Genomic DNA, 281,035 nt, shown 5'->3' on the forward strand with positions numbered 1-281,035 from the left:
AATGAAACATACTTGGAAATGGATTCTTCTATATAAACCAAAATCACAAGAAACAACAACAATGAAAAATAGATAAATTGGGCTCCATCAAAATTAAAAGCTTCTGTGCATCAAAAGACAATGTCAAGAAAGTAAAAAGACCATCTGTGAATGGGAGAAAATATCTACAAATCATATCTCTGATAACAATATCCAGAATATATAAAGAACTCCTACTACAGCAACAACAACAAACAATCCAATTAAAACGCAGGCAAATGATTTGAATAGACATTTTTTCCAAAGAAGATATACAAATGAGCAATAAGCACAAAAGGCGCTCAATATCACTGGAAATGCCAGGAGGGAAATGTAACTCAAAAGCCACAGGATACCACCTCACACCTACTGGGATGGTCACAACTGAAAACACACACACACATTATATATATGGGGCTGGCTCAGTCCGAAGAGCGTCTGGCTCTTGATCTCAGGGTTGTGTGTTTGAGCCCCACGTTGGGTACAGAGATTGCTTTAAAAAATTGAAATTAAATATACATATATATACACACACACACACACACACAATGGGTGTTGGCAAGAATGTGGAGAAGTTGGAAATCCCATACATTGCTGGAAGAAATGTAAAATGGTGTAGTCTCTGTAGAAGACAGTGTAATCGTTCTTCAAAAAGCTAAACATAGAATTTTTATATGACCCAGCAATTCCACTTCTAGGTATATACCAAACTAATTGAAAAATAGGGACTCCGGGGCACCTGAGTGGCTCAGTGATTAAGCGTCTGCCCTCGGCTCGGGTCATGATCCCAGGGCCCTGGGATCGAGCCCTGCATCGGGCTCCTGGCTGAGCAGGGAGCCTGCTTCCCCCTCTCCCACTGTCCTTCCTCTCCCTGCTCGTGCTCTCTCCCTCTCTCTGTCAAATAAATAAATAAAATATTTAAAAGAAAAGAAAATAGATACTCTAACAGATACTTGTACACCCATATTCATTGCAGCATTATTCACAATAGCCGAAAGGTAGAAACAATCCAAGTGTCCTTCAACAGATGAATAAACAAAATGTGGCGGGGCTCCTGGGTGGCTCAGTTGGTTAAGCGACTGCCTTCGGCTCAGGTCGTGATCCTGGAGTCCCGGGATCGAGTCCCGCATCGGGCTTCCTGCTCAGCGGGGAGTCTGCTTCTCCCTCTGACCCTCTTCCCTCTCGTGCTTTCTATCTCTCATTCTCTCTCTCTCTCAAATAAATAAATAAAATCTTTAAAAAAATGCGGCATATACATACAATGGGCTACGATTCACCTATAAAAAGTTCTGACACATGCTAGAACAATGAATAAACTTGGAAAATATTATGCTCACTGAAAGAAACCAGGCACAAAAATATTGTATGATTCCACTTGTGTGAAATATTTAGCAGAGGCAAATTCATAGACACAAAGTAGATGAGGGGTTACCAGGGGCTGGGGGAGGGGAGAATGGGGTATTATTGCTTAATGGGGACAGAGTTTCTGTTTGGGATGATGAAAAAGTATTGGAAATGGTGGTGATGGTTACACAACATTACAAATGTAATTAATGCCATTGAATTGTACACTTTAGAACTGGTAAAAAGAAAATTTATGTTATATATACCTTATCACAATAAAAAATTCTTGAAAAAAATAAAAAAGAACAAGCAAAACTAAATAATATATTTTACAGGCATAGATGCTAAGAAGACAAAAACTATATTTTTTAAATATTTTAGTAGAATGGAAAACACACAATGTAAAATGTTGCTTCTCATAGGGAGGCAAGAGGAAGGCATAAGAGATAATCACATAGGTAAATATAAATAAATTATTGTTAATGCTCCAGCTCTGGGCTGGGTGATAGATTCATATATGTACATTTTATAATTATATGTTATTAAAATACATATATTTATAGATATCAAATAATTTTCAATATATCAAATATATATATCAAATAATGTTTAAAAAATGAAGGGGGTGGGGGGAATCACCTGACAGACATTAAGAGGCAAAACCCAGGCCCCTCCTTCTAGAGATTTGCTCCAATGAGTCTGAGCAGAGTCTGAGAATCTACATTGTAAGTGGCCATAACTTCTCCCATCCCTGCATACATGCTGCAACAACTCTGCAGCTCAGTGGCCCTATGAAGTGGAGGGGAAATGCTTACCCACTAGGTGCATGAAAATTTGCATTTGCCTGTTTAATGGGTACAGGCAAATTACACCTATTACACCTACCCCTTTTGTTGGGCAACAAGGGAGACTTCACAGCCTCTCTTCCTTGGGCATCCTTTATTAACTTGACAATAAAGAGTATCCAGCCCAAAGGCCTTCTGTCTTACCTGGGAGTTAGGATGGGATGCTATAAGGAGGCGGCAGCTTAGAAGCCTCAGTGTAGCCAGCCACAGGAAGTAGTGAACACATTTTGTGATGAGAACAGAAAGCAGAGAAGCTTGAAGGATTAATAAAGCAAGGGCAGCAGTTGACAGAGAAACGTGAAGGACAGAGTTTTGATTTTGGAAAGAAAAATATTTTTTTAAAAGTTTCTTCTGCCATTATTGAAGTCTTGAAATTTTGCATGCTACAGAAAAATACAAATAAGAAAAAAGTCTTCCCATTATTTTGCCACCCCACAACAACAAACAACCACTACTAAGACTTTGGTGTCACTTCCCTCCAGACTTTTCTCTGTACATATTTTTATATAGTTCTGATAATTCTTTATACAGAATTTTTGTGGTCTGCCTTTTTTACCCGATGTTATAGGTGTTTTCCACATTGTAGCAAACACTTTAACACACTTTTAATGGGGTGCCTGGGTGGCTCAGTCATTAAGCGTCTGCCTTCGACTCAGGTTGTGATCCCAGGGTCCTGGGATAGAGCCCTGCATCAGGCTCCCTGCTCATTGAGGAGCCTGCTTTTCCCTCCCTCTGCTCGTTTGCTCTCTCTCTCTCTCTCTCTCTCTCTCTCTCTCTCTCTCAAATAAATAAAATCTTTAAAAAAAACACACACACACACACACACTTTTAGGGGCGCCTGGGTGGCTCAGTCGTTGAGAGTCTGCCTTCGGCTCAGGTCATGATCCCAGGGTCCTGGGATGGAGCCCCACATCGGGCTCTCTGCTCAGCGGGAAGCCTGCTTCTCCCTCTCCCTCTGCCCCTGCTTATGTTCCCTCTCTCGCTGTGTCTCTCTCTGTCAAATAAATTTTTTAAAAAATCTTTAAAAAAACAGTTTTAATGCCACATGATATTTCTAACTTAAGGATGTGTCATATATACTTTTTTTTTTTTTTTTTTTTTTTTTTGGAGAGAGAGCATGGGGACAAGGGGCAGAGGGAGAGGGAGAATCTTAAGCAGGCTTCATGCCCAGCACGGAGCCTTGTGCAGGGCTTGATCTTACAACCCTGAGATCATGACATGAGCTGGAATCAAGAGTCTGAGTTTCATCAACTGAGCCACCTAAGCACCCTTCCTATATACTTTAAATATTCCCTCATTGTTGGGACTTTAACATGATTCTAACTTGTTATAAATATCTTCCATAAACTCAGGGAAGTGAGGTAGGAAGCCAGGCTAATTTTATTCCATATGGATAGACAACTGATCCAGCATCATTTACTATAAACATCAAATCTTAAGTGTTTAGCTCAATGAATATATATGTATAACAACTATGGAGACAACACTCAGATCGAGATATAAAATATTTCTGGGGAATTTGGATGGCTCAGGCAGTTAAGCATCCAACTCTTGATTTTGGATCAGGTCATGATATTGGGGTTGAGAGATCGAGCCCTGCATGGGGCTCCGTGCTGGGCATGGAGCCTGCTTGGGATTCTCTCTCTTCCTTTCCTTCTGCTCCCCTCTGCCCCCACTCAGGCTCTCTCTCTCTCTCTCTCTCTCTCTCTCTCTCTCTCTCAAAAAATAAAAAAAGGTATAGAATATTTCTAGCACACTAGATGACTATTTGGGTTCCTTACAGTCAACACCCCACCCTCAAAAAGTAACCACTATTCTGACTTCTGTCATGATAGAATAGTTTTGCCTGTTCTTGAATTTCATATAAATAGAATCAAATAGTAGTCACTTGTTTTTGGTTTCTTTTCCAATCATTATGTTTGTGAGAATCAACCATATTGTCACATTAGTTTGCTTCTTTTTTATTCCTAAGAAGTATTCCATTGTATGAATAAACTACAATTGATTTATTCATTCTCCTGTTTATGGATGCTTGAATTGATTTCACTTCGGGGCTATTATAAATAAAGCTACCGTGAACTTTCTTGCAATGTCTTTTGATGGATACATGCATTCATTTCTCTTGAATAAATATCTTGCTGTTCTGGGACACCTGGCTGGCTCAGTAGGTTAGGCATCTGACTCTTGATTTCGGCTCAGGTCACAATCTCAGGTTTGTGAGATTGAGCCCTGCATTGGGCTCCCGCTCAGTGGGGAGTCTGCTTGAGATTCTCTCCCTCTGTCCTCCATCACCCTGAGCTCTCTCTTGCACAGGTACTCTCTCTCTCTCTCAAAGACATAAATCTTTAAATATCTTGCTGTGCCATGGGGTAGGCAATGTTTAGCTTTAATAGATGCTACCAAACAGTTCTCCAGTCTACACTCCCACCAGCAATACATCAAAGTTCCAATTTCTCCATATCCTTGCCAATATATTTCAATTTTAGCCTGGTGTATACACAGCAAAATATAATGATGGCTTTAATTTGCATTTCCCAGATATTAAATGACATACAGAGCATTTTGTATATTCTTATTGGTCCATTTAGATAACCTCTCTATGAAATGTCTTTTACTTATGGATTTGCAGGAGTTGGTGTTTTCTTTTTTTTTCTGAACACTAGTCTATTGTTATATAGATGTAAACATCTTCTCCCAGTCTATGGCTTATCTTTTCTCTCTCTTAATCATGTATTTTAAATGAACAGAAGTATAGAGGTTCTTATTTTTAATAAGTCCTAGCTTATTCAGTTTTTTAAATTTTACGGTTAGTAATTTTTGTGTCCTGATTAAGAATTTTTTGCCTAAAAATTCTCCCAAATTTTATTCTAGAAGTTTATTGTTTTACCTTTCTCATTTAGATCTATAATCCATGTGGAAGTAATGTTCATATATGATGTGAGATAAAAGTTCAAGTTCGTCTTTTTCCATATAAAGCATCATCCTTTGCCCCTAAATTGCAGTGGTACCTTTGTACCTTTGTTAGAAATTGGGTGACCATACGTGTTTCTTTCTGTATTCTTTATTCTGTTCCATTAGTCTATTTGTCTTGTTCTGAGTCAATGCAACTCTGTATTCATAAGGAACTTTATAGTAAATCTTGCTCTCCAGTATTATAAGTGTTCCAACTTTATTCTTTTTCCTCAAGATTATCTTGATGGACTATTCTATGTTCTAGGTCCTTTGCATTTCATATAAAATCTGAAATGAGCTTTCAATTTTCACAGAATGTCCTGCTGGGATTTTGATTGAGAGTACTGAAATCTCTAGATCAACTTGGGGAGAATTGGTATCTTAACAATATCGAGTCTTCCAATCCATTAACATGGTATATGCCCTCATTTATTTAAGTTATCTTTAATTTCAATGCCTTGTACATTTTAGGATAGATCTCTTGCACCTCTTTCATTAGATTTACTCCTAAGTGTTCAATTTGTATGGTTATTATAAATGATATTTTCATTTAATTTGCTAATTGTTTATAATGAATATAGAAAAGTACACTTGAGTTTTGTATATTGACATTATATCTAGCAACTTGGTAGATTCACTAATTAAATCTAATAGTTTCATTAATCTAAATGTTTTAGGTACACAGTCATATCGGCAAATAATGGCTTTTTTACTTCGTCTTTTCTAGTCTTTATACCTTTTATTTCTTTTTCTTACCTTATTGCACTAACTATGATTTTTGTTACAATATTAAGTAGAAGTGGGGAGCAGCCATCCTTGTCTACTCCAAAATTCAGAGAGGGAAAAAGCATTCAATATTTCACTCTTAAGTATTATGTTAGCTATGTAGGCTTTTTTGTTTTGTTTGTTGAGGGTTTGTTTGTTTGTTTTTGTAGATATTCTTTGTCAGATTAAGGAAGTTCCCTTTTTTTTTTTAAAGATTTTATTTATTTATTTGAGAGAGAGAGCATGAGCAGGGGGAAGGACAGAGGGAGAAGGAGAAGAAGGCTCCCCACTGAGCAGAGATCCCAATGTGGGGCTCAATCCTAGGACCACCCTGAGATCATGACCTGAGTCAAAGATAGACACTTAGCCAACTGAGCCATCCAGGTACCCCTAAGGAAGTTCCTTGAGCTTTTTTTTAACATAAAGAGGTGTCAAATGTTTTTTCTTTATTCATTAAGATTATCTATTTTGTTAATGTGGTGAATTGCATTGCTCAATTTTTGAATGCTAAACCAACTTCACCCTTTTAGAATAAACTTCAATTTCTCATGATATAGTATAATTTTTATATATTGCTGGGTTTGGTCTGTTGATTATTTTTTAGGATTTTTTCCATCTGACTTCATAAGAAATATCTGTCTCTTTTTCCTTTCTTGTAATATCTTTATCAGAATTTAATATTAAGTTTATGTTGATCTCTTAATGCAAGATTGGGAGTGTTCCCTATTTTTCTATTACATGAAAGAGTTTGTGTAAGATTGATATTATTTTTCTTAATTGTTTGGAGAAATTTTCCAATGAAGCCATATAGGCCTGTGGTTCTCTTATTGGAAGATTTTAAATTGGAGGGGGCAGAAAGGGGAGGATCCAAGATGGTGGCACAGGAAGATCCTGAACTCACGTCCTCCCACAGACGCACCAAATATACAGCTACATATGGATAATTTCTCTCTGAAAACTAAGTGAACTGCTCTCCAAAACAAAGGATTAAAGGACCATATCAAGATGGGTAAGAGAGGCAGAGACACAATCTCACCAGAAAAGCCCACCCTCAGCCCAGGAATGCAATACAGAGGGACCACACCAGGTAGATACTTCTCTCAGAGGAGCAACGGGTTGGTGCTCCTTATCAGACATTCCAACATTTGATATCTGCACCAGAAAGACAAGCCCAGAATGTCTGACTGGGAAAACCCATGGGGCTGACATCTGGAGGTCCCAAAGTGCTATAGGAAACTGAGAATCCCCTTTTGGAGGTCTCTCTCACCCCAAGACCCAGCAAAAAGCAGAAGTTTGAAAAGCACCTAGACCATACATGAGGGGAAATTTATTTGCTGATCTGGGGACATTGCCTGCAGGGGCAGGGGACAGTTGAGATGCTCTCTGGAGATGGAGGTGCTGGAAGACACCCTTGTTGCACTCTTTCCATGTGGCCTGCTAGCACAGGCAGGTGAGCTCAGAGGCAGCACTCTCCTGACACCTTGCTGAGATTGGCAGGGCCATGCGGTCATGGCATTTGCTGAGGTCAGAGAGCACAGTGGTTGCAGCACTACCCCACTCCCTGGCTGGTCACAAAGTTCTCCCACTCCATAGCTAAAGTCTGCAAACATAGGTGGTTGCGACACTCCCCTTCCCCCCGGCTCAGGCTGGCAAGTGCAAGAGGTCATGGTATTCTCCTGCTTTCAGCCTGAAGCCAGGATCTGCACAAAGACAAGGCACTATCCTACTGCATTGCTAAAGCCCATGGGTGAGCAGAGTCAAGACATGTTCCTGCTGCCTCTCTGAAGTCACCCCCAACACTCTCCAGCAGCCTTGCCAAAGCCAACAGGCACACTCAGCCCACACAAGGACACCCCTGATTGCCTGGCCCTGGTGGCCAAGAGGACTTGCGTTCCAGAGCTTATGGGACTGTAACAATCAGAAAAACGATTCTTGGCAGGCCACAACCCCCAGGGTGCTGCTCAGACAGCAGACTGAAACATAATCCCAGTCTTCCTGTGAAAAAGCCTATTTTCTCAGCCTAGAACTTCAGACTGAGGGACAGGCTTCAGGTTTCCCACAAATCTAGAGGCTAAGGAGGCCCTCCCAGGGAATGTAAGCAGGGAGACACCATCCTTCTGTACCCCCTTGGCCATGCTACAGTTCAACAAGATTTCCCAGAAAGCTTATACATTCATCTGGAGCCCTGATTTTTGCAATTGTCATCAGGGGACACCTCCAGATCTCCTGGTCTGGAGGGCAGAAGAGTTTACAATTGCAACCCCACTGAACTGTGTATAAATGCATAATTTAAAAACTTCCCCCTCAGGGTCTGGCTTCCAATCAACCTGAAACTAGGTGCTAAGTGAATTTCCTCCCCTTGGATCACTGACAAGCCTTGGCATACCCTCCACAATGGGGTCATATCAAGAATAAATCAGGCAGTTTGGACAAAGATTCAGGAGACAACCAAGAGCTAGGGCAAGGTTGAATGAGAAGGATAATCACCTAAACAAGGCCACTCCTTCAAGACAGAGAGAGGTAGATGTTTTGCCTAATACATAGAAACAAACACAGAGAATCAAGCAAAATGAGGAGGAAGAGAAATGTGTTCCAGATGAAAGAATAAAATGAAACCTCAGAAAAAGACCTTAATGATAGATAAGTAATCTACCTGATGAGGAATTCAAATTAATGATCATAAAGAAACTCACCAAACTCAGAAGAAAAATGAATGAACACAGTGAGAACTTCAACAAAGAGATAGAGAACATAAGAGAGTATCAAAAAAAGAGAGAGAGAAAGAAAGAAAGAAAAGAAAAGAAAGAAAAAGAAAACATAAGAGAGTGCCAAATAGAAGTCACAGAGCTAAAGAATACAAAACTGAACTGAAAAAATACATTAGAGGGGTTCAACAGCAGACTGGATATAAAGCAGAAGAATGAATCAGCAACCTGGAAGATAAAGCAATGAAACTCACCCAGACAGAGTAGCAAAAAGAAAAAACAATTTTAAAAAATGAAGGTAACTTAAGTAACCACTGGGGCAACATCAAGCGCAATAACATTTGCATTATAGGGGTCCCAGAAGAGAGGAATGAGAGAAAGTGTCAGAAATCTTATTTGAAGATATAATAGCTGAAAAATTCCCTAACATAGGGAAAGAAACAGGTATCTAGGTCCAGGCATCCATAGAGTTCCAAAAATGATGAACCCAAAGAGAGCTACACCAAGACACATTATAACTAAAATGTCAAAAGTTAAAATTAAAGAGAAATTCTTAAAAGCAGCAAGAGAAAAACAAATTGTTATATATGAGGGAAACCCCATAAAGCTATCAGCAGATTTCTCAGCAGAAATTTTTCAAGTCAAAAGAAAGTGACATGACATATTCAAAGTGCTGAAAGAAAAAAGCTTCCATCCAAGAATACTCTATCCAGCAAGATTATCATTCATATTTGAAGGAGAGAGAAGTTTTCCAGACAAGCAAAAGCTGAAGGAGTTTGTTACCACTAAACCAGCCTTTCACAAAATATTAAAGGGACATGTTTAAGCTGAAAAGAAATGACACTAATAATAAGAAAACATATGAAAGTAAAAATCTCACTGGAAAAAAGTAAATATACAGTAAAGGTAATGGATTAATCACTTATAAAGCTATTAAGAAGGTTAAAAGACAGGAATAGTAAAATTAACTAAAACAGTAATTAGTTAAGGGATACATAAAATTAAACCATATAAAAAGTGACATCAAAAGCACAAAACATCAAGGGGAGTAAAAATGTAGAGCTTTTGGATGTGTTCAAATTTACGTTGCTATTATCTTAAAATAGACTTTTATAAACATAGGATAAGATATGTGAACCTCATGGTATCCACAAAGTAAATACACTAAAGAAAATGAGAAAGGAATCTAAACACAACACTAAAAGAAGGTCATCAAACTACAAGAGAAGAGAGAAAGAGAAGAGAGGAAAAGAGAGGAACTACAAAAACAGCTGGAAAACAATTAACAAAATGGCAATAAATACATACTATCCATAATTACTTTAAATATAAATGAACTAAATTCTCCAATCAAAAGATGTGGAGTGTATGAAAGGATTAAAAAAACCAAGACATAGGGGCGCCTGGGTGGCTCAGTCGTTAAGTGTCTGCCTTCAGCTCAGGTCATGATCCCAGGGTTCTGGGATCGAGCCCCACATCAGGCTACCTGCTCGGCAGGAAGCCTGCTTCTCTTTCTCCCACTCCCCCTGCTTGTGTTCCCTCTCTCACTGTGTCTCTCTCTGTCAAATAAATAAATAAAATCTTAAAAAAACAAAACAAAACAAGACATATCTATATACTACCTAGGAGAGTCTCACTTCAGAAGTAAAGACACACAAAAACTGAAAGTGAAGGGATGGAAAAAATATTCCATGCAAATGGCAACAAAAGGAAAGCTGATGCAGCTACACTCATATCAGACAAAATAGACTTTAAAACAAAGACTATAATAAAAAACAAAGAAGGGCACTACATAATGATAAAGGGGTCAATCCTGTAAGAAAATATAACATGTATAAACACATATGCACCCAATATAGGAGAACCAAAATATGTAAAGCCAATATTAACAGACCTAAAGGGAGAAATTGACAGCAGTGCAGTAACAGAAGGGATTTTATTTTTTTTTAAGATTTATTTATTTATTTTGAGAGAGTGAGAATGAGAGAGAGAGAGAGAGTACACGAGAGGGGGGAGGGTTAGAGGGAGAAGCAGGCCCCTCGCTGAGCCGGGAGCCCGATGCGGGACTCGATCCCGGGACTCCAGGATCATGACCTGAGCTGAAGGCAGTCGCTTAACCGACTGAGCCACCCAGGCGCCCAACGGAAGGGATTTTAACCCCCCACTTACATCAATAGGTTGATAATCCAGACAGAAAATCAATAAGGAAACATCAGCCTTAAATGATGCATTAGACTGGATGGACTTAGTAGATATATACAGAACATCCCATCCAAAAGCAGCAAGGTAAAGGTGCCTGGCTGCCTCAGTCAGTAGAGCATGTGACGCTTGATCTCAGGGTCATAAGTTCGAGCCCCATGTTGGGCACAGAGATTACTTTAAAAAAAAAAAAAAGCAAAGTACACATTGTTCTCAAGTGCACACAGAATATTCTCCTCAATAGATCATCTTTTTGGCCATGAAACAAGTTTCAATAAATTCAAGAAGACTGAAATCATATCAAGTATCTTTTCTAACTACAATGGTATAAAACTAGACATCAGTTACAAGAAGAAAACTGGCAAAATTACAAATACATTGAGACTAAACAACATGTTACTGAACAACTACTGGGTCAAGGAAGAAATCAAAGAAGAAATTTAAAAAATAGCTAGAGACGAATAAAAACAGAAATGTGGCATACCAAAATCTATGGGATGCAGCAAAGCAGTTCTAAGAGGGAAGTTCACAGCAAGACAGGTCTACCTCAAGAAATAAGAGAAATCTCAAAATAAACAATTTAACTTTATACCTAAAGGGACTAAAAAAAGAATAAATGAAGCCCAAACTTAGTAGAAGGAAGGAAATAATAAACCAGAGCAGAAATAAATGAAATAGAGACCAAAAAGACTAAAAAGAAAAGATCAATGCAACTACAAGCTGGTTCTTCAAAAAGAAAATCAACAAACTTTAGCTAGACTCACCAAGACAAAAAAAAGAAGGCTGAAATAAATAAAATAAGAAATGAAAGAAGACATGTCACACCTGTCAGAATGGCTAAAGTCAAAAAGACAAGAAATAACAAGTGTTAGTGAAGATGTGGAAAAAAAGGAACACTTGTACACTGTTGATGGGAATGTAAACTGGTACAGCCCCTATGGAAAAGAGTATGGAGGTATTAAAAATAGAAATAACATATGATCCAATAATTCCACTATTGGGTACTTACCCCTAAAAAACAAAAACATGAATTTGAAAAGATATATGCACCCCTATAGCCAAGATATGGAAACAACCTAAGTGTCCATTGATAGACAAATGGGTAAGGAAGATGTGATTTATATGTAATGGAATATTATGCAGCCATAAAAAGGATGATATCATGCTATTTGAGACAACATGGAAGGATCTGGAAGGTATCATGCTAAGTGGAACAAGTCAGATTGAGAATGACAAATATCATATGATTTCACTCATATGTGGATCTAAAAAAAAAAAAGGAATAAACAAAAAGCAGAATCAGACCTGTAAAACAGAGAACAAACTGATGATTGCCACACGGGAGGGCATGGGGGGAATGAGCAAATGGGTGAAAGGGAGTGGGAAGGTATAAGCTTCCAGTTATAAAATGAATAAGTCACAGAAATAAAAGGCACAGCATAAGGAATATAGTCAATGATACTATAATAGTGATGTATGATGACAGATGGTAGCTACACTTGTGATGAACATAGCATAATATATAAACCTGTCAAAGCACTATGTTGTACACCTGAAACTAATATAACATTGTGTGTAAACTATTGTCAAAAAAGAAAAGGAAGAAAAGGAAGGGAGGAAGGGAGGAAGGGAGGGAGGGAAGTAAGGAAAGGGAAAACTTTTTTAAAAAAAGACATTGATGGGGGCACCTGGGTGGCTCAGTCGGTTAAGCATCTGCCTTTGGTTCAGGTCATGATCGCAGCATCCTGGGACCAAGTCCTGAATCGGGCTCCCTGCTCAGCAGGAGGCCTGCTTCTTCCTCTCCCTCTGTGCTCACTCTCTGTCTCTCTCTCTCAAGTAAATAAATAAAACCTTTAAAAAAAAAAAAGACACTGATGAAAGAAATTGAAGACACAAATAAGTGGAAAGATATTCCATGTTCATGGATTGGAAGAATTAATATTGTTAAAATGTGCATAATACCCAAAGTGATCTACAGACTGAATGCAATCCCTATCGAAATTCCAATGGCATTTTTCACAGAACTACAACAAATAATTCTAAAATTTGTATGGAACCTCAAAAGACCCCAAAAAGACAAAAAAATATCTTAAGGAGAACAAAGCTGGAAGTATCACGTTCCCTGATTTCAAGCTGTACTACAAAGTTATAATAAAACAATATGTTACTGTCATAAAAACAGACACATAGATCAATGAAACAAATTAGATAGTCTAGAAATAAATCCATGCATATACGGTCAGAAAATGTACAACAAAAGAGGCAAGAATATACAATCAGGAAAAGACAGTCTCTTTAATAAATGGTGTTGGGAAAACTAGACAGCTACATGCAAGAGAATGAAACTGGACCACTTTCTTACACCGTATATACCAATTAACTCAAAATGGATTAAACACTTGAATGTGTAAGACCTGAAACAATAAAACTCCTGGAAGAAAACATAGGCAGCAGGCTCCTTGACATCAGTCTTAGGAATGTTTCTTTCCATACTGAAAATTTTTTTATCAATTCTGATGATCTTTGCCTTTTAATTGGAATGTTTAGTTTATTTATATTTAATGTAATTCCTAATAGAGATGGTTTCAAGTCTACCATTGTGCTATTTGTTTTATATTTAATCCATACATCTTCTTTTGTTTCTTGTTTCCTATCTTTTTTGTATTATTCAGTTTTTAAAATTTTTTCTCCCTATTATTTCATTATATATTCTTGTATTATTTTTCTCATGATTATCCCAAAGATTTCAAGATATGCACCCTTGAATTATAATCTACTTTAAGTTAGTGTCTTTACCACTTCCCAAAGAACTTTACAACAATTAATTCTCTTTACCTTCTCCCATCCTTTATGTTATTTTTGTCATATACTTTACATCTGTATATTATAACCCTCATAAGCATTAAAAAAAAAAAAAACAGTTGCTAGCAGGTGGATGTGAGGTTATTTGAAATGTGACTAAATAGAAGCCAAGAAGACAAATTCAGTGTTGTGGAAATTTAAAGGAAGGGACAAATTCAAGAGAATTTTCAGAGAAGCAAATTGCAAAACTCAGTGAGTAACTAAATATGGGGAAGACAAGGCTTGAAAATGACTCAAGGTGTTAAACTTGAGACTCAGGGAGGAAACTGATGGATACATGTGGACAGGCTGGGACTGGGATGTTAGGGTTTGAGTGAGAAGAAAAATCATTGAGCTCAAGTTTTAAAATGAATTTTATATGAAATTCGGGCTTAAAAGATGACCACTGGAAACATGACCAGATTTGGAAATCATCTAAATATAATACCACTTTTATTGGAAATTGTGTGAGAAATGAGTTTATCAGGACACTAAATATAAAAGAAGAAATATTCATTCATTCATCAGATCTTTATTAAGTGTCTACAATGTGTCTAGGTGTTCTAGGTGATGAGGATATCACAGAGAACCAATCAAAAAAAAAACTCCTGCCCTCCTGAAGCTGACATTCTAATGAGAAAATAAAGAATGATTAGTGGATGGAGTTGGAAGGACATCCTTAATTGAGACAGAGGAGTGCACCATATATAATAAGCAGAATCTGTAAGGATACTGTCCATGAAAACTAGGAGTTGGAAAAAGGCTTGAATAAGGCAGAAATACTGTATTTTAACAGTTCTCAAACTTTGCTGTACTTTAAAATCTCTTGGGGGTTTCTAAAAATCCCGATGCCCAGGTCATACCCCATCCCTAGTACATAAAAATGCATGCCGGTGTGCGCCAGTCATCAGGATTTTTTTTTTTTTAAAGATAGCCAAAGTGGAGAAACTGATGAGGAGAACAAAGACAAGAGAAGTGTAGCTAAAATTAAATCTACTTACAACTTGCAACCCACTGATAAATACCTGAGACATGCAGAGCATGACATTGTTCAAGGAGCTCGTGGCTGCCTTCAAACTGATGTTTCATTACAGACTAAAAGCGACCTTATTTTGACAAAAGCGAGACCTCCAAAGTCCTGTAGACCCCACTTCCACCATCCAGAAATTCCTTAGAAACTTACGTTATTTCTACCCACCCTTCCTCCACAAACTTGAAATGTATAATCAGTCACTCCTCACAGTTGCCAAGTGCAGCTCTTCCTGCCCACGGGTCCTGTCCCCGGGCTATAATAAAAGCAGCTTTTGCACCGAAAAACATGTCCAGAATTCTTGACCATTGCCCTCGATGGCCCCCCATCAGGAACCATGGCCACATTTCATCAAATTTAATATGCTATGAATTATAAGCGAGAGAAAACCCTGCCAATTAAACTCTGACAAACGGCTTAAGATGCCATCAATTTAAGATGCATCTCAATTTCAGAGATGTTAAGAATGGCAAAATAATCAGCATTTCAGAATTGATGGACTACTGTGGACACAAGTGCATGAGCAGCCACGGAATGAGAACCACCGAATTTTCCCAGGACTGTACATGACCTTAGAACAGAATGAATAATTGAGTGTTGAATTCAGGACAGCACATGTTGTTCAAAGTTTCAGTTTGTCTCGATAAGAAAATTAAACAAACATGTTCCCACTATTCCTCCTCTTTCCGGGTTATCTCGGTTATCTCACTTTCCCTCAGCCACGAGCGACCAGGAACTACGCGATCCCACTGTGCCTGGAACACGGACATTGCTTCCTTAGTGCCACCAAATCTCTTCTGGAAAATTGCATCACTGGCAGACATACAAACTGATGTTCTGAGCTTTTTAAAAAGCTTCTCAAAAGTAACATCAACACCCCCCCCAAAAAGCATCAATGCTGACACTTTATAAATGAGAAACTGCTAAGTGGCCAAGATTTTAAATCAAATATTATCCTCAAACCAGCTTCTGATCAGTAAGACAGCCAACCAGAGTTGGGTAAACCCAGAGTCTGTCAAAACTTCAAATAAAATCTGCCAGTAGGAAATTGGTCCAAGGTCAAAGGTGTGAGGATATTGTTAAAGAACACAATTCAACCACCAAATAAATTTGAGGATCTAATTAGCTTTATTAGAGATTCATGAATCAGGCAGCATCCCATGTAGCAAGTAGAGAGCATGCTCTGAGGAGTTGTGAAAAACAAGGTTTTTATAGGAAGAAGGGTGAGCAAGGAAGTTATTAGCAAAAAGAAAAAAAGAAAGACAAGGAAGGGAAGGAGGGATTGTTTCTGGCCAGGACATCTTCTTTTGGGGGGTAGGGAACGGGCAGGGTTTTCATCATGCAGATGACCTCACCAGCGCTGATCAGGAAATTTCAGATTGATTGTAACAAAGGTCACATTCCTGGAATAGGTTGAAACTATAGTTAAGTCTTGGTTTGCTGTTGCAGGGGATGGGGAGGATGAGTCCATTTGGGGCTCGTTGTTTCTTTTTTACAATTATTATAATCATAATAATCCCCTTGTATGCACCTCCAGAAATTCCCAACATGGAGTAAGTCAGTACACTCCATTAATGGAGACAGCAGACCAGAACTGGGGAAAGAACTACACCAGCAAACCCCAGTACATGGGGACTGTGGACTAAAACTGGGGACAGGATTTCAGTGTGGAATCGCAAGACTGAACCAAGAGAAAAAGACTTACACTCGGTTAGAGCCTCCAGTAAGTCTAGATTGACCCCATCTTGGAAAGCCAAATAGATCGGAAGCTTGAGACAAAGAGGGTGGAGCTCAGAGAAATTCACAGCCTTTGGAAAAAGTGAGAAAGAGACTGAACTCCAAAGGGAGTTCGCAGGCTCCACATCTGTTTTTTAGGGAAGACCCTAAAGCATTGACACTCAAAGCAGGTGAAGCCTGATGCAGCAAAGTGGAGGCTACTTTTGAGTATGAGCAGTCCGCAGCCCCATGGCCTTCCCAGCCATCTCCCCAGCACCCCTACACGATCCTGCCAGGCCCTGGGGGCATCACCTCCCGGAAGCAGGCAAAGACCACATGGGCCACGGCTGCAAAACGCATTAGGAAATACACCAAGGAAACTGCCTAGCAAAGCATTTGGGGACAGTGTCCCCAGAGTGCCAGCCAGGTTCTGGAAAGAGTCGAGCCATCCATTCTGGTCCCATGACAGATCTCTCTAGAAGGAATGGTGTTAAAACTCTGCTTTGAGCTGCAAGAAGTTAGGGATTTGCATAATTATGGCCCCAGGAAGTTGTATGAAATTAGTCGTATCCACACAGAAATCACTGCAGCTGCCTGAGGCTGTGCCCTGCAGTGACTCTCCTCTCTCCTAGGGAAGCACTGGGCTCCTTCCACTGTTGTACAGTGTGTCCCACTGGATTCTTGTCGGTTGTGTTTGTATTTGTCTCTTCTGAGACAAGGGGAGATGGTAAGAAAACTCAGTTGTCTTCATCCCCAGCATGCAGCACAACCACTGGCAGGAAGCAGAATCTCAATAAATGATTGTTGGGGGAATGAATAAGTGAAATAGCAAATGAATGTGGGTCAACCTTATTCTCTGTCTCTCCATCTCTGTCTCTGTCTGTCTCTCTCTCATGCATGCATACGTGTGTGTGCGTGTGTGTGTGTGTGTGTGTGTGTGTTTCATTGGTTATATCAGAATCTCAAATAGAGTTGAAATTCTGCCCTAATCAGAATGATTTTTGGGGGGTTCCCAGACTTGGAATCCATACTTTTTGCTCTGTTGATGTGAGAAGATGTGACTGCCTTCATTATACGACTATAAATTCAACATCCGACAGAGTGGTCAAAGCTCAAAAGGCTGGCCAGCTTCTCAAATAACCAAGGACCAAAATGGCAACACCAAGGTTATGTATCTTCCCCATGCCTGGAGGGGAAGGGGGTGTCTTGCTGACCCAGGAAACATTCTGACCCTCCAGGCACAGCTTTGTTCCTGGACCCACCAAGTCAACCCTGGCAATTAACCGGGATCAAGTGGTGCTATCAGATTGCCTTCACATGCTGACTCCTTTTGTTTCCCGTGGGACACTTCCCAAATGGAGTTTTCAACCCCCAGGAAACCTCTCCTGGGCTGGCAAGAATGCCAAGTTGGCATGCTTACTGCATTTCCTCTCCTAAAGGCCTTGCCCTTTGGAGGCTTGCCTCTGAGTTGCTGCTCAGGTTTGTGTTCACAAGCCTGCTGCGTGCCAGTTCCAGGTCATCCCTGCTCTGCTCCTGCACACACACTTCTCCCCTGCCATTCTCTTACACATAACAGGCCACACTAACTTCATTTCTCACATTTATAACCACAAGGCTCTTACAGAAAATTTCGCTGCCAAGATTCAATCAACACTAGAGGTTAGGTAACATGATAGTTTGAGCACATTCTCACTGGGTGCTGGCACCAGTGATCTACACCTGGAGGAAAGAGAAATCTTGAAATGTGTCTTAGCCAAGCAGAAAGCAGATAACATATCTGACAGGCAAATACAAGATTACAATAGACCTTCATCTGGCTTTAGCGGGGATTAAATTTGGCTACATATGAAGGAAAACCCCAAATAAAAGAGACTTAAGCACACAAGGTTTTATTTTCTCAAAAGAAGTGGGAAAGTAAGCTGACAAAGCTGGTGTTGGTAGTTCAAAGGAGCTCTTTCCAGCTTTTGCCTCTAGAGTGACCCTGATTCTCGGGTATAAAATGGCTGCCAGAGCTCCAGCCATCATACCCATGTTCCAGGCAGCAGAAGACTTCCCAGAAGTTGCACACAATACTTTCATTTATATCTCTTTCAGTAGGATGTGGTCACATACCACACCCAGATGCAATGCAGCTCAAAGGCTAAAAGAAATATAACCTTTATTTTGGGAATAAATGCAGAATGTAGACTTATCTATAAGACAACTGACCTGGAGTGCCTGGGTGGCTCAGTCGGTTAAGTGTCTGCCTTTGGCTCAGGTCATGATCCCAGGGTCCTGGGATCGAGCCCCACATCAGGCTCCTTGCTCAGCGGGAAGCCTGCATCTCCCTCTGCCTGCCGCTCCCTCTGCTTGTTCTCACTTGCTCTCTCTCTCTCTCTCTCTCTGAAAAATAAATAAATAAAATTAAAAAAAAAAAAAGACAACTGACCTGATCTCTTCAGAGGTTACTGTTCTCTAGATTTTAAAAAACTAAAGAGCCACATAGGCGAGCCTTGATTGACAGTGGGAGATATTTTGTTTGTTTTTTTTTAAGATTTTTATTTATTTATTGAGAGAGAGAGAATGGTAGAGAGAGAGCATGAGAGGGAGGAAGGTCAGAGGGAGAAGCAGACTCCCCGCCGAGCAGGGAGCCCGATGCAGGACTCGATCCTGGGACTCCAGGATCATGACCTGAGCCGAAGGCAGTCGCCCAACCAACTGAGTCACCCAGGCGCCCGACAGTGGGAGATATTTTGAAGACAATAAGGAAAACTGGAGTATGGACTGAATGTTAGATGATATTTGAGAATCATGGCTAATTTCCTTAGGTATGATCATAGAGTTATGGTTTTACAGGAGCATGTCCTTATCTTTAAGAAGATGCAAGCTATGAAATACTTAGGAATGAAATGCCCTGACATCTACCACTTCCTTCAGAATGGTACATCAAAATACAATATATCAATAGGTAAAAATATCAACAGAGAAAACATGGAAAAGATAGTAAGAATTACTGAGCCTAAGTGGAGGGGGTATGGATATTTATTATACTATTCTTTCAACTTTTCGTTTGTCTAAATTTCTTATGATAAACATTAGGCTAGAGCAATTCCCTGTCTGGTTTGGCTCTCTCACAGTCTTTCACCTGAGGTTACCTGCCACCTGGAGAAAGGGAATGATGTTCCTATGGGCACTCATGAGTCACTCAGTTCAGAGGGTCTGCTAGTGGGTCGGCTCCCCACAGTCAGCCAGGATGGATTCCAGAGCTTATGAGTGTGGAGAGAGAGGATGACATCATGGCCCTCAGCTTCTCCAAGGACCTTCCCCCATTTCCCAGGATACAGCATGGCAGTAAGAATCCACGAAGGCCATCACCCATTTGAGATAACAACATGGCAGAGGGCAGAAAATGAATCTACTACATAAAATCATCTTATACTGTGAAGGCATCAGTGGTATATCAGGACACTACTGGGTAGAGTACAACAAATGCTAGACTTAAAACCAGAAGAATCTGTCCTCCCTCCACCGTTTCTACTCATAACATCTGTGGAGCATTTCAGCTTCCTCATCTGTAAAATGAGGATCATGATCACTGCTTCCCCTACCTCACAGGGCTGTCTGAGGACCAAAGAATATATTGTGTGTAATTTTCTGTAAACTTACAAATGTACAAGATTGTTAGGAAGGTGATCTTCTTGTCCAGAACTTCTTCATCCCATTAGGCTCCCATGCAATTATCCACAGACACCAGGACCAAATGAAATTTTTCAAAAATCTGCTTGCAGTTGTTTAGAAGTATCTCCACAAATTCTTTGGTTTTCCTCCCTTCAAAAATGTAACCATTTTTCCTCTCCCCTTGAGTGCAGGCTGGACTAAGTGACTTGCTTCTAACATAGGGTTGCCGGATAAAATCCATGATACCCAATTAAATTTGAATTTCAGATAAACAACAGATAATTTTTAGTGTAAGTATGTCCCAAATATTGCACGGGATATACGTACACTAAACGTTTATTCACTGTTTCTCTGGAATTCAAATTAAGCTGGGCATCTTGTTGCTTGTGTTCGTGAGTTTTGCTAGAAGTGGCAGCCCTATTCTAATGAACAGAATGAAGCGGCGTAAGTAACAGTGTATGACTCCAATACTGTATCATAAAATGCATTGTAGCTTCCACCTTGCATTCCTCTCTTGCATGACTCACTCTGGGAGAAGCCAGATGTCATGGTTTGAGGATCCTTGGGCAGTCCTATCCTGCCAACAGCCAGGACCTACTCCTGAGCACAGCAGTCAATCATCTGGATGTGGATCCTCCAGCCCCAGTTACGCCTCAGCTGACTGAAGCCCCAGCCAGTGTCCTGGTTGCCATCTCATGAAAGACACTGAGCCAGAACTACCCTGCTAAACTGCTCCTGAATTCCTGACCCAGAGACACCGTGTGCGATAATAAATGATTGGTGCTTCAAGCTGCTACGTTTTGGAGCTTCGGGCTCCGCCCTGACTGGCACTGAGGTGTCTACAGAAGGTTCCCCACCTTTCCCAGTCTCTGAGCTTTGATCACCATACCCCATTCTACCGCCTTATTTCAGACCAATCAAGTGCCCAGGACAAGTATCTCTGAAGGCTTTTTTAAAATAGTAGGAAGTCTGTCTGTTAAAAGAAGATGAACTTTTTTTCTTCATAGGCTCCATACCCAACATGGGGCTTAAACTTAGAACCCTGAGTCATATGCTCCACCAACTGAGCCAACCAGGAGCCCCAAAAGAAGATGAACTTTTGAGGGGAAAACAAATAAAGGGAAAGAGGACTAGTAATACTTTTCTGAGGTCCTGTGAGGCTCTTTCCCTGCATCAGAAGGAGATACTTGGGCCCTGAGGCCCAATTCTGCTGATTCCTGGCTGCCTGGTTTGGGGAAGTTACTTAATCTCTCAATCCCTGGGTTTATTTGTAAATACAAACATAATAATGCCTATTTGCAGGACTTTTATGATGAGAAATATTTAAAATAATGTTCATTAGGCAGGTAGGATGTGCAAAGCTCTACTACACTTTATATTTAATCCTTGTCCAACCCTTTGAGATGGATAATGTCCTTCTCTTCCTTTTACACTTGGGAAACTGAGGCACACAAAATGAACATGACTGCCCACAGCTAATAAGTACCTAATGTGCCTGACACATAGTACGCATCTTTGTAAAAGTTGCTGTTAGGATATCATTTAATCCTCCAAACCATTGGTTTTCCAGGTGAAAAAATGTGGCATCAGCAGGTTAGTGGGTCTCCCAAGGTCGAACTACAAAGTCTGCACCCTTCCTCCCACCCCAACCCCAGCGAGTCATGGAGTGAACAGCACTCCTTGGGGTGGTCGTTCTCCTGGTATTTTTCCCACCCCCGCACCCCACCCCTTGCTGGTGCTCCTGGCTCACGGGATTTTCTAATTGCTGCCACGGGATGGAATGGGCCAGACATCTAAATCGGAGACCTTAATTCATATCTGGTCCACAACCCAGTTTTGATGGACTGGTACAGCATCAGCTCAGGTTTTAAACACGGGAGCTGCCACATAAAACATGTAGATTTCTGCCTTCTCTGAGCCAATGACATGCTGGCTGGCCCTCCTGAGTGGCAAGCCACCTGGAGCAGAAGAGTACAGTCTCTTTTGAGATGGGGCCTGTGCTTTCCCATCTGCCACTGAGAGCGGAGCTGAAGGGCCCCCAGTGTCCTGCACACTCGATTTTCCTGTCAAGAGGTACTGATTGAACACCACCAATGACCTCCTGAGCTATCCGAGTCACATCATTGGCCCTGAGATGAAGGTGAGCAAATCATCTCAGCTCTGTGTCTCAGTCTCCTGCTTGACCTTGAGAACACCATTCTGATGGGATGTTTTCCTGCTTCCGTCCTCATGGATAACTAGATAAAAAGTATTGGCTACAGAACCTGAGCCAGAGCAGCCTATCAGAAGATCGGCAGAGAAATGGCTATTTTCCAAAACACTGGATGTGACTTGATGGACCTACCCCTTCGAGGGGAACCACTGTCGGAAGGAACCCCAGCCCCTTCGGATACAGCTCTGTGCCCACTTGTCAGCCCCACTAGCAGGAGGCTGACCTGAACAGGTAAGAATGGGAGAACCCAGGGAAAACTATTCTCCTTCTGTTTTCCTTCCCTGGGGTCTTAGTGGAAGCCTCTCTCTCTCTCTCTCTCTCTCTCTCTCACACACACACACACACACACACACACACATACACACACAGAGAAATGGATGTGGCAGTCACTCTGGCTGCAGCCCAATGTGGCTTGCTAAACCAACAGTTCCTGTTTTCTTTTTCCACAAGGAAGAGACATAATGTAAGCTATTCCCAGGGAGAAAGTAGAGAAGGAAGAACAGCTTATTCCTGACCCATACTTGGAAATTCCCATGTGAGGCCACATAAGAGGAAAGGAGACCCTCCCTACCCACGTTGGAGAGAAAGTATAAATTGGCATACCTCATTTCTGGGAGTCAATTTTACAGAAATTCTACTAGAAGAGTAAGAGATACATAAACCAAGAGACTCACTACAGTACTGCCCGTGACGGAAGCAGTGAAGACAGCCTACACATGCCCAGCCGTCAGTAACCGTTGGTGCGTCTATGCGGTGGAAAACCACAGTTATGTTAGAAAATGCACAGTAGATCTAAGAGAAGAACACTGAAAAATTCCATGATGGTACATGAAAAAAGCAAGTTGCAGAATATTATTTAACTTATTAACTGCTTATATTTAACTAATGGGAAATTGGCCAGGCCAATTATGCACAGAACACAAAACATAAGAGTGAACAATGTATTAGCAAATGGTATTAGCAACTCTGCACACCATTCCACTCAATGATCCTGGGCCCCAAAGGGCTACCTGGGCATCATCAGTCTATGTCTCCTAGCACTGTGGGCTTCTCTGGGCTCTGGGCATCATTTTGAGAATTAAGAAGAATTGGTACTCATCCCACATGGCCCCTGAACGCAAGCCAACTACTTACTCTGGTCCTCGAGGGAGAAAGAGCAGCCTGTTGCAACTGTGCTGAGACAGAATGTCAGTCTCCGACAGAGAACCTTCCAAAGGGTAACCCTTCCTAATCCCTTCCCTTGTGTGAATTTTCCCTTGTGTGCAGCATAGTCTACAAACTCAGCAGTTTGACACAGTCACTATTAGCTCACAGTTCCTTTTCTTTTTAAGATTTATTTTTTGAGAGAGAGAGAATGTGTGAGTGGGGCAGGGGCAGAGGGAGAGAATCCACAGGCTGACTCCCCACTGAGCACAGAGACTGACACGGGTCTTGATCTCACCATCCTGAGATCATAACCTGAGCCGGAACCAGAGTCGGAGGCTCAACTGACTGAGCCACCCAGGCGCCCCAGCTCACAGTCTGTATCAGTAGTTGAGGCTCAGCTGGGTCTTTTTTTTTTTTTAAGATTTATTTATTTTAGAGAGAGCCTGCAAGCAGAAGGAGGGGCAGAGGGAAAGAAATCTTCAAGCAGACTCCCCACTGAGCATGAGCAAACTGTGGGGCTCAGTCCCAGGACCCGGAGATCATGACCTGAGCTGAGATCAGGAGTCCAATGCTTAACTGACTGACTGAGCCTCCCAGGCGTCCTGTCCGCTGGGTTTTATGCTCAGGGTATCACAAGACCAGGATCAAGGTGTTGGACGGCTTGGGTTCTTACTCAAGACACTTTGGAAAGAATCTGCTTCTAAGCTCATTCAAGTCTTTGGCAAGATCCAGGTCTTTGTGGTCCGAGATGCATTTCCTTGCTGGTTACCAGCCAGGGGCGAACACCTTCCTTCTCATGTCCCCCACCCCAGTCTTCAAAACAGCAACACTTTGATCCCTTCTGATGCTTCAAATCTATCTGATGTCTTCTTCCCCCAGAGAAAACGCTTGCTTTTAATGGGGCTCATGTGATTAGACTGGACCCACCTGAATAATCTATCTTCAAGGCGGCTCCTACGTTAAGCCACGTAACTTAACAGTCATGGGAGGGTTATCTCATCATGTTGCTAGGTTCCAGAGGTTAGGACAGAGCATCGGGAACCAGGGGGAGACATTTCAGGAATGCTGCCTACCACACAGCCCGTAGATGAAGTGACGTGTCAGTGCTCATCTCGTGAGTTTTGATGGTTGTGTTGTGGTTGTGTAGCAGAATGTACTTGTTTGCAAGAAATCCACACTACAATATTCAGGATGATGGAGCACCAGACCAGCAATTTACTCTCATATGACTTGGTATTAAAAAACAGTTCTTTGTATTATTTTCCTAAAATTATTCTATACATGTGCACACAGAGAGATAAAAAAGATAGCTGTGGACACATGTGTTTGTATATAAAAAGGAAAATATCTGGAAAAATTTAGAAAGATAGATTCAAAAGTTACCTGTGATTACCTCTGGGAAACAGAGTTATTTAAGGCAGAAAAGAGGTCCACAACTTTTATTTGGGGGCTATTTTTTAAAAAAAGAAAAAAACAAGAGAAAGGTCTTTGAAAAGGAGAGCAGGAGGCTTGCTGCTGGTTTTGTGACAGAGAGTGAGCAGATACAGGTGGGCCAGGCTGAGGCCAAGATTCAACGATGAGGCAACGGGACACATCAGCGCCGTTACCGTCCTGGGCCTCTCACAGAGCTTCCGAGAAATCAAATTTAGAATAAAATCCGTATTGAGGTGATGGGAACAAAGGGAATTTCTGCCAGCTGTGAAGGCGCGCCACACCCCAACAGCACTGCCCAGACAAGGTTTCCAGCTTCTCTCTGCCATTTGCTTTTCGGTATTGAAAAGACTGGTGTTGCTCGATCTCTTTAGTTAACAGTACACCTCTTTAGCACCTTGTCTAATGTCTTCAAGCACCTTGAGAACCTGTCTGCCCGATGGCACTCCAAGTCACAGATAATAAAGAAAGGGGACAGCAAGCACATTTTCCTGTGATGGGTTGAATTGTGTCTCCCCAAAATTGCTATGTTAAATCCTAAGCCCTTGAACTTCAGAACATGCCCTTATTTGCAGAGAGGGTCCTTCCAGATCCTATCTTTACTGAGGGAATCAAATGAAACTGAGGCCATCGGGGTGGGGCCCACTCCGACATGACCAGCATCCTTGTAAGAAAAGATGAGGACCCGGACTCAGAGGGAAGACGATGTAAAGACAGAGGATGGCCACCCACGAGCCCGATTCTTGCGACTTTGTCTATGTTTGAAGTATTTTCAAAATAAAGTGAAAACTTTAAAGAAATAAAAGTGAAGACAGAATGAAAGAGAGTCAAGCTCGTCGGGAGCCAGGTGCAGATCCCAGGCAGCAGAGGCCTGCGAGGACCTGCAGCATCGGGGCAAAGCCCGGGGGCCTTCCAGAAAGGGCTGGGATTTAAATCCAGGTTTTAAATGGCTTTATTTTTCCCTCAAGTATTTTAATGTCCTTGCACTATTAAAGGGATTTGAGTCTAGAAAAAATCATGAATGGTTCATGGTCCGACAAGCGATTAAAGAAAGCCATGTATTGATTCCGGTGACACTCATGATTGGCTTTAACAAAAGTTGGGCTGGAGGAAGGGCTCGTGTGGGTTGGGGGATGTCGCTCTCCTCTCTCAATTCAGCCACAAAGGCCCGCCTGCTTTAGAAGATTCCAGATCAGGCTTGCCACCAACAACGTCCTCACCTCCGATGATCTGCTCCAATGGCATCTGTGATTCTGGTAAAACCCTGCTCCCTGGAAAAAAGAGAAAACAAAGCAATTTCAGCAAATGGTGAAGGACAGGCCCTGCTCTCGCTGGAAGCCCACGTTCACCTAGGCTGTCAGCACCGTCCCCCAGAGGCATGCCTCATGCCTCCACCTAGGTCTTCACCCCAGGAAGGAAACCAATGTCAAGTATTCACAGCTCCCTGACCTCAAGCCAATGCTACTCAACAGGGATGCTGCCCGAACTCCTCAGGCCAATAAACACCACCATCTTCGAAGTTAATCTTGAATTCCTTGGCCCTGTTTGTCCTCTGTCAGTCTTTCCCTGTGTTTTTGAATCCTTTCTGAATGACGAATAATAGCATCTCCTTCACTTGAGTCATTCTGAATTGATACCACCTGAACTTCTATTTCAAGCCACCCGTGGCCCCACTCACTTCAAAAGGGCCTCCAGCTCCCGCTTGACCCTGCCCACCACGGGCGGCCCGCGGTAGGTGAGGGCCGTGTACAGCTGCACCAGGGAGGCCCCCGCCCGGATCTTCTCCAGCGCGTCCTGCCCACTGCTGACCCCGCCGACCCCAATGATGGGGACTCCGCCTGCACCGGAACACATGCAACAGCGTGAGGAAGGGCAGGAAATGCGAGCACCTCAGTTGGCCTTCCACCCTCTGGCCCCTAGTGAATGCAGCAGGTCAGGGAACGCTGATTCGGATCAAACCCCAGAGCCCGACAAGTCGCACGCAAATGTGAAGACACAGGAACCAAATTCTTGCCTTTGGTGAGTGCATACATCTCCCGGATGGTTTGGGTTGATAAGTCCCGGAGGGGCTTCCCACTCAGCCCTCCTATTTCAGAGCGCAGGGCACCCTGGAGGCTGGCAGGGCGGCTCACTGTGGTGTTGGTGATAATCAATCCATCGATGCCCAACTGCAGTGTGAGACGGAGAAAGAGCCCTCCAGTCAAGGCACAGAGCTGGAGAAGCTTCCCTAAGGGTCTGAGCCAGGAGCCGGGCCAGGTGCCCACACTACGGCCCCTGGAAGCAAGAGCCGTAATAGAGCTCACTATGCTTATAGAACAGGTGTCTGGAAGAGCCTCAACATAACCATAGCAGCCATCAGATATCGACTACCCATAAGGTTTCACTAGGACAGGGCTTAATCCTTAGAACCACTCTGTTCAGTCCTGCCCAAGGTCCCTAGGTAGTAAGTGGTGGAATACGATTCGAACCCAGGACTTCCAGGTTCAGTCTGTGTTTCCACTACTCTCCTACGACACTGGGAGCTGGGGTCAGACTGCAGAGAGGGACATAATAGCCTAGTCTGACCCAGGATGCAAGCACTAGCCTTAAAGCCCTTGCTGGATGAATGTGAGCAAAGAGGGGAGGGAAGAAGTACAGGAAAATGACACATCCCAACATTGGCTTTGTATTCTGTGATGAGTTACATCATGGCAGATACCAAACCAGCTCTCACTATCACAGAAAGGAAGCCATCGGCTAGTCCAGCTGGCCAGATGCCCCCCCCCACCCGGCAGCGAAGGGCGTCCCAGGGCCCAGCCCGACTCGCACCTCTCTCACCACATTGGCGATATCCTCCTTGTCCTGGGCTGTGAGGTCGGGTGCAATCTTCACCAGCAGGGCTGGCTTGCGTGCTCCCTGCAGGGCGTCCCTCTCCTGCAGCACCTAGAGCAACACGTGGCCAGAGATGGGGACCCCTGAGGCCACAGCCCCCAGTGCACCTGACCTGCAGCCGCAGATCAGCATATTCTCACACATAAGCACCAGCAACATCTCCTTTTCCGGAAATACAGCTCTCAGTTATGCCAAAGACCCCCAGCAAGATGGATTGGATTATCTTGAACCAACGGATCCCCAAGATTAAGTCCCTAATGTTGTCGTTGGTATTAGCTAATATATGAAGGTTTATTTAGACTTTTTTCCTAAAAGAGATAACAAGGAAATACTGTCACAAGTACTATTTGATAAAGAGTCATCAAATTCATTCATTCAGTGTGCTCACTGCTAGGGACAGCGAGACCCAGCCCCCTGCTCTCTCAGACCTTCTGGTTTAACAGCAGGGACAGGTGCCTGAGCCATTAATCACTGTTGAGCGTAATCAGGGTTACGATAGAGGATTACGAGTATGGCAGGGGGTCCTATCGGTCCAGGTGCTAAGGACAGCTCCTCGACAGTGACGCTGAAGCTTCCTTCCCTCGAGAGAAAGAACCGGACAGGCTGGCGAACGGAGCCCGGACATGTAATTGCCTACCTTGGTCAGCAGGTGGCGCAGCTCCGCCTTTCCCTGAAGGCTCCGCAGCCCAGCGGTGTTGGGACTGGACACGTTCACTACCAGGTAGTCAGCCAAGGGGCCCAGGACGCGAACCCCCTCCGCGTAGTCCGCAGCAGCGTCCACCGAGGTCTTATTCTTCCCCAGATTTATTCCCAGTGGCAGCCCCTCTGTGAAGATCGCTCGTCAAGATTTTGTCCCCAAACGCCATTTCCCAGGCAACATGCTCAGGATGCCCGTGCACCTCCGCATGGGACCTTCCCGGTCGGACGGGCCAACACCACGAAAGCTGCGGGCGCGGCTGCCTGCTCACCGAGAGGAGCTCACCGTCCTTGCGCAGCAGTGGTCGGGGCAACTTCTAGGATGTTTTACTGCATTGTGCCCTTCTTCTTTTTTAAAAAATTTAGTGGAAGACGGTGAAATTAGGAGTGCAAATACTAGCCATAAAAAGGTAGGGCTCATAAATGTAATGACGACAGTCAGAAATGCACAGGCATGTCAGAAGGGGCAAATGTTTACTCTCAAGGGCTGTCTGTTGGCCTTGAGTCCAGTGACCCCGTGGGCAGTGGTGAAGAAACAGCAAGATTAAAGAATATGTACACAATACTGGAAAATGCTTTCCATTAATCATGCCTAAAGTATAGAGGTAGAATTCTTTTATAACTCAGAATTTCAGTTCTCTGAGAAGGGAGTCCCCCTCAGAACGAGGGTGAGCGCACATCCCAGCGGTCCCTGATGGCTCCTGTAGCCTGGGCATCATGGTGAATGCCCACACCCTTCACTCTCCAAAATGTCTCCATTTGCACAGTAAGTATGAAGGCAACCAACTTAAAAATCCATGGGATTATCGACTTGCATTTTAAACTTTTAGAAAAATACATTTCAGAAACATGCTATGCGTGAAAGCAAGAGGCTGTCTGTACTTGACTTGTAAGCTACCATGCTATCTGCAAAGGTCACTGGTATGTCAATGGTGCTGGCTGCTTTTTGGCAGCTGGTGGTTGGGAAAAGACCTGGAACAGCAAGTGAGCCTCCAAAACATGTGTCAGGTCGGTGGGATCAAAGAGCAGCATCTAGTGTTGCTAACCACCTCTTCATACCCTAAACTGGTCACCCTTTTAATCACCAGCTTGAAAGTAAACATTCCCTGGGGGAAGGGAGGTGAGGAGGGGGTTAGCGCCCAATTAGACAAAAGCTCCACAAGGCCTTCAAGCTTCCCAAGTCCAGCCTCCACCAGGCCAAGCCATCTGTAAACTGATTCTTCCCTCACAGGTAAGCTGGCTTCAAAAAGAGCATTCCTTTCATGCAGCTAATGTGTCTTCCATCAGCAGTTAGCTGCCCAAAGGGCCAAGACTTTGAAGTTAGAAATTTCTGAATTACTCTGTCCTCAAAGGGCACCACAGCTTTTGTCAATTCTGTTCCTTACTGTGCTCACAATAAGCTGTCTTCAAGTCTTCTAGCTGCTGGAAAACAACATGTGCAGAACTCTGCTCTAAGATTCTGCTTCACTCCAATCAGTGTTCGTGTTGGAGTGGGGTGAGGGGATGGGCAAGGGAGAACAGGGGAGAAAGCTTACACTGGGAACAAAGAAGGAAAGGATTTAAAAAAAAAAAAAAGGAAAGGAAAGGAAAGGAAGGCAAGAAGGCAGGAGAGTATCACAAGCCGTGGAGGTCCTATTATAAGGTTCAAAGTTCCCCAGATGGGAAGGTCCATAGTACTCAAGGTCTGCATCTACCAAAGCCTGGGATTTCCAAACAAGGTCACGTACTCCTAAAATCGGAGATGGCCGACTGACTCAGCCCTTTCAACCTCACTTCCTCGAGCGAGTCTCATGTCCACAGGTTTTTCTCATCTCACTACCAAGCCATTTAATGAGACTAAACTCCTGGAAAGAGGTCCACAGGGACCCAGTGAGGAAAACGGCCACGGCCCCACACAATCTCAGAGGGCGGCTGGGAAGGTGTGGGGAGGACAAAACAGTGCAACAAGCGCTTATGTGCAGCCTGAGGGACAGCAAAGCAGAGCCGCCGGAGAACATTCGGCAGCGCCCCTGAAGGCAGCCTCCCGACACGCATGGTGTTTCTGAACAAGTCATGGTGGATATTTTCCCAAATGCCAAGATCAGCTCTCCCTGAGTAGGAAGGAGTATGAGTAATTTTAATTGTCTTCTTTATGCTTCGCTGTATTTACTAATGCCTCTGTAATTAACGTGCATTATTTACACACACACAAAAGGACAACAAAGCAAGACAGGAAGATGCGCTCCAGGCCTGCTCACATCTCAACCACCCATGTGACCACAGAGGAGCTGCTTTGTTCTGCTCACTTCGAAGCTGCCCCAGTTATGATATAACCCAGGTTATATAACGAGGCAGAAACTAAGCAAGTCTTTGCTAAATTGTGAAATTCAGTTAAACTCTTGGTGGCTGTGATAAAGCCAGGAAAATTCCCAAGTTCCATAGTGGTTTTTTTCCTATTACTCAGTCATGTTTATTTCACTAGGAATGTTCCTGACGTTTCTCCCACAGGTTTCCTTCCAATAAATGAAGAAAGCCCCTCTAGAGCACCCCCACTTTACCTTCTGTGAGCCTGGCCTGTTTCTCCTGTCTGGCCCGCAACCTGTGTTCCACCACCAAGAGTCCGTGACTGTTAAATCCGTATCTGTAGCACAGAAGTGGGTAGGGAAGGGACAAGGTTAGAGCCCTCAGCCAAAGGCAGAGACCTTGTAGAGATGGCTTCATGGTCATTTCCACTATACTTCTGACTTTTAGAAACAGAAAAAAAAAAAAAGTCAGTTCTTAGACTTCCAAAGTCTAAACACCCCTGGAACTCCTAGAGAACCTGCCAGAACACCATCAAACATAGAGGGAAAGATTTAAATTTGTCAACAAGCTGCTCAGGTACCTAGCACTGGCAACAGCCCAGACACACCACATAGCTGCCCCAGACCTGTCTGGATCGGCCCCTACTCCTTACTCACATACTCCTCCCCCCCGGAGTGGCCTCTCTGACCACCCCATCTTCCACCTCCTGCCAGCGTTCCACTAATGCCCTCCCAGAGAAGAAATAATAACTGCCTATTGGCTAAGCCACTTTGTTACTTGCAGCCAAAACCACTGAACAGATACGTCGGCACCTGTTTCTGTGGACCTAATAAATTATTCCATTCATTCAGCAGGTGTTTACTGGGTACCCACTCCGTGCCTCCCAGAGCAAGGAGGCTGAACGCACAGGCTCTCCTCCCTCAACCACTTCTCGCCTATGGATTCTGCTGAGTACCATTGTCCTGGTACCTGCAGTTACCTGGGGAAGCCAAATCCAAAATCTATTTTGCCTGGAAATTCTGAAGATACCAATCCCAGCCTGCAATGCAACAGAAAGATCAATAACTTCATTTCCAATGCTGGAAAATTTCCCTGAAACAAGCACAATAAAGCAGGAAGTGTGGCCAAATAAAATTCCCAGAAGGCAGTCTTTCAGAAGGCCATCACTGGGCCCAAAGGTGCCTATCAGAATCTCCCAAGGAGGTTCTCAAAACTCTGTTACCAAAAAGTAGGAACTTTTTCATTTTCTGGGTTTGCTGCAGTGAATATTGCCTAGGGATTACAAAGAGAAGGGCTTTACATGATCTAGAAGGCTCTCTCTTACTAAAAGCAGCTGTACATGTGGATTATTAAATTTTTCAGTTTACTAAAGGCCAGGGCTACACCATCCAATTCAAAAACTGCTAGCCACATGTGCTGCTGAGCACCTGAAATGTGGCCAGTCCAGTGTGCTCCAAGTCATGTGCACCCTGGATTTTGAAGACTTAATACCAGTAAAAGAAGGTAAATAGCAAATTAATCGTTTTTATTTTGATTATATGTTAAAATGACATTTAGAATACATTTAGTATTTATAGTTAAATATAATAATCATAAATAATAATTAAATAGAATATGTTATTAAAATCAATTTCACCCATTTCTTTTTCCTGTCTTACTGGGGCTACACAAATATTTTAAGTTACATACAGAGCTCACATTCTATTTCTACTGGACAGTGCTGAGCAAGGACACTGGAGCAACAATGCGGAAAAAGCACAAGCTCTGAAGTCAAATTTAAGTCCAAATCCATACCCAAGCTCTCTCGCTTATGATCCCATGATTATAGGTAAGTCATGTAGCTCTCTGAGCCTCAGCGTGTATGTGCATTAAACTAGAATACCAAAACCTGCTTTTATGCCTGCACACAGGAGATGCTCAACATGGTTCCCGAACATTCCAAATAGCAGAAAAATGTCCACACTGTAGACAGAAAAAAACCGGCAGATCTTACATCGCTGAGTGCCCTGCTGGGAAGAAGGCCTCCCCTGTTATCTGTGGGCTATTCATCTACCTGTTAATGACAGCTTGGTCCTCAGGGAGGCGGAAGACTCTGGGTCTGGGGTTTCCTTCCTGAGGTTTCGGAGTCACACTGCCGATCTCAACAAAACCAAAGCCCATCTTGTAAAGTCCGTCCACAGCTTCCCCATGCTTATCAAATCCTGCAGCAATTCCAACTGGATTTCGGAATTTATGGCCCAGGACTCTCACTTCCTAGGAAGAAGGAAACAAAACCAGAGGTACACAGGCTATGCCGGTATTTGTCCAAGGGCAGGCCGCAGCATGTCTAGGTCAGAACTACCTACAGAGCTTGTTAATCAGGAGGTGTTCTGAGAGCACCTACCAGCATGTCAGAGTCTTGAAACGTGGCACGAGGAAGGAGCCCCAGGGAGGTGACACGAACAGCCAGCCTGTGGGCTGACTCAGGGTCCAGAAGCCTCTGCATAGCCGGCATCAAGTGTTCAGCGTAGAAATGTTCATCCCCCATAGCTGTGAGGTAGGAAGTGAAGAGAAGTCCTCCACCCCCCAGGATGACCACAGCATCCTGGGCCCGCTTCTGGGGGGGGGGGGGGGGCGGAAAAAAGGCCCACTGAGATTCCTTCCAGGCCAGACTGCAGTAACTTCTCTGAGCCCTTTACACCCATGCACATGGGACATAATGACATGTCACATGAAGCAATGTCCCTAGCCTTCTGCTAACACTGGTCTCCTTCATTTCCAGTTCTGCTCACACATTGACCTCTACTTTCAGTGGCTGTATCCACACTTCTGACAGTCATCGTGCCCTGAAGGACTCCAGGCCAGAGGTTTCAAGAGAGGCAGTATTGCCTCCTAGGGGACCTGTGATAGGCATTTTGGAGGAATGCTAAGAGATTTAGTGGGCAGGACTCAGTAAAGGCAGACATCCTGCATTGTTTTAGGCCATCTGACAGATGAATTGTCCCTGTCCTGTATGACTTTTGAACATCTTACACTAAGTATGTAAAAAGTATATTATCTGAGCCTATATTCCACCACATAAACACAAACTATCTCCTGCACAGTTTTCATATACATTGATTTTTCCAGGAATGCAATTCCCTCATATACTGAGGGACAACTGCACTATTTTACACAGAACATTACCAAGGATTGTTCCCCATTTCAGAGATCTCAGGAATGGTATAGTGCTTTGCTTGGGTGTTTGACAATAAAACATACCCGAGGTGCTAGAATTTTTTTTCTAAGATTTTATTTATTTGTCAAAGAGAGCTTGAGTACAAGCAGGGGGAGCAGCAGGCAGAGGGAGAAGCAGGCTCCCCATTGATCAGGGAGCCTGATGCGGGGCTAGATCCCAGGACCCTGGGATCATGACCTAAGCTGAAGGCAGATGCTCAACCGACTGAGCTACCCAGGCGCCCCTGAGGCTCTAGAATTTCTAAATAGAGGCTTAAACACCTGACTATATCTCACTGAGTCATGCTGTAACACTTATATGCTGAAATGCATGTTATTTTATTATAAATTCCTTTATTTCTCTTTTATATTCCAGTTAGGACATTAGTTGAACTTTTAAAATTATACAAAGACATTACATTATATATAAATTCTACTTCAGGATAATAAAAGCAGTTGGAAAATATTTTTTTAAAGATTTTATTTATTTGAGAGAGAGAGAATGAGAGACAGAGAGCATGAGAAGGAAGAGGGTCAGAGGGAGCAGCAGACCCCCCGCTGAGCGGGGAGCCAGATGTGGGACTCGATCCCGGGACTCCAGGATCATGACCTGAGCCGAAGGCAGTCGCTTAACCAACTGAGCCACCCAGGCGCCCGCAAAAATATTTTTTTTAAAAAGGAGCATCAGGTCTTATTGAGTCAAGAATCACTATCCTGTTCAAAACGTGCTTCATAATGCTTTTCTCTAGTTATCACTGCCAGGTGATGAGTCATTCATTCATTCATTCAATCATCTGCCCAACAGTGATAGAGCACTCTTGAGGTGGGCTAAGCAGGGTCCCTGCCTCTCAGGAGGAGACAGTCACTAGTCAGTGATCACGCAAATATGTAACTGTGAGGACTGCCATGAAGAAGAAAACGTATAGGGTAATAACAGAACCCAAACCAATCTCAGAGGTAGAGGAAGGCTTCCTTGAGGAAGTGACTTAACGCTGACATCCAAAGGATAAATAGAAGTGGACGCAGTAGGGGGCAGGAAAAAGAGTAAAGGCGCTCTCAGTGGCAGACGGTAAAGAGATGCACCCAAGGAAGAGGGAAAGGAGAAAGGCTTGTTGGAAACCAAGGAATGAGGAAAAGCACAGCTTAAAAAGGAGCTGGGGAGATAGGCAGGGACCCTGGCCAGAATAAAGATTTGAGTTTTGCTCCCTACACTAGTGACGTGATCAGATCTGCCCTTGAGGATCACTCCCAGCTGTTAATATATAACAAGTATTTATTGTCTTGCTTCTAGTCTCCAGCGGACTGTAGGAATGCCCCTTAATGTCAATCAACAAGTATCTGTACGCGGTTACACAAGCCCCTGCCCTAAAATTTCATCTAGAAGGGCTGAGGCCATGTCTTAGTGTAATTTCATTGCACGTTGGATCCTGCACACGGTGTTAGGCGGTCATGTGTTCATTAAACGCCCGTGTGCCAGGCTCAATAAAAGCCCACGTGCGTTGGCAAAGACCTGCATCTATCCAGACTGGAACGTGCCGTTACACGTGTTAATGCGCACGCACGACCATCTGCAGGTGTCTCCACACACGCACAGTCGTGCCCAGGGGGGCCACGACCTCGGAGCCGAATCCCGTCCACACCTCGCCCAGGTTAGCCCTCTATTCTCCTCTAGCCCCGCACCTTGCCCACACTACTCGCAGCCGCACAGCCCACTTTCTGAACTCACTTTGAGCTGTCTCCACGCCATGCTCCTTCCGCCACTAGACCCGCCTCTGGCTCATTTCCATTGGAGGAGATGGCGGTGAGCCCTCCAATCACCAACCCCTGCAGCTGCCACTTCGCCAATCGCGGGGCAGGAGGGTGGGGCGGGCCTCCCCGCGGCGGAAAAGGCCTCGCTCCGCCCCGAGGGTGTGTCTGGACGCCGGCGCGCGCAATCACGGCGGCCACGCCCCTTCCGCTCCAGGCTCTGGGCTCGGTTGCTACGTTGTGCGGAGCTGCCGGGCGCTGGCGTTGGGAGGTGCGCGCACCAACTCTCTGGTCCAGCGGCGTGGGGGAGAGACATCGCATATGTAGATATTCAGTTCTAAGCAACACTCTCACCAATATCTTGATCATTTAAGCAGAACATTTGATATGCTTGTGCTTTCGATAAACCATGTATTGAGAGTATGTATCAGACGCCCTAAAAAGGGTTGGAATGAATTACCGCACTGTGTGAGATACCCGAGTTGACCTCAGAGAAGATTCCATCGCATCAGGTTTCACTTAAAAATGCCTAAAACCTGTGTATGTACGTAAGTATGTGTGTTAATGAAGGTGTTGGGAAATCTAGACTTTGTAGCAAACTCCTGCACCCGAATGGTTCCATTGAGGCGAAGACTTCGTGGACTCCCTATTTAGAAACCTTCCAAATTAATTGGATACTCTTTTTTCCTGGCATTTCAAGACATTTCGGCTTTCTAGTTTCAGTTCCCACTACTGTCTTCCCAAGTGCCCGCCCACCCACCCCCCAGAATTATTTCTCTTCATACTTTCCACTTGTATGCATTTACTCACATTGACTCCTGCCAGGATGACTGTTTCCTCCATCTCAATATGGCCAAGTGCTGGAAATAATTTCTTCCTCATCTGAGCCTTCATAGATATATGCTGTACCTGTCCAGTGGCACTGTATTTATTAACTACAATTGTTAGGTCTTTTTTCCCTTTACTAGACTGTAAACGTTTTGAAAGTAGGGAACATGCCATATTTATCTTTCATTTGATTACTGCAGTGTTTTTCAAACTGAGGGAGTGTATTCTTGGCATAGACACTTAAGAGAATATTTGATACTGGTGTTTTTCTGTAATGATTTTTAAAAGTAATATAGGCATCATTTGGGCCGTTTGGACAACCAACTGAACCCTGAAACCTACCAAGCTATTTCAGTGCCCACATTTATTTGTATTCATTATCATATTTTGGTACCAAGAAAGAAAAGTGGCTGAAATAAATGATGGATGTTCTGCAGGTGAAGGATAAATGACATGCTGTATGAACAAAAGTTTTTCAGCAAGTTAAATAAAGAAAAGTGGTGAGAGAATGGATTTTCCCTACAGCATGAAGTAGCGTGCATGCCAAATCAAAACAACCTGTGTGCATGCCAAATCAAAAGCTAGTACCGTCAGATAGCTATTTAGTGCAGCACGTTTTCATTTCATTGATTTTCAGTTCTGTTTGTATTTAATTTGTATTCTTTCATCAGATATTTATTTTTTGGTTTTGATTATTGTGTAAGAGCTTTAGCATAGAGTTCATCCCTAGTTTTATGTTTGAATGTATTTAAAAAACAGAATACAATAATTTAAATATGTACTGGAGGTCTGTAAGAATGGTTTCCTTTAAACACACACACACACGCACAATACATTTCTCGATTTTTAGCAGCACCGACTTCGATATTCATCATCTTCTACTCTGTAGCCTAGGCTTAGCAAATAAAGATCTATTCTAAAGCTGAAAGCACAACCGGTTGTGTAGACGCAGGTGGTGTGCCCTGTAAATGGCCATTGCTTTATTGATCTTTGCTGTTTGTTTTCAGCTTATAGGGACTCCACCTGGGTTCTTAAAAACAGGAAAACACAAAGCCTTTTATCTCCTTGACAAATTATTCCTATTCCTAAAAGAATGATACTAATAAATATGACAAACCCACCAAGAATATATTTAAAGGACCGGACAGCTGCTGAGCCCCCACACTGTTCTTGCTCACAGCTCACAGAGAAAATGTTCTTCAGGGGAAGAATCTGGCTTTGCTTATCCATCAGAACAGGTATCATTCTAGGAAGTGAGCTAAATATCCCAGAGCGACATGGTAAAAATAACTGTTATCAGCTTAACAGGTTTCACTGCAGCTACGAGGAAGCAGAAGATTACTCTCGTGTCCAGGGAGGACACCTTGCTTATGCTTGAAACCTGGGGGTCCGGGATCGTCTCTGGGACTCTCTGGAAGAAGGGAGTAAGTGCTGGATTGGGCAAAATCTAAAGCAGCTGGGAAAACGTCAAGAAAAAAACAACCCAGGTAAGGCTCTGAGACAAGTGTTTACAAAGGAAAAGTCCTTTCCTTTTATTCTGGAACAGGAAAAAGAAAAAAATTTCAATCTTTCTGCTTTTGTACATAGAAAAATCAGTCGCTTTACTTCATTACCACAGTTCCTCTGAAGTATTTATATTTTTGGGCTTCAACCTTTGATTTGTCTGCGCAGCAAAGATGATGAGATTTTCTCAGAGTTTATCAAAAGCTAACACCTGATATTTCACTGAAAGTAATGTGTAGGATTCTGAAGTGGGAAACCTTTTATGGCCGCTTTGTTCCTGGTAAATATCTCTTCCTAATTCAGAAACCAGGAGAGAAATGATTTGCCTGTTACTTTTCTTACAGAGATATTTTCAGAATCATGCACCATAATATTGTGGTCTTGGAGAAATATCCAAGGCCCTGTTAATATCACCATCATCATCACTGAAGTCTAGGTAAATTAATATGAAGCCTTGTGATAACGCATAATATGAAAAAATAAATAATCTGTAATGTGTGGGTGTGGTGTGAAGAACAAAGGCAAAAGAAATATAGAAAAAAATTCAGTCTCCTTACAACTTACAGCCCATTGACAAATTCTTGAGACAAGCAGGGTGACCTTCCTCCAGAAGCTTACCTGCCTCAGTGTTAATATTTTGCTAGAGCCAAAAGGCAACCTTAGCTTGACATTAGCCTAACTTCCAGGATCCTGCAAGTCTTTTTTAACATATAAAAATCCATTTCGAAACTTCATCTCTTCCCATCCCCCCAAGATATATGTTAGCAATCATCCTTCAAACATATGGCCCAGTGATACCCATCTGAAGGGTCTTGTGACTAAGGTTTACTAGACAGTAGAAAATGACCCCTCAAGGTCCGGGAAACCTTGCTTCCAAATTCCTTAGAGACTTCCTCTATCCCTCAGCCCTTCCCAACTGGAAAGAATGTCATCAGTCACTCCTCACAATCCTAGGCAGCATTTTCTGCCTACAGGTCCTGTCCCAACGTTTAATAAAACCACCTTTTTGCACCGAAGATATCTCAAGAATTCTTTCTCGACCATTCGCTCCTGGACCCCCAACAACATAACACATCCGGGAGATATCCTAAGTTGCATCTCTTAGAAGCTAGCAAAATTTGGTTTTCATATTTACTTTTAAAAAAGGTTGATTTTGGAATCTGAGGCTTATCTGGGTCTGTTCCTCTTTTGGTAGGTGTCGTGCCCCCCTGGCCCCCAGAGCCCCCCAGCTGCACTTACATGTCCCAAAACTCCAACTGGATCTCATCAAAAGTGGACTTGTGCTCCCCGGGGCATTCTTTCATTTGCCAGGCTGGTAAGTGATGAAGCCACATGCCACCAAAGTCATAATATCTAGAAACTGATTCCACATAAGGACGGCATGTGAGAGTATTGGTTAAGGAGTCTGTGCCATGAAAGGGAGGTATATGCCAAGTGACGTCCAAAGACTGAAGGAGGCAACAGACCAAAGAAAAAGGCTGACAAGTCCAGCTTGACAAGAAATGGTTTATTAAGGGGGAACCACCCAAGAGGAAAATGCTTAAGAATAGCTGTGCATCCTAGTTCCGTCTCCAGGGCAGATCGAGGACATTGTGCCCCAAGGTTTACTTACGGGTGTGGTTGGACGAGAAGAAAAACTGGGGATGGGGGTGGGGGGAACGTGCTTAAGAAGGTTTATCGTCACAGCGTCTGAGTGATAGCGCAGAGGATGCATGTAGAGATTTTGATGATACTGATTATAGATCGATCTTCATGATACTGATTAGAGTGAGAAACTGTTCATCTGGAATGACTTTCAGATACATCCCACTCTGGTAGTTATTGCTGTGCCTGGTGTCGCCTTCCTTTCTAGACTTGGGCGGCGTGTGGGAGAAGGTGTAGCAGTAAACTCCTTTTTCCTCATGTGCACCCCAAACCCATTAGGCGCGTGGGCTTATGAGGGAAGACTGCAAAAGCAAAGGGGGAGAATAGGATATTGGTGTCGGAAGATGAGAAGGTGAAGGGCAAGGAGGCTGTTGTGTTGGTTTGCGTCCTAAGGAGTACGTGGTGAGAATGATGTGTGTACAGTGGGCTGCGTGATTTTTCTTTTAATGTACGTTTTTTCCATGGTGGTTGTATCCAGCATTTATTCTTAGTTCATTGAATTCTCGAGGACCTTACAATGTCGCAGTCTGAGCCAAAATTTTGTTCCACTTTAAAAAGTCACAAATACAGTCTTGTCAAAATATGAAGCATCTATGGGTTTTTCATAAAACAGAACACATTGCAATATTTCTCTGTTATAAGAAAAAAAAAAGATCACCTGCCTCAAATACTGGGTATTGAAAGAACCCAGTATATCAAGGTAATAAATTTTCGATTTCCAGCTTCTCATTCTCCACCCTTTCAAGCTCTCTGTGATACGCTTGCCCGATTTTGCCATGATAGCACGCTGTTGACGAGGCCAAGGTTGCGAGGCCAATCTCTGCGTAAAACAAGTGTTCCTGTGTTTTGTTATCACAAATGTGAGTGTGGCTCCTTACGATGGTGAACTGCTTTTCATCTTGACAGGAGGTTATTTGGCCCAACTCATCTCCAGGATAGGGAAAGTAATCCTTAATACCAATGATGATGATTTTCCATTCATTTTTCACTCTCCAAGAGTTGAGTTTTTAGACATTTTCACCTACTCTTGGTTTTGGAGTGAAAATGCATTTTTCTGATATCACTCAAGTACTTGCAAGAGATTACTGCTATGGAATATGAAATGTTTGTGCAGAAGGTAATCTTGGGCAAAAAGAATTCTAGGGGCATCTGGCTGAGTCAGGCATGCGACTCTTGATCTTGGGGTTGAGTTCGAGCCCCATGTTGGGTGCAGAAATTACACATAAAATCTTTAAAAATAAACAAAATTTTACGATAAAAAAATAAAATCTTTTTAAAAAAACAACAAAAAACGTTTTTAAAGAGAATTCTATTCAGGGGTGCCTGGGTGGCTCAGTCGTTAAATGGCTGCCTTTGGCTCAGGTCATGATCCCAGGGTCCTGGGATCGAGCCCCGCATCGGGCTCCCTGCTTCTCCCTCTCCCACTCCTCCTGCCTGTGTTCCCTCTCTCTGTCAAATGAATAAATAAAATCTTAAAAAAAAAAATTCTATTCAGTTATCTAAGCCAATTCAGCAAATTCTGAACCTGCATTCCCATAATGAGATTAAATGTTTCTGTAGTTAAGAGCTCAGGCTCTAAAGTCAGACTTCTGAGTTCATGTCTTGATTCTGGGACTTTCCTCTTGTGGCCCCTGGGCAGTCCTTCAAAGGATTGTCATGAGGATTAGTAGATAATAGAAGGAAAGTATTAGAACAGTGCCTGGCAGTTATTACTGTTACTATTATGAAATTTCAATTTTTTGTGCAAAGTTCATTTCTGCTTCTAGATAGTATCACATTCATGTCAAAGGTCATTGGATCTCTTGGAGATCTGATATTGCTAATTACCTTTAAAACTAAAGTATTGGCACAATGTAATTGCTTAGTGTTCCGAAATAGCTATTGTTGGGGCTCAGCCAGAAAAGCATGTGACTCTTGATCTTGGGTCGTTAGTTTGGCCCCATGTTGGGTGTAGAGATTACTTAAATAAATAAAAAATGTAAGAAGGAAGGAAGAAAAAAAGAAAAGGAAGGGAAGGAAGGAAAGATAAAGGGAAAAAGAAAGGAAGGAAGGAAGGAAGGAAGGGGTACTGTTATCATAGTGTTTATACGTTTTATTGTGAACTTAAGAAATGCCTCTTCCGGAGCGTCTGGATGGCACAGTCGGTTAAGCATCTGACTCTTGGTTTCAGCTCAGGTCATGATCTCAGGGTTGTGGGATCGAGCCCCGCGTCAAGCTCCGCACTGTTGAGCTGAGCGTGGAGCCTGCTTAATTAAGATTCACTCTCCCTCTCCCTCTGCCCCTCCCCACCCTGCTCCTGCACAAGCTCTCTCTAAAAAAAAAAAAAAGAAATGCCCCTTCCAAAATAACATGTTGGTGGGAGAAGTGTTTGTAAATTTGTTCCTTAACATTCGAAAGAGAAGTCTAATGTTTCATATTATGAAATATTGTGGCCCAAAAATAGAGAAATGCAAATTAAAGCTGAGATACCATTTCCCCCCATCAGATGGGCATAAATCCACAAACTTAACAACATACTCTGCTGGCAAGACTGTAGGGAAATAGGTACTCTCATAAATAGTTAATGGGAATGCAATAAGATACAGTTTCTAAGGAGAGGAATATTTGGCAGTCTCTAGCAAAATTGCATTTACATCTACCCTTTGACCCAGCATTCGTGCTGCTGGGAATCTATCCCAAAGTTACACTGGCAAAAATATAAAAAGACACACGCATGAGGCTATTTATTGTAGGTTTCTTTGTAATAGCAAAAAGGTAGAAACAATCCACATAACCTTCTAGGGGGACACTGGTTGTCAAGAGAAATAGGATCAGGGACTGAGAATGAGGATCAGGGACTTCGTTGTCATTGGAGGTAGAGTAGAGGAGGAAATAGGAAGAAGTCCTCTCAGAGAGCAGAAGCATGACGAGACCCGGCGAACACTATAAGATTGTTAGGCTTGTGATCCAAATTTAAGCTGAGATATGGTCAGTGAGGTTGTATGATTTTTGTCAAGCCACGTTGGGCAGCATGTGTGAGAAATAGCAAGTCTACATAAGGAGGCATGTTCAAGAATGTTATTGTTCACCTACTGAACTCTTTTCTCTCTACCAATAGGAATTACACAACACGAGGAGAATATTACACTTAGAACATAATTTCTTAAAATGAACTTAATTCTATCTTAGTGTTGACCCAATCGGTGGACCTCATTTTGTGACGTTGGAGAGTAGAAGGTGTTGTGATGTCAAGAGCAGAAGAGCTCCTTGAGAATTCCTACGTTCTTAAAAAAAAAAAAAAAAAAGATAGTAATCTTTAATTTCTGTTGTCTTGATTATCATGAATGTGCTCTTGACAGCTATTTTATAGACTTACAGCTAGAGCTATGTACTAGAAATTCTCTTTTCCATTGGCCTCCGAATAGAGGCCTTTCCAGACCACGATGAAAGACCTGGCATTAATTCTCATTTACACTGGAGACCCGAGAAGATAAGGGGAGAAGTCACAGTACCAAGAAACAGAAGGACCTCAGGGAATGGGTAGGGAAATCAATTCCTGCCTGGAAGGATGCACAGGATTAGTTTAATGCTGAAGTGTGTCATCATAACCCCATGTACCCCATCAATATCTGTTGCGTTCTGTTTTGTCTCCTCTTATTGCAGTCTTTGATCTCATTTTATAGGTACTACTTTATTGATGGGCCTTTGGCCATCTTCTTTTCACATGTGTCCTAATAAAAGACAGGGTTTTCTCCCACAAAATTTTCCATCCAAAAAGTCTTCTTCAAGTCCTTTCAGTATTTCACATTGTGGTATTTTCTCTCATTTTTTTTTAATTTTGAAAAATAAATACTATTTGGGGAAGATGCAGTAGCCTGAAATTACCTCAATCAATACCAGTGTCGGATGATTATAGAGATCGCCTGACCAACCAGGTAGAAAAAGAGACAAATTTAAAGTGCATGTAGTGATTATTCTGGGGGATATGACCTCACAACTTCAAGTTTTAGATGTCTTTGTCAACAAGCCCTCCAAGGATCCCTTAAAAGAGCAATCTAGAAAGTGCTGTTGTAGAGACCTGAATAACTATCTTAAAAACAAACATAAAAATCAGCTTTTCCAGCTGCTTTTGTAACTGGGTACTTGTGAGGTCGGGAAGAAGTGTTTTGTGATAGCAGTAGATGAAGGTAAAGTTGGTGTAGTTTTGAAACTGTTAAATAATTACAGAAGTCGCTCTCTTGATAATTAAGGCACTGAGACTGAGGATGCATTTGAAGAGTTTCAGTAAAGCCATGTCATGGAAAGCGAGTTTCCAGAGCAGTGCGCCTAAGTAAATACACGACTACAGATAACATGTGATTTTAAACATGCCTTTGTAGAACAAGTTAACTAGACATTTGACTCTTTCACCTATATCCTTAGAAATGACATAGTCAAGTTTGCTCCCAAATAACTATCTTTAAATCTCCTCATTGAGAAAGGAGGGCATTGCCTTATCTGGGGAGTTGCCTTATATTTATGTACATACGGCCCTTTGAAAAAAAATTTTTTTTTCAATTTTTAAGTAATCTCTATACCCAATGTGGGGCTCAAACTCACAACCCTGAGATCAAGACTTGCATGTTCCTCTGACTAAGCCAGCCAGGTGCCCCCCAAGGTCCTTTGAAAATTTTGTGTCACTTTGTTTTACACTTGTTCCTATTAAATTTTGTGTAAATGGGTCTAATTATTTGATTCTGAGAATATTTTTATAGTAGAGTTTATCATACTTAAATGGGTATTTTAATAACATGTCATTTCTTGCCTTCTTCTGTGCTTTTGGGTTCTAATCCTTTCTTGCTACTTTCTTCTGTCCTTTGTTGGAATTTTACTCTTCCGTACTCTTGTTTAATTGTTTGCCTTCAAGGAGTTGTTCTTTTTGAACACATTCCTGCACCTGTGTTTCTCTAATGGTTGGGCTCAGGAGTGAAACAGTCTCTTTTGAAGCCCCCTCATCTGGTTAAAGGAATATAGCACATGTTAGTTTTTCCTTCCCCACCCTCCCTCCATAGATTTTGTTAGTATAGTCTGTGAGTTTTATTGAGGTTATTGTTATATTGGTTTGTTTTTAATAGATTTTATTTATTTATTTACTTATTTGAGAGAGAGTGGAGGGAGGGAGAGGGAGAGGAAGAGGGAGAGAATCTCAAGCAGACTCCCCATGCTGAGCACGGAGCCTGACGTGGGGCTCGATCTCACGACCCTGAGATTATGACCTGAGCCGAAACCGAGAGTTGGACGCTTAACCAACTGAGCCACCCAAGCGCCCCTGTTTTTTTATATGTAACTTAAGAATACCTTTAAAAAAAAAAAACTTTTGTCAAAGCCATATTTCCAACAATTTAGAACGTATATCTGTTTTAACTGGTTTCACATTTAGCACCAATCATTTTTATGCCATAACTTTACCCTTCTTGAGCTCTTAAGTTTGTATAGTCTCTATTCCAGTTGTTTTTACAAGAAAGATCCATTGGTGGAAATATTTTGGGAACTCAAGGATACTCAAAATGTCTTTCTTGTCCCTTCCCAATAGGCCATGTTTTAGCAGGATGTACAAGTTAAAAACATAGGGTCAGTTGCTGTAACAGAAGTCAGAATGGAAGCTTGAACAAATGAAATTTCCTTTCTCTTCCACCTCACAGTGTAAGTAAGCAGACCAGGGCTGTTAAGTAGCCTCCACAGCTTAGGAGACCCAAAGTCTCCCTGCCTTGTTCTGCTGTCATCACCTTGTGACTTGCATCTCATGGTCTATAAACGCTGCATTAGCTCCCCGCCTCCGTGTTCACATTCTATCAAATGGGAAGGGGAGAAGGGAAAATGGGAAGCCTGATCCTTTCCTTTAAGGGCACAGCCTGGAAATTGCACCAGTTACTTGTCATATCCCACTGGCCAGGACCTGATCACATGGCCTTACTGCTGCCAGCAAGGAAGGCTGGGAAATGTAGTCCTTTAATGGGGCTACCATGTTTCCTTCAAAGGAAGGAAGACACAGCAGGGGAAGTAAGCAGTAGTCTCTGCAATACAAGGAACATTATTTCCTTTGTCAGTCTTGCCCTCAAGACTCTGCAGACACCGTTCTCTTGCTCTTTGGCATTTCTGGTTACCGTGGAAAAGACTACGGTTAGACTTTTTTTTTTAATAGGTAGCCTTTTTTTCCTCTATCAGACTGTAAAATTCTTTAATCTTTGTAACATGGAAATTTTCTCAGCAGGTATCCAGGTCACTTTTTGCTGATTTTGCCTAGAATGTGATGTTATATATACACATTTTTCTATTCTCTTTTACCTATTTATCACTTATATTTCATTAGTTCTAGTTTTATCCTTAAGAAATACCAGTTATCCAGGGCACCTCGGTGGCACCCTCTGCTCCTCCTGGCCCCTGCTCACACATAGGCTGTCTCTTCAAAAAACTACAGAGAAAAAAGAAAGACATGGCAACTAATCAGAAGAACATCTCAGAACTCTGTCCTCCCCCAGCAGTAGTGGTTAGAATGATTCTGCTGCTAAACATACATATCAGTCCTATCAACAGCAGACAGACTGTTACAAGAAGAGATAAAGGTGGCAGAAACAGGCTTGCTATAATCAGATAAATTGTAATGGGTCTAGAGCACATGCCTTGAAGGAAGTCAGCCTAAGTTAATAGCAAATAGCCATGTGTGTTAACACTGATAGTGCCTTCAGATCATGGTTTTCTTGGAAAATGTGGAAAGGGAATGAAAGCAATAACCGTGATCTGGTAAAATGTTGTCAACGATTATTTTCTAAAAGTATCAGACTCCAGGGACTCCTGGCTCAGTCTGTTAAGTGTCCAACTCTTGGTTTCGGCTCAGGTCATGATCTTGGGCTCCTGGGATTGAGCTGAGTGGGGAATTAGCTTCTCCTCTCCCTCTGCCCCCCCCCCCACCAATCGCACACTCTTTGTGTGTGTCTCTCTCTCAAATAAATGAATAAATCTTAAAAAGGGCGGGGGGCACCTGGGTGGCTTAGTCAGTTAAGTGTCTGCCTTCTGCTCAGGTCATGATCTCAGAGTCCTGGGATCGAGTCCCGCATTAGCCTCCCTGCTCAGTGGGAAGTCTACTTTTCCCTCTCCCTCTGCCCCTCACCTCCACTCATGCTCTCTCGCTCGCTCGCTCTATTCTCTCTCTCAAATGAATAAAAAAATTTAAAAAATTCTTTAAAAGTATCAGATTATGGCCATACCACCTTGAATGTACCCGATCTCATCTAAAACTATCAGAAATATGCTCTGATTTATTAATAGGGAGCTTCTTTTGGTAAAATTATGAGGCAAATACTTCCACAGTAATATTTAGGTACTGGCAACTTTACGATTGATCTGATTTAAATATTTTTATACTGAGGGCCTTTGAAGAGTAAGCAGAGATTAGACGTGAGTGATTTGTGACACTTCAGCTCAGGAATCCTAGTTTGTCTACAGAATTATCAGTGGGAAATGGTCACTTTAGTTTACTATATGAAATGATTTGCATTGTTTTTTGCCAAGAATAAGACGTCCTCAAATAAATTTCTATCCTAGACTTTTACTTGAACTTAGTCTGCTTTCTTCTTTCTGTGGCAGCTACTCATCCTGCAACCTCCTGTCACCACACTGCTCACGCTGATCTTGTAAGTACGTCCCTTGACAGCACACATCTGGGATTAGTAATCTCTGTCATTCCTGGTGGGTCCCACCGGAACGCCACTCTGGCTCACTGAGTGCCCCGGATACAGTGTTCTCATAAGGAAAGGAAAGTACTTAAATGCAGGAAAGAACCAGGTTGAATGGATACTTTACTAACGACAGTTTTTTTTTATTTTATTTTCTTATGTTAATCACCATACACTACATCATTAGTTTGTGATGTAGTGTTCCATGATTCATTGTTTGCATATAACACCCAGTGCTCCATGCAATACGTGCCCTCCTTAATACCCATCACCGGGTTAACCCATAACCCCCCACCCAGAACCCTCAGTTTATTTCTTAGAATCCATAGTCGTAACATTTTTAAAGCCAACTCTGGCTTTCATTTTGTTACAATTATCATTTGTTGGTTGGTTGTTTATTCTCTGCTTCATTCCAAAAAGGACTTGTGATATCTTACAGAAGTACATGCAACACGATAAAATTCAAATTCCTTTTATTTTTTTAATTAATTTTTTTTTAAGATTTTATTTATTTATTTGACAGACAGCGAGAGAAGAAACACAAGCAGGGGGAGTAGGGAGAGGGAGAAGAAGGCTTCCTGCCAAGCAGGGAGCCCGATGCGGGGCTCGATCCCAGGACCCTGGGACCATGACCTGAGCCGAAGGCAGACGCTTAATGACTGAGCCACCCAGGCGCCCTCAAATTCCTTTTTAAAAATGGGGGAGGGGGGCGGAGCAAGATGGCGGAGGAGTAGGAGACCTAGATTTCGTCTGGTCTCAGGAATTCAGCTGAATAGGGATCAAACCATTCTGAACACCTACGAACTCAACAGGAGATCAAAGAGGAGAGTAGCAACAACTCTCTGAACAGAGAAGCGACCACTTACTGGAAGGTAGGACGTGCGGAGAAGTGAATCCGAGGGGATATTTGGGAGGATAGACGGAGGGCGAGGGGGCCTCCGCCGGCCGCTTCTGGCAAGTGCTAGAGCTGCAGAGCACAAAATCGGAACTTTGAGAAGTCGGCTCCGCTGAGGGACGTCGCTCCAGTGGCTAAGCGGGGGGTGGAACCCTCACGGGACAGTGTGGTCTCGGGACCCTTGGGGTCACAGAAAGATCGGAGATGCCTGAGTGCGGCAGAGCTCCCGGGTATTGGAGCGGGGAAGCCGGCTGCAGAGACGGAGCCGAGGCGCGGGCTCTCAGCTTGGGGTGGCCATGAACCGACCGCGGGACAGTCAGGCCACTGCTCCTCCAGCAGGGACCCAATAAGCGGCAGAGCCGGGGAGACTCCCCTCCCTCCGCCGGGAGGAGCGGTGCGGGAGCGCACCGCGGGGATCTGCTGGGTTTGGAGACTCCACACGGGGTCAGGTGCCAGAGATACAAACGCTCAGTCACAGGCCGGGTGAGCATGGAGTGCGGCCAGAGACTGGGGACACAGGAGTGACTGCTTTTCTCTGGGGGCGCACTGAGGAGCGGGGCCCCGAGTTCTCAGCAACTCCGGGTGGAGATTGGGAGGCCACCATTTTCGCCCTGGTCCTCCAAAGCTGTACCGAGAGCTTGCAGGGAACAAAAAGCTCCTGAGAGCAAACCCGAGCAGCTTGCTTAGACCAGACCGACAAGGGCGGGGCAATTCCGCCTCCGGCAAAGACATTTGGAAACCACGGCAACAGGCCCCTCCCCCAGAAGATCAGCACAAACAGCCAGCAAGCCAAGACCAAGTTTACCGATCAAGGAGAACGGGAGAACTCCAGCGCTAGGGGAATACTGCACATAGAATTCATGGCTTTTTTTTTTTTACCATGATTCATTAGTTCATCAAAGTTAATTTTTTTAACTATTTTTTAATTTTTCTTTTTCCCTTTTTCAACCAACATCTTATCAATCCCTTTTAAAAAAAAACATTTTTTTTTTTCATTTTTAGAGTCATATTTTATCCCTTCATAGTAGTTACCCTTATTTTTGGCATATATTTATAAGTTGTTCTCTCTTTAAAATTTTGAGATACAGTTTCTTCTAACAGATCAAAATATACCCTAAATCACTAGTGTATGGCTTTGTTCTAGTCGCCTGACCACATTCTCTCCCTTTTTCCTTTTTTTTTTTAAATCTTCTTCTTTCTTTTTTCAAACAACTTATCAATTCCTTTTACAAAATCTTTTATAATTTTCATCTTTACAGTCATCTTCCATCCCTTCATTGTATCGACCCTTATTTTGTACATATATGTCTTTCTTCCTTTAAAATTTTAGGAGGCACTTTTTTCTAACAGACCAAAAAATACGGCCAAAATCTAGTGTGTGGCACTGATCTATGCACTAGCCTGATCATATTTGATCATATTCTGCTTTTTTTGTATTGTTCTGTTTTTGTTTTTATCTTTTTTTTTTTCTCTTTCTTTTTTCTCTCTTTCCCTTTCTTTTCCCCTGGTTTCAGGTCTTTTCTGATTTCTATACAGTATATTTGCTGGGGACGTTGTTAACCTGTTAGCATTTTGTTCTCTCATTCATCTATTCTCTGGACAAAATGACAAGACGAAAAAAATCACCTCAGCAAAAAGAACAAGAGGTAGTACCGTCAGCCAGGGACCTACTCAATACGGACATCAGTACAATGTCGGACCTAGAGTTCAGAATCATGACTTTAAAGATACTAGCTGGGCTTGAAAAAACCGTGGAAGTTATTAGAGAAACCCTTTCTGGAGAAATAAAAGAACTAAAATCTAACGAAGTCGAAATCAAAAAGGCTATTAATGAGGTGTAATCAAATGGGGGCACTAACTGCTAGGATAAATGAGGCAGAAGAGAGAATCAGTGATATAGAAGACCAAATGATGGACAATAAAGAGGCTGAGAAAAAGAGAGATAAACAACTACAGGATCACGAGGGCAGAATTTGAGAGATAAGTGATACGATAAGATGAAACAACATTAGAATAATTGGGATCCCAGAAGAAGAAGAAAGAGAGAGAGGGGCAGAAGGTATATTGGAGCAAATAATAGCAGAGAACTTCCCTAATGTGAGGAAGGAAACAGGCATCAAAATCCAGGAGGCACAGAGAACCCCTCTCAAAATCAATAGGTCAACCCCCCGACATCTAATAGTTAAACTTATGAGTCTCAGAGACAAAGAGAAAATCCTGAAAGCAGCTCGGGAGAAGAGATATGTAACCTACAATGGTAGAAATATTAGATTGGCAACAGACCTATCCACAGAGACCTGGCAGGCCAGAAAGGACTGGCAAGATATCTTCAGAGCACTAAACGAGAAAAATATGCAACCAAGAATACTATATCCAGCTAGGCTGTCATTGAAAATAGACGAAGAGATAAAAAGTTTCCAGGACAAACAAAAACTAAAGGAATTTGCAAACACGAAACCAGCCCTCCAAGAAATATTGAAAGGGGTCCTCTAAGCAAAGAGAGAACCTAAAAGCAGCATAGATCAGAAAGGAACAGAGACAATATACAGTAACAGTCACCTTACAGGCAATACAATGGCACTAAATTCATACCTTTCAATAGTTACCCTGAATGTAAATGGGCTAAATGCCCCAATCAAAAGACACAGGCTATCAGATTGGATTAAAAAACAAGACCCATCGATATGCTGTCTGCAAGAGACTCATTTTAGACCCAAAGACACCCCCAGATTGAAAGGGGGTGGAAAACGATTTACCATGCTAATGGACACCAAAAGAAAGCTGGGGTGGCAATCCTTCTATCAGACAAATTAGATTTTAAATCAAAGACTGTAATAAGAGATGAGGAAGGACACTATATCCTACTTAAAGGGTCTATCCAACAAGAAGATCTAACAATTGTAAATATCTATGCCCCTAACATGGGAGCAGCCAATTATATAAGGCAATTAATAACAAAAGCGAAGAAACACATTGACAACAATACAGTAATAGTGGGGAACTTTAACACCCCCCTGACTGAAATGGACAGATCATCTAAGCAAAAGATCAACAAGCAAATAAAAACTTTAAATGACACACTGGACCAAATGGACTTCACAGACATATTCAGAACATTCCATCCCAAAGCAACGGAATACACATTCTTCTCTAGTGCCCATGGAACATTCTCCAGAATTGATTACATCCTAGGTCACAAATCAGGTCTCAACTGGTACCAAAAGATTGGGATCATTTCCTGCATGTTTTCAGACCACGGTACTTTGAAACTAGAACTCAATCACAAGAGGAAAGAAAGAACTCAAATACATGGAGGCTAAAGAGCATCCTACTAAAGAATGAATGGGTCAACCAGGAAATTAAAGAAGAATTAAAATTCGTGGAAACCAATGAAAATGAAAACACAACTGTTCAAAATCTTTGGGATACAGCAAAGGCAGTCCTGAGAGGAAAGTATATAGCAATACAAGCCTTTCTCAAGAAACAAGAAAGGTCTCAAATACACAACCTAACCCTACACCTAAAGGAGCTGGAGAAAGAACAGCAAATAAAGCCTAAACCCAGCAGGAGAAGAGAAATAATAAAGATCAGAGCAGAAATCAATGAACTAGAAACCAAAAGAACAGTAGAACAGATCAACGAAACTAGGAGCTGGTTCTTTGAAAGAATTAACAAGATTGATAAACCCCTGGCCAGACTTATCAAAAAGAAAAGAGAAAGGACCCAAATCAACAAAATCATGAATGAAAGAGGAGAGATCACAACCGACACCAAAGAAATAAAAACAATTCTAAGAACATATTATGAGCAACTCTATGCCAGCAAATTAGATAACCTGGAAGAAATGGGTGCATTCCTAGAGATGTATCAACTACCAAAATTGAACCAGGAAGAAATAGAAAACCTGAACAGACCTATAGCACTAAGGAAATTGAAGCAGTCATCAAAAATCTCCCAAGAAACAAAAGCCCAGGGTCAGATGGCTTCCCAGGGGAATTCTATCAGACATTTAAAGAAGAATTAATACCTATTCTCCTGAAACTGTTCCAAAAAATAGAAATGGAAGGAAAACTTCCAAACTCATTTTATGAGGCCAGCATTACCTTGATCCCAAAACCAAAGACCCCATCAAAAAGGAGAATTACAGACCAATATCCTTGATGAACATGGATGCAAAAGTTATCACCAAAATACTAGCCAATAGGATCCAACAGTACATTAAAAGGATTATTCACCACGACCAAGTAGGATTTATCCCCGGGCTGCAAGGCTGGTTCAACATCCACAAATCAATCAACGTGATACAATACATTAACAAAAGAAAGAACAAGAATCATAGGATCCTCTCAATAGATGCAGAAAAAGCATTTAACAAAGTACAGCATCCTTTCTTGATCAAAACTCTTCAGAGTATAGGGTTAGAGGGTACCTACCTCAATATCATAAAAGCCATCTATGAAAAACCTACAGCAAAGCTTTTCCCCTAAGGTCAGGAACGCGGCAGGGATGTCCACTATCACCACTGCTATTCAACATAGTATTAGAAGTCCTAGCCACAGCAATCAGACAACAAAAAGAAATCAAAGGCATCCAAATTGGCAAAGAGGAAGTCAAACTCTCACTCTTTGCAGATGATATGATACTGTATGTGGAAAACCCAAAAGACTCCACCCCAAAACTGCTAGAACTCATACAGGAATTCAGTAAAGTAGCAGGATATAAAATCAATGCACAGAAATGAGTGGCATTCCTATACACCAACAACAAGACAGAAGAGAGACAAATCAAGGAGTCGATCCCATTTACAGTTGCACCCAAAACCATAAGATACCTAGGAATAAATTTTACCAAAGAGGCAAAGGATCTGTACTCAGAAAACTATAAAATACTCATGAAAGAAATTGAAGAAGACACAAAGAAATGGAAAAACGTTCCATGCTCATGGATTGGGAGAACCGACATTGTGAAGATGTCAATGCTACCTAGAGCAATCTACACATTCAATGCAATCCCCATCAAAATACCATCCACTTTTTTCAAAGAAATGGAACAAATAATCCTAAAATTTGTATGGAACCAGAAGAGACCCCGAATAGCCAGAGGAATCTTGAAAAAGAAAAGCAAAGCTGGCGGCATCACAATTCCGGACTTCCAGCTCTATTACAAAGCTGTCATCATCAAGACAGTATAGTACTGGCACAAAAACAGACACATAGATAAATGGAACAGAATCGAGAGCCCAGAAATGGACCCTCAACTCTATGGTCAACTCATCTTTGACAAAGCAGGAAAGAATGTCCAATGGCAAAATGACAGTCTCTTCAACAAATGGTGTTGGGAAAATTGGACAGCCACATGCAGAAGAATGAAACTGGACCATTTCCTTACACCACACACAAAAATAGACTCCAAATGGTTGAAAGACCTAAACGTGAGACAGGAGTCCATCAAAATCCTAAAGGAGAACACAGGCAGCAACCTCTTCGAACTCAGCTGCAGCAACTTCTTCCTAGAAACATCGCCAAAGGCAAGGGAAGCAAGGGAAAAATGAACCATTGGGATTTCATCAAGATAAAAAGCTTTTGCACAGCAAAAGAAACAGTCCACAAAACCAAAAGACAGCCGACAGAATGGGAGAAAATATTTGCAAATGACATATCAGATAAAGGGCTAGTGTCCAAAATCTATAAAGGACTTATCAAACTCAACACCCAACGAACAAATAATCCAATCAAGAAATGGGCAGAAGACATGAACAGACATTTTTCCAAAGAAGACATCAAAATGGCCCACAGACCCATGAAAAAGTGCTCAACATCGCTCGGCATCAGGGAAATCCAAATCAAAACCTCAATGAGATACCACCTCACACCAGTCAGAATGGCTAAAATTAACAAGTCAGGAAACGACAGATGTTGGCCGGGATGTGGAGAAAGGGGAACCCTCCTACACAGTTGGTGGGAATGCAAGCTGGTGCAGCCACTCTGGAAAACAGTATGGAGGTTCCTCAAACAGTTGAAAATAGAGCTACCATACGATCCAGCAATTGCACTACTGGGTATTTACCACAAAGATACAAATGTAGGGATCCAAAGGGGTACGTGCACCCCAATGTTTATAGCAGCAATGACCACAATAGCCAAACTGTGGAAAGAGCCAAGATGTCCATCGACAGATGAATGGATAAAGAAGAGGTGGTATATATACACAATGGAATATTATGCAGCCATCAAAAGGAATGAGATCTTGCCATTTGCAACGACGTGGATGGAACTGGAGGGTGTTATGCTGAGTGAAATAAGTCAATCAGAGAAAGACATGTATCATGTGACCTCACTGATATGAGGAATTCTTAATCTCAGGAAACAAACTGAGTGTTGCTGGAGTGGTGGGGGGTGGAGGGATGGGGTGGCTGGGTGATAGACATTGGGGAGGGTATGTGCTGTGGTGAGCGCTGTGAATTGTGCAAGACTGTTGAGTCGCAGATCTGTACTTCTGCGACAAATAATGCAACATATGTTAAAAGAAAAAGAAGAAAATAGCAGAAGGGGAAGAATGAGGGGGAGTAAGTCAGAGGGGGAGACAAACCATGAGAGATGATGGACTCTGAAAAACAAACTGAGGGTTCTAGAGGGGAGCGGGGTGGGGGGATGGGTTAGCCTGGTGATGGGTATTCAAGGGGGCACGTTCTGCATGGGGCACTGGGTGTTATGCACAAACAATGAATCATGGAACACTACATCAAAAACTAATGTTGTAATATATGGTGATTAACATAACAATAAAAAATTAAATTTAAAAAGGGGGGAAAGAGGGTGCTGGTTGTCTCAGTTAAATGTCTGCCTTCAGCTCAGGTCATGATCCCAGGGTCCTGGGATCGAGTCCCGTATCGGGCTCCCTGCTCCGCGAGGAGCCTGCTTCTCCCTCTCCCTCTGCCTGCCGCTTCCTCTGCTTGTGCTCTCTCTCTCTATCTCTGTCTCTGACAAATAAATAAAATCTTTTTAAAAATAAATAATAGTGCGCCTGGGTGGCTCAGATGGTTAAGCGTCTGCCTTCGGCTCGGATCGTGTTCCCAGGGTCCTGGGATCGAGTCCCGCATCGGGCTCCCTGCTCCTTGGGAGCCTGCTTCTCCCTCTGCCTCTCTCTCTCTCTCTCTTTCTCTCTTTCATGAATAAATAAATAAAATCTTAAAAAAATAATAAATAAATAAATAATAAAGCAAAAAATAATAAAAAAGGAAAAATACCTGAGTGGAAGGAAAATAAAAGTAGAAACTGCATAATGTATAAAATTTCAAAATCAAGAAATTTCTCAGCCTTCTTGCGTCTTTGTCCTACATAGAAACCTTTCACTGGATGTCTAAAGACAGATTTATTTACATTTACTGGACCCACTGCAAAAAATAAGCATTTCTAGATATATGAAAGAGAACAAGGATGAGGTCAAAATCCCTTAAATCAGTATTTTCCAAGCGATATTCTACAGAATAGTAACCAGCATTGCTTAAAACCTTTCCAGAAGGAAAGAAAACAAAGGTTTTTGACTGTAGGACTTCTCAGAGCCAAACCTAACCACTTCCCACCAGCCTCACCATTATCACACGGTGATCTAAGCCACCATCATCTCCCAGGCAAACTTTGCATCTGCCTCCTGCTTATCTCCCTGCTTCTGCCCTTGGCCCATTGCTGTCAGTCCTCAACACAGCAGTCAGAGGAGTGATCCCTTACAACACAAGTCAACTCCTGCTGTGGCTCCTCAAAGCCCCCGACGTCTTCCCATCTCATTCAAGGTAAAATGACTCTCTTCTCCTTTGCCTGACATGTGAATGCTCTCCCCAGTCCCATCCGTCATCCCCACCCCCACCCCCAGGATCTTACTGATCTCCCCAACGTCCCAGTTCTGCTCATCTGGCTTCCTGTTCTTCCTCAGACAGACCCATCAGGCTGTGACCTCAGGGCCTTTGCACTTCTCAGATGCCCATCTCCAATATATTGTCAGAACTTTCTCCCTTTATTTCAACTCTCAGCAAAAATGCTGTCTCCATACATCTGAGCACTTTATCTGAAACACACCCTTTCATTTCATCCACTTACTCTTATTGTTTTTCTTCATGGCACTGATTTAATACATAGTATAATTTGCCTCCACTACGAAAATGAAGGCTCCATGAGGGCTAGAACTTGGCTTATTTTGTTCATTGCTGTATCCTTAGTTCCCCAGGACACGGCTTAGCATGTGGTAGAGGTTTAATTATAATTTATTGAATGGTTGATAATAAATACACAAATGTAAATTGTGAATCTTTTTTATTTAAATTCAATTATTTAACATATAGTGTATTTTTTAGTTTCAGAGGTAGAATTTAGTGATTTATCAGTTGCATATAACACCCAGTGCCCATCGCATCAAGTGCCCTCCTTTTTTTTTTTTGTAAATTGTGAATCTTAAAGAGGGTAATATGCCACATTTTCAAAACTGTTTGAGCACTGGATCTTTTTGAGAGAAATGCCCATTAATATCTTGTGGGACATGGGAGAGCCAGAATAATTTTGGAAACACTGCCTTAATTTTCACATGGTAAAATCTGATTCGGCCTCTTCCCTTACGTACCTCTCAGTCCAAGACCCTTTGTCTTCCCCTCAGCCCATTTCCTTCTGCCCTTGGCAGGTCCTGGCAGTGACCTCGGCGCCTGCCAGCCAGCATCTTCCTAGTACCCCAGCACTCACCGGGCCTGTGCCTGAAACACGGTCTGTGCAAGCTCTGGTAGAGGTGACCTCAAGCCCCAGAGAGGATTCCCAGGTGGAGGTCTTCACCATTCACCTACGAACATCACTTCAGGATGCATCCGATCAGGTAAATACAGAAAACCAAGGTCACCCTGGGGACCTTTGTGACGCTGCGAAAAGTACTTCTATTATTTCCTTCTGTTTTGGTGATGCTTCAAGAATAGCCATGTAAGGAAGGGGCCCAGTTCACCCTCTACCTCTGAGCAGAGCTCTGCCGCAGAATGCCTGACACACGAGCACGTGCCCCAGTGAAAAGCAAGCACTGAGCGAGCCCATGGAAATAGCCCACAATGGGTTCCATACCCACTTCAGGATTTTCATGTCTTGTTTTTATTTAATGCTCTTATGTTTAGTGCTTCAGATGGGGAGGAGGTTTTGTCCACCTGCCCCAGTTTTCCAGCAGTGGCACACCCTTCTGGACTGTTCTTCCTACTCAGCATCCCAGTTCCCCTTCCCCTCTGTTCCCTTTTCCCCCACAAACTTCAAAAAAAAAAAAAAAAGCAAAGCCACTTTGATCATGTTGACTGAAGAAAATCATCCCGCTTCTCCCTATATATATATTATTTTTCAGAACAAGCCCTACTTATATGTAATCTAACATTTCTTTGCTGAAAGATAATCCTGTTTATGTTGGATCTGCTACCAGCGTGAATTGGAACTAGATGTTCACTCTTGTTTCAGTTAGCACTGTGTTCTCCTGGCAGAAAAACTCATCTCCAGTAGCTTAAACACAGAGTGCCTTGTTTTCCTTAAATAGAGAGAAGTCTGTAGTGTAGAATACCCAAAAAGGCCTACAGATAAATTATTAGAAACATTACGAGAACTTGTCAGTGTTGCTGAATACCAGATCAATATACTAAAGCTAATTGTACTTTTACATATCAGCATCAATCAGTTAGAAAATTAGATTTTTTTTTTTTTTTTAAAGATAGAATAGCGGGGCCTCCTGGTGGCTCCATCAGTTAAGTGTCTGACTCTTGATTTTGGCCATGCACTCAGCGAGGAGCCGGTTTAGGATTCCCCCTCTCCCCTGCCCCTCCCCGCCCCACCTAGCACAGGGTCTCTTTCTTAAAAAAAAAAAAAAAAGGTAGAATAGCAAGTACGTAGGCGTAAATGTAACCAAAGATGGGCACAACTTGTATGGAGACAACTCTAAAGCTTTATTAAGAGCCATTAAAGAAAGGCGAAGAAAATGGTGAGATCTATCATGGTTCAGCCCAGCTCTGAAACATCAAATAAGCTATCAGTGTCCTTTCTGGCTATAGCTAGAATGGCATTAAATAGGACCTGACCTCCCCTCAAAAACATGCAGTTGGGTGGCACCTGGATCTCACTCATACCTTTATTCCTGCTTATTTACACCTTGGTCCCAAAGAATGAAACCAAAACTGGGTGGTCCTCAACTCTAAGATCATTCTGTAACTGATCTAACCTGCAAACCCTGTGAATTACAAATAACCCTATTCAATGGTATGACCCACAAGGGCTGGATCGTGACCAACTTTAACAGCTCTAACTCCTGAACCCAGCTGCACACAGTAGGCATTTAATAAAGATTTACTGACTACTGACTGAATTAAGCTGCAGTGGGTTGTTCTCTAGAAATGGAACTACGTAGCTGGTGTAAACAGATTTCTCAGGGCAGGACTTCCGGTTCAAAAGCAGTAGCCTCTTAAAGTTTTGGGACCACATCCAGAGTTGTGGGTTTGTTTTCTCAGAAACTACCATATTCAGGTACTTCCCTCTCGAACATGAACTCTTGAATCAAGGGACATAAACCAGTGGGAAACCTGAGGAGATAAGCCTACTCCTGAATAGAAAAGTTTGTTTTTGTTGTGATTTCCAGGTGTTTCCCTCACTTTTGATCATGGCCATGAGATTTAAACCTCTCTCATAAATCTTATTTCCGGACCCATCTGTCCCTCTATCAATCATTGTATGACTGTGGTACCTATTCCTCTACCCTGTGAAAGAGGGGAAAATTCTATCTGCTTGCGGAAACGCTTCTGAAAGTAATACGTGTTATGAGGAGCCTGTGATTCATCAAGTTTGTCCTGTCAATTCTTGTTAAAACAATGTCTCAAACTACTAAAGTGCAGTCATTTTCTTTAAATAATTTTGGCAAAATCCTTCATTCCCAGAAGGTCGTAGACGAGATAGCAGGGAACTTGAGCAAACCGATTCACGGTTTGCAAACTCACAGCAAACTACAGACAGCTTGTGAGATGATCCAGAAATGGACAGCCTTTATCCCAGGATTTTCTGAGTCAGCTCAGGTAAGCAGAGGATGATTGGGAGGAAACGAGAGAGGAGAAAGGGGGAAGCAAAACAGAGAAAAGGTGTATAAAACAGAAAATACAAAATCTGGAGATGGTGCCCTGTGGAGAATTTAGCCTTATGAACTATTTTATGGAGACCCAATATAATATTTAGCCAGTGTATTTGTACCTTTGACTCTGAAGATCGCAAATAAATTAATCAGTAATGACTTTCTGAGATATGCTGTGTTTCTTTTGTTCATTTATCAGGTTACTGCCTTTCTGATATATTTGCTAGACATTACGGGAGACAGAAATAGATCCACTCCTTGCCCAAGATAGAGCATTTCAGCTCTGAAACAGACATCGGCCTTCAGTGCCCCATGATATTTGCATTTGTGGCTGCCACAAATGTTCTTTGTGCCTATCTCTACTCCCTACACATAAGTAAATTAAGGGCCTAGGATTCGTGAGAATTTTCATTTTTTCTTTTCCGTGCTCTGTATTTTCAGATATTCTGCAATAAGCCTATAAATGTAATCTGTGCCATTTTATTTGGGCTTCTTTTTTTTTTTTTTTTTGAGAGAGAAAGAGAACACATGTGCGGGCGGGCGGGCGGGTGGGGGTGCAGAGGGAGAGAGAGAGAACCTTAAGCAGGCTCCATGCCCAGCGCTGAGCCCTGACGTGGGGGCTCATTCTTAGGACCCTGAGACCATGACCTGAGCCAAAATCAAGAGTCAGATGCTTAACCGACTGAGCTTCCCAGGTACCCCTATTTGGACTTCTTAATTACGGAAATAATGCATGATTGTTATTAAAAAATCTGAACAAGAGCATATAAACTTACAAACCAAAAGCCCTCACCATCTTTGTCCTTCTAGCTAATCCCATTCTCTAGATGTAGTCGCTATTATCAGATTATCATTAATTTGTCACGCATAGCCTGCCAGACTTTTTTCTATGCACAGACAAGTTTGTCGATTTAACAAAAATGGGGTTAAAGTATACACATTTTTCAGCCTGTTGATTTTTTTTTTTACTTAATGCTGTGTCATGGATATCTTTTTGTGTCAGTACACATAAATGAACCAATAATTCTTCATGTGCATTTGGACATTTTTCACTTGTCTACTCTCAGAAATAACATACCCATGAACATCCATGTCCCTACGTCACTAAGTACTTATGCAACTATTTCTGTGCAAGAGAGTGCCAGAGATAGAAGTGAGGGGCTTTTGCATTTTCTTTTTTTTTTTTTAAGATTTTATTTATTTATTTGACAGAGAGAGACATAGCGAGAGAGGGAACACAAGCAGGGGGAGTGGGAGAGGGAGAAGCAGGCTTCTGCCGAGCAGGGAGCCCGAGGTAGGGCTCAATCCCAGGACCCTGGGATCATGGCCTGAGCTGAAGGCAGCTGCTTAATGACTGAGCCACCCGGGCGCCCCAGGGGCTTTTGCATTTTCAATAGATGACAAAATAGTCTTTCAAGAGGTACTGTTTGGGGACGCTTGGGTGGCTTGGTTGAGCATCTAACTCTTGATTTTGGCTCAGGTCATGATCTCGGGATCATGGGATCAAGCCAGCATGGAGCCTGCTTTGGATTCTCTCTCTCTCTCTCTCTCTCTCTCCCCCTCTGCCTCCCCCGCCATGTGTCTCTCTCTCTCAAATAAATAAACAGGCACTGTTTTACATCCCCACCAACCATTGCCCCACACTTTCCCAATTTCAAAAGCAAGAAAAGAAAGAAAAGGAGGAGGGAACATTTTATTGATTACTAAGGAGGTTGAACATCATAATATGTATTGATTGACCATGTGTATTTCTCCTCTCCATTGCTTTTTCATGTCCTTTGTCCATTTTCCCCCCAGTGGGTTGTTTGTCATTTTTCTTATGTGTTTGTAAGAGAGCTTTATTATTGATGTTGACCTTTTGTTATATGTGTTGCAAATATTTTGTGCTCATGTCTTATTTTTTAATTTTGTCTACTGGATCTTTTTTATGCAGAAGTTTTTAATAAGTGTTACTTTGAAACAAAAACATTTCAAAAGCAAAATAGTTTTACCTATAGTGGATATTCTGTCAATTTGCTTAACCTTCTTACTTGTTTTGCATGAGAACAACCTACCGAAAGGAGAATTGGGGTCTTCTGTTTCACTTAGAGTTTTTCTTGTTCTCTATGTTAAGTCAATCTTGAAGCCTTTTGAGACCCGAGTTTCAAGGGATAGTATACTCAGTGTTCCAGCCACTACTGCTCTTTTCCTTTTTTTAGCTTAGTTTTTTGAATTAGCTATTTGATAGTTACCACTCCAGGAGGGTTCTGTCGGTTCCTTGGAATAACATGAAATACGAATCCTCCCTGTAGGTCATAGCTAACATATTTTCGTTTCCTGCCAAGTTATAATAGTGCTTTTTATAAAAATATGTTTGAAATGCATAAAGAACCTTGAACTTCTGATAAGAAGAACACAAATAAATTTAAAACAGGCAGAAACAGCTCAGGGGTGTGTGTTTGCTTCCTAAAACTCCCAGGTAAGTGTCCTCAGTCCCCTTGTTGACCTGAATGAGCAGTTACCTGAGAAGGCACTTAAGATCAACAGCAGTCTGAGCTTCGAAAACCCCATGACCGTCTGCTTCGTTTACTCCCTTGACAGTGTCATGGAAGCTGGTGAAGCCAGTCTGCAAAGATCCAAGCATGACATTGAGCAGGTAGGTGCAGAAGATGCTGATGTTGTTCTCATTTTAGAAACTTTTTAATCTTGGGAAGCCTGGGTGGCTCAGTTGGTTGAGCATCCAACTCTTGATTTTGACTCAGGTCGTGATCTCAGGGTCGTGAGATCAAGTCCATTGTCAGGCTCTGTGCTGGGTGGGGAGTCTGCTTGAGACTCTCCCTCTCCCTCTGCCCCTCTCTCTCTCTCCTCCTCTTAAAAAAATAAATAAATAAAAAGGTCCAGGACAGCTTCTATAATGGAACAAAGAAATATGTCCTTGGGTAGCCCTCTTAGTTGATACAAAGGATGGTGAGTCTTTAGCCAGACTGGAAGTACTTTCTTTGGGTCCTTTCCAAAGAATGTCACCTTTCCTTATTTCACCATCAAGATCTTTGTCCCCTGTCCAACCCCTCTAAAACCATTATCCACTGAGGTTACTCAGGTCACGTGGTGTTTCCTTCTAAATGTAGGTAGAATATATGCTGGAAATGGCCTTGCTGGCCCTTGGGAAGATCCAGGAAGCATTTCTACAGCAGAACCAGTTTTCTGGGTCTTTAGTGACTTTGACCTCTTCAGTTGCTACTCTGATGCTGAGCAGGTAACAGGAGGAGTGGGGAGAGGTTCATTTTAGGTTTTGGATCTTTAGAAAATACACAGAAATTGATTTCTCTTTAATTTCTCCTTCCTTAACCAAAACATGTCAACCTGGCCTCTGAGCTCCTACACCCTCTGGTCCTCAGCACCTGTGAGGTTAGGCTTTCCATCAGCCTCAGCTTTGCAAGAGCTCTTGAACAGACACCCTGGAGTTAATGTCCAAGTGAGTGTAAAATTGATTCTGATACAAATGGAAATGAGATTGATGGCTGCAGGCATTTGAGTGTACCATGAAGGGGATGCACCATGAAATGTAAGCTCACCAGACCAAACAAGAGAAGGCTGGGTGCCCTGGATTTCTGTTTTATGATGTCAGGAATGGAGGCCTTTAAAAATGATCCATGGTAGAGGTTGGGAGCATTAACTAGACTTCTGGATTTGACAGTTTCTGTGTTATGGTTTGAATTGTTCTCATCACTTCACTATGTACATACAAAGCTGGGAATACCTGAATAAGTATTCACTCTATATATCAACTTAGCCATATCAGTATATACTGTATTTCAGTATATTGTATTTCTTACCCAACAAACAGAAGTAAGGTTGGTACCTTGTCCTGGAGAGCAGAATTCTCAACTTCCTAGTAATCATGAATCCTCCAGGTATGAAGATGTAAAAAAAAATAATAATTCTGAGGGTCCCAAGTAAATGACTCATCTTTAATTAATTCTTTCCCATATGATGTTCTAATGAGAAGTATTATTTCATTTGAGATATGAGCAAGGGGAAAAATCCCAACATTTACTTTAATTTTTGATATCTGACACCTTATTACCTATCAGGGTGTTATTTCTAAAGATTTCAGCAATGGGTGAAACTGAGTTTTCTTGTCTGTAGGTAACAGGACTAGTTTTCAATCCCTTCAGGGATTTTGATGACAAGAACATTGTTGGAAACATCAGAAGTGTGTTCCTAAGCTCTAATCATAAATTGTTCCAAGTTGATGATTTAATGGAAGATATTGAGGTATGACTTGATTACTAGGGAATGAAAGAGAAGGGAATAGGAATTCTTGGAGAACAGAATGGAAGAAAGTCATGTTAGATTCACATCAGTGCCATTATTTGATTATTCACATCTTCACTTGGGAACTTATACATGGAGATTACCTTACCTTTAGGGGAAGGTGTTTTAGGTCGGAGGTTGTATATTGTCCCTTAACCCCTGGCTCTGTGTTACCTGTTAAAGCTCAGAGAGAAAGACTTAGGAAGTTACATTCCATTATCACTAGAAAGGAGACTGAAAGACATCAATGGATGAACCATCTTGAACTTGAAGATTGATTAACTGTCTTCTTCTAGATCATACTGTGGAGAAATGTTAGCATGGAAATCCATCCTACCAGCCTCAACGTGAGCTCGGATCATTTTATTGTCATAGTGAACATCACTTCCCTGGAGAGATCCCTGATCGTGTGCATACAACCTGAAAGTCCCTTTTAATGACACTCTATCTGGGGTTCCAGTATCAGCCTAACCACACCCACTTCAACCTGAACATCACCCTGCCAAAGAATCAGGTGTGGCAAAAAGGTAAAGCCCTAAACAGAAACTTCCTTTGAAATGCATTTCCTTCTTCTTCTTTTTTTCACTTTTTATTTCGAGATAACTGTAGGTTCTCGTGGAATTGTGAAAAGTAAAACAGATCTCATACACTTCATCCAGTTTATCCTAATGGTGACATCTTGCATAACTATAGCACAATATCCTAACTGGGAAATGACACTGATACCATATGTTGACCTCATTTGGATTCACCATGCAACCATGCACTCGTGTATGTGTGTTTATTAGTTCTATGTAGTTTTATCACATGTATAATTTTTTTTAAACTTTTTTTTAAGATTTTATTTATTTATTTGAGAGAGAGAATGAGAGAGAGAGAGAGAGCATGAGAGAGGGGAGGGTCAGAGGGAGAAGCAGACTCCCCGCCGAGCAGGGAGCCCGATGTGGGACTCGACCCTGGGACTCCAGGATCATGACCTGAGCCGAAGGCAGCTGCTTAACCAACTGAGCCACCCAGGCGCCCACATGTATAATTTTTTTTTAAGATTTTATTTATTTGACAGAGAGAGACACAGCAAGAGAGGGAACACAAGCAGGGGGAGTGGGAGAGGGAGAAGCAGGCTGCCCGCTGAGCAGGGAGCCCGATGCATGGCTCGATCCCAGGACCCTGGGCGCGTGACCTGAGCCGAAGGCAGACGCTTAACAACTGAGCCACCCAGGCACCCCTCACATGTATAATTTATACATGACCATGAAATGCATTTTTTAAAAAGATAAATTGTTGAATGGATCAAAATTTATATGTGATAAAGCAAATTTAGTAGAATGTTTTTTTGTTTAAGTTTTACTCATTTAAGTAATCTTCACACCCCATGTGGGGCTCGAACTCATGCCCTGAGATCAAGAGTCACATGCTCTTCTAGTATATGTGCTGCCCAAGTGAGCACAAGAGTTGCATGCTCTTCTGACTGAGCCAGCCAAGTGCTCCAAGTTTAGTAAAATGTTAATTATAGAATCTATTCAGTGATTATTTGTGTGTTCACTGTATAATAGTCAACTTTCTGTATGGTTGAACATTTCCATGATGTTGAGAAGTAAAATTCCAGCATAGTGGGTTATATCTATATTTCAAACTTCATGTCTAATCTTAGATTTGGATAAGGACAGAGATGTCTCAGTAAGTCTTGGTGTAATACCAGATGGACTACATTGTAGCTTAGAATAGCTAAGAATTCCTGTGATACATAAACAGGGCCTAGATATACTTGACCAAAAAACATAGTCACTGGATATCAACTTTAAAAGTAGTACTGGGGGATATGGAGGGTAACGGGGTGATGGACGTTGAGGAGGGCGCATGATGTAATGAGCACTGGGTGTTATATAAGACTGATGCATCACTGAACTCTACCTCTGAAACTAGTAATGCACTATGTTAATTGAATTTAAATAAATAAAATTATTCTAAAACTAACAACAAAAATAAATAAATGTAGTACTGGGAAGTCTTCAGAGCTACCCTTTGCATTTAAAAAAATGGGGTGGGGGGAGTCATCGGAATGGATATATCATGTTATAGTCTCCTTCTATTATGGTCTGCCCGGGTTGAATGAGCTACTTCTGGCTCTGGTGTAGGCCTCACTGACACAGGAATGCTCACGTTTTAGGCTCTTCTTGTTCTTAGAGCACCTGTGGCAGCATCTCTCACTATGGGGCTACCAGAAGGCTCGCTCCCGACTCAGAGCATGCACTCCCATTTTCCTTGCCAGTCTTGCCGGTGTCAGGTCAGTTGGAGCTGGAAGGAATATTAGACACCCTCTGGTCCAGAGCCCTTGTTTGAAAGTGAGAAAACTAGGGAGATTGTGGGACTTTCCTTAGCCCTTCCCAGCCACATGGTGACAGAGCTGGGCCTGGAATCAGGGCTCTTTCCTGGAACCGCTCTGTTCCCATCCTTGCTTCATCTTGGGCTTCTTTTCTTAGCTAGGTCTTGTAGCTACTCACTTTGATGGGTGACGATTTCATTTTTCTAAAACTCATAATATATTCTGATTCATTAGACCTAAATCTTCATTTATCAAAAAAAAAAAAAAAATACGATTTCTTATTGGAACAGGAGTAATCCAGAGCCCCAGGTTGTATCACTGGTCACTTTCCTTAAAATGATGTGTGGGGCGCCTGGGTGGCGCAGTCAGTTAAGCATCTGACTCTTGGTTTCAGCTCAGGTCATGATCTCAGGGTCGTGGGATCCAGCCCCGTGTTGGGCTCCACGCTCAGCACAGAGTTTCTCTGCTTGAGCTTCTCTCTTCCTCTGCCCCTCCTGTTCATGTGCGCTCAAACACTCTCTCTCTCTCACTCTCTCTCAAATCTTAAAAAAAAAATAAAATCATTTGTAAGTCTAGGCTTAATCATTTCCCCATTTATAAAATAAAATAATGATAATAATAGATCCTTCATAAGGAAGGTTCTCACGGTACTTTTGTCCCGTTTGAAATGCACCTAAGCACTGTTCTTGGTTCTCAGATGAGGAATATACATGGGTGCTGACTCCAGAGAGTCTGCAGTATGGGACCGGCACCTACCACCTAACAGCCGCGTTGAACAAGAGCCAGGAGAGTGCCCAGCAGATGCCCACCCTGTTCTCGGTGGTGACAGCCGTCACGCAGTGTTATTTCTGGGACAGCCACAACAGCACGTGGAAGAGCGGTGGATGCCACGTAAGAAGTCACACCACTTCCTCTTTCTCTCCCGCCGGAGCTGGCATGAAACGCAGAGCTTCTTTTACCTCGTTTGGGTGGGCCCAGAAAGAAAATTCATCAGAGGGGAAATAAGTCAGCCTGGGAAAAAGAGAAGGATTGTGTGTAGCAGGCCAGGAGAGTGCGTCTCTTTGGAGCAGGCTTATGCTTCATGTCTGTCATTTCTTTCTCAAACATGAGTCCAGGGTGAATCTGACAGTTCCAGATGAAGTAAGCAATATGTAGGAGTTCTGCCAGTATTAAATATGTTGTGGGTAAAAGGAAAACTTCTTGCTCAATGAAAGAGAACTTTTGTAAAAATAAGCTAGCAGAGGCGCCTGGGTGGCTTAGTCGGTTAAGTGTCTGCCTTCGGCTCAGGTCACGATCCTCATGTCCTGGGATCGAGCCCCACATCGGGCTCCTTGCTCAGCGGGGAACCTGCTTCTCCCTCTGCTGCTCCCCCTGCTTGTGCTCGCTTTCTCTCTCTGACAAATAAATAAAAACTTAAAAAAAAAAAAAAAAAAGCTGGGCGCCTGGGTGGCTCAGATGGTTAAGCGTCTGCCTTCGGCTCAGGTCATGATCCCGGGGTCCTGGGATCGAGCCCCACATCGGGCTCCCTGCTCCTTGGGAGCCTGCTTCTCTCTCTCTCCCTCTGTCTCTCATGAATAAATAAATAAAATCTTAAAAAAAAAAAAAAAAGCTAGCAGATTCTTGTACACTCCAGGCCAGGTGGGGACTTTTCACGTTGTTACCTAGTTCCAGGTATATGCCCACTTTAAAATGGCACTCTGCATTTTCACGATGGTGAATATGTGCGATCCCATCTGATTTAAGTCCTGGTTCAGTTGCACAAAGACTGTTGTGCAAGGTTCTGGAAATCATGAGGCTGTTTGTCACAGAGCTGAGAGGGGATCATTCACATGGGAACAGAGGGAAAAGACTGCTCTGGAAGGCACCGACACCGTTCATGGCCTCAGCAGTGATTTCTGGAAGATCTGGAGCGGTGCCTCTCTAGCAAATCCTCTATCTGGGAGCCTGTTCAATGGCAGATTCTGTTGCAGTAAATCAGGGTGGGACCTTAGCTTCTGCCTTTCTAACAGGCTCCCAGGTGATACCAGTGCTCCCAGACATGGAGACAGCACTTTGAGTAGCAAGACTCAGCCAGCAGTGACCCCGCTGCTCACAAAAGGTACCGGGGGGTTTCCTGCCTCCTGGAAGCCCTGTGCAGCGCTTGGACCCCATGCAAGGAACAGAGCTGCAGGGAGCAGGATGAGAGTTCCTCCCAGGGCAAGAGATAGCCCCGCACCCAGAACCTGACCTTGTGTTGTGGAAAGCAGTCAGTCATCCTGACAGTATTTTCAGCTTTTCATCTGCACCATCAAACGTGGAATTGGTACCTGCCATTTGATTGCCTGGTGATATTTTAAAAATATATATATATATATTTTTTAGAAGTTAAGGCACATTTATTTTTTTTTAATTTTTTAAGTTTATTTATTAGAGAGAGAGAGAATGAGAGATAGCACAAGAGGGAAGAGGGTCGGAGGGAGAAGCAGACTTCCTGCAGAGCAGGGAGCCCGATGTGGGACTCGATCCCGGGACTCCAGGATCATGACCTGAGCCGAAAGCAGTCGCTTAACCGACTGAGCCACCCAGGTGCCCCTAAAAAATATTTTTTATGAAGAAATGTTATATGGAAAGTTATAGGGGATAATATAATAAAAACATTAAACACTGTTCAGCTCTATTACAAAGTTAATATTTGGCTCTATTTAGTTCAGATTTTTTAAAATAAAACATTCAGGAATAATCAAAGCCCTTTATGTATCCCCTCTGTCTTTTTTTTTTTTTGAAAGATTTTAGAGAGCATGAGCAGGGGGAGAGGCAGGGGGAGACAGAATCTCAAGCAGACTCGCTTCTGAGCGTGGGGCCTGACACGGGGCTTGATCTCACGACCCTGAGATCATAACTTGAGCTGAAATCAAGAGTCAGACCCTTAACCAACTGAGCCACCCAGGTGCCCCTGTTTCTCCCTTAGTCTTTTTTCCTCCCTCTCACCAAAGGGTGACCACTGTCCTGAGTTGGCATGTGTCCTCGTTCTTCTAGCACATGTTTACTGGGCATCATCTACATGCCAGGCCCACGTCTGGAACTAGAATTGCAGAGATGGACACGATAGCATCCTCATGAGCTTCTGTTCCAAGGAGGGGGACTGACAAACATAGATACAGGAGTGTCGTTTTGCATGCTTCTGGTCTCTGTGTAAATGGCACCATCTGTACCATATCCTTCTTTAACTTGTATTTTTTTTTAAAGATTTTATTTACTTATTTGACAGAGAGAAGGGGGGAGAGAGAGAGAGAGAGCACAAGTAGGGGGAGTGGGAGAGGGAAAAGCAGACTCCCCGCTGAGCAGTGACCCTGACACGGGGCTCGGTCCCAGGACCCTGGGATCATGACCTGAGCCGAAGGCAGACACTTAACAACTGTGCTGCCCAGGCGCCCCTCTGACTTGTATTTTTCACTTAGCATTTGTGCACGTCACTATATCCAGCTCTAACTCATTCATTTTAACTGCTGCAGAGTTTCCCCCATTGGTATACAGCAGTAGCCCTCTACTTTGTATGTTCTGCTCTTACTGGACATATACATGTAGGTCGTTTCCGATTTTTTCGTTAAGAACAATGCCGACAGAAACGTTCTTTCTCATATCCCCCTGCGCGCATGTGCAGACTTCCCCTGGGGTAAGTGTTCAGACCTGGAATGGCAGGAGTCAGGCTGCCAGCTCGCTCTCCACGCTGCTTACCCCGGTGTACGCGACCTCCAGCAGTGAATACGCAACCCGGACACCGATTTTCCCTCTCTGAAATTGCCTGTGTTTGTGTTTTATGTTTGTCCCTTCCTTAGCACTCTGTTCGGTTAGAATCAACGTCTTGATTCTGATGACAGGTTGGGCCACGGAGCACAGTTTTGAGGACACAGTGTCTCTGTAACCACCTGGCCTACTTTGGCAGCGACTTCTTCATTGTGCCCCGGACGGTGAATATTAAAGACACGATCAAGCTGTTCTTTTGCGTGACCAACAACCCTGTTGGGGTGTCTTTGCTGGCCAGCCTTTTAGAATTCTATATACTCACATGTGTGTAGGCTTGGAGAAAGGATGAAGCGGACACACAGAGGGTGATAAGACGTTGATTCCAGAAGCTTTTCCATAGTGTATTGAGTGTGTTGAACAAGATGGAAAAATCCCTTGACCAGAAGAGGCTGGTAGTGTGGTACTATGTGGTGTAGAAATTTAGGGGTACTTTTCCCCTTAAATTTCTCTTCAAATCTCCTGTTTCAGGGCTTAGCAACTTAACGCTTTATCTCCTTTTTTTTTCTTTAGTGGAGGTTGAACCCTCATGTGATTCGTTTAGGCTAGGAATCATCCAGAACATCTACAGAACTTAACCAAAATCAAATGCAAGTTTATCTCACTTTATACATTGGATATGAAAGTTACGTGGAAGTGAAATGGTAATATCACATAACTGCAATGTATAAGAAACCTATCAGGAATCTTTTTGAACAACAAAAAAATCCCTTGATGACAGCCTCCTCTTTTTTTTTAAGGATTTATTTACTTATTTTAGAGAGCACACGTGCACAGGGGGAGGGACAGAGGGAGAGAGAAACTAAAGCAGACTCTGCACTGAGTACAGAGTCCTACTCGGGGCTCGATCTCATAACCCTCAGATCACGACCTGAGCTGAAACTAAGTGTCAGATGCTTAACCGACTGAGCCACCCAGGCGCCCTGATGACAGTCCCTTCTTAGCTTGTATTGTACGCATTTCTTATTCATATGTTTTCTTACCCTTGGAAATTCTAGAATACACGCCGTCCATTTCTTTGTTGCCGTGGGTGTAGAGTTGCCAGTTTTAGTAAATAAAAACATAGGACACCCAGTTAAATTTGAATTTCATATAAATATAAATGCATTTTTAGTTTAAGTGTGCTCCCCAATGATTCATAGTTTATCTGAGATTCACATTTAACTAGGTATCCTCTGTGTTGTGCAGTAACACTCCCTGGGTGGGAGGGAAGTGGAAAGATTTTGAAGCCCAAGACCTGGTCAGTGGATTCAGTGACTATTTCGTTTTGGAAGCATAAGGCCAGGCCTTCCAGCCCTCACCCCTGTTCCATCACTTAGGTCAGTTTGTTTACCTACCACCCGCCAGTCACCCTTGCTTTCCATCGAGTTGCCAAAGCTGGAGCTGTGCATCCTCCTGCTTTTTAGGTGAAGCTCCTCCTTGGTTCTGCTTTTCCTACAGGTGAAAGTCACTGTCCTGGCCGATAATGACCCCAGCTCTCAGTTTCACTACCTTACTCAGGTCTCTGCTGGCTATCGAAGGCCACCACAACAGCTAAGGTTCGTGAAATGAATGCTCTTCGCTCCTTGCCTTGCGTCTTCTGGCGCACGAGATGCACTGTGACCTGGTGACGCCCCAGTTCACCGGCAGCACGTTAGGAGCGCGGGTCCTGGTTCTAGACTGTACGTCTGTATGGCTCACTGTACTTGTGCAGCCCCCCAGAGGCTTCATCCCAGTACAGTCCTCTCTGTCTCCCTCTTTCCCCTTACAGATAAACCCAAAGGATCATGTTAGAACATCCTGCATTTTATCTTTCCTTGTGGTGTTTTAGGTGGTTATCACCCTTTATGGATCAGAGGGATGGAGTGAGCCCCATCACCTTTGTGACCCCCAAAAGACAGTCTTTGAGCGAGAGGGACTGGACGTCTTCCTCCTCAGCACCCAGTCCTCCCTGGGGGAGCTGCATGGCCTGCGGCTCTGGCACAACTCGGGGGCCAGCCCTTCCTGGCAAGTGCCTGTGTCAGGTGGCCCTGTCCTTCCTTCTCTGCGGACCCCCAGTTCTGGGATGAGACCAGCATGCTGCCACGATGCAGAACAATAACACTTTGGGCCAAATCGTAACAAAAGACTAGTAGATTTAAATTTCAAAGCATCTACAAAGGGGAAACCCTGGAGAAAAACAGGGAGAATTAACAATATGATTCTGTGTGGCTGGTAAAGTGATAGATGATTTTTTCTTTTATTTTCATTTAATGTTGTCATAATTGTAAAGAGCAAATAACAACTGACTGCCCAAAGTGTTATAAATCAGAAGTATCTCTAGGGCGCCTGGGTGGCTCAGTCGTTAGGCATCTTCTGCCTTCGGCTCAGGTCAGGATCCCGGGGTCCTGGGCTCGAGCCCCGCATCGGGCTCCCTTCTCAGTGGGAAGCCTGCTTCCCCCTCTCCCACTCCCCCTGCTTGTGTTCCCTCTCTCACTGTCTTTCTCTGTCAAATAAATAACATCTTTAAAAAAAAAAGGAAGTATCTCTAAACATGAAAAATATCTATTTTTTTTAAAGATGTTATTTATTTGTTTGAGAGAAAGAGTGAGCAAGTGAGAGAGAACACGAGCAAGGGGAGGAGCAGAAGGAGAGGGAGAAGGCGACTCCCTGCTGAGGGGAGGTGCCTAGAGAGAGTCAGGATGACAGTAACTGAGGATCAAGATGATTGGGGTTAGGAAAAAAGAATGGAATGAAACCAAAGGTTTAAGGCCCAGGGACTCAGACAAATCAGTTGCTGAGTGTTGCCCACTTGCAAAGAGTATGCAGCCTGCCTGAAACCGTTAGCAACACAAGTCTCTCCCTGCCACGCGAGACCACTAGGCCAGTCAAGTCTAAGCATTTGCTTGCCATTTCCCCTGTGTTCAGGCATCTACAAAGCACTTGTGCACTATCATTCCAGCTTGATTTGTAAAGCTGAGTAACGTGTAATGGGCACCTGAAGAGATACGGAATGTTGCTAGTCATCAAGAAATGCAAATTAAAACCGCAGTGAGAGAACAGAACATCTAATCTAGAATGACTAGAATAAAGTCTGACAAAATCGAGTTTGGGTGAAGTTGGAGGCCGATGGAACTCACGCACCACGGGTGGGCAGGCACAACGGTGCAGCGCGTGAAGAAACAGTTTGGCAGGGCTCGTGAAGTTAAGTAGACATTTACCATCTGATCCAGAAATTCCAGTCCTAGGTAATCACCCAAGAGAAATGAAAATGCTTGTCCTTTCCAAGACTTATACACATACATTCATAGAGGCTTTGTTAATAGTAATCCCAAACTAGAAACAGCATGAATGTCCATCAGGTGAATGAAGAAACAAATGTTAGCGTGTTCATTCAAAGAAATACTACCCACCAACAAAAAGAATAGTCTTTTGATACATACAGTGATGTGGATGAATCTCAGAAACATTTTACAGAGTGAAAGAAGCCAGACTCAAAAGTATGAATCCACATATATGAAATTCTAAAAAAGGCAAACCGATCTAAGAGACAGAAAGCAGATCAGTGGTCACCTGGGGCCAGGGTGAGCCTCAGGGGGGCTGACTGGAAAGGGGCACAGGGAACTTTTGGGGGTGATAATTTGATGGTGGTGGTACTTACACAGTGTTTACATTCCTCGAAATGTATTGAACTGTACGGTTTACAGACCCCAACAGGATGAGATGTCATTAATATGAATGTTGAAGACCACTCCCCACCCCCCAGGGACGCCCCCTCAGGCCCTGGTGACAGAAGAGAGAGGCAGATGGGCTCCTTAAAGAGGTGGCAGGGCACCAGCACATTTGAACAAGGAAAGAAGGGATACATACATACACTGGAGCGTTGCTAAGTGATAGAAGTCTGCCTTCTGGTTTTGATACATGAATTCCCTTAGAGGTCGGGAAGGGAAAAATTGGATCAGCTCTTGTCTCTTTCTTTAGTTCTGGCCTCACAATGAAAAGAATCCATTAACTGACAGCACAAGATTACTTCTTATTACAGCAACAGGCCGCGCCCGCCCCCCTAACATACTTATCTTCATTTTACCGTAGGTATGTAAACCAGGTCATTGTCAGTGACATGGCAGGTAAAAGGAAATGGTACTTCGTATGCAGTTGTTGGCTGGCCATGGACCTTGGAGAACACGAGCATGACCGGGTCTTCATGCCAGTCTCAAAGAAAGAACTCTTTTCCTTTAGTTACTGGTGGGAAATGGTGGTGTTCTGCAGGTCTCTGCAGCTCTGTTCGTTGTTTTGTTTTGTTTTGTTTTGTTTTGAATTCCATTTCTCCTCCTCAGATATATTTATCCTGTTTTTAAGCTCAGCCAATATGTTTTATTCTTTCTTTTTGTATCTTATTGCTAGTTCCTCCACATTTGGAGTAGAGCAGGTGCTCAATGTATGAATTTACCAAACTATCTTGAGTGGAAGCCTGATGCAAACTTTTGTTGAGCACAAGATTTATCAAAACTCTTAGAAAGCTTTAAAAAACAGTTTTTAATATTAAACTCATACAATATAAATTAACCTAATCCTCAGAAACCTTGTGTCCTAAAATCACAAAAGAATCACGTTGCCAGGTCCTTTGAAAGCATCTTTATAGAGGTATTGGATAGTGGCTGAGTTGTTGCTGTGCACTTGTTGCTGGGCAAACCGCATCTTCGTCCAGGACGCTGTCGGGATGAAAACTCATGTCTGTCCTGTTCTAATTTATCTCCTTGGACACCTGTTCTCCTCCATCATTGTAGAAAAGCTCACCCAGGATCATCTGTGGCTCTCAGTGCTAACTCGGCATCCCTGGAACCAGTTTACAAGAGTCCAGAGGCTTACTTGCTGCATGACATTGTTTCTGTGCACCATGGTCGTCAACCTTATGTTCTGGAGGAGGAGCAGCAGCACCAGGGCCAAGAGAGATGAGCAAGGTATGGAGGAGCCTAACGTGTGGTGTTTGTGGTGTGTAATCCTTTTACTTTAGTGCACCCTCCTTCATTAGTTCGTTCATTCATTCATTCACTGAGTGAAGCAGCCTTGGGAACACATTGGTCCTATCCTTAGATGTCGTAGCCCTAGATAATGTCCATGATGATGTCCTGTCTTTAGATAATCATGGTTAAATTGCCAAATAAATACCTAAACCTGGGAGAGGAATAACAGATGACTTCAGCTCTTGAGGATGAAGGTTGATGTAATGCCCTTCTTCCAGTGGGTCCGTTTCCTGTGACCTGGTCCAACTGATCATCAGCGTCCAAACTGCTGTCACTCTCTTCCCCGTCAATCTTGTAATTGGGCCGCCTCTCCCTGCTGTTGCAGCCACAGGAGCCCCCGCCTCTCTTTCCTCCCAGCCAAGCCTCCTGCCCCTCAGATGCTACTTCTGAGCCTCTGTCTCTCACAAAGGTGGCTGAGGTAAGCTTGGTGTCTAATTTTATAGGTAGATGGTGGGCCCTGCTTCCTCGTGTAGTAGGAAAGGCCAGTGGAGCCGATCCCCTGGAAGGCTCGCAGGCCCTATTAACCTTGATAACTTTTCCCTAACTCCCGTCCCCTGGGCCATGATGCATCATGGCCCTCGTCTCTCTTCTTAATGTATTCTGAGGACTGGGTGTGAGTGCAGAAGGTACCACTCTTGAGTTTTCGTGGGTGACGTTTTATCCAACTGTCCCTTCTTTATTCTGTATGCCCTCATAAAACCAGTTTTGAAGCTACTGTGAGGTGACTTCTTTCTGAAAAAGGAGAAAGAAAATGAAAAATAGAGGTTCTTTCCACTAAGCATTTGCCTCTCCGAGTAAAGAGACGACCTTACCATCTGTAACTGCTCCCGGTCCTGGGTGAATGTCAGACTGACTTTCCTCATCTTGGGTCTACATTCAGGAACTAAAGGAAACTGTGGGATTCCTGCTCAGGAGAAACACATACCTGCTCTCAGAGTGGGAACAATCTTTATGGGTGTCTCACAGCATTGACAAGATGGCACAGCTTTTAGCCAGCCTCATCTGCTCCTCATCTGTTCTCAGTTGGAGAGTCCTGGCTCTCATCAGCAGGCAGGACCCCATCAGGCAAATGGTAAACCTCTGCAGGTGTTAGTAACTGATCTGTTACCTGCCTCCCACTCACTTGCCTGCGTCTTACTCCCTCCTACCTCTGGCATAACCAACAGGAAGATACAACCTTCTGCTTGTTTTCATTTTTCTTAAGCTTTCCAGGATAGAGCTGATAGCTTTTGCGACAGTGTATCTGGTGATACAAAGTAAAGGATTAAGGATGAACCCACAAAAATGCCCTCTGGTTCAGACCCCCTCATACTCCATCTGCTTTGCTGGGAGCTCTTGGGACTTGTCATTCTTTTTCTTTTATGGAATAGGAAGATTAGGTGATTTATGGAATCTTGAATATAGTTTGCAACACCCCCCCCCCCGCCCCTGGGCACTTACTGCAGTTCTGGTGAAAAAAGCCCAATTAGGCTTAAATTTTTATTTGCTTCTAGATCAAAAGCGTTTTTTTAAATTATTCTGGATCAAAGTGTAGAATTTTAGAAATTGTAAGCAGTTCACCAGCATGCTCAGAGAAGACAGTCATAATTATTGGGTCACGCCTCCATGAACTGGGAAATGTAACCTCATCAGTGAATGAGTTGTTCCTCTCCGTGAGCCCTGGCTTGTATTTGCAGTGGTTCCTGAAAGCCAGCATCACCTCTGCTGTTACCTGCTCGGAGTTCTGCAGTGGCTGCAATCGCACTTACATGCCCTGGGTCCCACCCAGGCCGACCAGCCTTGTGACGTCCTCGATGCCACCAACCGACTGCAAAAACTCCAGGAGCTCTTGGAAACACATATTCTTCCCACAGAGCAGGGGCCCTCCCAGTAAGGCACGGCACCGGCCTTCCCTGATCACTGCAATCTTCCCCTCTCTCTCAGCTGCTACTGGCTTTCAGATGATTCCTTCAACCTCTGTTCAACCTGTTCTTAAGGGAGGCCACCAGTTTCCCCATCCTGAGCCCAGAGGAAGGGAAGAAGCCCATCGCTCATGGCCTGCCCAGAGGGTTGACTTACATCTGCTGGCTCTTTCTGGGTGTCACTAGCCTGGCTGCAGCCTTTTTTCTGCACTTTATAGCCTGGAACTGACGAAAGAGCAAGCCACCAGCTGGGTTACATCGGTGATATTATCAGTGCTTCACAACCTCTTCATCAGCCAGCCAGTCAAGGTCAGTGCAAAACGGGCCGTACGGGCATGGAGTAGGGGGGAGACCCATTCGCGTTCCAGGTAGCTTGCTTGGGAAAATGAGACCCTTGGGTGTCAATTCAAAGTGCCTAATGGTTCTGACAATTTGAAGCCCCCCCCCAAAATAGAAAACAAATAGGCAGAATGAAATTTCAGGTATGTGTGAAGTCACAGAAAAAACTAGTGAGAACTGATAGACTAATAGAAGCAGAGCAGAAAAGGATTGACAAGAAAGGACAAGTAAAAAATCAACAGTAGGCTACTTTGAAAAAAAAAAACACCACGAAATTTAATTTTTAAAAACTTTTTAAAAAAATATTTATTTATGAGAGAGAGCACACAAGCAGGCGGGGTGGGAGAGGATGAGGGAGAAGCAGGCTTCCCGCCGAGGTCTGACACAGGGCTCCACCCCAGGACCCCAAAATCATGACCTGAGCTCAAGGCAGATGCTCAATCTACTGAGCCACCCAGGCGCCCCAGTTTTTTAAAAACTTAAGAAAAATGCCAAGCCCACAGAAATGTGTGGAGAATAGTCTAATGAATTCTACCCTTCTGTTAGCCAGCTTCAACAATTACTTCATTACGAAAACAAGCCAGTCTTGTTTCATCTATTTTGAAAAAAAAGTCTCACTTTATATGATTTTATCCCTAAATATTTTAGGGTAGGTATTTCTAAAAGATAAGCACTTTTTTTGAAAACAAATATAAAAACCATTATCACACTAATGCCTTAATATTTACACAATATGAATGTACCTTATTCTATGAAAAGGTTAAGATGGTAAGTTTTTTGTTATGTGTATTTTATCACTTTTTTTAAAGTCAATGTTCAGGTTTTCCTAGTTGTCTCGTAAATGTTTATGGTTACTTTGTTGAAATCAAGATTCAAATAAGCTTCATGTGTTGCCATTTGTTGGTCTGTCTCTTGAGTACTTTTTATACTAAGTCTGCAGATGCCCCCTCCCTTCCCTTCACTCTCCATTCTTGGTATTTATCACAGGGCATTGTTGAAAAACCGAATTTTGTGCAGTAGAGTTTTGAAAATATTCTGGATTTTGCTGACAGGATTGCTTCTGCTTTAAGAGCCCTCGAGGATGGGCTCCCACAAGCAAACCTGGGAAGCTCTTGAAACTCTTGACATTCAGGCCTCACTCCAGGCCAATGAAACAGTAATCTCTGGAGATGGGTTCCAAGGCCCAACACGTTTAAAATTTCCCAGGTGATTCTCGTGTAGAGTCCCATTTGAGACGCACCCATCCTGGGGGGAACAAGGAATAGGTAGATCTTAACGAAAAACTGCTCGAGGATGGGCGCCTGGCTGGCTTAGTGGAGCGTGCGACTCGTGCTCTTGGGGTTGTAAGTTTGACCCCACGTTGAACTTACTTAAATTTTTTTACTAAATTTTTTTAAATCTTGGGGCACCTGGGTGGCTCAGTCGTTAAGTGTCTGCCTTCGGCTCAGGTCATGGTCCCGGGGTCCTGGGATCGAGTCCCACATCGGGCTCCCTGCTCCGCGGGAAGCCTGCTTCTCCCTCTCCCTCTCCCCCTGCTTGTATTCCTCTCTCGCTGTGTCTCTTTCTGTGAAAAATTAAATAAAAATCTTTTTTTTTAAAGATTTTTTTATTTGACACAGAGAGAGGAAACATAAGCAGGGGGAGTGGGAGAGGGAGAAGCAGGCTTCCCGCGGAGCAGGGAGCCCGATGTGGGACTCGATCCCAGGACCCCAGGATCATGACCTGAGCCGAACGCAGACACTTAACGACTGAGCCACCCAGGTGCCCCTAAATAAAAATCTTAAAAAAAAAAAAAAATTTAAATCTTAAAAAAACTGCTGGCAGAGACAGACCAAAAAAATAACGAGATCTCTATTAGGATTTTCAGTTGTACCAAACACACAAAATGAAAAATGTCATTTACCAAATTTTAAAATTCATTAGTTGAGTTGAAGGAGATGTCACTAATGAGACTCAAGTTAATGATCAGGAAAATCAAATAAACCAAAATAATGCAAAACATGAAGTACATACATCAAATAAACCAAAATAATGCAAAACATGAAAAAGAAGAGACTGGGGATCTAGGGTACTTGGCATACAGGTAATAGGAGTGGTGATAATTAAACAGTCCACTGTTGCAAAGAAATACTGAATTTATATTGAGAGGCCTCAAGTAGTTCCAGGCACAATTTTAAAAGACATGCTGAAACGGAGGATGGTTCTGGAATGGGGCCTACGAGTCTGCATTCGTGACAATTTCCCAGGGGATGCCCAAGCGGCTGGTCCGTGGATCACACTTGGAGTAGTATCATTCTGAATAACAGCTTCTCTGAAAAGTCAATATCATGAAAAAAAATTAAGGATGGAGGAGTGCAGGGGCGCCTGAGTGGCTCAGTCGTTAAGCGTCTGCCTTCGGTCAGGTCATGATCCCGGGGTCCTGGGATCAAGCCCCGCATCGGGCTCCCTGCTCAGCGGGAAGCATGCTTCTCCCTCTCCCACTCCCCTGCTTGTGTTTCCTCTCTCGCTGTCTCTGTCAAATAAATAAATAAATAAAATCTTAAAAAAAAAGGAGGAGTGTTCTAGATCCTTCGATGAAAGAAGACATGCTTAGTATGGATGGGATATTATACGAGGAAATTATTGAGACTTAACTGTGATAATGATAGGAGAACGTCCTGGTTTTTAGGTGACACATGCTTGCCTACAGGCAGTCCTCCTCTGTGCTCTTTCAGTGTACATGAATTTTAGTCACATGGTTTAGTTAAATAACACCAGGGTCCCAGCAACACAGTTCAAATATCATTTACCATGGTCTTTTACCTGTGAACGATCGCATGAAGTTCTAACTGCTTGCTGCTAACTCTGCAGTCCACAGATCACTACCCCAGTAACAGCCATGCATCATGATCAGTGTCCAATCGTGTCAGTTCTTTCAAAGTGTGTGGATGATCGGCCACCTGTTACCCCAATGAGGTACAGACAGCAAAGTGTATAGCTGTGTTATCTCCTTGTCTCTCAACCATAAACTCCTGCGACATTTTACCCCCCACACACAAAAAAAAATCAAAAGAGGCAATTGGCCAACAAAGATGTAAATGCAACAGGGGTGCCTGCCTGGCTTAGTCAGTGGAGCCTGCAACTCTTGATCTCAAGGTCATGAGTTTGAGCCCCACGTGGGGTGTATAGATTACTTAAATAAATTTAAAAAAATTTTTTTAAAGATTTTTACTTAACAGAGAGAGCACAAGTAGGCAGAGCGGCAGGGAGAGGGAGAAGCAGGCTCTCCACTAAGCAGGGAGCCCGATGCGGGGCTCGATCCCAGGACCCTGGGATCATGACCTGAGCCAAAGGCAGCCACTTAACCAACTGAGACACCAGGTGCCCCTAAATAAATAAAATTTTAATAAATAAAAATAAAAGCTGCATCTTCATCTTCAAATTCTGCATCCCTTTAGTAAATAAGCTTCACTTCTAAGAACCTATCCTGAGAAAATTCAGAGTACTTTATTTAAAAAAAAAAGACAATGTAAATATCCAAAAATAGGACACTGCTTAATTTATGAGACAGCCATATCCATATAATGGAATGCCAAGCAACCATTAAAGATGTTAAAAATACTGTAGTGATGTGGAAAGCTAGTCTGGATATATTAAGACAAAGTGATTGAAGGATATATTCCAAATTTTAAAGTTTTCTTAAAAATCTCTATTTTTTCCAAATTTTTATAATCGTATATCACTTGTTTAAAAAAAAAAAGTGGAGTGTTGGGGAAAAAATATAAAAAGAGGAAGAGAAGAGATGGAAGCCAGGTATTAGATTAGTTACTGGTATCGCTACAGTGTTGAATTTGGTTCCACCCCAGCCAACCAGATTGCCGCTTTTTCCCCCAAGTCTAGTGCAGGGACTGTCCACCAGAGGGCGGCCTTAGGTCTCCAGAGCAGACACCCAGAATTGATACTTCCAAAAAGGGGTGTGCGGCAGCAGGCTGGAAATAGCACCCTTGTCCTTTATTCTCCTGAGGATTGGAGCTCTTTCTTCCCCTCCGTGGAAATTAAAGGACTGGGGGAAACTTGTTGCACATGTAACCAATACTTAAGGTCTTACTCAGTTCTAAGATTTTAGCAAAAACTGAGACTTAATCCTTGAGACTTAAAAGTATAGCTTCTCCAGTCCCGCTCTTCAGAGGCTGTCCAAAGACAGGTTGTTCTTAAGTAACGTCCGCAGATCATCACAAATCATTCAATAGTTTCAGCTTTCCCAGGCAAGCAGCTTGAGGACCACAGGCCAAAATACAAATATTAACGTTATATTAACCAGGTCCCTACAATTATGCAAAAACAATCATGAAACTCCCTAATTCCCAGTTTTCCATGATAGTAGAGGGCCAAATAATGGAAGCGTGTTAATCATACCTTCAGCTTTACATAAGGGCATCACCTTGGGTCCTGTGATACCTGCTTCTTAGTTTCTCCTGTGATCTTCCCGTCCAGGCGATCTTCCTCATGTTGTTCATCTCCCTGATGCCGAACCGGCTGCCGCGGCTTACCAAAGAGAAGAAACAACAAACAAGGAGGATCTTGGCACTCTTGGGTAATTCGAGTAGTTCTAACTACCAACATCTGATTTTGCAAAGAGCAAATGCCGGAACAGTGGACCCCTAGCTATCACTGCCTCACATTTATCCCCGCGGGGACCTTGTGTGGTTAGCTGGCTGCCCGCTCTCGGCCGCCCAAGGTGAACCAGTGCCTCACCAACACTCGTGGCTTTCTTCCCAAGACCCCCTCATGCTGCCTCAGGGCTTCACCTCTCGTCCGTGTCCCAGATTCCTCCCGAGTCTTTCTCGCTCCTGGGCCCCAGAGGCTGTTTCCGACCACTCACCGTCGGTATCTGGATACCTGCACATGTGTCAAATCAAACATGCCCCAATCAGGGTGGCCTGCCCCACAAACCCACTTCTTCACTGTATTTTCTCATTTTTAAAAAAAGATTTATTTATTTATTTGAGAGAGAGAGCGGGAGGGGCGGATGGAGGGGGAGAGCGAATCCAAAGCAGACTGCAATAAGTGCAGAGCCCGGCATGGGGCTCGATCTCACGACCCCAAGATCACGACCTGAGCCGAAACCAGGAGTCAGACGCTTAACCCACTGCACCACCCAGGCGCCCCTATATTTTCTCATTTCAATAAAGAACATCCCTACTCTCTTAATCCTAAATTCTTAGTCCTCACAGTCACCAAGCCTGAGGGAAACTACCCTCTAAATAACTGACTGGAGCTGTGCCTATCATGCAGATGAACCACACAAACACAGTGGTAATCAAAAAAATTAATACTTTAATCATGGGAAATAGCATATATATATGTAAATACACACACGTGTGTGTGTATTTTTTTTTTAATGAAGTGCATGGGAATGATAAATTCAGGATTAGATTAGCTCTCTGAAGGAAAGAAAGGGATACCATCACAGATGAACAGACTCTATAAGTGGAAATCACTTTATTTATTTTACAGAGAGACAGAGCATGAGCGGTGGGGAGAGGCAGAGGGAGAGGGAGAGAGAGAGAATATTAGGCTCCACACCCAGCGGTGAGCCCAATGCAGGGCTCGATCTCACAACCCTGAGAATATGACCTGAGCCAAAATCAAAGTCGGATGCTTAACCAACTGAGCCACCCTAATTTTTGTTTTAAATAATCTCTACACCCAACATGGGGTTCAAACTCATGACCCCAAGATCAAGAGTCACGTGCTCTTCTGACTGAGCCAGCGGGGAGCCCAATGCAATCACTTCTTTTTTTTTTTTTTTTTTAAAGATTTTATTTATTTGACAGAGAGAGACACAGCCAGAGAGGGAACACAAGCAGGGGGAGTGGGAGAGGGAGAAGCAGGCTCCCCGCGGAGCAGGGAGCCTGATGCGGGGCTCGATCCCAGGACCCTGGGATCATGACCTGAGCCGAAGGCAGACGCTTAACGACTGAGCCACCCAGGCGCCCAACAATCACTTATTTCTTAAACTGAGTGGTAGACACATTACAATGGGGTAGGCAACCCATTCCTTACAAGATTTTTACAAATTAATCTAATTTCAGACTGTTTTCCATGCTCTTGAATCGCTGTTCCCTCTGCCTAAAAGGCTTTTTTTTTTTTTTTTTAAAGCAAGGACTTTTTTTTTCTTGTCTGTGTCCATCGGAAGAATTGTATCTGAGTCATCCTTCAAAACAAATGTCAGGTTTCACTCTATGACTTCCTCAGGAGATTTATTTTCTCTTTGGTGATTCCCCAAGCACTAGGCACATATATGCTGGCGAGTTTTATGTCCTGTTCTAATTCTCTCTCTCCATCTTGGTTTGCATGTCTCTAGCTATGTCTCCCGGTGTGGTCTGTAGATGAGCAGCATTGACATCTGGAATTTTCAGAAATGCGCAGTCTTAGGCCTCACCCCAGAATCTGCATTTGAACAAAATTCCCAGGTGATTCCTTTGCACATTGAAATTTGAGAAACACCGCTGTAGGACAGTACTCCCAACGTGTGGGTCACTGACTAGAACTGTTCGTTTCTAGTCCAAGATAAATGCAGAAATCGAGAGCAAACATTTAGAAAGTTTTATAGCAATTGGACCAATTCTAGACAGATTGTATCTAATTTTCAAAATGGGATTTGGATTTTACATGCTCCTGTTTTACTTCATTTTTCTAGCAATCAATTTTTATTAAATTTTATAGCAGTGTCAGTCCCCAGGGTGCCCGGGTGGTGCCGTCATTTGAGTGTCCCACTCTTGGTTTTGGCTCAGGTCATGCGTGATCTTAGGATCTTGGGATCCAGCCTCCCTTCAGTGGGCTCCATGCTCAGGGCAGAGCCTGGTTAAGATTCTCTGTCTCTCCCTCTGCCCCTCCCCCTCCCAATGTGCCCATGCGCACACTCTCTCTTTCTCAAATACATAAGTAAATCTTAAAAAAAAAAAAAAGTATGAGTCCCCAGTGGATTGGAATTTTTAAGTCCTTTTTGAGAAGTGCCACATAGGGGGGTTTATTCTTTTTTATTTTTTTATAGCATTTAATAGGAGGTACTCACAGTAGAGTTTCCTCAACCATTAATGAATAACTGCTTAATGAAATATAACCATTTTTTGGCCTACATTTGAATTTTTGACAGCAAAATGTCTACCAGTACCTGGTTCAAGAGATAAGAACAACCCCCTCTATGAAGCTCCAGCTATCAACAGTCCAATTAAGCGCCCAGAAAGAACCTTGAAAGAGAAGAAGCTTTTCAAGCTGACAGATATTTTGGGTATGGAGAGCAAACAGTAATGTGTCCATCCTGCAGCACATTTCCCAGCAAAGGGGGAGTGAAAAGAAAGTGAAAATATAGGACAATGAAAAGCTATATTAAAATACTCACCTTGAAAAAAATATGGACTCCAAGGCAGTGTGGTAAATGGGAAGACACCTGAATTCGAGAGTCATGAGATGTCCGTGTGAATCAGTCCCTTCCTCTGCACACAGAGCATAATAACAGCGTGCTCTGTACACTTCCCAGGCTGGAGGAAAAAAAATTAATATGTTTTCTAAATGGCAGCCCTCTCAGTGCAGGGGAACTGGATCAGCACATACAGTGTTTGGGTTATGGATTTCCTGGGCCAAAGAAGACCAATTCTGTGTTTATTGGCCTTCCCTTTCTTGTGGACATAGTCCATAGAAAGAGAAAGGTTGGGGGTGGGGTACATTTATAAGAACTAAAATACAGCAATTTTCATGTGGGATTTTGTGTACCTTATTTCAAGTAAAATTTCTGATTAGCAGCGGAATAATTCTGGGAAGGAATATATCAATGTTTGTGGGTACCACTGCATGCCAAATACGTTGGCTCGTCTGTTTACAGCTGTTTGGTTGAACCATATGGAATTGCCAAGGCTTAGGAACCATGAAGGAGAAGGTGTAGCAAATTCATAAGCTAACCACTCAACTAATTTTTTTTCATCTTCTGTCCTAGTACAAATCTTCTTCCTTATCTTGTTGATGACTACAGTTTACTCAGCACAGAACTCGAATGGGTTTTACCTCCATCAGGCTATCCAGAAGAGTTTCTCCCACCGTTTCTCAGAGATCAGACTTCTGAAGCATTTCTACCCGTGGGCCAGTCGCACCCTCCTTCCTAACCTTTATGGGGATTACAGAGGTATGGACACAGTCCTAGGCCCCAGCTTCTTGGATGCTTCTTGGTCAGTATTTTCTACCAGTTACCAGCACTTTGTCATAACTTTAGATCTTAAGTAAACTGTGTTCTGAAAGTTGTTGCGTTCATTTATCTCAGGATTGGTGCTTCCTTTTGGGATTTAGAACATCTCCTAGGTTCCTGGGGAAAGAAACCTAAAAGACATGCTCATCTCAGTAAAGGTGTTTTTGGTGCATTTAGGAGAGTTTTTACAGATGGCAACTCCTATGCATTGTGTGTTGGTTCTTTTTTTTTTTTTTAAGATATTTATTTATTTACAGAGTGGTGTACCAGTGGGGGAAAGGGCAGAGGGAGAAGGAGAGAATAAATCTCCAGCAGACTCCACGTTGAGCATGTAGCCCAAACCAGGGCCCAGCTGAGGGGCTGGATCTCACAACCTGAGATCATGACATGAACTGAAATCAAGAGTCAGGCTGAGCCACCCAGGTGCCCTGCGTGTTGATTCTTTCTAGTTCAGTGTTGGATGGTGACAGTTCTAGGTTCAGCACACATTCTCTTTGTAGTCTGTAACTCTGTGCTGAATCAAGTACTGACCGAAGAAAAAGTGAATCAAGCCCTGGGTAGCTAAGGCCAGTGCCATCACCATAGGCTTCGTCGTGCTGTCAGTCTTCTTGGCTCTGCAGTATAGTGTCCAAAAGCACAGACTCGGAAGCCAGACTGACCTGGTTCAGATCCTGGTGCTCTACCTATTAGCAGTATGTTCTTGGGTAAATTACAACGTGTTGTGCCTCTGTTTCCCCATCTATATGATGAGGATAATCTCGGGACCTGCCCTATAAGATTGATGTGAAGATTAAAAACTCAGTGGATCTTAGAACAATGTCTGACCCATAGTATACACTGGATGAGTGTTCACTATTATTATTAACGGGGGCAATTGGGGCCCTGGCTAATCTGCTAGAAACACAAAGTGTCCATGAGTTACTGGACATGCTAAGGAAGGACGACAGCAATCTATAGATATAGATAAAGAAATAGAATTAAGTAGACCTGAGGTGAAAAGCAGTAAAAATTGACCCTAACATGGTTTATCTCTTCAACTATTACCAAATCTTTGTTTTCAAAATTTTATGTTTTTCATTTTTTTCTATAGATTTTATTTATTTATTTGAGAGAGAGCATGGGCAGGGGGAGGGGCAGAGGGAGAGGAAGAAGCAGACTCCCCGCTGAGCAGGGAGCCCGATGCCGGGCTCGATCCCAGGACCCTGGGATCATGACCTGAGCCGAAGGCAGACGCTTAACCAACTGAGCCACTAGGTGCCCCCTTCTTTTTTTTAAGATTTATTTATTTACTTTAGAGAGACAGCATGCAGATATATCTGCAAGATGAATATCTTGAATGTGCTAAAGTGTGTATACATTCTTAATTTTAAAAGGTATTTCCAGTCTTCTCCTTATTGTACCAAGTAACACTCCCGTGAGCAATGTCTGAGTCTACCCATATCCCCCAAAGCACAGTAAAAACTGGTGTTTTCAAACCATCCCCAGAGCTATGGAAGAGATGAACGGCTCTGCCAGTGCCTTCGTGAGGAAATGCAGGTCGAGACTAGAGGGAGGCACCATCTCCCACGTCTCAGGGGTGGGCAGACTTGCCTCTGCCTTTGCCTTCATTCTACCCTCCCTGTCCTATTGTTTTCAAACATAAATCTGTATTCTTCCCCTGTTCAAAACCTCCCCATAGATTCCCATCATACTTGAAATCGCAGACCCTTGGGGCGCCTGGGGGGCCCAGTCGTTAAGCGTCTGCCTTCAGCTCAGGTCATGGTCCCAGGGTCCTGGGCTCGAGCCCCGCATCGGGCTCCCTGCTCCGCGGGAAGCCTTCTCCCTCCCCCACTCCCCCTGCTTGTGTTCCTCTCTCGCTGTGTCTGTCTCTGTCAAATAAATAAATAAAATCTTAAAAAAAAAAAAAAAATCGCAGACCCTTTCCAGAGCTTACAGGGGACTGCCCGGCCCAGCCCCTAGCTACATCTGGTACCTTCACTCCTACCACCCCACTGCAGACCCTCCACAACCCTTCAGCCACACAGGCTTCTGTGCCTTCTTCCACGCCAAGCACATTCTCACCTCATGGGCCCGGGCATGTGCTGTGCCCTGACAGCTGTCTCACTGGCGCTTGATCTCTGAACTTGATTGTGGTCTCTCTCACAAGCCACTCCTCAGAGACACTTTTCCCTAATCCTTCCTTATAAATGAATAGCACTGTTCGCTCTCCACCACTCTCTATCCCTCATCCTACCTAATTTTTGTTCATAGTGCTATCGTGACCTGGATAATGTGTGGTTATTGCCCATCTCTCTCCCTCCTCAAATGTGCGCTCTCTGTGGACAAGGATGCTCTTTCATCCGCTACGCTCCGGGCGCCTAGAGCAGGGCATGGTATATGTGTGCACTCAGTACATATCGCTTGAGGGGCGCCTGGGTGGCTCAGCTGGTGCAGCGTCTGCCTTCAGCTCAGGTCATGATCCCAGGGAATGGTGTGAGGTGATACCACGGTGTGGTTTTGATTTGCTTTTCCCTAATGGTTAGTGATTTTTACATATACTGTTGGCCATTTTTCTTCTTTAAAAAAAATGTATATTCAGGTCCTTTGCCCATCTTTAAATCAGTTATTTGGGTTCATGTGTGTGGTATTCAGTTGTGTGAGTTCCTTCTGTATTTTGGATATTGACCCCTTATTAGATGCATGATTTGCAAATATTTTCTCCTTTTTAATAGTTTGCCTTTTTAATTTGTTGGTTTCCTTCACTGTGCAGAAAGTTTTTAGTTGTTGCAGTCTCATTTGGTTAATTTTTGCCTTTGATGTCCTCTCCAAAGGACAGCCAAGACCAATGTCAAGGAGCTTTGCCCCTGTTTTCTTCTAGGAGTTTTACAGTTTCAGGTCTTATATTTAAGTTGGTAATCCATCTGGAATTGATGGTCGTATGTCTCATAAGGAAAGGATCCAGTTTCATTCTTTTGCATACAGGTATCCAGTTTTTCTAGCACCATTTGTTGAAGAGACTGTCTTTCCCTATTGTATCTACTTGGCACCCTTGTCATAGATTAGTTGGCTGTATATGCATGAGTTAATTCTGGGCTCTGTATTTAGTTCCATCATTCTGTGTGTCTGCTTTTATGCCAATACCATACAGTTTTGATTACTGTAGCTTTCATAGTATAGTTTGACATTAGGAAGTGTGATGCCTCCAGCTTTTTCTTTCTCAAGATTACTTTGTCCATTTGGCGTATTGGATGGGGTTCATGCAAATCTTAGGATTGTTCTTCTATTTCTGTGAAAAAAAAAAATGCCATTGAATTTTGATGGGGATTGCCCTGGATTTGTAGATGACTTTGGGTGGTATGGACATTTTAACAATATTTTTTCAACCCATAAACATGGGATATCTTTCCAGTTATTCATGTCTTCATTTCTTTCATCAGTGTCTTACGGTTTTCATTGTACAGATCTTTCGCTTTCTCAGTTAAATCTACTCCTAAGTATTTTATTCTTTTTGATGCTCTTGTAACCGAGATTGTTTTCTTACGTTCATTTTCAGGTGGTTCATGGTCAGTGTAACAAAATGCAGCTGATTTTTGTGTACTGATTTTATATCCTGCAACTTTACTAAACTCGTTTATTGGTTCTCCTGGGTTTGTCTTTTTTGTTTTGTTTGGTTTTGGTGGAGTCTATATGCTTTTCTGTATATAAGATCATGTTATCTGTAAACAGACAATTTAGTTTCTCTTTTCTGATTTGGATTCCTTTTACTTCTTTTTCTTACCTAATTTCTTTGGCTATGATTTCCAATAGTATGTTGAATAGAAGTGGCCAGAGCAGGTACCCTTGTCTTATTCCTGATCTTGGAGGAAAAGATTTTAAGCTTCTCACAATTATGATGTTAGCTTGACATATATGGTCTTTATTATGTTAAGGAGCATTCCTTCTGTGCCTAATTTGTTAACAGTTTTTATCATGAAAGGATGTTGAATTTTGTCATTCTTTGTGTATCTTTTGAGATCATCATATAATTTAATCCTTTATTCTGCTAATGTGTATCATGTTTATTGAATTGTGTATGTTGAATCATCCTTGCAACTCAGGGATAAATCCCATTTGGCAGTGTTATGATCTTTTTAAACATACTTATGAACTTCATGTGTTAGCATTTTTTTGAGGATTTTTGCATTTGTGCTCATCAGGGATATTGGCCTGTGATTTTCTTTTCTTGTAGGTTTTGGTATGAGGATAATGTTGGCCTCATAAAATGAATTTTGAACAGTTTCCTTCTTTTTAATTATTTGGAAGAGTTTGAGGATGGATATTAATTCTTCTTTAAATGTTCTGTAGAATCCACCCATGAAGCTGTCTGGTCCTGGTCTTATCTTTGTTGGGAAGTTTTTTATTACAGTTTCCATACTTGTTATTAGTCTGTTCAGATTTTCTATTTTGTCATTATTTAGACTTAATAAGTTTCTGTTTCTAGGAATTTATCCATTTCTTCTAAGTTGTCTAGTTTGTTGGTGTACAATTGTTCATGGTAGTCTCTTATCCTTTGTTTTTGTGTTACCAGTGTTAATGTCTACTCTTTAATTAGTAATTTTATTTGAGTCCTCTTTTTCTTGGCTTAGTCTAAAGGTGTATCAGTTTTGTTTATCTTTCAAAACATTTTTGTATTTTCTATTTAGTCTTTATTTCATTTATTTCTGCTCTAATCTTTATTATTTCCTTCCCTCTGCTAACTTTGGGCTTAGTTTGTTCTTCTTTTACTAGTTCCTTGAAGACCAAAGTTAGCTTGTTTATTTGAGATCTTTCTTTTTTCATAAAATAGGTGTTTATTGCTATAAAATTCCCTCTTTAGAACTGCTTTTACTGCATCCCATAAGTTTGGTATGACGTTTTACTTCTCTTTTTGTTTGTCTCAAGGTACTTTTTAATTTCCTAATTAAACCCATTGGTTGTTCAGAAGTGTGTTGTTGAATTTCCATGTGTTTGTGAATTTTCCAATTTGTGTCCCATTACTGATTTCTAATTTCACACCATTGTGGTCAGAAAAGATACCTGATATATATGCTTTGAGTCTCCTTAAATTTAAGACTTGCTTTGTGGCCCAACATAGGACGTATCCTGGAGAATGTTCCACGTGTGCTTGAGAAGAATGCGTATTCTGGTTGAATGGAGTGTTTTGTATATATCTTTTAGCTCCATCTGGCCCATAGTGTTAACAAGTCTGCCATTTCCTTATTGATTTTGTCTAGACAATCTATCCATTATTGAAAGGATATTGAAGTCCCCTACTATTACTGTATTGCTATCTATTTCTTCAATCAGGTAACATTTACTTTACATATTTAGATGTTCCAATGTTGAGTGCATATATATTTACAATTGTTTTGTCCTCTTTATGAAGTGAGCCCTGTATCATTTTACCACAGATGACCTTCCTTGTCTGTTGTGACTGAGTTTAACTGAAATTCTATTTTATCTGTTAAAAGTTAGAGCTACTTCTGCTCTTTTTTGGTTGCCATTTGCATGGAATATTTTTTTTCCATGCCTTCAGTTTCAGCCTGTGTGTGTACTTAAAATTAAAGTGGGTCTCTTATAGGCAGTATATTATTGGATCTTGTATTTTTACCATTCATTCTGTCTTTTTATTGAAGAATTTAATCTGTTGACATTTAATTATTGATAAGAACTTACTATTGGCACTTTATTGTTTTCTGTTTTGCAGTTCCTTTGTTCCTCTTTTATTCTCTTGCTATCTTTTTTTGTGATTTACTTTTTGTAGTGGTATGCTTTAATTCCCTTCCCTTCATCTTTTTTGCATTTATTAAAGATTTTGCTTTAGTGTTCTCATAAGGCTTATGTAAAATATCTTGTAAGAGTCTGTTTTAAGCTGAAAACAGCTTACTGTTAATCACATACAAAAACTCTGCACTTTGAGGTGCCTGATTGGCTCAGTCAGAAGTATGCAAGTCTTGATCTCAGGGTTGTGAGTTCAGGCACATGGGGCATAGAGATTACTTAAAAAAAAAATAAAAATAAACAAGATTGTACTGCCTGTACCTAAAAAAACAAAAAAAACAAAAATAAAACCTCTACACTTTTACTTCTTTCCCTGAACTTTATGTAATTGATGTCACACTGCCTTTCCTTTTACGCTGTCATCCGTTAACATATTATTGTAGTGGTAGTTATTTTTAACACTATTGTCTTTAACTTTTATACTAAAGATAAAAGTGACTTACACACCATTACAGTACTACCAAATTCTGAATTAGACTGTTTACCTTTACCAGTGACTTTTATACTTTCATGTTGTTACATAGCATCCTTTCCTTTCACCTAAAAGAATTCCCTCTAGCATCTCTTGTAAGACAGATCTGGTGGTGATGAACTCCCTAATCTTTTGTTTGTCTGGGAATGTTTTTTATCTCTCCTTCACTTCTGGACAGTTTTGTTGGTTATAGTAGTTTGGGTTGGCAGGGTTGTTTTTTTTTCTTTCACACTCTGAATGTATCATTCTACTCCCTCTGGCCTGCAAGATTTCTGCTGAGAAATCTGATAGCCTGGGAGGTTTTCTATGTGTGTGTAAAGTTTTTTTTTTTTCCTTGCTTTTCTCAGAAGTCTCTGACTTTGACTTTTAACAGTTTGATAAACAGTAATGTATCTCAGAGTACTCTTCTTTGGGTTAATCTGACTTGGGATCCTTTCAGCTTCACGTACCTAGATGTTTATATCGTTACAAAATTTGGGAAGTTTTCAACTGTTTGTTTATATAAGTTTTCTGCCTCTTTCTCTCTCCTCCTCCTCCTCTGGGACTCCCATGATAGGTATATTTGTTCTTTTGACAGTGTCCAGAATCGACATAGGCTTTCTTCACTTTTTGTCATTCATTTTTTAATGAATGCCCCTCCCCTGCTCAAGTGCACACTCTCTCTCTTCTCTCTCAAAATAAAAGCTTTCTCTGCATTCTTTCCCAGTAGACCACTCCTTGCAAATAGACCTGGTGCCCCTGACTTCAGATTCTCTCTAGTTCAACAATAGGTAATAAACCTTTAGTTTTAGTGTGGTGGAAGGCAGGATGAGTAGCAAATACCTAGTCGTGAATGGTGAGGGAGGCTATCTGGGATCTGTTTATGTTCAGACTTGCAATCAGTTATATTTTGTTTCATCTGACCTTCCCTTCAGAAGTACCTAATGCCAGCAACTTTCCAGCTTTTCTGGGTTTGCTTCTGGGTTTTCTATACAGCTGACTTTGCCTTTAGCTTTCTTGAATCTGCTGTCCATGTCATTCTTCTGTTTTCCAGCTTCCAGTAGTTTGTTGGTCATCTACCCTCCTTTTTCTTTGGGTTGTTTTTTTATCCAGTCACTATCATTATAGTGGCATTTTATGAGATTAGAGGGAAGCTCATATATTCAATTCTCCTACCTTTAACAGGAAGTCTTTCCTAATCAAACTTCCTTTCTCTTTCTTCTCTTCCCCAGAATTTGCCGACTAGTATCCTTCCATTTACCACCAGGTGTTACTTCTGATCAGTTTTATACTTTAGTAGACTTCTACAGTTCTTTCTAAATGAAGCATGAATGCTTCCTGTGGGTCTTCATAGGGTTTTTTATTGTTAGTAACTACCAAAAAACAAAACAAAAAAAGAGGGCTTAAGTAAACATGGGAAAGTCCCAGTCTTAAGAGCTAAAAATGTGAAGTAGGAATTTTTTATTCTTAAATGTACTTTCTACTATAAGGGATGCATCTTAATTCTAATATTTTGGGGCTTTATGAAAGTTTATATTCACAAGACCTTTCATGATTTTATAAACAACAGTCTCACTGTCCTTCTAGGTAGAATCTGAGGCTTTTTAGTCTACCCTTATATAAATGTCTGAGTATCCCCAGGATACTATTAGTATTCATGGGATATTACTTCCATTACTTTTAAAAAGTAACTAAATTTGAAATGGCTCAAAGCACTTTCATCATACTAATTTTAAATAGCTTTAAATTCCATTCTCCCCACACTTTACATTGCAGTCATCAGTTCTCTACCAAACATCATATGGCAAGAGTACAACTAGTCGGTGCATCTCTGCACCTGTTCTCGCTTGGCAAGGGCAACACCTGTTAACAGCTGTGAAGTCACAGACAGTACCCTCGAGGTGGGGTCACGAGTATATCCTTCCCCTCTACTGACTGGTGCAAACAGTGCATTTCTCTGTTATACATATGTGATCTCAGTTAATATCCTTAACAGCTCTAGAGGAAATACCAAGTGAAGTGTAGAGATTCAGGAACATTTGAAATAGATAATCCAGGTGGGGCAGCTGGGTGGCTCAGTCGGTTAAGTGTCTGGCTCTTGCTTTCGGCTCAGGGTTGTGAGATTGTGCCCTACATCAGGCTCCGTGTTCAGCACAGTCTATTTGGGATTCTCTCCCTCTCCCTCTGCCCTTTCCCCCACACACGCTCTCTCGCTCAAATAAATAAAATCTAAAAAAAGAGACAGATAATCCAGGAACAGTTGCACTGATTTCAAAGAGAGCTTGAAAGGAAGAGGGCACAAGCTTTGAAGACTCTTGACTCTAGGTGTTCTTTGTTGTTCTCAGGTGCGTTCTTCCCCTCGCTGAGGCTGAACACTTCAGGCATCAAAGAAGGACTTTACTTGGTCTGTCATCTCACAAGTCATCTGTTACCTACTAGTCTGTTACGATGCGTTTGTACAGGTGAATTGAAAGCGTTAGATGTAAGAAATTCTCAAGATTTCCCGTGTTATCAGGGGAGGTCCACAATGAGCTATTACAAGAATTATGGCTATGACTTTGGTCCTTTCCAGAGCCTTAATTCAGCTAAAGGCTGACTGGCTTTCCACCAAGTAGCTCTTCCAGTTTTCAAGAGTTAAGGAATTAAGGCTGTAAAAAGAATACTATTTTTTTTTACAGTCGTATTATCCCTATATAAGATAACAGCAAGAATTGAAAATATGAACAGAGCAAGTACTCAAAAGTACAGGTAATGGCACCAAAACAGAATCTATCTTAAAAAAAAATTTTTTTCTTTTAAATAAAAGAATATCTTAAGACAACATATCTTATTTTCAGGCTTGATAAGTAATTTGATAACCTTTTTAAATTTCAGCAACAAGAATGAAATATAGTAAGTATATCCAATGCAAGTTGTATTAGAGAAAGCCAGCTTTTCTATAAGCAGCAGCTGAGTGACTACCGTGCAGAACCAAGACCATAACCCATTGTGTCCAAGTTAGATTTGACAAATCCCCAGCTTAGTGTTTTGCCAGTGTTAAAATACTTCATTAGGGAAAGACCTGGCTAATCTTTAAGACAAGCAGTAGTGACTGTGGTGTCTCTGTTTAGGGTCATCGGCTGAAACAGCAGAGGTGGAGGTTCTTCACTAGGAAGAAACATTGTGGACACGAGCATAATCCTCATTAGCTTTGTCCTCCTGGGTCTTGACATGAAGCTTACTTCTCTGCATAAGAAAAACATGGCACAATACCACTATGACCGGGACAGGTAAGGAGGAGCCTGAGGAGCACAGTCTATTCCTGTTCAACGTCTAAAGTTTCCTGATTACACAAGTATTCTTTCAAACTCTCCTTCCTCTTCCACTGCTCTCTCAGACCTATATTTGGTATAATACCGGAGTTAAATAGAGAACTCACACGAATGTCCACAACTGAGAAAATAATGAACAAGAAACTGTTTATACTGCTTATCACACTGAAAATCTCTTCTGCCTTCACAATACTTAGGTATGTGCTTGTCAAGGGTAATGCATTTAAATTTCATATAGCAAGGACCTGGAATTAGTCCTATTTTGCACCCTGGCCAAAGAATAAAGCCTGAGGCATGACAAATGATCATCCTTTAAATAAAACCACAACCCAGTGCATTTTTTAAAACCAGAGGGAGTTGCTTTCTGGGTAGGGATGTCCATCCATTAGCTTATCCATACTTAAGAGACATTCTGGTGCCCCCCTTGGACACCTTCTGTGGTCTTTCCCATGGGAAAGAGCATCTATTTCCCAGACCAAGTATTGCCACGTGGTACTTTACTTTTTCAGTGGCCAACAGTCTGGACTGCTGATCTGCGTAATGAGAAAATATCCCAGGTCATCCTTACAGAGGGCCATTTATGCAGGGACAGAGTGTGCAGTTTAAATGATGTTGACAGTTGAGGTCCATCTTGCCGTATGGCACTGCCTAGGTCTTAGACACTAAAGCAGTTGTGACCAAGTGCCAATTTGCTCTATCTATGGGAGTCTTTCCACGTAACCTAGTTGCTGCAACACAAGATTATGAATATGTTTCACACATAACACTTCTAGTTTATCAGTCATCTTTTTTAAAGATTTTATTTGTCAGAGCAAGCACAAGCAGGGTAAGTGGCAGACAGAGGGAGAAGCAGGCTCCGTGTTGAGCAAGGAGCCTGATGCGGGACTCCATCCCAGGACCTTGGGATCATGACCCGAGCCAAAGGCAGAGAGATGCTTAACTGACCGAGCCACCCAGGCACCCCTATCAATCCTCTTTCTACTTGCAGCACTGTTACACCTATGAGATCAATTACCCCCAGAGAATATAGGATTAGAGTTCTACACAAAACAGACTAGCATAATGGCACATCTCATTAGGCTAACTCCTCTCCTTTTGAGACTGGGCATTTAACTCAAACCAGAGCAGCAGAGGAGGCTGGCCTTGATTTGCAGGATGAATTTTGAGTAATCTGCTGGGGGTTGTATTTCAGGGTTTCTTAAGATCTCCCAACCAAATACATGGCCTCTGCCCAATGCTCTCACATCCACAAGTACTGGAGGCCACACTGGAAAGGAGAGTTCTTGCATCAACAAGTATTTGACCTAATAAGACTCACAGAGCTGCTATACTTGAGCAGGGGAAGCACTGGAGAAATGGATGGCATACACCAGCTGAGTAACTGTCGGCCTTCCTTGGTACAGGTTCATCAGCTTCTATGAGGCAATAAAAGTAAACTCAGCAGTCATTCACCTCATGGCCTTCCTGGTTCTGTTCGCAACTGTTCAGCTGTGGGACCTGCTGCACCATAACTCCAGGCTGCAGGTCATCGGTAGAACACTCAGCAAAGCCTGGGATGAGGTGGTGGGCTTCTTGCTGGTCATCCTGATCCTGCTCACAGGCTATGCCATTGCTGTAAGCCCTCATTCCCAGTGTCTTTTCCCAAATGCTGTGGCCTTGGAATCACATTGCTTCCCAAGAAAGCACTATATATGGAAAACCATCAATTCAAGTTGGCAACGAGTTTTGGAAAGAACAGTGGAATAAGAAAGCTGGTTTTTAGTTGTAGTTCCACACTTAGCCAGCAGTATGATTTAAATGCAGACATCTGTCTCATCTCCTCAAATTTAGCTCACAGGGTGATGTGAAGATCAAATAAATTGATAGGAAAATGCTATGTAATTACAAAGGAATTTTTTTTTAAGGCATAGTGATTTGAACGGCCACTAAGGCATTTCTTTGATTTCCAGCCCCTTTGGTCCCGTGTTGGCCTCCTTATCTAGCCAGGAGGGAAAGAAGTGACTTCAGCCTTACTGCTCTCTACCCCTCTAATTAGTCTTTCTCCTTTTCAGTTTAACCTGCTGTTCGGCTGGAGCGTCTCTCACTACCGGACTTTCTTCAGCTCAGCAGTGACTGTTGGTCTCCTAATGGGAATCTCTCATCATGAGGAGGTGAAAACCCCCATCCTGGCCTCCCTGCAGGATTCTACTTTGTTTGCAAGGCGAGAATTGCTTACAACAGCAGCTCCTTCTGTACCACTGCACACTGGTGCTATCTATGCATACAACTTGAGGGGCTATTACTTTCAGAAATGTGTCCCTTTTTCAAGCACCTAGTCCCAACTTCCTCACTTATTAATCTTATTTTCAGGATGCTGGGACTGAATTTATGCTCTCATAACCTGGCCAGATTAGTATTATTTGCTGCTGCTTTCTCAGTGGCCCTATGAAAGCGCCTTTTAAAAAAAAATTAGGGAGGTACAATACCAGAAAGAACTGCAATATTTCTGTTCATAGTTAATCAATGCTCATTTCAGAGAGGCTATTATTCTCCCCCAAGAACTACCCACACAAATCTCTCTTCTATATTAAATAGGAAACCCAGATGAGGGTTTGGGGCCCTAGCATATATAGATTTGATCAGGACAGAAAAAACTACAAATTAGTGAAATTGTAAAGATTTTCATGAAGTTTAACCTTTTGAAAATCTAGAACTCAAATGTTAGTAATTAAAATGCGCAAGTTTACATAGTTTCCTAACATAGTTTCTAACATGGAAAGTTCTCACCTTCCTAAGATCTGAGAAAGACTTAGACTTGTTATGGTTCTAGGTTCAATTAGGGAATGAAGTCTTCACCCTTGGAACACTTTATATACTAAGACACTTAAGGAAGTAACAAAACAATGAGCTTTTGCTAACACCTCCTTTTTGACTTTAAAGAAAAAAAAAACCTCTAATACAATGTGAAAGGAAAATGGAGTATACTTGAGAAAAGTTTTACATCACAAAGATGGTGCAAATTACTTGGTTGACCTAGAGTAGCTATAATTAAGCAGTATCTGGTCATACAGATTTCCATCATAGTGATATTTATTTTAAGCATTCCTCCTCTAAGTTGTTGGGCTGTTGTTGGTTTTTGTTTTGTTTTTTAACAGTACCCTAATGGCAACAATGAATGAGCCAATACAAAGTTGTTAAAATGAACATGTAAACTAAAATACTCTTACAGAAACCACTCTAGGTCCTGTATTTGAGAATGATCTCTTCATGCTGAAAAGTAAAGAATGGCAAAACTCAGTACTTACTTTGAAAAGATAACACCAAAAAAAACCCCAAAAAACAAAGTAAAAGCCAGTTTTTTATGGTTAACTTGTTAAATTTTATTGGAATGTTCCGGTTTATAGAGGTTCTTAGAATGGCAGAAACAATTTTTATGATTTCTGTTTATTCTTTCCATATGCTTTTGCTACTCTTTCAAGCTTCTGTGCTTAGATATATATATTTTCCAGAGCTGCCAAAACTCACATGGGCTTTAAATCATTTTAGTCATTTAGTGTCACTGTGACTTACCTGTTTTCTTGTGAAAGGCCTGAAGTCAATTATTTTTATACCCATCAAGCCTGTCATTCATGTTTTTGTCCACTCAAAAGCATTTTCCTTTTTAATAATTTTGCTTCTCTCCTAATTTCCATCAAATATTTTATGAGTATATCCCAAACATTAGCATATAACTTACATTTTTAAAGTAGAAGTTAAACTGTCAGTGTTTAAAAATCAAAATATTTTGTCTCTTTCCAGGTTATTGATTTAGACCCAATCCTGGGATCCTTTCTGATTCTCACCAGGGTCTTCTTGATGGTACTTGTGATCATTAACCTTTTTGTTTCCATCATTCTCATGTACTTTGGTAAAGAAAGAATGTGCCTTAAGGTAGGTAACTCCGACTCAGTAAGTGAAATATAAACTTGTCATCATTTGATCATTAGAAAAACTCAATTGTTGCTGCTCTTAAGATTACAGACTGACATAATGCACAGTAGCAGCATAGTCCCTTTATTAGGCTCCCTAGCTCTGGCAACCATTTTCATAGGACACCCAGTTTAGAGAACATCTGCAGTCCTATAAATAGCTGGTCCTCAACTATTAAGTAGCAGAAACACTCCAATGCCTGACAGAAAATCATTAAAGCAAACAGTGTTTACTATTTATACGAGTTTTTTAATCTTTTGGCACTCTTCCCCTCCAACATTAGCATCAACTTTGATTCCCTCACTTTTCTCCTTTTGTCTTTGAATAGACTCTGAAAGAAGATGCACTGACAGATATGGTGCTACAGAAGCTCTCCAGTTTGCTAGGAATCCAGTGGCACCAGAACACGTGAGCGAACAGCCATGATAGCAGTGGGCAGTAACACTAAGGCTTTAAAAGATGAGCTATTTGGGGGCACCTGGGTGATTCAGTCGGTTAAGTGTCTCAAGTCATGATCCCAGGGTCCTGGGATCAAGCCCCATGTTGGGCTCCCTGCTTCTCCCTCTGTTCGTGCTTTCTCTCTCAAATACTTTTAAAAATTAAAAGATTATCTTTGCATGGTATAGTTTAGAAAATTACCGGTTTATAATACACCATTAATCTGTAAATCACTGAGGAATCAAAATCCCCGTGGCAGCAAGTTCTTAGGTTTATGGATCACTGTCAAGAAAGGGTTAACACTACACGAGTGATACAGGATAAACCAGCTGTGCTGCCAAACAGCAAGAAACACTGACCACCAATATATTCAGCATGGCTGTGGGAAATATGTATGAGTCAGAGGTGAGCTCACTGCAGCTTATTAAAATCAAAGATATAAGCATGAGGTTTGGCTAATGGGGAGCCCTGTCCCAGAGGACTAACGAAGCAAACTCCCAAAGGCTATCTGGGCTTAAATACAGAAATAGAAATGGACTCCTCACTGCTCCAGGCATCCACATTACCCAAGGGACCAAAGGTAAGGTCTGGCTTGTGCCTAGCATGGGTCACCTGCTTAAAACACTCCACTAAAATCCAAATTTGCACCTCATCACTTGACCAAACCAGTGGAAAAAGCAGGGCACAGAATTCTTAACTTTATTATCAGCTACTGAGCTATGAGATACAAACCAATCAAAAACATTAAAGTTGCTTGAAACAGGTGTGTACATTTACACTACAGAAGCCAGAGTCCTATCTTCTGATCCCAAAGCCATCCCTCTGGGGAAGGATGGCCTCAGCTAGGGGGTAAAGGAACACCGTTAAGTTACAATAGTAAGTCTCATCCACCTAGGAAAGTAATCAACAACTGCAGCCACATTTTTTATGGGCACCAAAAACTTATATGAAATCAGTTTTTAAAGGTTCTCTTAATCAAAGTTTTCAAATGAAAACAGGAACTCCACTTCCCCTGTAGGCATTCCAGCTCACTACCCAAGAGACTTGAGTACTTCTATTAAGGCAACTGGAAGCCCACCCTAGCCTTGAATGGTGACTTCTGCCCAGTATGTGACCTGTCCTTCATTCGCCAGTAAATGCAATCCAACAGAACATGCCATGGGGGAAAACAGGAATTTGGGCAGTGCTGCCCTCTGGTAAAAGGGGAACACAGTACTCAAAGCAAAAGGCCACGGAGGGCTCCCTGAGAATCCAGTAGATCCAAGAGAAGCCTTCAGCTTTCCCAATAAACTTTGCAACTGGATCCAGGTAGAATAGTGCCCTGCAGCAAGAAGTAGTGTATAAGCCAATGAGAGCACCGAGCTTCCAAGAACTGTTAAAGGGGCTTCCAGAGTCAGTCTCTCCCAGTCATAGCACACCTTTGCTTTGATTCTTGCTCACTACAAATCCCTCTGGACAGAGGGGTTTTTTCCTAAGTCTAGAACTTCAGCACAGGGCTGAAAGACTTCAAGAAGTATTCTCCGTGTCCAGCCATCTTTGGCAGCTCTCCTCATAATGCTTTCACCTTCCCACTCCCCCGTGGAGGGACAGAAAAACAGGTGATGGGAGAACCTGGGTTCACACTCAAAGGAGATGGACAAGCTCAGCTGCCCAGGGTCAGCTGCTCTGGCCTCATAGTCTCTAATAATTAGTCTCTTAGGAGCAACAGAGAACTGGAAAGCAGCAGAACTTAGAGCAGGAAGAGAACCCAAAGGAAGAGTGTGCTCAGTGATGGTTAAGAGATGAAAACGAGTTTCATGGAGATTCTTTGTTACAAGGAGAAAAAGCTCAGTCTCAAAACTCAGAGCCTGGAGGTTGCCTGGTTTAAGAGAACTAGGTTTTCTTTTTCAACTCTTCAAATCTCCGGGAAAGATCATCAAAGTCAATGTCCTCAGATGCTGAGGTGTTGGCACCAGCAGATGCAGTTGGTAGTGTGTCTGGCACAGACGGCAACTCCGGTAGTACAAAGTTTTCGTAGGTATCCACAGGTCGGGAAGGGGGCTTTGCAGAGGCTTCCGGCTTCGGCCCAGGACCTAGTGTTACAAACACCAGAGAAAAGTGGCTCAGATCCTTAAAGCCCACGATCCCCTTTGACAGAAACAAAAATATGGGAGAAAACACTGGTTTTAAAAAAATTCTAAAAGTCAATAATTTTCAGGACAATTAAATCTATGTTTCCTTAATACAGCTGAGTCCTGTTTTACTTTACTATGGTGAGAAAAAAGATTAAGGGAAATTCAAAGTGTGGTACCTGGGACTAGGTACACAGAGCATTCACTCAGACTGTCCCCTTTCACAAAGGTCTGCTCCCATCACAACAAAGTCCAAGGGGTGGTACTAAAATTCTGTTGGAATAAGCCCCTCTTTAAGGCTCAGGGGGAAAAAGTTTTTTTATGAGGAATGTTAATGTCATTATTTGACGTAATAGGATCTGAATTACCAGTCTTCCATTTTGTATTTTACAAGTTAAAATCATCCCCCTCTCTACCTACTGTACATTTCCATTTGTATCTAAGTTCTAGAAAAGGCAAACCTCAATGACTTTTAGAAAGTAAGAATAGTGGGGTGCCTGAGGGGCTCAGTCAGTTGAGCATCCGACTCTTGGTTTCAGCTCTGGTCATGGGACTGAGCCCCATGTCAGGCTCCATGCTGAGAGAGAAGTCTGATTGAGATTCTTTCCTTCCCCCTACCCCATGCACGCTCATGTTCTCTTTCTCTAAAAATAAAATCTTGACAAGAACAGTGCCTCCAAAGTAGAGAGTGGATTGATGGACTTGACTGGAACATAAGAGAACTTTCTGGGGTGATGGAAATGTTCTACACCAGTTTCACTGAAGTATCATCAAAATATACCTCCATAAAACAACTATCTCCAATTTAAAAAGTATCCCCCTCCCTCCGGTTTCCATAGTACTAGTAGTGTTTTATTTTCTGAGATGATCACACAAGCATGCTTGCTTTATGAAAAGTCATTGAGCTATTCATTTACGGTTTTGTCTACTGCCCCCTTTAATGCTCAAGTTTAAAAATATGTTATCTATATCTAGACAGAAAGATAGCTAGATCGATCTCTTTTGGTATTTCTAGGTACAATGAAAGTTGAAGCAGCAGGAACATAAAGAGGTTGAAAGATAATGATACCATTAACAGAAACAAGGAACTTGGGAGATTCTCTGCAACCAAGAAAGATATTTTCTTTTTGGACAAGAGAAATACTAGGTTCTATTTTCATCCTACTACACTCTGGAAGAAGACAGGGCATGTGGGTAAAATGCCACAAACATGAACACTATCTCTGAGGCAGGAGCAGTAATGAGAAAACAGCAAAGGGTTCAAGCACTGAGGGTTTCTGATTCACACTCACCAACAATCTGTGCAGAAGAGACATTCTTATCAGCATTAATGTCATCAACCTGAAACACAAAGACGGTTACTAGGGGAGAAAGCAATGACAAAGTACTGATACTGGTATAAGCCCCTGTTTTTCCAAAAGCTAAGCTGCTCAGCAGAAGCAACAGAACCTCCTCCAAAGAAACTGCCCCTCCACCCCCTATACTCCTTCCTGATCTTCCAATCAGATAACATGTTAAACTCTTAACCACCAAGCAGAGAAAAAGAAAATTCTTACCACACCATAACACCTCTCTTTGATACCTTCACCTTCTGGGCAGAGAGAAAGCACTAACCCACTGAATTCATCTCCAAGAACCAAGTCCTCTAATACTGAAGATCTTCTACCTCATTCCTAGAAACAGTTGTGGGCAATGCTTCAATGCATGCAAAACCGAAACATAAGAAAACCCAGGCCCAAGAAAAAACCAAAGGAAAGAACACTAAGCAAGTTCAGGAACAGGGCGATCTTGCAGCAAACGCCCTACCAACTGTAATGCATCAGATGGAAATAGGTCTCAAAAGGCACATACCAGCTGAGGAAACAAGGCTGACAGAAAAGGAGCCCTCTAATTCTGAATCAAAGCTATGCAATCGCCAACAATTCAATTCAAGGCATGGTTACCATATTTATAACAAGTTTCATCTATAAGATGAAAATGTAAAATTAATGCTATAGGCTGAAGTTTACTAACTGGACACTTCTGTTTAAGATAAAAATCTGGCCACTATTCTTTTACACAGTCTTGAATTTGTAAAACTGGTATTTTAATTGATATTCTAGCAGTAAGACTACACCAGCTCAATACAGTTCTCTGCCTAAAAAAACAAAAACAACCAAAAAAAAAAAAAAACAACCCCAACAGACTAGGTAAGTGCCCTACTAGAACTTTCCAGGAGATCTGCAGCTCCTTCCTGATTCCTGGCTTAATTGCAAACAAAGCAGTGCCACCAATGTTAAAGCAACACAAAAATCCAAAGCAAGAGCAATGCTGGTAACTAGGAATTGATCAAAACTTTGCCTTCCCTGTGGCCATTATTTTGCTCTCTCTTCATGGGATTCTCTCTCCTGCTGCTTACAAAAGAGGCTCAAGCACTTACAGATTCATACGATGGGGGAGTTGCTGGTATCTGAGGTGGATGAATATTGGGAAAAGCCTGATAAGTCCCCATTGGCAATCCATTGAAATCCGACTGCAAGAGGAGAAAGGCAACATCAGAGACATGGCCCCATTTTGCGGTTTCTGAGGTTTGTATATGGTAAGGGAGCAATACCTACACGTATTCGTGAATATTCAAGATATATATTCAGTATGTATATATATTCAAGAGCTCCAAAAGAAAAAAAAGCCCAGAAGGATTCCAGATTTTTAAAGATCTAAAGCCAAAGGCTAGTCTTCAAATTACTAATCAACTGCTTCGATGTCTACAGGGGAAGATTCTAATCAGACTTTCCTATTACTAGTAATGACCATCTTTCTGTCTACAAAAGAGGTTTTTCTACCTGGTAATAAGTAGTACTCATTTTTGGAAAGAACTACTAGTATGCCTTCAACAGGTCCCAAAGGTATTCAGTAAAGCTACAAGAAAAAGTTTCTCTAGCACCATCTCTCTGTATTTTCCCACATCATTAACAAAAGACTTTCTCCAAATCCCAGTATTTTTTCCACAATATGATCACTAATACCAAATGTTCTTACTGAGGAATATTTTTGACAACCTACAACTCCTGTGTATTCATACATCCAATGTGTCATCTTCTGTGACATTTCTACAGTTTACACCCACACTTCTATGTATACTTACTGGTCCCTTTGGAAGTGGGTAGGAGAAAGGAGTACTGGGAGAGGGCATGGGCATGGGCATGGGCATAGGCACTGTTCCATCAGGTCCACCACCTGGTGTTGCGAAACCACCCCCTCCTCCTCTTCCAGGACCCCCTTTCTTCACATCATCTGTGAATCCAACATCAATAAGATCTGTCTCTACCCCAGGAGGAGCTTCTGCCTGAGAAGAAGAGAGAAACCCGTATCATTAACCCACATTGCAGGCCAGGTTCCCCCAGAAGCAGACTCTGAGATGGAGACCAGTGTGGAGGAAGTTACTGGCGTGGTCCCTTGGGATAAAGACCTGTGGGGAAGTGAAGGAAGCCGGGCTAGGCTGCCGTACAGTCACAACAACTGCTCAGTCGATTCCTTAAGGAGCTCTGAGCTGGGATGGGCCTGCAACACGTACCCCTAACTGGGACACAGTCTTTAAAACCCAGTTACTGAATATAGGCTGTCCTTCAGAAAAGACTTCGGATGAAGCAGCTTTCTTCTGAGGGCTACTGCTAGAGTGTATGAGCCACCAGTCATCAGTATTCTCAAGAGCTGGGGAAATAAATGCTTTTATCCTTAAGTGTGTCTATCTGGGATGGGGGAGTGCTGTCTGAGTAGCACAGCAAAGAACCCACTACACCCCACTGACCTTAACTGAATGATTACTATTTGCATATTTGCCCCCCTTACACTGTAAACCCTTCAGGACAGGGAACTTGTTTTTATTCTCTGTATTCTCAGCTCTCGGTGCACTAACACACGGCAGGCACCTGATAAATAGTTTTAGAATCCATTTGGGATCTTGGGGCATTTCTTGGTTCAATTCCTTGAACTTCATCGAAAAGCAGCAATACTGCCATTCTGTATTTGCATCAAGGTTTGTACCTTTTCTAAGTGCCTTCCAGTCATTCATCTCATCTGATTCTTAAATACTCTTTGAGAAATGCAGGCATATTTATCATTACCCAAAAAGGCACTAATTGGACAAAGGTTTAATCTCCCACACACAAACGTTGGTGCAAAGGATAGGATTATTTTTTAAGAAAATGATATCCAGAGACTCATTTCCCCCTCTGTACTCTGAAAGACTCTCTACTTACCATAACCACAGAGTCAGGCTCATAGGGCACATTGTAGTTCTTAGCAATTTCAATCAGGTATCTCTCCACCAGGATTTTGGGTGGGGCTTCCACACTGAGTTTGTGCATTAGCTGTAAGTAAAAGACCTAGGTTTAAAATCTATGCCAATCAGCCTAACCTCTCTTTTAAACTTTCTCTTATTTTACAGGTAAATTGAGGAAAAAGGAGGTTCTGACCAGTTAAATGATTTTTTTTTTCAGTCACAAAGCATTATTACAAACCCATGCCCCTCTCATGGTCTCTGGTTACACATGACCCAGGTGTTGGTAAGACTGATAATGCTGCCTTCCACATCTGAATTCACCCACTCTTCATCACCTCGCTTCTACATGCACAAATCAAAAGGGGCACAAAGGACTGGGGGCCTCACAATCAGAGGTTTAGAGAAGCGGTAAGGAGTTGACTGCACTGCCAGCCAGAGAGCCTTCTCACCCTCACTATAAGATATGCAACCCTAGATTATCTCAGCCATACCGTAGGACCCACTACAATCAAGCCAAGATAATATGCCCACACCCAGTCTACTGCATCATGTTAACAAGTATGTTCATTACCCTGTCATTCACAGTTCCAATCTGGTTGGTCCTACATAACTTGCCGTATTCCTTGCTATACTTGGCACAGAGCTGATCAGCAACCTATAGAGAAAAAAGAACAGTAAATGAAAGTGGAAACCATTCTTATAGACTGCTTCAAGCTTCCTATCAACAGTAACCATGCTTCTATTATAGGATTTCAAAAAAACCAGGGCCTGTAAAACTTTTAAGGGATACATGTTAGTTCATATTTGTTTATCCACCATCCATTCAGCTGTAACTATATGCCAAACTCTCCCATAGACATTATGACATATGCTATAAATAAAAAACAGACATTGTTCCTACTCTTAAAGTCTTAGAATCTCTGAGGAAACCAGTCATTAGTCACACATATAAAGATACAAATGTAGCCACAGTTAAGTATCACCAAGTGAAAGTACACACACTGTCAATAACTTACAACAGTGAAATTAGATCTGATCAAAAAAGTCATGTAAGGGGGCACCTGGGTGGCTCAGTCGCTTAAGCATCCAACTCTTGGTTCAGCTCAGGTCATGATCTCAGGGTTGTGGGAATAAGCCCCGAACTGGGCTCCTTGCTCAGCACGGAGTCTGTTCGAGATCCTCTCTTCCTCTCCCTTCCCTCTGCCCCTCCCACTTGTTCACTCTCTCTCTCAAATAAAACCTCAAAAAAAAAAAGAAAAGGTAAGGCTTCCTGAAGAAAGGGATGCTTCACTGAGATGTAAAGGATGACCAGGAGTTAAGAGGGAGGGAAGAACATTCTAGAAAAAGAAAACAGCATGTGCAAAGGCCTCAAGGTCAGAAAAGCAGGGTCAATCCTCAAGCTGAAATTAAGTCAGTGTTGAGCCCCACAGAGGAGTGTTAATAGGAAATGAAGAAAGAAAGGCACAAGGGGGCCACACAATGCAGAACTATGTAGTCCACATTAGGAATTATTTCCATCATAAAAACAGCAGCTACTAAAGGGCTTTAAAGCAAGGGGTAGTGACAGAATCAGATCTGTGTTCTGAACAAAACCCTAAGCTGAACAGACTGAAAGAAACCAAAGTATGTGTAGGAAGAAGATTCAAAAAATCCAGGCAGGAGATGCCTGGCATTGAACCAGTGGCCCCAACATCTGAGAGTTCAGTAAGGAGGCACTCATTGTTCAGTATGCAGACCCGGTACTTACAACTTAAGGTTGTCATTTGTCTTTTAAGTAACAGTTCTTGGTTGCTTTATATTATGCAGGAATTTTTTATTTTTCTTAAATTTATTGCTCTTTGTTTACGGCTTTTGGGTTTTATGGACTTTTCCACTATGAGATCATTTTTTTAAATCTGCCTAGTTTTCTTCTAGTTCCTTTATGAGTTCACCTGTTTAAAACCATGTAAATGTGTTTCATCTTGAATAAATTTTAATATAAAGGAAGAATACAGGAGAGGTTACAACGAAACTGAGGTTGGGACGCCTGGCTGGCTCAGCTGGAGGAGCATGCAACTCTCGATCTAGGGTCATGAGTTCAAGCCCCACATTGCGTGTAGAGATTACTTAAATAAAACTTAAAAAAAAAAAGAGAGAGACTGAGGTTAAAAGTCTGTATAAGCAGCAGCTGCCTCTGGGTCACCTCGCTGGCTCGGTCGGTAGAGTATGGGACTCTTGATCTCGGGGTTGTGAGCTAAAAGCAGGAGCAGTTGCCTCTACTCTCCCACCATTCCTCTACACACAAAACTCTGACTCCCAGCCCTACCAGATCAGAATACAGGAGGCTTACTCTCTGGGGAGGTTAGACTGAAGGGATTCTGAACTCCAAGCATAGCAGAGAGCAGAGACACATACTGACAGCAGAAAAATTAAGTTTAAGTCTTCTAAAAGAGAAGAATAAGACCTTTGGCTTCCTTCTCCTCTGGGTCTCAGAAATTCTGCCAGCTTATAACCTCGAGGTAAAAAAGAGGATTCCTCTCTGAAGGAAATGACCACACTGAGGAAGAAAACTAGTTCCTGATACTCTGGAGTTCCCTTAAGAAAGGGCTTAGATCATTCAACAGTGAAGGCATCTGGCAATAAGCCCCACCCAGGCACGCAAGAGGTTCCAAACCGCTTTTTAAATGCCTCACTCTCAAATATAAACTAACAATCAAGGGTCACCAAACTTCTGTGAAAAGCCTCTACCACAAAATAGTCTAAAAATAAGAAATAGAACAAGAAAAGTTATTAAGAAACTAATATTCTCAGTTAAAAGACATTACAGCTATGAAACAAAAGCAACAGACTATGAAGTAAGTATTCAAATAGAGAATTAAAAAGAGCTCTTAAAAATAAAAACATACAGGGGCGCCTGGGTGGCTCAGTCGTTAAGCGTCTGCCTTCAGCTCAGGTCATGATCCCAGGGTCCTGGGATCGAGCCCCACATCGGGCTCCCTGCTCCGCGGGAAGCCTGCTTCTCCCTCTCCCACTCCCCCTGCTTGTGTTCCCTCTCTCGCTGTGTCTCTGTCAAATAAATAAATAAAATCTTTAAAAAAATAAAAATAAAAATAAAAACATACAGAAGACCAGGAAATCTCAAAAGACGGGTCAGGAGATGACTGAGACAATCTAGAGAATAAAACAAAAAAGGCAACGATGCAGAAAATAGGAGAGAACAACTCAAGTGAATTTGTATCCTAGCAGTCAGTGCCATATCCATGTTGTCACGGGGAAGTTTTTAACTTCTATCTCTTCTGCTAGATTTTAAACCTACAAGAGTAGGGTTGGTGTCATATTTTGCTCACTACTGTACCCTCAATGCCCACCTAACTTGTAACATACACCCGATGAATATTTGTGGAATTAACGAATGAAGCAAAACATCTGTCACCTACAGTTAATGTTATTTTAACTTTACTGGTTTACAGTCGTTTAAGAACTTTTCTATTTGAATATACTTAAGTAACATTACAATAAAAATAAGACAAAACTGGAGAAACACAAAACTTTGCTCCTTAAAAAAAATTAAGTTTGACAACACTGTTCTGTTGCATTATATAAGGCCTGAAAAGGAGGCAGAGACAAATTTATAAAAGCCTGTTTCAAAGACACCATGAAAAGGGTACAAAATATCTGGTCAAATTAGCAGAAGTGAATTTTGTTAACCAACCTAAAAATATGACAAACCTCAGACATCACTGAAACTCGTTGTACTCACTATTTTCAACTCAGCCACTTCTGACTGGAGCCGAGGAGCAGCCCATATCAGTGTAGACACGGATTCAGCCAGACCAGAATCTAGTTCCCTAATTAAGGAAAAAAATTAATAAAATTTAATATTCTTTAAAAGAAAACAGGGGCGGGCGCCTGGGTGGCTCAGTTGGTTAAGCGACTGCCTTCGGCTCGGGTCATGATCCTGGAGTCCCGGGATCAAGTCCCACATCGGGCTCCCTGCTCGGCAAGGAGTCTGCTTCTCCCTCTGACCCTCTTCCCTCTCGTGCTTTCTATCTCTCGTTCTCTCTCTCTGAAATAAATAAATAAAATTAAAAAAAAAAAGAAAGAAAAGAAAACAGGGGCACCTGGGTGGCTCAGGTCATGATCCCGGAGTTCCAGGATTAAGCTCCCTATTGGGCTCCCTGCTCAGTGGGGAGTCTGCTTCTCCCTCTCCCTCTGCTCCACCCCTGCTTGTGCTCTCTCTCTCAAATAAACAGATAAAATTTTCTTTAAAGATTTTATTTATTTATTTGAGAGAGTAAGCCAGAGAGAGCACAAGCCAGTGGGGAGAGGCAGAGGGAGAAACAGACTCCCTGCTGAGCAGGGAGCCTGATATCGGACTCAATCCCAGGACCCTGGGATCATGACCTGAGCTGAAGGCAGACACTTAACCGACTGAGACACCCAGGCATGCCTAAATAAAATCTTATAAAAAAAAAGAAAAAATTCCTTTAAAACAAACCAACAAAACCCCAGAATTTGTATCATATGTTTGATAGCCTCTAAAGTTCTTGCACAAATCTCACTGGATTCTCACAAATAATTCTAGGGCTTCTAGCCATTTTCATCATCCTATTTTACTTCTCGGGAATCTCTGACAAGCCCAAGGTCACAAAGTCAGGAAAGGGTAGAGCCAAGACTCAAACTTAGACCTTTTGATTTCAGAGTCCTTATTTTTTCAGTTGTTTACAAGGAGATCAGGCCTTCCAGCAAAGGTATTAGGAAAAAGGTCCTTGGGTATGTGAAGTAGTCCCCTGGTTCTAGCCCCCCACATGCAGTAGGAGACCAGTATTACTCCCTTCTCAAAATCCCTTTCTCAAAAAGGTGATTTGATCTAGGTCTTCAAAATATCTTATTTCATTTCATTACGTTATACAAGACGAAGTTCTAGAAACCTACTGAACAACACTGCATATAGTTAACAATACTATACCAGGCACTTAAAAATGTTAAGAGAGTAGAGGGGCGCCTGGGTGGTTTCGGCTCAGGTCATGATCTCACAGTTGTGAGATCGAGGCCCCTGTCAGGCTCCACACTTAGCGCGGCGTCCGCTTGGGATTCTGTCCTCTGCTCCTCCACCCCCTCCCGCCTGCTGCATGCACGCTCTCTCTGAAAGAAATCGATCTTTTTAAAAAACGTTAAGAGGGGGACGCCTGGGTGGCTCAGTCGGTTAAGTGCCTTCCGCTCAGGTCATGACCCCAGGGTGCTGGGATCGAGTCCTGCATCAGGCTCTCTGCTCCGCGGGAGGCCTGCTTCTCCCTCTGCCTCTGCCTGCTGCACCCCCTGCTTGTGCTCTCTGTCAAATAAATAAATAAAATCTTAAAAAAAAATGTTAAAAGGGGAGGGATCTGATGTCATGTGTTTTTATCAAAAAAGGGTGTGTGGGGGGACACAAGGAAATTTCTGGAGGTAACAAATGTTTATTACCTTGATTGTGGTGATGGTATGCAGGCGTATGCGTATGTCCAAACTCAAACTGTATACATATGTACAGTTTTTTTTATAAATCATACCTAAATTAAGTTTTAAAAAAAAAAAGACAAAATTATCTTACTTCATAGACTGGATGAGACCAAACCGAGCCAGCAGCAGATCACAATACAGCTCCAGAATTTCCATGGCCTCCACAAGGTAGTCTTCTCGGATAATATGCTCCACTCGGATCCGAGCTCGTTCATCCTTCCCAGCAGCCAGATAGTCAGCAATCTCTTTCCGTGCTTTCTGGGCCAGTTCCGCTAAGGCACAAATCCCATCCACTCACACAGCAGCAGTACACTGGGCCGTGGCCTGCAGAAGACTTCTACCCCAAGAGCGAAGTGGGTGTTTCTAGTACATCCTAGCTCACTTGTCTTTTACCAAATCTAGTCCCAACTCATCTAGTCTCCAGAATGTGGTCCTTTGTCTAGGTGAGAATATTGCTGTTATAGCCACAAATTTACCTCAGGAGTCATGTTACCAATGCCCTGCAACAGAATGATTCAATCTAACTTGTCACAAAGAGCAGCAGTCATTATCTAAAGCTTAAAGGATATGGGATCCCTAAGACTTCATAGTACTAGCCTCACAGAGCCAGTATTAGGATGGGAAACCCCAGTGATTTGGGGAAAGAAAATATATGGCAATCATGCATTACTCACTTTTTTTTTTCTCCAATAGTTTAAGACGGTTTATGACTAATCTCAAATTGACTCGTAAACGCTCAGCTTTAAATCCAGAGCCCAGCATGCTGTGCTGTTCCTCCTGGAAAAAGATAAGCACAGTTACTACTTTCAAGCTGAAATTATTCCAGTTAGAGGGTGGATTAGCTGACACTATAAACCAGAATGGTTTCCTAGTACAGGCAAAACATGATCTGATCCACATTTCTTTAAGATCGTTTTGGCTGATGTGGAGAACTGACTGGGGGAGGGTAGTAACAGAAGCAAGAGAACCAAGGAGAAGGCTATCACTATAGTTCAGACAAGAGATGGAAATACCTTAGCCTAGGGTAGCATGACTGGATTTGAGATCCAGCTTGAAGGCAGAGCTCAAAGAATCTGGTAATGGATAAAATGAGTATCTAATATATTGGTGGAGTGGGTTGATAAAAAGACAAAGCAGCAGCAGGAAGGACTCCTACTTCTCCCAAAAATCTCATCAGGGCAGTGATGGGGAAAGACTATCATATTTAGAACCAAATTCAAAAATATTCTCCCATTACTTCCTCAAGTCCTCCTATTAAGTCTCAGCCTGTGGGAAAAAGCCAGTACCCAAGATCACAAAAATATTAATATTTACTGACTTGCAAAGAAATATACAAAGGGGGGCGCCTGGGTGGCTCAGTTGGTTAAGCGACTGCGTTCGGCTCAGGTCGTGATCCTGGAGTCCCGGGATCGAGTCCCACATCGGGCTCCCTGCTCAGCGGGGAGTCTGCCTCTCCCTCTGACCCTCTTCCCTCTCGTGCTCTCTATCGCTCTCATTCTCTCTCTCTCAAATAAATAAATAAATCTTTAAAAAAAAAAAAAGAAATATACAAAGGGATGAAAAATCCAAAAAAAAAACTGCTCTATAAAATTTAACAACAGAAGGGTATTTACCAAGACTTTGAATGTACAGCAAAGTTATAGTCAACAAAACCACTCCCCTCCACCCACAAGGGGATATAACATTGTGAATTCCATATTGAGAGAGCACAAATTCTATGTCTCCCAACGAATTCTGGACTTGAACTTCAAAACATATAACATCCAAACAAAAGCTAGGTCAAATAAACTAATTAATAAACAGACAAACCAAAAAAGATATCCAATGTAAGGAAAAACACTAGGGATATTTGTCCACTTGTGCATAAACCACTAATAAGAACCTCCAGAAGCCTTTATATATTTAATAATCAACCTAAGTCTCAGTTTACAACGGGGCTTGTATGTCATGAAATATCTGGCAACCATTACACTGAATTATATTCAACCCGCTCAACAAATACCAAATATTTCTACATCAGACAATAGCTAAACGCTGAAGATTTACAAAAAAAAAAAAAAAAAAAAGTACAGTCCTTGCCCTCAAAGGAACTTATATTCTATTGGAAAAAAACAGCTTAAGAAAATCTGGCAACTATAATACTATTTGGTAAGAAGTCTAATTTTAGAGTGGTTCTCAACTGAAAGTGACTCTGTCCCCTATGGGATACTTGGCAATGACTTGGAGACATCCTGGGTTGTCATGATTGGAAGGGATGCTACTGGCATCTGGTGGGTAGATGCCAGGAATACTGCTGCTAAACATTCTACAATCAACAGGACAGTCCCCCACAACAAAAATAATTATCCAGCGCAAATGTCTGTAGTGCCAAAATTAAAAAACCTAATTCTAGAGAAAAGACACCCAATCTTAGAGACATTACAGAATACTTTCCAGGAGAAGGAAAGTCTAAGTTGGGTCCTAAAGGACAAACAAATTATATGTAAGGTAAAAAGAGGATGTGACTACCCCAGGCAGAGGAAGTGCTGTATCTAAACTCCAGGTACCAGAGAGAACAAGAAACTTTCAGAGGAACACAAGTTCAGTACAAGTGAAGAATGGCATTAACTACAGTTTATGCCATAACATCTCTCTCAATCATAAATTCAAAACTTCAATTTGACAATTATTTATGAGAACAGGTGCTGTGGTAGGTTCTGGTGCTAACGAGATCCAGACAATATCCTTGTTTTCAAGGCCTTCATAACCAGAGACAGATGGGACAGCCAGAAAAACAGTAACTAGTACTATCATTTGCTGTACCAGGCACTGGCCCAGGACCAACCAGCAACTAAGTGGCAGAATGAAGAATAAAATCTAAGTGCATCTAAACTCAAAACCCAAGTAAACAATCTTAATCATATGCTCCTATAGCATTTCAGCACAAAAAATTATACTATATATTTTTCAATCCCTTTCAACAAATGTTCATTGATTGTCTACAATACTGTGACAGGAGCTAGATACACTGGCACTGAAAAACAGACACGGTTATTGCCCTCATGGAGTTCACAGTCTAGTTAGAGAAAACTATCACCTCAGTAACTATAAAATCACAAGTAAGTAAATAAGTGCTGCTCTGGAGTTTATTATAAGGGGTTAACTTCTTTGGCCATTTGCTTGGATACTGTTTCGAAGATAAAAGATAACAATATTGGGGTCTGGTAGAGTCACAAGGTATGACAGAAAAATGTCAAAATTTCTCTGTGGTTCTTAACTAATCTATAAACATCGATTTTGTGATGCATCAATATATATGAGAACTAAACTTTAGTATTATATATTTTTTAAAGATTTTATTTATTTGACAGAGACAGACACAGCGGGAGAGGGAACACAAGCAGGGGGAGTGGGAGAGGGAGAAGCAGGCTTCCCGCTGAGCAGGGAGCCCGATGTGGGGCTCGATCCCAGGACCCTGGGATCATGACCTGAGCCGAAGGCAGACACTTAATGACTGAGCCACCCAGGCGCCCCAGTATTATAAATATTTTCAAAAGGCTTAAAAACATATACATTTTGACCTATTAATTCTACTCCTAGGAACTTAGCCTAAAGAAACAGAGCTTCATTCAGATTTTTATATAAAAATATTTATCAGCACATTTTAAGACCAAAAAATTAGAATAATGAATATTGCTTATTAAACTATAGTATATTTGTGATGGAGTTTTATGTAGCCACTCAATATTTAAAAAGTATTTACTGATGTGAAAATATATCAATGATATTAGTTGAAAAGGCAGGACTACATATATGAAGTATGACCCCAAATTCTGAGTTTAAAAAAGCAAATATACATAGGGGCGCCGGGGTGGCTCAGTCGTTAAGCGTCTGCCTTCGGCTCAGGTCATGGTCCCAGGGTCCTGGGATCAAGTGTCCCGCATTGGGCTCCCTGCTCAGCGGGAAGCCTGCTTCTCCCTCTCCCACTCCCCCTGCTTGTGTTCCCTCTCTCGCTGTGTCTCTCCCTGTCAAATAAATAAAATCTTAAAAAAAAAAAAAAAGGAAAATATACATATAAACAAAGGCTGGACTAAAAAAAAAAGATTTAATTATTACTGTAAACTCTTTTCAAACCCAATGAGTTAAGACTAACAGTAGAGCTAATATTAAAAACCAAACCCACCTCAGAAAGTATAGAATTTAGAATTTCTATTAAGAGACAAATAATATAAATTCATTTGCCTCCTTAGAAAAACAAAATATTAACTCATCAGAAGACAATAACCAAGATCACCTTATCGTAAGTGGAATATATGTGGAATCTGGAATAAAAACAACCACCCACACGCTCATGGATACAGAGAACAGATTGGTGGTTGCCAGAGGTGGGTGGCAGAGAATGTCAAAAACTATAAGAAAGGGCGCCTGGGTGGTTCAGTTGGTTAAGCGACTGCCTTCGGCTCAGGTCATGATCCTGGAGTCCCGGGATCGAGTCCCACATCGGGCTTCCTGCTCAGGAGGGAATCTGCTTCTCCCTCTGACCCTCTTCCCTCTCGTGCTTTCTATCTCTCATTCTCTCTCTCTCTAATAAATAAATAAATAAGCAGAAAGTAAAGGGGCCTATAGATACAGTGCACATTTCTTTAAAAAAAGAAAAAGAAGTATGGTGCTTAACTAAGCACCAAAAAAGTGCTTACGACTGTCCAGTAATTTATGACCATCTCCTTTGACAAATAAACATTAAAAAGAGTACATGCACACTGTGTGCAAGCCTATGAAGAAGAGCTAATCAAGAAAAGGAACAGAGGAGAAATCTCAGTGGGTGTCAGGTCCTGGCCTTCATATCCATCAGCTCATCTGTCTCACCACAGATGAGTAAGGGCAAGATCTGGGTTCAAAGCCCAAATGCAACATTACCCACACAGGGTGACCACTTAGCAAAAATATTACAACTGTGATTAAAAATGTAAACATGGTCTTGATAACCCTCCTAACACAGATGCTCTTCCATCGAGGGCCAGAGCAAGGGGAGACCTATGGAGGAGAACATTCATTCTGCCATGGAGCTCTAGGAAGCTTCCAAGAAGGATGTGCACTAGGCTTGAAGTGTAAAGAGGACTCTAAAGACCAGCAATGCAGCAAAGGTTAACAGAGGCTTGATTATCAATCCTCACTTCTGTTCTTAATAGCCTTTGCCCATGCCATTTAACTACTCTGAGCATCATTTTCCTTATCTTTAAGATGAAGGCAATAGCAAACATCACTAAACAAACACAACAACAAACAATTCCTATCAGGCACTCTCCTATGCACAAAGCAACAGCCACATGCCTTAGCAGAAAGCAAAATAGGCAACACAGTTTGTGGAAGACAAAAGAGGAAAACTAGCAGGACGTCTAATATGGATGAAAAACCACAACCAGAAATAAAAAGTCCCCTAGCCGTAAAAAGCAAGCGTCCAGAGACAAATGCCCAGACTCCTAAGAAGGAACATTAAAGTGCATTTGAAATGCACAAATGAAGTCTTGGAAAGGGAATGCCTGGGGGAGAAAAATTTTTGAAGGGAGAGGAGCCCTTTAGAAAACTATGGTGAAGGGGAAAAGGGGCAAAGGGAGAGTTCTGTCAGGAACAAGAAACTTTTTTTAAAAGTCAAAGCAGGGACACCTGGGTGGCTCAGTAGCTTAAGTGTCTGTCTGCCTTCAGCTTAGGTCATGATCCCAGAGTCCTGGGATCGAGCCCTGCATCCAGCTCCTTGCTCAGCAGGGAGTCTGCTTCTCCCTCTGCCTGCCACTACCCATGCTTGTGTTCTTGCTCTGACAAATAAATAAATAAAATCTTAAAAAAAAAAATAAAATAAAGGGACACCTGGGTGGCTTAGTCGGTTAAGTGGCTGCCTTTGGCTCAGGTCATGATCCCGGAGTCCTGGGATCAAGTCCCATCAGGCTCCTTGCTCAGCAGGGAGCCTGCTTCTCCCTCTGCCTGCTGCTCCCCCTGCTTATAGTGACAAATAAATAAAATCTTAAAAAAAAAAATAAAATAAAGTCAAAGTAAAAACAATACATCTCCCCATCTCAAAAAAAAAGCAAAAGTTAATGAGGACATGAAAAGAAAAAGAATAGAGCTGATTAATACATTAATACATATTTAGGAAAATTAAGTTTACCAAAAAAATTAATTCATCAGAATAGGTATTTAAAGTGAGCCAGACACTGAAAGACACATGTTAACAGAGGAAACGGGTAACAAAGGAGTGGTTTTAGCAACATGAAATGCTAGAGGGTGTAAAGACATCTTTATTTCACATATTTGCCTAAGATGGCCAGTGTCCCACAAATGCTAGTTTAGGACTGCTGAAACAGCCTGGGAAGGAAGAGATCCCAAGTCAAAAGAAAAGGGATTTTGAAGAAGAAAAGTGCAAAAATTCTCTGAAAGGGGTGCTTAACAAATGTTTTATGCTGCTAATAGAAATCCAATTCTGTGAAGGAACTGGAATAATGATGTGTGGCAAAGTTGTTTATATTTCACTCTTCATCTTTTAGCTGGGGATGTTTGGGAAAGAGAAACTCCAAAAGCCTACTGTAAACCTGTGGAAGGCAGATAAAAATAAACCCAAATTACTAATCTTATCATTCAGTAATAACATTTTTTTGTTTCAAATCTAGAACAATAAGTAAAATCACAGGGCCTGTTCAGGGACTCTAACAATCAGGATTCCAGCTGAAAACAGATTAACATCCACAACCTGGGTAACCTGAGAAGAATTTCATACATTATGTACAAAAGTGTGGCTAAGGTTTAGAGAAACCAACAAAGGATAGTGTATTGCCCCAGAACCACTAACATCCAGGTCCGAAAGGGAAAGAAGAGGAGTAGCTATATGAAGAGGGTCTCCAGACAGGAATCAAGGTTATTGGTAGAGGCATGCAGACAATTTGCAGCAACCTGGCAGGAAAGGAGAAGGGAAATAAATAGCTAGTCCTCATTCCTCCTACCCTCTAGTCTCCTGGTACCTCCCATCTACCCACAACTGGAAGGCAGAAAGTAAAGGGGCCTATAGAGACAGTGCACAAGAGTGAGCCTCCAGGGACATACATCAGAGGAACGATGCTATGTGGCTCTGGAGAAGGAGTTATCAAGCATAAAGGCTACACACACGCACCCAAGACCAAACAAGAAGGAACCTAGATCTAACAAAGTAACCCCAGATTTACACTGTAGTTAAGATTTCAGCTAACCAGACTAGAAAACAAGTTAAATGAATAGCCTAAAAAAAGAAAACTGTGGAGGCACCCAGGTGGCTCAGCCGGTTGAGCAACCAACTCTTTGTTTCAGATGGGTCATGATCTCAGGGTCACAGGACCGACCCCGGTGTGGGACTCCACACTCAAAGTCTGCTCCCCCTCTCCCTCTGTCCACCCCACTTGTGTGCTTCCTCAAAAATAAGTATTTTTTAAAAAAAGGTAAGGGTGCCTCAGTGGCTCAGTCAGTTAAATGTCTGCCTTTGGCTCAGGTCATGATCCCAGCGTCTTGGGATTGAGTCTCGCGTCAGGCTCCCTAGTCAGTGGGAAGCCTGCTTCTCCCTCTTCCTCTGTAGCTCCCTCTCCTGCTCCCCCTGCTTGTACTGTCAAATAAATAAAACCTTAAAAAAAAAAAAGTGTTTGAAAGGATATGGAAAAAACTGGGGCCCCTGTGTACCACTGTTGGTGAGACTGTAAAGTGGAGTACCACCATGGAAAACAGTATGGTAGTTCCTTAAAAAACTGAACATAGAACTACCTTATTATGATCCAGCAATCCCACTTCTGAGTATATATCCAAAAGAACTGAAAATAGAATTTCAAAGAGATATTTGCACACCCATGTTCCTAGCAGCATTATCCACTATAGAAAGTAACCCAAATGTTCACTGACAGATGAATGGATAAATAAAACATGCTGTTTATATTTATGTATCCTGACACATATATATAATAGTATTAGTAAAGTCTGAGTCCATGTTGTAGCATGTGACAGAATTTCCTTCCTTTACAAAGATGAATAACACTCTATTTGTTAGTATTTGATAAAATGTATGCCTTAATATGTACGGTAAATGTATACCTTAGGAGCTGGCAATCCCATTCCTGAACATACACCCTCAAAGAAATTTGTAGAAAGGGCCATGAAGACACATGTATAAGAATCCTATGGTGGGGCACCTGGGTGGCTCAGTCATTAAGTGTCTGCCTTTGGCTCAGATCATGATCCCAGGGTCCTAGGATGAGCCCCACATCGGGCTCCCTGCTCGGCGGGAAGCCTGCTTCTCCCTCTCCCATTCCCCCTGCCTGTGTTCCCTCTCTTGCTGTGTCTCTCGCTGACAAATAAATAAAATCTTAAAAAAAAAAAAAGGAATCCTATGGTAGTAAGGAGGTGGCAGAATACTGTGTCCATTACAAGAGGACAAATAAAATGTGACAGAAGCATACAACAGACTACTAAGCAGCAGTCAGAATTAATGAACTAGCTATACTTAGAGCAAGATGTGTAGTCCTTAAAAAACAAGCAAGGGAGTGCCTGAGCAGCTCATTCAGTTGAGTGTCCAACTCTTGGTTTCAGCTGAGGTCATGATCTCTTGGGTGGGGAGATCACACCTCTCGCACCTCTCCTTGGGCTCCATGCTCAGTGGGGTATCTCCTTGAAGATTCTCTCCCTCGGCCCCTCCCCCACCCAGTCTTGCTCTCACAAATAAATCTTTAAAAAAAAGAAATAAAAGATACAAAGAGGAAACAAATAAAACTTTAGAATTGAAAAAAACAATAACCAAGGTAAGAAACTCATTGATGGGCTCAATAGCAGAACGGAAATGACAGAGCGAAAGAGCCAGGGCACCTGATGATAGATCAATAAAAAGCATCCAATTTGAAAAAGAGGTTAAAAAAAGACTGAAGTCTGAGAGATTTGTAGGGCAAGAGTAAAGGATCTAATATTTGTGTCCTCAGAGTCCCAGAAGTGTGGTACCAAAAAATCATGAAAAACTATAGGCTGAGGGGGGACCTGGGTGGCTGGCTGCCAGTCAAGCGTCCAACTCTTGATTTTGGCTCAGGTCACAATCTCAGGGTCATGATTTTGAGCCCTACACAGGGCTCCACACTCAGCTGGGAATCTGCTTGAGATTCTCTCCCTCTCTCCCTTTTCCCCTCCCCCAGCTTGCACACACACTCTCTATAAATCTTTAAAAAAAAAAGCAAACTATAGGCTGAAAACTTCCCAAATTTAGCAAATGGCATAAATCTACAGACTGAAAAAGCTTAGGGAATTCCAAGCAGAATAAACCCAAAGAAATGTATGCCCAGACTTCTCATCACCAAACTGCTGAAAACTAAAGATAAATTTATAAAATACTGAAAGGAGCCAGAGAAAAATGCATTACTTACAGATGACCTATTCAAATGACTATGAATTTCACATCAGAAATCATAGAGGCTGAAGAGAAGCGGAACAGTATTTTTTTTTTTTAAGATTTTATTTATTTGACAGAGAGAGACACAGCGAGAGCAGGAACACAAGCAGGGGGGAGTGGGAGAGGGAGAAGCAGGCCCCCCGCGGAGCAGAGAGCCTGATGCGGGGCTCGATCCCAGGATCCCAGGATCATGACCTGAGCCAAAGGCAGACGCTCAAACAACTGAGCCACCCAGGTGCCCCTGGAACAGTATTTCTAAATTGCTGAAAGAACTGTTAAGCAAGAATTCTATATCCACTGAAAATATCCTTCAGAAATGAAGGTGAAATAAAGTCATTCTCAGATGAAGGAAAACTAATAAAAGAAACTGTCACCAACAAACCTCTTAAGAAGTTTTCCAGGCAGGGCTGCCTGTGTGTTGGTTAAGCGACTGCTTTCAGCTCAGGTCATGATCCTGGAGTCCCAGGATTGAGTCCGCATCAGGCTCCCTGCTCAGCAGGGTGTCTGCTTCTCCCTCTGACCTTCCCCCCTCTCATGCTCTCTCTCTCTCTCAAATAAATAAAATCTTAAAAAAAAAAAAAAAAAAAGTTTTCCAGGCAGAATTAAGTGATGCCAGAAGGAAATCTGGAATATTAAAATAAAGGAAGAAATGGAAAATATCTATAACTTACATTACAGATATAAATACCTGGGAAATATAATAGATGACTCTACTCTTGAGTGTCTTTAAATGCATTTTTTATAGTTAAAAGCAAAACTAGTAACATTGTCTAATGGGGTTTTCAACGTATGTACATAAGATAAACATAATGGAAAAAAGGGAGCAGGGTAAAGTGATCTATAAGATGTCTCTATATTCCACAGGAAGTGGTAAAATACTGAGGTGCCTGGGTGGCTCAGTTGTGTCTGCCTTCGGCTCGGGTCATGATCCCAGGGTCCTGAGATTGAGCCCCACATCGGGCTCCCTGCTTGGCAGGAAGCCTGCTTCTCCCTCTCCCACTCCCCCTGCTTGTATTCCCTCCCTCACTGTGTCAAATAAAATCTTAAAAAAAAAAAAAAGGGAAGTGGTAAAATACTGACTCTAAATACACTGTGAAAGTACATCTATTATAATCCCTACAGTGACCTGTGAAACATATTATACAAAAAAAAACCAAAACAAAACAGAATTTGGGGTGCCTGGGTGGCTTAGTCATTGAGCATCTGCCTTTGGCTCAGGTCGTGATCCCAGGGTCCTGGGATCAAGCCCCGCGCTGGGCTCCCTGCTCCGCGGGAAGCCTGCTTCTCCCTCTCCCATTCCCCCTGCTTGTGTTCCCACTCTTCACTGTGTCTCTCTCTGTCAAATAAATAAATAAAATAAATAAATTTTAAAAAAATTAAAAAAAATTAAAAATAAACAGAATTTAAACTAGAATACTAGTATTAAAATAACCCAAAAGAAGGCAAAAGCAGAAACAGAAATGAAAAACAGAGGAAAAAACAGAAAACATAATAAAATGGTGGACCTAAATTCAAATATAATAATTACATAAAAAATTATATAGAAATGGTCTAAAAACAATTTTTTTTAAGATTTTATTTATTTATTTGAGAGAGAGAGAGAATGAGAGATAGAAAGCACGAGAGGGAAGAGGGTCAGAGGGAGAAGCAGACTCCCTGCTGAGCAGGAAGCCCGATGCGGGACTCGATCCCGGGACTCCAGGATCATGACCTGAGCCGAAGGCAGTCGCTTAACCAACTGAGCCACCCAGGCGCCCTAAAAACAATTTAAAGACAAGAGACTGTCCAAAAAAAGGGTCCATCTATATACTATCAACAAGAAACTCACTTTGATATGATAAAATGAGTATGTTAAAAGTAAAAGGATGAGGGATGCCTGGGTGGCTCATTGTGTTAGGCATCCAACTCTTGATTTTGGCTCAGGTCATAAGCTCAGGGTCATGAGATCAAGCGCTGCACTGGGCTCCGCACTCAACAGGGAATCTGCTTGTCCCCCTTCCTCTGCTCCTCCCACCACTCACAAGCTCCCTCTTTCTCTCTCAAATAAATCAATAAAATCTTAAGGGGTGCATGGGTGGCTTAGTTAAATGGCTACCTTTGGCTTGAGTCATGATCCCGGGGTCTTGGGATTGAGCCCCATGTCAGGCTCCCTGCTTCTCCCATTGACCCTCCTCCCTGCTTGTGCTCTGTCTCAAATAATAAAATCTTTAAAAATAAATAAATAAATGAAAGCTTTAAAAAAAAAAAAAGCAAGTTGGGGCGCCTGGGTGGCTCAGTCAGTTACGCATTTGCCTTTGGCTCAAGTCACGATTCCAGGGTCCTGGGATCGGGCCGCATTAGGCTCCCTGCTCAGTGGAGTCGGCTTGTTCTGCTCCCTCTGCCCCTCGCCCCATTCGTGCATGAATGCACACTAATAAAACTTTTTTTAAAAAAGTAAAAGGATGAAAAAGGTCTATCACACACTCACCAAAAGAAAGTTGGAAGTTTACATTTTTTGCACCCCTCCACCCATTTCAGTACAAGCTTCCAGTTATAAAATAAATGTCATGTGGATGTAAATGTACAAATTAATCATACTGTACACTTTCACTGCTGAGAGTAGATCTTAAAGTTCTTATCACACACACACACACAAAAGTTCTTTTCACAAGAAAAAAATTTTGTTAACTATGTATGGTGATGGCTGTTAATTAGTCTTATTGTGGCAATCATTTCACAATACACACAAACATCTAATCATTACGCTGTATATCTGAAACTAGTATCTTTTATGTCGATTATAACTCAATTTAATTTTTTAAAGACTTTATTTATTTGACAGAGAGAGACAGAGAGCACAAGCAGTGGGAATGGCAGAGGGAGAAGCAGGCTCACTGCTGAGCAGGGAGCCCAATGTGGAACTCGATCCCAGGACCCTGAGACCATGATCTGAGCCGAAGGCAGATGCTTAACTGACTGAGCCATCCAGGTACCCTATAACTCAATTTTAAAAAAGAAAGTTAAAGTTAATTGGAGGGGCTATATTAATGCTAGACAAAGATTTCAGAACAAGGAAAACCAGGGATAAAAAAGGAGTATTATATACTGTTGTAATTATATAATGATAAAAGTGAATTCACCAAGGAAATATAACAATCCTAATAGTGAATGCACCTAACAAACAGAGCTTCAAAATATATGAGGCAAGTACTGACAGATAGGAAAGGAGAAATTAACAAATCCCTACTTATAGCTGGAGACTTCAACATGCCTTCACCAGTAACTGATCGAGCCCCGCATCGGGCTCCCCGCTCCAGGGGAAGCCTGCTTCTCCCTCTCCCACTCCCCCTGCTTGTGTTCCCTCTCTCGCTGTCCTTCTCTGTCAAATAAATAAAATCTTAAAAAAATAATAAATAAATGTAACTCATAAAAGACATTTTCAAAAAAAAAAAAACCTGGTAGAGTATCAGCAAGGATATACAAGAACTGAACACCACAAACAATCGACTGTATCTCAATGATAGTTACAGAACACTCCACCCAACACAGTAACACACATGGAACATACCTGAATATAGACCATATCCCAGGGTACAAAATAATCTTAACAAAACAGAACGGAAGTCACACAGAGTACGATCTTTAACCAAATGGAACTGAACTAGAAATCAGTTAACAAGATAGCAGAAAATCTCCCAACACTTGAAAATTAAACACACTTCCTCATAATCCACGGGTCAAAGAGGAAGTTGTAAGCAGGAAAAACATGTTTTAAAGGTTTGAACTGCAAGAAAATGAAAGTATTGTAATCTGTGGATGTAGTTTAAAAAGCAGTACTTAAGGGGCACCTGGGTGGCTCAGTTGGTTAAGCGACTGCCTTCGACTCAGGTCATGATCCTGGGGTCCCAGGATCGAGTCCCACATCAGGCTCCCTGCTCAGCGGGGACTCTGCTTCTCCCTCTGACCCTCCCCTCTCCTCTCTCTCTCACATAAATAAAATCTTTTAAAAAAAATAAAATAAAAAGCAGCACTTACGGGGAAATTTACAACACTAAATGCTTATATTAGAAATGAAGGTCTCTAGTAATCTAAGCTTCCACCATAACGAACTGTAAAAAGAATTATTATAACCCAAAGCAAGCAGGAGGAAACAATAAAAACAAGGCAAAATAAATCAATGAAATTGAAGAGGAAAACTACAGAAAAATCAACAAAACCAAATGCTGGTTATCTAGAAAAAAAAATTTTTTAATTACATCTATTTAAGAGAGAGAGCAGAGCAGGAGGGAGGGGCAGAGAAAGACCAGGCTCTCCACTGAGCAGGGAGCCCGACACAAGGCTCGATCCTGGGACCCCAAGATCATGACCTGAGCTGAAGCAAGATGCTTAACTGCTGAGCCACCCTGGCACCCCAAGATTTAGAGCCCCACATCAGGCTCCCTGCTCGGTGGGGAAACTGCTTCTCTCTCTGCCCCTCCCCCCACTCGTGCTCTGTCAAATAAAATCTTTTAAAAAAATTGACAAATCTTGGGGCAACTGGCTCTGTCAGTAGAGCATATGACACTTGATCTTGTGAGTTCAAGCCCCATGGTGTACGTAAAGATTACTTTAGGGCGCCTGGGTGGCTCAGTTGGTTAAGCGACTGCCTTCGGCTCAGGTCATGATCCTGGAGTCCCAGGATCGAGTCCCGCATCGGGCTCCCTGCTCAGCAGGAGGAGTCTGCTTCTCCCTCTGACCCTCCCCCGTCTCATGCTCTCTCTATCTCATTCTCTCTCTCAAATAAATAAATAAAATCTTTAAAAAAAAAAAGATTACTTTAAAAAACTCGTAAGTCTATAGAAAACTGGCAAAAAAAAGGGGGACAAACTATCAGGAATGAAGAGGGGAATATCATTACAGATCCTAGAGACATTAATAATTACAAGGGGACGGGCGCCTGGGTGGCTCAGTTGGTTAAGCGATTGCCTTGCTCAGGTCATGATCCTGGAGTCCCGGGATCGAGTCCCACATCGGGCTCCCTGCTCAGCAGGGAATCGGCTTCTCCCTCTGACCCTCCCCGCTCTCATATGCTCTCTCTCATTCTCGCTCTCTCAAATAAATAAATAAAATCTTTAAAAAATAATAATAATCACAAGGGGACATTATCAATTTACACCTATATATTCAAACAAGAACGGACAAATCTCTAAAACTCAACTTACCAAAACTGACAAAGAAATAGAAAATGTAATTACTCCACATATATAACAAAAATTGAATCTAAAATTAAAAACCATTCCAAAGGAAAAAGAAAAGTAACATTCTTTTTTAATTCCACTGACTTACATAATTTAGTTTTGTTTTAAGGAAACAGAAATAATTTGCCAAAGTATTTTGTTAAGATTTAAGGGTTTTCTTTTTTTAATTTTTTTTAAAAGATTTTATTTATTTATTTGACAGAGAGAGACACAGCCAGAGAGGGAACACAAGCAGGGGGAGTGGGAGAAGGAGAAGCAGGCTTCCCGCGGAGCAGGGAGCCCAATGTGGGGCTTGATCCCAGGACCCTGGGATCATGATCTGAGCCGAAGGCAGATGCTTAACGACTGAGCCACCCAGGTGTCCCTAATTAAGTTTTTTAATTTACGTTTTTAGTAATCGCTACACCCAACCTGGGGCTCAAACTCCCAACCCAGAGATCAAGAGTCGCATGTTCTTCTGACTGACCCAGTCAGGCACACCTAAGTTTCAAGGATTTTCAACTTTCAGAAATTAGATTCCTATTCTACAAAAAAAAAAAAGAATAATTAAAGACAATGACATGGGGCGCCTGGGTGGCTGAGTTGGTTAAGGGCCTCATCTGCCTTCAGCTCAGGTCATGATCCCAGGGTCCTGGGATAGAGCCCCACATCCACCTTCCTGCTCAGCAGGGAGTCTGCTTCTTCCTACTGCTTGTGCTGGCTCTCTCTCTCAAATAAATTAAATCTTTAAAAAAATAAAAAAAAATTAGGGACGCCTGGGTAGTTCAGTTGGTTAAGCGTCTGCCTTCCGCTCAGGTCACTATCCCAGGGTCCTGGGATCAAGTTCCACATGGGCTCCTTGCTCAGGAGGGAGTTTGCTTCTCCCTCTGCCTGCCACTCCCCCTGACTGTGCTCTCTCTGACCAATAAATAAATAAAATCTTTTAAAAATTAAAAAAATTTAAAAATTAAAAAAATTTTAAGAGACAATGACATTAAACCACAAAGGTAATAACTAAAGATCTATCCTAAAATATACGAAATAAATCATTAGACCCCAAACTAGTCTAATACAAAATATCAACTTAATTACCATTTCAGGACTTGAACCTGTTTCCAAAACTAAATACCATAACCTTTGTACCTGGAATGATTAAGAATACTAATCTGAAAGTTAGTAAAATATTCTGGTCAAGTTACTGTTTTATACATACACAAATATCTATATACATAAAACAAACATATATGAATGTAGATATATATGAATATGTATACACATACCACATACTAATATTGTTCAGTAACTCATTTAAAACTCCTTTTATGATTCAGAGGTTATTCTAGGATGTTATGTCAACATGTTTATGGTCATGCACTCACTCACCAAACGTTTGTTAAGCGCTCTTCTATCAGGCACTGTGCTAAGCCACCACAGTTAAGACCTCACCCTAAAGCTTCAAAGAGTTCACAATCTAATGAGAATGACATAAAAAAAAAACTGTAAGTCATGTAAACAACTATAACAAAAACCCTATGAAATGATTATGAACTAGTGATTACAAAACTAGTTCTCACAGTATTCTCTCTAGTTTATATATATGCATACCTCTTTTTATTGCACTTCTCAGATACTGTTTTGTTTTGTTTTTACATGAAGGTTTGCAACCCTGCATCAAGCAAGTCTATCAGCACCATTTTTCCAAAAGCATTTGCTCACTCCACGTCTGTCACATTTTGCTAATTCTCACATTTCAAACTTCTTCATTATTATTATAAATGTTATGGTGATCTGGGATCAGTGACCTCTGATGTTACTATTGTAAAATTTTAACTAGGGTGCCACCAATGACTCCAATGTAAGACAATGAACTTTGTTGAGAAATGTGTATATTCTGATTGCTCCACCAACCAGCCATTCCCCTCATCTCTCTCCCTCTGCTTAAGGCACCCCTATTCCCTAAGAAACAATACTGAAATTAGGCCAATCAATAACCCTACAATGGCCTCGAAGTATTCAAGGAAAAGAAGAGTCACTGTATATCAAAAGCTACAAATGATTAAACTCAGTAAGGAAAACTTGTCAAAAGCTGAGATAGACCAAAAGCTAGGCTTCTCGCATCAGTAAGCCAAGTTGTGAATGCAAGGGAAAAGTTCTTGAAGGAAATGAAAAGGGCTCCCCCAGTGAACAAATGGTAAGAAAGTGAAAGAGCCGGGCGCCTGGGTGGCTCAGATGGTTAAGCGTCTGCCTTCGGCTCAAGTCATGATCCCAGGGTCCTGGGATCGAGTCCCCCTGCTTCTCCCTCTGCCTCTCATGAATAAATAAATATTAAAAAAAAAAAAAAGAAAGTGAAAGAGCCTTATTGCTGATACGGAGAACATTTTAGTGGTCTGGATAAAAGATCAAACCAGCCACAATGATTCCCTAAGCCAAGGTCCTGACGCTCTTCAATTCTACAAACTGAGAGGAGAGGAAGCTGCAAAAGAAAAGCTTGAAGCTAGCAGAGGTTGATTTATGAGGTTTAAAGAAAGAAGCCATTTGGGGTGCCTGGGTGGCTCAGTCATTGGGCAACTGCCTTTGGCTCAGGTCATGGTCCTAGGGTCCTGGAATCGAGCCCCACATCAGGCTCCCTGCTCAGAGGGAAGCCTGCTTCTCCCTCTCCCACTCCCCCTGCTCGTGTTCCCTCTCTCGCTGTGTCTCTGTCAAATAAATAAAATCTTAAAAAAAAGAAGCCATTTTCCATAGCATTCAAGTGCAAGGTGAAGGAAGTACTGATGCAGAAGCTGCAGCAAATTATCCAGGAGGTGTAGCTAAGATAATTAATAAAGGTGGCTATACCAAACAACAGATTTTTTTTTAAGGGCTCCATGCTCAACACAGAGCCCAACACGGGGCTTGAACTCACAACCCTGACATCAAGATCTGAGCTGAGATCAAGAGTCGGATGCTTAATTGACTGAGGCACCCAGGCACCTCCTAAACAACAGATTTTAAATGTAGATGAAACAGCATTACACTGAAAGGAGATGCCACCCAGGACTTCCATAGCTGGAGAGAAGTCAATGCCTGGATTCAAAGTTTCAAAGGACAGGCTAACTCTCTTGCTAGGGGTTAATGCAGCCTGTGACTTTAAGTGGAAGCCAATGCTCATTTACCATTCTGAAAATCCTAGAGCCCTTAGGAATTATGCTAAATCTATTCTGCCTGTGCTCTATAAATGAAACAAAGACTGAATGACAGCACATCTGTTTAGAATATGGTTTATTGAATATTTTAAGCCCACCATTGAGACCTACTACTCAGAAAAAAAAAATTCCTTTTACTGTTCATTGGCAACACACCTGGTCACCCAAGAGCTCTGATGGAGAGGTATGAGATTAACATTTTTTTTTAAAGATTTTATTTATTTATTTGACAGAGACAGAGATAGCGAGAGCAGGAACACAAGCAGCGGGAGTGGGAGAGGGAGAGCAGGCCTCCCGCGGAGCAGGGAGCCCGATGCGGGGCTCGATCCCAGGACCCTGGGATCATGACCTGAGCCGAAGGCAGACACTTAACGACTGAGCCACCCAGGCGCCCCAAGATTAACGTTTTCATGCCCGTTAACAAAACATCCATTCTGCAACCCATGGATCAAGGAGTGATTTCAACCTTCAAATGTTATTAAGAAATATATCTTACAGGGCGCCTGGGTGGCTCAGTTGTTAAGCGCCTCCCTTCGACTCGGGTCATGATCCCAGGGTCCTGGGATCAAGCCCGGCATCAGGCTCCCTGCTCAGCGGGAAAGCCTGCTTCTCCCTTTCCCACTCCCCCTGCTTGTGTTTCCTCTCTCGCTGTCTCTCTCTGTCAAATAAATAAATAAAAGGAAATATCTCTTACATAGCTAGAGATGCCATAGATAGTGATTCCTCTGATGGATTTGGGCAAAGTCAACTGAAAACCTTCTGGAAAGGATTCACCATTCTAGATGCCATTAAGAACATCTGATTCATGACAAGAGGGCAAAATATCAACAATAACAGGAGTTTGGAAAAAGTTAATTCCAATCCTCATGAATGACTCTGAGGGGTTCAAGACTTCAGTGGAGGAAGTAACTATAAATATATAAATAGTCAAATAACTAAATTTAAAAGTGGAGCCTGAAGATGTGATTGAATTGCATGATAAAACCTTGATGAGAAGCTGTTTCTTATGAATGAACGAGCAAAGAAAGTGGTTTCTTGAGATGAATTCTACTCCTGGTGAAGATGCTGTGAAGATTGGTGAAATGACAACGAAGAATTTAGAATATTACATAAACTTAGCTGATAAAGCAGCAAAAGGGTTTGAGAGGATTGACTCAAATTCTTAAAGAAAGTTCTATGGTGCATAAAATGTTATCAAACAATATCATATGCTGAGAAACTACTCATGAAAGAAGTCAACTGATGCAAAAACACCATTATTTTCTCATTTTAAGAAATTGCCACAGCTTCAGCTTCACCCGGATCAGTCAGCAGCCATCAACATGGAGGGAAGACCCTCCACCAGCAAAAAGGTTACAATTTGCTGAAAGTTCAGATGATTAGTCTTTTTTTAGCAATATTTTTAAATTAAGATATGCACGATTTTATCAGATATAATGCTACTGCACACTTAACAGACTACAATGTAGTATGAACATTAATTATTATATGCACTTTGAAAACAAAAAATTTCAGGGGCGCCTGGGTGGCTGTCAGTTAAGCGTCTGCCTTTGGCTCAGATCATGATCCCGGAGTCCTGGGATCGAGCATGCATTGGGCTCCCTGCTCTGAGGGGAGCCTGCTCCTCCATCCCCCTCTGTGGATCCCCCTGCTTGTGTTCTTTCTCTCTCCAATAAACAAAATCTTAAAAAAAAGGAAACAAAGAGTCATTTGACTCACTTTATTGTGGTGGTCTGGAACCAAACCCACCAAACCCAGGGTATGCCTGTACTGATCTATTTTTATTGGGATACCACCACGTGCCCTTCTTGGCTCTTCCCAACTCATTTCAACCCAATCCTTAACTTTGGAACAACAAATCCATCTAGTCCCTCCTTTTATCATTCAGTCCCAGAAGTCTTTTCTTTCTTTCATTTTTTTTTTTAGGAGCCTTTTAAAGAAGGTTCTCTTTAGGGGCGCCTGGGTGGCTCAGACGGTTAAGCGTCTGCCTTCGGCTCAGGTCATGGTCCCGGGGTCCTGGGATCGAGTCCCACATCGGGCTCCCTGCTCCTTGGGAGCCTGCTTCTCCCTCTGCTTCTCTCTCTCTCTCTCTCTCTCTCTCCCCCCCCCCGTCTCTCATGAATAAATAAATAAAATCTTTAAAAAAAAAAAATAAAGAAGGTTCTCTTTATTCTGAATAAGGGAAGGTGTAAAACCATGGATTGAGTCATTCCTTATATTATTTGGGGGAGAAAGGTGAGACTGCTGCAGCTCATACCTGCTGCCCAAAATTATGAAGCTGTCCAGCAGTAATCCTGAAAGCTCTATTTATAGTTAAAAATAGAAAGAAAAAAAAAAAGGAGGGGGCACCTGGTTGGCTCAGTCAGTTAAGTGTCTGCCTTTGGCTTAGGTTGTGATCTCAGCTCTCTGCTCAGCAGGTAGTTTGCTTCTCCCTCTCTTTCCCCTGTGCTCTCCCTCTCTCTCTAAAATAAAGTCTTTAATTTAAAAAAAAAAAAAAAAAGAAAGCAAAAAAGATCCTGAAGTCCTAAGAGACAAGCTTTAGAGTATGTAGCTCCAAAAGTGCCAACTGGGGAAGGGAGGCAGCAAAGTCAATAGTGACGAGGATGATATTATGCAGTATCAAGAAAAACTTTTGTATTTGAAATGTATTATTTTACTTATCTTGAATACTTCTTCCTTATAAAATAAATTATATGAACAGATTTAGGTATGACCACTGTAAGGAAGCTATGAAGAGGTGACATAAGAGTACAAACAAGTTAGAAAGCATTTCCAAATTAATATAGTCCAATCCTTAAAACCTTTATTTATAGAATGCCAACTATCCTGTATTTTCACACTGCTAACCTTTATCAAATCTTCACTGATTAATCAAGATTAAAAAGTTAATAAAATGAAGGGCCACAAGACCAGTAGCATCATGTGTAAACTCACAAATACAGACTACAGGAAGCAGAGACCATCAAGATATCCTGGAAGAAGCTGTAACTACTGAAATGTGTACGCATTATCAAAGTATTTTTGCCTTGTTTCGATAAAATATAAAAAAATTACAGAAAAGTCACTGGGTATACGTTTACCAAGAGTTTTCCTCATATTTTTACAGAGCTGTAATCATGGACTCTGACACTGAGTCCTTTTATCACATGACATAGTATCTGTTGTGTTAGTCTTTAGCTTTAACGGCTACCTGATATTCCATAGTAATTTTTAAATTATTTCTCCAACCTTCTGACATGTCATATAAATAATGCTGAAATTAGTATTCATATGCATACTACTTTTCCTGCATTTGAAATTATTTCATTAGACTACACCCTATTTTCTAGTTTTATCTTTTAAACCAGAACAAACTACATACAACTAGGACTTGATTCTAATTTTAAAGGAATGAGAACTTAAGTAGACTAAAGTTGGGGATTCTAGAGCCTCCTGATCGCTTAGAAGACCAGAGGCACTGTTCTCATTCCTTTAACAGTACTTTAAAAAATGAGAGGATTTAGAAAACTGGGTGACTTTAAAATGCAATTCTAACATTCAAGTTTCAAAACACTCTTTTATCTTCTAAGAAAAGGGTATTACCAAATCTTTTATTCCCAGAAGATGTGATTCTGAGATAGCTGTAAAAACAAAATATTCCACGACTACTGGATTGCAGGTAAAGGAGTCAAAAGGCTTCTACGTGTATACGCACCCACTCACATGTTATCTCAACTACTATTTTGTTAAATACATGCACAAGGAGAGAGAGAAACAAAACTGGCCCGGAACTGAACGCTGTTGATGCGAAATGAGGAGGGAATTCATTATACTCTTTAATCAGTATGAAATTTTAATAACGCAAAACAAAAAATTAAAATCCCCGAAAAGAGCTATTTATGAGCGGCTTTTAATTTTACTACTGCAGAGAATGAAAGCGGCTGTGTCTTTCCTACTGCCTGATTGGAAACGGACCCTCCGTGGATCGCGATCCTGGCAAAAGTTTACGCTGCCGTTTCACGTCCTCGGCTCCAGCACCGCGGAGGAGGAGCGCGGAGAACACAAAGGAGAAAGGCAAGGACCGGGCCTCAGGGTCTTCACAAGGTCTCCCGTAAGACACGGGGAAGTCTGCGAAAGGGGGAAAAGACCGCTGCTCGCTTAAGCTAAAGAGAAAGGCAATTTCCTCCGGCCAAACAGGGCACCACCTCAGGAGCCCTCCCCGCCAGGTAGAGGCGATCAGACTCTCGCGGAAGGTCAACCCCGACCTTCCCGAAGTCTCTCTGGACCAGTGGAAACGGCACAGGGGTGTTACCGAGACCGCAGGCCGAGCCCTGTCACCAACAGAAGCCGAGGCCGCGGCGTTTCCGCCCCGGGGGAGAGTCCTCGAGGCAGGAAGGACAACAGGAAAGTTTCGCCGCCTCAAGTAGCTAGGTCCAGCAGTATCCAAGCGGCTCTCGGCCCTGCCACGCCCCTAACCCCGACCTCAGGCGGCCTCCCGCACCGCGGACCTCCGGCCTGACCTCCGGCCTGACCCCAAACCCAGGATCCTTCCTTTTCTCCTCACTTGCCACCTCAGGGTCGTCTGAACCCCAGACTAGGGACTTCTAAATCCCGAGCGCAGTGCGAGGAGAAAAACAAAGACCTTTGACGTTAAGACTGCCACACTCACCTGGCTGAATCCCGACGTGAAAACGGGTGAGAAGAACTTGGCACTTAAAGCTCAGCATCCAAAATGGCGGCTCCCTCAGCCTCAGCACAAGCAAGCACGGGCGGAGGGATCTGCGGGGCCAAGGTAGCCACGCCCTCCTTCCCAGAGATTGGCTGCGCGCTCGTCGCTTCCGGAACTCACGCCCTGAGCGGCTCGAGGCTCCCTCATTCAGCTCCCTTCGGAGCCGGCGCGATGGGAACTACTTCCCGCGGCGGAGGCACGGGTGGTGACGCGTTTACACGTCACGCCACCTGCGTTGTCGTCACTTGGTAGAGGCGCGCCCGGGATAGGGCAGGTCTTCCCCTGGGTGCGGAGAGGTAGACGGAAGTGGTTTGTTCACCTGCTCTGTGTTCAGTGTCTTTTATCGGATTTCTCCAGTCTCTCGAAAAACCGGCTCCAGTACTACCTTTTAGACACTCGGAGTTACTCCCTGTGATTTGCTCCGGTCCTTCGCTCAACTCCAGTAACCCTAGGGGCTTTCCCCCGGGTGTCGGTTTTTTTCTCCTGCGGCAGTGCCTGAGCAGGTTTCAATTCTTTAGACGCTGTTTTTCCGATCCTTCACCCTAGTTCCTTAGTTGCCCACCATCACTCCATCGATGTCTTCCAATAACTCTGCCCCTCTTAAACCAAATCTGATTGCTCTTTCAACCCGAATCTCTAGTCTGTATTATTTGTCACTAATGCTTCCTCAACACCACGTTCTCCGGGAATTTACCTTATCTCTATTCAGAGGAAACTTTTAGTTTTCTTTTTCACTTGAAACCCAGTGTCTCGGTTTACCGAGGGAAGGGGCTTCTCGGCTCTTGGCTTCTAGGAGAGGTAATTCTGCCCCCTGCTGTAGAAGCTGCGTCTACCGGGACCAAAATTGCGGTTTGCGAAATTATAATATGGTCATTATGACAAGGATGGAGCTACGCGTTACTGTATGAGGTTTATATGAATTTAGAAATAGTGTGTTTTTATAACCACTTGAAATATTTCTGTAAAAAACCGGTTCCGGAACCTCAAAATACAGTGTTTGGTTCTTTTAAAATGGGGGGAGGGGAGTCCCCTGTAAATACATGCAAATATAATTGAGTCTGTTGCAGTAAGATAATGGCATCTTAAAAAATGGAAGTGAGGGCGGACTGCTCGAATCTAAAAAGCAACCAAATGTAATGTGTGTGGATCTTGTTTAATGATTCAAACAAACCAACTATAAAAGACGTTTTTTGAAACAATCAGGGATATTAGATTATGTACCAGGTATTACATGATACCAACTAACCAAAGAATTGTTATTTTGGTAAACATGAAAATAGCATTGAGAATTTGTAAGAAAATGTCCTTTAAAATTTTTTTAAACAGTGAATACTTTGCCTTGGGTTTAAATCCAAAAATCCTGATGATTGTTTAATCCAATGTTATTATTGTACAATTTTCTCTACCTTTAGGTATGTCTAAAATGTTCATAGTAAGTCACAAGGTGAAAACAACCCAACTGTCCATTGTCTGATGACAATAAAAGATGGTGCATACATACAATGGAATATTATTCATCCTAAAAAGAAAGGAAATTCTGACACATCATCTACAACATGGACAAATCTTGAAGCTATTATAGTATGTGAAACAAGCCAATCGCAAAAGGACGTAACAGGGTGTAATTCTAGCTATATGAGGTCCCTAGAGAGGTCAAATTCAGAGAGGGAGAAAGAATAGTGATTACCAGGGGCCAGGGGGCAAGAAAGTGGAGAGTGATTGTTTAATAAGTACAGAGTTTCATTATGGGAAGACAAAAAAGTTCTGGAGATGTATGATGGTGATGGCTACATGACAATGTGAATGTACTTAATGCCACTGAAGTATATAATTAAAAATGGTTAAAAAGCTAACTTTTAGGTTATATTTTACCACAATAAAAAACTTCGTTAAAAAAATTTTTTTTAAGATTTTATTTATTTGACAGAGACACAGCGAGAGAGGGAACACAGGCAGGGGGAGTGGGGGAGGGAGAAGCAGGCTTCCCGCTGAGCAGGGGATCTGATGTGGGGCTCAATCATGACCCGAGCCGAAGGCAGACGCTTAACGACTGAGCCACCAAGGCGCCCCGTAAAAAGTTTTTTTAATTAAGTCTGTGTCATGGAGGGGATTAAATAAACAGTATATATACTAATAATTTAAATACAAACTGTGGAACCTTCTACAAGAAAACTGGCTCTAATTAAAAGAGACTAATGAAACATAATAACCAAATGAAATACATGAAACTTAATTGGATCCTGGTTGGAAAAAAAGGTATGTGGGGAAAAAGCTTAGGGTTCAAATGTGTTTCGAATATTAGATTTTATGAAATTAGTGTTAATTTTCATAAGCAGTAGTAATTGTAGTTGAGCAAGGGAGTGCCCTTATTCTTAAGAGATGCATGTTGAACTGTGTAGAAGTAAAGGAGCATGGAGTCTGCAACTTATTTTCAAATTGTTCAGGGAAAAAAAATGTGTGTTTATACTAGGCTGTTACACATCTCCATAGGAAGTAGTAGTTTTCCCGCCTGAAACTACCAGATTAAGCCGCAGTCCCAGCAATGAATATATTCTGATTCTGTTCTGCATTTAGTTTTAAAGCAAAATAAAGGGGATTGAATTTAATACTTTCTCTTTTTTTCAAGAGTAAAAATACGTTGGGGCGCCTGGGTGGCGCAGTCGGTTAAGTGACTGACTTTGGCTTGGGTCATGATCCCAGGGTCCTGGGATCCAGCGCCTTATGGGGCTCCCTGCTCCGCGGGAGGCCTGCTTCTCCCTCTCCCACTCCCCCTGTTTGTGTTCCTGCTCTCGCTATCTCTCTCTCTGTCAAATAAATAAATAAAAATCTTTAAATAAAAAAAGATAAAAATATGTTTGTTTTTACTAATTTGAGAGTACATGTGTGAAGTTTAATGAAAGACACCCCATGCCATTATTAATTTTTTGGAAAATATTAAAAATTTATGTATTTTTTATTTTAAATTTAATACAAAAAGGATAAATATGCACACTATTCAGTAAACCTGCTTTTTACTTTTTTATTAAAGATTTTATTTATTTATTTATGTATTATTTTAGAGAGAGCCATGTGGGGCTTGATATCACAACCCTAAGATCATGACCTGAGCTGAAATCAAGAGTCAGACACCTAACCAACTGAGCCACCCAGGCACCCCCAAACTTGCTTTTTATATTTAATATATTCTGCATATCTTTTTTTTTAAGATTTTATTTTTAAGTAATCTCTACACCCAGGTGGGACTCGAACTTAAAACCCTGAGATTAAGAGTTGCACACCCTACTGACCAAGACTTCCAGGCGCCCCATTCTGCATATCCTTTTCTGTCAATATATATAGATCCATCTTTAACCATGGAAGCAGATATACTGTTATTTAGCCAATCTCTTATTAATATTTAGATTGATTCCAATAACTGTTCTGTAATGTGCTATAGTGACTATCCTAAGTATGTATGTGCACATGTTCAGACTATTTTTCTTTTCAGACTATTTATTAAAGACAGATTCCCATAAGTGGCATTGCTAGGTCAAAGGGTATGCATATTTAAAAATTTGATTCCCACATTATGTGACCCCAAAACTCAAATGTTGAAGTGCTAACTCCCAGGATCTCAGAATGTGACCTTATTTGGAGATTGGGTCTTTACAGAGGTAGTCAAATTCAAATGAGGTCGTTAGAGTGGGCCCTAATTCAATATGATTTATATTCCCATAAAAAGGTGAAATTTGGAGACAGACACACACTCAGGGAGAACACCAAGTGGAAATGGAGGTGAAGCATCTACAAACCAAGAAACACCAGAGATTGCCAGCAAACCCCCAGAAGCTAGGGAGAGGCTTGGAAATGATCCTTCCTTATAACCCTTAGAAGGCACTAACCCTATTGCTGAGCTTGATCTAGGACTTCTAGTGTCCAGAATCGTGAGACAATAAATTTCTGTTGTTTAAGCAACCCAGTCTGTGGTACTTTGTTGTAGGAGACTTACCAAACGAGTACAACCCATTACCAGACTTCTCTCCCAAAAGGTTCTATTATATCATTCTCCTAGTGATAGTGTATGAGAGTGCCCATTTCCTCATACTCCCCACTATGGACATTGTCAATCTTTCTAATCTTGTTGAAAGAAATTATTTAATTTTCATATCTTTGAATATTAGTAAGATTGACTAGCTTGTAAATAGTGTGCTCATTGTAGTCTTTTGCTCATTTTCCTAATGGTGCAGATAAACTTTTAAAATAAACTTCTTACAGTAATGCATAAATAGGCCAACACATAAATACAGTTGGCATAAATAGGCCAACCACACGCACACACACACAGCTGAAAAGGATGTACAATAAACATTAAGTCTCCTTCCTCTGCTCCTTAGTCTTTTAGTCCCTCACTCTAGAAATAGAATAACCATTGTTAACCAGATTCTGGTGCCTTTGAGCAAGTTAAAATCTCTCCGTGCCTCAGTTTCCTCATCTGTAAAATGGTAATAATATCACCTACCTTAATAAAGTTATTAGGAGGATTAAGTGTGTTAATTACGAAAAGCTCTTAGAACAGTGTATTAAACAGATAATGTTAAATGCTTTCAAAGCCTTCCAGTGATATTACATGCATGTAAAACCATATGTATATATATGCCCCTTTTTTACACATGTAGTACTATACTATGCACACTACACTATAACCTGTACTATAACATACACTAAGATATATATCCATATCAGTAGTTGTCAATAATTCTCATTCTTTATTTTTAACATTTTTATTTATTTATTTGACAGAGAGAGACCCAGCGAGAGAGGCAACACAAGCAGGAGGAGTGGAAGAGGGAGAAGCAGGCTTCCCGCCGAGCAGGGAGCCCGATGCGGGGCTCGATCCCAGGACCCTGGAATCATGACCTGAGCCGAAGGCAGACGCTTAACGACTGAGCCACCCAGGCGCCCCTGAGGTCAGCATTACTTTGATGCCAAAGCAGACTCCCCACTGACCCGGGGATCATGACCTGAGCTGAAGGCAGACACTTAACGACTGAGCCACCCAGGTGCCCCAATAATTCTCATTCTTTTAAGAGACTGAATAATACTCCAATATATATGTGTACCGTAATTTTTTCAGCACTGTTCTGCTGATGGGAATTTAGGTTATTTCCAATATTTTGCCTCTATAAACAATGCTGCAATGACTAGATAGTAGCTTGCATGGATTGTATTTAATAGGTAAATTCCCAGAAGCAGAACTGGGTTGAGGGGTAGGTATATTTTTAATGTTAATAGATATTGCCAGATCACCCTTGACAGAGGAAGTATCAATTTATATTGCCAACAATGTATGAGAGTTTCTATTTCCCCATGCCCTCAGTAGCACAGTATATTTGGTTAAGTTTGGATAACTTGACATTATTGCAACCTTATTCAAACCATGAAAGTAAAGACGAGTGAAAAGTATCATGGAGCCCATGTCTTGCTAAAAGTGACATGATTCAGGGTGCCTGGGTGGCTCAGTTGTTAAGTGTCTGCCTTTGGCTCAGGTCATGGTCCCAAGGGCCTGGGATCAAGCCCCACATCGGGCTCCCTGCTTGGCGGGAAGCCTGCTTCTCCCTCTCCCACTCCCCCTGCTCATGTTTCCTCTCTCACTATGTCTCTCTCTGTCAAATAAATAAATAAAATCTTTTTAAAAAATTAAAAAAATAAAAGTAACATGATTCATTTAGAAAAATAGTTTCCTACCCAGCAGTTGCTTCAGTTCAGCATTCATCACCTGTATTCTGTCCTGTCTAGTTATTTAGATCCTATAGTACATCAGAGTAAATCGTACCACACCAGTCAGTTATCCAGCCAGTACCTCTGTCCCTGGCTGAACAGACCAGTTTCATTCCGAAGCAAAACATAATTGAAAAAATCAAACAGACTCACATTATTTTGCTTGAAAATTCTGTTTTTCTCTTAGGATAAAAATTAACACATAATATTTCTTTGGTTAACTAACCAGTAACTCTTTTTTGTGTAAATGATTATAACTAGTGGCCACAACAAAAACCTGATATAGTACTTGAACACAGTGGAATAGGGTCCATAACATGCCTGCAGGCCAAGATCAATCAGGGCTGGTTTTGTACACTCTCTCCAGCTAAGAATGGTTTGTGCAGTACTGATGGATTGTAAAAAACAAAAAATAAAAGGAAAGAAGAATATGTGACAGAATTCTTATGTGCCCACAAATAAAATATTAACTGACCCTTTACAGAAAAGTTTGCTGACTGCTGCAATAGAAGAAAGTACTACACATTTTGTAAGAGAGAAAGGAAAGATGATGGGCAGAGAGTAATTTGTCTTTTTTCCTTTTTTTTTTTTTAAGATTCATTTATTTGAGAGAGAGAGTGACTCGGGGGAGGAGCAGAGGGAGAGAATTCCAAGCAGTCTCTCTGCTGAGCATAGAGCTAACTCAAACTGGATCTCACAACCCCGAGATCATGACCTGAGCTAAAATCAAGAGTTGGACGCTCAACTGACTGAGCCACCCAGGTGCCCCTTGTCTTTTTTCTTTTAAGTACTATCATTTAGAAAAAGGAAAGTTTTGGGGCACCCGGGTGGCTCAGTGGGTTAAGCATCTGACTTTGGCTCTACCATCAGTGAGAAGTCTGCTTGTCCCTCTCCCTCTGCCTTTCCCCCACTCGTGCTCACTCTCTCAAATAAATAAATAAATAAAATATTTTAAAAAAATAAAAGGGAAAGTATCAGAAATATAAAATAGGGACCACTCCGGATATTTTCATAGGCCTATAGAAAAATCAAGAGCATTTTTTAGAGCACCTATGGAATGATTCTTCAGAGAACTTATTAATATCATTAATTAGGGCTTCATACAACTATTAAATATTTCTATGGTATTTTTCAGTTTACAAGTTACTTACAAGCACGTCATCTCAATTTGAGGCTCACAACATTCCTATGAAGCAACTATGGATCAGAAGTGATTGTTCGTTTTTATAGGAGAAAAGTGAAGCCCAGAGCTGTAGTGATCAATCCAAGGTCAACAAGTACAAGCACCGGGGTCAGATCTTGACCCAGATCTTGAGACTAGTCTTTCCATGATATACTTTCCACTATCCATAATGATTTGCATCCTGGTTTTAGCTCCAATTCATGTGTATTGATTTCATCGAAAAATGCATTAAATCACAGTTATGATCCTGATTTGGGTTCATATACAAGATCAAAAGAGAGTTCTCAAATCAAATTGTTTTCATGACATTTATCATCATTGTAATCATCCTAGAAAACTTAATTTTTCCTTAAATGACTCCAAAGGGATGAAAATATAACTCTAGATTCTAAATATAAACTCAAAAGTTAAAACAATCTCCCTAAAATATGAGATTTATATCCAGACTGTATGATACTGGCATAAGGATAGACATGTAGATCAATGGTATAGAATTGAAAGTCCAGAAATAAACCCATACATTTATGGTCAATTGATACTCAAGAAGGATAATAAGACAAATCAATGGGTAAAGAATAGACTTTTCAACAAATAATTCTAGAAAAACTGGATATCCGCATGCAAAAGAATAAAGTTGAAACTCCCTGTCTCACACTTAAGCAAAAATTAACTCAAAATGGATCAAAAAATCAAATGTAAGAGCCAAAACTATAAAACTCTTAGAAGAAAACATGGATGTAAATCTTCATGACTGTAGACTAGGAGGTGGCTTCATAGATATGACACCTAAATCAGCCAAAGAAAAAATATACAGGTTGGACTTCATACATAAAAATCTTTGTGCTTTTAAGGACACTACCAAGAAAGTAAAAAGACAGGCTACACATTGGCAGAACATTTTTGGAAGTCACATATCCTATAAGGGTCTAGTATCCAGAATATTAAAAAAAAAAAAAACAACTCTTACAAAACAGCACTGAAAAGACAAATAACCCAATATAAAAATGGGCAAAGGAGTTGTATAAGGCATTCTTCAAATGGTCAATAATAAGCACATGAGAAGGTGTTCAACATCTTTAGTCAACAGGGAAATGTAAGTCAAACCCACAGTAAGCTGTCCCTTCACACCCACTGCAATAGGGCTATAGTAAAAGAGAAAAACTAACAAGTATAGTCTAGGATGTGTATAAATTGGAATGCTCCTACATTGCTGGTAGGAATATAAATTAATGCAGGCACTTTGGGAAACAGTCTGGCTGTTCCTCAAAAAGTTAGAGTTACCATGTGACCCAGTAATTTCACTCCTAGGTACATACCTAAGAGCATTGAAAAAATATTTTTGCACAGAATTTATACACAAATGTTCACAGCAACAGTATTCAGAATAGCCCAAAAGTGGAAACAACACAAATATCCATCAGCTGACAAATGGAAGTAATATGTAATATATCCATACACTGGAATATTATTTGGCCATAAAAAGAATGAAGTACCGGGGCACCTGGCTGGCTCAGTTCGTAGAGCATGTGACTCTTGATCTCAGGGTCATGAGTTAGAGCCCCACCCTGGAGGTAGTGTTTACTTAAAAAATAAAAAAAAAAAATCTTAAAAAAAAAAGGAATGAAGTACTGACACATACTACAACATGGATGAACCTTGAAAACATTATGCCAAGTGAAAGGAACAGAAACAAAAGGCCCCATATTGTATGATTCCATTTATGTGAAATGTCCAGAATAGGCAAATCTGCAGAGACAGAAAGTAGATGAGTGATTGCTAAGTCCTGGGGGAAGGAAGAGTGAGGAATGACTGCTAATGAGTATAAGGTTTCTATTTGGGACAATGAAAATGTTTTGGAATTAGATAATGGTGATGTTGCACGATTTTGTGAATATACTAAAAACCACTGAATTACATACTCTAAATGTATGAATTTCAGGGGCACCTGGCTGGATCAGTAGGTAGAGCAGACTATTGATCTTGGGGTTGTAAGTTCAAACCCCGTTTTGGGTGTGGAGATTACTTAAAAATAAAATCTTTACCCAAAAAAAGTGTGAATGTCATGGTATGTGAATTATATCTTAATAAATTTTTAAATGAAGTTCTTTAAATTATCTTACCAATATTGTTGTAATGTAAAGCCCTGATCAGGTCATTGTAGAAGCCAGTAAATATAAAACCGATTAGGAAGATATTTCAAGGAAAAGTTTATAGAGTTGAAGTGGCAAAATAATAGCACAACTCTGAGTTGATTAGAAAAGTAGAAATAAAAAATGAAGATGAAGAAAATCCATGATTAATGAAAAAGTATTCTAGATCCACAAGTTTAGGTGAGAACAGAGGAAAAAGAAACTAATTCCTTATATAGTAATTTTTCCCTTATTTGATTACAACCCTGAGTCACACCACCTCAGAGACACAGGAAGGTTATAAGAGTGGCATTATTATGATTCTATTTTATTTGCAGCTCAAGGAAATAGAACAAGCTGCCCAGCTTCACACAGTAACTTAATGATGAAACCAAGAAATTTCACTGGAGACTTTCTCCTAATGTTTTACCTGCTTGCTATTTTCATGTTGAAAATATCATCTATGTCAACTTTAAAGTGACATAATAAAGCTATATTTGCATCCCTCAGTCTAAACTCATCAAGAATTACTGTTAAGTATGGAAGCCAATGTTTATTCCGGCTTGCATTCTTTTTTTCCCCAAGTTTTTATTTAAATTCCAGTTAGTTAAGATACAGTGTTAAATTAGTTTTGGGTATAGAATTTAGTGATTCAACACTTACATACAACACCCGGTGCTCATCACAACAAGTGCCACACTCCTTAATCCCCATCACCTATTTAACCCATCATCTCCCCCTCCCTATAGTTAAGTCTGTTTTTTGGTTTGCCTCTTTTGTCTCCCTCCTATGTTCATTTATTTTGTTTCTTAAATTCCACATGAGTGAAATCATATGGTAGTTGTGTTTCTCTGACTTATTTCTCTTAGCATAATACTCTCTAGCTCCATTCATGTCACTGTAGATGATAAGATTTCATTCTTTTTTATGGCTGAGTAATATTCCATTACACACACACACACACTACATCTTTTTTTTAAAGATTTATTTATTTATTCGAGAGAGAGAGAGAGAGAGCGTGTGCATGCATGAACAGGGGTAGGGGCAGAGGGAGAGGGAGAGAGAATCTCAAGCAGACTCCCCACTGAGCACAGAGCCCAACACGGGGCTCATACCATGATCCTGAGATCATGATCTGAGCTGAAATTGAGAGTCGAATGCTTAACCGACTGAGCCACCCAGGCACCCCACACTACATCTTCTTTAACCATTTATCAGCTGATGGACATTTGGGATCTTTCCATAATTTGGCTATTGTAGATAATGCTGCTATAAACATTGGGGTGCAGGTGTCCCTTCAAATTAGTATTTTTGTATTCTTTGGGTAAATACCTAGTAATGCAATTTATTCTACCTTGCATTCTTATATGAAACTGTCTAAAAAAACTTCTGGTTAGATGAGAATATCCCACTTCCTGGCTATCTGGGAATTAAGATTTAAAATGGGAAATTAAAATGTTTCCTTAACTGAAATTAAAGAATAAATTCTACCTAAATATCTCAGCCACAATAAATGAATGAATGAATGAATGAATGAATGAAGCTATTTACCACACAATTGTGAAGGACCAAGTTCCTTCAATACAGCCATTCTCTCACATTAAACACAAGACGCAGACAGTGATATCATCTCATTGGAGATTTATGGGAAGAACATTTTGCAAGAACACTTTAGTCAAATACCAGGACTTGTTGCTGTAAAAACAAGGGTCAGCATCTTCATTAGCTTTTCTCCCTTCCGGGACCAGGAATCACAAGGACTATTTGTGTAATGCTTTCATATCTTCATTTTACTTAATTCTCTGATTACAACAACCCTATGAGAGTAGAGGTTGGGAATTATTACATTATTCTCCAGTTTACATTTTAGGAAACAGAGATTCAGAATAGGGACTTGCTCAAAGTCACCAGGCTGGTCAGTGGCAGGGCTGGGACTCAAGGCTAGATCTTCTATTACCAGATCTCATCTTCTTTTCACCGCATTCCCTACTTCAGGTAAGCTACGTCAGAGGCAGGCTTAAGCATTCTACAAGACGGAGTAAGAGGAAAGAAAGAAAAGTAGTGAGGAAATAGGGATGATGACAAGGGGAGGAAGTGTCTTATTAGGAAGTGAGCTAACCACTTTCAATTGCCCCAAATGCCCCTTAAGTGGCAACAATGCTAAAGTTACTCTGCTCTGTATCTTTTGCCCCTAGGTCTACAGCTACTGTTATTTTACTAGTTAAGAATCATGTTGGAGACTTAAATGCCTAAAAGAAATCTTAAGATTTTTCTCCTGAGGTTCTGACAGCGGAACTTGGCCCCTCCCACAAAGGCCCGTGGCCCCTAGGTCTCGATCACATTAAATGCCTTGGGGGTCGAAGAAACCTCCAAGTGTAGGGGGAGCCAAGGGAAGAGGGTTTGGGTCGGGGGAGAGACTAAGGTTGGGCTAAGGAGAGGGGGAGCCTGCGGTGGAGCTGTGGTTAGGGGATGTGGGTTTTGTGGCTGAACTCAAAGGTGGGGTAAGAAACCAGTAATGGAGCTGACTGTCAGGGCGGAGTTCACAGGTCTAGGAAGGGATAGGGTTGCTGAGGGGCTGACCGGGCTGAAGAAAGATCAAAGAGGAGGCGAGGCTAGGTGGTCTTCGCGGCGCGAGGATGGAGGCGAGGCCCCCCCCTCACACGTCTGTGATTGGATGCTCCCTTAAGTCCCGCCTCCCCAGAGCCCCTCTCCCCTCAAGCTCCGCCCACGCCGCCGGGCGCGCGCCTGGGGAGCCGGGAGGGGGACCAGGCTGGAGAAGGGGGAGGGGGAGAGGAGAGGCTCGTGCACGCGCCCCACTCGCTGCGGGTGCGCGAGCAGCGCGCTCCCGCCGTCCGCGTCGCCATCTTTTCCCCCTCCGTCTGTCTGTCTGCCGTTGGCTTTGTCCGTCTGCAGCGCCGCCCCTCGGCTCCCCGCCACCGGCTTGGCTCGAAGCCGCCCTCCGCCTGCCGGGCCCAGTCCCGGAGAGCCCCGGCCCGGCCGGCCCGAGCTGCGGCCCGGGGCCCATTGTCCGGCGGTCCGTCTGTCCGGAGGCGGGGCCCAGGGACGCGGAGCGCCGCGGAGCGCCGAGGCGCCGGGTAAAAAGACCCCCGTCTCCTTCCCTCCGGGGCTAGGCTGAGGATGCCGGGGCTCCTCGCCCTCCCCCTTGTTCGCCGGCTGTCGGTCCTTTTGTCTGTCTATGTCTGGGGAGGGGGCTCCGGCTCGCTCTGGCCGGGGGGGGGGCGGGGGCAGCCCAGGCGCCGACGTTCCCCCAGCACCGGGTTCCCGAGACGAGGCCGGACCCAGCTGGCTCCGCACCGGCCGTTCCTCTTTCAGTCCCTCTGGCGGTCTCTGGCGCGGGAGGGGCGTCCGCGCCGCCGCCCTCCCGCCGTGGGCCCAGGTCGGGCAGGGCCGGGCACAGCCGGGGCGGCCCCGGCGTCTGACAGGCTGGGGTGGAGCTGGAGGAGGGGGAGGATGGGCGTGGGAGTGCAGACCCGGGTGTCAGTCCCGCGACGCGGTCTCGCAGAACGGCTTCTAAATTTAGATTTCTGAGAAGACTGTATCGTCTGAGGGTTTCTCTGAGCCGCCTCGGAAGACCTCTGGCTTTTGTTGATAATTCCTAGGAATCTACCTGTGCTCATGCTTGAAGAAGCCAAAGGGACCATCTCGGCTGATTGTACACATGCTCCAGACCAAAGAAAGTGGGAACAGGGTCAGTGAGACAGCTACGTGACCAGCTTTCTTGTCCTCTCCTTTTTGGCAGATACAAATCACTGGGATTCAGGCGAGTTTACTTTGCTCCGTGGGAACTGCACCAGAGCTGGAGGTGGGAGTGCACCCTCTTTTTTTAAAGATTGGATTTCACCTGTTTGTTTTTTTTTTCATGCTTAAGTCTGTGGTGTGTCCTGGAAGCTGCAACCTAACACCTGTGGGAGAGCAGGGACAATGTTAAGGGGAGATGTTGGTCCCCCTCCAAAGGACTCTTAACCTCGTTCTAAAGACAAAACTTCCTTCCTTTTTACACAGAACATCCCTTGTAAACCTGAATCTCCGTTTACCTTTCTTCCTGTCCCGTTTTCTCTTCCAGATGGTGATGTTCAGGCGGCTTTGCATTTACATTTTTGTGTTGGTTTTAGATTCGGGCTTGGGAACTGAGGCCGTGTTAAAAGTAAAACTGAATGAGTGATCTTTAGGGCAATGTGTCTATGAATTTTAGCTTTTACTGCCTATAAAACTGTTGTCTAACCTCAGATCTTGCTGTGTAGTCAAGAATGCACTTACATTGCCGTTTATGTATGTATCTATTTCTTACTTATTTTTTAGAGTGCACAACTCCACAGGCTTTCTTTTTTGAGGGAGGAAAGGATGTTTGCTTGTTTTTTTCCCTTAATCCCTCAGGTGTGAAGTCCCATTGGGTACCATCTGGTCAGTTCCCCATTCGGCCACTAGGAGGATTGTGAGAAGCTGTGGGCACTGCTTATTTAAATATGCAGATGCTCGCTCATCTGTGTTTCTGACTTGTAGCTTTAGTATTGAACTGTTGTCTCACCAAGATGATCTGAACTGAGCCTATATCAAGTTATTTGATCTTCATTCAGAAGGATCTTCATTATTTTTATCTTAGTTTCAGTTTCTGATCTTGATGAGAAAATTTATTTTTTTTTTAATGTTTTATTTATTTATTCATGAAAGTCAGAGAGAGAGAGGCAGAGGCAGAGGGAGAAGCAGGCTCCCCGCCTAGCAGGGAGCCCGATGCGGGACTCGATCCCAGGACCCTGGGATCATGACCTGAGCCGAAGGCAGACGCTTAACCATCTGAGCCACCCAGGTGCCCTTGATGAGAAAATTTAAAGATTAGTTAATATTTCATTTTTCCCCTTGTATAATAGAGAGGTGTAGCTCTGCAAATTTTAGAAAAAAATGATAGACAACCTGCATTTCATTCAACTTTCTACGTTGTGATTCCACAGTTATAGGAAAAGACCCAAAATGAATATTCCTTCACTGCTTCCACTAATAAAGTAACTACTTGATTAGAAAGAAATGACCTATGCAAACAAAACCTAGAACAGAGAATACATACCATTAGCACTCAGCATACTGCCCTCTAACTAGTTAGCATTAATTTTTACTGTATACATTTGGAGTTGGGCTTTTTTGTTGTTATTTTGTTGTTGTTGTTATTTTTTAATTAACGGTCTGAAAAAGAACTGTGTTTGATATGCAGATATGATAGAAGACTGCCTGAAAGCTGCTTCCTTTGCCACTTCCTGTGGAGGCCTGTCTTTGCCATTTGCGGTTTCTTTCTTCTTTTGGTAAGGGGAGGCAGGATCTGATTACAGGTCTGAGGTCCTTTCTAGCTACATCGAGGAGTTAGTTGGCATAACAGGAGATGAGTCTTCACTAACTGGAGTGCAAAGTATAGTTAGCAGTAGCCTCTCATAAGGCCTCTTAAGTCATTAAACTACGTGCTTATTCAGTGTAAGTACAATTTGAAAAGGCAGGAACTGAAAGAAAACTTAGAGGGTGACTAGGTCCATATTCTTGTCTTTGGTAGGAAAGAGAATCTTTTTAATTTGTCTTGTTTATTCACTGTGCCTTTCATAGAAAATTTCACGGTTTTTACTACTAATCCATTTCAGACTCTCTAACAACACTTACTGCTGGGAAAGTCTTATAAACTAACCAGGAACCTCCAAGCTTAAGTATCTGTTCCCTCAAATTTCAGGGAAGCAGATGCAGGTCTCTGTAGCACTTCTCATCTGGGGAGCTTTTCTCTTTGTTCTTCCCACTGATCTCTTTGCTACATAGAGGCTGGATTGAAAGGAGGCACTAAAGTTATTAACTTTGACCAGCACTCCAGAGCATGTGAACAGGGCCAGATTGATGTTCCACACTGGGGTGTTGAATTAGTACTCAACAGTGTGGATGGCATCTGGCCCTTCTGGTGAGAGCTCATCTTCAACATTGGAAGCCTGATTGGATTTAGTGCCCTGTCATCCACAGTGCCCAGCACTGTGCCAACCCTACTAGATAGAGGCTCTATTTTCCATGTGGATCTCATTTATATAGATGCCTAAAAGTTTTGAGACGTTTCCTGTCTCACAGGAATGTGATGCTTTGTCACCTCCAGACAAGATAACTTTTCAGAAAAATCATCTGGAGGCTCCCATTTGTGCAGATTGCAAGGCTTGACTTCCAGTGGGCGTGTAACATGTGAGCTGCCACCCTCTTTTGCTTCCTTTTGCTTCCTTTTGCATTCACGGGGGTTATCTCTTTGAGCCTGCTGTGCTTCTAAAGCTGTTTGCCTAAGTTTTTTGCTTCCTTTTCTATCCTGTGACCTGGATCATGATCACTTAACAGTATTCTGGATTCCGCAGATAGATTTAGAGTGGAATTCTCTAATGGAATCCTTTGAAGGAGTCCCCTCTTAAACTTCTTGGGATCTTGATGTTGTGCTAGAGATCTATTCATTTCTTTCTTTTTAAAAATTCAATTATTTATAACTGGTGAGTTTTATATGCTCAATAACTATTTTTTAAAGTCGTTTTTAATTTTGTCCAATTTCTGGGAAAAATGACATGTGCTCACAATATCCTTTTTATTGTAGGTCAGCATCCCGCAAGGAGGTAGTAATATATCCAGTTGTGAAACTGGGAAAGGCCAGAGCTCTTGGATCAGGGAAACATGTCCCGTCGGAAACAGACAAATCCGAATAAAGTTCACTGTGAGTACTGGGTTTTGTCTTCTGGAATGTGGGAACATTGAGGGTTGAAATGAAAGAGTAATCTCAATTTAAGTGAAAGGCTCACACTAGTTTGTGAAGGAAAAAAGGGTTAAAGAGATTGAACAGGACGGGTTTAAAGTACGTCTGGTTGCTGGAGGAGGTGTTAGAAACCTGTTTTAGTAGGTGAACTTGATTCATCCTGAGTATTCACATTAACAAACATTTATAGGATATCTGTACAAAGCCTGTGCTAGATGCCAGGGCTATAAAGCAATGTAAGGATATATAAGGCTGTCATGTAGCCACAGATACATAAAATAATATCTAAAAACACAAAATAGTATATGCTGAGTGCCATATAGGGGTGCTGCAGACTGTGTGTACTACAGAAGTTAAGAGGAGGGAGAGACTTCCATGGACTGAGGAAGCAGGGAATGCTTCATGGAAGAGGCCCTAGACTGTGAACTTGAACTGGGCCTTAGAAGGTAGGAAGTAGATTTTTTAAAAAGGAAGAAGGAAGAGGTAAAATCAGATGGGGAAATGATCTGAACAAAGATACAAGAAGGAATGCACAGGGGCTCCTGGGTGGCTCAGTTGAGTGTCTTACTCTTAATTTTTGGCTTAGGTTATGATCTCAGGGTCGTGAGAGGGAGCCCTGCATTGGGCTTCATGCTCAGCATGGAGTATGCTTGGAATGCTCTCTCTCTCCCTCTGCCCCTCCCTCCACTTGGATATGCGTTCTCTGTCTCTCTCTGTCTTGCTCTAAAATAAATAAATAAATAATAAATAAATAAATAATACATAAAATCTTTTTAAAAAAGAAGGAATGCACATGTTCAGGGGATAAGGAGACTTTGTATGAAGCAGCAGTTTTATTTATCCAGATGTCATAGGACACAAAATGAGGTTGGAGATGTTTATATCATAGAGGCCTGAAGGCCAGTCCAAGTTTATACTGTGGACTATAAGGAGGTACTGAAGGTTTTCAAGCAGAGCAAGTGGAGTGACATTTAGAATGCAGTGTTTTAGGACTATGAAGCAGTGTGTGGGGTGGATCACATGAGAGAAAGACTAGTAACAGGAAAACCAGGTAGGCATTACTGCCTTGCATTGTTTCTCGGCAGTTCTATATGTATGTTTTATTTTATCAATTAGATGGTAAAATTCTAGAGGGTAGAGATTATGTCCCATTTATATTTCCTGCTATTCCTCTCTACTTCTAGCACTGCTTATAGAGGATGTTCAAAAGTGCCTCTTTAAATTAACATTAATATGTCTATGCAGATTTGATGGAATTAACCAGTTTCCTGTGATCTGGGCAGATAAGTGTCCTCACCCAAAAGTTTTAAAAGAGAGCCAAATAGCACCCTTTTATTATGGAGGACTGACTAAATAAGGTACAGCAACATCTGAAGAGAATTCAGTGGTATAATTATGACAGGTTTTTTTCTTGAGGAAAGAACTCTATATATGAGAGAATAGATTAGTCAAGGAGTTTAAGATAAGAGGATTAAAATTTATTAAAAACACACTGGATGCCAGGTACTATGTACCTTAACTTATTGGGTAATTTCAAGAGTGAGAGAGGAAACAGTAGGAACAGAGGAATTGGGAGGACTTTAACATTGTATAGGTTAATGGGATTAGGGTGGCAAACCTCCACAATTAATTCTTCAATTTAAGTCTTGGAAAGGTTTTATAAGAGAACAAGTATGATGCTTCCAGGAGTATATTCTGGAATAGGTGGATGTGAAAGTCTGTTCAATATAAAGGTGAATGAGTAGCTTAGGAAGGGCTTAGAAATTGCTGCTAGAAAGTGAAATGTCGTGGGCCTGAATGTGAGGATTGTCAAGAGAGATATCTCTAGCCTAAGTAATCCAACCCAGAGGTTTAGGAGGATAGTCTCCTCTCTGGTTGAAAATTAGTATTAATAAAAGACACAGATGTGACCCCAAGAAGGCAGGGCAGGAAAGGTACTCTTAGTAGAGATGACGGGTTCACAAATAAGGCAGTCATAGGAGTTGGGCATTTACTTATAAAAGCCATGTGTCCAAAAAGTCTTGGTTAGATTTAAGGAGAGTAGCTGCCTAGATGATGGCATGACTGTGATAAGGCCAGGGGAAGCCAGTGAAGGCTTGTATGGTCTGTGCCTGTGTCCATGGAGCTTATATTTGTCCGCTGAATCTCTTCCCACCATAGCTGAATGCAGGATGAGCTGGTATTGGGTCAGAAAACAGATGGACAAACAGGCTACGGAGAGAGTATCACACATCCACAGTGGCAGAAATACAGTTTCCAGAGCGAATGAAGTGTATTGTGGTAGAGTGCGTGGGACTGTGCAGGCTCTGTGGTGGGGACCATTAAGAGGGCTGTGAACAAAAATGTTATGCTGCCACTAAAAAGCAGACCCAGGGAGGGGCTGTGTTCAGTGATGCATTTGGGTAGGGAACCGTGGAGGCTTCTCAGGTAATAGACCAAGCCTGACTAAAGAAGAAAAGACACTGAGATTTGCTGGTGTCTCAGGAATTTCTGCTTATTGACTATTAGGGGACTGAAGCCGATCCTACCTTTTTCAAAAGGGCATCTTCTCATTGCCCATGACAATAATGGCAAGTAGGAATAGGTCATTTCAGTCTTCTGGCCACTTGAGCCTCCTATTCCCTTGCAGTGAAATGGAACCAATCAAATGTATTGAATTTAATGCTGCTCATCTATTTAAAGTAAATGGAATGGACTCAAGGTCTGGGAGGCAGGAATGTCTGTACACGCTTTGTTGAAATGTTAAAGCCAGTCGGCACTGAGTAGAGTAATGGCTGAGCTCCATTACATCTGCCTTCTGGGAAGAAGATCGTGTGGCATGAAGCTCCAAGCCCGCCTAAAAGAATGTATTAAGAATCCCACTGCTGTGGCCTGACAGCATTTGTCAGATCCACTTTAGAAGCCAATGGGCAGGCTGCACTGGCAGTTACTTGGCTTTCCTCAGGACTGTCTCTAAATTACCGTCATGATCTTTCCTTTCCCCAGCAACATCCAGGCTTACTCGTGTAGTTTGCTCAGTTCATTAACAGATTTGACACAGAGCTTTCTGAATAAAAGCCCAGAATTTTTAGTCTCAGAGAAACTGTGGATGGGCTGTTAGACCTTCCTCATCTCATCTCCTAATGAGTAGAAGTTTCTGTCAGCCGTTTCTAGGGAGGTTGAAAATAGTCCCTTGTAACTCTGATTTGGTGTGTTTATGCCAAGCAAACCACTAAGAAAAGGAAAACTTTTTTTTTTTAAGAAAAACTTTTTCTTAAAGACACTTGTTTTCAGATTGCAAAGTACAAACAATAAAAACTTTGAACTTCAATAAAAGCTTCTCGGCTTTTACAGAGAAGTAGGAAAAAAAGCCTTTAAAGTCCCTTTTCTTCCAAAAAGCACAATTTGTTTTGCCCTTGTTCGTTCTGTCAGCATCCTTGTGAGGTATATGGCTGTGTTCCCAGCATGTGGTAGCACCTTGGATTACAGAGACTGTTACCTGGAATGGAATCCTAAGCTCCTCATTCCCAAGATTAGCTCATTTTTTTCTGAATTTGACATCTGCTCTCTTAGAATTTTTTTCAGCTGCTTTGCTTTACTTAATTTCAGTCAGCCAGAAATTGCATTTATTTAATTGCATCAAGGACTCAATACAGAAAATTGTAAAATCTTTGCCTTTCTAGTAACTTTCATCCCAGGCTTCTCATCTGTTCTCCAAACTTGCTTGGATGGCCTTGTTCTTGTCTGGTCTGAAAAACCTTAGCCAAATCAAACAGTATCTTGATTTCATACCAAAAAAATAAAGAGGTGGCAGCTTGCTTTTTACTGTAGAGCTTAGATGACTTGTTCTCAACTATTAATAGACAAATAAATACCATGTTCAATTAAATAAGATGGTTGCCCTACATTAATATCTAGAGACCTGAAGTTTTTTTTAACCTCCAATAGTCTCAAGATAGAAGGAAATAATAATTCTACATTATAAAAGCAGGCAATTATATAACACTTCTTAAGCACCAGTATCTCTATGGATCACATTTGACTTGAGTTACTATGACATTCTTTTAGGTATGTAAAAGGTATCACTATTTTTAGTATCATAGTAAAAGGTATCACTGTCTTTTTGTGAAAGGATAATTCTGAACAGTGGGATTTAGAGCTTAGATAAATAGTGACTACTGAAAGATCATTCATGTATCTTCTATGAGATATGCCAAAATCACTTTTTTAATGGTTTTTATATATTTTACTTTATATTGATGTTTAAGATAGGAATAGCCCTGAGAAATAAAGTTTCCCTTAGCCTTTTTCCCAAGTCGGGAATAGAACCAAATATAAGAGCACAGCTTTTCTTTCCAAACTGCCAAAAAGGAGTAACAATTAATTTATTTCAGCTATCCTGAGATTGCCAGCAAAAGTCCTAGATAGGGATGTCATATGGGATATACTCTTCTCTGTCCTGTGAAGGCCTAAATATTTAGACAATATCAATAGACAAAAATGTTGAGCTCAAGTTGGTGGGTCTAAACTGAATTACTAGTTGATCTTGAAAGGTACTTATCCTTTTAGATGCCCTTCTCCTAATCCAGTGGTATTCGCCTATTAAGGGAAAAAAAGTATTCTTCATAGGTTATAAACCTACTTTGCTTCTGAGTAGGTTTCTTTAGAGATGAGAAGTGTCACTGATGAGAATGATCTGCCCCTTGATAATTATCTGCTGGAATATAATGTGTCCCTTAGTGCCATTTCTGCCCATGATTTCCAGGTCCAAAAGCATGCATCTACCTGGAAGAATTCAATACTAGTCCAGTTGGCCATGGTCTTGTGGTTACAGTGCAACCACCATGAAGAGAAGTATTTTCCTTCTGCAGAAAGGATGAGGAGGTGCTATAACAGAATTCCCTGTTTGCTTTCCCTGGCAGTAATTTATATCCAGTTTGTGATTGTGATATTTTGAAAATGGACTTAAAGCAGCTTATTGTTCTTTTACTTGAGGGCTTGTGTGGCTAGCAGTTCACTTGAACCCTCACCACCTCTACTCCCACTCACAGTATTGATCAGAGTAGCCCCAGTGTTAGTCAGTCCAGGCCCGGCATGGTGACTCACCACAGGGTATCAGAACCATCAAAATGTTGGGTCCCTTTGTCATTTACTGGCCCTGAGAACATTATTTTGGTATTTGAGATGTAGCATCAGTTTCTTATGGTACGAAGGTAACATTATTGCTAGGATCAGAGCCATTCTTCTCACACAGAGACAAGCGTTTGTTTTCAGCAAAACCACTCTGGTGAACCATCTAACCTGCTTACAGCTCTGCTTGAAAGCAGTTTAAAATACGGATATTAGAGCTGTGCAGACCTGGGCTCAAATACCTTGCTCTCCTATAAACCTTAGTTTTCTCTTAAGTAAAATTGGGGTAGGAATACCTACCACATAGAGTTTTGCAGAGAATTAAGATAGAAACTAAAAGCACTTAACATAGAGCCTGAAACTAGGACATGCCAAATAGTAATTATTAGTGTTTAACACTTAGCATATGGATGCTCACTGAATTTTTGCTGAACAAATGCCTAAGTGAATTACACAAAGCCTACTTCATATCAGTTCTTTCATTGCCAAAGGACTGATAGCACAGGTTAACTGACCATTTCTCCTACCTCATTGTATCCTGTCTTGGAACCTGAGCCTGTTTACTTTTCTTTCTCTCCAGTAAGAAAGCACCTGGCCTATTGTCAGACATTTCACTAGGGCTTTTTATTATTCTCTCTTGGTGGCTGGAGAATGGGGACTGTAGTTTCCACTCTCACTGAGATAATGGAAACCTCGAGAAACCCAATTCTCTTTTCTCCTTATGCCTGGCCTCTTGGAAATAAAAGAGCACTTAAATGTTAACTCTTCAGTAACCACACAGATCCTAGGCAGAGTTCATAGAAAGTAAATGCATAATCAAGGACAGGTTCAGGGCTTTTGGATACTCCATACAAGAAAAGAAAAGAAAAAAGAAAACAGACTACATTGACCAAGGAAACTAGATTAAATATTATTTGTTGCAAATTAGTTGGGGTCTTTCAGGAAGCTTGTTCCTTAGCAAAAATGAGTTCATATATTATCTGTTCTTTTAATCTGTTATTCAACCAGTTGTTGATTTGCTTGTGGTTAATTCTGATAGACATAGAAGTAGAGTCAAGGAGGAACTTCCAGAGCATGTCTTGGAAGGAGGGTGGCTGAAAGATGAGATTAGAGAGATTGTTTTTTGGAAGGATTATTTGAAGCACTTGTTTATAGTAAGAGATAGACACTAAGTCAGGGCCATAATGTTAGTACACTAAGAATCAGAGATTGTGCCCAGATTTGTTGCCCTGTCTTTATCATCCTATCACTTTGCCTCTTCTGCCTCTCTCGCCCATCCTGATGGAAGGTTGGTTATAAATGGAGTTGAGATTCTGAAGTTAAATTTGTAAAGTAGCAATTGATTACCTTTTGAAAGGAGTCAAGATTAGGAGGATTTAAGCAAGTGATGCTTTCTAGAGCATCTGGCTTACTGCCCAGGAAGAGTAGCCACGCCCAGAAATTCCAGGAGGCAGCAAGCTGACTTAGAGATGGATGACCCCACCATGGGGTACCTGCCTGTCTCCTACCTTTGAATGGTCTGACTTTCCAACCAGCTTCCCTGGGGATATATGCTGCCCAGCTGGTGGCCTGACTATTTTTCCTTGTGACCACCAGGGGATCAAGTATTTGCTGGGCTAGAAGAGCAAGCCCGCCAGGCGATGATGAAAACTGATTTTCCTGGAGACCTTGGCAGTCAGCGACAAGCTATCCAACAACTAAGAGATCAGGACTCCAGTAGCAGTGAGTTCTGCACCTTCTGGTAATGACTCAGGGCAATGGGAGAAGAATTATCAGAGTGTGTGTGCTCTGGGGATTGTGCATGGGGGTTGGGAGGAAGACATGAAGAAGGAGATTTGTGGATCCTGTGTTCCCAAAGGTGTTCTAAGGTGTATGAGCATATGCTTATCCAGAGAGAGGACAGGTTTGGCATTATGTTTTTTTTTTAACTCATGGACTGCAGTACTTGGTGCAGTACCATGCACAGATAGGTTTGTGATAACTGTGATAGACAGGGGCATAGGGATAATTAGTACTCAACCTGTCCCTGGGTTAGGTCAAATGAAAAGAAAAGAATCTCTGTCTCCTAGAATCTGTTTACTCATAATTAACAAAATATAATAAGAGTGGCATTAATGAAATTTTTGCTTGAGGACCCAGTTTTAATGTTATATAAGAGGATTTCCTTACTAATGAGATTATGCCTCACCTAAAATGCTAAAGTCAAAGTCAGAGTACCTGGCTGGCTCAGTTGATAAGAGCAGGCGACTCTTGATCTTGGAGTCGTGAGTTTGAGCCCCACAGTGGGTGTAGAGATTACTTAAAAAAAAATTTTTTTTTAATGGAATTAAAAAAAAAAAAGAATAAAATGCTAAAGTCAAGGTCTTCCCACACCAAGTCCTAAGTAAATCCCTGGAAAGAGATGGAAAAGACAGTGGCTGGTAACTAGCTGAGCCTCGTGGATCATCTGTTCCATGACCTGTCTGAACAAATACATTTTGAGATGTGTTATTTCCTAGGATGATTTCCTTACTTTACTAATCACATCCATCTGATATTGGTTGGTATTACTGTCAATTCAGAGTGACATTTTTTATTTTTCTCCACATTTGGGGTTGAAGAATAACAAAGAGGGAAAGAGTTCAGCAGCCTTCTAGGAACTACAGTTTCCACTCAAACTAATAATTTAGCAACAAAAAAACCCAATAATAATTTAGCATCTAATTGCTCAGGTACAGAAAAGTTAACCCAAAGATTTCTAGAAAACCTGCGGGAGCCACCAGTTTGAGTAACAGGATAGGAATGGCAACATCTATAAAGTCTAGAAGGTTTCCATTCTGGAAAAGCTGCATCATCCCTCTAGATGGCATACGTATTTTTTAAAAATCGTTTTAGTAGAAGATGTGTTTGGGTTTTTGATCAGTCGTGTAATGTGTTTGATGCAATGTTGTCTTAGACTAAGTTTACCAATATTCCATAAGCTGGTGAGAAAATAGTGTATGATTTAATCTGTTCCAATCCTTCATTATTGAGATGAATTCAGATGAAAGCTTTGGGTTAGGGAATAAGGCATACATACCATAGATCCTTCCAGGGCCCAAATCCAATCCACCAAACAAGTAGAATATCTAATAGAGACACATGTAACTACTAGTAGAAGATTTGGTTAGATTTTCTTCTGAAGAAAAGGAATGTAATCAGTTTTGCCCAGATACTGGTGGATTTCAAAATTACACAAGGGATAGGGATAAGAGAGAGAAGAGAGGCACCGGTAGCTAGGACAGCTGAGTCTCACAGGTGAAAGTCTACCTTGTATTTCTCTTGCTCACAGTCAGGCCCAGGAAACCAGGATCTCAGTGTGGTTGGCATGGGCCTGGGATCTCCCAGCTTCCCTAAGCTTGGCTTCCTCTTAAGGTCTTCAAGGTACTAGCCCTTCTTTTTTTCCCTTTCAGAACAAATTCCCTTTTTTATCGTGGTTTTTAAAAAATCTTTCCCCCCCTATTTTATAAGTAATAGGGGAAAACAGCCCACAAAAACCTTGCAGATCCCCCAGCCACAAGCAGATCCCCCCCCCACGCCACATCCTATCCACTACATGAAAACAAACTCAATTTTTCCTTTAGTCACAAGAAATTATATTCCATCCTAAAGAATGGCCTGTTCCCTTCACTCAATGCAGTCAGTTATCTGTCAGATAATCCAGAGAAGCAGCGGATTTATTTAGCCGAAGAACCCTAAGTTACTAGCGGGGTAGGGACAGCCTGATCAGGCTGTGCAGCAAACAGCCTAAAGTTGGTTGCTGTGCTCTTCTTTCCATTGGACTGGACAAACCTTTCCCTATAAGGTGACATCATTTTTAACTAATTTAGTACTGCCTCCTTTCTTGGTAAGAGGAAGAAAAAACTTGTTGGTTTTTCTCTGAGTGTGCCTTAGGGTTTGTTGGGAGAGAAGAGATTAGTGGGACTCAGAATAGTACATGCGACACCATTGGAAAAACTGTGCAGGGGGGTTATGGAGAAAAGTAAGTAATAAAATCAGTGAGACCTGTGGGTAAGTCAGAGGTGCTGTGTTGTGGGAATGAGCATGGTGTGAGGTGCGTGGGAGGTGTGATTTCAAGTATGAGACATTTGGGGATCACGTGTAAGAAGAATCATTTTTATGATAATGTACAGGGCCCAATAACTATTGTCTATGCAGTTTTGCCTCAGATTTTCTCTTTAGTGTCAATGGCATCATAAACAATAGCTATACCTCTTCCACCAACATGATTAGTACCCAACTATGCCAGCTGTACCTCGATACAAACTCTTATGGAAGATCTGAAAATGTTTTCCATTATAGCTACAAACTCTAAGGTGGAAAGCAACTCAAGGTGTATTCATGCAAAAATCAGAACAAGTGACCAATGTGTATGTTCCAGGTGACAGTGAGGGTGATGAAGAGGAGACCACACAAGATGAAGTCTCTTCCCATACATCAGAGGAAGATGGAGGGGTGGTCAAAGTGGAAAAAGAGTTAGAAAATACGGAACAGCCTGTTGGTGGGAATGAAGTGGCAGAGCATGAGGCAAGTGACAACAGCTCCCGAGTCTGGGGGCCCCCCCTTCCTACTCGGCCCTGATGTGCCTGATCCACAGTAACTAACCGTCTTGCCTCTGGTGGTCTCCTGGGCCTTCATGTGAAGCCTTTCTTCCTTCACAGCTCCATTTACCCAAACCTCACACACAACTCTCATCACACCAGCTTTCCTGTCCATCCACATATCACTAACCCAGGTACAGCTTCCCCACTTCTTTCCAGGCAGAATATCCACTTTTGCAAGACTATCAGCCGACTTCCTGAAGTGTACTCTTGAATATGCTTGCAAATATAAGTCCAAGTGTTACCTGAGGTGCCATCTTCTCTCTAAATTGTTTCCTGAGGATTGCTGCAAGAAGCACAGCAGGAGGGAAGCTAATCCTCTCTGCAGAGTTTACTGTTGGGGGGGAAAAAAGAGATCGGCTCTCCTGGGACAGCCGTATGTCCTCAGGGCAGGAAGCCTTGGAGAAAATGAAGATAGGAGCAAATGTGATTCCCTTTCCCTATTACTTTTCCCTTCAGTCCATAATGGGAACCTAAGAATAACATGGGATATCAGGTTGTGTTCCTTTGAACAGGATGCCCTGTTAAAAGAAGTAGGGGCAGGGCAAAGAGTGGTAAACAGTCTTAATGAATTGCCTACTTGTTGAATTGCAGGTCACAGGAAACTTGAATTCTGACCCCTTACTTGGACTCTGCCAGTGTCCCCTCTGCCAGCTAGACTGTGGGAGTCGGGAGCAGCTGATTGCTCATGTGTACCAGGTATGGGCGGGGAGCCACGCGCTCCAGAACACGAGTGCCAGCAGCTTGTTTGGCCTTTGCCTCCAGCTCCCAGGGGAACCTTGGGTTGTTGCTTCCAGTAAGACTCCAGTCCCCAGAATGTTTTAAAGAATAAGTGGATATGTTGGATAAACCTGTTCTGGACTCCGAGACAGACATACTATGAAAATTTAGTATTATTTTTTTCCAAATTACTTAATGTGTATTTATTTGTTTGTTTGTTTATTTGAGGGGGGGTGGGGCAGAGGGAGAGAGAGAATCCTAAGCAGCCTCCACACCCAGCATGGAGCCCAATAAAGGGTGAGGGGTTTGATCTCACAACCCTGAGATCATGACCTGAGCCAAAATCAAGAGTCAGGCCCTTAACCCACTGAGCCACCCAGGTGCCTCAATGCATGTTTTAAATAGTGAAATAGAAACTAACATCTGTTAATAATGAGGCCTTGTTTTAAAGAAGAAAAAATTAGTTAACATAAATGTTTCTATAATACTAGAAAAAGTATGAATGAGGGGATCAGAAGAACACAAGCTTTTTGTGCTCTTTTTTTCCCCTGATCCAGCTGCAGAGCACCTGTGCCTTGTGATCTGTATTAGAAAGGCATTAGCACACATGGCAGCCTGGGTTTTACCATCAAGACAGTTGGTTCATGAAAGGAGGCCTCTCTTTAGAAGATTGTTTTTAAAAGATTGAAGAAAAGGCAAGACAAAATGCTTTTGGATACCAGTCTTCCTAACCACCTTCTACACTTGGCCTTCATTGCTCCCTTAATATGCACCTGTACCTGCACAGTGTGAGGCAACAGATAGAAATTATTCCAAGCATGAATTCTTTGCAGATTTTGAAGAGGACTCTGACTCTGGAGCCCTGTTTTCACCAAGCCAGCCACGTGTTCCAGAATATAGTCAAAACTCTAATGAAATCTGAACAATAATCTGAATGGCCTGGCCCTTTTGAAGGCCTGTTAACACAAGAGACTCTTACTTTTCCAGGTGCTAAGCAGGGAGAATATAATTGCAAATCCCTTGTTCTGAGACTAAGTAAGGAAAGGGGACATTTCCCAGAAAGCAGCTTCTAAGTGGGTGTAGATTATCTTAAAGGTAGCATGAGTTGACAGATTAAGGCTCTGTTTTACAGCACACTGCAGCAGTGGTGAGCGCCAAGAGCTACATGTGTCCTGTCTGTGGCCGGGCCCTGAGCTCCCCAGGGTCATTGGGTCGTCACCTCCTAATCCACTCAGAGGACCAGAGGTCTAACTGTGCTGTGTGTGGAGCCCGTTTTACCAGCCATGCCACGTTTAACAGGTTAGCTGGTCACCTAACCGTTTTGTTCTGGGAACAAATTACTGGGTGTGGGCTCTGCTTTCCCAAATCAAAAGAAAGGCTAGAGATAGGTAATGCAAAGGCAACTGACTCTTTGGAAATACAAGTAATGAAGCCAGTAAATATACCTGTTCCATTAGATATCCCCAAAGGGAAATGAATTCTCATTTCTTTCCCCTATTAGAATAATATTTTCATCTACAAAGAGATGGGGGGGTAGTCCAATAACATTCATGATAAAGCTTGGAGAAGTTACAGGGTGCTGAGAGGCCCCTGATGTGAGGACACAGTCTGTACTGTGTCCCAGGAAGACTGGAACTGTGTGAATTGTGTCCTAGTTAAATTTGTCTAGGGTACAATGCAGAGTCAGCCAGGGCAGGAGGGGTTAAGCCAGTGGACTGCCCTAAAGGCAGCCTCCACCTCAAGAAGGACTGCCATTTCTACAGTAGGACTGCCCTGCACAGCTCTTAGGAACACCATCAACCAGCTGGAATGAAAACTGCACATCTGTGGGGCATATCTGGCAGTTGGCTCAGCCTCTAACTCCAGGAGGGCTTTAAAACTCGGTAGGTACCCTAGCCCAGAAAAGGTGTGGGGTGGGGAGGTAAAAGAGACCTCCCAAGTACTCAAATCTGACCCCTGGTAGTGAACTTGGAGCAACTGGCCTGGTAGGACCAGTGTAAGTCAGAGCTGGATACCTGAGCCTTGCTAGAAGGAGACACTAACCACCCAAATTTTTGTATTCCAGCGAGAAACTCCCTGAAGTACTTAATATGGAATCCCTACCCCCAGCCCATAGTGAGGGTCCCTCCAGTGCTGAGGGGAAGGACATTGCCTTTAGCCCTCCCGTGTACCCTGCTGGAATTCTGCTTGTGTGCAACAATTGTGCTGCCTACCGTAAGCTACTGGAAGCACAGACCCCCAGTGTTCGCAAGTGGGCCCTACGCCGACAGAACGAGCCATTGGAAGTACGGCTGCAGCGGCTGGAACGAGAGCGCACAGCCAAGAAAAGTCGGCGGGACAATGAGACTCCAGAGGAGCGGGAAGTAAGGCGCATGAGGGACCGTGAAGCCAAGCGCCTGCAGCGCATGCAGGAGACAGATGAGCAGCGGGCACGTCGGCTGCAGCGGGATCGGGAGGCTATGAGGCTGAAGCGGGCCAATGAAACCCCAGAGAAGAGGCAGGCCCGGCTCATCCGGGAGCGGGAAGCCAAGCGGCTCAAGAGGAGGCTGGAGAAAATGGACATGATGTTGCGAGCTCAGTTTGGCCAGGACCCTTCTGCCATGGCAGCCTTAGCAGCTGAAATGAACTTCTTCCAGCTACCTGTGAGTGGGGTGGAGTTGGACAGCCAGCTCCTGGGCAAGATGGCCTTTGAAGAGCAGAACAGTGGCTCTCTGCACTGAACCCGCCTGCCCTCCCACTCACCCAGGTCCACAGGGATCCATGCTACAGCCAACCCACAGGGCCCTCTCCTTATTGCTGGAGGCAAGCCTGGGTTTATTGCAGGTGGACCTAAGCACCTCTTGCATGTGGGAGCAGGATGATGGGGTCAGCAGGGAGCCAGCTTAAGGCAGCTCTAGACAAGGGAGTAGGCCACTCCAGAGAACTAGACTCCCAGCCCACTGCTACAGGGCATGCTTATAGGACTATGGGGCCCAGTGTGGCCCACAGAGTTGTGAGGGCAAATAAATTAATTTTATCTTTACTGGTCTTTTTGTGCTTTCTCTCCGTTTCATTCTAGCAAATGAAGTGATCTAGGAAAGAAATTTGAGGCAGGGACTTCTGGCGGATTGTCTTCTGAGGGGAGGGTGCTCCTCAGTTTAGGTGACCCAGAGATCCCTTGTTTGGGCCTTTACAAGTTGATGAGGCATGACATTAAAGAAAGAACTGATGCTGACTTTGTGGGTCCATTCCCACAACCCTAACGAAGATCATCTATGGTCCCAAAGGCCACTTAAACCTAGCTTACCTTTTCCAAATTCAGTAGACGCCTTTCCTCCTAACTGGCATTTTCTAAAGAGATGCAGTATTTAGGCTTAGGTATTGGCTACTTTTCCCAGCAGGTTTTAGTTGCCAGACTTTAAAAATTCTATCCTAGACAGCAGTCACCTTCATTTAGGAATATGTTCATAGAAATAGCTCTAATATTAAGGTCTATAGCACCAAGGAACTCTTGTTTGAAAGAAGAGATGATCCGTCTTATTTATGTCCCAGAGCCAAGGTAGGTTAACACCCATTGAGAAAAACCCAGAATTAAGGTGAGATGAGAGCTCAAGTTGACAGTGGTCAAAGCCAGAGCAAAATGACCAGTTTGTATGTCTGCCAAACCAAGGAGGAGACAAGAGCTGAGGTCATTTCTAAAAAGTGTCTGTGATGGTACAGAACAAGTACAGAACTTTCCTTAGCCTGCACCAAAGGTTGTGTACAGTTTAGATAATTATAGATCTTGAGGTCCAGAAGGAAGTGCCCTAGTTAAGTTGTAGCCAGAGAAATAACTATGCCAGGAATGTGGACCTCTTCCAATATCATAACAAGGAAACCTGGACTCCTCCCCGACCTCCATAGGTTTAAGGCTATTTAATAGTGTTAACTGACCCCCTCCCCACCACCAAACTAGGGTTAATTCCTACCAGGCAGGCTGAAATATTTCTGTTCTGGGAATACAAAAATTTTAATAAGCTTATTCCAAAGTACTGGACATTTGAAGGAAAGTACTTAATTGCGTCAAATGTCTGTCTCTCACAGATCTCCATACTGAAGTCCTACTTGAGATGCCTCAAAACTGTTGAGCACTCACTATGTGTCAAAGATTATTCTGAGCACTTTACATGGATTATCTCATTTAATTTTCCCTAGCAAACTAGGAGTTAATACAAACTCAGGAGCCCAATGCCTAGATTTAAAATGCTGCACTGCCATTTAAAAACTAACTTTGGGCAAGTTACTTAACCTGTCTTGGTTTCCCCAAACACAATATGGAAATAATAGTATAAGCAACAAATGACTATTAATATACATATATATATAAACGTATTAATATAATTATTAATATATGTAACAGGATGGTTTGTGGCACCTAGTAAGTGCTCAATAAATATATCTGAGTCACAGTCCTGTATCTGAGTGTTTCACCTCTTACTACTGGCAAGCTTTCTAGTTTAGAAGCAGTAGCTATGATTGTAGCTGATGTATTCCAGCAATTTCTGGAAGCATTCTTGGGGAAAGAAAAGAATTGGAGAAAAGGCCAGCAGTGAGGACATCTACAAGTCCTTGTGATTGATTGTACTAGTATCTAAGTCTACAGGTAGACTTCTGGGTCACTGAAATACACACCACCAGAACTGCAGATCTGCCCAGAGCCCACCACATAAAGATGGGCACTATTAGCCATTACAAGCTCTCCCATGAAGGCCTTCTATCCCCCACCCAACAGCCACCATCTAAGGCTGGGATAAGAAGAAGGCGCAAACACCAAAAGGAAAAGCTAGTAGTTTATATAGATAGATATATAGATATATAGATATTGATATATATTGTGTTTACATAGTCCACAAGTTAAATGCAGGTATCCATAAGAAGAGCATTAACAATAAAAATACAATCTGTGTGTAGCCAAGTACAGAGACTTAAAATGGTAAAACAGCAAAAAGGATCTCACAAAAGTACAAATATACAGTACAAATTGATTTATTTAAAACAGTTACAAAAAAGCACAACAAAATAGAGATTATCCTTAGAATTATTAATGCTTTGTTAAAGATCAGGTAGGATTAGAGGGTAAGAAATGGTACTGGGTGGGGGGAGCACCTGACTAGTTCTAAGGCTTTAGATACAATGCAGTTGATTACATATTAATTCAGCCATTACATACTGGGGATAGTAGTTGGGGGATCAGTAATTTATCTACAGGGAACTCCTACACAAATCAGATCCATCCAGACCTCCCCAGTGCCGTCCTTCTTTACTCCTCAGGACCCTAAAGCCACCTGATGGCAACATTCCCAACTTTTCTTTCTCCACCCCATTCCCTATCCATATATTCTTCCCTCCCCTAAGGTGCTGTGCAAGCTGAGAGCAGTCTGCTCTCTGCAGCTGGAACATATACTGTTTTGGCTACGGGGATCCTGTGTGACTAGGAAGGTTGTAGGGGACAGCCTTATTTTAATACTTCAAGTTTGCCACGGGTACAGTCTCTTCCCAGCACAATCTATATTCTCTCGAGTGTGAGTATCAAGTAAGTGAGGGATGAACCCTGCCAGCAATGCACTAACCACTCACAACTCACAACCACGTGCAAACTCCCTGTCCAGGGAGTGGGTGTAAAACCACGGTGTCACCAGCTCGCTCTCTGAAGAACCTCAGTCCCCGTGACAGTCATAAAGACAGAAATAAATGCTTGCAAGTTTGACAATAGGTAAAGGCACATGGGCTGCTGCCATACACACACTGTAGACAGGAACCCAATTTGAGGCCATCTTCACTGCTGGGCATTTGCAGTAGAATGGCTTTGGGATCACACAGACTTTGAGTTTGCAACCTACTGGGGGAGGATCTAGGCTTAACGGGAGAACTAATAAAGAAACCTTAGTGTGAAAAGTGCATTTATTACTACTGTTCCTGCTGGGGAGGCTCAGCAGGGCAAACCGCACCACCTCTCCTTCCACCCCAGGCACTGTGCATAGTCTGCAGGTAAGGAGAGAGTGCAGTCGACTCTAGCATCTCGAGGGCCAGTGTCATCCTAGGCCCAGAGCAGGCTTCTGGCCCAAAGATGGACCCTAGAGTTGAAAGAGCAACTGATGGCTGCAAAGACCCAGATGCTTATTTTATTATTGCATAATGTGGGAGGCCTTCTCTAGCCCAGGGAAGCTGGACGGTGCAGGCTTCCCAGCAAAGGGCTAATAGGTTCCTGGTCAACATCCAACCTTGCACAGTCCAGCTCTTCAACTGTAGTGTACACTTTTTCCCATCTGGAAAGTATTGTAGCTTCAGTGTGGTTTAGTAAACTTAGCCCTAGGAGGCCAGGAAGTCTCCCTAAAACTTGGCCTCCACCCAATTTACCTCGCTCTTAAAACTGTGACCTAATCTCCATGGCCAATTTAATCAGGTATCTTTACTCCAAAGGACCCAGGCCCTTTCCCAGTCAGCCCATGTCCACCCTTCACCTCCAGTGTGATCATTCAACTCTCCAATGTGCATGCATGTTGCAGGTTTAAATCATACCACCACCCTGTTTATCTCCTATGATGTCCACTGGTAAAAATAAAACTAAACCCCACTGAGGGGCTATTTCGGTCAAACTTCAAACCCTCTTCAGTCCCAGAATCCACATAACTAGAGCTAGATGACCCTCCCTAGGATGCTGGCAAAGGCCCTAACCTGGTTCCCCATCATTTATTTTTTAAAAACAGGATATACGATACCACAAAGGAAAGCAATTAATACATAGAAAACGCCCACTAAGACCTGTTTGCTTCTCCCTCAAGACAGTCAGATATTTGGAGCCTAAGGGCTCCCAACAAGCACTGAAGCCACATCCCTTTGGGTTCACCAGCCCACCAGCAGCATTTCATACTATCCCTATTCAACGTGACTTTGCTATAAAGTAAGAGTTGCACAGTAAGAATGGACAGGATGCCTGGATTTCCTCCATATGGTCAGACAGGGAAGGGCAGGGCGCTACAAGGGCAGCAGGCAGGACAGTGAGCAGACAGCAGCAGTGGCAAAGCAGCACAGAGCAAAGCCCTTGGTGTTATGACTGACTGGGACCAAGACTGCAGAAGGGTCAGTCCAGATCTGCTAGGGCCCCTCCCCTCGGATATAAGTATTCAGCTCTGAATCCCCTTCCCCCATGCCACCACCCTCCATGCGCCCCCACCATGTACACCATATACATCTTGAGAGGAACGATGATCCAAGACTTGGATGTATTACCCATCCCTTACCTGATCACTCTACTCCCAAACTGGTGTAGGCATTCCTGGTTAGTGCCAGAGTTAGCGGTCCTCCTTTCTATTCCTAAACTCTGGGAATTTCCTACCACTGACAAGGGAGCGGCGCTGGCCTTCTTCAATTGCCCATTTCCCAAAAAGCTGACAGCTTCCCACTAAAATGCTCACTATCTCAAAACCACTCTTCGGTCTCTTGCCAACTTAGGAAATTCCTTTAAGGAAGAACAGACCACCAGAGGCCCCTCTCATTTCTCATACCTGGAAGAAAAGACTGAACCGGAGGGAAAAGACAAGCAGAACGCCACAGCTCTGACCAAGATTGAGAGCACAGAGCTTCAGTTCCTGGGAGCCCATACTTTACAAAAGACACCTCTGCAGCTTCACAAATGGAGCATTCATAGATTACGTACACATGGCATGGTACTAGAAGAGCTGCAGCTATTCCTTCACGGGCAAGAGACAGAAGAGGAATAGCAGCAGAAAAGTCAGGGCCCAACCTGCCAACGTGCACATGATGTTCTCTTTCCAGGATTAAGTGGAAATTACCAGGCTGGGAAGTGGAGGGTCACTTGGTTTCAACTACTGTATCTGGTTGGACAGAAGTTTGCTCCCAGCAGGAGGAAGCTTAACTCGTGTCCTTGGTGGACACCTCTTGAGTGTCTACTGTGTGCATGCCACTGTCTTCAGTTGGTGAGCCTTCCTATGAGGAAGGAGGTTTCTGAGAAACCCGTGCAAACAATAATCCCTAGGAATGAGCTGATCACAGAACAGCCAGAGATGAGGCCTTCTCCCAGGGCTGTCATCGGAGAGGGTTCCTCAAGACTTAGCCCCATCGGCCCCCTCTGTAGGAAACAAGCCAGAGAAAGCAGCATTCAGAGAAAATGGGGGACAGAGAAGGGAAAGGTGAGGATCCCAAACGCATCCAAGGTTGAGTGTTCACCAGAGTTGGTGTTTGGTTCTGAGGTGACCCGGAGACTTAAGTACTCACAGTCAGGTCAGTAGCTTCCTTTGGATGGGCCTCTAAAACCTGACTGACTACTCTCTAGGAATGAAACAGTGGCGTGTAGGGCTTGTAGCAAACAAGCCGGTCTCAGTCACTTTGTTCCCCCAGGAGAACAACCTTTAGCACCTGAACACTAAGAATGACTCCATTCTCAGAACTCCCCCTCCCCCCAGGAGGTAGGTAAGATTATTTATCCCCATTTGGCAGCTGGGGAGGAAGTGAAAGAGCGAGAGGTCACAAGACTTGCCTGAAGTCCTCGACAGAGCAGAGATCAGACCTCAGAGGTTTGGGACTCCTGATGACAGGCAAGGCCTCGGCCAGTCCAGGTGCATTTCTAAACGAAATGCCAGGATCATACACTGGGAGAAGCCTCATCAGAGAGCTGAGTGGACAATACCCTGAGTTGCTTCAAGAGTCTGAAGACCCCTGAAAAACACACAAAAAACCCACCCACCCACCTGAAAGCTGGTGGGGGAGCCTAATTCTCAATACCCAGTGGAAACCCATAGTCCAAGCTTATGCTAAAAGTTGTGAAAACGTGAGCTTAAGACACAAGGGGGGGCAAATGCAACTAAGATTGAGAATGCTCTTTGCAGAGGAACAATCCACCACAAAATGAGATCTAGGAGACTTCAGGGACGGGAAACTTATCAAGACTATCCCAGAACCTTAGAGTGGGCTACGGGAGGGGATGGCTGGGAGAAGCCTGAATGCTGATCGGAAGTGGAATAAGATGGGAGGGGCTGTGTAAAACACGAGGACGGGCACTGCCCAGCCAGGTGTATTTGCCCTGACCCAGGGCACAGTTCCCTTCTTGCTTCTCTACCAAGCTCTTCAGCTGCAGAAGAGGAGAGGACATGATTCTTTCTGTATGAGTTTTGGAAAACAGGGAATATAAGTGATAGAGGAAATCAGAGAGATCCCTCCACACCAAAAACTAGAGGTCTTGGTCAGAGTGGACAAAAACAATTTTGCAGAAGGGGAAAGACAGTGCAGCTACAAATCAGGCCCAGGTCAAGACACCATGCTGAGGACAGGGCAGAAGGGTGGGGGCAGCGCAGGCACTTAGGCACAACATAGACAGAGGAGGAGAGTAGGGGACTGGGGACAAAGGTCCACTGGTTCTTTCAAAAGTCACCATTACCAACTAGAAATTCGGTACGATTTCGAAGTAGGTCTGGCATGCTGGGTACAAGGAGCTCTGTTAAGTCAGCTACCTTTCCAGAAGCCCTGCCTAGAGACCAGTCACCTGGCCATCAGGTCTTTCTCCCAAAGTCCCCTGACTGGGTCCCGCCAACGCAGTACTTCACTCTGAACCCTGGAGGGGCTTCTCTTTCTCCCAGTGCTAGAAGCCTTGTGGGAGGAACGGTGGGGAGATGGGAAAGGGCTGAATGAAGCACAGGATCAAGCAGAGTCCTGTAGATGAGTGCTCCTCCCCCACAAACCCACAGACATCTGTAACAAAATCACCCTTTAAAGTGCACAGCTCTCAAAAGAAGAGTTCTGGGTGGGAACCCTCTTAATCCCGATCATGGGGCTTCCTGCCCTCCCACCACAAAAAAGAAAGGAAAAAAACTTCAGACAGTTGAACTGCTACTATAAGCTGTGGATCATCATTTTTGGCTCTTTCTTTGCTCCCTCCCTCTGCCACCTGCCCCCAAAGCCCGACTTTCCCCTTGCAGGAGCTAGGGATGGGGAGGAAAGAACAGGGAGGCCCTGATATTTGGAATGTTTCTTATCCTGTGTGCACCCCCATCCTTCCTTGGCTCAGGCCTGCTGCTCCCCCATCACAGCACCCTCTGGGGCTGTCCTGAAAGGATGCCATGGGGTAATGAGCAACAGACCCTGCCTTGGGAGGCTGCCTTTATGCCTCCTCTTTCCCCCCAATCTCACTGCCAAGAGAGCCATTCCCTGCTCGGCATGTGCAAATCCTCTGCCTGCTCACGGTGAGGCCCAGCTCTGGGGTAAAGCCCCAGTCCTGGTCTGGGAGAGAGGTTCATTTTCCTGCATTGGAACGCCCTTCGATGGACAGTTTTACCTCCTGCGGAATGAAAGAGGGACGGAGCAGTGCAGCCCGTGCCTCCTCCCCTTGCATGCTGTATCTTTGGAAGCTTGGGGCTGGCCAGCAGGCCTGAGCACCAGGCTCCGGCTGCGAGGCCTCTACCATTTGGGAGCCCTCACCTGACGGCTGGCTTTTCCCCTCACTGTCACATTGCTCTCGGGGTCCCAAGACTGTCCTCTCAGGCCTTTCTCGGGGGGGACCCAGCTGGCCTGGGGGAGCACAGCTAGCCTGAGAAACTGAGTTACTGTTCAAGCTCTGTAAACTGATAGAGATGCAGACATCTCCCACCTGCAGCCGATGGCAGGGCAAAGAGAAGAGCTGTGCAGTCCGCCCAGGGCTGCAGGAGGACCAGCCCTGGCCATACACAAAGAAGGGGTGCTCGGGGGGCACCTCGATGCTCACTTTGCTCTGCTGCTCACCAACCACAAAATGCAGCATGACAAATCCAGGCCACTGGCTCTCCTGAATGTCCACGACCGTGCTAGAGTCAATCTTCAGGCCCCCGCTCACTTCGGCACTGCGCACAAAGTCCTGGGTCTGGAGGTCCTCCACCCGCTTCAGCTCCCCTGTAGCCAGCTGGATGATGGCGCCTTTCATGAAATGGGAGGGCAAGTGGGAGGAGGTAATGGGGGGTGGCGTTGGCTCCTTATCTGGGAAGGTGGCTCTGGCCTGCATGTCCAAACTTGATGCCACCAGGATCTCCGAGCCCATGGACAGCAGACCTGGGTCAGTTCCAGTGGGCACCAGGTTGCCATTAGCTACAACCATTGCTTTGGGTAAAGGTCTATGTTTCACCAGTTCCTGATGGGATTGAGGGTAGAACCCTCGGGCCTGATTTTTCTCGGCCATCTCTGCTGGGTTCCTGGCTGACCCTCGCCCCTCACCCTGATGGTCAGGGGTATGATGCGACAGGTTGAGGGGGCTGGGCTCATCCTTCCTCTGAGCTGTCACCACACGATAGTCCTGAGAAGCTAAAGCGCCAACCACCCGCTGGACCTCAAGGTCGGTGTCTGGGGTCCCTCGGTGTGCCGGCACTGCCACCTCTACCCGTGCAGTCTGAGAACCTGAAAACAACTGTCCATCCACCACACATTCTACCACTGGCACCAGTCCCTGGCCTTCACTCTTGCTGTTGGGGGAGTCGAGGGCTTCGCTTTCCCGTCTTACTAAATTTCGTTCTCGCTGTCTCTGTCCGTTGGCAGCGGCTGCTTCCAGAGCAGACTGGCCCTCCTGAGGGGTAAGAATCGGGCTGGCACCTGCTGGAGGGGTTTCATGCAGAGTGTACCCAGCAGGTAGCCTGGACATCTGATAATAAATGGGCATCCGACCTGGAGCAAGGTCCAGTGGCTGAGTACTCGAGTGTGGCAACTGCCCAGGTGGGGAGGTGGCAGAAGGGGCTTTGTTGAATGAGTGGGCTGGGGATGAAGCCTGGGGAGGGGGCGTGGCTCCTTCTGCCAGGAGTGAGGCATATGGCACAAAGTGTGGAAGGTGAGAGGTGGTGAGGTTGGCAGAAGGAGAAAGGAGGGGACTTGGTAGGAAATTAGGTGGCACAGCATAGGGCAGGCTATAAGGAGACCCAATAAACTGCAGAGAGGTGGACGGGAGTTGAGCATAGTGGATTGGGGGATAGTGGATTCCTGGATGTTGAATCAGTGAAGACGCTACATTAAATGTGGGGGGCAAGGGGCTCATGTTCACCACAGATGGGAGGCCAGTTGGGGAGAAGGTAGCAGGTGGCACAGCCACCTTATACAGCATACCATACTGGTCCACCGTCAGACCAGTGATGGCCTCAGCTCCATCACCCCCCAGGCTGACTCTGGCTCCTGCCTGGCTCTGCCCAGCCACCACAACCCCCCGGGACCATTCAGAGGCATCACTGGAGGGTGTGTGGTTAGTTGAGCAGCTGGTAGTTCTCCCCATATCCTCGCTGGTCACGGGGAGGTCTCGTTTCTTTGGTGGAAGGCATTCCTGACTCCTCTCATGAACAGGTTTCATATTGCTTTGTGGTGTTCCTGGAGCCTGGAAGGGGTCGGCTTGCTCCTTGGGACATCAGAAGGGGCTTCTCTGTGGCTCCCCTGCACCCCTCTCTGCTGCTGGTGGGGGCGCCCACATCTGCTAGGGAACAAATCAGAAGCAAAGAAAAGTAACCTAGGGGCAGACCAAGTCAAAGGAAGTAGCAGAAACTGTGCCCATGGAGGAAGATGCAACAAAGGGGACTGCTGGGGAAAAAAGGCATGAGAAAGGGGCAAACAAGGACGCTACCCTTCCCTCATTCATCCAGCCCAGGACGTGAAAGAAACAGTCAGGGAAACCAAAGAGAGCTACAAACATTCACCAACGCATAAACAACCTGTGGGCTCTACAACCCGAGAGAGACCAACAGCTTCATGATCAGGCGTGCCTCTGATGGGGACCTTGACTCTTCCCAGCCTTCTCCCCTAAAAGATCTGACCAAATGGTTGTTGCTGCTGGTTCTTTTTCCTAAGCTTCTCCTTTGGTCACCAAAGATTACCGTGCTATCTTCTTTCCAACATATGACCTCATCCTTGCTTCCTTTCCCCAGCCCAATTTGGGTTATGATCTCACCTTTCCCCATCCCCCCACCCCAGGCCTGGTTAAACTCTCATCCTCCTTTGCCTCGTATCACCACTACCTCAAAGACCCGGGTGCCACTGAAAAATAGCATCTTCTTTGCCCCATGAGATACTACATTCAAACTTGGGCCCTATGCGGAAAGTGGCTGTACTAGTGTGTTCTATAATGTATCTGTTTCTCCTCTTCCCTAAAGAGCAACAAAACTCTTCTGACCACACACAGACGTCCCCCACTAGTCTGGAAAGACTTCTTTTCTTCTCATTAACCATCTTCAATGGACTTTCTTCATTCATTCTCTTTCTTTTGCCAATGGTTCCTTTTCCACTGTAGGTCTGCTCTAGGCACCACTTCCTAAATTCTGGTTCCATTCCTCCAAACCTGTCTGGGTCTCTATGATTCATAAGAAAGTTCTCTCCCTCCTTTCTCTTGCTGTCACCTCTCATACATGCTTCTGTCCATTGTCATAAAGTGCCCTTTTCGTCTGAGCATTTCAATGCATGAACCTTGTCACCTATTTCTTCCAATCAAGGCTCCAGGTCTTTGGATCTGGATATTAGACTGTTCTGTTTTTCCACTTTTGAATCCCAGATGGTTTTTTTGGCAACAAGGTATCCAAATTTCCCTTTATTACCTGAGCTTCCAGTAGTGCCTCTGAGCAGCTGCAGTAAGAAGCAGTGTCCTCCCCACTGCCTTGGGAGCCTAGAAGACAGAAACAGGAATAAAGTAAGCAGGAGTCTAGCCTCTCACTTCCCCAGGGTCATCAAGGTAATTCTAAAGCCACAAAAACATTAAAGTCCATGAGTGCCTGCCTCATGTTCTGCTCCAGAGGTACCAGCACATTTATCGAGTTTTTGGCATTTGAATAGAGAAACAGCTATCTCTTAAGCTCTAATTTGTAGAAAGACATCCCTGAAAAAAATTTTCAATGTGTGTCAAATTGCATTGTTTTCCTTAACATCATATTCTTCATTCTCTACCTGTACTTATTCCCCAAAGGTTAAATTTACTTCCAATCCCAATTTCAGGTAAATGTGCAACTAAAAATGGAAGATTCAACATTATTCCCATGTGAACAATGGGAAGCTGGAAAAATCAACTACATGGATTTCACCTTTATTCAGGGCTGATGAAAACACAGATATGGAGGTTATTTAAATGAGAAAAGTGGCACTAGAGGAAAAAGAACAATTATTTATGTTTCTGGGGCAGAAAAAGAGGTCAAGGGGGAGTCACTCAAGGGGAAGCCTTATTAACAGATTTTCAGGGTAAAAAAATAGGATCCTGTGTGTGAGTGTAAAATTTTCTGAGTGACAACTTCGTACCAAGTGTTGAATCAGGTGTGACAGAAAATGAAAATACTGCCTGGGTCCTCATGTAGCTATTAACAATGGGGAAACAAAGCTCACACTAAATTATCAATATCTGAATCTACACATGCCAGGAACATCAAACACTGAAGAATGGATCCTTAATCTCTGACAACAGATAAAGCAGTACTAACCAGTACTCTGAGAAACTATCCACTTTCCTGTCCAAGTCCTACAGAACTGCAAGCCTCTAACCAAACTGAAGCAACATTTATCTCTTAAGATTGGCAAGGTGTGTATGTACAAGAAAAGACGATGAGACAGGAAAACAAGGGGGAAAGAAAAACTCAGTTCCATAAACACAAATTACACAGTGGGTACGAGTCTTGCATCCCTTCTTCGCCAGCAGTTCCAGTAACTGAAAGGCAATTAGCTTTCTCCCTCGTTTGCAAAAGAAATTGGGGTCATATCTCCAATTGATCTTTGCTTCCTGCAACTAAAACCTTAAGGAAAACCTGCCTCTAGGTTAGCCAAACACAGTCGAATAAAAGAAATAAAAGCAGCAAGAGGTCTGGGGGAATGACAACAAAGAGCCAAGCCTGTCCACCAGGGTCCAACAACGCAAAACACATTTCGGAATCTGAAACCTCGGCCTCAAGAGGGGCTCGATGAGGACTTCTCAGAGGGAAGATGCAGCTCGTGACCCTAACCGAGCTAACAGGGAAGGGGGTCTGTTCCGGTGAGCTGCCAACGCTGCTAGTCACAGCCCAGAATCAAGAGATTGAACCCAAAATTCGGTGAGGGCGAGAGGTACGCCCGCCAGAAAAGAGTGGCGCTTGGAAGAGACTACGGGTTATGGCTTCCCGTGATCCTGCAATCCTTGCTTCAACAAGGGTAGGGCCCGAAATTGGGAATTTGACGTTTAGGGGTGGGGAGTCGATCCCTGAAGCAGAGGGACAGGGACAAGGCCCCGCAGACGATGCTTCCTTGTTTGGGGGCCCCTTCCCGCCCCGAAGACTCGGACACCCCGGCCCGCCAGGACACAGCCGCGGGGGCGCCGGGGCCTGAGGCCGCCTTCTGGGCCGGGCCGGAGAAAAGCGCGCGGGACTCTAGGCGCGGCCTCTTTCGCTCTCCCCGTCTGCGGTTCTCGGGCCCCGGTCCGGCGGGGCAATGGGCTCCAAGGGGCCACTTCCTCCTAAGCTGCGAGCCCAGGCCCTATTGGCCTTGGTGAGGCCGGCCCAGCGGCCCGCACTCCCGGCGACACTCACCGGCCCATCTCACGGCGCTCCTCGGGCTCCTCCCGCTCGTCCCGGAGCCGCCGCGACCGCGGCCGCCGCCATCCCCGGCCCCGGAGCCGCCCCACACCCAGCGCCCCCCCACGCCGGGCGCCCGGAGATGGCGTCAAGTGCGTTCCGCCCCCGTCGCGGGCAGATGGCGTCACCTCCCAGGCCCAAGAGCGACGCCCAGAAGTACCCGGGAAGGGAGGGAGGCGGCCCCTAGCCCCTCGCCCCTCGGCCCCAGCGCCCCCTGTGGTGGGAAAACGAACTCCTCCCCGGGGGAAACAGGGTCACGTGAAGAAGGTTGGCCGGCCCTCTCGCCCTGACCCCACCATGACCCCTGCAATCTCTCCAATAAATTCTGGGGGTTCCCAAACAGAGCCCTGGGGCGTGGCCAACAGCGACCCTCATTTCCTGGACTTCCGGGGCCTGACAGGTGAAGCCTCCTCTTGGGAACCTCGGAACCCCCGAGGCGACCCCTGTCCAGGAAAGTAAGATACCCCTGGAGACCCAGCGTGGAGATGGGGGAGCTCTTTGAGTTGAGAAATGACTTTGACGGGGATGAGAATGGACACGATCCAGGATCTAGGGGAAGGTGAAGCGAGTAGTGGGAACTTGAGGGATGAGAGGAAAGGGTTCAGTAGAGTGGGAAGAGCTTAGTTTCGTGGGAAGAGAACTTGACTATTCGATCAAATATTAGATCACCATTCATTGCCAGTTAACTAGTCAACTTCATAGTAACATGAACATCTGATTAACCATAAGTGAAAAAGTGAACACCAGTCGAATTTGTGGTTTGATTACAACTATGTAAAAAAAAGGAGTTCTGCATACAGTCAGAAACAAGCTAAACTGAGGGAAAAAATAAGTTTAACTATTAGAGAGATTGGATCTGAGTGGATTTTTCCCCTTTCACTTTCTGCAAACTCTGTTCACTAAATAACAATTGATTTTTGTTTGATTTTAAAAATATTGGCTGGGCTCTGGTCCCTACTCTGGCCTTAGAAAAATCATTTTACTACTTTAGACTTAGGTTTCCACTTCTGCAAAATGAGGAACTTAAATTAGATGAAGGGGTGGGAGTAAAACATAGATTAAAGAGCTCTCTATAAGCATTTTAAGTGAAAATTAAGCAAATATGTACAGTGTGATATCATGTATTAATGTGAAAATCATATGTAACATATAAAGACATATTTATGTATCAGTACAGAAAAGGAATGGAAGGCTATGTAACAACCAGTTAACACTGGTTATCTCGGGAGAGGAAAGTGGCATTGGGTGGTGACCAAAAGATACAAAAGGGACTTATTGTTTGGATTTCTTTTTTTTTTTAAAGATTTTATTTATTCATTTGAGACACAGAGATAGAGAGAGCATAAGCAGGGAGAGAGGCAGAGGGAGAAGCAGGCTCCCCACTGAGCCAGGAGCCCCACGTGGGGCTGGATCCCAGGACCCTGGGATCATGACCTGAGCTGAAGGCAGACGCTTAACCATTTTATGAAAATATTATCTTAGAAATATTAAGATGAGTAAGTTAAAATACAAGTAAAGTATATGGTCTCTTAAGATTCTTTCTAGGGAATCAATAGACCTCAATTTTGGTATTTTCTCACCTGGATGGGCAAAAAGGGTCATTAAAATCATTGAATGCCACCACACACACACCTTGCACCAGTGTGTGAAACAGTGAAGCTACTGATCTGTAGCCATCTAAATCAGCAGAGGGCTGTGCTTCGAGGATATTAGTATTATTCATGACAGTCGTCTTCGCTCTCAGTCTGGCCAAGGAGGAAGTTATGTGGTCACACAGTGATTCTGTTTTAGCACTAACTGGCTTTCTGGCTTCTAATCCATTGCTTAGCTCACTAAATTGGCATTAAAACTATCAAGATTAAAAAAAAAACTGCAAAGATAGACAGATAAGCCTATACTATTTATTTATTTATTTTTAAAGATTTTATTTATTTATTTGACAGAGAGAGAGAGCACAAGCAGGAGGAGCAGGAAAGGAAGAAGCAGGCTCCCCGCTGAGCAGGGAGCCCGATGCCAGACTCAATCCCAGGACCCTGGGATCATAAGGTAGATGCTTCACCAACTGAGCCACCCAGGCACCCCTGTACTCTTTTTTTAAATCAAAATGTTATAAATACTGCTGTCTTTGCCAATTTTTTCCAAATCAATAAATTAAAAAAAAAAAAAATCTCTGCCAAGATAGAAACCCTTGGATCATCCAGGATACCCATTGCCTCCTAGACTAAGATACGCTCTCAGAGAGCTGGTGTTTCAGACAAAACTGAGAGAGCAGACACAGGTAGATGCAAGCAAAAAGAATTTTTTGGCTACCAGCCATTAACATGATTACATAGTGCAAAGGCGTGTCTGATTTAAAAACAAAAAAACAGGATGTTCTGATTGGTGAGACACAGGTGATTTCCTGGTTTGGTAGGAACCAAAACCATGTTCTCTTTTCGGCAGTCCCAAAAGAGTGGGTCATATCTCTGCTGTATTCTCTTCTAGAACTCTACTCCAAGCAATCTTCATTTCTTTGATTGTGCATATTGATGTAGGAAGCTCCATAGTAACAGTTTGAAAGGAGTATTAGTAATAAGTAACATAGCTTTTAGATTTAAGACACTAAAATAACTAAAAGTTACCTCATTTCTCCAAAAATCTGTGTTATTCTCTGGAACCTGGATAATTCCCTATGTAAGTTATTTATAATAACTAAACCCAGGGTCGTATTCATTGTAACTGGCTCAATAAATAGTTGTTGAATGAAATTTCACAAAGATATCTCAAACTGGGAGACTCTCCTTGCTAATTTTTTTGCTCCCATTTCCTTATTTCTATTCTTACCTAGTTTTGCCTGTTTGTTACCTTTTTCAGTCTCTCTCATCGGAAAATTCCTTCATTTTCTTTCACCAGATTTGTTTGTTTAATTTCCATGGAGTTTTAAGAACTGATAAAGTGAAAGGAGATTTCTTTCATTTAAAAAAAATTTCCCTGCCCCACAAAAGAAGATTTTTTAAAGGTATTTGAGACATTTTGGAACTTAAAAGTTATACTTCCATCTGTTTTGTCTACCTCTTCTCTTTTGTTGGATTCCCACTGAATTCCTTTGATGTGTGTAGATTGAATTTGTGTGATGGGAGAGTTTGACCTACTCTGTTGAGAGGAAAACAACAATGACCACAAAACCCTGCTGAGCTGGTTCTTCTTCTCCCTAATCAGGCACGAGTTTCAAACCAGCTCTCTGTGTTGCCTAGTTCCTCATTGGTGATTTTTCTAGACCTGTCGTACAGGCAGGGGACGTTCCGACAACTATCCCAACTCTTTTTTGACGTTAAGGGATCAAACCAGAGAGAAGTGCTGGTAATTTGGGGAACCATGTGTGTCATAACAAGAGGAATAGGTGGTTTTTTTTCATACTGTCATGTCTTTTTGCTTGCATTGCTTAGCACGTAAAGGTGTCATTGTAGGGGAGAACTTTATCTTTGTATGTCAATGGCAGAAACAACAATCTCAAGTATAGTTTGAAATTCTAGGAATACTTGGCAGATTTAGCTTTCCCAAGACATGTGTTGGTGCCTGGTATTAGATTATTTTTCAAAAACTTTTCTAGATGTCCAAATGTAGAAATGTGCAGTTTTCAAGCTTCTGTTCTATCTACTTTTCTGAACAATTCTGTGTCCTTATTTCCACCTGCTTTTAATATTCTGTGCCCTCTCCAAAGTCCAGTGGGGATCTCCCTTTCAAATTCATTAATATTTTATTTACAAGGAGGTCTTGGAATTTCTCCATAAGTGACTAATACATCCTTTGGGGATGGGAATCTCGATCTGTTGTCTGCTTCCTCAGACACTTGCCAAAGGCTTTCATTTTTATCAGAAACTTCCTGCAGAACTCTGAAAAGTTGGAGTCAGAACACTGACGATTGGAATAAACTGAAGGAAACCTAACCCTTATTTGAATTGGAATAGTCCTATCTGGGGAATTGGGCCACAGAGAAGGAAATACATTTAGGCCATTGCTGAGCAGCCAGGAATTCCTTACTGGGGCCTAGTGAATGAATAGAGTAGATGTGGCTAAATTAATGCCCCCATGACATTGATAACTCTTGCTCTGCGAAACTGGCTCATCAAGGTGATTTGCAAGCTGCTGTGCCTTGTGGTGAAATCATGTTCATCTCTGCCTTCCAAGCTGATCATCTTCAGGTCAACCTGCAACTGGTTGTCAATCGCCTAAAACTCCTGGAAAAAAGGAAAAGTGAGTAAACACTCCAGACAGCACAATAAGCTGCCTCTCGTCACTGAGCTCTACCCTCCCCCACCCCAGAGATCTCCCAAGACGTTACTTAGCAATTTTGGAGTTCAAAGGAATGTGCCTGACTTGTGGGAATGATGATTATAGTGATCAAATCACTTAAAAGTTTGCAAAGACTGTTCTGTATCTTGATGGTATCAATATCAGTATTTTGATTTTGTAAGATGTGATCCCTGCATGAAACTAAGTAAAGGGAACCCTGGATCTTTCTGTATTACTTCTCACAAACTGCACGTGAATCTACAATGATCTCAAAATAAAAAGTTTAATTAAAAAAAAAAAGTTTCCAAAGACTTAAAATATAAAACAATGTCCAGATTACTGGACTCTTCTTCACCAAATCAGAGAACTTTATCTAGTCAGGCCTTTTCAAATGGGCAGTTGCTATTAAATTTGAGCTGCTGGGCAAATTTTTCTGGAAGGGCTTCCTTATGTGTTTTTGAACACACCAAAAAAAAAAAAAACTATTTCTTCTATCAGGTGACAGCTCAAGTAGTGAGTGTTATACCCATGAGCTAGGGTAGTAGCTGACAAGTGTTGTCTTCTTTCTTTAAATCCAACCTATTTTCTGTTGCCTCTTGCTCTTTCCTCATTTCAGTGGGTCACATGAGCCATTAACCCCTCAAAAAACTGAAAAACCGATGATCTCTGATTATGAGGGGGGTTCAGGTAAAATAAGTATTGCTTGTGTGTGCAGTTTTCTGAGTGCCCCATAAACAGCACTATTTACTCTTGAATTACTGTGATCTGTCAGTGGAGAGGCAGCTATTACTTTAACTTCCAAATTGATTTTTGGGCATTCTTTAGAATATTAGGGCCTAAGAAAAATACCTTAAACAAATAAAATTTAGGCAAACCCAATGGTACCCATCATTGTTATGAACCATGATGATGACATTGGTGGTGTACGCAGAGCTTGTGAATTTTATTTTATCATTTTATTATTATTTTTGTTTTAAGATTTTATTTATTCATTTGATAGAGAGAGACACAGCGAGAGAGGGAACACAAGCAGGGGGAGTGGGAGAGGGAGAAGCAGGCTCCCCGCTGAGCAGGGAGCCCGATGTGGGGCTCGATCCCAGGACCCTGGGATCATGACCTGAGCCAAAGACAAATGCTTAATGGCTGAGCCACCCAGGTGCCCCAGAACTTGTAAATTTTATACTGCATGCCCAAGTGTCCTTTTATTTGATCCTGGCAATTCAGTGGCACGTATAATTATCCAGATAAATTATATCCTCTTTTTACAAATGAAATGTAAACTTGGAGTGCTGGAGTGATTTGAGGTAAGTAAAGCAAATTAGCTCTGTCTTACCTAAACTTAGTCTTCTTTAAAGGGAGACAGTAATCTTGACTTTCTATCACTCCAGAGTTCTATTTGTAACACAAACCTGGGCACACAATAAATGTTTGCCAATATTAGTAGTGGTGTAACAACAGTTCACTATTTATCTGAAACAAGTCCAGTTCTACTGTAATTTCTTTTCCCTGTGATGTCTAGGGCAGAGAACATTTTCCTACTTTGGACTTGGCTAAGCAATCTTTCAAGCCCTGAGCTTTGTGTTTACTTCAGATTCAAAAGTAGTCTCATGTCAAGATTTGCTTGCAATGACAGAGTAACTCTGTTCATGATTAGAAGGTGAGCATAACTCGGTGAACAGACGGGTTACATAGTTTGGAGGCTCAGGTTTTCCTGACTTGTGAAACGCCTCTTTCCCCAGGCTCAGTCATCAGTTGATAAAACAAGGTGGTAAGATTTATCTCAGTGGATTGGCCTGGGACAGGTTACATTTGTTACCTCCCCAGCATGACTCTACTTGTTCATTTTATTGGCATACTATGGTGAAAAAGCATAGGAACTTGCAGTCTGAAGATTTGGCCTTGTTCTAATTCAGTCACTCCTAGTCATGTGACCATGGGCAAGCAATTTAACCTCTCAGTATTTCAATTTTCTCCACTGTAAAATGCAAATAACAATATGAACCTCACACAAGTGTTACAGGGATCAAATGGAACTGTAAATATGAAAACAGTTCCTTATTTTTTTATTTATTTTTTAAGATTTTATTTTTAAGTAATCTCTACACCCAACATGGGGCTTGAACCCAAAATCCTGAGATGAGGAGTGTCATGATCCACCGACTGAACCAGCCAGGCGTCCCTGAGGACAGTTTTTTAAATGCAAAGCACTTCATGCATTCTTCTTTTTTAAATAATCTTTTTCTTATGGGGGTGCCTGGGTGGCTCAGTCAGTTAAGCCTCTGACTTCGGCTAAGGTCATGATCTTAGGGTCCTGGGATTGAGCCCCACTTGGGACTCTGCACTCAATGGGGAATCTGCTTGTCCCTTTGCCCCTACCCCTGCTTGTGCTCTCTCTCTCTCAAATAAATAAATAAAATCTTTAAATAATCTTTTTATTACAAAAAAAATAAATGTTCACTATGGGACATTTTAGAAAAGCAAGGCAACCCGAAAGGATAAAACAAAGACCGCTCGTCAAAGCACCCCCTAGAGCAGTAGACCTTAGCCTTCAACACGTGTCAGAATTGGAGGGCTTGTTCAAACACAGATTGCTGGGCTCACTTTCAGAGTTTCTGATTCAGTATTTCTGGGGTAGGCACCAAGAATCTGCATTTCCAACAGGTTCCCAGGTGATGTTGGTGTTGTTGACTGACCTAGTGCAAAACACTAATAACTTTATATATGCATATATGGTGTATATTTTTTATTTGTTTTTTATGAAAACACTGTTTCACCCTATCATATAACCTGCCTTTTTTATTCAATGAATTCCACTTTGTACATGCACTTCTCTATACACGTGGTTCATGCTGCAGCTGAGCAGGCCCAGAAAGCGAGGAAAGAGATTGCTGACCATCTGACTGCTGGGAAAGATGAACGAGCTTGGATCTGAGTGGAGCACATTATCCGAGAAGACTACCTTGTGGAGGCCATGGAGATCCTGGAGCTGTGTTGTGATCTGCTGCTGGCTTGGTTTAGCTTGATCCAAGCCACAGAGTAAGACCTATGGAACTTGTACCATTTCTTAGGCTCAAAGGGGTGAGAAGGCATCCCTGCCTCCCTGTGAGGGAGAGGGTGGGCTTCAACTTCTTGGGACTATGCCAAAGGACTTTGTCTCTAATTTTTATAGGAAGAAGTAGTGCTGTTCAAAGAGACTAGGTCAGTCCAAAGAGCCATTTTTAGAACCATATGGTTGTCTTTTTTCCCCCTGAGCTTGTAAAAAAGTGAGGAAATACAGACAGAAAAAGAATCCATAATCACCAAATCTGGAGCTAAGAATTTTGGTATATTTCTTTCAGTCTATATATGTATTTCTGTATTTATCTATGTTGTATAAACACATACGTGTGTGTGTATATAGTTATATATACCTATATATACATATATCTAATTTCAGTTAAGAAGAATTATTTTACATTATATTTTGAACATTGTCCATGGGCTACCTTATTTATTTATTTATTTATTTATTTATTTATTTATTTATTTATTAAAAGATTTTATTTAGGGGCGCCTGGGTGGCTCCGTGGTCCCAGGGTCCTGGGATCGAGCCCCGTGTCAGGCTCCCTACTCTGCGGGAAGCCTGCTTCTCCCTCTCCCACTCCCCCTGCTTGTGTTCCCTCTCTCGCTGTGTCTCTCTCTGTCAAATAAATAAAATATTTAAAACAAAATATTTTATTTATTTGTCAGAGAGAGAGAACACAAGCAGGGGGAGCAGCAGGCAAAGAGAGAAGCAGGCTCTACGCTGAGCAAGGAGCCCAATGCAGGGCTGTATCCCAGGACCCTGGGATCATGACCTGAGCCGAAGGCAGACGCTTAACTGACTGAGCCTCCCAGGTGCCCCTATCTTTTTTCTTTTTTTTTAAGATTTTATTTATTTATTTGAGAGAGAGAAAGAGAGAGAGAGAGGGCAGGAGCAGGGGGAAGCGGCAGAGGGAGAAGCTCGATCCCGCATCCCCTCAGGGATCATGACCTGAGCTGAAGGCAGACGCTTAACCGACTGAGGCACCCAGGCACCCCCATGGGCTACCTTTGAAGTGGGGGCAGGAGTTGGGGGAAGAAACATAAAACCCTGTGTTGCGTAACTTTGTGTTTGTCTTAGGGAACTGGATTCTGGTCTCACCGAATCTGTATCTACACTAATCTGGGCAGCTCCTTGCCTCCAGTCAGAAGTACCTGAGTACCTGTGCCATGACTGTAGGTGAGGGTATCACTAGTGCTACTTGTTTGGAATTGTGGGATTACTTCGAGGAATCCTTTCTTCTCTTAAAGACAGCCATAAAAGTATTTTCTCCTGCTAGGCTTTAAGTGAAAAAATAGTTCCCTTTTAATGGCAATGGTAGAAACAAATAAATAAACCGTACCTAAAAAAATAATAAAGCAAAATTTGAAATTGGATTTATTTGTATGGAGATAGGAATCATAATTTATAAGGTGTTTAGGATTAGAGTTTTTAAGTTTCATGTTTATCAGATATTTAAAAACAAAGCAAAGCACTGTTCTGTTGCTATTGCTGTTGTTTAGATACTAAATATAATTCCAATGAGGTAAGATAAAATGATTTCTGCTCTTTTGGTGGTTCTTCATCTCAAGCAAATTTGCCATAACTTGATGAATTTTGCCTCTATTTCTTTCTTGGTGGTGGTTTGCTCCAGGTATCTAATCAGCTGTATGCAAAGTACAGCCAAGTATATGGCCAACTGTGCCGAACCAACGAGATTGGAACTGTCAGCTCTCAGGTAGTACCCTTCCAGAGACACACATTTTTCTAAGCTAAGAAGTCCAAGAAAAGCAAATATGAGAAAACTCAGAGCACATAATTTTGTGCAGACTGAAAGATGTTTAGAAATATGTTTTGCATTGTAGGAAGAGCAACTTGGATAAAGATTTTGGACTAGGGAATTCAGATGCTTATCAAAAAACTAGCCTCAAGCAAGCTGCGATGGTTTTTTATGAAGAAAGCATACATTTTCCTAAATGAAACTCGCCTAGTAATATAAAGGAAGTTAATAAACTTAGAAGCTTCAATTTTTGAATATCTTACATCATGACCACACATTTATTTCAGGACTGACAATCAGCTGAGACACAGAGATCTAGCTGCAGTGTTGTTTCATGCTGGTAGACACTCTCAGCATTCAGGGTGTCCATTCTGTTTGGATGGTGCCTTGCTGTACTGGTTGTTGAGTGTGTTGAATATCACCTCTGACATAATTCAAACACTTATAAAATCAGAATGCTCGATTCAAAGTATTTTTTCTTTTGTTTATTTTCTTCCTCTTATTTTACTTGGTTTGAGGTTCTTTCATCCTAGGAGAGGGCTGCCTTATGATATAAACTAAACTCTTTTTATTTCTGAGTTTGTAGATATGCGTGTGACCAAATCTGTTATGTTCTTTATCTCGCAGTTAATGTGTAAATTAAATGTGAACGCTCTACCCCAGGTTCTAGTAGAACAGTACCTAATAGAAATTGCTAAGAACTATAATGTGCCATATAAATCCAAGGCAACCATTATGGTGAGTACTTTCAAGAAGGGAGACTTGACTTAAAGCTGAGATTTTTATTGTGCACCAGAAGACTTTTATTCTGCTTAAGAATGTGGCTTCCAGAGTAACTCTGGCAGGATTGTAACACAGGTGACATTTGTACCGTTTCTCCGCCCACATACTTTTCCAACAGAGCTTGACTTCTGCTGTCACATGACCCTTCTAAGCGGGTAACAACAGAGTAGAAAACGAAGATGAAGATCTAAAGTGTTATAAGTGTGTAAAAAAACAAAAAACAAAACACACACACACTAAGAAGTGTGTTAAACATTTTTAGTTCTTAAGGTCTGTTTTATCCCAGAGATAATTTGCATTTTAGTAAAGAGTTCTTGGAGTAAAGGCTGCAAGATCCTAAGGTATAAGGCACTCTCTTTTGGTATTGGTTAAGAGTATGAGTTCAAAAGTGAAATGGCCCATATTCAGATCCTGAATTCACCATTTATTAACCCTGAGACCTTAGGCATTACCCTTTCAAAGACTCAGTCCTCTGAACTTTAAGAAGGGGGATAATAATAGTTAATAATTATTACCAAGTCTCATAAGTTCGTTGAGATGATTCAATGAGTGAATATGAATAAGGAAGTCAAATGCAGTGCCTGGCACATAGCCAATGTAATCAAGTTTTGCTTTTCATCTTCACTGAGGGTCGTTTAAGCTTCCAAAAGGTAGTCATGGAATGTTTTAGGGCAAGAGGGATATCCCCCTAATGCCTTTGAATTGCTGAGGTGGCATGTACCATGTTGGATTGTGGTCAAGGGGCACATTTCTCTGATGCTTTGCTCCTGATGGTTTCCCGACAGGGACTCTTTTACTCTTTTTTTTTTTTTTTCGCTCTTACAAAGAGTTCTATGGTTTGTTGAAAAAAGACACTTTGTAAAAATTTAGACAATACAGAAAGGGACTTTGAAGAAGTAAAAGCCGCATGAAATGCCACTAGAGATGTACCCAAGGGCTCAGTCTCTAGACTTTTCCTCTTCCTTCTCTCTTCTTTGGATGATTTCATTGTACCTCATGGTTTTCAATCCCATCTTTATGTTGAGGACTTCCACATGTATATCACTAGCTAAGACCTCTAGGCTGATACAAACTCCAGGCTGATATATCCGCCCACCTTCTTGATATCTTCACCTGGGTGTTTCAGAGGCATCTCAAACTTAACATGTCCAAAAGTGCTCCTACCCCTTTCAAGGACTTACTCGTTCTATAGTTGACAGCAATTCTATGCGAGGGCAAAATCTTGATATTTTCCTTGACTCCACCCCTTCTCGAAATGCCTAGCCCCCACCCAATCTTCAGCAAATCTGTGGTGTAACCACTCTACCTTCTAAATATATCCAGAATCCTGTCACTTCCCACCACCTCCACTGACAGCACACTGGTCTAATCTACAACAATCTCTTGCCCGGATGACTGCAATAGCCTCTTAACTGGTTTTCCTGCTTGTACTCCTCTTCCCCATTAACTGATGTTCAATACAGCAGAGACCGGTTAGTACCTAAGTCAGATCATGTCACTCCTCTGCTTTAAAAAGCCTTCCAGTGGCTTAAAAAAAAAAAAATTACATATTTGAGAGAGAGCACACACACAAGCTGGAGGGGAGGAACAGAGGGAGAAGAAGCAGACTCCCTGCTGGGCGGGACTTGGGGTGGGGCTCAATCCCTGAACCCTGAGATCGTGACCTGAGCTGAAATCCGACGCTTAACCCACCGAGCCACCCAGAGGCCCCCTTCCACTGGCTTTTTATTTCACTTAGAATAACAGGCAGCAGCTTTCCTCTGACCAAGGAGGTGGCCCACAGGCCCTCTCACCTCTTCCCTCTGGCCTCATTCTCTCTACTCTCCCCTCTTATTTACTCTGCCTCAACCACACTGGCCTCCTCGGGCTTCTTCAAACACACATGCTAGTTCCTACCTCAGGACCTTTGTACTTCCGGTACTCTGTGTTCTCTAGCTATCTGCCCCGTCCCTCCCTTACTTCCTTCAGGTCTGCACTTACATGTTCTCTTCTCTGAGTCCCTTCCCAGCTACCTTCTCTGAAATGTCAACCTCTTCCCTCTTCTCTGCTTTATGTTTTTTTTTCCTATTGCTCTTATCTCTATCTGACATATTGTACGGTTAACTTAGTGATCTTGTTTATATCTGTTTCTTCCCCTGGAATATCAGTTGTATGTGGACAGGGACTTTTGTCTGTCTTGTTCACTGCAGCATCCCTGGTACTATGCCAACCTTACATTAAGTGGTCAGTAGATTCTGTCAAACGAATGAATGAATCCAGAGTTTACCACTGCTGAAGTTTGATAAACTTTCCTGTAGATCTATCTATGGACATTTATGTGTAGCTCTTGATCATTGATGTACCACAGGGTCTGACCTCATAGGCACTCAAAACATAGTCATTGAAAGAGAAAGAAGAAGCTTGTGGGCCAGAGGTTCGAAGGCTGCTTTAACTGTCACTGACTTACACTTGGGTCTAAGCTGCATGAGGGCAGGACCCATGTCTCTTTGCTCACCATTTCTTCCCCTGTGCTTCCAAGAATGTTTGGCAGGTAGTAGGGATGCAATAAACAAATGTGTGATCAACTGAGAACCCAATGTGATTCTTACCCTCTTGCCTCAGGCTGAAGCCCTAACAGACTTGGTCAGTGTTGGATTTCCTAAGGATGTCAAGAAAGGCACCCGCGGCAGAATAGGTGGGACTTCAGCAGGAACTGGTTATCCCCTCAGGGCATTGCCATTGCGAACATCTGCACTGGGGCCCTTTCCTATGAGATCCCCAGCCCCTTGTTTCTCATGCCTTCCTCCTGAAAGTCAGATGAGTACAGAAAGGGAAACTGAATCTGGAATGCTACTACCAATAGTGGTAGAGTAGATTTCTGCATGGGCTTTTTGAATGGTACAATAATCTTTGTGAAGTTTTTTAAGGCCAGGGGGCATATTTACAGTCATTTAGCTGACAGTTGTTGTGTTTTTATGCTGAACTCATGAGAACTAGGCCTGTAGTCTTTTATCAACCTCTTAACAATACCAAAGTAAGACTGCAAGGAACATTTTTATAAGCTGGACAAATTTGAAAGTCTTTAATGTACAGTAATTTAGACGCATGCTTCAATATTTAATTTATATGTAGTGAAAACAGTTTACTCTTGTTGAAAATAGTATAAAAATCTCAAAACTTTGTATATATAAATCTAGAAAAGTCAAATAAATAGAAGCTAAGGAGCCTTAGACATTAATTTTCTTTTTTTTAAAGATTTTATTTATTTACTTGAGAGAGAGAATGAGAGATAGAGAGCACGAGAGGGAAGAGGGTCAGAGGGAGAAGCAGACTCCCTGCTGAGCAGGGAGCCCGATGTGGGACTCGATCCCGGGACTCCAGGATCATGACCTGAGCCGAAGGCAGTCACTTAACCAACTGAGCCACCCAGCCACCCTAGACATTAATTTTCTTTGTTCTCTCTTCTTTCAGTATGAAGTAAAGAGAAATTATTTTTATTCTTTTTACCTTGTAGGCATTTCTGACCCCATGAAACTCTTTTTTAAAGATTTTTTATTTCAGACATAATTTAACTCTGATTTTCCTTGTTGAAATTATTTGTCTGAACCATACCTTGTGTATTGCTCAGCTTCCAGTCTTGGAAGGCAAGTCCTCTGATTTAATATAAAAAAGAGCTATAGGGGCTCCTGGGTGGCTCAGTCGTTAAGCATCTGCCTTTGGCTAGGGTCATGGTCCCAGGGTTCTGGGATTGAGCCCCATATCGGGCTCCCTACTCAGCGGGGAGTATGCTTCTCCCTCTCCCACTTTCCCTGCTTGTGTTTCTGCTCTTGCTAACTCTCTCTCTCTCTGTAAAATAAATAAATAAATAAATAAATAAAATAAAAAAAGAGTTATAATCTCTAGCTCCATCCATGTCATTGCAAATAGCAGGATTTCATTCCTTTTATGGCTGAATAATATTCCATTGTGTATATATACCACATCTTCTTTATCCATTCATCAATTGATGGACACTTGGGCTGCTTCCATATCTTGGCCATTGTAAATAATGCTTCTATAAGTCATTCAGAGAAAGACAAATACTGTATGATTTCACTCATATGTGGAATAAGAAAAAACAAGCAGAAGGAAAAAAGAAGAGAGAGAGAGAGAGACAAACGAAGAAAGAGTCTTAACTCTAGAGAACAAACTGATGGTTACCAGAAGGGAGGTGGTGGGGGGAATGGATGAAACAGGTGATGGGGAGTTAGGAGTGCACTTGTTGTGATGAGCCCCAGGTGTTGTATGGAATTGTTGTATCACTATATTGTACACCTGAAACTAATATAGTACTGCATGCTCACTAACTGGAATTAAAATAAAACCTTAAAGAAGTAAAATAAAAATGAAAAAGATAACTTTATTATGGAAACTTTAAACATATAGAAAATTAGAATAATATAATGAACTTCCATGTACCCATCAATTTTAACAGTTGTCAACGTTCTGCTCCTTTTATTTCTTTTCTCTCTCTCTTCCTGACACTTTTTTTGGTGGGGAAGAAGGAATTTATTTATTTGTTTGTTTATAGATTTTATTTATTTATTTGACAGAGAGAGACACAGTGAGAGAGGGAACACAAGCAGGGGGAGTGGGAGAGGGAGAAGCAGGCCTCCCGCTGAGCAGGGAGCCCTATGAGGGGCTCGATCCCAGGACCCTGGGATCATGACCTGTGCCAAAGGCAGACGCTTAACGACTGAGCCACCCAGGCACCCCAAGAAGAAGGATTTTAAAGCAAATCTCAGACGTCATATAATTTCACCTGTCAATACTTCAGTATTTATTTCTAACACATACCCTTTGTTTTTATAATATAAAACAATGCCATTATGATGCCCAGTACAATTAAAAATAATTCCTTAATATTATATAATACTCAATATACATTATATTTGCTAATTGTCTCAAAAATGCATTTTTACAGTTATTTTGTTGAAATCAAGATCCAAAAAGATCTACACATTGTATTTGCTGATATATCTTTTAAATCTTTTCATCCTAATACTTCCTTCTTCCTGCTTGTCCTTTTCTCCTTGCCACTTATTTGTTGGAGAAAGGGTCCTCTGACTTTATTAAACTGAATTATCTTTCACAAGTAGCATCTCCAGGCTTAAAGATAAAAGATTTCTCAATTCTTATATGAGACCACAGGTGACAGAAGAGGTAAAACTCATAGTTACTCCTAAAGCTAATTTCCAGAAGGCATAAAAAAAAGAATTCTGCTTCACAAGAAGGAAGCTTGACTGTGATTGAGTTAATTATATGAGATGTTTATTGAAGTCTTACTATTAAAAATTTTGTATTTGGAACTCAAACCAATGACATCCCGGTGATCTTTTTTCTTTCAGAATGACTCCCACGAGGAGAACAATTTGCTTCCTTTACTGGTTCCTAATAAGTATAGGGAATGCTGGTAGAAACTGGAATTGCTTTATATCTGTTGAAGTTTTCCAGTTGTTGTACGACTATTCCTTGGGGTGCCTGGCTGGCTCAGTCAGTTAAGCATCTGACCCTTGATCTCAGCTCGGGTCTTGAGCTCAGTGTTGTGAGTTCAAGCCCCAACATTGGGCTCCATGCTGGGCATGGAGCCTACTTAAAAAAAAAACAAAAACCAAAAAACAGACTGTTCATAGGTGAGAGGTTATTAGTGATTCACTAGGAGTACAGTGGGTTCCTTTATGGTAGCTAACAGTTTTCAAAGTGGATGTAGATCTCCAAGACATCTTTAACACACACACAAAAAAAGGTTTTAAAACCACTAACACACTGGATCATCATGGCACATATTTTGAAAAAGTGTGCTTTTTAAAAAAGCCAGATTGCCCTTGAAGCAAGGGCCAACAAAATGTCACCACTACCACCATTTGCATGCTGGGGGAGTTGTCTAGTTCTCCAGCCAGATTATATGCTGCCCTCTCAAAAGTAATAATAGCCTACTGTCTTTACGTCTGGGATTTCTTTCTGGAAGTCTGTATTATTGTGACTTTTAATTATATTTATTGAAATGAACAGGTCCAGAACTCAACCCCCCAACTTCTCCACAGCCAGAATCAAGATCCAAGATTGGTTTTGATAACTTTATGCTGCCTGATTTGCCCAGTGTAAAACCTCAAGCAAGCCTATCCACTGACCCTTATGGTTCTGAGGAAGTAGATATTGAAGATCTTAACCGGAGACTTGAAATGCTGAAGAAAACCACATAATTCCTTGGTCTTGGATTGGGCAATTAATTGTCTGGGAATCACGGCTCTTCAGCACAAATTTTAATATGGCTACTCATGTGTGGGTCTGAAGGTTTCTCATTTACAATCTCTTCCATCTCTTAAAGTCTGTGGTTCTCTGTAATTGTGTGTGTGTGTGTGTGTGTGTGTCTGTCTGTCTGTCTGCCTGTCTGTTTATGTATACTCATATAATTATTCCTGTCTCTTAAAATTCCATAAATTTTAGATGAAGATTCCTGATCTAAAGAATTTTATTAATTGGGGCGCCTGGGTGGCTCAGTCGTTGGGCGGCTGCCTTCGGCTCAGGTCATGATCCCGGACTCCTGGGATTGAGTCCCGCATCGGGCTCCCTGCTTGGCAGGGGGCCTGCTTCTCCCTCTCCCACTCCCCCTGCTTGTGTTCCTGCTCTCACTGTGTCTCTCTCTGTCAAATAAAATCTTTAAAAAATATATTATTAATTATAGTCAATAAACTCTTGTTTTCTCCTGAATCCTTATTTCTCTTATAATTATTAGTTTTTCCAGGAAGGCAGAATGGTGTGTATTTAAACCCTACCCACTTACTAGCTATAAGACTTTTGGTAAATGGTACCTCTGTCAGATGTGCATGAGAGAGCAAAGAAACTAGAACAATATGTGTCTTTTTTTTAAACATTTAAAAAATATTTTATTTATTTATTTGTCAGAAAGAGAGAGAGAGCACAAGCAAGGGGAGTGGCAGGCAGGGGGAGCCTGATGCGGACGCAATCCCAAGACCCCGGGATCATGACCTGAGCTGAAGGCCGACGCTTAACCGACTGAGCCACCCAGGCATCCTGGAATAAATGTCTTATTGTGGCTCAGTCCAATAAGCATCGGACTCTTGGTTTTGGCTCAGGTCATGATCTCAGGCTCCTGATCTCAGGGTTGTGGGATCAAGCCCCGTGGTGGGCACTGCACTCAGCATGGAGTCAGTTTGTCCCTCTCCCTCTGCTCCTGCCCACCCTCTCTTAAATAAATAAATAAAACAAGTAAATAAAATCTTTTTTAAAAAATGAGTATTTTAAAGAAAGTGTGCAAACAGAATGAATGAGAAGTGCTGTCAGGAAATCAGTGGAATCCTGTGTGTCTGGGATCTGCCACTTACTAGCTGTGAGCTTCCTTTTTCTCACCTATAAAATGGAGACAATAATGAGAATTAAAAGAAATAGTGTATGTAAAGCTCTTTAGCACTTCATAGGTGCTCAATAAATATTAGTTTCCTTTTCAGTTTCTATTATTTGCTAACTTCCAGTGGGCTAAATATTAGTGACTCTATGAGACTGGATAAAGGAGAGGCTGAGAAAACAAGATGGTCAGATTAATTAGTTTCTTGTACAATTGTTTTGGTTTTTGTTTTTATCAGGCTCCATGCCCAGTGTGGAGTTCCAACTTACTCTTGAGCCGAGATCAAGAGTTGGACGCTTAACCAACTGAACCACACAGGCACCCCTGTTTTTCTTTTTAATTGCCTTTATGTTTTAGAGCAGTTTTAGGTTCACAGCAAAATGCCAGATTTATTTTTTTTTTAAGATTTTTATTTATTTACCAGAGAGCGCGCGCACACACAAGCAGGGGGAGCGGCAGGCTGAGGCAGAGGCAGAGGGAGAAGCAGGCTCCCCGCTGAACAAGGACCCCGATGTGGGACTAGATCTCAGGACCCCGGGATCGTGACCTGAGTCAAAGGCAGACTCTTAAGCGACTAAGCCACCCAGGTGTCCCATTTTTTTTTAAGATTTTTATTTAACCAAATTGATTTTTTTTAAGATTTTATTTATTTATTTGACAGAGAGAGACACAGCGAGAGAGGGACCACAAGCCGGGGAGTGGGAGAGGGAGAAGCAGGCTTTCTGCTGAGCAGAGAGCCCGACTTGGGGCTCGATCCCAGGACTCTGGGATCATGACCTGAGCCAAAGGCAGACGCTTAACGACTGAGCCACCCAAGCGCCCCAAGATTTTATTTATTTTTTTGAGACAGAGAGCACGAGCACATGAGTGGGGGGCAGAAGGGCAGAGTGAGGGGAAGTGGGAGAAGCAGATTCCTGGCTAAGCAGGGAACCCAGCACAGGGCTCGATCCCAGGACCCTGAGATCATGACCTGAGTGGAAGTCAGTGGACCTAGGGACCCCCAGGTTAGTATTTATTTATTTATTTATTTGAATCAGAACAAGAGAGCACAAGTGGTAGGGGCAGAGGCAGAGGGAGGAGCAGACTCCCCACTGAGCAAGAAGCCCGATACCGATACCGATACCGGGCTAGATCCCAGCACCTGGGATCATGACCTGAGCTGAAATCAAGAGTTGGTCACTCAACTGACTGAGCCACCCAGGCGCCCCCCCAAATTAATTTTTTTTTAAGATTTTGTATTTATGTGACAGAGAGAGACAAGGCGAGAGACGGAACACAAGCAGGGGGAGTGGGAGAGGGAGAAGCGGGCTTCCCGCGGAGCAGGGAGCCTGATGCAGGGCTCGATCCCAGGACCCTGGGATCATGACCTGAGCTGAAGGCAGATGCTTAACGACTGAACCACCCAGGTGCGCCCCCAAATTAATTTTTAAATGCAATTATTGGTTATGCAAAATCTTTTTTCAGAATCCTATTTTGTGTCTAGGAGAGTTTACATTGCCCTTTTGCAGGTGACAAAGTGGTACCTGTAAACCAACTTCTCTCTTTAAAAAAATCAGTTTGAGGGCGCCTGGGTGGCTCAGTTGGTTAAGCAACTGCCTTCAGCTCAGGTCATGATCCTGGAGTCTCGGGATCGAGTCCCACATCGGGCTCCCGGCTCAGCGGGGAGTCGGCTTCTCCCTCTGACCCTCTTCCCTCCCGTGCTCTCTATCTCTCGTTCTCTCTCTCTCAAATAAATAAATAAAATCTTTAAAAAAATCAGTTTGATCTTGATTGTTTCATCGAAGGATTTACCCCTCCTCGTGTAAAGCACGTTTATTCAAAGAATATGGGGTCAGAGGGAGGATCTTCCAAAAACCAAGGCTGGGGACTCACTTGCACAGCAAGCCAGCTGCCTCTCCTATGGAGTATAGCGCCTCACTCTGGCACCTGTTTGAGTCCTAGATCATCCTCTAGAATGTGTTAGCAGTTTGGTGGAGGATTTTGGTGTTCCCTCAACCAGGAAATTGCTGCATCAGTTACTGTATATGTCCCAACACTTCTTAGACTTCCCAGGCTAATTTTATATTATATTATATTATATTATATTATTTTATTTTATTTTATTTTATTTTATTTTATTTTATTTTATTTTTATTTTAAGTAGCTTCCATGCCCAGCATGGAGCCCAACCCAAGGGCTTGAACCCACAACCCTGAGATCGAACACTCTGACCATGAATCAAGACCTGAGCTGAGATCAAGAGTAAAATGCTCATGAAAAAAAAAAGAGAGAGTTAGATGCTCAACTGGCTGAGCCATTCAGGTGCCCCTTCCCAGGCTAATTTTAAAGGAAATTGTAGATCTGCATGATTTTAAAGGAGTAAGGTTAGGGCTCTGCACTTCAAGGAAAACAAAACCAATTTACCGTGGACTCTTCTAGGCAAATGATGGTGCCCATATTAAGGAACTAAAATTACTTGAGTAGGAAATGAGTCAGAAGCCCTGCTGTTTCTGGATAGTGCAGCCCTCTCTGGTGGTCACAGTTCTGTCTTCCTAAACTAGAGAATGGCAGTGTTTCCTCAAGGTGGGGTTTCAATTGGTTGCAGTCTCATATCTGGTAAGAGTTTAGCCTCCAAAAGTGCCAACATAATATAGAATCATTTACAAACCAAATATAAGTACTCTACAAAAACGAAAATATTGTGACACAAAATGTCTCGAGTGGCACTCTGGATTGCCTCTTTTAAAAATCTCTAAAGCAAAAAAGGATCTTGGCTGAGCCTTGTATCCTATGTGCTTTGAAGGAACATATAGTAGATTTCCTAATGGTCTTGGTAGGAGGTCAAAGAGCATATGGAGTTGGCTCTTAGAGTTTCAATTTTTACATCATTTCTAGCTCTTTTGTCACATCTGAAAGATTAATTCCTAAACCCGTTTCTCAAACCAGGATAAATTGTGAGTAGGGACCATGCTTAAAAGAATTGTAAAAATGTTTTTTGTAAAAACATTACATAAACAACAGAGGGACTAATTTCTCTCTGACTTTCAGGCTTATTTGTAGATTTGGGTGACTCAAACGAGTGGAGCTGCCTCTTTGACTCATGTCACTGTCACTGTATTTCCTATAGGGTTGTATCTCCTTCACTCTCCTTTCTCAGCTGAGGTCTCTGGCACATGGAGAAGCAGGAAGGGTTCCTTGTGAAAGACGCTCACCACATTTCTGCAGGGAGACCTTTCCCTATCTACTGTAAAAATCATATGGATTCAGCTGCTGATACTGAGTCATTTAAGAACCCCACTGCATCTAAGCCCAAAAAAGAAGCCCCTCCACCCCCATTACCACAGATTCCAACTGACATGCCATGTCTTCCAAAATACCTCTTTCACTGCGCTGGTGCCCAATGACCTCTCATTTTTCTGCCTCTTTTGGGACTAGGACTTATCTGCTGAGTGAAAATATTATTGATATTTTTGTATTTGAGGATTTTTTAAAAAATCTAGTTTGCCTTAATGAGATTAAGGAAGGTACAGTAGTCTCTTTTGAGATGTCTCTTATAGATTCTGTGCACCCAGGGCAGTGTGGTGTGGTGGAAAGACTCAGGCAGTCCATTTATTAAATGATTGCTATGTAAACTAAAAGATATATACAGTTACTCCTCACTTTTCAAAAGGTCACATTAGAATGCTTCACTTGTGTGAATGACCTACGTTAGCACCTGTTTTAGCTAACCAAAGGAAATCTGAAGATTTTCACTTCTACAAAAAAAAAAAGAAAGGAAAAGTGAAGATGGCATTCAGCGTTTGTTTTGCAGTGAGTTTTTACAGAGGCAGCATGCACACCGAGCAGTGAGTGTCCCTGCCAAGTTTCTTCCCTGAGATCTACACTAAAATTTAGATAAGATTTATCCTAAAAATTTAGACCTCATATTTATTGAGCCCTTACTATATGCCTGCCATTGTCCTAAGTACTTTAAATGTATCGTCCCATTTGATAAAGACACCAGCTTTAATATGCCAATGCTACTTGCTGTTATTAACTCCATTTTATAGATGGGTACATTGAGGTTCAGAAATCCTCAGAGATATTAAGTAACTTGCTGCAGGTCACACAATAAAGAGAAGAGCAGCATGTTAAACCCAGGCAGTCTAGCACCAGAAACCAGCACTTTTAACTGCTATGGTATAAGGAATGCCTCCATGGTCTGCAAACTCATGATGGATGAGGAGCAAATGAATCAATGTATATAAGAACACTTTTGTGAATTGTAAGACACAATGCACTACTGTTACTTGTGGACAATCAATAAATGGTTTAGCTGAATTGTGTGGTGGCACAAATACTTATACTTACATTCTAATGATCCTTGATACTTCCCAAAGTGCCTTCACACATTTGATCCCTTGGGATAATAAGCCACTTTTAATCCATTTTGAAACAAAGCTGGTCATAAATACATATGGGACAGCTGAAGTAACAGGCCCAGAGATGTGAAACACCTTGCTTAGAGCAGGAAGTTAGTAACCCAGTCAGGACTAGCATGCGAATGGTCTGACTCCTGGCTGACGCCTCTTTAGTTTCGTTTTTGTTTTTTGCTGTTATTATTTGTTGATTGAACATATGAGTTATCAATAATAAACAAAACTATAAAAATAACGATTATTTCTCCCAGCCATTCTTTCTTCCTACAAGTTTTGTTCATTCTTTCAGGATGTTGCTGTATAAAAACAAAAATCTCCTGGGGCGCCTGGCTGGCTCAGTCAGAAGAGCATGTGATTCTTGATCTCAGGGTAGTGAGTTCCAGCCCCACGTCAGGTGTAGAGTTTTACTAAAATACTAAATAAACTTTAAAATAACTAAATAAAAACAGATCTCCTTTAGCATTTGGATCTGTAAAACTGCATTATCTTATAAGAACCTTTTTTCCCCCAAAACGTAAGTCTTTTTTTCCCAAAAGTTACAGTATGCTCATTGCAAAAACAAAATGTAATAAAGTAAAAATCCTCTATAATTCCACCATCCAAAGATAACCATTTTCACATTTTAGTTTTGTCCTTCAACTTTTTTCTGTGTACATATACACTTTTTACAGTATTATTATGTCATTTTGTAATGTTTTTTCTAATCTGTCCTACCATGATAATAAAGATAGAGCTATAGCTTCATTTTTATTGGCAGCATAGCATTCTTTTTTCTTTAAATTTTTTATTGTTTTTTTTAAAAGATTTTATTTATTTATTTGAGAGAGAAAGAGAATGAGAGATAGAGAGCACGAGAGGGAAGAGGGTCAGAGGGAGAAGCAGACTCCCTGCCGAGCAGGGAGCCCGATGCGGGACTCGATCCCGGGACTCCAGGATCATGACCTGAGCCGAAGGCAGTCGCTTAACCAACTGAGCCACCCAGGCACCCTAAATTTTTTTATTGTTAATCACCATACATCACATCATTAGTTTTTGATGTAGTGTTCCATGATTCATTGTTTGTATATAACACCCAGTGCTCCACACAGAACGTGCCCTCTTTAATACCCATCACCAGGCTAACCCATCTCCCCACCCTCCTCCCCTGGCAGCATAGCATTCTATTTTATTGATGTGCTGTAATTTATCTGAAACTGAGGATTATGCTTGACTAGATGGGGAATAAGTCTTCCCAAACTTTAATGCCTAACCACAGAAACCAAAGCTCTTAGGATAATGATGACCATGTTCTATACTGGGTCAATTGCTTTTATTTTTCACTTGCATTGGAGGAGTTTGGTAATTATAAAGATAAGTATAAGTAAAAAGATACATGGAGGGGGTTTACATTTTATAATGTCTGCCATATTCTCTTTAAAGCTCTGCCATTTGGCATGGTACTGGAAAAGCTCCTTCCTCTTTCTTAGGAAGATAGTTTAATTTTTCTTTTGTGGTTTGCAGTGGTAAACACTTAAATTCAACCTCTAAGCAAATTTTTGTGACATTGCAAACAAGATACCTTAACTGCTTTGCAACATGCAAGCTTTTTTATTTTTTAATTTTTATATCTATTTATTTTTTTTAAAGATTTTATTTATTTGCCAGAGAGAGAGAGAGAGAGCACAAGCAGGAGGAGTGGGAGGCAGAGGGAGAAGCAGGCGCCCTGCCGAGCAAGAATCCAGATGCAGGACCTGATCCTGGGACCCTGGGATCATGACCTGAGCCGAAGGCAGACGCTTAACTGACTGAGCCACCCAGGCATCTTTTTTTTTTTAAAGGCAAACCAATTTTTTTTTTAAGATTTTTTTATTTTTGAGAGAGAGCAAGAGAGCGAGCAAGAGCAGGGGGGAGGGTCAGAGGGAGAGGAGAAGCAGACTCCCTGCTGAGCAGGGACCTCCCCCCCCCTTCCCCGCAATGGGATCATGACCCGATCGAAAGGCAGACGCTTAACTGACTGAGCTACCCAGGCGTCCCTGAAACCTACAAACTTCTTACTTTCATAGAAGCCCCAAACCTTTCTTTCTTTCTTTCTTTTTTTAAGATTTTATTTATTTATTTGAGAGAGAAAGCCTGAGCAGAGGAGCAGAGGGAGAGGGGGAAAAGCAGGCTCCTGCTGAGCAGGGACCTGGACTCAGGGCTTGATTCCAGGACCCTGAGATCATGACCTGAGCCAAAGGCAGAAGCTCAACCCAGTGAGCCACCCAGGCACCCCCAGGAAACTCCTCTTAACATGTGTTCATGCCTAGCTATACTTCAGAGGAATATGTGTTGTGACATCACCATGTTCTAGTTTTATGTTACTACTGACTAGATGCATGATCCAAGGCTGCACGGCACAGTAGTGCTTTGAGGGGTATGAGGCAACTGAATTCCACAAGCATTCTGTTCCTCAGACCATTTGGGCAGATTCTACCTTGAGTGTGGGTGTGGGTGTGGGTGGGTGTGTACTCTTTTCTAATTCAGGAGGTGGCACCATCTAGCAGAATCCCAACGTGGGAGGAGAGCAGGAGGGTCTTTCAGTAAGTAACAGTTTCTGTGAGCCTGTCTCTCTTTTTTTTTTTTTAAGATTTTATTTATTTGTCAGAGAGAGAGCGCACAAGGAGGGGGAGCGGCAGGCAGAGGGAGAAGCAGGCTCCCCACTGAGCAAGGAGCAGATGCAGGACTGGATTCCAGGACTGCAGGATCATGACCCAAGCAGAAGGCAGACACTTTTTTTAAAGATTTTTTTTTTTTTAATTTATTTGACAGAGAGAGACACAGCGAGAGAGGGAACACAAGCAGGGGGAGTGGGAGAGGGAGAAGCAGGCTTCCCGCTGAGCAGGGAGCCCGATGTGGGGCTCGATCCCAGGACCCTGGGATCATGACCTGAGCCGAAGGCAGATGCTTACCGACTGAGCCACTCAGGCGCCCCAGAAGGCAGACACTTAATGGACTGAGCCACCCAGGTGCCCCTCAGTCTCCTTATTTGTAAAACTAAGTTACTTATGCTTGTCCAGTCTGATTTAGGAGGTTGATGGGAGGGTCAAATTAGATTACACAGGAAGATGCTTTTATAAACAATGTGATATCAATACTTAATAATAAAAAAATGGTAATTACTATTATCATGCCCCTGGTCTTTGTTTCCAGTCACTTGGTAAGTCCTAGTAGTTCAGGAGTAAAATTGTACAGGTTGACCTCCTCAATTCAATTTTTTAAAAAATATGTTATTTATTTGAGAGAGAGAGAGGAGAGAGAAAACACGAGCATTGGGGAAGGGCAGAGGCAGAATCAAACTCCCCGCTGAGCAGGGATCTCACCCAGGGCTGGATCCCAGGACCCCCAGGATCATGCCCGGAAGGCAGACGCTTAACCCACTGAGCCACCCAGGAGCCCCTCTTCAATTCAATTTTTGGAAAATGTCTTGAAATCCCTGAAAGTGCCTGTCTAAGGAAAAAAGTGCAACCTCCTGTCTATGACAGGTTCTAAACTCAAGATTTATGCTTAGGGCAGTTCTTTTTGGCATCCAGCCAGGTACTGCGCTTTATTCATTTTCAGGACTACTTTACTGCCAATCTACCTGAAGGATTTTAGTTTAGATAGGTCACCTTTCCCTTAAATGGGCCAAGGTGTCATGACCCTCTTTACCATTCACGTGGAAAATATTTGAGTCAGGTGTTAGTAATTATTTATCAAGCCAGGAACTGTCTGGGTAGACTGTCTTTGGCTCAGGTCATTAGTTGATGGAGACACAGCCCACTCTGGAAGGGTTTTAACGCTCACTAGTCCAAATCCTTTGTTTTTACATTATGAGGAAACTGAGGCCCTGAGAGTTTAAATGACTTGTCCAGTGCAGGAGGTTGAGCAATGGTAAAGGGTTTGGAATCCATTCTTCTGTGTCATTCTCTAATCTAATCTCTAGAATCCGAGACCACGTGGAGCCTGTTCCCGAAGTTAACCTAGAGCGAAAGGTAAGGTCTCACATACGATAGAAAACAGTTTCGGTAAATTTGTGTATTAGGTCCCCGCCCCCACCTGCCTCGCCTCGCCCACTTCCTCAGCTACCTTGATAGCCCCGCCTCCTGCAGGTGGCCCGCCGCTTCCTGGTAGCCCAGCCTGCGCCTCCTTCGCAAGCGGAACCAATGTTCGGAGTCTTCCACGGTCAAGCCGGACCTTTCTTTCTCAGACTCTTCGCAGCGGTGACTCGGCAGCAGCGTCTCGCGTCATCAGTGACCGCCTTGTACCTTGCTACGCTTTGCGTCGCTCTGCTAAGAGCAGTCACCTCCTCCTTGGCAAATAGTCCTCGGCGGGGTCCGAGTTCTTGGATAATAGGAGGTGGGGGGCACAAGAAGTTGCAGCCAGGGAACACGGAATCGACAAGGAGAGGAAGATAGAGACCAAAGTTTCTGCGATACTGTGTGAAGTTAGGTAAAAACTCCCTCCTTCCTAAAAGGATCCTTCCGCCTGCAGTAGCGGTGGTGAGGCCGAGGGAGCCGCCATTTTGGATGTTCGGTTCCTGCTGCCACTGCTGCCGCCGCCCCCGGAGCTGCTGGTTTCATTCGAGGTTTCGGGCCGGTGAGTGTCACTCGCGGCGCTAAGAACATATTGCTTCTTTTGCCCCGCGCCTGCCGGGAACGCTCGGCCGGAAGCTTTCTGTCAATCCCACGGGTCCGGTCCTAGGCTTTGGGGGGTGAGAAGAGAGGACAGAGACTAGCCCGGGAGGGGCCCGGAGCCCCAGGGGCTGCTCCGACTTCTTGAGGGCCGACCCGAGGCCTCGGACCAGGAGGCTCCGCGCGTGGCTGCGTTCTGTGCTGTGGCGTTGCCCGGCCGGTGCGGGCCTCCTTTGGACCCATTGACTTTCTCGGGCTTCGATCCTCTTTTGAGGGCTCATTCAGGGAGTCGGGGGTTAGCGGGGCGGGTCCTACCCCCGCGTGTTTTCTGTGAGTCACATATCAGCGTTCTTGTATCTTGTACTCGGGTCAGGTCTTTCGTAGAACTCTCTTTAACTCTTCCAGTTGCTCAATGAATCGTTGTCTGCCCTGCAAGCAATGCCGTCCTCTCAGAACCGGACATCGGCCTCGCCTCTCTCTAGCCTTCCAACCAACTTCTTTCCCGATTTTCAGCGTGCCTCCTCCACTCCCTAACTCACCTGCGAGTGCACTGCTTACCCCTCTCTCAAACTCTTGATTTTGCGGACGTCCGTTTCTAATAATTCTGTCTTCTTGACTGTCTGAAAGAGTCGGGACGATTGGTTATGTTTCCCTGTTCGGGTTTGATGAAGGGATCCATGAAGCACTCGCTCAGAGTATACTTCAGCAGTAAATGTTTGTAAAGCTGATTAAATGGCTTTTGGGGAGGGGTAGGGAGAATCCTTTTAGGAAGGAGCGAGTTTTAAACTAACTTCACAAATGTTTTCTCATTTGTGATTCCCTTCCTCTGCTGAACACTTGGCTTTTTGGTGCTTATTGACACTTACGTGTTTGTCTTGGTGTTAAATATCCCTGGGTATGAAAATTGCCTGAGAAGGAAGGATCTTAATCCGACATCGGCAGAAAGGGAAGTAACTTTTTTTGTCTACTGTAGGGATTAGTTAAGAGAGTGAAGATTTCTTAGTGATCTTAACTTGCAGGTGTTTTGTGCGGTAATAATCTTTGCTGACCCTAAAAAATACTTAGGTTGACTTCGTGTGTTGGATTTTTTGGGGGTTAGTTGAATTTTGAATATTTACTTCCACTGTTCCCCATAATACTTGTCAGACTGTAACACCTTAACTTTTGGTTTAAAAATATAGACTCTCTAGGTATCTATAATCTCACCACTTTATGCTGTTGTTAAAGTATGTTTACAATATAGCATGCCTGAATAAAAAGTATTTCACAGTAATTCACTGATTATTTCCTACATTTCAAGTTAGGCGAGTGTGATTGAATCACCTCTGTTTCATCTCAGCCTGGGTTTTTAAATATGCAAAAGAGAAATAACTTATTTCAGATTACAGCCTAGTGACTGCTGGAATTTAAATTTGTAACTTAATGGACTGGGTGTAGAGGGATGAAGAGGAAAGTGAAAAAAATTTATAACTTGAACTTGGATCAAACCTTTTAATACTTCTAATCCATGTCTAAGTGCATTATTCTTATCATCAGGTAGATAAATTCCTGTACTGGTCATATGATGTCTCAGTAGGAGACTGAATGTTTTCATTGTAAATAGTGTTCTTGTTATTTGTTTTAAAGGGACTTTTCAAAATTATATTAGTATTTGTGTATTTACTCTCAGGATAGGGAGTTTTCTCTTTTGGTTAAAGGAACTATCAAACCCCTGAACATCTATGGAATGCTTACTCATTTACTAAGTATCCTCTTGTAGTTGTTACTGAAATGTTCCATTTCTGAGTTACACTTTTTTAAAACAAGGTTATTGGAAGAGCTATCAGATAGGTGTTAAATAACTCCATTCGTTTCGTGGTATAATGTATTGGTAGTTAAACGTCATTCATTCTTAGGTAGTTTGCATTCAGTTGGAGAGTGTCCTTTTGCCTTACAAATTACAAGCACAATGCTGTTTAGTGCACTGTTGATCACATACTTGAATGTCTACTATGTTTAAGGTTGTGGGATTATACTTGAAAGAAACATTATTGTTTAGGAAACTTGAGTTCATTTTCATGTGGGAGCAGTTGCTTGTTCTTTGATCAGTTTCACTTTTACCAGTTCTAGATTTGAGAGTGAATTTTATTTTTTCAGTGAACTCTACCCCTAACTTGGGGCTCGAACTCAAAACCCTGAGATCAGGAGTTGAATGGTCTACCAACTGGACCAGCCAGGTGCCCCTTGATAGTGAATTTTAGAATGAAACTGTAAAGTATAAAAATTGTCAGCAATACCTGATATTTCACACCCCTACTTATTTTAAAAAGTAGTCTTGAAATTAGTGATGTACAAAAACAAAAGTCTAAGTTTTTTGTGATTTATTTGAGAGAGAGAGAGTGAGAGAGTGTGCACAGGAGAAAAAGCTCTGGAGCAGGTGGGAGGGTCAGAGGGAGAGAGAGTCTCAAGCAGTCTCTGCCCTGAGCGTGGAGCCCCTCTTGGGGCTCGATTTCACCACCCTGAGATCACGACCTGAGCTAAAACCAAGAGTTGGATCCTCAACCAATTGTGCCACACAGGCGCCCCCAAGTTTTTTGTGATTTATTTTTATTTTTATTTTTTTTAAGATTTTATTTATTTATTTGAGAGAGAGAGTGCGAGAGTGAGAGCACAAGCCGGGGGAGCAGCAGCAGGAGAGGGAGAAGCGGACTCCCCACAGAGCAGGGAGCCTGATGTGGGGCTCTATCTCAGGACCCTGAGCCACCCAGGTGCCCCCAGGTTTTTTGTGATTTATAAAAACTATATGTATTGAGAAAGTTGAATAAGTATTTTCCAAAAGATTATTTTTAATTAAAAAAAATGAATTAGGAGACTACATACCAAAACAGATTTTCGAAATGCTTAATCCCCTTATTTGCGTTTGATGAGGATTTAAAAATTTTGTGTCTAAAGCAGGACTTAATTGATAGCAAAACTTTAAAACTCTTACTTAGACTTAGCTTCCAAGAATCTAAAACTATTATTTTACCTTTCTGTAAACTGCAGCTACTTGTTTCGCTAATTTTGGTCCTTAAAGTTCATTCATTCTCAGCTTTATGAATTGTTTTCAGTTCTTGATTTTGACGTCTTCATCCCTTTGTTACTTTTATTCAGTTCATTTCATGCAGGATAAGATTTAAAGTAACAACTAATTTTAAAATTAAGAAAACATACAGATTTATCTAAGCTCTCATATTTCTTGGCTTATAGGTTTTTAAAATTGTATCTGTGTCAAAAAGTATTAGGATTTTTATTTAGAAAATTTTATATCCTTGAAGACATTCTTCTATCTTGAAAATACATGTAATGTTGTTTGGTTTTTTTTTTTTTTTCCCCTTCACTGAAGGAGTAACACAAAACACTTAATTTGGCATGAGTTGGTTACTAGAACAATCCCTTGTCAAAGTTTGAAGGGCCCAGAAGTGGGGGGAAAAAAAAAAAAACTCACTTGCCAAACTTGTTGAGTCAGCATTAACTAACAGTTTTGTATAAAGAGGGCAAGGTTTAAGGTAATATTGAAACGAGAAATGCTTTTCCTTTTTTTTTTTTTTAAAGATTTTATTTATTTATTTGAGAGAGAGAATGAGAGATAGAGAGTACGAGAGGGAAGAGGGTCAGAGGGAGAAGCAGACTCCCTGCTGAGCAGGGAGCCCGATGCGGAGCCCAATGCGGGACCTGATCCCGGGACTCCAGGATCATGACCTGAGCCGAAGGCAGTCGCTTAACCAACTGAGCCACCCAGGCGCCCCGAGAAATGCTTTTTCAATAGGTACTTGGAAGTTTTGTTTTGTTTTTTGGCTTAGACAATTGGAGAGAGAAAATAAGTTAAAAATGTCAGTGAAAAATAGGTTTCAAAGGAAAAAAAAATCATAGTTTTTTAAAAGCTGTTGAAAATACATGTGACCTTTGTACTTTATAAATAACTAAAGACATCTTAAAGGCAAGTAGTTTTTACTCCCTTTCTCTGTTGTTACAGTGCAACAGTCACAGTGTAACCTGATAGGCAGTTGCTTTGCTCACTCCTGCTTTCTTGTGTTTTACTGAGCATCCTGGGCTTCTCAGCTTGTTTGGCCTTGAGGTTAATGTTACGGATTTTTGGGAAGAGCAAATATGAGAAAGACATGATCTTAGATCCTTGGGATTGTAAAATATTTGCACTCCCCTCACAAACCTTTGGGTTAAAAATGAGACTGATATAGAATAGATGATGTACACTATTGGGTTAAAAGATCTAACTTTAGTAAATGGTCATATAGTTGTACAACTCAAAGTAAAAGGAATTCCATTAGTGTTTTTACAGCTGATTTTAGTGAAGCTGTTTACTAACCCTCACTATTGGGAAATTATTCCGTTTGAAGCTGAAGAAAAGGAAGGGAAGTTAATTTTTTAAAATTTCTTTTTAAAGTCTGCACAAAGGATTTGGTTCCCTTCCCACTTTTTGATATTTTTGAAAACATGATCCTTTTAGAATATGGTGAAAACATTGGTTTGAGATGAATGCAGAAACTAAGTGAAAGTAATATTTTTGTAGATACTAGGTTTTGGGTATAAGTTATTGAAGGTAAGCTGTTGTGAGAAGAGCTTCTTTTTCTAATAGTACTCTGGATATGTGAGGTTTTTAAAATGTGTGTTTGTGTGGCAGAGACAGAAAGTTGGGCTTTATGTTTTCTTTAGAAACATTCCATGATGAAAGCTTAGTAAATGTGTTGGTTATTTAAGAAAGTAGAATGAGGGAAGTAGCTTACTAGCATTTGGTTGTATTATTTTTATTTACACATACTGAACTTTATTTTTAAACTTCTTTTCCCAAGATTTTATTTATTTGACAGAGAGAGCGAGCGAGCGAGAGCACAAGCAGGGGGAGCTGCAGGCAGAGGGAGAGGGAGAAGCAGGCTCCCCACAGAACAGGGAGCCTGATGTGGGGCTTGATCCCAGGACCCTGGGCCCACGACTGAACCAAAGGCAGAGGCTTAACGGACTGAGCCACCCAGGCGCCCGTATTTTTAAACTTTTAAAAGTAAGCTCTACACCCAGTGTGGGGCTTGATCAAACTCAGCGACCCCAAGATCAAGAGTTGCATGCTCTATGGACTGAGCCAACCAGGCGCCCCTACACACACAACTTTTTTTTTTTTTTACTGTTCCTTGAATACTTCATGTTCTTTCATTTTCTTTGTTCTTGTTCAACCTATACCTAGAATGCTTTTCTTTTCTCCCTTCTACCTAGTGAAGGTGTTCTTCCTTCCTCTCCACCCCCAGGCAAAGGGGTGTAGCACTTTCTTTAAAGTACTTGAATTGTCTACCTTTCCTTGAGCTTTCAGAGGACAAGAACTACCTAATTTATGACATCCATAGTATATAGCACAGTGGCTGGCCCTTAGTAGGTACTCCACGGAATAGGTATTATGAATGAAAATAATATGGAAAAATTGTTCAGATACTCAGATATATGGTAATTGGTTGATGCCAGAGCCAAAAGCAGTCAGGGTCCTGAGTTATGAGAAGCTACTGCCGGTCATTTACTGTGACCTGTAAAGTTGATGTCAGTGAAGTTTATTTTCAGATTTAGAAAACATATACAAAACCTTGTATCTGTGTCCTTGAAAATATTATTTAGATGTTTAATTTTGAAATTGGCATTCTTTTCTCTTTGTGATTTACTCAAACTCTTTTGCAAAAGTTTCAAGTGGCAGGAAAGGAACCCACTCTTCCCCATCTTCTTTCTTTTGGATACCTAATAGGTAATTCATTTTGCTAAAGGAACTGATAGTAAGTTGAGAACTTCAGTCTTTTCCCCCAAATGGAAATGTGTTGATGCAGTTCAGTGATTTGTTACTATCTCTCTCTTGTTTGAATAATACACTTTTATAGTGCTAAGAGATTTTTTTAAATCTATCTTTTTAATTTACAAAATAATAGGTGTCCATTATAATAAATGAAAAAAATCTAAAAACATATTTAAAGCTATTTCCCTCAATCTCTTCATTGTTATTCCCCAGCTATTTTACCAGATTATGGGTATATTTCAGTATTTCTCTCCATGCTTGGTCAGGTGTTGTATATAGTAACCTAAATGTGTGCATTTATAAGGATTCTTTATTTTTATAAAAGGGGGATCATACTTAATATATTACTCTGTAATAAGCTTTTCTTAACACATCCTGGTTAGAAAATATAATTCAGTCTTGTTTTTTAAACATCCCTGTTATGTCTCAAAGCCTGAATGTATACCATACATAACTTATTCAGTTCTTTTTTTAAAAATGTATTTATTTATTGTTAGAGTGGGGGTGGGGGGAGGGGCGGGGGAAGGAATCCTTAAGCCGACTCCCAGCTGAGTGCAGAGCCCATTGCGGAGCTTGATCCCAAGACTCTGAGATCATGATCTAAGCTGAAATCAGAGTCCAACACTTAACCTATTGAGCCACCCAGGCACCCCATTCAGTTATTTTCTTAAAGACATTCAAGTTGTTTCTAGATTTTGTTAATACAAACAGTGATACAGTAAACATCCTTGTACACGTCACCTTATTTGCTGCTACTTTTATTTCTACAGACTAGATTCTCCAAGGTGGGATTTCTGGGTGAAAGGAAATATACTTTAAATGTTTTTATTGCCAGATTATTCTCTAAGGAGGTTGTCATTTCCACCTCCACTAGCAGTGGGTTTTCTATATCTTCACATCATTAGATGTATAAATAATTTAATTTTTACTGGCCTGCCGGATGATGAATCCTATTTCAGTTTGTCTTAATTTTCTTGGCCGTTATTGGAGCTAGCCTCTTTTGATATGTTTTATTGCTGTTTGGATTTCCTTTATGAGAATTTTCTGTTCCTGTCCTTGGTTCATTTTTCTTTTAAGTTGTTTTTCCTCCTCTTTTTTTTTTTATCTTGTAGGAACACCTTGTGGTATATTAGTTCTTTGTTGTATGACACATGTATTCATCTGGAATTAACTTTTTTTTTTAAAGATTTTATTTATTCATTTGACAGCGGTACAGAGAGCACAGGTAGGCAGAGTGGCAGGCAGAGGGAGAGGGAGAAGGAGAAGCAGGCTCCCCACTGAGCAGGGAGCCCAGTGCGGGGCCGGATTCCAGGACCCTGGGATCATGACCTGAGCTGAAGGCAGATGCCTAACCGAATGAGCCACCCAGGCGCCCCTGGAATTAACTTTTATAGGGTAAGAAGCAGTGGGTCTTACATGGTTTTCCTTTGTATAGAGAGCCAACTACATGAGGATTAAACTATCCTTTTCTCAGTGAATTAAATGCCATCTTTTTTTTTCAAGATTTTATTTATTTGAGAGGGAGAGAGAGCAAGAGCATGCACGCAGGGGAAGAGGCAGCAGGAGAGGGACAGACAGACTCCCCACCGAGCAGGGAGCCTGACGTGGGGCTCGATCACAGGACCCTGAGATCATGACCTGAGCCGAAGGCAGACGCCCAACCGAATGAGCCACCCAGGCGCCCCAATTAAATGCCATCTTATATGTTATGTTCTCATATATGTTTGCTCTATTTCTGGTTCTTTTTTTCTCTTTACTATTATTTTACTTTTTTGAGTGTAATGATTTTGTGAAAAGTTACACTCTCTTAAGAAAAGCTCCTTTCAGGGCACCTGAGTGGCACAGTTGGTTAAGCATCAGACTCTTGGTTTCGGCTCAGGTCATGATCTTAGGGTCATGAGATCAAGCCCCACATCAGCTCTGTGCTCAGTGCGGAGTCTGCTTGATATTCTCTCCCCTGTACCCCTCACGCTCGTGCTCTCTCTCTCTCTAAAATAAATAAATCTTTAAAAAAAAAATCTCCTATCACTGTACTTTTTCTTAACTATTCTTGAACATTTATTTTTACATCTGTTGATTGAAAATAATTCTCTTGGGTTCAGTAAACCTCACAAAAGCCCACTGTTTGGAATTGCGTCATATTCATTTATTAATTTTGAGAGGCCTGACATTTTTAATGACCTAAAATTTTCCTTATAATGAATTTCCATTTGTTCAGGTCCTGTTTCAGTTTTAGGTTCTTCAATAAAGGTTTCATAGATGTGATAGTCTTCATGTAGTTTTTACGCCTTTCTTGCTAAATTTGTTCCTAGGCATTTTATAGTTTTTGATACTATTGTCAATAGACTTTTCCTCCTCTATTTCTTTTTTCTCTCTTTCTTTCTTTTTTTTTTTTTTTAAGAGAGGGAGAGAGAATCTTACACGGACTCCATGCCCAGTGCAGAGGCTGACATGGGGCTCAATCTCACGACCCTGAGATCATGACCTGATCCGAAATCAATAGTTGGACACTTAACCAACTGAGCTACCCAGGTGCCCTTTCCCCCTCTATTTTTAACTGGTGTTAGAAACATGGGTTAAAAATGGATCTTTACTTTCCTGTGGACCAGATGCCCCTCCCCTCCTTTCTTGGTATCCAGAATTAATAGAACTTGGATTTATGAAGACTATGCTGGGAAAACTTTGTTATCTTAGTATGAAATCACTTTCTAATAAACTTTCAAATGTCCTCCTGTAGAAAATGCCTTTAGATAAATGTGACTCTGTCCTTTCAGGATGAATGCTGTCTTGTTATTTTGAAAGTTCACAGTTTTCCTTTCTAATCCATTGTTATGATTTTTATTTTGAATTTTCGAAGCAAGATTTATTGCTCAAATAAATGTTCATTATTTAAAAGATAGCAGAAAATATAGAGAAGCTAAGGCATGTGTATTTATACAAGGCACAGTCCATCTCTAACATTTATTAAAACCTTTGGGGCATAGCTTTAAAAACAGAATTTTTGTTTTGAGAATTTTGTGGCAATTCTTGATATTTGTGGGCTCCTTAGGACGTTTTTTTACTAATACAGGGTTGAGAGTAGAAAATTGCTTTTCACCAGTGTCAAATTAGATATTAATCGTGTTTATCATTATTTATTTGGCTTTTTATTTTTATTTTTATTTTTAATTTTTTTAATTTTTTTATTATTTGGCTTTTTTAAAAAAAAGATTTATTTAGAGAGAGAGTACATGAGGGCAGGAGGGGCAGAGGAAGAAGAGGATTCTCCAAGCAAACTCTCTCCTCTGAGTGTGGAGCCTGATGCGGGGCTAGATCCCAGGACCCTGAGATCATGAGCTGAGCCAAAATTAAGAATAGCCCTTTCCTTGTGTGGAGGAATTTGGGAGACAAGATACTTGGAAAGATGATTGATAGTTACAAAGTTGCATTATGAGCCGGAAGCCAGAGCATATAAAGTTGAATGGTCTTGAATGTTTCATCATTCTAGGCCCTGGTAAAACCCCATGAAAGAATTATCCCTGTCCCACAATGGTGTTTACCTCTGCTGTGACCAATATACTTATCCCCAGATATAGTCTCTCTTATTCAAACAGTGATGTACTAACACTGCTCTCCCTTTTTCTTCACTCTGTAGAACATTTCCCTTCTATAAGCACACTTCTTCATACAGGGGAGATACATGAGCAGTGCTTCCCCCTCCCTACCCCCCAATACTCAAAGCAATCCACAGAAACACAAAGAGGGTGAAAAGAACCCAGCTAAGTCAGATTAATGACAGTTGGTATCTATAAGAGATATTGGAAAGTAAAAGTCTGATCAAAGCTTAATACTGTATCAGTTTGGTATAAGCTTTCTTACTGCTTTGGTCATAGTGTTTTCTAAGTTTCTAATGCATTTCTAAATGCATTAAAGCAATTCAGATATCATATGCAGTAAAAATCTGAAATAGGGGGAGCGTAATCTAAAAATATGGCCATGTGGGGAGGGGCCCCTGGGTGGCTCAGTGAAGCCTCTGTCCGACTCAGTTTTGGCTGAGGTCATGATCTCAGGGTCGTGAGATCAAGCCCTGCACCAGACTGTGCTTAGCAAGGAGTCTGCTTGTCCCTCTCCTCCTCTCTCATATAAATAAACAAACAAACAAACCAACCAACCTTAAAAAAATAAAAGCACTATTGTTATTAATTTGAAAAAAAAAGGCTATGTGGAGAATGTGGGGGAGAGAGCGCAGTAACTGCTTTTGGAGGGTTTTGCCTAGTGTTAACTTAGGTCCCTTGAGTGTTCTTAGCCATACTTAAATCTGTGACTGGATGTTATAGGGTAATCACTGGCAGAGTTAATTGAAATCTGATTTCTTGAATCTTTTCTCATTGTTTAGCAAGAAAGACTTTAAGTACGGTTTTTGTGTTGGATAGAAAAGGAGGTAATTTTACTATTGAGAAATTGCTTTTAATTTAGGTTTTATTTATTTAAAGATTTTATTTATTTATTTATTTGAGAGAGAGAGAGAGAGAGAGCGAGAGCAGGAGCACAAGCAGGGGAGAGGCAGAGGGAGAAGCAGGCTCTTCCTGAGCAGGGAGCCCGATGCGGGACTCGATCCCAGGACCCTGGGATCATGACCTGAGCCGAAGGCAGACGCTTAACCGACTGAGCCACCCAGGCGCCCCTAGGATTTTTTAGATTAGAGCTCACATAGCTTCAGGTTTGGGGGAAGAAAGCCCCAGCTTTTTGGTTATATGTTCTTAGCTGGGCTGTCAGTGGTTCAGAGGTTACAGCCAGGTAGTATGAGCTGAGAAGTAGAAAGTAAGTTAACTGAACAGGGTAGAAGAGAGGACTGCACGGAGTCCTGACGCCTTCCCGTGGTTGTTGGTAAGTAGCCAGTGCACCTTTACTTTGTTTTGGAAAGGACAAGGGCATTTTCTTTACCTAAAGCTCTTCTAGCATTTAGAATTCATTTAAATATAGTATTTCTCAAGTTCCTATTCTTAGGGAAGGGGAATACACTAACAAGGATCTGGCCTCTAGGAGCTTATAGTTGAGTGGGAAAAGTACACATTTCAAAGGAAAAAAAGGTAATCATGGCTTGAGGTTAGTATTGCAGTATGAGGAAAATCTTTATTAATTAAAGAGATTTGTGTGGTGCCTGGGTAGCTCAGTAGGGTGGTTGGGTGTCTGCCTTCGGCTTGGGTCCTGGTCCCCGCACCCTGGGATCAAGCCCTGCGTCCTTCTTCTGCCCCCACCCCCTGACTCGTGTGCATGTGTGCTCTCTCTTTCAAATAAATAAATAAAATCTTTTTAAAAAATATCAAAGAGATTTGTGGAGATTTTGGAAAATAACCATTTTCTCCATTTTGGAATAAATTTTAGGAGAATTGGAACATACTCATTGGTTTTTTGTCTTTTATGTTTTTTTCCTATAGTAAACATTCATAATTTTGGTTATTTTTTGGGTATATCAAGTAATTTAGCTTAAGCTCCAAAACCTAATTTTGTTTACATTTTGGATAGAAACATTTGAAATGAAATTCATACTTGCTATGTTCTCCTTATTTTTCAACATTTTTATTTTATTTCTTTTTGAGAGAGAGAGTGTGCAGGGGGGGCGGTGAGGGGAGAGGGGCAGAAGGAGAGGGAAACAGAGAATCCCAAGCAGGTTTCACGCTCAGCACAGAGTCCGACACAGGGCTCAATCTCACAACCTTGAGATCATAACCTGAGTCAAAATCAAGAGTCAGATGCTTAGGGGCACCTGGGTGGCTCAGTTGGTTACGTGCCTTCGGCTCAGGTTATGATCCCCTGGTCCTGGGATCGAGCCCCATATTGGGCTCCCTGCTCAGCGGGGAGCCTGCTTCTCTCTCTCCCTCTGCTGCTCCCCCTGCTTGTGTTCTCTTGCTGTCTCTCTCTTTCTCTCTCAAATAAAATCTTTAAAAAAGAAAAAGAAGAAAAAAAGTCAAACGCTTAACTGACTGAGCCACCCAGGCACCCCTCAATTATTTATCAAATAGCCACTAATGAAATAAATACATTTATCTGCAGTTTCTGTATCTTAACAAGTTAGAGTTTTAATTTTTCTGTGTTCCTACCCTAGGAAGTATTTTAGGACAAAAAAGGACATTTTATTTTTACAAAGTGTACCAGCTATGTAAAAATAAAACAGACGGACACATGGGCATTGAATACAACTATTGAAATACTAAATGTAAATAGATATAAAAGGAGAAATAGACAGAAACACAATTATACTGGTAGGCTTTATTTTTTTAATTAAATTTTTTATTTAAGATTTTATGTACTTATTAGGATGAGGGAGCAAGCATGGCCAGGTTGGGGGAGAGGCAGAGGGAGAGGGACATACAGAATCCCTGCTGAGCTGAGCAGGGAGCCAGGCGCGGGCTCAATCCCAGGACACTGAGATCATGACCCAAGACGAAGACAGATACATAATTGACTGAGCCACCCAGGAATCCCTTAATTAAAAAAAAAAAAAAAAAAGATTTATTTATTTTAGACATTGTGAGTGGGGATGGGTTGAGGGGCAGAGGGAGAAGCAGGCTTCCCACTGAGCAGGGAGCCTGATGGGGGGCTTGATCCCAGGACCTTCTAGAGCTGAAGGCAGGCGTTTAACTGACTAAGCCACTCAGGCACCCCTATAGTGGTAGACTTTAACGTATCTTTCTCAGTCTTGAATGGGTCAAGTAGTTAAATTAGTAAGAGCAGACAGTATCTGAACTGTACTATATAATTTTTGGAATTTGATTATTCCACAGGCATAATTTTTTTCATGTAATTGTCATCTTAGTTTTAAAAAACAGCTTTATTGAGGTATAAACAATATTTAATGTCTGTAATTGGATTATAAATGCATTATGGATTGAATTATAAATTATATACATAAATGCACTAATATACATATTTAATGGATATAATTTGATGTTAGGATACAATTTTATATTAAGGTTTTCTATCCTCTGCATTAAACATTAAATGTTGATGTTATTGAACCATTTATTGGTAAATCAGGGTCTTATAAAAACCAATTATGGTACTCCTTGTTATTTAACACTCTTAAGACTTTAGGGGGAGTTGAATGCTTTTTGCTAGTACACTGAATAGGCTCAGATGACTATGCTGTGTGTGTGTGTGTGTGTGTGTGTGTGTGTATTTAAGATAAAGTCTTTAATTTTGAATTTGTAAAAAAAATGATAAATTAAGGTAATTATTATGGAACTCAAAGGCTGAGATTTATCAGTGATTTGATCTTTTTCTTTGATTAATCATTTAAAAATTTTTATAGGTTAAAAATCTGTGATTTAAAGGGCACAAACTTTTTAAAAATTGTGGTAAAAATGCAAGCAGATTTCTACTCTTGACAAATTTTCAGTTGCACAATACGGTATTGTTATCTGTAGGCACAGTGTTGTATAGCAAATTTGTAGAATTTATTAATCTTGCTACTGTGCTGTTTGGATACTTGTTTCTGCTATGTATAGGTTTTGTTTACATTTCTGGCTACTGTTGTTTCTTCCCTTACTGTTAGATGACACTTTGACCACCATCAGTATTCTTCCCTAAAACAGCCTCTGCCTCCTGGTTCCCACCCTCCTCTATATCCCCTCCAGTTTTCTAATTTGTAAATTAGAGCGTGCAAATAGAGTAAAGTAGATGTTTTAGTATGTTGATGTGATGCTGTCTGTATTGCTGCATGAGGTTATAAACATGTGTTTTGAGTTCTCATCTATGTTCTGTTTAGCTGAGTCATCACTATACACCATATTCATGCTTTATTTTTAAAAACATGGTAGCTTGTTATTACTAATAATAGATTGTTTAAGTTGTATTTTAAGGAATCTTGTGGTTTTTGAGAATTTTGAAAGGCAAGTAAAATTTCTTGAAAAGTAGGGAAATTCTTTTTTATTTTATTTTTTTAAAGATTTTATTTATTTGAGAGAGAGAATGAGAGAGAGCATGAGGGGGGAAGGGTCAGAGGGAGAAGCAGACTCCCTGCTGAGCAGGGACCTGATGCGGGACTGGAACTTGAGACCCCAGGATCATGACCTGAGCCGAAGGCAGTCGCTTAACCAACTGAGCCACCCAGGTGCCCTGAAAAGTAAGGAAATTCTCAACATTGTAATAAGGGCAAGTAGGTTGTGTTTCTAGATTATGAGGTCTACAGTATTCACTACATAGATTAGATGTATTTGAATTTAACTTTTATTTATTTTATTTTTTTTAAGATTTTATTTGTCATCAGAGCACGAGCAGGGGGAGCAGTAGGCAGAGGGAGGAGCAGGCTCCCTGCTGAGCAAGGAGCCTGATGAAGGACCCTGGAATCATGACCTGAGCTAAAGGCAGATGCTTAACCCACTGAGCCACCCAGCCATCTCTGAATTTAATTTTTTAATATGAAGCATTTCAGACATAAAACATATGGAGAATAATGATAAATATTCATTTACCCACTACCTAGTCTCAGAAATAAAGCATCACCAATATAGCTGAAGCCTCCTGTGTATTCTGTTCCTCATCATATTCCCCTCTCCCAGATGTGCCACTTTGTTGATCTTTATGTTTCACATGCATGTTCTTATTCTCTTACTGCATTTTTGTATCTCTAAAGAATAGGTTCTTTTATACATTTTAAATCTTTATAAAATATTAGTACTGTATCTTTTTGTAACTTATTTTTGCTTAGAATTAATTTATTCGAGGATGGTTTATATAGCCAACCATTATGACCAACTTTTGTTTAGTGCATACTATGTGCGTGGCACTGTGCTAAGAATTTTACATGTATTCTCATTTAATTCTGTAACAGTTGTTTGAGGTAGGTACTCTCCCCATTTTATAGATAAGGACATTGAAGCTCTGGAATGTTAAGTCATTTGCTCAGGACACACAGCTGATAAGTGGTAGAGCTAGGGTAAAAATCAGGTAATTTCACTCCAGGGTCATCATTTTAAACAATGGTTAGGGTCGTTGGATGAGGGTAAGTCTCCACAATCCTTTATATCAGTTTCTGAAATTAAACAAAAACCCAGAAGTTCTTCATAATTCTTTCGGTGTTAAAATCTGACGTGACCAGACATGAAGATGTATTTATTTTTTCTCATTTGGTGTGAGTGAATATTCATATATGGTGCTGCAGAAATACTGTTTGATAATGGAACTGCTGCCCCAGACATAGTAGGCGAGTTATGACCTGTAATATATGCTCTGCATTGCCTTTCTAAAATTCAGAAAAAAAGTTTTGTTCTTGAAAGTTTTGGATGAGAAATTGTGGGCTGGTACTGTGCTGTAGATCTCTTTCTACATGGGATTTTGGAGTTGTTGGGCTGATCAAGAAGGCACTTAATTTTGCAAAAGAAAATTTTCTAAATATATTGAATTAGTTTGGCCATGTGACACACTTTAGCTTACCATAAATATAATTTTCTATTCCGTCACTGGTCAGCAAAAGCAGTTCTTGCTTAAAAAAACAAAAACACAAAAACAACCCCCCCAACCCAAACAGTTCTTGCTGCTTTTTTATATTGCTGGAATTGTAAAAAAATCTGTTTTCCTCACTGGACTTTTGAGTTCTTAAGGGTAGAATCATGACCTTGGCAGTCACCAGCATTTATTGCAATGCCTGACATAGAGAAGGCTCAGCAAATACTTGTTTAAAGAGTAGTTGGCAACTTTTTGGTATGTTTCCCTATTACTTAGATCATTTATGGGATAGTGTGACGAATTGAATAAGGAGGGAAAAAGAAGAGATGCATGAAGCTAACTTCTGATTACATATTTTTTACATTCTCCCTGCCCCCTTTGAAATGAATATAAATGATGCTTATGTTGATATCATTTATGATACTGTTTTCTCTGTTAACTGTAGTTAATGGGTGCTGAACTCTTAAACTTTTTTTTTCATTTTCTTGATTAAAAACTTTGATCCTGCTGCTTTCTGAATTCAGGATTCTCAAAACTTAATGCTCATTTTTATTTATTTTTAAAAATTTTATTTATTTGACAGAGAGCTAGAGAGCACAAGTAGGCAGAGCAGCAGACAGAGGGAGAGGGAGAAGCAGGCTCTCCGCTGAGCAGGGAGCCAGATATGGGGCTCAATTCCAGGACCCTGGGATCATGACCTGAGCCGAAGGCAGATGCTTACCTGACTGAGCCACCCAGGCGCCCCTTAATGCCCATTTTTAAAAAAGTGGGTTTAACTGCTGTGTTTTGAGAGGTTTTTGTTTTTTTTTTTTTAAGATTTTATTTATTTATTTGACAGAGAGAGGTAGCGAGAGCAGGAACACAAGCAGGGGGAGTGGGAAAGGGAGAAGGCTTCCCGCTGAGCAGGGAGCCTGATGTGGGGCTCAATCCCAGGACCCTGGGATCATGACCTCAGCTGAAGGCAGATGCTTAAGGACTGAGACACCCAGGCGCTTAATTATCATTTTAATGTTTGTGGTGATATCCCCTTTTCACTACTAATACTGGTGATTTGTGTTATTTCTCTTTTATCATCTAGCCAGAGGTTTATCAATTTTACTAGTCTTCTCAAAGAACCGGCTTTTGGTTTCGTTGACTTGACCTAATGTCTGTTTTTAATTTCATTGATTTCTATTTTTATTTGCTTTTTTCTGCTTCTCTTGGATTTATTTTTCTCTTTTTCTAGTTTCTTAAATGGAAGCTTAGATTGCTTGAGATGTTTCTGCTGTTCTGACACAAGAATTTAATGCTGTTCATTTCCCATTAAGCACTACCTGTCTACCACAAATTTTACTGTGTGTTTATGTTTTTGTTCAGTTCCATATATTTACTAATGTCCCTTGATATTTCCTCTTTCACCAATGGATTATTTGGGAATGTATTAATTTCCAAGTCCATGGAGAATTTTCCAGTTAGCTTTCTGTTACTCATTTTTAGTTTAATTCTATTAATGGTCAGACTGTACCTTATTTTATATGATTTCCATTCATTTATTAACTTTTTTTTTTAATGACCCAGGAAATGGTCTATTTCGGTGAATGTTCTGTATGCAGTTGAAAAGAAAGTATATTCTGCTGTTGTCGCTTGAGGTATTCCATAACTGTTGGTTAGATCCAGTCAGTTGATGATGGCATTCAGGTCTTTTATATCTTTGCTGATACTCTGTAATTTTTAAAAAATATTTTATTTCTTTATTTGACAGAGAGAGAGACATAGCGAGAGCAGGAACACAAGCAGGGGAAGTGGGAGAGGGAGAAGCAGGCTTCCCGCCGAGCGGGGAGCCTGATGCAGAGGGCCTGATGCGGGGCTCGATCCCAAGATCCCGAGATTATGACCTGAGCCAAAGGCAGATGCTTAACGACTGAGCCACCCAGGAGCCCCTGACACTCTGTAATTTTATCATTTACTTAGGGGGCATGTTGAAGTCTCTATAATTGGGATATCTTTGATACCTGTCAATTTTTGATTCATGTATTTTTTAACTCTATTGTTATATACATTTGCAGTTAGGATTGTTTTATTTTCTTGGTGAATTCACTTTTTTAAAAAAATATTTTATTTATTTATTTGACAGAGAGAGCAAGAGAGGGGACACAAGCAGGGGGAGTGGGAGAGGGAGAAGCAGGCTTCTGGCTGAGCAGGGAGCCTGATGTAGGGCTCAATCCTAGGACCCCGGGATCATGACCAGAGCCGAAGGCAGATGCTCAACGACTGAGCCACCCACGTGCCCCTGAATTCACTCTTTTATCATGCAGTGGGAGAATAGAGTGATTTACTCCATGCTCTTGTACAGCTCCTCTGGTCGGAGAGAAGAGTTCCCTTTCCCCAGTTTTTAGATGCCTGCCTGCCTGTTCATTGCTGTTCTGCCACAGCCACCACCATTGCAATGTTGCTAGAGGCAGGGGTGGAGGGAAGGGAAAAATAAAAAGTCAAAAGAGAGAATTTCTCCCATCCTTCTTTTCTGGCTTCCTGGACCAGAGAGAGAGGGTTTTCCTTAGAGCTCCTTCTCTGTACTCAGTAAGAACTTCGGGTTTTGGGTTGCCATTGGGTCCAGGCTGGGCAATACTGGAGGAAAAAGGATAACCTCTTGCCATTTTGTTGGAACTTCAGATTCTCTCTTTCTTGAATCTGCTGTCAATTACTTTTCAGAGTCTTTGGGTAGCTGTGGTATGTATTTTATCCAGGATTTATAGTTATGGTCAGAGGGAGAGACAGGCATCTCCGTGGAGTGTGTTTACTCCATCTTCCCTGGAACTAGAACTTTTTGTTTAGTTTTTTTTTTTATTTTTTATTGTTATGATAATCACCATATATTACATCATTAGTTTTTGATGTAGTGTTCCATGATTCATTGTTTGTGCATAACTCCCAGTGCTCCGTGCAGAATGTGCCCTCTTTAATACCCATCACCAGGCTAACCCATCCCCCTACCCTCCTCCCCTCTAGAACCCTCAGTTTGTTTTTCAGAGTCCATCATCTCTCATGGTTTCTCTCCCCCTCTGACTTACTCCCCTTCATTCTTCCTCTCCTGTTATCTTCTTTTTCTTTTTTCTTAAAATATGTTGCGTTATTTGTTTCAGAAGTACAGATCTGTGATTCAACAGTCTTGCACAATTCACAGCGCTCACCGTAGCACATACCCTCCCCAATGTCTATCACCCAGCCACCCCATCCCTCCCACCCACAACCACTCCAGTAACACTCAGTTTGTTTCCTGAGATTAAGAATTCCTCATATCAGTGAGGTCATATTATACATGTCTTTCTCTGATTGACTTATTTCACTAAGCATAACACCCTCCAGTTCCATCTATGTCGTTGCAAATGGCAAGATCTCATTCCTTTTGATGGCTGCATAATATTCCATTGTGTCTTTTTGTTTAGTTTTGAACTTAGAATGAATTTTGAAATATACTAAGTTCTTTATTCTGTAAATTAACCTTTTCATTCATGCCTAAGAGATTTCCTTGTGATAAAAAAAAAGAAGTAGAAGTAGGTTGTCACAGCCAACGAAAAAAAATTACTGCTTTCTCTAGAGATAGCCTGGTGCTGGAGAAAGAGTGCTGATTGGGGGAATCACACGATGTGAGTCAGGCTAGTAATTAATTCTTTGACCTTGTACAAGGTAGTTAACAGCCTGGGTCCTTAATTTCCTCCATAAAAAGCTAGTGGCATAAACTGTATGTCTGTGATTCTGTGGCTGAGCTGAGAAATGGCTCCAGGTAACTTGTTTGTTGTCTCTCAGCTGGCTTAAACTCTTGTGATTTTTTTCCCCCCTGTTGGACTAAATGTTTTGGAAATAGATTTAGGCTTTTTCTAATAGTCTTATTTGCTTTATAGAATTATTGAGGCCTTCGTAGAGAAAAGTTATTTTCCAGCAGAGTATTACTAATTGACCTTGATTTTTTTTTTTAGTTGCCTTAGTCGTCTTTTGTTCCCCACACACCAAATTTGGGTTAATGATAAATAAGATTCTTTTTTTTTTTTTTTAAATCTTTATTTAGGTAATCTCTACACCCAGTGTGTGTAGAGAACTCACAACTCTGAGATCAGGAGTCGCATGATCCTCCCGTTGAGCCAGCCAGGCACCCCAAATAAGATTCTTTTTTTTTCTCTTAAAGATGTATTTATTTATTTGAGAGAGAGAGAGAGCGAGTGAACACATGTGCATGAGCAGGGTAAGAGGCAGAGGGAGAAGAATATCCAAGCAGACTCATGCTAAGCACGGACCCTTGACTTGGGGCTGGATTGTGATCATGAGCCATGAGGTCAGGACCTGAGCCAAAACCAAGTTGGATGCTTAACCAACTGAGCTACCCAGGTGCCCCTACTTATGAAAAATTTTAAAGACTTAAATGCTTTATTGAAGCTTTTTGACTTTTAAAAAGCTTTTGATTATGAAAATTTCTAATATACATAAAAATAGAGAATAATACAATGTAACTTCATATACTTATCATATGCCTTCAGCAGCGTTCAGCATTTTGCCCATTTTCTTTCATTTTTTTCCCCCTCCTCAATACTTTTTCCCCTGGAGTATTTTGAAGCAAATCCTAGCAGTCATATAATTTTAAATGTAAAGATAATGTTCATTTTTCAGGTATTGAGCAGAACTCTGGCCTTGGAGTTCTAATCCTTGGAGTTCAGGTGCTGGCTCTGTCACTTACCACCTTTGTGATCTTAAGTGCGTAATTGCTCTGAGATGAAGTTTCTTCATGGGCAAAGCAGGGATAATGATCTCTGCCCTTCAGAATGGGTTGGAACAAATGAAATAATGAAGACAGTGCTATGTACAAATGTTTAAACACTAGGCCCACAGTATTTCTATTAAAAAGTAACAAAATATTATACAGGTAGCTTTATATAGTTTAGTACATGTGATCTTAAGAGGGCCACAGGGAGGAAAATACCAATACCTAGAGAACTTTTCAAAAAAATTCCTGATATACTCTCCCTACCTTGAGGAATGATGCTGTAGTGAACTAATGGGACTGGAATATCTTCCTGGTTTGTGTGATCAGAACAACTTTGAGAATTATTGGTTTAAGGATTCCACAGCGTGTATGTGCTGAAGATGATTGATATTTTTATCTAATTTTTATCATTTTTCTTAACATTGAGGTATAATATACATACAATAAAATGCACTTGTAAGTGTTCAGTTCGATGAATTTTGAGAGGTGTATATACCCATCATAAACATTTCTGTCACCCCAGAAGGTTTCCTTGCATCCCAGTTGATTCCCATCCCCACCCTCAACCCCAGGCAATCATTGGTCTCTTTAGCATCACTATAGATTAGCCTAGAGTTTCATATAAGTGAAATCATACAGTGTGTACTTTCTTGTTCCTGCTTCTTTTGCTCAGCATGTTTTTGAGACTTTTCATGTTAACGTTGGTTCTGTTTTATTCTGAGAAGTATTCATTTATGTGGGTATACCATTATTATTCACCAGTTTATGGACATTTGAGTTGTTCCTAGTTTTTAGTAATTATAAATGAAGCTTCTATGAACATTTGTGTACAAGTCTTGGTGAGAACGTGTATTTTCATTGCTTTTTGGTGTATCCTGAGTGGATTTGCTGAATCCTATACTAAGTATATATTTAATTTTATAAAAAATTGCCAAACTTTTCCAAAGTAGTTGAACCATTCCATTTGCATTCCATGAGTCGTCTATGAAAAGTTGAGCACTGGGTGTTATATGTAACTAATGAATCGTTGAACACTACATCAAAAACTAATGATGTACTACTATATGCTGGCTAACTGAACATAATATAAAAAAAAAAAAGTTTTACATCCCTGCCAACACTTGGTATGGCCAGTCTTTTAAATTTTAGCCATTCTAATGGTGTAGGGTGATATCTTATAGTTTTCATTTGCATTTCCCTGCAGACTAATGACATTAAGCATGTTTTCATGTGTTTATGGCCATTCATATTTCTTCTTTGAGAAGTGTCTATTCAAATCTTTTACTCATTTTTAAATAAGGTGTCTTATTATTGAGTTGTAAAATTATATATTTTGAATACATATCCTTTTTAAGATAGGAATTTTATTTCTTTTCCTCTGTGGCTTGCCTTATTTTCATCTTTTGCAAAACAAAAGTAACTTTTTGTCAAGTTTATTATTTCTTTCATATTTTGTGCTTGTTATATATGAAATCTCTGCTTAACCTAAGTTCCGAAAGATTTTCTCTTACGTTTTCTAATGGAAGATTTTTTAGTTTTGGCTTTATGGTTTAGAGCTATGACCCATGTTGAATTAATTTTTGTATATTATGTGAGGTTAGGATCCAAGCTTAATTTTTTCTCCATATAGATTCCGAGTTGTGCCAGCACCATTTGTTGAAGGAATACCCTTTCTCTTATGGACTAACCTTAGCCTCTCTGTTGCAAATCAGTTGAGCTTATTTGTATGGGTCTATTCCTAAACTTTCTATTTTGCTCCATTATTCTCTGAGTCTACTCTTAAATTCATTTCCACATTGTCCTAATTACTGTAGCTTTATAGTATTTCTTCAAATTAGGTAGTGCAATTTCTCCAACTTTGTCTTTTTTTTTTTTTTTCTTGTTTTGGCTGTTATAGGTCCTTTATTACTGTTATTAATTTTAAAAATATGAGAATATGACTCCAGTAGTCTTTTTTAAATTTTATTTTATTATGTTAACCACCATGCATTACATCATTAGTTTTTGATATAGTGCTCCATGATTCATTGTTTGCATATAACACCCAGTGCTCCATTCAATACGTGCCCTCTAGGGGCGCCTGGGTGGCTCAGTCGTTAAGCGTCTGCCTTCGGCTCAGGTCATGATCCCAGGCTCCTGGGATCGAGCCCCGCATCGGGCTCCCTGCTCCTCGGGAAGCCTGCTTCTCCCTTTCCCACTCCCCCTGCTTATGTTCCCTCTCTCGCTGTGTCTCTCTCTGTCAAATAAATAAATAAAAATCTTTAAAAAAAAAAATACGTGCTCTCTTTAACACCCATCACCAGGCTACCCCATCCCTCCGCCCCCCTCCCCTCTAGAACCCTCAGTTTGTGTCTCAGAGTCCATAGTCTCTCATGGTTCATCTCCCCCTCCGATTTTCCCCTCTTCATTTTTCCCTTCCTACTATCTTTTTTTTTTTTTAACATATAATGTATTATTTGTTTCAGAGGTACAGGTCTGATTCATCAGTCTTACACAATTCACAGCACTCACCATAGCACATACCCTCTCCAGGGTCTTATCCTCTAACCTGTAGTCGGTTTTTTTTTTTTTTTTTTTTAAGATTTTATTTATTTGACAGAGAGAGACACAGCGAGAGAGGAAACACAAGCAGAGGGAGTGTGAGAGGGAGAAGCAGGCTTCCCGTGGAGCAGGAAGCCCGATGTGGGCCTCGATCCCAGGACCCTGGGATCATGACCTGAGCGGAAGGCAGATGCTTAACGACTGAGCCACCCAGGCGCCCCTCTAACCTGTAGTCTTATCCTCTAAGATTGGTTTATTATTTATTCCTCATCACAATTTTCAAAGAGTATCCAGTGTACTGAGATGATTATTGTTTCTTGGGAAAGTGTTTAAATATGGTAATTGGTCTTGTAATCTCTCATTTTGAGTTGAACTTTATGATCATATTCAATATTCATCTGATAATTTGTTATATTAACAGTTGAGCAGAAAATACTTCTCTAAGGTTAGGCATAGACCTTTTCTTAATTACTTTAAGGATTGAGTAGAGATTTGAGTTTGTTCCTAAGATATTTTGATAATAATGATGTATTTTACATATTGGTATATTCTGTGTCTTATCTTAATTTAATACTTAACACTTTTGTTTGTATTCTTTCCAGAAATTTACTGAGTTGAATTTGTATGTAATAGCTTTGCTGAAGCTTTGTATCATTGGATTTAGCAAATCTTGAATTCTTAAAAATTAGAAATTGTTGTAGGAAGTTGTGTGAATGGTTTTGGTAGTAAAAAACGTGAACATTTTTATTTAATGTCTTTCCATATCCAGAGGATGCCAGCCCCCATCAGATTGCGGGAGCTGATCCGGACCATCCGGACAGCCCGAACCCAAGCCGAAGAACGAGAAATGATCCAGAAAGAATGTGCTGCAATCCGATCATCTTTTAGAGAAGAAGACAATACATACCGGTGTCGGAATGTGGCAAAATTACTATATATGCACATGCTGGGCTACCCTGCTCACTTTGGACAGGTAGGCTGGGCTGAGACCACATCTAGCAAGGGTACTCTTGTTTGAATGTAGCTCAGGGAGGGTCAGTCAGTCTTTTCCTGTCAGGAAAGACAGGATACTTTTGATAGTCATGTAGTCTGATCATTGTGAAACTGAGGGTAGAATTGAGAAAGTTGCAGACCTGGAAGGGCATGATATTGCTGTCAGTTGTGCTTACCATTGGGAATCTTATGTGGATTAGAGTATGTTTTGATGGTGACAACTAGCTTACTTAAAGATTGACCAGGATTAACCAGTATATTGTGATTGGTCTGTCAGAGGGGCTGGACTATAATGAATACTTAAGAAATGTTTGCTAAATGTTTCCTTAATTATATTCTGTATGCACGATGATATAAGGAGGAACACTCAGAACAGATGTTCTTAAGTAAAAGAAATTAAGTGGTTGCCACATAATGGCGTTTATCGATTTTGTTGTAATTACCTAATTACTTGATTGCTATAGCCACTATACAGGTCTGTCTCCTGATTTTCTCCTACACACAAATGCATATTATTAGATATGGCCAGTTTAAACTCTGAGAATGATATTCTTGGTGATAAGTGCTTTCTTCTTTCCATGTTTATACGTGATAAGGGGGATTGAGTCACAGAGAAGGGTATAGTGGGTTTTTTTTTTAATTCTTATTAATGCTATTAAATTTTATCTCCCTTAATTTAAGAATTGTATTATATGCTAAATAGTCTTTTTAAGGAAAAGACTGCAAAACTGAAAGAATGTGCAACATCAGGAGAAAAATACCACCCATGTTTCCATTTTTCAAAGATAACTATTGTTAATGTTTTGATAGATTTAATTTATCCATGTTTATCTTTTGTTCAGCTCAGTAACTCCAGTGAAGGAGGTCTCCCCCACCTCTGAGTTAAAACAGTAATGGTTTTGAATCCTATGAGAATGACTTGGGTTAGTTTTATGCTTATCTTGGGGCTGGGAATGAGGTCACTTTCTCTAGAAATATGTGACTGAGAGTGGGAGAGCATTAACTTCCCAAAGGAAAATTGAGGTGTTAATATCAGGGGGATGAGGACCAGGTACTAGGCAAACAAAAGCAGCAGCTGTCTCCTCTGAATAAAACATGTTATATGCTTTTACCACATCAAAAAGCGATCCAGGTGGTTATACATTTAGTGCATGTCATAGTATAAAGCAAATAGATGTCCATACATTTTTGTTGGCTGATTTTAAGTAGACACATTTAGGTTAGATTTACAAAAATCTGATCTGTTGGGTTTTAAAAGATAATCAAGGGTGGAGGGGGGAGACTTAATTCCTACACTCAGAAATGACCACCATTAACATCATGGAGTTAAAGGAGTTCTTTAAAGACCAACTGTTGAATTTAAAATCATACGATAGATTTAAGACTGATGATATTTCATTTTGTGAAAGAGCACTCTCTACATTTCTAAGAGTCATTACTATGTTTAAATAAAATATGCTTTCCAACTTTACTAGATGGCATTTTTTGGGTGTTCTGGAATTTAATTATTTGATAAAACATTTAATTCTTAGGTGGAAAGTGTTAATATTCAAGGAAACTGTATTAAAATTGCGGTACCAAAGACAAGACTTTTCTGAATGGGAATAGCAATCATAATGTTAAGTCCCTTCATCTGTTTCCTCTGTTTGAATAAGTCAGGGCCCTATCCAAGCAGTAATTTGGTACCTTGCCCATCAGAATTTCCTTTATAATGTACCCATAAAAAGATTCCTATCTAGGTTCTCTCGCCTGCATGTATGAATCACAGTACCATTTTCATTTAATTATGTGTAAAAACAGCTGCCGTTTATTGCATTTTATTAGACTTGTTAGACTTATGCTGTTCATTATGATAGCCAGTAGCTGCGTAGCCACTGGTCTCTTGAAATGTGGCTAGTTCAGCTGAGGTGAATATTAAAGGAAAATAAATTTTTGGTGGGTATTTGATGCAGTTACTGGAAAACTTTTAAATGTTTTAGACAACCTGGGTATGTGAATCCACTTTATCAATTGTAAATTTTCTGAGATCTAAATACAGTTAAAATATTTCTGATGGATATGTAGTATACAAATTGAGATGTGCTGTAAGTGTTAATAATACTGTATTTAGAAGCCTTAGTACAAAAGAAAGTTGTAAAATATCTAATAATTTTTGTGTTGATTATATGTTGAAATGATATTTTAGATATATTGGGTTAAATAAAATCTATTATTCAAACTAATTTCACCTGTTTCTTTTTACTTTTTACTGCAGTATCTAGCATGATGCTGTTCAATAGAAATAAAAATACGAGCCAGGTGTATAATTTAAAAATTTCTAGTAGCAGGTAGAGGGAGAAGCAGGCTCCCCGCCGAGCAAGAAGCCTGATGCAGGACTGGATCCCAGGAACCTGGGGTCATGACCTGAGGCTTAACTGACTGAGCCACCAGGGGTGTCCCGATCCTTAAGCTTTCTTTTCTCAGTTTCCTTATCTGTAAAATGGGGACAATCTTCATACTACTGTATGGGGTTATTATGAAGATGAGTAAATGTTAAACATTTATGTTTTGCACATAAAAAACTCAAATACTACTTTACCATTTCCTCAAGGACAGCAAAACATTTAAAAAAAAAATCACTGAATTCTAAAATAGATTTTCATTTATGTACGTATGTATGTATGTAATCTCTGTACCCAACGGGGGCTCAAACTCACGACCCCAAAATCAAGAGTTTTCATGCTCTTCCAACTGAACCAGCGAGGTACCCCTAAAATAGATTTTCTTATGTGGGTCTTTTATCTAGGAGTCTCTTAGTAATGTAAAAGACTGTATCCTCAACATTTTTACAACAAAAGCCATGATAAATTTCTTGTAGGGTTTATAACCTTTCATGTGTCTGGCTTAAACATGACCCAGAAATAAAGTTGAGTAAAGAAGTGGGTAGGAGTAAAAAATGGTAGCTTGGGAGCCAGACTCTTCCACAGATGTGTTTTATTTTGCACAGTACGTTAAATTTTTTGAATTTGCTGCCAACATAAAAATCAAGGAACTTCTCATGGAAATCTGGATTTCTGGTTTCTCTTAGAAAATCGGGAGGATTTGACAACACTGGATCCACGTCTTTCCATGGCACTAGTGGGCTGGTGACCTTGTCCAGGCTGGGTTTGCATTGTCTGTTTCCTTCCTGTCCCAGCCTGGCTTGTTATCCTCAGTTTCCTGTCCATAGTAGTCTTCCCTTCCATCAGTACAGTATAGCACTTCACTTCCTTATGTTCCTTAAAGTTTTAAAGTGTTCTCTATAAAGTCTTACCTTGGGTGAAATTTATAGGTTCCTTGGAGCTCTTCATCCTGTTGCAAATAGCACTCTTAAAACTTTAATAATTAGGTTTTAGATATATGGAAATATAATTCATTTTTGCATATTTATCTCCTTAGCAACATTATTGCATTTGGTTCTAAGAGTCCCTGTAGACTCCATTGCTTCCATATAGTCAATACTATTGTCTGTAAGCAATGGCAATTCCCTAACTTTACGTCCTTAATCATTTTTTTTCTTCTTTCTTTACTACAGTGTACCTATAATTGGATGGCAATAGTAGGCATCCCTGCCTTGAGCACCTTTAAACCCAGATTGTGCCCAAAATAAGCCTGAACTGTCTTTGCCAAAAAACAAAAAATACAGAGGTCATGTTAAAAGGATTTAGTAGCCACCAGAAGTGGCTTTTTGTTGTGCCCCAAAATAAGAAAATTTGAGCGTTAATAAGAATAATTATAATTGAATATACCAAGTTAGTTTATATCAGTGAGTTCATAATTTTTTATCTAAAGATTTTATTTATTAGAGAGCATGCGCACCAAGTGAGCAGGGAGAGGGGCAGAGGGAGAGAGAGAGTTTCTCTCTCTCTCCGCATAGAGTGGGGAGCCTGACATGGGGCTTGATCTCACGATGCTGATATCATGACCTGAGCCGAATCAAGAGTCGGATGCTTAACCGATTGTGCCACCCAGGGGCTCCAGTGAGTTCATAAGTATTAAACAAATTTTTAAAAACTCCATTGGTCATCTTTGGAGCATACTAGGGTCTCATTTTGTTTTTTTGTTTTTTTCTCTCTCTTTTTTTTTATTTATTCATGAGAGAGAGAGAGGCAGAGGGAGAAGCAGGTTTCCAAGGAGCAGGGAGCCCGATGCGGGACTCAATCCCAGGACTCTGGAATCATTACCTGAGCTGAAGGCAGACGCTTAACCATCTGAGCCACCCAGGCGCCCCTAGGGTCTCATTTTGAAAACTAGTAGATAAAAGGAAAAGAAACATTTATCCTGCCTTTCCTACCAGTAGTTCCTTCTGAAGGAATTATTGGTAAGTTCCTTCCGAAGGAACTCTTGGTAACCCAATGGTACATATAGAGAAGTTGCTCCTTAGAGGAAAAATCGAGCTAATAAATGAAAGAATAAAAGAATTAGAATATTACTATTTTGTAATCCCTGATGATCATTATTGATGCTAATGTCACAAAAGAGAGACAACCACCAGAAATAATTACATACTTGATGAAAGTTCATACCACCACCTATGAAGTGTATTTGCTAAGTCAAAATAAAGTAAAAACAGAAAAACCTGAATCTGATCAAGAATCTTGTCCATTTAACAAGGGACATTTATAAGAGTTCATTGCAGCATTGTTTCTGATATGAAAACATTGGGAATAATCTATATGTCCACAAAAAGAATAGGTAAGTTGTAGTATATTACAAGTGGGATACTAGATTAGCAATGAAGATAACTAAATTACAGTTTCTTGTCTGAATGTGAGTAGTACTCAGAGATATTGAATGAAAAGAGCAGGACTATGGTATGATACTTACATAACGCTTAAAACATTCAAAAACAATTGTCTCAACATACGTAGTAAAGACACATGGCGTGGCAATGATGAACAGCAATTTTGAGTTTTTGTTACTCCTGGGGTGGAGAGAAAGGAAATGGGATTGAGGCAGAGTATGCAGAAGGCTTCAGTTGAATTTGTAATATTAAAAAATGTAAAATAAGTAGGGCCAAATGTTAAGATTTGCTAAAACTGGCTGGTGGCTCAATGACTGTTACATGATTTTTGTGTATTTTTGAGTGAAATATTTCATAATAAATTTTCTCAAGAGGAGAAATGGGATGCAATAGCAATGTTAAGTGTTTTTCCCCCCCTGCCAGAAGAATGAAAAAATAGACTGGTCTCCTAGATTTTTATGTTGCCAGACTACATAGTGGTAAAGCAGTTAACAGGCTATTCTTCAAGTGTGTGTGTGTGTGTGTTGTGTGTATAAACTAGAAATTTATTTCTGAATGTTAAATGAAAATAAAGGTAACTTTTTAAAAGACCTAAACAATCAGTTGCAGATCCATTAATGTTTAATTGCATCCTTTCATCAAGGTGATTGTTCACATCATAAAGCTTAGATGTTAAATTTAAAAACAAATGTATATGCATTTGACCTTGTGGGAAATTGTTCTAAAAGCTAACAAAATAGGTGCAGCTTTTTTGAAGGGCAACCAGATTAAATGTTGATAAAGGGCAATATTTGTACTTGCTTTAGAACAATATAACAAGGCCAAAAACCTTTCTTTTTAAAAAAATTGCTTTGAAATTCGGAGAAAATTGGAATATTGAGTCATCTAGAAAATGTTTATAAAAATCCAATTGTCAGGCTTTACCTGAAACCTACTCTGTCAGGATATTTCGGGGGTGGCGTACATATTTCAAAACTCTCCCAGGTGATTTTGATCAGTCAAATTTGGAAACCACTTCCTTAAGGCACTATATTTATTCCAAAAGGAGGTGGTAACCTCACTCTCTTAGGCTTGCTAATGGATGCCTGGAATGTTTCTGCTAAGAAAAATTCTTAGGCACTTCAAGGGTCAGCTGTAGAGAATTAGTGGCTACTGTATTTGCCTTGAAAGCAGAGTTGAGGGCAGCGTTAAGGTTGTCTCTCATGATGTGGCTCAGTTATTTTAGTGAAGAGGAAACTGAGGTCCAGGTTGTTGAAATAACTTGCTTAGGTCTCTTAAGCTAGAACCAGGATTAGGGCTCCTAAATCAAATTGGTTCTTTCTATTCCACTCTGTGTTATATAAAGGGATAAGAATCTTAGTTCTGTTTTCTTACTGCATTTCACCTTGAATGAGTGCCCTTCCTAACTTGTTTCCATAGTAGCTTGTGCATAATTGTCACAGTATGTATATATGATATATATATATCCTATGATGTATATATATGTATCATACTTATGATGTATATCCAAATGTTGGTTTCCTTTTGTGTGCCCTTCTAACTGGGTGTCAATGAGAATGTCTAGCACATTGGTTTTTACACAGCAGGATTTTATGAAGTTAAAGAAAAATCACAGCTTCTTCAAAAACAATTGGAAAGTAAATGTAAAGAAAATCAGTGAATAGCTTAAAGTTATCGCAGTCAGACCTTTGGGATGGGAGGTAGTGGGGAGAGTGAGAAGGTTGCTGTTGAAAAGCCAGTTACAAGAGTGTTGTTGGCAAGGAAGAAGCTGATAGTCAGTGAAAAATACAAAATAACTGCCAGCAGAAGAAAGCATAGCCATCATGGGGATTAGAGATAAGGAATGGACATAACTTTTTAAGCTCTTATAGCATTGCAGGTATAATAGAATAGCACAGTAATTGTTCATTATGAATTTAAGTTATTTAAAAAGGGCTGGTTGTTCCCCTTTACTGAGTTGTATTTTCATAAGATTTTGGTCTTAAATTTTCAGTGTTTTCATAAAACAATTCCAAGACTCAAATGCTTTTTTGTTAATTTTTGAAATGACATGTTACTCAATTTGGGAGAGGGAATAATTGCCCTAGGTTGTTTTTTTCCCTCCTTTTTAATTATATTATTATATTAACTTCTGTAACCATGGGTTAGATATAAGTTCCCTTTATCCTGCAGTTTTAAACTTCTAGTCCAATATTATTTATCTTTGGAATAGATAATGACAGTTCACTGATGCAAAATTTAAAAGATACTAAAGAATATGTGATGAAAACCCTGCTTTCTGTCCACTTCCAGACACTCAGTTTCCTGTTTTTTGTTTTTTTTTAAGATTTTATGTATTTATTTGAGAGAGAAGGAGAGAGCGAGCGAGAGAGCACAAGCGGGGGGGCAGGAGAGGGAGAAGCAGGCTCGCGGGGGACTGGATCCCAGGACCCTGGGATCATGACCTGAGCTGAAGGCAGAGGCTTAACCAACTGAGCCATCCAGGACCCCTACTTAGTTTCCTTTTTATAAGCAACTGTCTGTGTCTGTCCTTCCAGAGATACTTTATACATCTCCCGGCAATGGAAATGCTCCCTCCACTGTAAAACAGATGTGGTGCTGTCTACTTATCAATCTGTCTTGAATATTAGCCCATGTCCTCATTTTTTCCAGCTTTTTTGACATACTCATTTTTTTGCCAGCTTCTTAGACATACTCATCTCAGTGTATCTAGCATAGTATTCCATGATACTTCTTTTATTTTTTAAAGATGCTATTTATTAGAGAGAGAGCGAAAGAGAGCGAGTGTGAGCACAAAGCGGAGGAAGGGGCAGTGGGAGAGGAAGAAACAGACTCCCCAATGAGCAGGGAGCCCAGTGTGGGGCCTGATACCAGGACTCTGGGATCATGACCTGAGCCAAAGGCACACGCTTAACTGACTGAGCCACCCAGGTGCTCATATTCCATGATATTTATGAATCATTATTAAACTGATGCCTTATTAATGGACATTTTTGTTTCCAGTCTTAGTATTTATTTATTTAATTTTAGGTAGGCTCCACACCCATTGTGAAGCTCAAACTCAGGACCCTGAGATCAAGAGTCACATGGTCTGTTGACTGAGCCAGCCAGGTGCCCCTCCAGTCTTAACTGCTTAAAGTAATACTACAGGGGCGCAAAAAAAAAAAAAAATATACTACAGGGGCACCTCGGTGGCTCAGTTGTTGGGCGTCTGCCTTCAGCTTGGATCGTAATCCCAGGGTCCTGGGATCGAGCACCGTATTAGGCTCTCTTCTCTGCGGGAAGCCTGCTTCTCCCTCTCCCGCTCCCCCTGCTTGTGTTCCCTCTCTGGCTCTCTTTCTCTGTCAAATAAATAAAATCTTTAAAAAAAAATAATACTACAGTTGAATAATAACCATTTTTTTTAAAGATTTTATTTATTTGAGACAGAGAGAATGAGAGAGAGAGAGAGCACATGAGAGGGGGAGGGTCAGAGGGAGAAGCAGACTCTGCCGAGCAGGGAGCCCGATTCGGGACTCTATCCAGGGACTCCGGGATCATGACCTGAGCCGAAGGCAGTCGCTTAACCAACTGAGCCACCCAGGCGCCCAATAACCATTATTTTACACATGTATGAATGTAAAGGTAGTGTAAGTTCCTAAAAGTGGAATTGTTGAGTCAAAGGGTATGTGTATTTGTACTTTAGATAGGCCAGATCTTTCTCACTACAGCTTGTGCCAGTTTTATCCAGTCACTAATGTCCTTGCACTGTTAACGACAGTCAAACTTTGCTAATGTAAGAGGTTAAAAAATACTATCTCAGTATGGTTTCCATTTGCATTTCTTTTTCTCTTCTAATAACTTCACGGAGGCATATTTTGCATATCATGTAATTCACCCTTTTCAAATGTACAGTTCAGTGATTTAAGTGAATTTACCTAGTTGGGTTTCCATTTATTTTATGAGGTGGTAGAACTCCATTTCATATGTTTGAATTATTTTTGTTTTCTTTGAACTGTCCACATTCTTTGTCCATTTTATATTGAGTTGTTGGTCTTTTTGAAAATCAGTTTGTAGGATCCTGTTATATAGGATTTCCGGTCTATGAAGCAAGTTGCAAATATTTTTTCCAAGTTTGTCTTTTGTTTTTTGACTTTGCTCAGGGAGTTTAGAGTAAAACCAAAAGTTATTTTTTATCTCTGTGGTTGTGTGAATATAAAAGCTAGACTGTTTACTGTGGTCTTAAAGCATATGCTAGATTTGTAGGTTAGCAGTGTTTCAGGTGGGATTTTCAAGTAGCTTTAAGTGAGACGGAGTAGTACTCAATTTGAGGTTGTTACCAACGGGGCAGAAACATTTCATTGATTTTACTATTTTTTTCCTGTTCTGTAACTCACACTAGAGTTGCATTTTTAGTGGTTGCTGCTCAAAAATGGATGCCCTACCCTTCTATTTCTTCAAAAACCCATTGTCCACCCCTCCATCCTTTTTCTTTTTCAACATCTGAAAACTTTGATAATATTCTTAAAGATGAAACATGGTACTTTCTTAGCACTATTGCTGGCCACTGACAACAAAGTGGAGAGTATGATGAGAATTAATCCTTCAGCAGAGGATGTTTTTCAATACATCAAGAAAGCAGTTTTTAAATAGCTTGAAACAGTTTTATTTGTAATTTTTTTTACTTCAATTTCACTTTTGAACTTACAGGCAAATTCAGATGGGAAGTAGTCTCATGATTTTAGACTGTTGTACATAGTTCTGCATTTGAGCCCCTTTCCTTGGGATGCAGTGATTCTAAATGGGAGTTTCCAGTCTTTAATCTTAGATTTTCCAGCCATTTCCAGTCTTTAATCTTAGATTTTCCTCTCAAAATTTGCTACCTTCATAAAGCGAATGTATATTCTTGAAGCAAAGCCACTGTACCAGTGGGGAATATTAAAAAGAATTAATTTAGTGTTTATCCCTTTAAATTCTGTTCACTGTTTAATTTTTTAGGTAAGTTTTAAGTGCCACAAGAAGCAATAAATTGTACTCACTAATCATTGATGACTTTTCGTGTGACTATCTTAAAACTTGGCGTAGGGATGCCTAGGTGGCTCAGTTGGTTAAGCGTCTGCCTTCGGCTTGGGTGGTGATCCCAGGATCCTGGGTTCGAGCCTACTTATTATGTTCTTTATATCAAATAAATAAATAAAATCTTAAAAAAAAAAAAAACTTGGCCAAAAAAATACGAAGTCCTATTAATGCCTAAGAGTAAAGTCGTCTTCCTCATCAGTTCATCTTAATAACAAATTTTTGGATAATTTATTTGTGTAATGCCTGGTATTTGTTAAAAGCATGATTCAGTAAGGATGATAAAAATTTAAGTGATACCTGATTCTTAGAACTCTTTCACTGCTAATATTCATTTATACGATTATTAAATGGGAAGGTTAAAAACCTTCTGTTTGAAACAGTGAGATTTTATAATATTTTACCTCCTGTTTTTCTCATTCACCTCAGCAGTAATTTTTCTGCTGACATCGTAAAAATGACTTTCTTCATTTTCTATTTCAGAAATTGTTTTTTAAAATTTAAATTGAGTGCGTAGAAGGAAGGGAAGGATTGTTATATAATCTGTCAGTTTCAGAAGGCACTTCAGTTTCCCTTTTGGATCTTGGTTATTCTCGGAGGCTTTGATTTGTTCATGATAGTATAGTCATTTCTGTTAACTTTCAGTGTTTTTAATGCAGATACATCAAGAGAGCAGTTTTTAAATAGTTCGAAACAGTTTTATTTGTAAATTTTTTTACTTTCCTCAGTGTCACTTTTGAACTTATAGGCAAATTCAGATTGGGGAGTAGTCTCGTGATTTTAGACTGTTGTACATAGTTCTGCATTTGAGCCCCTTTCTTTGGGATGCAGTGATTCTAAATGGGAGCATAGTTTGCAAAACTTTTCTTGGAGTGTCTTATGTACACCCTTTGAAAACCATTGCTACGAGGGAATGTTTGGCCTTTTCTATGTTAGTCAAGATGGAATGATAAAGTATATTAAAATGATTGTGATGTTCAAGAAAGGCTAAGTAGAGAGACAATCTCTTTACAAAGAGTCTTAAGCTCTGAGGATTTTTATCAATTATGTAAAGAAAAAGTCATATAAAACATTTTAAGTTAATTCCACTCCTGAAATTTCCTCTGGCCTTTTTTTTTCCTCTGTGTTTTTATTCCTCATATGCTAAACTCACTTCTCCCTACTACTTGGTTCAGGCCCTACATACAGCACTTTGCACATTATATAAAAGTTAGTTGTTGTCTGTCTTTTTTTCAGTTGTATATTCCTAATGTTTAAGATAGTGTTTGGCACTTTGATGTATTGCCAGTTACTGAATTTTTTGCTATTCAAAATGGGAAACAGACCATAAATATACACGTAAGTTAGGTGTTCAAATTGTACAACCTGGGGATTAAATTAAGAATTGGGTTTATTAATATTTTATTATAATACTTTATTAGTAAGTATTTATTTCAATCTGTGGAAGTAGGTAAACCTCACAGATTATTTGGATAGCATATATCAGGACCTTGCTGAGGTGCTCTATTCCAGAACTTGCTATCTATTATCAAGATATCTAAGGATCTTAGGCGATTTGATATCTTATTTTAGTCATCCACTGACTCTGGGTTAAAAACATTGCTTTCCTGATGTGGTAGTAATTTCTTAATTTCTTTTCTTTTTTTAAAATTTGCAGTTGGAATGCCTCAAGCTTATCGCCTCTCAAAAGTTCACAGACAAACGCATTGGCTATTTAGGGGCAATGCTGCTGTTAGATGAAAGACAAGATGTCCATCTTCTCATGACAAACTGTATCAAGAAGTAAGTCTTACTTTTCCTTCTTTTATTTTTTTTTGTTTATTTTTTTTAGAGATTATTTATTTATTTATTGAGAGAGAGAGTGATAGAGAGCATGAGAGGGAAGAGGGTCAGAGAGAGAAGCAGACTCCCTGCTGAGCAGGGAGCCCGATGCAGGACTCCATCCTGGGACTCTACGATCATGACCTGAGCCGAAGGCAGTCGCTTAAACAACTGAGCCACCCAGGCGCCCACTTTTCGTTCTGTTAATGACTACTTTGTGCTTTTAAAGTTTTCTTATAATATGACATCAAGAGTTTTTATTTATTGATTTTATTTAATGTCTAGAATATATTTGAATTGCTCTTGTAGTTTATATGTAAAGAGGGTAAGCAAAGGATTAAAACTTCTTTAGGGGAATATTTATTACTATTTTTAAAGATTTTACTTGTTAGAGAAAGTGCATGCACAAGTGACGGGGGGCGGGGAGGAGGGAGGGAGAGGTAGAGAGAGAATCTCATGCAGTCTCTGTGCTGAGTGCAGAGCCTGATGTGGGGCTCCATCCTACGTCCCCAAGATCATGACCTGAGCCCAAATCAAGAGTTGGACACTTAACTGAGCCATCTAGGCGTCCTGTAGAGGATAATTTAATTAAACGAAGGCATTGCTCTACATCTTCAGGTATAGGAACACGATTTAGCAATGAAACAAGAATTTGGGCCTACATGGAATAGAAAAAACATTGGTAAATCAGAAATTTCTTATATTTCCAGGACCTTGAATATCATAAGTAATGAAATGTTACTTTTATTAAAGAATTACCGGTGTGGGGCGCCTGGGTGGCTCAGTCATTGAGCATCTGCCTTTGGCTCAGGTCGTGATCCCAGGGTCCTGGGATCGAGCCCCGCATCGGGGTCTCTCCTCCGCGGGAAGCCTGCTTCTTCCTCTCCCACTCCCCCTGCTTGTGTTCCCTCTCTCGCTGTGTCTCTCTCTCTGTCAAATAAATAAATAAAATCTTTAAAAAAAAAAAAAGAGAAAGGAATTACCAGTGTATGTTCTGAGTAAATACCATATAAAGGTAAAAGAAGAGGTCTTGCTTGTGAGTGGTCTAATTCAAGATTTCAGTTGCATGAAATTATACTTAGCCTTGTGAATTTTGTGTATGTCTTTTTTTTCCCTCTAATGGGTGCATTACTAGTCCAGTCATGTTTGTTTAACTTACAAATTGAGGAATGCTTGCTATATGAAAGAATTAGAGTAGCCAGGCAGGGGAATTAACAGTTCTTCTCAGCATCCCTCTTACAGCAAATGTCTGTTCAAAAGTTTTGCAAGTTCTGATGGCTTTACTGGTTAAAGGTGCTTTTTGGTTTGTTTTAGTTTGGTTTTGGTGTGTCTGTTGGTTTAATTTCCTTTTGCAGATTTATTTTTCATTTGTAGTTTTTATTTGTTTGACAGAAAGTAGAAGCAGGGGATATAGGTAATCATATTTGTAGTATTGAACTCTTACACTTTTCTGTGGTCAGTAATGTTTTACTTTAAAATTTTCCAATGGATAATGGAAAATCCCCAAATGAGAATTATGATTTGGTTGTAAATATAGAGTGTGTCATGTAAATACATTGAGTCTGTGAACTTAATTTTGGGAGAATCTTATTTTTTGGTCTTGAAATAAATACTAATGAAAATACTAAGTTGATTCATTTATTCAGCAACTAGTTATTATATACCTGTTGTGTGCCAGGAGATATTATAAGTTCTGGGGAGGGAGAATGAAAAAAAAATTGGCAGAGGTCCTTGGTATTAAAGAAGTTACATTTTACATGTTCAGTATGACTCTTATTATGCATTTACTCTGGCTAGGCCTCTGAGAGTTTCTTTAATTTTTGTTCTTGCATGCTTTGTTGCCCTTATTACTTAAGCCTTCAATCACATGCTGATGATTTGGTAGTTCTGCCTAGCAGCAAGTTCATATTAAAGAGTTAATACCAAACTCAAGTATACGTTTGTAGCTTGATAAAAATTGAAGAATGAGGCACACGGGCAAAGAAGAAATCCTTGTTTTGAATTTTAATGAGACCTAGCCAAGCCTCAAGTGAACTTTTTGAGAGAGAACTAGTAGTTGGGAATTGATCTGGTGCTTTAGTCTAAGCTCAAGTTAAAGGACTTTGGATCATTTAGTTTTGTTTTTTAGAAATATTTGTTAATGAACGGGTTTGTTTTGTGAGAGTTTTTTGGTTTGTTTTTGGTTTTTTTGGTTTTTGTTTGTATTATAGGGCATCATAGTGTACCAGTGGTTTTTATGTTTAATAATGAATGTTTCCCGGGATGCCTGGGTGGCTCAGTCAGTTAAGTGTCTGCCTTTGGCTCAGGTCATGATCCCAGTGTCCTGGGATTGAGCCCCACATTGGGCTCCTTGCTCAGCCAGGAGCCTGCTTCTCCCTCTGCCTGCCATTCTCCCTGCTTGTGCTGTCTCTCTGACAGATAAATAAATAAAATCTTGAAAAAAAAAATGTTTCCCTCATTGTTCATTGGCCTAGAAAAGCTCTAAGCAATTAAAGATCTTGGAATCATTAAAAATTGGATATATTTTAAGCGCTTGCATTATGCAAATGTTCTTAATCATTGAAAAATAAATGAAAAGTCAGCTAAATATTCTTGGAAACTAGGAGCCTAAATGGTAAAGCAGAGTTAAGACTTAAACATTACTTTTACCAGAAAAAAAAAAATTTTTTTTTTGAGAAGGAGGGAGGGGCAGAAGGAGAAGGAGAGAGAATCTTTATTTTTTATTTTTATTTTATTAAAGATTTTATTTATTTATTCATGAGAGACAGAGAGAGAGAGAGGCAGAGGGAGAAGCAGAGGGAGAAGCAGGCTCCCAAGGAGCAGCGAGCCCGATGCGGGACTCGATCCCAAGACCCTGGGATCATGACCTGAGCCAGAGGCAGACGCTTAACCATCTGAGCCACCCAGGCGCCCTCTTTTTTTTTTTTTTTTTTAAGATTTTATTTGTTTATTTGACAGAGAGAGAGAGCACAAGCAGGGAGAGTGGCAGGCACAGGGAGAGGGAGAAGCAGGCTCTCTGCTGAGCAAGGAGCTTGACTCAGGGCTTGATCCGAGGACCGTGGGATCATGACCTGAGCCAAAGGCAGACGCTTAACTGACTGAGCCTCCCATGCTCCCTGGAGAGAGAGAATCTTAAGCAGGCTCCATGCCCAGTTTGGATCCCAACTCGGGGCTTTATCTCACAACCCTGAGATTATGACCTGAGCCAAAAATCAAGAATTGGACGCTTAAATGGCTGAGCCACCCAGGTGCCCCTTATCAGTAATTTATATCTTAAATTCTCAAATTGTTCAGAAGTAGCAAACCTGGCTAATTTATGCTTTACCTTCTTTTCTTCTTTGTTCAAGGAAGATTAAAACCATTTATTATTTCATTTAAAATTACCAGTAATGAACCCCTTACATGTTAAATAATGTTTTTAATGAAAAATAAACTATTTTCCAAAACAAAAACAATTCAAATGAGAAAAATAGCATTATTTCACATTTTTGTAAATCTTTAAACATCTTGCCTAATGGAAGACAGCAGATGTCATATTTGCTTCTGCATTCAATTTCTTGTGTTATGTTTTTTTTTTGAGATTTAAGTTTTTCACATATATATATATATTTAAAGATTTTATCTATCCATTTGAGAGAGAGAAAGAGAGAGAGAGCACATGAGAGGGGGAAGGGTCAGAGGGAGAAGCCGACTCCCTGCTGAGCAGGGAGCCGGCTGGGCTGCGGGACTCGAAGTATATGAAGACTATCCAGCCTTTCACAGATAATGTAGTTAGAAAAAGGAAGAGGACTTTTAATAGCTTTTCAGATATTCTTCTTTGATACTATACCAAAACTCCGTAAGTGGTAGTTTCTTAAGGATTAGTTTCAAATGTGGAATTTGAAACAATATCAGTGAAGTTTGGTACTTTGTTATGTTAAACCCATTGGTTTGTCTCTCACTTGGAATCTTTTACTCATGTATGCATTTGTAACACCATGCCTAAGTCATTTGGGAAAAACTGGCTGAGTTAAAGTATTGGTAGACTGTGAAGTTCATCATGGCAATACAGATTTTCCAAAATTCTAACTCTCGCTTCAAAGCTTGCATTTTATCATTGGCAACAAATGCTGTCAGTTGTTGCCCTTAAAGTGATAGGCTAACTTGGCTCTTTTTCCAGATGTCTGCCAGATACCCAAATCTTAATAATTATAGTTGTCAGTTATTTTTCAAATAAAAATCTTACACATTTGAAAAGTTCATAGTTAGGGGCGCCTGGATGGCTCATTTAATCATCTGCCTTCGGCTCAGGTCATGATCTCAGGGTCCTGGGATTGAGCCCCACATCAGGTTCCCTTCTCGGCTGAGAGCCTGCTTTTTCCCTCTCCCTCTGCCCCTCCTGCTCATGCTTTCTCTTACCTCAAATAAAAAAAAACTTAAAAGTTCATAGTTTAGCTTGCAAGTGCAGCCACTTCAGTATGCAGAAGTTCTTTATGCGTACTTCCTATTTCATCACACAATATTAAACTATGCATTTGAGTCAAGATTTAATAAAACTAATCTTTTTTACTGCTTTGTCACAGGCAGTCTTAAGTGAAACAGACTCATTCCCTCCCTCCCTCCCTCCCTCCTTTCCTTCCTTCCTGTGTGTGTGGCAGTGAATTCAATGACTACTAGTACAGTTTGGTGCCACTACTCTGATCTGTAATATGTCAGTAATTTTCCCCACCACTGCTTTTGCATCATTAGTGTAAATGTCAATACAGTTGGCACATAATGAGTTAGTATTGTGAAAATAGTTTGGCTCTCATGGACCCGGTGAAACAGTCTTGGGGGCTTCCAGAGATCCATTAACCACTGAAATCCTTGAGAACCACTAACTAAAGAATATTAAAATGCTCTTAAAGCATTTTAGAGTAGCATAAGTCATACAGTAATTCAGGTTCTGAATAGTAGAAGTTGATTATAATATATAGATGAATTTACTGGTTCAAGCTTTTAGTATTTCAGCTTTTCTGAAGGTATACTTCCTGACTGGTTTGTAAACAATTTTGTACAGTAATCAATGTCTGTTAGAGATAGGATTTTGTATATCTGTATCACCAGATACTGGGCCTCTCTGTAAATATCTAGCTTAGTTTGTTAAAGGTGGTTTAATTAGCTAATTTTTCTAGTTACTATTTTTTTCTTTTGAATACATAAAAGTGTAAAAATTAATGTGACATCAAGGTTAATACTATACCATAAGGTTAGAGGTTTCAGAGTATTTCTGTTCTGATATTTAAGTCACCTTAAATGCTCTAGTAGTGGGGACTGTTTTCTGATTTTTTTTTTTTTAAGGTTTTGGTTGCTGTATATAGATCTTATCATTTTTTTAGAAATTAATAGTAGAGCATATTAAAATATTTTTTTATTTTTATTTTTTAGAGAACAAGAACGTGCACACGCCAGAGTGGGGTGGGAGGAAGGTGGGAGAGTGAGGGGGTGGTGCAGGGGGAGGAGGGATGGAGGGAGAGAGAGAGAATCTTAAACAGGCTCCTTGCCCAGCGTGGAGCCCGATGTAGGGCTCGATCTCATGGCCCTGATATCATGATCTGAAATGAAATCAAGAGTCAGACCCTTAACTGACTGAGTCATCCAGGCACCCCCCAAGATCTTTTTTCTTTTTTTAAAGATTATTTTATTTATTTATTTGACAGAGAGAAAGACAGCGAGAGCGGGAACACAAGCAGGGGGAGTGGGAGAGGGAGAAGCAGGCTGCCCGCTGAGCAGGGAGCCCAATGCGGGGTTCGATCCCAGAACCCTGGGATCATGACCTGAGCCGAAGGCAGATATTGAACGACTGAGCCACCCAGGCACCCCCTCAAAAATCTTTTAAAGATACAGTTGTGCTTCACATTTCTGTCTTGTTGGCTTTCACTTTCATTGGTTTGCTGAGTTTTCTGAAGTAGTTTGTCTTCAACAGACATGTTGTTGAATTTCTTTTACATTGGTATTTGGAAACATAGAATTGTAAGCCTGAAGGAGGCACTGTAAATCAGTTCACTGTATTCTTAATTTGTAATAAAGTAAACATGTTTTTGCAACAAGTAATCTTATTATTTTCCTTACTGTAGAAATTGTGAATCATTAAGCTGCTTTATGGGGAGCACCAGGAAAAGCTTGTTCATTTCTACCTTTTTCTGTTCTTTTGCAGTGATCTTAATCATAGCACGCAATATGTACAGGGGCTAGCACTTTGTACCCTTGGCTGCATGGGCTCTTCAGAGATGTGCAGAGATCTTGCAGGAGAGGTAGAGAAACTCCTGAAAACCTCCAATTCTTACTTAAGAAAAAAGGTAACTTTTAATGAAGTCAGATTCTGCATTTGGATTAGAGAATATTATGGAGATGGGGAGGCAAATTATTTTGAGAGCTCTGATGATGAAATAACCTATCTTTCTCTGCAGTAAATATATTTTAAATGATTATATATAAGTCAAGTGTTTATAAGTCAAAGTCTGTTTTTATACTAATTTTGGAGGTGGGTTTTTTTATTGCTAATTAACTCCAATTGGTAATTGTGAACTCTTTAATTCTTTTTTTTTTAAAGATTTTATTTATTTATTTGAGAGAGCGAGAATGAGAGAGAGAGAGAGAGCATGAGAGGGGGGAGGGTCAGAGGGAGAAGCAGACTCCCTGCCGAGCAGGGAGCCCGATGCGGGACTCGATCCCGGGACTCCAGGATCATGACCTGAGCCGAAGGCAGTCGCTCAACCAACTGAGCCACCCAGGCGCCCATGAACTCTTTAATTCTTCTCTTAATTCCTTTTGTTTTTCAAGGAAATGATTTATAAACACACGTTACTGGATATCCTGGATACCTAATTTACCAGATTCTAAACAGTATTAAAGTGATAATGAACAGAACTTTAAGAATTTACTTTTATTCTAATAATTAGTGCCCATGTCTTTGTATTAGTGCCTTTGAATCTCTGGAAGTACAGTTCCATGGTGACCTGGGTAATTATTAGAGAATGATCTAGAACACACTTTCTAAATTGGTGTGTCTAAATGAAATAGTAATGGAAGACAATGATCTTAATCTCTTACTTGCTTGATATAAACATTTTATGTTTTTTTTTTAAGATTTTATTTATTTATTTGACAGATACACAGTGAGAGAGGGAACACAAGCAGGGGGAGTGGGAGAGGGAGAAGCAGGCTTCCCGCTGAGCAGGGAGCCCCATGTGGGGCTTGATCCCAGGAGCCTGGGATCATGACCTAAGCCGAAGGCAGATGCTTAATGACTGAGCCACCCAGACACCAAAATTTTATGTTTTTTAAAATTGTCCTTGGGGTGCCTGGGTGGCTCAGTCGGTTAAGCGGCTGCCTTCGGCTCAGGTCATGATCCCAGGGTCCTGGGATTGGGCCCCGTGTCGGGCTCCTTGCTCAGCGGGGAGCCTGCTTCTCCCTCTGCCTCTGCCTGCCGCTCCCCCTGCTTGTGCTCTCTCTCACTCTCTCTTTCTCTCTGTGTCAAATAAAAATAAAATCTTTAAAAAAAATTAAAAAAAAATAAAATTGTTCTTTAACCCTGTAACCTTCATAAACAAAAGGTGTAAAATTTAGAACTTCCAAGAAGTGAACACTTACTATTGCCTGGTTGACATTCACTGTGCCTCCACATTAATGGTGTGAGGCAAGACGTTACAAAGGCCAAGCTGTTTTCCAGGATCATGGACTGTTAATGTTGATTGTGAAACAAAGCCAGTGCTTTCTCCTAAAGTATGAGTGGGCTGCTCTTGTTCAAAAAGTACATTATTTCATTAAATAAAACATTTCTGTGGATTGGAAAAAAATCTTTTTTCCCCCAAATATAACTTGGGGAAGAATTAACTGAAGTCTTCTCTTGTTACTGTATCTAAACTTTTGTGGTATTTAACTCCAACAAATAGTAGTTATGGTTACTTTTGGCGTAATCAAAATCAGTCTTTGTACCTCTCTTTCCAGTGAACAAGCCAAGACCCATCTTTTCTTCAGTAGAAACTAGCTAATTATTAAATGATTTTCTTGATATCAGCAGAGAATGAATTGGGGAAGATACGGGTATTATTAAAAGTAACAGTAGTAATGTATCTTTAAATTGCATGGTGTTTTTATAAAACCTTTTGGTCATCTTAGAAGAACGAGTATCACAGATGGAAGCCTTTATTTTTTACTCTGTAAAACTCCACAGAAGTTATATTTAATTTGTTTGATAAATTCATGTTAACCATGGTCTAGTCTACGAAGTTTTTGTCCACTTATTTAGTAATGCATGAATGAAGGGACAGGTGAGCTAAAAGTTCTCATTAATGAAATAATATAAATTGGAAAGTCCTAACCAGTTAATAAATAATAAATCTGCTGTCTAACTTCTTCGTTCTTTCTTCTTTCAGTAGGTGAACTAAATGATAAGGTTTTTTTGTTATTGTTGGTGTTGTTTTTTGTAACATTGTTTGCCCTGGCTTAATTGAAATAAATCTTTTGTCCTTTTTCTTTATAGGCAGCACTGTGTGCTGTTCATGTCATCAGGAAGGTTCCTGAACTTATGGAGATGTTTTTACCAGCAACAAAAAATTTATTGAATGAAAAGAACCATGGTAATGTGATTTGGATGTGCTTGTGACGTATTGAGGGAAAAGAGGAAAGAAAAGGCTTCAGGCAGTTTTGACCTTCTGTTTGAGTGCGGGGGACTTGCCTTTTTACTGTAGACACTTTGCCAGGAAGGGTTGATGGGTCAAATCTCTCTGCTCATATCCTGCTTTTATAATTAGAGATTGATTCCTTCATAGTAAAAATTCAGTTTTCATTTTCAGTCCTCTTTTACTATATTAAAAATACTTTTTTTTTTTTTACTAATATTCATTGTAATATACAAATGATCCTAGCCTTGATTTTCGTATGTAAAACACTTTGATTTCCTGGCTATCTTATAATAGAAAAAACATTATTTTTTTATTGCCTTGTGGTAGGAGTGTAAGATTTATGAAAATCCTTTAGGTTACTTGTAACAAGAATTTATAATGGGTTCTCAGATATATTTATATAAAACTTGAGAGAAATTAAATGGAACATGGCTCTTCTTTCCCATACATTTTATTCTTATTTTGAAGTCAGTGAAACAAGTTCTAAGTCAGGAAAATTCATGTGTCCTACTAAATGCTAAGAGAAAAAATGGTAAGGTATATTTAATTTGATTAATTCAGTCCTGTGCCTAGAAGACTCAAACTTAATGAACAAATGAATGGTTAGGGTACTTATTTATTATTAGTGTAAACTATTGTGAGATCCTTTTCACTCTGGGACAAGCATATTTACTTGATCATCCATAATTACCTTGGAGTTTTGATTCATTTTACCTGGAAATTCAAAATCTTACTAGATTTTTACTTTTTGAATCATCTCAGCTAACAGCTTATTAATAAGTACAGGGCAGATGATACTAGCTTTTAGTGACTGTGAGTATTTCTTTATGGATGGTCTCAAATGGAGAGACACGTGTGTTGGTTTTCAGTTTTTAGCAATTATCTTGGTCACATAGTTGTTTAAAATATTCTGATTTAATTGATTTGACCAGTATTAAATTGGGCATCAATTAAATACTTCCTTTGTATTCACCTCAGTGCTAGCTTCTTTGGGAAATTAAAAAAAGTAGCAACTATCCTTTTGGAATTGACCTTCAGAACTCAAAGACCTGTTCTATGAAGTTGAATAAATATATAGCCTCATTTTAGTTTTCGTTTGCTCTTATATTTCAGGTGTCCTTCACACATCTGTAGTCCTCCTCACAGAAATGTGTGAACGAAGCCCAGACATGCTTGCACATTTCAGAAAGGTAGGTGCCATTCTGTATACCTAAGCCTTTCTTGGTTGAAAAATGATTTTCCTGAAAAGTACATGATTTTCTCACTTACGAATTTTCTTTGGAAAGGAAGTTATGGAGCTGAATAAAGGACTTGACCAGCCCTGCTGTGTGGTAGGGCTGGAAGCCAGATTTAGGCATATAAGAACTGGCAGTAGTACAGTGTTTTCCTTTCATAATAGAAGTCTTCTCTCAGTGTTGACAGAGCTACCAATCTCTCATGTGCTTTATCTGCTGTTTTCACATTGAAGAGATGTAACCTGAGGTCAAATTACAAACAGGAAGTGTGTGTGTGTGTGTGTGTGTGTGTGTGTGTGTGTGTGTGTGTGTGTTTAAAGGCAGGTAATTTTTTTTTTTAAGGTGAAAATTGCAAAGTGAAATTTGACATTACTTTTATGTAACACAGGGTCACCTTCTGTTCATTTTAGACTGTTGACTCTGGTGACTGAAACCTAGCTTTCTTAAGTTCCCCCCTCCCTTTCTTACAGCGTTCTAAAGTGGAAATTTTTGTTTCCTTCACTGGCTTTTAGAAGATAGTAGTAAGGAGGCCTGGGAAAGACTGTGTTTTCGGTAGTTACATGGGTTTAATTCTTTTATAAGGTGCTGATCACTCGATGAATGGGGCTTACTTTGTATTTTAGATCTAATGAGGCTCTAATAGCACTTCTTTTTTTGGCTTTTTTTTTCTTAGATGTTCATGTCTTGATTAAATTATTGTATAAAATAGTATGAGGCCTGTATCTGTCCCTAATGCTTGCTTTGTATGTTTTGTTCCTGTTGTCTGTTTGGAATCCTGCTGTATGTTAGAATGAAAAGGTAAGAATTAACCCTCTTTTAGATGGTGCATGCCTGCATTAGGTCCTTAGTAGCTTTTGTGCATTCATCCACAAATGTAGCTTTTAAACATATACTAATGCTGAAGCTGTGCTTAATACTATGAGTTATTTGTTCTAGCGTTTTTGGCTAACTCCCTAGTCCAGTTTTTGTCTTTTCACTTAAACTCCTCACTCCAGAGTCAGCCTTGGATTTCAGTTGCAGCCTTTCCTGAATTCTAAGCCTCCTTCTCTGCCTTTTCTTCATCTTCACTTGAGAAACTTTGAACAGTGTCCCAGTGGCTTTGGTGATGGCAATTCCAGATCAGTTTGGAGCCTTGGCACAAAACATTGCTTCTTTTTGAAGTAGATATTTTAGAACCATGTGTGGGTAACCTCATACTTTATAAAAAGCTCTGTATATACTTCTGAGCTCTCAGTTCAGGCTTAGAGCTTTTATTTCTCTCTTACCTGCACTTAATCTTGCCTGGAAGTTTTGGGATATGAAAAGGATTTTGAGGTAGAGTGGGTAGGCATCAACTGATTTTCATGGCTGCAGCCTTTCCCTTTGTCATCTTATTTTGTTTGTCTTGTCATAGGTTTTAGTGACTTGCATTTTTGTCTGAAAAGTAAAGCTGGGTCCCAAGGATTTGTATGCTAAACATTTAGACATTTGTGCCTTTTGTCCCAGGGCAATTTTATGTAGTGTGCTGGTCTTTTGTCAGTGAATAAAAAAATTTCTGGATTTAGTAGCCCAAGGAACAAAGACTTCTCCAAGAAATCATATTAAACAAATAATTAGGGATATGTATAGTACAAAAAAGGAGGCCATTGAGACGTATGCAGAGTGAGCCACTTTTTGTGCAGAGCTTGGTAACTAGGTGATCCCGGCTTTATTACATTTTAAAGCAGTTTACAAGTTTATATTATTCTCAACTCTAAATCTGCCCACAGTTGACAGATTTAATGGGGATTCTGTTTAGAATTTATAGGTCAGCATAACCTAGGTTTGTTTTAATCTTGGAGTTGTCCGAGTTAGAATTTTTTTTAAATGGATTATGAATCACTTAATTCTGAAGTGTTATGGCCAAACTTCTTTAAATTCATACAGATTATGTTCTCATATTTAAAAGTGGCCTTGGGCGCCTGGGTGGCTCAGATGGTTAAGCGTCTGCCTTCGGCTCAGGTCATGATCCCAGAGTCCTGGGATCGAGTCCCGCATCGGGCTCCCTGCTCCTTGGGAGCCTGCTTTTCCCTCTGCCTCGCTCTCTCTCATGAATAAATAAATAAAATCTTAAAAAAAATAAATAAATAAAAGTGGCCTCAACGTTGTGAGTGCATTCCTCGGGCATACCTTGGCCTTTGTTTCACTCTTGATCCCGGATCCTTTAGAGTTGAAGCATAAGGAGGAACAGAGCCAGAACACAGTGAGAATAAGTAATTGAGTTGCAGCAAATTGGTTGGGGCTGTTCTGATTGCCTCCAAAAGAGATGCCATTTCCTTCACTTTGGACACTTGTTTTCTTAATTTAGGTGATTAGAGTTGTTTATGTAGCTAAACTGAGTTTTTAGTTGGAGCCTGGAAAAGCTCCCATTGTGGCACACGTTTTGGAATAGGGTTTAAGATTAAGTGCTTGATCAACAGAATGAAATGAATAATATTTAAAGTGTTTTTAAAAAATAAAGTATTTTAAAGTTCAGCTTAGCCATAAAATTGCCTCTACTATTTGTTATGACTCTAATGGACAAAGTAAAGGAAGGACAAGAAGGGAATTCTGACCATAAGGAATGTATGGTTTCAGTACCAAGATGAGACAAGAAAGCAGGCAACAAAGTGTGTATAATTAAGTGCTGAAATAAAATTTTACCAAAAATTGTATCTTATGAGTTAAGAATAGGGAAAGGAAATTATTCATGGCCTGGTATCTCCTTAAGGTGAAAAATACAATTTTTCATGTGTTTTTCCATTTGGTCAATGTTGGAGGCTTTTGTATTCCCTGTTGTTTGTTGGAAAAAAATATGACTACCCCTGTCTTAAGAGGAGAGAAATTCTTTCTCTGTTTGAGGTAGATATTTTAAAACTGTAATTTTAATAAGATCACCAGTATTTTTGGTGATAACGTTTTATATCCAAATGTTTGAATGGATAAAAAATCGAACGTGTTTGTGTTACCTAAGTATGTCAAGTTCTGTAGAAGTAGATATGCAGTATGGCCTGTAGGCATCTGTTTGACTTGGTTCCCATAGGCTTTCTGATCTCCTGGTATTTGTAGTATTTTTGCATATATAACTCTGGAGTAAAAAAGTCATTAGTTTTTAATTCAGGTAAAATACATATTCCTTCTTGAGTTCGTAGCCTAAGTACTCCTAAGTTGTATTTATCAACCATCAGCGGTATACCAGCATATGGTATCAGTAGAATTTTCTTGGATTCAGACCCTTGCACCCTTTTTTAAAGCCAAATTACTTGTCTATTCAAGAGAAATTCTTTGATGTTCACTGTTTTTTGATGCATCTTTCTTCTCTGCAGCTTGTGCCCCAGTTAGTTCGTATTCTAAAGAACCTCATCATGTCGGGATATTCACCAGAACATGATGTTTCTGGTATCAGTGACCCCTTTTTGCAGGTGAGGTTGAAAGAGTATTTTGGAGAAATTAATTTAATACCTTTGGAGTAGATTGTTCTTTCCTCTTAACTTTGTGTCAGTAGAAATTTGTTAACTGATTAAACGAATTACAATAATAAGTGAATAGTGACATGGTTCTGTACTGGTTTAATAGAATAAAATTATAGTTGTAATGTGTAATAGCGATTGCATAGGGACTTATCAATATAGTATAGCTCTGTAGGTGGTGGTATCCTTTAGCTGTGGAGTGACAAAGTGTGGGTTGTCTCTACTTCATTCAGACATAGAAGTATTTATTACTTCTCTAAAGATAATGTTTAAAATTCTTCTCTTTGAATCTTGACATTTCTAATGAGATCTGAGACTTCATTTAAGTTATTTGAGTTTCATACCAAGTAAGTTCCTTTGTGCCAGGCATAATTTGTTGAAACTAATCATGTTTTGCACATTAGGTACGAATTTTGCGGTTATTAAGAATTTTAGGACGAAATGATGATGACTCAAGTGAAGCTATGAATGATATATTAGCACAGGTGAGTAGACTCAATCTGCAGTATATTAAATCTTCATTTTAGTGTAGTGGGGAGCAGAATGATGGTGGTTAGATAGAGCAGTATTTATTTGTGTTTCCTCATTGGTGGCTGTAATCAGTCACAAAGTGTCTCTTGTACCTCTGGATATTTTTCGGAAGTATTGTTTTATCACTTATGTACTGCCCTCTTGTGACTTTTCAGGTTGCCACAAATACGGAGACTAGTAAAAATGTAGGAAATGCTATTCTTTATGAAACGGTTTTGACTATCATGGATATTAAGTCAGAGAGTGGACTGCGAGTAAGTCTTTTTTAATCTTTTCCCTAAACATTTCAATTAGAATAAATAACTTAGACTTGAGTACTTTATTTTTTCTTTTTTATTTTATGATTTTATTTATTTATTTGACAGAGAGAGACACAGTGAGAGAGGGAACACAAGCAGGGGGAGTGGGAGAGAGAGAAGCAGGCTTCCCACGGAGCAGGGAGCCCGATGTGGGGCTTGATCCCAGGACCCTGGGATCATGACCTGAGCCGAAGGCAGACAACGACTGAGCCACCCAGGCGCCCCACTTGAGTACTTTAGAAATGAATTGCATTTGGAAATTTGGTGCAGGATGTATAATGCTGTGTTTTGGTATCTGAAGTATCATTCCCTCCATTGAAGGTTTTTAATATTGATTATAATAAAGTTTGGAAGCTCTTAGGTATAGTTAGATAATATATATACTGTTGGGTGAAGGAAACATTTCACAATAAGCTTTTATTAGAGCCATGATTTGAATTGTATCCATCACTCCAAACAAGACATCTTATTTGAATTAATTTGTTTTTCTTAAATATTTGTGTGTCTGTGTGTGTGTGTGTGTTTAAGAAATGAACATTTAAAGTAAAACTAAAACAGTACCAGAGGTATGTAGGGAGGGAAATGTTTGCCTGTAGCTTTCGCGTTCTTCTAGTGGGGAATATGGTTATCCTTTTCTCATGTATTTTTTTAGAAATTAAAAATTGTGTCTGTACATGTGTATTTCTTCTTTTCCCCACTTTTTGAAACTTTTGGTAATAATTTTAGACTTACAGAAAAGTTGCAAAAATAGTTCGGAGTTCTAATATACCCTTCACTCAGTTTCCCCTAATATTAACATGGTGCATAACTAGAGATAATTATCAAAACTAAGAAGTTAATATTGGTACCGTACTAAACTATAGAATTTAGTCAGATTTCACCAATTTTTCTACTTCTGCCATTTTTCTGTTTGAGGAGCCGATCCTTAACATAAATGTTTAATTTTCTTAGATTTTAACCTATGCTATTTCTCTTTAGGTCCTAGCCATAAACATCCTGGGTCGTTTCTTATTGAACAATGACAAGAATATTAGGTAAGTCAACTGGAAAATATCTTGTATCCTGGTATTTTAAAGGGGCAGTTTTGGTACCAGTATCAAATAAAAGCAAAGAAAATATAAATGGTAACATTGAAATCATTTCCTCTTGCATTTTGGGGCTAAGGAAAGGCATACTATATGCTTATTTTGTTGTACTACTTGGAAGAATTTGGAAGAATGGAACCAGTCACTTTTAGAAGTTTAAATGGACTTGACCATGAATGCAAATCTTAATACTTCTGGTTACTACTACTTAAGATTAGTGTGTCTTTTATGCCTTTAAGATGTTACCATTATACTCTCTAATTCTGTCTTGTCTTTTAAATATTTAAAAATATTTAGTCATTAGACATCTTCTTTGTCATTATTTATGTAGAGAAGAATTATCCTGAATTTTACATTTTAATTCTGTCTTCTGCAACTTTGTTTCATCCAGATATGTAGCTTTGACATCTTTGTTGAAGACTGTGCAGACAGATCATAATGCAGTACAGAGGCACAGAAGCACAATTGTGGACTGTTTAAAAGATTTGGATGTCTCAATAAAACGGTAATAGATTATTGATAGTTCTCTGCCCCACCCCCCACCTAATAACTTCATAATAGTTCTGAGAATGAGAATGTTGCCATTTGTTTTTATTTAGTCATCATTTTCACAGATGAACTCTGCTGAGTAAATCCTTTTTAAGAAAGGATTGAAAGGATTGGGAGGGAGAAGGTTAGGTCAGTGAAGGAGGCCAATAAGGAATACTGAAGTGCACACTAAAGTTGTCCTTGGTTCTTTGATAAACAACCAGGTACAGATAAGCTGGGGAGAAGTCTGTTTAACAGAGGTACTGTGCTCTGTGTGCTGGAGGATGAAAATGCTGAGTGATCCATCGGCTAAGTGTTTTATCACAATGCTGAAACTCAATTGCTGACAGCACACATTTTCTCACAGTACTTATGCCCCAAGATACTAGAAGCAGCTGTGGTTTTTAGAACAGTGCATCTAGGAATCACCGTTAGGCAGCAGATAGCACTTTGAAAAGGCATAAATTCTTTCCCCTGATGGAGTAACTATACTGAATCTATTGGAAGAACTGGAGATGTTTGTAAAACCTAGTTATAGTTGGCCTCAGTGAACTATGGTGGTTCAAATCCAGAATAAATTAGATTTGAAATGATCTCTGAAACCATTCATTTAACAAATATCTATTGATACTGGGTTCCTTTTATTTGCAGAGAGCAGATGCTAAGTGCGTGAGCAATCTAAAGACAGACCTAAACTCAGCAACAATAACTCATCTAGTGCTTTGCACAGGATTTTTTTTTAACTAAAAAAATTTTTCTTTTAAAGATTTTATTTTTAAGTGATCTCTGTACCCAACGTGGGCCTCAAACCTACAACCCTACAAGAGTCGCATGCTACACCAACTGAGCAGCCAGGCACGCCAGGATTTTTTTTTGTGGGAGTGTGCTTTGCACAGGATTTATAAGCACCCTCTCAGTTGATTCTCAGAGCGAGCCAATGAGACAGACAAGACAATTACTTCTGTCCCCTCTTAACAAATTAGTTAAAATACAGTCCCATGGGAATCAAATTTCTTGTAAACCTACCCCTGTACAGGGCAGACCTGGGAATAGAAATTAGACCTTCTGACTTCTGTGTTGACTCCCTATTGCTCATGACTTGGCTTTGCATTTCAAAAGTAAAACCCGTGTCTCCTTGACAGACTGTTTAACACTAGGAGCTCAGACTTTGGAGCCCAAATGCCTCATTTCACATTTTGGCTCTGTCTTTATTAAAATTGGTTTGGTTACTTAATTTTTCTCTGCTTCGGTTGTCCCATATGTAAAATGCAAATACAAGAGCACCCACTTCAGGGGCGCCTGTTTGGCTCAGTCCATTAAGCCTCTGCCTTCAGCTCAGGTCTTGATCTCTGGGTCCTGGCGTCGAGCCCCACATTGGGCTTCCTGCTCAGTGGGGAGCCTGCTTCTCTCTCTCTCTCTCTCTCTCCCTCTGACCCTCCCCACCACTCATTCTCTCTCTCTCAAATAAATAAAATCTTTAAAAAAAAGAGCACCCACTTCAAAAGGTTATGCAGGATTAACTGGATTATTTTATATAAAGTACTTAAGCACTGTATAAGAATTAGCTATTATTGTATTCTTGTAAAGATTGAATGTTGTTTATAGGTTAGCTAAGATGAAAGTATTTCTTACTTAGTAAATTGGTATTTTGAATCATTTTATATACCATGTTTGGAATTATTGACCAAATATGAAAAGATACATGTAGTAATCTTCTAACTTATATGTTAAACATTTCCATTTTGCCTTGGTTGCCAAATTTGATAGGCAGTTATAGAAACTCTTATTTGCCCGCATAGCACATGCCCTTTTTCCCTTTGCATGGCCCTCATTCTCTCTTTTGTCCCCCCACCCAGCTTTATTGAGATAAAATTACGTATAAACATTGTGTAAGTTTGAGGTGTAGGGTGCATTAATTTGATACATATGGTAAAATAGTTACCACCATGGCATTAGTGAACACCTGTATCATGCCACATAGTTACCATTTCTTTTTTGTGGTGAGAATATTTAAGATCTACTTCCTTAGCAACGTTCTTTTTTCTTTTTTTTTTTTTTAAAGATTTTATTTATTCATTTGAGACACAGAGATACAGAGAGAGAGCATGAGCGGGGCAGGGGGGGAAGGAGGTAGAGGGAGAGGGAAGAGCAGGCTCCCCGCTGAGCCAGGAGCCCGATGTGGGGCTCGATCCCAGGACCCCGGAATCATGACCTGAGCCGAAGACAGACACTTAACCATCTGAGCCGCCCAGGCGACCCTCCCTTAGCAACTTTCAAGTATATAATACATTTTTATTATTATTAATTGTTATCATGCTGTACATTAGATCCCCAGAACTTACTCATTTTATGACTGAAGTTTTGATCAACGTCTCCCCTTTCCCCCCACGCCTGAGACCCTGGTAACTATCATTCTAATCTGTTTCTATGCTTTTGACTTTTTTAGCTTCCAGGTGTTAAGTGACATCATACAGTATTTGTTTTTTTCTGACTTATTTCACTTTAGCATAATACCTTCAAGGTGTGTTTTTATTCCAATTTTCTATATATCTTTTGATGTAGACTGTTACATCATTTTTGGACAGAAGTGGGTGTAGTCAAAGAACGTGGTGGCTTTAGCACTTTTTTTTTTTTTAAAGATTTTATTTATTTAATTGACATAGACACAGTGAGAGAGGGAACACAAGCAAGGGGATGGGAGAGGGAGAAGCAGGCCTCCCACGGAGCAGGGATCCCGATACGGGGCTCGATCCCAGGACCCTGGGATCATGACCTGAGCCGAAGGCAGACGCTTAATGACTGAGCCACCCAGGCACCCCCGGCTTTAGCACATTTTTAAGGAATAATGCAAAGAGGTATTATCATTTGGTAATAATTTTTGTTGCTTCTCTTTTTGAGCCTTTTAACTATTCTGAATTTCAGCTTCACAGACTGTTGAACCCAAACTGCAGTTTTGGTTGTAAGTAGTGTATCTTTTAGAGCTTTTTGAAGAAAAGTGTTGAATGAAGATTGAGAATGTTAAAACTAACCTTGTTAACTTTGGTTATCTTGTGTACAAAGATTGGGATCACAAGATCGTGGAAGGACATCAGTACATCTGCCAGTACTTGATGTTCAGAAACAACACACCTGGGTCTTTGATTCCCACTATAAATATCGTAACTTTTTTTTTTTTAATTTTTTCCCTCTGCAAGGCGTGCAATGGAATTGAGTTTTGCCCTGGTAAATGGGAATAATATCCGAGGCATGATGAAGGAATTACTTTATTTTCTGGATTCATGTGAGCCAGAATTTAAAGCAGACTGTGCATCTGGAATCTTTCTTGCTGCAGAAAAGTAAGATTTAATTTTTACATTTATTGGTAAAAGATGCTTGGAACTTTTTGAAAGCATCTTTACAACATAGGGAAAGTGTTGTAAACCTCTTTAAAATGTCTAATGTTTATTTCAGGCTCCCAGTTAGAAATTTGCTTCATAGAAGGCCATTCTAGCCAGTATTTATGCTAAGCCCAAAAAGAACCCTACTTTTATAAAATCTTCTCTTCTGTCTGTTCTTTAGTTTCTCATCTATGAAGAAGAGAATAGAAAAGCTTTTGTTCATTTGTTTGTGGGTTTTGGGTAGAGAATAGAAAAACTGTAGCATCATAGCATCTGAATTGTGGTTCTGTGTAAAACCTTTTGGAAGAGTCCTCAGTTGTAGTAGTATGGTTATTTCTCCTCTCTGCACTGGCGGTTTAAGGGAGTGAGTTTCTAGGTCCGGGAACAGCCCCTTTTCTTCTTTCCTCTCTGTCCTCATGCTTTGTCGTTATGATTTGTTTTCTGAAAAACTGGAGATGGAGTCCCATGTCTCAGCTCAGTAAGTCCTGTTGCAGTTATTATGTGAGCCGCCTGAGTTTGTGTACCATTTCATTACCCTGTGAAATGGGGGTAACTGCTAGATTTGAAGATAAGATGTGTCCAAAAGTAATCACTTTGCCAGTAACCCTAAAACGGACTAGGACGGGATCTTTGAAAGTCACTGAGCACAGAATCCTTCACAGGTTCCAGCTGTTTCATCTGGTGCCATTGTTTCCCCAGGTATGCACCTTCCAAACGGTGGCATATAGACACGATCATGCGCGTTCTGACAACGGTAAGTAGTGTTTTTTTGGTCAACATAACTAGGTGCAGGATGTGCTGATTAATGAGGCAGACAGATCCCTTGTTCTTGTGAAGCTTTACATTCTAGTTCTAGTGGGGGAGATAGGAAATTCATGGGGAAATATGTACTGTCCTGTTAGGCAAGAAAAAAATACTACGAGAAACACTGAAGCAGCATGAAGGACTACAGTCGTGGCAGGGGAGAGTGGAATATGGGGAAATGCGCCAAGGCTTTTAGGTAGAGTAGTCAGGGCCGGTCACTCGGAGGTAACACTTGACGAGAGAGCTCAGTGAAATGAGGAGCCATGCAAAGGTTTGGGGGAATAGAAAGTGTTGCAAAGCCCTTGAGTGGCAACAAGTGTGGCCTGCTTGGAGGTAAGAAGAAGGCAAGTGAAGCCAGTAGCATGAGAGGCAGAGAATGATAGGACCGAAGCAGGGGCTGGATTATAGAGGGCCTCAGAAGAGTTTGGAATTTTTTAAAATATATATATAGGAAGCCATTGGAGGGTTTTGAATGACTAAGTTTTTTCTGGATTTAAAATTACAGTTTTATAAGATATTCTTTGGCAGTCTTCCAGAGTTTTGGAGCTTCCCTGTTTATCATTTGGTTAATAGGGATCAGAGATTTAACAGTCGAAACGAAAGTGTAGTGGCATATAAGGAAAATGTAACTACTTATGTCTAATTGCTGTCCCAGAAGTAGATACCATAAAGGGAAACTTTCACAAATTTAATCACATTAAAATTTAAAACTTGTAAGGCAAAAGGAAAAAAATCTACAAAGTTAAAAAGCAAATGACAAGTGGGGGAAAAACACTCTAACGTGACAGCATGTTAATATCTTTATAAGTAATTTACAATTGATAGGAAAGATCAAACAATGTAATGAAAAAATTGGCATTTGAACAGACATTTCACAAAAGTAGAAAGAAATAGCTAGTTAACATTGACAAATACCTTTACTAGTAAAGAACTTTTACTTGTAAAATTACAAGGGAGGCATCATTTTTCACTTGTCATACTTTTTAATCTAAGTCCTAGTGTTAATTAGGAAATAGAGAAATAGTACTCTCCACTTCATATTGGGTTATAAAATGGTGCCCTCTTTCCCACGTTCACTTCTGGAAATCAAGAGTTGGCCACTTAACTGACTGAGCCACCCAGGTGCCCCTAGTTTGTACCTTTGAACTTATTAATTCTCTTTTTAGGAATTTATCTTGGAAAAATAAAAGGACAAGTGTACAAAAATGTATATACAAAGATGTTCATCCCATCCCTTATATAATGGGAGAAAACTGGAAATAAATACAAGTCTCCAAATGGGCATTGGTTAAGCAAGTTATGAAACATCTGTAGGAAGGAGTGACATCATTAAAATTATGATGTGTGTGTATATATCCTTGTTGCTGTGGAATTCTGTCTGTGACACACTAGTTTTCTAGTTTACTTGAATTAACTTTGTAATAATAAATGCACTGATGGGGAAACTATATTTTAACAAGAGCTATGAATCCGGACCCATTTTAGTTTTTATAAGGCTTAAAAGAAGAGAAAAATTAGAGCTCTTGAAAAAAAATGTTGTCAAAATCAAAACCATTCTTTTTAATGCTCTTGCTTTTCATTTTTCTAATTGACTTATATAATCTTATTATGGTCCTCTGGTTTTTCCTCTTTAACCTATTGATGTGCTGGAGTACATTAACAGATTTTTGAGTGTTGAACTAACCTTCCATACCTGGAATAAATCCCACATGGTTTTGGTGTATAGTTCTTTTTATACATTGCTGTATTTGATTTGCTAATATATTTTTTAGGATTTTTGCATCTATACTGGTGAGAGATACTGGTCTATAATTTTCTTTGATCTATGTGTTTTTCAGTTGTTTAATCTCCAAATATTTTGGGATTTCTTAGCTATCTTTGTGTTACTGGTTTCTAGTTAAATCCTGTATGACTTTTATTTATTTATAAAAGATTTTATTTATTCATTTGAGAGAGAGAGAGAGACAGAGAGCAGAAGCAGGGGGAGAGGCAGAGGGAGAGGGAGAAGCAGACTCCCCACTGAGCTGGGAGCCCAACATGGGGCTCGATCCTAGGACTCTGAGATCATGACCTGAGCTGAAGGCAGATGTTTAACCATTTGAACCATCCTGGCGCCCCTATTTATTTATTTTTAAAAAGGTTTTATTTAAGAGAGAAAACACAAGTGGGGGGAGGGGCAGAGGGAGAAGCGCACTCCCTGTTGAGCAGGAAACTCAATATGGGGTTCCATCCTAGGACCTCAGAATCATGACCTGAGCGGAAGACAGACACTTAGTCGACTGAGCTACTCAGGCGCCCCTGACTTCTATTTTTTTAAATTTGAGATGTTTCTGGGGCGCCTGGCTGTCTCAGTTGGTAGAGCACGTGACTCTCGGTCTCAGTGTCATGAGCCCATGCCCCATGTTGGATGTGGAACCTACTTTAAATGAATAAAAATAAATTTGAGATGTTTTTTGTGGCCCAGAATGTGGTCTGTCTTGGTGAATGTTGCATTTGAGCTTGAGAATAATGTGTTTTCTGCTGTTGGATGAAGTGGTGTATAAATGTCAATTAGATCATGTTGATGCTTTCTCTTATTTAAAACACTGCTTTTTCAGGGCGCCTGGGTGGCTCAGTTGTTAAGCGTCTGCCTTCGGCTCAGGTCATGATCCCAGGGTCCTGGGATCGAGCTCCGCATCGGGCTCCCTGCTCCGCGGGAAGCCTGCTTCTCCCTCTTCCACTCCCCCTGCCTGTGTTCCCTCTCTCGCTGTCTCTCTCTCTTTCTGTCAAATAAATAAATAAAATCTTTAAAAAAAAATAAATAAAACACTGCTTTTTCCCACTAGGGAAGAAGAACGTAAAGCAAATTACTTATTTTTTAGCTTCTCTCCATTCCTTTTTGACCATCTCCCCAAACTTTTCTCTCTGGGTTTGTGTTTTTTTAGCGGGAGTAGGTATCCCAGTCACCTAGGGTTTTTTTTCTGTCTCTGTCTCTGTCTCTTTCTTCTTTTCTTTTTCCTTTTTCTTGGTCTCATTCTTGTAAATCAGATCTGCTCCTCTGTCCAGTAACGGGAGCTTGATCAAGATGGGCTGATACTAGTCACAGGTTCCACTGTTTATATATCCTGCACAGCTTGGTTATCATAATCCTCTGACAAGGCCAAGATTTAGTTTCCTCATAGGTTAGATAGCTTTACTTTGTTCCATAGTTGCAAATAGTATCTCAGATTCTACTAGTCAAGAGGACATTAAAGAGACCAGATTTGTTTTTGTTTTTAAAGTGTGGATGATTAAATACAAAATATTTCCCGTTTCTGGGACGAATGGTTCTGTAGTTTTTATAAACTCTAGTTTTTAAAGGATGCTCTGATGTTTTAAATAAATTGAAGTTTTAAAAAGGTTACTATTTACTTAATTCTTATTTAGAATGTTGCCCTTTTTGGGGGTGCCTGGGTGGCTCATTTGGTTAAGCATCTGCCTTCTGCTCAGGTCATGATCCCAGGGTCCTGCTCAGCAGGGAGTCTCCTTCTTCTGCCCCATCCCTCTGCTTATGCGCACGTGCACGTGCTCTCTGTCTCTCAAATAAATAAAATCTTTAAAAAAATTTTTTTAAAAATGCCGCCCTTTTGGACTGTTGATGATCCTCTCCGTCCCCCAAAGTAAATGTGGCTTCTATAAGTAGCCCATATGATTTTAACTACGTTGGGGAGTTGTGAGAAGGAAGAGGTTGTTGTAATGAAGTTCCCAGTGAATGTACTTAAATTTTTGAAATCTCAAACCTAATCTGTTTTGAGTAGAAAAGGCTTTTCTTTTCTACTCAAATGTATAAAGGTCCTTTATATTTTACTTTTACTTTGACAAAGGAGACTTTTTAATTGTTTATAAAATAAAAAACTTGGATATTCATTTAAATGAGAAGTAAGTCATTTGAATAAGTAAGACTTTGAAGTTTGAGGGGCATATAAACCTGAGAATTGGAACCATCTTTATCTTCGAGGATGCTTTGTAGTAGTCTCCTTTGAATAAAAGCAATAGCTAACATTTCTTATCATTATGGTATGTTTCTAAGGGTAACTGCATTTCCTTTTAGGCAGGAAGCTATGTTCGTGATGATGCAGTCCCCAACTTGATCCAGTTAATAACCAATAGTGTGGAGATGCATGCCTATACTGTCCAGCGCTTGTACAAAGCAATTCTTGGTGATTATTCTCAAGTAGGTACTTTCTACTTTGGTGGGGAAATTACCCATTATGTTCGTGGTGTGTTCTTATTACTAACACTCTAAATGTGCCTTGGTTTTGACCTTTATGATTTTTTGATGACCTGTGATTTGCATTAATCCTTGCAAGGGTTAAAAGCCTTTGACAAATGGTGACTTTCTTTTGACAGCAACCTTTGGTACAAGTGGCTGCATGGTGTATAGGTGAATATGGAGATCTTCTTGTATCAGGCCAGTGCGAAGAGGAAGAACCTATTCAGGTACCCTTTGTTACTCTTCCAGGAGGGGAGAAGATAGTCTTTTTGGTTATAGGAGTATAGTGTTTAATAGGAGTTGAGGTTGATTCCTTGAAAACCTGTTAAAGAAGTTAATGCCAGAATTATATTGGGAAACTTGAGAGTTTTTGAGATGGAACTTACTAGCACTATGTGAGATTTTAAAAACATCTGCAGACCTACTTCTCACCCCATCAGACTGAAATATATTATTTCTCCTACCCTGTAGCTTGATAAGAAGAAATGAGACATATCCATGTCTGCATTTGCTTATTAAAAGACTGGCTTTAGGAGAAGTTGTGGCAACAACACTTGAACTCTATTTATCCTTTTATTTTCTTCCTTTACTTCTGCCTCTTGAAACTAATATAATGTGTCTCTCAGTCCCCACTGGGTATTTTCCACCCTTTTTTTTTTAAAACCTCCCTTCTATCTGCTTCTGATTGATGGATCAGCTTGGACAGTTACCGTGGCAAAGCACAGATTGTGTTAGAAGTTTTGGTAATGATGGTAGGGTTGTCTTTTTGGTGGCATTCTGTAACTTGATATCAGATTTAGATATTTACTGTTAGAATTCGTCCTACATTTTTTTTTTCCTCCCCAGGTAACAGAAGATGAAGTGTTGGATATTTTAGAAAGTGTCTTAATCTCTAATATGTCCACCTCTGTGACCCGAGGTTATGCCCTCACTGCCATTATGAAGCTTTCTACCCGATTCACCTGTACTGTAAAGTGAGTATGGAGAAAAAGTAGGATGGACATGTTATTTGTAATTTTTAAGAACTTTGTTACGGAAAATTTCAAGCAAAAGCAAAAATAGGATAGTAAAATGAATTATATATACCCATTATTCCACAGTAATAATCATTAATTTATGGTTCATCCTTATTTTATCTGTACTTTGCTCCCTCTTATCCTCACACCCCACCATTTATTATTTTGAAGGTAAAAAGTTATGTTTTTAAAATCTGATTTCTAAGGCCTTTTCTCTTTTTTAAAGTAGAAAAGTTACTTCACTATTATAGGGGTTCTGGTTTATTATAGTATTTTGAGATGTCTGAAGAGGAAGAAAATCACGAAGGTTTTGGTGGTTAAATGGTTAAATTCTCTTCACTATTTTGAATAAAAGTCAGTTGGATTAGTTTCCCAGCCAGGCATATTTAAGGCAGACTTAGTTCTCTTTGACTTTCTTTAAGGCCCTGTGAAAAATTGTATTTTTTACTAACTCTTTAAATTGTGAGCTGGAAGAATTTGTTGTCAGGTAGTAACTCTTTGTTGATAAAAGCTTATTTTAAAGTTGTTAAAGAAGAGAATGAACATTACACACTTCTTTTGTAACAAATTAATAATTGGTAGTTTTTTCTAGCAAATTTTGGGGTGTGGGACATTTAACAGACAAAATCTAGCATTATAGTTAGAACAGGTTTTTTTTAAAAAATATTTATTTATTTGACAGAGGGAGACACAGCAAGAGAGGGAACACAAGCAGGAGGAGTGGGAGAGGGAGAAGCAGGCTTCCTGCCGAGCAGGGAGCCCGATGCGGGGCTCCATGCGGGGGCTCCATGCAGGTAGCCCAATGCGGGGCTTGATGCAGGGCTCGATGCAGGGCTCGATGCAGGGCTCGATCCCAGGACCCTGGGATCATGACCTGAGCCGAAGGCAGACGCTTAACGACTGAGCCAGCCAGGCGCCCCACAGTTAGAACAAGTATAGTGGTAAATAATGGTGTTGAGGTATATGTTGGATGAAAGAAGACAAAGGAAAGGTGTTTTGTTTTTGAAAAGATATGTAAATTAAGGAAAGAGGAGTATTTCAGATTTTTAACCAGAAAACTCTGGTTTGTTTATTCTCTCTGCTTCTTTATGAACTTTCTTTTGGGTATTTGAATTTGTTTGTCATTTTATCCCAAAGCCGAATTAAGAAAGTGGTTTCCATCTATGGAAGCAGCATTGATGTGGAACTCCAGCAGAGGGCGGTAGAATATAATGCACTTTTTAAGAAATATGACCATATGAGGTAAGTGAAAGAAGCTAAGCAGTGCCTGTGGCTCTTAGTGTCCTGAACACATTGTCATGATCATCTGCAAAGGAGACTCATTCCTTGTGCTTTATTAACTGGACATCACAGTTCTATTTAGTCCTACTTGCTTGACTGCTTTTATTTGTCCATCTTCTATTCTGCCTGCCCTGCAAAGACGTGAGATACCTGTGTCCTCTCATTCACCTTCTCCCCTTTCTTTTGGTATGAAGTGTTTGCTTCATTTTCCATTTTATTTGGTTAAGAAGTGGGAGTTGTGTTTTTTCGAGAGAATCTCATTCCAATATTTAACTTTGTGATGCATGTTCTTTTTTCCACTTCTTTCATGCAGTGTCTTCTTGATTGGAAATTGTTAATACCTACTTATTTACCTTTCTTTCATTCCAGTTTTTCTACCATCAAGAAATCCCAGTCTCTTGGGATTTAGGTGGACAGTTTGTCTGTTCAGGGTTTCTTACTCGCCCTTAATCCAGCCAGGAATTTAGGTCATGTATTCTTGTCATCTACCTTCTGTTTTCGTGTGTGTGTTACAGGGTGGGGAGGGGAGATGGCTGTCCATGTTTGACTCCAGTATAGTAACAGTGATTGTCTTGGGTAGGGAATCTAGGTTAACTGCCTAGAATTTAACCACTTCAGATTCTTCCAGGTCTGCCCTCCTTGAGAGAATGCCTGTCATGGAAAAAGTGACCACAAACGGCCCTACCGAGATTGTGCAGACAAATGGAGAGACAGAACCAGCTCCACTAGAGACCAAACCACCACCCTCTGGGCCACAGCCCACCAGCCAGGTAGCTTTTCACTTGCTTATCTGGAAATCCTCACTTTCTTAGAGTTCCTTATAAACTCTCGGCTGACTCCCTTCAGTGCTCCTGCATTGACTGATTGATGGCTCTCTTGCTTATTTTTAAGTGTTGAAAGAGCTTTGCCTTAGCTGCAGATTGGACAAATGACTAATGAATTGAGATATTATTTCCTTGTATAGGCCAATGATTTATTGGATTTGTTGGGAGGAAATGACATAACACCTGTTATTCCAACTGCACCTACAAGCAAACCAGCTTCTGCTGGTGGAGAACTTCTTGATTTGCTGGGGGACATCAACCTTACAGGTGAGACCAGACTGGAGTTATATATAAATGCCTTGGCTGGGGATAAAGGCCTTGAAAAACTACACGAACATAGACTTTCTGGCATGTGAATCAATTAAAGAGGGGAAAGGCCAAATGAGAAGTAGGAATGGAATCTTCACAACATCTGGGATATACACTGCCATGCTAGTATTATAGACCTAATTCACAAGGAATATTTAAAGTCCAATTTTTAATTTTGGGAGGATAAATTGCTCTCATAGTACTTAAGATAGAAAGGACTTTCTCTTTCAGGCTAGAAGAGAAATATATCTCAAGTCACTTCTGCTTTTAGTTAGTGTCTTAAAACACCACTTTTTCTGCGTTTCTTTCTATTCATGATTAGCTTTCAGGAGCCAAGGCCATTTGTGGAGAGTGGAGAGATGTTAACCTATTTTCCTCTCACCCTCTTAATAAAACAATGGAGGGAGAAAATCATCCTTGATGATAATATTCAAATACAACTTTTCATTTGGGAACATTTTTTTTTCTTATGTTTCTTTATGTGTAGTTGACATTAGTAATTGTTGATGTGTTCAGTGACATTATGAACCCCCGAGTCCCAAGCGTATCACTGTAGCATATAATTTCTATCTTAAGTGATTTCTTTAAAGGTATGATGGTGAGTTACTGCATATATGACCTCAAACAGAAAATAGCCATAAGATAAGGATTTTGGGTGGTCATCTAGACAAGCTATCAGAGGCTAAATGATTTTTCCTAACACAGCTTCTTCCCAGAGCTTATGGTTTATATTTATGTCTTAACCAAACTTCAAAATGTTACTGATGTATACTTTTGAGTCATTCCCAAATAGTTTCAAATCCTCAGGTGCCATAGTTCTACTGGATATATCGAAAAGCAGGGCGCCTGGGTGGCTCAGTCAGGTGTCTGCCTTCGGCTCAGGTCATGATCCCAGGGTCCCGGGATCGAGCCCCACATCGGGCTCCCTGCTTAGCGGGAAGCCTGCTTCTCCCTCTCCCTCTGCTTGTGTTCCCTCTCTCGCTATGTCTCTCTGTCAAATAAATAAGTAAAATCTTTAAAAAAAAAAAAAGCAAAACAACCCCTTAGTTAACACATAGTGTATAGATGATTCACTTACTTATTAACATATTAGCATTTCCATGTTAGTCCGTAATCTTCACAATTATAATTTTAAATGGTTTTCTAATATTGCATTAAAAAGTTCACATCATTATTTACTCAATTCCTTACTATTGGACATTTTGTTTCAGATTTTTCTTGTAATGAATGTACCTCAACAAATATTATTACATCGATTTCCTCTTATTTTATTTTTTTAAAGGTTTTATTTATTTATTTATTTATTTGACAGAGAGACACAGCAAGAGAGGGAACACAAGCGGGGGAGTGGGAGAGGGAGAAGCAGGCTTCCCATGGAACAGGGAGCCTGATGCGGGGCTCGATCCCAGAACCCTGGGATCATGACCTGAGCCTAAGGCAGACGCTTAACGACTGAGCCACCCAGGTGCCCCCAATTTCCTCTTATTTTAGATTACATTCTTAGGTCAAGTTACTCAGTCTTTCTGGTTCTGTTTAAAGTAAGGATGAGAGGTGCCTGGCAGGCTCAATCAGTAGAGCGTGCAACTCTTCATCTTGGGGTTGTGAGTCCGAGCCCACCTTGGATGTAGAGAGTACTTAAAAATAAAATCTTTTAAAATAAAAAAAGGATGGGGGGGCCTGGGTGGCTAAGTCAGTTAAGCATCAGCCTTCAGCTTGGGTCATGATCCCAGGGTCCTGGGATCCCCAGGAACCCCGCATCGGGCTTCCTGCTCAGCGGGGAGCCTGCTTCTCCCTCTCCCTCTGCCTGCTGCTCCCCCTGCTTGTGCTTGCTTGCTCTTTCTCTGTCAAATAAATAAAATCTTTAAAAAAAAATTTTAAAGGATGATAAATACTTTACCTTACAAGCTCTTTGTGAGGAATGGTGACTTATTCAGTACATGCAGGACACATAGTAGGCACTTAGTAAAGGTTGTATCTTTTCCTCCGTGCATGTGGCTACCAGTTTCACTGTATAGTCATAAGTATTCTGTATTATCATTTTTTAAAAAACCCTAACAGGTGAAAGATTGGCCCTCTTATTTTGTTAATTTTTATTTTTTTCAATCACAGGGAATATTACATTTATCCCTATTTTGCAATACACATGAATTTCTTTTTTGCATATTCCTTTTGTATCTTAACTCAGCGGGGGTCCTAGTGTTTTGTTTTTTGTTTTTTTACTTTCTTACTTTCCTAGTATTACATGAAAAAGCAAACTGATAAAATGTTAAAGAGCCTGAATTTTCCTTATTCTATTGTGTTTTAAACGCATTTTCCCATTTTCATTACTAGGTTAAACATGTTTGAGTTTTACATTCTTTAAGCCATCATTACAGTCATATATCCTAATGCATAGTCGTTTAAGTAAGTGGAAATGAGGAAATAAATTTAGTGTGTGTTTTTAGGGGAACTGGAGCAGTGAGTTTCTGTTGTTTCCCAAAACTACTTATTTTACCTTTACAGGAGAAAAGAGCTAAAATCTTAGGGGCTTAGGGACTCATAATGCTGCCTATACATTTTGAGTAGCCTCTGATTTTCCATGGGAATGCATTTGTGAAAATTGTTTTGAAAATGGAAATTGTGGGAAAATTACTAGATTAGAGTTATAAAAGTTAGGAGGACTATATGAATATTTCTTTGTATATTTTATTGGTAATGTGCTTGACTGCACTTGCTGTGGTGTTCACATTTCTTATGGTTTGCTTAACCATATGTATTTTTACCTTACTTGCTCACTTTTAATATGTCATTTTTTTCTCTTGTACTTGGGTATTTTTTTAGAAGAAGATTTTAGCCTTCCTTCACTTTGTTAATCCTTTTTGAAATGGTGTATTTTCAGATAATTTCTTAAGTAGTTTGAAATCTATTTAAACCTAAAATGCACTCTTTATTTTGCTGTTTTCTTATGCCTTTTCTTGGAATCCTGATTTCTGTCAGTTCATGGTCATTTTCTATCACTTGCTTGATCCTCAGCTTGTTCTTATTTGGAAGGATCAGCTAAAGATGGTAATTTGGTGATTTCTTTCCTCCATTTCATACCACCTCTCCCTGGGTACACGTGTGTTAAAATTTTATTATGCAGTATTTAACATTTATAAAATTTAATATTGATCTACTTAGCTTATAAAATAAAATCTTATTAAATTACTATTATTATTAAAATATTATTTTGCCCCTCAGGTGTTGGCAGTGTTTGGAGATATTTTTGATTGTCACAACTGGGTGCATGCTACTATCATTTAATGGGTAGAAGCCAGGGGTGCTGGTAAATATCCTGCAGTGCACAAGATAGCCCTCTACAGCAAATAATTAGCCTAAAATTTCATTAGTTTTGAGGTTGAGGAACTTTGGTTTAGAGGTATAATCCTGTTCAACTCTACTATTGCCAAATTGTTCTCCAGGTTGTTTGTACTAATTTATATCCCTACCGCAGAGATTAGAAGTCTGCATTGCTCCATATTCTTACCAGTATCTGGTATTATCAGACATTGAAATTTTCAACGTTCTGTTGGATGTGAAGAAGTATCTCATTGTGCTTTTAAACTTTATATTCCTCATTACTGGTACTATTCAGTGTCTCTTTACATATGATTCTCTTTTCATTCAGGTTCCCTCTTCTGTGAATTGCTTGTTTATATCTCTTACCATTTTAAGTTGGATTATCTTTTTTTCTTATTGATTTGTAGAAAATATTTATAGTTCTGGATACTCATCCATTTGCTATTTTGTAACAAATATTTTCTACTGCCTGTGGTCCTGTGGTCTTTCTGTTTTATTATAGTATTTTTTAATGAATAAAAGTTACTAATTTTAAAGTATTTGAATATTTAGTTCTTTCTCTTTATGGTTTATTCTTTTTTTTTTTCTTTTTTAAGAAATATATTATTGGAGCGCCTGGGTGGCTCAGTCGTTAAGCGTCTGCCTTCGGCTCAGGCTGTGATCTCAGGGTCCTGGGAGTGAGCCCCACATCGGGCTCCCTGCTCAGCGGGAAGCCTGCTTCTCCCTCTCCCACTCCCCCTGCTTGTGTTCCCTCTCTTGCTGTGTCTCTCTCTCTGTCAAATAAATAAAATCTTAAAAAAAAAAAGAAATATTTATTTATTTAGAGAGTGCCAGGAGGGGGAGGGGCAGCGGGGAGGGGAAGAGAGCATCTTAAGCAGGCTCTGCACTCAGCATGGAACCCAACACAGGGATTGATCTCATAACCCTGACCTGAGCTGAAACCAAAAATGGGATGTTTGACTGAGCCAGCCACCCAGGTGCCCCTGGTTTATGCTTTTCGCTTCTTGTTTAAGAAATCCTTCTCTTAACCTAAGATATAACAATATTCTCCTGTATTTTTTTAATTTAATTAATTAATTAATTAATTAATTTTTGGTGAGCTTTATCATGCTGGCTAAGATTGACTTACCACCAGAATGTTTCATTTAGGTGCTCCAGCTGCTGCTCCTGCCCCTGCCTCAGTCCCACAGGTAGCCCAGCCCCCCTTCTTGTTGGATGGGCTTTCATCACAGCCTCTCTTCAATGACATCACTACAGGTACGATTACTGGTGTTATCACCCTCGGTGAGAGGTGGTTATTGAAGAAAAGAATAATTCTGTAAGCATTAAGCTGACTGCAGTTAGACTGATCTTCCTGTGCTTTCCAGGCATCCCCTCCATCACAGCATACAGTAAGAACGGCTTGAAGATAGAATTCACCTTTGAACGGTCAAATACCAACCCTAGCGTCACAGTGATAACGATACAGGCCTCCAACAGCACAGAGCTGGACATGACAGACTTTGTTTTTCAGGCTGCAGTACCAAAGGTACTACAGTGTCTTCTTTGCCTTTTTCATGCATTTGATAAGTGATATATTTTCATGTTTAGAAGTTAAACTAAATTTGCAGATATAACCCAAATTAACAATAATGTATTATGGTTCATTGAAGCATGTCATTTTGAAAGCTTTTTACTTGGTCAGAAATATTCTTACAGTATAAAGAAAGGACATTCTGGTAATAGCTAGTGAGATTCACAGCAGAGTTCTACAAAGTGGTCTGCTAATGCTCAGGTCATTGAGGATGGGTGGGGTTCAGTAATACAGTGGTAAAAACCTAAAAAACACAAATTCTAACATGGAATTAAAATTCATTAAGGGGAAGGACCTTATCTGTTTGGTATTCTCTTCTAGTTACTGGATCAGAATTAAAAGTTTTCATCTCTTGATATTTATTTAAGTGAAAGAAACATTCCTTCTTCATTAATATCTAGTTTAGTATTGATACAATGACTGCTTGTTTTTGTAAATTGAAGCTTTGTTTATACCAAATCTTAGTTTAAGGAAAATTTTTGTCCATCTTTGAAAAATGAAAAGTTTTGTGTGAAGAAATATTGAGAATGAAGAATGGGCAAAATTTTTCTGTCAAAGACAAGATAGTAAGTATTTCAGGTATATGGTCTCTGTTGCATCTACTCATTTCTGTTCTTATAGTGGGGACAAATGTAAATGAAAGAGTGTGGTTCTGTTCCAATAAAACATTTACAAAAACAGATGTTGGGTCATTCTTGGCCAATGGGCCATAGTTTGCCAGCCCTTGTTTTAGACTAAGCTAATCTAATCTTTGCAGTGACATGTGAAGTATGACATTCAAACAACACATTTTTGGAAATTGAAGACCTTTTATTTGTGGTTACTGCTGACTTTGTAACCTCCTTTACTTGCATTTTTTAGGAGTCAGAGTAATGTAGATGTTTTTAGAAGCACTCGAGTGGGGTGGTTTCAGTAGTAGTTGTATGACGTTAAGCAGACGTAACCTCTGTGCCTCAGTTTCTTGTTTACAAAGGGAGGATGGATGGTGGCAGTGACGTCTACTTCCTAGGGTTCGTTTGAGGGATAGAGGAGTTTTAGGTACTCTGTACTGTTTTAAGCACTTTTCATATGTTCATTGCTCAGTAAACGTTAACTGCTCCAACTTTGGGTTTTACACTTGTTACTCTACGCTGTGCTCCAACAACAGAGCGTCTCTGCCATTAAAGTATGGCCTTATTTTTGGTGTTGTACTGTATAATACCTATTTGCATGGCATGATGTCTCTTGAACTTCAAAATAATCATATTTCATAGGTTCTACTATTACTTTTTATTATCTCTGAACTTGAGATGCATTTTAAAATTGGGACTTTATCATAGTTTAGTTGGTAGCCTGTTTTCTTTCTCAGTGGTACATATAAAATAATGGTGTGAAAAACAATGGCATCTTACATTTGATGAAATAAATGTACATAATAATATTTCAGCTTACATTATCTTGACAATAGAATTATAATAAGACCCAACATAATAAGCCTGTGAGTTGATACTAAATCTTTACTCTGACAATTTTGGTCCTAGGAGAAGGCTGGATAGACTTTCCTCCTCTCGGCCCCGCTCGCACCGCTCCCCACTTGTCTTTTTCTGTCTCTCTCCCCCTTTCCCTTCTCTTTCTCTCTCTCTCTCCCTCTTCTCTCTCTCGCTCTTCTTCCCTCTGCCTCTCTTTCCCTCTCTATTTTCTCTCTGCACTCTCCATTATTTTAGAAGACTATGCTTTCAGGAAAAAAATTTTTTTTAAATCCTAGTATGGTGGTGCCTGGGTGGCTCAGTCAGTTAAGTGTCCGACTTTTGATCTCAGCTCAGGTCTTGATCTCAGGGTCATGAGTTCAAGACCTACGTTGGGCTCCACACTGGACATGGCTTAAAAAAATAAAAAATAAAGCAAAATCCTAGTATGCAGAATAGCTACATACATCCTATATTGTGCTAACAGTTGTGGTTTACCTGTCTTGCTGATAGCACTTTCATCTCTCTTCTCTGTAAACAAACAAATAAAACCCCCAACACTACAAATTATGGCAATTGGCTTTTCCAGGTTTTTTGCTGTATAGGCTAGCTCTGCAGGAAATTGTTCTCATAAGACCTGTGACCCCGATGGGGGAGATCCTGAGTATTCCACATACATATTAACAGCTTGGCTCTTTCAAGCCTTTCCTTACCTCTGTCATGTAGCCCTTGACACATTCCAGATTATGTAGACTTGAGAAAACAAAAGTTTAAGTCTCCCTGTCCCAACCATCCAAATACACAAAAGCATAAAGGCCTGTACTTGGTGATTGGTATGCTGGTTTGTTATTTGTAGAAAAGGTTCTTTGTTTTTCTTCTTCATTTCTTTCTAGCTTTTTTTTTTTAGCCACATGCACCCGTTTTTTTACCTGCATAGTTGATCAGTTACTATTAAGTGAGGTTGCCAAAACAACAATTGGTCACCTTTTGAAAAGTGGTAGGCTAAAGTTCCTTCTGCCCGAAAGAGGAGGGTGGCTCATTGCTAGTTTTCATGATCAAAGACCTAACAGTGGGGTTTGTAAAAATAACGTGAAGGTTATAGTCAGCCCACATACTCTGAATTGCTGATATCTGGAGAACAAACAGAACGTAGTAGTCGGTCAGTCTGTTACTTGAGTAATTATCTGGGTGTCTGACTTTTTTTATTTGTTGACATCTCTGACAGTATTGAGTGTATTCTTTTTTCTCAAGCGTGCCCTTTGTTCTCCACAGACATTCCAGCTGCAGCTTCTGTCTCCAAGCAGCAGCGTTGTCCCAGCATTTAATACGGGGACCATCACACAAGTCATTAAAGTTCTCAACCCGCAGAAGGTGAGTAGCACGTTTGAAGACAGTATCTGAGTGATGTGTAAGCATATTTCCTGAAATAAAATTCTGCTTTGTTTCTCTAGGTTTATTCTGCCTCATAGTTGTAGAAGAAATCTGTGGGAAAATGTCTAGTCTAACCTCTATTCTTTTGTAGATTAGATAACAAACACAGCCTAGACACTTGAAATGGCTTAGTGGCAGCATTAAAATGCAGCCTTTTTTTTTTTTTTTTTGAGAGGGAGAGGGGGCGGGAGGGGCAGAGAGAATCTTTAGGAAGCTCCACACCCAGCACAGAGCTCGATGTGGGGCTCAGTCTCATGACCCTGAGATCATGACCTGAGCCAAAATCAAGAGTAAGGCACTCAACCAACTGAGCCACCCAGGCATCCCTAAAATGCAGCTTTAAGGAATTATCTATTTAGATTTATCTATCTACAGAGCTAATATCTATCAAGAGAAGAGGGAAAGCTTAGACAGTTTAATCTTTTTTTTTTTTTAGATTTATTTATTTTAGAGAGAGGGAGAGAGAGAGAAAGCACATGGGGGAGAGGGAGAATTTCAAGCAGACTCCGTGCTGAGCACAGAGCCTGACATGGGGCTTGATATCACGACCCTGCGATCACAACCCGAGCAGAAACCAAGAGTCAGATGCCCAACCAACTGCGTCACCCAGGTGCTCCTTAGACATTTTAATTTCTATACAAGTTGCAGTGTGGGGTAAGAGTATCTGTAGAACTGTGTATATCCATATTTACTACAGTGATTAAGTGTGTACAGTACAAGTGGGGGCATTTTTAATGAAGTAGCCAAATGAAAAGTAGCTTTAGAAACTGAAATTAAGCAATATTTTCATTATATCTTCTCAAAGAAGTAAATTGACTCCACTCTTAAGAGCAATCAATTGACTAGTTTTCAAACACTTTTTGAAAATGGTTCAGAGAATTTCTTCACCTTGAAAGATTTCTAGCAGTGTCTTATAACCCCAGCGTGATGATGCCTTCCTCTTACAACATTTGCCTTTCCTCTGGTACTCACTGGATTCTGAGTATCTGCCTATAGCACAAGCCTAGATTCCTTTCATAATCTGATACAGAGAGTAAAAAATTTCTTTTTTTTCCTTGTTTTTATTTTTATAAATAATTAAAATTATAACATACCAGAAGGGGGTAAAAATTTTTTTAGTGCATTAATATTTGAAATCTGCCACATAAAGTAAAAGGGGTTTATAATTGAGTTCTCTTAAAATGACTTCTGTTACCATAACCAACATAACTCTTTTTTTTCTTTTATGTCTTGGGAATAAAACAAGTTTATGTTCACATTTACCATTGGTTTTACAGACAGAGCAACAGTATCTCTGAATGTAAAGCATAAGATGAGTATGTTTACCTCATTTTTCTGGAAACTTGGATACAAGGGTTGAATCTTTTTGAGAAGCCCTCAGCCACTGTTACTGTGAAACTGCTCCTGAGTGGTTTTGTCCTGTGAATGTGGTTCTTGGATTGAAGCTGATGCTTTGTTCTGGAGATGCACTTTCTCTACTCGACTGCATGATGTTGGCCAGAGTACTAGGCAGTAACAGTGGTGGTAGTGGTTATTTGTGTGTCATTTTTAAGAGACAGCTTTGCTCTAAAATAATTTGTTTGGATTAAAGGCCTATTTGTGGACCACACAGATTCTACAGATTTCCTTTCACTGTATAATTTGCGATTGTCTGTTCTTCTACAGCAACAGCTGCGAATGCGAATCAAGCTCACATATAACCACAAGGGCTCAGCAATGCAAGATCTAGCAGAAGTGAACAACTTTCCCCCTCAGTCCTGGCAATGAGGGCCCGGCACCATTCTCATTCTTGTCCCACTCAATCAAAGGAACCCTGGGAAGGAGGTTGTGATCGCTGGCAAGTCCCCCCAACTGTACCATGGGCATGAGGAGCTGAAGAGAACTGTTGAGGAGGATTTTCCTGAAGTTATTGCTGACCTTGAAGCATTGTCAAAGACGAATCTCCTCTCCTCCACTGTTGAGGCCGGCTGCTTCTGGAGGCTACTTTGCACTCTTCCTCCTCTTCTCCTTTGTCCGCACTTCTCCACCCCTCCCACATTTACAGCCAGAATCAACATTCCCTGGGTCCCTGAGGAAATAAGCAGCTGGTCTGGAGGAGAGGACTGGAATCCATGGCAAGGAAACACTCACTCTGTCTCTGCAGCAAAGAGTTGCCCCTTCTTTCTACTGTGTTTTTCTGTGGACTGGGCGAGGTGGGGGTGTCCACTCCTCACTAGCTGGGTTACCATCTTCAGGCGCTTTTTACATCAGGCATTCAGAATGGAAATGTTAACAATGGACATTAGGGAGCCCTGCCTTTTTCTACTGGTTCCCCCAATGTTTGAAAGAGGCATTAGGCTCCTGGTAGCCTTTTCTGTGCATTGCTGTATACACACAGACACACACATGTATGTATGTTTGTTACCAAGACCTGGGCAGACCTGGAGAGGTTATTTGTAAACACTGGACAGATGCAGTTAAAAAGAGCTTGTGTTGAGATTCGGCATGAAGGATATGGTGCTCTCTTTGTAATAGAAACTCCCAAGGCTCTTCCAGCTCCCCTTTCTCTCCATTCTTTAGCTGTAGTCATGAATACTCTCCAGATGTTCAAAATTGATAGCCCTGAAAGTACAAAGTGAACGACTTCTAAAAGGTATATTAATAGTTATTAAAGCCCCTATCCCCACCACAAATTCTAAAGTTTCTCCTAAGCCCATAACTTGCCTGTTGAACTATGGTAAATGGGTGGAAAGAGGAGTTTGCTTTTTAAGATCAGACTCCTTAACAAAAGCACCTTTGCCCATAGGAAGAGTGAGTATCAGACTCATCCTAGAGCATATTGGAGTCATCTTCTCCATTACTCCAAACCTTCCTTTTTATTTTCTGAGCCTGGCTTGGACCTTGGCATTCCGTTTGAATTCCTTCTTCTAACTGGAACATTTGTGTTGTATCTGTAACACTGGCACTGAAATAAAGACCACGCGGTTAAAGAAATCTTTCCTATATTGTACTTTATGGTGTTGGAATGAAGCCTTGTAGCTTCCTTGCCCGCTGTGTGAGAGGAAGTTTTATGGACACCATAGAGTAGGCATATCCTTTCCTGAGTCTGAGAAGTTGGTCTCATGAGAGAGGCCAGTCTCATGAATATCTGCATCAAAGACCTGAGGTCTGGAGCTTTTGAAACTAGGGAGAGTGCCGAGTGCTTTTTAGAAAGGACCCTTGTGTTCTCAAACCTTAACACTGAGTTGCTGGGATGAGGTAAGGTGACTTCTCTGGCACATGGTGAATGTACTGTGTATGTTCGCGTGCACGGGTGCCATGTCTGATGTGCTCAAGAAGAGAGGACAAGTCAGGACTGCCTTGCTCTTAGAATGTTTGCAATCATTACTGTATTGAGTATAGTATAAGGACTACTTTGGCTTTGGTCTTAAACCTGGATACAAATCTCTTTTTTCTCCCCCCGCATTTCACCAAGCCTTTACTTAAAATCTTCAGTGTCTTGTCAAATCTAGCTCTGTATCAGATGCTAGATTATTCCTAACGTTTGACAAACTGGGGTTGAACTAAAAGGCTCCAGAGGGGAAACTTTCTGGTCTTACTCATAAACAAGAGCAAGATTTGCTAAAACTTACTCTACTGGGTAAATGGTTGAGTCAAGAACAGGATATTTCCTTGTGCACAGTTTTCAGTAAAGGCAAGTGTGGACTAGTGTATGTTGCAGACAACTTGCTCAGCCTGTGCAATGGAGAATAGCCTTTCAAGGTTTCTTTGCCGACTGATTTCATTGGATGGATACTTAATGCTGTGAAACAGGATAGGATTAACATAGTGTTGGTGGATTTCTCGAACAGAATTTATCTAACATTCCTCTCTGGGTTAGAGGCTTTATTTTTCTCTCACGTTAATAGTTGACCAGCTCAAGTTTCTTTAGTTGGACTGAATTGAATCTCAGAATTCTATCTGCCGAAGACCATGCTATAAGACAGTGCCAGCTAGTGGAGCTGGAAAGGGTCTACTCTAGTAACAAAGCATCTCTGTGCGTGATTATAGTTTTGAGGTAGAGTTATGTGATTATCCATAGCTTTGTCTAGACGGGATAAAAATCATGGCCTTAACGCAAAGGGTGCTGCCTAGATTATTTGGAGTGATTTTGGAAAGTGAAGCTGAGCACCACACTGAAGAACTAGCGGCCTGAAAGCTGCCTAGGATCCTGATGGTTGTGACGACTCTTTCAAATGATGGGATCTTTGAAGGCTTCAGCGTGCCTTAGTTTCTAGGATCAGAATTAGTTCTCCTCATACTTGGCCTTGCTGCTAAAAGGAGAAATCTCTTACTTTCTATGAATACTTACACATTTCAGTAATTTCTTTCCCTGGTATGACCATGCAAGGGGGAGCAAATTTGGATAGATTTACAACATCAGAGCCATTGTGAGGAAGGAATGATTTCCATGGCTGTCTTAATAACCCCAGGGTGATGAGCAGTGAGCCTACACATACTCGGACAATTTCACATGCATTTTTACCTCATTTCCCCCTCTCTTTCAGAGTAGTGTACCCTATCACTCCCACCCCCTCCACCCAAGTAATCCTAAAGGACAATTCCTCTAAGTTATCTCAAAAAACTGCAGGAAGGGTGCTCTACCCGAGAAGCTTCTCCCACAATGCTCTGGTGCTGTTACCTTGAGGTGATTGGGACAGTCATGGAATGTTTTATGCTGTCTGTAGTGATCATCCGTTCATTTTAACGTCTTTCTCATTTAAAGAAACATTCCTCAGTGTAACATTTGGGAGGGGATTTTTTTTCCTCTTAACTGGGTTAAAGATGTGGTTCATACCCTTTATTTGTCCCATTCATATAAGAAAGTAGACATTTGAAACTGTTCAGCATTAACGGTTTGAGTATTTCCATCTACTGTATAACATGCTTTTCATTTTTACATTCTTCTAGAAGAGGTTGGATGTTAGGGGATACTGTTTTTGAGGTTCAACTTTATTATTTTCTGCATTGGAAAATACTTGGGCCATGAGAACTAGGGGGGAAGAAAGAGTTTGAATATGTCTTATTTTTTTCTAGTGAATGTATCTTATCTGCATTGCCCTAAACCGAATGAGAGCTAGCGAGCAAAAAGTGGATATTCACGAATTTGTGGTTGGTGAAGAGGTGGTTCATGACTGTGTACTCATGTGTTTGGGAGTGGGGAGGGGTCACTGAAGAGCGGAAAGTCCTGAAGTTTAAAACACGTTGACTGGCTTTGGCTCAGGAGGGTGGGGCTGCTTGTGGAAGTGAATCACTCTCTTTCAAGCAATAGAAGCGAGTGGGCTCCATCTGCAGGGTTCCAGGACCCAGGGCACTTAAACAGGAGAACATGCTGGAGCAGCTTGCACAGTTGCTTCCGTGAGGCTGATTCTGGCTTCAGGATGGAGCATCGGAGTTTTTTTGTTTTTGTTTTTGGAACCTGCTGTTGCGCTTTGTGTGTTTTGTTTTTGTTTTCAATTTGGGGGGGGGCTCATGGGAAAGAGCTTCTGGACTCTTTCCTTTGTGAACTCCCACTGTGTCCCTGTAAAGTCCCTTTTCTTTCATAATTGTTGTAAGTTACATTTTCATTAAGCCCCATCACATCTTCTTTACTGTAAAAATATTAAAAGGCTGTTTCTAAGTGGGACAGCTAATTCTAATTATTGCAGACATATTTTTGAGATGTAAAAAAATTTAAAATTAAATGATAAGTCTTAGAGGCGAGTGAGGAATAAAATGGATGTAAACATTTACATGGGATGCATTAGAATTCTGTGTGTATTGTCTTTTGGTTGAAACAAATTATGAACAGTGACTAATAATAAAAAGTCAATACTCAATGATTTAAAATTTGCTTCCTTGCTTCTTATAAGTGGATAGAGAAGCCTTGAATGAATTCTTATTCCAGAGCTTTGAGCTAAACTTACCTGTTAATGTGCCTTTTACACAGAAATCTCACCTAGAAGAATTTGAACAACCTAAAAAAAAACTTGTAGTCTATAACAGTCAAAAGTGCAGTTGGGAATTTTAACTAATGATTATTAACTCATGCTTACTTCTCCACATGGGTGAATTTTCAAACAAGTCAAATCATATCAAAGTGAAATGTGTATTTAGAGGTGGTCATGGGGTTTTAGTTATAAGCTATTTGTAAATTGTTTAAGTGTATCTGTGACTGGGAAGGGGGAGGTTTGACCAGCCAAAATGAATTCTATTTCATGATCTATTTAATGTGAATTCTTCCATAGAAGTGAGAGTGGCTGGATGTTGGAAGCTATAGGTTTTCTATTGGGTGATCCCTGATACTCCCTTGATTGAGAAGGGGGAGATTGTGAAAGCCGCCTAAGTGAGAAGAAAAGCCTCAGCATTTATCTAGTTTATGCAGAAGTGCCCTTTGGCACTGTTTGATAAGTGACATTTCTGTAATCTTATATGTGGTTTAGTTAAAATTCATTTTTGTTGCTAATATTAAATTTAGTTAACATGTTCATCTGCATATACTTTCATGTTAGAGGAAAATATAAAAGCTACAATAGAAAAGTTTACCTAGTAATAGACTTCAGGCATTTACTCAACAATACAATGAATAGTGTTGAGATTTGAACTTCAGTCCAGGAGGACTGAGGTAATTTTTATCACTTTTAAGGGTTTTCCATGCTATTTCCTCCCCTAGTTCAATTGTCCCCAGATTTTGAAAATATATCCCTTCAAACCCTCAGGCCAGGTAAATACTATCTGTTTCTTTGGAACTAAAATAAAGAGTTTCTAAAACTGCGGCGCCTGGGTGGTTCAGTCAGGTAAGCATCTGCCTTCGGCTCAGGTCATGATCCTGGGGTCCTGGGATCCAGCCCCGCATCGGGCTCCCTGCTCGGCAGGGAGTCTGCTTCTCCCTCTGCCCCTCACCCTACTCTTGTGCTCTCTCTCAAATAAAATCTTTTTTTAAAAAAATTAAATCTGTTCAACCTAAGGGAGAAATAAGAGATTTAGGCCTACAGATGACTTTGTGATCATTAAAGGAGTGGGAACTAGCTATAGATAAGTGTATGTGGTAAGGCCCTATGGCTCTTCTACCGTAGTTGGACAAACTTTTCTTCTCCAGACTTTCTTTCGATTTTGTAGTGAGGATTAGGAAAAGCTTCTGGGATAAAGTGTGTGTGTGTGTGTGTGTGTGTGTGTGTGTGTGTCCTTCCCTCCCCAGGTGGAGAGAGAGATATGTACAGCTGCTTATAGGAAAGATACAGAGAGGAGGCAGTAATGACTTCTCTGTCTCTTGGCTTGATCTAAACTGATTTTTGTAACCATGAACCTGCAGTGAGGGCAGATGGATTTTTGCACAGAAATTCCCGGAGGATTTTATTTTTAGGGTTAGTTTCAGCTGTTTACCATTTCCAGAAATTGTAGTTACATAACCCTTGGCATACATAATGCACACTGCCTTGAACTGGGGAAGAACATGAATATATGACCTTTGAAACAATATAAAATGTTAATGGCAGTACATGATTTGGAAAGAAAAAGGAGAATCCAATTGGTTGATGCTGAATTGGATCTTAAAACATGGAGACCTTTCAAGACTTGCATTGTAAATGATCCCCTGGAATATCCGGGTTGGTAGTTTTTTGTTTGTTTTTCGTTTTCCTTTTGAAAGAGGTACTACTGTTGTTGATGAATGAAGAAGTAGGAGATACATAACTTTTAGCATATGCTTGTATTCTGAATTGATGCATTAGCCCTTACTCCATTAATTAAGAAACCCAATCTACCACTGCTATTCCCCAGCATGAACTCAAAATGCTGGTCCTGGGATAAAATCCTTTCCCTTCAGGTGATTAATCAATAAAAAGCTTCTTATGAGATCAGGAAAATGTAATGTATAAAACCTCAAGAAACAGGCTTTTAGAAACACTAATTCTGAACCACATTTTGGTCTTTCCACAGTCCCTCCCCTCCTCTGTCAAAGTCCACTTCTCTCCCCATATGGTGCTTATAGCTTATATACCAGTGTTCCTGCGGGAAGAAGTTACCCAGTAAGCATGGAAATGGGAATTCAACTACTTTGAGTAGCTTTCTTGAAAGTAGTTTCAAGGTAGAAGGAAAACCCAGGAGGTAGTCAACCTAAGAGCTTTTTTCACTTTATACCAGACTCATAGAAGTCATTTTTAATTTTAAAATGAGACAAATGAAGACTACTGGAGATTGGAATTTTAGTATATGCAAAGTAGTTCATGTGAAGGGAGAAAGTAGTGTCCAAACTTTTGTACAGAGTCAGATTTTGTCTTGTAATTGAAAAGATCTCCAAATGGATACATATCTCATAGTAAAGAGGGGCACAGACTGTACTGTTAGATCTCAAACTCTCTTGTACTAAGCCTATAATTAAAATATTTTAACCATATAGTTGCTTTGGGCTAGGCAAGCTGGAGCAGTAGATAAGGTGGTACTATTTTTACCAATTCAAAGCTCAGGGAATTGCTGATTTTTTGCTGCTTAATTCCTTACATATTGCTTGAAGATTCATTAATACTTGTTTAAGAAGGAAAGCCCTAAAATCCAGAAGTCTAAAAGGTTTCCTGGGAAAATCTAGAGTAGAAATTACAGGAAGAGAACTCAGGAGTTGAGTAAATTCTAAATTTGGAAAATCAGAATTATAATGACTATTATGAATCCCTACTAAGCACTTTGTATGCCTTCACAAAATCTTGATAATAACTGCCAGACAGATACTAATTTCTATTTCACAGCTAAGAAGCAAAGGCTCAAATCAAGTAAATTGCACAAGGGTATAGGTGTAATAAGAGGTAAAGCTCAGATTTGGAATCAGGCTGACTCCAAATTTGGCCGACTGGCTAGCCACAAAGTATCACTGCAGGAATTAAAATAATTAACTTTTAAAGATTTTATGAATTAGCCTTGCAAATAATAAGATGGTTTTAGACCATTGTGGC

General features: G+C 41.2%; 6 protein-coding genes, 1 non-coding gene and 1 pseudogene across 14 annotated transcripts; 5 read left to right on the top strand and 3 right to left on the bottom strand.

The window, feature by feature from the left end:
• Positions 1–25,795: 25,795 nt before the first annotated feature.
• Positions 25,796–35,671, bottom strand: DHODH (dihydroorotate dehydrogenase (quinone)). 2 transcript variants are annotated; one of them, XM_028097029.2, is made up of 9 exons: positions 35,633–35,671; positions 33,095–33,307; positions 32,765–32,964; positions 30,966–31,048; positions 28,370–28,557; positions 27,670–27,783; positions 26,876–27,029; positions 26,540–26,699; positions 25,796–26,132 (listed from the first exon to the last, which is right to left on the bottom strand). In XM_028097029.2, the coding sequence occupies exons 1-9, from the start codon at positions 35,651–35,653 to the stop codon at positions 26,078–26,080; spliced, it is 1,188 nt and encodes a 395-aa protein (XP_027952830.2). In that variant the 5' UTR covers positions 35,654–35,671; the 3' UTR covers positions 25,796–26,077. The 2 variants fall into 2 exon arrangements, with proteins under 2 accessions (XP_027952830.2, XP_027952836.1); XM_028097035.1 differs by lacking the exon at positions 33,095–33,307.
• A 30-nt stretch (positions 35,672–35,701) lies between these two features.
• PKD1L3 (polycystin 1 like 3, transient receptor potential channel interacting) lies at positions 35,702–99,227 on the top strand. Its single transcript, XM_088026912.1, is given in 38 exon segments — positions 35,702–35,923; positions 39,179–39,298; positions 56,831–56,873; positions 56,876–57,066; positions 59,144–59,275; positions 61,787–61,963; positions 62,436–62,564; positions 62,657–62,782; positions 63,457–63,585; positions 63,921–64,053; positions 64,056–64,151; positions 66,645–66,838; positions 69,805–70,035; positions 71,168–71,269; positions 71,538–71,713; positions 73,778–73,923; positions 74,446–74,646; positions 74,928–74,951; positions 74,954–75,009; positions 75,011–75,127; positions 75,590–75,706; positions 75,709–75,781; positions 76,386–76,578; positions 76,686–76,813; positions 76,816–76,919; positions 81,423–81,522; positions 84,088–84,222; positions 84,925–85,153; positions 88,703–88,712; positions 92,632–92,644; positions 93,745–93,769; positions 93,771–93,861; positions 94,510–94,547; positions 94,549–94,668; positions 96,114–96,324; positions 96,762–96,860; positions 98,488–98,623; positions 98,997–99,227. Coding segments are annotated over 38 exon segments (4,641 nt in total). The 3' UTR covers positions 99,071–99,227.
• Positions 99,228–99,781: 554 nt separating this feature from the next.
• Positions 99,782–133,496, bottom strand: IST1 (IST1 factor associated with ESCRT-III). Of its 2 annotated transcripts, XM_088027465.1 has the most exons (11): positions 133,390–133,479; positions 126,943–127,030; positions 111,621–111,723; positions 111,038–111,218; positions 109,208–109,295; positions 106,040–106,123; positions 105,446–105,556; positions 104,332–104,532; positions 103,627–103,719; positions 102,500–102,548; positions 99,782–101,168 (listed from the first exon to the last, which is right to left on the bottom strand). In XM_088027465.1, the coding sequence occupies exons 3-11, from the start codon at positions 111,706–111,708 to the stop codon at positions 100,969–100,971; spliced, it is 1,095 nt and encodes a 364-aa protein (XP_087883591.1). In that variant the 5' UTR covers positions 111,709–111,723; positions 126,943–127,030; positions 133,390–133,479; the 3' UTR covers positions 99,782–100,968. The 2 variants fall into 2 exon arrangements, with proteins under 2 accessions (XP_087883591.1, XP_027948239.1); XM_028092438.2 differs by lacking the exon at positions 126,943–127,030 and having other exon boundaries at positions 133,390–133,496.
• Positions 133,497–145,296: 11,800 nt separating this feature from the next.
• On the top strand, positions 145,297–162,751 carry ZNF821 (zinc finger protein 821). 5 transcript variants are annotated; one of them, XM_028095747.2, is made up of 9 exons: positions 145,298–145,613; positions 146,279–146,341; positions 147,743–147,830; positions 149,126–149,242; positions 155,987–156,112; positions 158,790–158,935; positions 159,604–159,708; positions 160,862–161,028; positions 161,795–162,751. In XM_028095747.2, exons 4-9 carry the CDS (start codon positions 149,203–149,205, stop codon positions 162,447–162,449), a joined length of 1,239 nt encoding a protein of 412 aa, XP_027951548.1. In that variant the 5' UTR covers positions 145,298–145,613; positions 146,279–146,341; positions 147,743–147,830; positions 149,126–149,202; the 3' UTR covers positions 162,450–162,751. The 5 variants fall into 5 exon arrangements, with proteins under 5 accessions (XP_087883594.1, XP_027951548.1, XP_027951541.1 ...); XM_028095740.2 differs by lacking the exon at positions 147,743–147,830; XM_088027468.1 differs by lacking the exons at positions 147,743–147,830; positions 155,987–156,112 and having other exon boundaries at positions 145,297–145,613.
• A 1,966-nt stretch (positions 162,752–164,717) lies between these two features.
• ATXN1L (ataxin 1 like) lies at positions 164,718–175,340 on the bottom strand. Of its 2 annotated transcripts, none has more exons than XM_028094571.2 (3): positions 175,233–175,340; positions 173,289–173,356; positions 164,718–172,174 (listed from the first exon to the last, which is right to left on the bottom strand). In XM_028094571.2, the coding sequence occupies exon 3, from the start codon at positions 172,055–172,057 to the stop codon at positions 169,994–169,996; it is 2,064 nt and encodes a 687-aa protein (XP_027950372.1). In that variant the 5' UTR covers positions 172,058–172,174; positions 173,289–173,356; positions 175,233–175,340; the 3' UTR covers positions 164,718–169,993. The 2 variants fall into 2 exon arrangements, with proteins under 2 accessions (XP_027950372.1, XP_027950381.1); XM_028094580.2 differs by having other exon boundaries at positions 164,718–172,177.
• A 4,040-nt stretch (positions 175,341–179,380) lies between these two features.
• LOC114199115 (IST1 homolog) lies at positions 179,381–191,373 on the top strand (annotated as a pseudogene).
• Positions 191,374–201,205: 9,832 nt separating this feature from the next.
• On the top strand, positions 201,206–276,660 carry AP1G1 (adaptor related protein complex 1 subunit gamma 1). Its single transcript, XM_028092575.2, has 23 exons — positions 201,206–201,526; positions 224,833–225,036; positions 236,531–236,655; positions 242,870–243,011; positions 245,198–245,294; positions 246,453–246,529; positions 249,898–249,993; positions 250,446–250,526; positions 250,728–250,826; positions 251,850–251,905; positions 252,348–252,461; positions 255,679–255,819; positions 256,561–256,615; positions 260,735–260,857; positions 261,034–261,123; positions 261,743–261,870; positions 263,050–263,154; positions 263,822–263,963; positions 264,158–264,284; positions 268,794–268,901; positions 269,012–269,172; positions 271,935–272,033; positions 273,759–276,660. Exons 2-23 carry the CDS (start codon positions 224,836–224,838, stop codon positions 273,858–273,860), a joined length of 2,469 nt encoding a protein of 822 aa, XP_027948376.1. The 5' UTR covers positions 201,206–201,526; positions 224,833–224,835; the 3' UTR covers positions 273,861–276,660.
• On the top strand, positions 252,756–252,840 carry LOC114204349 (small nucleolar RNA SNORD71). The gene has a single exon (XR_003608173.1). It is a non-coding gene; the product is annotated as a small nucleolar RNA SNORD71 (small nucleolar RNA).
• Positions 276,661–281,035: the final 4,375 nt, after the last annotated feature.

This window comes from Eumetopias jubatus, unplaced genomic scaffold (genome assembly GCF_037043125.1).
Source record: "Eumetopias jubatus isolate StellerSeaLion01/CBP00866 unplaced genomic scaffold, mEumJub1_p1.0 scaffold_10, whole genome shotgun sequence".
NCBI lineage: Eukaryota > Metazoa > Chordata > Mammalia > Carnivora > Otariidae > Eumetopias > Eumetopias jubatus.

What these genes read in the sequence shown, in the direction of transcription:
- DHODH (XM_028097029.2), bottom strand. Translation starts at nt 35,653, where the DNA reads ATGGCGTGGAGACAGCTCAAA. An exon ending in TGGCGTGGAGACAGCTCAAA is followed by an intron (nt 33,308 to 35,632) that starts GTGAGTTCAGAA and finishes CCCCCCCCCCAG; the next exon opens with AAGCGGGCCCAGGATGCTGT. An exon ending in GAGCTGGAGGCCCTTTTGAA is followed by an intron (nt 26,133 to 26,539) that starts GTGAGTGGGGCC and finishes TCTTTTTTCCAG; the next exon opens with GGAGCAGGGTTTTACCAGAA.
- IST1 (XM_028092438.2), bottom strand. Translation starts at nt 111,708, where the DNA reads ATGCTGGGCTCTGGATTTAAAGCTGAGCGTTTACGAGTCAATTTGAGA. An exon ending in GGTCTCATCCAGTCTATGAA is followed by an intron (nt 109,296 to 111,037) that starts GTAAGATAATTT and finishes TTCCTTAATTAG; the next exon opens with GGAACTAGATTCTGGTCTGG. An exon ending in TTGGAACTGTGAATGACAGG is followed by an intron (nt 105,557 to 106,039) that starts GTAATGAACATA and finishes TTTTACTTACAG; the next exon opens with CTAATGCACAAACTCAGTGT.
- ZNF821 (XM_028095747.2), top strand. Translation starts at nt 149,203, where the DNA reads ATGTCCCGTCGGAAACAGACAAATCCGAATAAAGTTCACT. An exon ending in ATGAAGTGGCAGAGCATGAG is followed by an intron (nt 158,936 to 159,603) that starts GCAAGTGACAAC and finishes GTTGAATTGCAG; the next exon opens with GTCACAGGAAACTTGAATTC. An exon ending in TGATTGCTCATGTGTACCAG is followed by an intron (nt 159,709 to 160,861) that starts GTATGGGCGGGG and finishes TCTGTTTTACAG; the next exon opens with CACACTGCAGCAGTGGTGAG.
- ATXN1L (XM_028094571.2), bottom strand. Translation starts at nt 172,057, where the DNA reads ATGAAACCTGTTCATGAGAGGAGTCAGGAATGCCTTCCACCAAAGAAA.
- AP1G1 (XM_028092575.2), top strand. Translation starts at nt 224,836, where the DNA reads ATGCCAGCCCCCATCAGATTGCGGGAGCTGATCCGGACCATCCGGACA. An exon ending in AGTCAGAGAGTGGACTGCGA is followed by an intron (nt 250,827 to 251,849) that starts GTAAGTCTTTTT and finishes ATTTCTCTTTAG; the next exon opens with GTCCTAGCCATAAACATCCT. An exon ending in AAGAGGAAGAACCTATTCAG is followed by an intron (nt 261,124 to 261,742) that starts GTACCCTTTGTT and finishes TTTCCTCCCCAG; the next exon opens with GTAACAGAAGATGAAGTGTT.